We start from the raw sequence: 288,358 nt of genomic DNA, 5'->3' as shown, positions 1-288,358 counted from the left end.
CTCCGTTTTGACACGGCCGTAGTCACGACCGCTCACAACAACCTCTGAAAGACTACACTGATGCAAATCTGCAACACACCAGATTACTTTAAACTAAAAGTTTTAACGATTCACACAAGCACACAAACTATGCACCCCAGGAGGGATGGAAATGGTACAAAACACTAAAATTAAAAGATTAACTTGCCACCGAAGGTGCAACTTGATTTTAACTTCTAAGAAAAGTCTTACGGTGGAAGGGTGGGAACTTTATATACTAAAATGACCATTTAAATAAAAGCCCATGAAATGCAATCTTATATAAAATTATACAAGGTTGGTCAAACGAGTTAACATGCTCAACAGTACACATATACCGCCTCTCAAGATGATAGGTAAGATAAAAACATATTTCAGAAATTAGGCCGTTACACTCCAAGCAATGAATTCGTTAGCACACCGAATCCGACAAACATGACGAGGCAGCTACTAACGTACGGCAGATTGATAGGGAGATTACCGAACAACCCGAACCGCAGATTGCTCTAACCCGCCCCTACTCCACAGGGGAAAAACGGACCACCCAATTCATAAATAACAACCTACCCGCGGGTGGGCAAAGGGAGAAGAATGGTGGGACGATTCCAAAACAAAGCGGCTGGTGACCTCACCAAGAAAACAAGTAGAATTTAACAAGTAAATGAAACAACATATCACCAATCACTTAACGCCTAATAAACTGCGATTTCTGGAGAAGACCTGGCGCAGCATCCCCAAATCGCTCTCCCGAACCGTCCGCTGCCAGCCGCTTCAACGGACACAGGAAGGCGCGCCGATCTCCCGTCTCACGGCGTCGCAGCTCGCACCGGCCAGACCGATGTCGTGGGTTGACTCCTGTTGCTCTCGTGTCGGCCGCGAAGCCACTACCCCTCGCTATACGGCGCGGCCCACTGGACTCACGTGGCGACCTCACATGCGCCGACGCTCAAGGCGAACAAGTCATCTTGTGTCTCAGTGCGCGACCGACCAACCGATCGATCCAACCGCCAATGACCATTGCCTGAGCAACTCGAGCAGACTGGCGACCTAACATGCAGACTCAGATGCAGGAACTAAGCCCCGACCGGGCGAGCACTCGCTGAGTTCTCTTACTGGCGGAGTGGAAAGACTCTCATTTATCCGGCTTTAAAGATTGATCCGAACGAAAGACATACTAACATTGCGGACGACAGACAGACACTAACTGCCCCACAAATTCGGACGAGAGACAGACCCCAGACTGACTCTAGACTCACCCAGACTGACGAACTGGCGAGTTTTTTCTTTTTTTTTTTTTTTCCTTTATTGATTTTCAATTCCCCCCGGAGGGGGCGCGCTGGTCGAACTGGCGAGCTCATAGCGCCCCTTAAATGCACATGAACAGGCAACCTTTCCCCTTTCCCACCAGAGGGAGACACCAAAGCTGCGATTGCCACGGCGGCCACTATATCGTTTTATGGACGAGACGGAGCTTGTTTTCACTAGGAAGCTTCCCTCATCTTGTGAAATGCGCTGAGGGTTTGGCTGCAGCATTGTGTGATGTTTTCTCAGAGAACAGAATGTGTGCTGCACTGCACGGCGCCACCGCCAAAAACGGAGGGCGACTGTTTCACACGACGCGCGGCGGCGCGCTGTTCAAAAACAGCAATTTTTACCACGGCTCACATGTGAACACCCTAACTTTGGACATATTGCGCATTTATTGGTTATTATTCTTTATATGCTGTTTAACATAGGTGCTGCAATCTGAAAAATACGGCACTTAAATATAGCGCGCTGCTGTTTCTCTAGACTCTGTGAAACTTGGCACCAGGGTCGCCAGCACACCTCCAGTTGTGCACGTTTTAATGAGCTTTTGCGCATGCGAAACTTGAGTGATGTAAGCCCGTTATGGGCCAAATACACACGGAATCGATAAATAATGTACACGGTTCATGATGTGCACAGCTAGCCCTTGCCTTTCAACTCGAAGTTTGCGTCAGGGCCACCAGGTGGTAACTCAGTGCGACACACTTTTATCCCCGTTTGCTCGGCATAAATCCTGCTACATGATAGCACACTCCTCAGATATGCTAATTCACTTACTATATGCCTTAGTAAAATTAGATCTGATATCAGTATATGATAAAGTTGCACTGTCAGTAAACCTATTTTGTGGGTTATAGTATATTAAGTTATGAATTTTGTCGTACAGTAATCCTTTTGAGGCGCTGACATGGGAAACTCCCCATAGCAGCCCCTCAGTACATGTTCCAGTAGATAGCCCATCAAAAACTGAACGCAAATCAAGCATGAAAAGCGGAAGAGGTTGTACTGAACTGTGAAAAGAGCAAAATATAAACAGTCGACGGTCCAAGAACAAAAAATGCAATAAACAGCAGCCTCAAACAGCAACGGCGGTGTTGGAATGCAAGCAGGCAAGCCGTGTTCAAAACTGCCAGGTGCCAACTTTTTTTTCACAACATTATGAACTGTCCGTCCGGTCATTGAAATGTTTGTTCTCTTTCTGTAATCTTGGCATTTGTCATACTATACACTGGTCATAGAATATGGAAATTTTGGAAATTTGTGGGAAGTTCCTACGGGTTCCAAACTGCTGAGGTCGTCGGTCCCTAGGCTTAGACACTACTTAATCTAACTTAAACTAACTTACGCTGAGGACAACACACACACCCATGCCTGAAGGAGGACTCGAGCCTACGACGGGGCGAGCCGCGAGAACCGTGGCAAGGCTCCCCAGACCTCGCGGCTACCTCGCTCGGCCGTAGAATATGCGCCATGTGGTAACAATACGTTACCGTCGCAAGTAAATGTGATGAATAGTGACAGCAGGCGAGATACCACGGAAATGGAAACAACAAATAAACGGGCGTGAACAGTGTTACAAGAAAGGAATTGAAGAGTCAAAACTTCGAAAACTGTGAAAGTGCTGCGTTCATTTGTTGCAGCTTATGTGACAAACTCCTACGTTTCATCATTTATTTGGGAGTGATCACATTCACGTTCATACGAACACCTAAATAAGAGAAGGAGGCGTATCTCACTCACCAGGCGTACAAGTCAGGTGCGTCGATAAGAGATTCCTATCATACGACACAAGTACTGTCACTAAGGCCACGTATAGGTTCCCATTCCACCTCCACCGGAATCCTTTTAGTGGAGCTGAGAAGCGAAGAGGAATCGTCCGATTCCTCACCATCTTGCGTCCGTATATGCTTGTTTTGAAGGTGGTAGCGATGCGGAAGCTTCAGTCGCGAAGTTCCGACGCGAGGCTAACAGCGGAAATGCGCTAGGACCATCATGCAATGGTTTGCCTTGTCCCTTGGAAGTGTGGTTAGGCACAATGGCTGTCACTTGGAGAGCCAGATCCCCTAAAGTTAGCCTTTAACGTTATTCAGAATTATATTGTAACACCGTAATACAATGTGGGAGATTTCTCCAGAGGCTGAAAGATGGCGGTGCGTTCTGGGCTGTCCACTGCAGTGGTAATACCCATCAGGCACCTCCCTTTCATTTTGTTTTGGTGATTATCACACAATTTCATTGGCCTTTGGTGTATCGAAATTTTCCCTGATTGATGATTAGGGTTAGTGTAAACCACTGATTGGTCTCACAGTAGTTGCGTGACTTGAGTAGCAGTAGTACATCTACATCTACACGGATACTTTGCAAATCACATTTAAGTGCCTGGCAGAGGGTTCATCGAACCACCTTCACAATTCCCTATTATTCCAATCTCGTATAGCGCACGGAAAAAATGAACACTTATATCTTTCCGTACGAGCTTTGATTTCCTTTATTTTATCGTGGTGATCGTTCCTTCCTATGTAGGTCGATGTCAACAAAATATTTTCGCATTCGGAGGAGAAAATTGATGATTGGAATTTCGTGACACGATTCCATCGCAACGAAAAACGCCTTTCTTTTAATGATTTCCAGCCCAAATCCTGTATCATTTCTGTGACACTCTCTCCCATATTTCGCGATAATACAAAACGTGCTGCCTTTCTTTGAACTTTTTCGATGTACTCCGTCAGTCCTATCTGGTAAGGATCCCACACCGCGCAGCAGTGTTCTAAAAGAGGACGGACAAGCGTAGTGTAGGCAGTCTGTTTAGCAGGTCTGTTACATTTACTAAGTGTCCTGCCAATAAAACGCAGCCTTCGGTTAGCCTTCCCCACAACATTTTCTGTGTGGTCTTTGCAATTTAAGTTGTTCGTAATTGTAATACCTAGGTATTTAGTTGAATTTTCGGCTTTTAGATTAGACCGATTTATCGTGTATCCTTTTAGCACTCATGTGGATGACCTCACACTTTTCGTTATTTAGGGTCAACTACCACTTTTCACACCATTCAGATATTTTTTCTAAATCGTTCTGCAGTTTGTTTTGATCTTCTGATGACTTTATTAGTCGATAAACGACAGCGTCATCTGCAAACAATCGAAGACGGCTGCTCAGATTGTCTCCCAAGCCGCGCGGGATTAGCCGAGCGGTCTAAGGCGCTGCAGACATAGATTGAGCGGCTGATCCCGGCGGAGGTTCGAGTCCTCCCTCGGGCATGGGTGTGTGTGTTGTCCTTAGGATAATTTAGGATAAGGAGTGTGTAAGCTTTGGGACTGATGACCTTAGCAGTTAAGTCCCATACGATTTCACACACATTTTTGTCTCCCAAATCGTTTATATAGATAAGGAACAGCAAAGGGCCTATAACACTACCTTGGGGAACGCCTGAAATCACTTCTCTTTTATTCAATGACTCTCCGTCGATTACTACGAACTGTGACCTCTCTGACAGGAAATCGCAAATCGAGTCACATAAGTGAGCCGATATTCCATAAGCACGCAATTTCACTACGAGTCGCTTGTGTGGTACAGTGTCAAAAGCCTTCCGGAAATCCAGGAATACGGAATCGATGTGAAATCCCTTGTCAACAGCACTCAGCACTTCATGTGAATAAAGAGCTAGTGAAACCTCCCCTTATCAAAATTAATGAATTACTGTGCTTAAACTGACACACAATATTTTTTAGCGCAACGAAATCTGACTTTCAAAAATCCCTACAAAAGAATGGCCCTGACTAACAATAACCTATACCTTTCATGAATGACTTACCTCACAAAAATCTTCGTTACTCAAACTACTGCAATACAGCGTGCGCCAATAGTGCCAGCTGAATAAAAGAGTCTAACTACTAAAGGCACTAACTACTGATAAGCATAGTTAGCGAATGAAAGATTTTGATAGAGAACAAATAATGTATTTACCTTAATAGTGTTCAAAAGTCATTATATATATATATATATATATATATATATATCCAGTATTACAAATTTACTCTTTCTGGCGGACACACGTCCAGATCGTCCGCTCTAAAAATTCTGCCATTTCTCTCCCCACATCCACCACTGCTGGCGGCTCACCTCCAACTGCGCAACGCTACGCGCTGTTCACATCCAACTGCCCAATACAATAGAAAATATTCCAACAATGCCAATCAGCCACAGACTGCACGCAGCACAGCCAGTGATTTTCATACAGAGCGCTACGTGACGTTACCAACATAAAAACCTAAACAGCCTACTTACACTAGTTGTGTTTCACAGGAACAATGTTTTATAAACCCATGTTGACTGTGTGCCAATAGGTAATTCATAATATTCGAACACAATATATGTTCTAAAATCCTGCTGGATATCGACGTCAACGATATGGGCCTGTAATTTAGTGGATTACTCCTACTACCTTTCTTGAATATTGGTGTGACCTGTGCAACTTTCCAGTCTTTGGGTACGGATCTTTCGTCGAGCGAACGGTTGTATATGATTATATGGATTAAACTCGGCTACAGAGACAGAGTTTTGGACGCGGAGGTGGTCGTTGCATTAGGGGCAGGTTTAGACTTCTCTGCGAGCAGCAAGTCAGTTCGTGGATTCCTTTGGAGTCACCGAAACGTGCAGTGGTTTATGGGCCGCCATTCTGGAGGTCAGCTTTGTTCCACTGTCGGCCAGGCAAGAGGGTGTGAACGCCGTGGCTGAATGCGAAATGACAGTTTTTTAGAAACCGGCGGCGCCGGGCATCCTGGTGCCAGCCTAACCGCATTATTAGCGATTGGACGTAGTGTGGGAGCCTGGTCTCTTTATCCCGAGAGCAGATCCAGGTAAAGTGGCGTTGGGCTGGCGCCTGGCTGATGTGTTTACTACAAGAACAGCATACCCTCTGAGGCGGGACGAACAACTTCTCCGGATGTCCCGTTCCTTAGATGCCGCCGCGCCTCGCCAAATCGGCGCCCCCCTTATCGTTTTATGGACGAGACGGAGCTTGTTTTCACTAGGAAGCTTCCCTCATCTTTTGAAATGCGCCGGGGGTTTGGCTGCAGGACCTCCAAGCATTGTGTTTTCTCAGAGAACAGAATGTGTACTGCACTGCTGTGATTGGTTGAGGAAGATCGGGTCTACAAAATTGTTAAGGCTTTCGTGGCCACTTGTTGACAAACTGCCTATTGGCTTCTGTCTCGGGTTCTTCGACCGACGTTCATCTAATGATTTTTCTGACGTTTCGCCAGCACGAGTGGCTGGCATTGTCAAAGCTTCACCACCGGCAATGGAGGGTGAAGCTTTGACAATGCCAGCCACTCGTGCTGGCGAAACGTCAGAAAAATCATTAGATGAACGTCGGCCGAAGAACCCGAGACAGAAGCCAATAGGCAGTTTGTCAAGATCGGGTCTCCTTGCTAGAAAACATGATTCGCACAGTAGCCACTGCTGGGACATGATAGGTTTATTCGAGAACATCGGTGGGGAACGGCTGTTTTTTGGAAGGTTTTGAGCAAAAAGGGAGAGGGAGGGACTTGCTTCTAGACGGTCACAGAGTACAGTCGCTAGAGCTCTTCCACTTATACGGAGAGAGCAGTTAGTTGTAAGTACGAAGCTTCAGCAGTGCCTGCATGCAGACGACAGCGCCTCGTCTTTCACCGGCTGTATCGGTAATGTTAGGTAGCTTCAGCAAATTCAGAAGCCTATCAATCGTTTTTACGACCATCTTTTTTCATACCAGCCTTGTACTCGCAGTAGACACTCCCAGTGCCCATTGCATGCTTAATTGCATGCTTGACACAAGAGACCAATCAGTGGAACGATACAGCAGAATGTGCTTGCTTAGACTGGCATCCTTCCACTAACAGTAGCCAGTCTCATTTACACGTAAATTCCAGTTAGGTTCCCCAAGTCTATTGCTAACCAGCCGGAGTTCATGTTAATGAAATGTTACACAGCTGAAGTTTCTGCTCATATGTTTGTTCTCTCTTGACCTTGATATTAGTTAATAAATCTCTTTGTGACACCGTAGGTCCTTGTTATTAATTTTTCAATGACATTCATTCTGATTCCCTAAGATGACATCTATTTTGTTGCGGATTTGGGGTTGGGTTGGGTTGGTTGGGGGAAGAGATCAAACAGCGGGGTCATCGGTCTCATCGGATTAGGGAAGTAAGTCGGCCGTACCTTTCAAAGGAACCATCCCGGCATTTGCCTCGAGCGATTTAGGGAAATCACGGAAAACCTAAATCAGGATGGCCGGAAGCGGGATTGAACCGTCGTCCTCCCGAATGCGAGTCCAGTGTGCTAACCACTGCGCCACCTCGCTCGGGTTGAGGATTTGATGCAATTAAATCAATTTTATGTCTAGTTAACTAAGTCAGGGGTGATGGACACAGGGGTCACTGTTTAATGTTAGATTTCCTTTCGCTGTCGATAAATGTGGCACCTCTTGGGTGTGGTTGTTACGACTTTTTATTCGTTTGGCAGACGGAGAACTGCCACCACCATAGGCTAGCTTGCAAGGTGTCCTCTGTCATTACACATGAAATAGATTCCTGCTTGTCCTGTGTAAATTGTATGTACCCAGAATCCAAATACCTGCAAATAAGAGGGAGTATTCCATTTGGCCATCATATCCATGTATCAAAATCCGAAATAAAACTGTAAACAATGTTGAGCGGACCAGCGTTCCCGCCGTATATTCCGTGAATCCCCAAACAGAAGCAACGGTCTTGACAACTGACATCAACTTCAGGCGGAAGGTTAAACACCCTAACATTCGTGTACTCTACCTCCGCGTTCTCCAGAATAACCATGCTGTTAGAGCCATGGCGACAAGTGAAAGGGACTTGATGTCCGTGCAGTAAAAGAAGCCTGTCAACCAGAAACGGGGCTACGAACTTGACAGAACACACATAGGATTCAGAATAGAAGTAAGCGGTGTAAACCTGTTCTGAAATGACCTTGATCGTATCTATAAGCCAATTAATAGTTTCTAATGAACTCAGCTGCACACGACGCGTGGACTTGTGAAAACTAAAACTGACCTGTGCGTGGAATGTGCCTGGGAGCCATGGACGACTACACAGCGCAAGACAACGCCGCGTCAATATGGAATCACAAACAAGAGGCGCAGAGAGACAAACAACGATGTGATGCTCTCAGCGACTCACACGACACCGAGGACAAACACGGAAGCTCTCGCACCCAACGATAGGGGCGGGAACAGGCGAAACCTTCTCGACCGGCGTGCGAAGCGGGAATGCGACCTCAGCCACGAGGCCTCAGCACCATGTGTGCACCGGCCGGAGTGGCCGAGCGGTTCTAGGCGCTACAGTCTGGAACCGCGCGACCGCTACGGTCGCAGGTTCGAATCCTGCCTCGGGCATGGATGTTTGTGATGTCCTTAGGTTAGTTAGGTTTAAGTAGTTCTAAGTTCTAGGGGACTGTTGACCTCAGAAGTTAAGTCCCATAGTGCTCAGAGCCATATGAACCATGTGGGCTGTTAATTCCGTCTCTCGGGGCTAGGTAGTGACAGGTAGAGCCACGGTATTTACCGTCGTCCTCAGAAATGTCAAATCCACGATTTAGTAAAATCCCAGACGATGACCCCCGGAGATGCAGAGAAAATTCTGCAGTGATGAAGAAGTCTGTACCCCAAATTCCAGGAGAGGGCAAGTGCCCCCCTCTTGTCCCCGCCTACACTTTCTCCCCCTCCCTTCACGCTGCCCCCTCCACCCGTCCCCTTCTCTTGCTATGCCTATGCATGGAACCCATTTCGTTAGAATGAAGAATTAAAGTCTTGGGTGACAAGCGTCGACCTGCTGTCACTCGAAGAAAATCTTTTCAGCGTCACGAAAGGAGAGTATCTGCTTTTCACTCATACCTTTCTTGCGTGTTTCTAATGTATGAGAACAGAGACTGCGCGGCGATAAAGTAGTGGCTGGAAGAAACAGAGGCGGAGAGTGTGACTTAACCTGTTCCAGTAACGTAATAGATTACGTGGGCCGCCAGATTAAAGCTATTATGTGGGCGGCGGCGGCGGCGGCCCCGGCTGTGAGAAGCACGTCCGCTTGCGCTCGAAGGCCAGGCCCCACATCAATCGTGACCACCGCACGCCCCCGTGGGAATCTGTTCCGCTGCCGAACGCTCCACAGCACGTGGCGGGCCGGTGCCGCCTCCTTGCGGCCACAAGTGTCGGTAACCAGCGTCGCATTTGTGCGGAGTTGCACGGATTGGATAAAGATGTTGAAGCACCCCGAAAATGCATGCTTGTTCAAAAATGCGGGTGGCGCGGTTGTACTTGACCACGACCCCCAATACTTTGCAAGTCTCAGTCGTGCTTAGAACAACGTTCTGAATAGTTTTTAGTGCATAATCTCAGAGTTAGTGAATTCGAAGGTGGGCAGGTTGTTGGTGGCCGTATGGCGGGTGCTTCTGTAACCAAAGTAGTCGAAGTCTTTGGTGTTTCAAGAGGCACCGTATCGAAGATTTACACAGCATACAGGGAAACAGAAGAAACGTCATCTGCTACGTCAGAGCCAGGACTCAGGTATACACTACTGGCCATTAAAATTGCTACACCAAGAAGAAATGCAGATGATAAACGAGTATTCATTGGACGAATATATTATACTAGAACTGTCATGTGATTACATATTCACGCAGTTTGGGTGCATAGATCCTGAGAAATCAGTACCCAGAACAACCACCTCTGGCCGTAATAACGGCATTGATACGCCTGGGCATTGAGTCAAACAGAGCTTGGATGGCGTGTACAGGTACACCTGCGCATGCAGCTTCAACACGATACCACAATTCACCAAGAGTAGTGACGAGCCAGTTGCTCGGCCACCATTGACCAGACGTTTTCAGTTGGTGAGAGATCTGGAGATGTGCTGGCCAGGGCAGCAGTCGAACATTTTCTGTATCCAGAAAGGCCCGTACAGGACCTGCAACATGCGGTCGTGCATTATCCTGCTGAAATGTTGGGTTTCGCAGGGATCGAATGGAGGGTAGAGCCACGGGTCGTAACACATCTGAAGTGTAACGTCCACTGTTCAAAGTGCCGTCAGTGCGAACAAGAGGTGGCCGAGACGTGTAACCAATAGCACCCCATACCATCACGCCGGTTGATACGCCAGTATGGCGATTATGAATACACGCTTCCAATGTGCATTCACCGCGATGTCGCCAAAGAGGGATGCGATCATCATGATGCTGTAAACAGAACCTGGATTCATCCCAAAAAATGACGTTTTGCCATCCGTGCACCCAGGTTCGTCGTTGAGTACACCAGCGCAGGTGCTCCTGTCTGTGATGTAGCATGAAGGGTAACCGCAGCCATGGTCTCCGAGCTGTGAGTCCATGCTGCTGCAAACGTCGTCGAACTGATCGTGCAGATGGTTGTAGTCTTGCAAACGGCCCCATCTGTTGACTCAGGGATCGAGACTTGGCTGCACGATCCGTTACAGCCATGCGAATAAGAAGCCTGTCATCCCGACTGCTAGTGATACGAGACCGTTGGGATCCAGCACGGCGTTCCGTATTACCCTCCTGAGCCCAGCGATTCCGTATTCCGTATTCAGTCATTGGATCTCGACCAACGCGAACAGCAATGTCGCGATACGATAAACGAAAATCGGGATAGGTTACAATCCGACCTTTATCAAAGTCGGAGACGTGATGGTACGCATTCCTCCTCCTTACACGGGGAATCACAACAACGTTTCACCGGGCAACGCCGTTCAACTGCTGTTTGTGTATGAGGAATTGGTTGGAAACTTCCCTCATGTCAGCACGTTGTAGGTGCCGCCACCGTCGCTAACCTTGTGTGAATGCTCTGGAAAGCTAATCATTTGCATATCACAGCATCTTCTTCCTGTCGGTTAAATTTCGCGTCTGTAGCACGTCATCCTCGTGGTGTAACAATTTCAATGGCCAGTAGTGTATGTTGAGTGATTGTAACAGACGGTTATTGAAGAGGGATGTGGCGAAAAATAAGAGGACGACAGCTGCGAAAGTCACTGTATAACTGAATGTCGCATTCGCGAACTCTGTCAGCACCAAAACAACACGAAGGGAGCAGAGAACAACAGGGCGTGCTGGAATTCCAAAACAACTCATCAATTATGCAAATGCCCGAAACAGGAAAACGTGATGCCAGTATCATAAAACCTGGACAGTGGAGCAATAGAAGAATAAATTTCGTCTAACGAGTACTTTTTGTCACTGTCTCCAACTTCTCGCCGAATTTACGGCCCAGGAGTGAAACATGGCGCGGGACCGGCTATGATTTGGGCAGCCATATCGTGGTACTCCGTGGGCCCCATTGTTGCTGTGCATGGTAGCATTACTGCCAAGGATTATGTGACCATTTTGGCTGATCAGCTCCATCCCACAGTTCACCGTTTGTTCCCCAATGGCGATGTTGTGCCCCAAGACGACACGGATTCTGTTAACACAGCTGGCATCGTCCAGTACCGATTTTGTGAGGACGAGGATGCATTGTCGTATCTCCCCTGGCCACCAAAGTCACCAGACCACAATATTATTGAGCCTTCTCTGCTCTCCTGAGAGAGAATGTTGCATGATCCCCATCCACCTCCGTCATCGCTACCTGAACTTGCTACTGGTTTTGCAGGATTAATGGTACAACATAAACTTGGAAAACCATACAGGACCATTCCGAGACGTCGAGTTCTGGAAACATTTCTGAACGCCAAAGGTTTCCCAACACCGTTTTAGGCATGGCAATGTGTTATCTTTTTCGTGTTTGCGTTTTTTTCCCACTCCCTGTACTTTTCAAAATGTTCAAATGTGTGTGAGATCTTATGGGACTCAACTGCTAAGGTCATCAGTCCCTAAGCTTACACACTACTTAACCTAAATTATCCTAAGGACAAACACACACACCCATGCCCGAGGGAGGACTCGAACCTCCGCCGGGACCAGCCGCACAGTCCATGACTGCAGCGCCGTAGACCGCTTGGCTAATCCCACGCGGCGCTGTACTTTTTCCCCTTTTCTCCTTCTCTTTGCTGTCACTTGTGTGACTTCCACTCTTCGACCAAACATTTCGCGCAGTAAAAATAGCTGTTTAAGATTATAAAATTCTTAATGCCGAGCGAGATAGTGCAGTGGTTAGCACACTGGACTCCTATTCGGGAGGACGTCGGTTCAAACCTGCGTCCTTTCATCCTGATTTAGGTTCTCCGTGATTTCCCGAAGTCGCTTCAGGCAAATTCCGGGATGGTATTCCATCTGGTGTGTGAGGTATACGTGACAGGCCAAATACCCAACAGATTTCAAGAATAATGTACTAATTTCAGTTCCAAAAGAAGGCAGGTACTCACAGGTGTGAATATTACCAAACCATCAGTTTAATAACTCATTCCTGCAAAATATCTGTGCGAATTGTTTACAGAAGATTGGAAAAAGCTGTAGAGGTCGACCTTGGAGAAGACCAGTTCATTTCCCGAGAAATCTAGGAACTCATAAGGTAATAATTACCTTACTACTTATGACGCCGCGCGGGATTAGCCGAGCGGTCTCAGGCGCTGCAGTCATGGACTGTGCGGCTGATCCCGGCGGAGATTCGAGTCCTCCCTCGGGCATGGGTGTGTGTGTTTGTCCCTAGGATAATTTAGGTAAAGTAGTGTGTGAGCTTAGGGACTGATGACCTTAGCAGTTAAGTCCCATAAGACTTCACACACATTTGAACATCACAACTTATGTCGAAGAGAGGCAAACCTACGTTTATAGCATTTGTAGATTTAGAGAAAGCTTTTCACAATGTAGGCTGGAATACAAATGGAAATTTGAACATATCAGTGTTAAGATACAGAGAGCGAAAGGGTATTTAAAAATTCTACAGAAACTAGACCGCACTTGTAACAGTCGAAGGACATAAAAGGGAAACAGCAGTTTAGAAACTGGCGTCCAGGGTTGTAGCCCATACCCAGTGTGATTCAATTTGTACATTAAGCAAGTGGTAAAAGAAACTAAGGAGTAATGTGGACATACAAATAAAGTCAAGGGAGAAAAAATAAATACTTCGGGGTTTATTGCTGGTTTTATAATTCTGACCGAGGCTGCAATGAATTTGGAAGAGCAGTTGAGTAAAATGGATAGTGTCTTGAGTAGAGTTTATAAGATGTGTACCTCAACAAAAGTAGAATAAGGGTAATCGAATGTAATGTAACTAAATGAGGCTATGCTGAGGGAATTCGATTAGTAAATGAGGCACTAAAAATATTTGGTGAGTTTTGCTATTTGGTCAGCAAAATAACTAAATGTGGCCGAAGTACGGTGGATATAAAATGCAGGCTGGCAACAGCAAACTCGTCTGGATAGCCGAGCGCGTTAAGGTGCCCGCTACGGTGATGGAGAGGTGCGCTGACCCCGGTTCGATTCTGTCCTGTGAATTAGCGAAGAAGATCGGTGTGCCGCTCAGCGTGGATGGGGCTTTTAGGTGGTTTCCCACATGCAACTAGGTGAATGCTGGGCTGTCACCTACGTCGTGCCTCAAATACATGCTACACAAACATTCAGAAAACTCTGTCACACTTGCACACAGAATTTATGTGCAGACAGATGGGGTTCACTGATCCCATCCTGGCAGATGTTTTGAAGACTGATGACCTTAGCTGTTTAGGCTCCTTGCAACAGCAAGAAAATCATTTCTGAAACACAGAAATTTGTTAACATGTAACATAAATCTGGGAAGCCTTATCTAAAGGTATTTGTATGGAGTGTAGCCTTGTACAGAACTGATATGTGGACAAAAAGTAGTTCAGACAGAAAGATAATAGAAACTTTTAAAATGTGGTGCTATAGAAGAATGCTGAAGATTAGATGACTAGATGGAATTGCTAATGAGGAGGTACTGTATCGAACTGGAGGTAAAAAAAGCAGTGTTTCTGACACAACTTGACTAAATGAAGGGCTCAGCTAACGGGACACATCCTGGCGCATCAAGGAATTGTCAGTGCGGTAATGGAGAGAACGGTAGAGGCTAAAAATTGCAGTGGAAGACCTACGTAGGAATACAGTAAGCAGATTCTGGAGGATGTAAGTTGCCATAGTTAATTGCAGATGAAGAAGCTTGCGTGGAGAACTGCAGCAACCAGCCTTCGGACTGAATACCATAACAATGACAACACTGGTTGGCGGCATTGAGGAATGGATGTGTAACAACAAGATCACATACTGAATTGTTGAGAAAGTATTAATTATTTTGTCGTCCACATTGTCTAAAGAAGTACGTATCGTATCAAGAGCCTGGCAATATTTTGTTGCCTTCGGTGTATCCTACGTCTTACCGTACGGGCATTTTGGTTCTTTGTGTTATCAGAGTAGCTGCCTTAGTCCTAGAGTAGACGACTATTCAAATGTCTCTCGTGTTGAGACGCACAGTTTCGCATTCGATGGCTCATCCACTGTTTTCGGGGCGAGTGATTTATACTACTAGATGACACTCAAGTGGCAAAAGTCATGTGATATCTCCTGATATCGAGTCGGAACTCCTTTAGCCCGGCGCATTGCAGCAACTCGGCGTGGCGTGGATTCAACCGTTCGTTGGCAGTCCCCTGCAAAATACTGAGCCATCCATAGCCATCCATAAATGCGAAAGTGTTGCAGGTGCAGGATTTTGTGCACGAACTGTCCTGTCCCATAAATATTCGATGGGATTCATGTTTGGCGATCGGGGTAACAACATCATTCGCTCGAATTGTCCAGGATGTTCTTCAAACCAACGGCGAACAGTTGTGGCCTGGTGACATGGCTCAATGTCATCCATAAGAATTCCATCGTTACTTGGGAAGATGAAGTCCACGGATGGCTGGAAACGGTCCCCAAGTAGCCTAACATAACCATTCCTAGTCAATGGTCGGTTCACTAGGATCAGTGGGCCCAGGGCATTACATATAAGCACAGTCCACACCGTCATGGAGCCACCACCAGTTTGCACAGTTGACCACTTGGGACCATGGCTTCATAGCGTCTGTGCCACACTGGAGCTTTACCATCAGAACTTACCAACTAAACTGTGGACTCATCTGAGCGGACCACTGCTTTCCATTCGTCTAGGGTCCAACCGATATGGCCACGAGCCCTGGAGAGGTGGTGCAGGCGACGTCGAGCTGTCAGCAGAGGCACTCGCGACGGTCGTCTGCTGTTAGAGCCCATCAACGACAAATTTCAGCACACAGTCCAACAGGATACGATCGTTTTACGTTCCACATTAATTTCTGTGGTTATTTCACGCAGTCTTGCTTGACCGCTAGCACTGATAACTCAACACAAACGTCGCTGCTCACAGTTATTAAATGAAAGCCGTCTGCCGGCCACTTTGTTGTCTGTGGTGAGAAGCAATTCTTTAAATCTGGTATTTTCGGCACACTCTTGACACTGTGGATCTCGGAGCATTGAATTCCCTAACTGTTTCCGAAATGGAATGTACCATGCGTCTAATTCCAACTACCATTCCGGGTTTCGTCAATTCCCGTCGTATAGCAATAATAACGTCGGAAACTATTTCAAAAAAAAATGATTCAAATGGCTCTGAGCACTATGGGACTCAACTGCTGAGGTCATTAGTCCCCTGGAACTTAGAACTAGTTAAACTTAACTAACCTAAGGACATCACAAACATCCATGCCCGAGGCAGGATTCGAACCTGCGACCGTAGCGGGCCTTGCGGTTCCAGACTGCAGCGCCTTTAACCGCACGGCCACTTCGGCCACTAAACTATTTCACATGAGTCACCTGAGTACAAATGACATCTCCACCAATGCACTGTCCTTTTACACTACTGACCATTAAAATTGCTACACCAAGAAGAAGTACAGATGATAAACGGGTATTCATTTGACAAATATATTATACCAGAACTGACATGTGATCACATTTTCACGGAATTTGGGTGCGTAGATCGTGAGAAATCAGCATCCAGAACAACCACCTCTGGCCGTAATAACGCCCTTGGCACTGAGTCAAACACGGCTTGGATGGCGTGTACAGGTACAGCTGCCCATGCAGCTTCAACACGATACCACAGTTCATCAAGAGTAGTGACTGGCGTATTGTGACGAGCCAGTTGCTCGGCCACCATTGACCAGACGTTTTCAGTTGGTGAGAGATCTGGAGAATGTGCTGGCCAGGGCAGCAGTCGAACGTTTTCTGTATCCGGAAATGCCCGTACAGGACCTGCAACATGCGGTCGTGCATTATCCTGATGAAATGTAGGGTTTCGCAGGGATCGAATGAAGGGTAGAGCCACTGGTCGTAACACATCTGAAATGTAACGTCGACTGTTCAAAGTGCCGTCAATGCGAACAAGAGGTGACCGAGACGTGTAACCAATGGCACCCCATACCATCACGCTGGCTGATACGCCAGTATGGTGATGACGAATACACGCTTCCAATGTGCGTTCACCGCGATATCGCCAAACACGGATGCGACCATCATGATGCTGTAAACACAACCTGGATTCATCCGAAAAAATGACGTTTTGCCATTCGTGCACCCAGGTTCGTCGTTGAGTACACCATCGCAGGCGCTCTTGTCTGTGATGCAGCGTCAAGGGTAACCGCAGCCATGGTATCCGAGCTGATAGTCCATGCTGCTGCAAACTTCGTCGCACTGTTCGTGCGGATTGTTGTTGTCTTGCAAACGTCCCCATCTGTTGACTCAGGGATCGAGACGTGGCTGCACGATCCGTTACAGCCATGCGGATAAGATGCCTGTCATCTCGACTGCTAGTGACACGAGGCCGTTGGGATCCAGCACGGCGAACCGTAATTCCCTCCGGCGGATAAGTGGCCGAGTGGTTCTAGGCGCTTCAGTCTGGAACCGCGCGACCGCTACGGTCGCAGGTTCGAATCTTGCCTCGGGCATGGATGTGTGTGATGTCCTTAGGCTAGTTAGGTTTAAGTAGTTCTAAGTTCTGGGGGACTGATGACCTTATAAGTTAAGTCCCATAGTGCTCAGAGCCATTCGAATCGTATTTCCCTCCTGAACCCACCGATTCCATATTCTGCTAACAGTCATTCGATCTCGACCAACGCGAGCAGCAATGTCGCGATACGATAAACCGCAGTCGCCATTAGACTACAATCCGACCTTTATCAAAGTCAGAAACGTGATGGTACACATTCCTCCTCCTTACAAGATGAATCACAACGTTTCACCAGGCAACGCCGGTCAACTGCTGTTTATGTATGAGAAATCGGTTGGAAACTTTGCTCATGTCAGCACGTTGTAGGTGTCGCCACCGGCGCCAACCATGTGTGAATGCTCTGACAAGCTAATCATTTGCATATCACAGCATCTTCTTCCTGTCGGTTAAATTTCGCGTCTGTAGCACGTCATCTTCGTGGTGTAGCAATTTTAATGGCCAGTTGTGTTATCTGTATATGCGCATATCGCAATCCCATGATTTTGGTCACCTCAGAACATTTTTGTGAGATTCTGAGGTTTGAGGTTTACACTGCACTTGTAAGAATAGCTGCACGCTCCCTGTCCAGCGACATAAGTGAGTGTTATTGCACTCTCCTATGGCTGCTGAATAAAATGCCGATAGGATTTAACGAAGACATTGCGGTAGCATTCGTAACGTGCGAAGTAATTAGGAACAATAGCGAGGGCTAATTGCAGTTAAAGTCGTGGAATGTAGTACAGACTGACAGTAGAAGAAGAGATACTTCGTGTGTAATATGAAAAAACTTATATGGTGCGTTACGTATCTTTTACACTCATTTCTACAAATGAAAATAAACAAATGACGATGGGTTATAGACCAGTCTCACTCCTTCCCGTGTTCTCAAAAACTTCTGCGAAGGTACATTACAAATAAATAATGAACCGCCCCTCTGATAACAACCCCTTTAACAAGAGCTCAGTTTGGCTGTCGTAAAATATATGACATCATGAACTCAGTTCTGGTAGAACCAAGCGAGAAAAAATAATCTTGTTCGCCATTTTCTTTCATCGTGCCACGGGGTTCAATTGTGTAAATCAAGGAAAATAATACAGTATGGCTTTAAAGGCATTCCCCGCAACACAAAGAACAGATCGCCACATTATCAAATGGTACGATGGGAATAAGACTAAATTCAGCGTAAGGAAGCATTCAGTATGGTGTCCCTCAGGATACGCGTCTGCTTTAGACCTACTTTTGTGATTTTCCCGGTACATTTGGAGATTCTTCAAGAAATGTGAAGTTAGCTCCTGACACAGGTATGCTCATAAAGCGCCCAAACATTTTTATACAAGACCCAGCCATGAGAATGATGGAACAGGTGCGGAACTGGTTCAACACAAACAGTTTAACTTTAAATCTTACAAACACTCATGTAATCGTGAACAAGATGACTTTAGATACCATAAGAAGAGATCTGGCACACGTGTGAAGTGCGTGGGTATCGAGATGGATGATCAGCTTGGAAGCACGTACACATAGACACGCTAACCAGTGAGCAAAGTTGGGTCTTCTTTGAGCTCTGAAATGTCTCTCATTGTGTTGCTAGACTACATTGCATAATCTTCTGTGGCCTGCAAACATTGTCAAAAAAGTATTTATTTCACAGGAGCGTCGGTAAGACAAATGTGGAAAGCTGATAACGGAACTTACTGCAGAAGCCTTTTCAGGGATCTAGAAATTCTTACACTTATGAGGTCACACACAGGTACGCGTTCGTGATATTTATGATTAATAATGAGAGTAAATTCGGGATGAACTGTGCAGTTCAGAACCACAATGTCAAAGGATCAATAATTTGGGTGTAGACTGTGCATCCTTATCTAGAGAATTAAGTTGTACACTGTCCAGTCACATTAATGTGACCACCTGTCGAAAGCCTAAATAACCACCTTTCACAGCGCGGACCGCTGCTTCACGTGCTGGAAGAGAGTCAACAATGTTCAGAAAGGTACCGACAGCGACGTGGAGCCACGCTGGCTCCAGTGCAGTGACCAGCTGCTGAAGGTTTCTCGGTTGAGGAAACAAGGCGCGAACTGCCCGAGAGAGGTGATCCCGCAGTTTGTCGATTGGGTTTAATTCCGGGCAGTTGGGTGGCCAGGGGAGTAAGGCAAACTTATCCAGGTGCTCTTCGAGTAAAGCACGTACAATGTGAGCAATTTTATACTTTGCATTGTCCTGCTGATAAACTAATACTCAGCAGCATTAGTGGCAGAACAACTGAGAGAAAATCTGGAATACATTTCACATAAATTTTCTCAGCATGTTATAGTGTTAGGTGGAGATTTCAATTTACCAGATATAGACTGGGACACTCAGATGTTTGGGACGGGTAGTAGGGAAAGAGCATCGAGTGACATTATACTGAGTGCACTATCCGAAAATTACCTCGAGCAATGAAACAGAGAACCGACTCGTGGAGATAACATCTTGGACCTACTGATAACAAACAGACCCGAACTTTTCGACTCTGTAAGTGCAGAACAGGGAATCAGTGATCATAAGGCCGTTGCAGCATCCCTGAATATGGAAGTAAATAGGAATATAAAAAAAGGGAGGAAGGTTTATCTATTTAGCAAGAGTAATAGAAGGCAGATTCCAGACTACCTAACAGATCAATACGAAAATTTCTGTTCCGACACTGACAATGTTAAGTGTTTATGGAAGAAGTCCAAGTCAATCGTAAAATGCGTTTTGGACAGGTACGTGCCGAGTAAAACTGTGAGGTACGGGAAAAACCCACCGTGGTCAACAACAAAGTTAGGAAACTACTACGAAAGCAAAGAGAGATTCACTGCAAGTTTAAACGCAGCCAAAACCTCTCAGACAAACAGAAGCTAAACGATGCCAAAGTTAGCGTAAGGAGGGCTATGTGTGAAGCGTTCAGTGAATTCGAAAGTAAAATTCTATGTACCGACTTGACACAAAATCCTAGGAAGTTCTGGTCTTACGTTAATTCAGTAAGTGGCTCGAAACAGCATATCCAGACACTCCGTGATAATGATGGCATTGAAACAGAGGATGACACGCGTAAAGCTAAAACACTAAACACATTTTTCCAAAGCTGTTTCACAGAGGAAGACGCTACTGCAGTTCCTTCTCTAAATCCTCACACGAACGGAAAAATGGCTGACATCTAAATAAGTGTCCAAGGAATAGAAAAGCAACTGGAATCACTCAACATAGGAAAGTCCACTGGACCTGACGGGATACCAGTTCGATTCTACACAGAGTACGCGAAAGAATTTGCCCCCTTCTAACAGCCGTGTACAGCAAGTCTCTAGAGGAACGGAAGGTTCCAAATGATTGGAAAAGAGCACAGATAGTCCCAGTCTTTAAGAAGGGTCGTCGAGCAGATGCGCAAACCTATAGACCTATATCTCTGACGTCGATCTGTTGTAGAATTTTAGAACATTTTTTTTGCTCGCGTATCATGTCGTTTCTGGAAACCCAGAATCTACTCTGTAGGAATCAACATGGATTCCGGAAACAGCGATCGTGTGAGACTCAACTCGCTTTATTTGTTCATGAGACACAGAAAATATTAGATACAGGCTCCCAGGTAGATGCCATTTTCCTTGACTTCCGGAAGGCGTTCGATACAGTTCCTCACTGTCGCCTGATAAACAAAGTAAGAGCCTACGGAATATCAGACCAACTGCGTGGTTGGATTGAAGAGTTTTTAGCAAACAGAACACAGCATGTCGTGCTCAATGGAGAGACCTTTACAGACGTGCCACAGAGGAGTGTTATGGGACCATTGGTTTTCACAATATATATAAATGACATAGTAGATAGTGTCGGAAGTTCCATGCGGCTTTTCGCGGATGATGCTGTACTATACAGAGAAGTTGCAGCATTAGAAAATTGTAGCGAAATGCAGGAAGATCTGCAGCGGATAGGCACTTGGCGCAGGGAGTGGAAACTGACCCTTAACATGGACAAATGTAATCTATTGCGAATACATAGAAAGAAGGATCCTTTATTGTATGATCATATCGTAGCGGAACAAACACTGGTAGCAGTTACTTCTGTAAAATATCTGGGAGTATGCGTGCGGAACGATTTGGAATGATGATATAAAATTAATTGTTGGTAAGGCGGGTGCCAGCTTGAAATTCATTGGGAGAGTCCTTAGAAAATATAGTGCATCAACAAAGAAGGTGGCTTACAAAACACTAGTTCGACCTATACTTGAGTATTGCTCATCAGTGTGGGATCCGTACCAGATCGGGTTCACGGAGGAGATAGAGAAGATCCAAAGAAGAGCGGCGCGTTTCGTCACAGGGTTATTTGGTAAGCGTGATAGCGTTACGGAGATGTTTAGCAAACTCAAGTGGCAGACTCTGCAAGAGAGACGCGGTGTAGCCTTCTGTCCAGGTTTCGAGAGGGTGCGTTTCTGGATGAGGTATCGAATATATTGCTGCCCCCTACTTATACCTCCCGAGGAGATGACGAATGTGAAATTAGAGAGATTCGAGCGCGCACGGAGGCTTTCCGGCAGTCGTTCTTCCCGCGAACCATACGTGACTGGAACAGGAAAGGGAGGTAATAACAGTGGCACGTAAAGTGCCCTCCGCCACACACCGTTGGGTGGCTTGCGGAGTATAAATGTAAATGTAGATGTAAGTGATCAAAAACATCCGGACACCTCCAAAAAATACGTTTTTCATATTAGCTGCATTGTGCTGCCACCTACTGCCAGATACCCCATACTAGTGACCTCAGTGGTCATTAGACATCGTGAGTGATCAGAATGAGGCGCTCCGCAGATCTCACAGACTTCGAACGTGGTCAGGTGATTGGGTGTCACTTGTGTCATACGTCCGTTCTAGAGATTTCCGCACTCCTAAACATCCCTAGGTCCACTGTTTCCGATGTGATAGTGAAGTGGAAACGTGAAGGGACACGTACGCCACAAAAGCGCACAGGCCGACCTCGTCTGTTGACTGCCAGAGCTCGCCGACAGTTGAAGAGGGTCGTAATGTGTAATAGGCAGACATCTATCAGACCATCACACAGGAATTCCAGACTGCATCAGGATGCACTGCAAGTACTATGACAGTTAGGCGGGAGGTAAGAAAACTTGGATTTCATGGTTGAGCGCAGGCCGGTGTGGCCGAGCAGTTCTAGGTGCTTCAGTCTAGAAGCGCGATAATGCTACGGTCGCAGGTCCGAATCCTGCCTCGGGAATGGATGTGTGTGATGTCCTTAGGTTAGTTAGGTTTAAGTAGTTCTAAGTTCTAGGGGACTGGTGACTTCAGATATCAAGTCCCATAGTGCTCAGAGCAATTTTTTTTATTTTTTTTTATTTTTCGTGGTTGAGCGGCTGCTCATAAGCCACGCATCACGCCAGTAAAAGCCAAACGACGCCTCGCTTGGTGTAAGGAGCTAACCATTGGACGATTGAACAGTGTAAAAACGTTGAGTGGAGTCACAGTACACAATGTGGCGATGCTTGGTGAATGCTATCTGCCAGCGTGTGTAGTGCCAACAGTAAAAGTCGTCAGCAGTAGTGTAATGGTGAGGTCGTATTTTTCATGGTCGGGTCTTGCACCCTTTGTTGTTTTGCGCGGTACTATCACAGCACAGACTTACATTGATGTTTTAAGCACCTTCTCGCTTCCCACTGTTGAACAATTCAGGGATGGCGACTGTATCTTTCAACACCATCGAGCCCCTGTTCATAGTGCACGGCCTGTGGCGGAGTTGTTACACGACAGTAACATCCCCGCACAGGCCTGCTCAGAGTCCTGACTTGAATCCTATAGATAACCTTTGCGATGTTTTGGAACGCCGACTTCGTGCAAGGCCTCACCGACCGACATCGATACCTCTCCTCAGCGCAGCACTCCGTGAAGAATGGGGTGCCATTCTCCAAGAAACCTTCCAGCACTTGATTGAACGTATGCCTGCGAGAGTGGAAGCTGTCATCAATGCTAAAGATGGGCCAACACCATATTGAATTCCAGCATTACCGATGGAGGGCGTCACGAACTTGTGAGTCATTTTCAGCCAGATCTGAGGATACTTTTGATCACATGGTGTAAATGCCATCGTGCCAAGGAAAAACAAACTGCATGTAGGGATGGGCACGATCCCCAAGGACACACACATATTTGTGTTGATCTACTGTACCTTCCAGAATGATGAGATCACCCAGGGAATGCCATGAAAACATTACCCAGACTACATCTCTACTGTACTATCAATGAACACTGTCCCTCATATCTCTCCTCGGCCTTAACGGCAGAAACACCCGTCCCCACCACAGAGAGATTTCTCTCGCACTCCATCGTTTAGCCACCTTCTCGAGATCCTTCTCAGAAGCAGGATCCCGGTATTATATTAGAGAACTAAATAACATCTCCAGCTTCAGAAGTTAGGTGATGACATATCTACTAAAGCAACAATAAGATTACCATTGTCACTGAACGCACCCATTACCATTGTACATCCCTCCTTCCAACCTGATCTTCCTCATTTCCCAGTATTCTTCTTCCTTATGTTTCCCAGTATTCTTCGTCCTCAAATTTCCTTTTCTCAGAACTCGCTATATCAGAAAACATACATTTTGATGACCCACAAATTCTTCTTACATATGCCACTATCACTATTGTTATTAATGTCACGGTTATTATTGTTATTATCATTATTATTATTGCTATTATCACTATTATTAGTGGCTGCAGGTACATTAGCACAAGTAATGCCAATATTAGCTTCATTAGTTCACAGTATAATTTAACCAAACTGCCACTTCAGACACTCAAATCATTTTAATACCTGCTGTCGTATTAACATTATTTCTTAGGTAACTATGATGTAACAGATAAGCTTTCTGTATGTGTGAAACCTTGGTTCGATGTAAGAAAGGCCTGATAGCGCAGTCAGATCAGGTTAAATAAACATATAAAAAATAAAACTCCTTCCTCCAGGTTGGACCCATCCGTTAGTGTACATTACAGAAGTAACGTGCAATAGCTGCTTCTGGCTGCTAATATACGAGATTTGAATGAAAAGTAATGCCTCCATCTTCATTAACTGGGTTTGTATGGGAATATTTTAATAAATCAAAGGCAGAAATAATCCTTAGAATGTGAGTTTACCGATATTCACTTTTCCACATAATCACCAGCCAATTGGATACATTTCTGCCAACGATGAACAACATTTCTGAAGCCATCAAGGAAGAAGTCGACACTCTGTTTCCGCAACCACAGTCTCACAGTTCGCTCAATGTCATCATTAGAAGCATAATGATGACCCCGCAGATCGCCTTTCACTATCGGGAACAGATGGAAGTCAGACGTTGCAAAATCTGGACTGTATGGAGTATGCCATACGGTGGTGAGATTCAGTCTCTGAAGTTCTGCTGTGGTGGCACGTGAAGTGTGTGGTTTGGCATTGTCATGCTGCAGGCAAACATTTCCCTTTTCCTTTCGGACCCTAGCTAGCCGTCGTTCAGAGTTTGCAGCGTTGTGATGTAACGCTCTGAATTTATTGTTGTTCCACGATCAAGGATGTCAACATGGATAACACCACCTGCGTCCCGGAACACTGTGGCCACGATTTTTCCAGCTGAGGGCTGCGTCTTGAATTTCTTTTTCTGGGGCGAGTCTTTTTGTCAATATTCCATAGGCTGACGTTTCGTCTCCTGGGCGTAATGGTGTACCCACGTTTCGTCTCCGGTCACAATTGAATGGAGAAAGGCGTCACCTTCATTCACGTAACGCGAGAGGAGTTCCTGGCAAATTTCAAGTCTGTGCGCTTTCATTTCAGGAGTCAGCATCTGGGGTATCCATTGTGCACAGATCTTCCGATAGGCAAGCAAAGTAATAATTTGACCCACACGTTCTTGTGAAATGCCGATTGTGCTTGCAGTTTCTCTCTGAGTGATACGACGATCGTCCTGAGTCAATCTGTCAAGATTTTGCTTATGAAACTCGGTAATTGCTGTCACAGGACGTCCAACTCTTTCTTTGTCACGCAGGTCAGTTGTTCCCACCTCAACATCTTTAAACTTACTCGCCTAACGATGCACAGGACTTACATCAACATAATCACCATAAACTGCTTTCATTCTCTGATGAATCTCCTTTGGGGTGACACATTCTGCTGTCAAGGATGCAATGACTGCACGTTGCTTAAATCACAGTGACCGACCGTCTGCGCAGGGTTCCATACTTTACACTGTAACAACACAACCGTTCAATACTAAGACTTCCCGCCAACTAGAGCTGTAGAGAAGAGGCTACGGAACAAGCCAATACCTGCTGCATACCAATGCTGCCAACTGTTGAAGAGTTACGAAGGTGGATGGATTACTTTTCAGTCAACCCTCGTATAACTTGACTCGTTTCAAGCCCCTGAAGGCTCTGCTTCGTAATAGAATTTGCTAAAGACGACGTGTGAATGAATGAATGAATGCGATCTTTGGATCTGAGAGTCTTACATCATCAGTTAGCAGACTGGAAATGAAATAAATCTGACAATAAGCGCAAATTAATGTAGTATTTTACCCAGTTGATGTAGAACAGTGAAATTCGTTATTTTAATTTTTTTCGTGTCGCGTAAGTCTCGCCCGCTTCTCGTCAAAGATTTCCTACTCAAAATGATGTTCTCACAACAGTGCTTATTGGGCACTGAACAAGACAATGTGTTACTTTGAAATTTTATTGCATTATTTCTTTTATCATCAGTCACGCTGTACATAAATTTTATAAATTTTTAGTGATTCCTTCGACACGCAGAAATGTTTTACCAAACACTTTGTCAAGCTATTACTGCTATATTCATTGTGAAGGCATTGTTTCTTCTTCCCAACAGACAGTTGTATTTTGCTGTTTTACCGTCAAACTTTTCTGCTGTCAGTGCGACCTTCCCGGCATTTCTGTTAACTCAACGTACACTGTCTGACAAAAAAAGTAAAGAACACTGAAGAAATTCTCAAGTGTCAGTGTAACTTCGTGCACATACACACCATCGACGAGTATGTAAATGATTAGAGCTGCAATTCTCGGTGACAGGTAGAACAGCCACCAGAATGCATTAGCATTGTTCGTATTTAGTGTTGTTAGCACGCCTGGTATGATATAGAATGGGTGCGAACAGGGGCAGATGTTGATAATCACTGTGAAAGACACGGAGAGATACCGCTCTCGTGTGGGACAGTATTATCAGCACTTGACGGACTCTGAAAGGAGCACCATTGTGTGGCCGGCCAGGGTGGCCGATCGGTTCTATGCGCTACAGTCTGGAACAACGCGAGCGCTACGGTCGCAGGTTCGAATCCTGCCTGGGGCATGGATGTGTGTGATGTCCTTGGGTTAGTCAGGTTTAAGTAGTTCTACGTTCTAGGGGACTGACGACCTCAGAAGTTAAGTCCCATAGTGCTCACAGTCATGTGAACCATTTTTTTGAGAATCACTGTGGACCTTATTTTGGCTGGCTGGCAGAATCGTGTTATGTCCAGATTTGCGGGGCATTCGTATGTGGCACTGTTCGGATATTGGACTGCTTGGAAACATGATGTCTGGCATACTCATCGTCGAAGTTCGAGTCGACCATGGATGACCATCACTTTGGAGGATCGCCGTATTGTGCACCGTGCAGGTCATAGCCCCTTCACATATGCGGCTGCCATCTGAGGACAAGTAATGGACTCCATGTAACATTTGGTACCGTCCCACACCATTGGAGACTAGCAGTGGCCGAGCTGAGGATTACCATCCCATTCGTAGACTACCATTAACACCACCGTAAAACAGCTGCATTTGGAGTGGTGTGACTGGCAAGCGTGGACTGCTGATGAATGGCGTCTCATTGTATTTGGAGATGAAGTGCTGCTCTGCAGTACCCCGGATGACCACCGTCGCCGAACATGGCAGCAGTCTGGGGAGAGGTCCCACTCTTACAAGTGACACAGCCGTGGACTTCAGGTACGGCTGGTACCAATTAAGCGAACTCTGATGGTTTAATGCTTACATTACGAAGATCATGCGTCCTCGTGTGCTACCTGTCACTTGACACTGCCACGTAACAGGACATTGTTCATCCACACATGAAACGTGCCTCTATGAACTGTCTGCCCGATGAGGAGGTGCTACTAAGGCCAGCAACATCCCCAGATCTGTAACCGATAGAACACACACTGATAAGCCAGAATATTATTACCACCTACCTAATAGCTGGCACGGATAACAGCGGCCACGCGTCAGGGCATGGAAGCAATGAGGCCTTGGTAAGTCGCTTGAGGGAACTGGCATCACATCTTCCAAGTCACCTAATTCTCGTCAGTTGGGGGTAGGGGGGGGGGGGGGGGGTAGGGCAGGACGTCAACTGGAGCTCGCCACTGCGTTCGTTGAACCATTCCAGTCCACTCGTGTTCTTGTGACATGGTGCATTATGTTGCTGAAAAATGCCACTGCCATCAGGAAACATGATTGTTATGAGTGGGTGGAAGTGGTCTGCAACCAGTGTACGATACTGTTTGGTCGTCATCGTGCCTTGCACGAGCTCCACTGGACTCGTGGATGCTCACAGGAATGTTCTCCACAACATAATGGAGCCGCTGCCAGCTTGTCTCTGTCCCGCAATACAGGTGTCAAGGAGCTGTTTTCCTTGAAGACGACGGATTTGCGGCCTCCCATCGGCATGATGAAGAAGGTATCGGGATTCATCAGACTATACAACTCTTTGCCACTGCGCCTGCGTCTAGTGCCGATGGTCACGTGCCCATTTCAGTCGTAAATACCTATGTCGTGTTCTTCACATTCGCACATGCATGGGTCGTATGCTGCGGAGGCCCATTTTTAGGAGTGTTCCTGCACTTTGTGTTCAGACACACTTGTGCTCTGTGCAGCATTAAAGTCTGGTGCTAGTTCTACCAATGTTCGCCGCATGTCCTGTTTTACCAGTCTGCCCATTCTACGACGTCTGACATTTGTAATCTGCATCTGCATGGAGACTCCGCAAATCACATTTCAGTGCCTGGCAGAGGATTCATTGAACCACCTTCACAATTCTCTATTATTCCAATCTCGTATAGCACGCGGAACCTCTATATCTTTCCGTACTAGCTCTGATTACCCTTATTTTATCGTGGTGTTCGTTCCACCCTATGTAGGTCGGTGTCAACAAAATATTTTCGCATTCGGAGGAGAAAGTTGGTGATTGGAATTTCGTAAGAAGACTCCGTCGCAACGAAAAACGCCTTTCTTTCAATGATTTCCAGCCCAAATCCTGTATCATTTCTGTGACACTCTCTCCCATATTTCGCGATAATACAAAGCGTTCTGCCTTTCTTCGAACTTTTTCGATGTACTCCATCAGTCCTACCCGGTAAGGACCCCACACCGAGCATCAGTATACTAAAAGAGGACGAACAAGCGTATTGTAGGCAGTCTCTTTTTAGTAGGTCTGTTACATTTTCTAAGTGGCCTGCCAATAAAACGCAGCCTTTGGTTAGCCTTCCCCACAACATTTTTTATGTGTTCTTTCCAATTTAAGTTGTTCGTAATTGTAATACCTAGGTATTTAGTTGAATTTACGGCTTTTAGATTAGACTGATTTATCGTGTAACCGAAGTTTAACGAGTTCCTTTTAGCACTCATGTGGATGACCTCACACTTTTCGTTATTTAGGGTCAATTGCCACTTTTCGCACCATTCAGATATTTTTTCTAAATCGTTTTGCAGTTTGTTTTAATCTTCTGGTGACTTTATTAGTCGATAAACAACAGCGTCATCTGCAAGCAACTGAAGACGACTGCTCAGATTGTCTTCCAAATCGTTTATATAGATAAGGAACAGCAAAAGGCCTATAACTCTACATTGGGGAACGCCAGAAATCACTTCTGTTTTACTCGATGGCTTCCCATCAATTACTATGAATGTGACCTCTCTGAGAGGAAATCTCAAATCCAGTCACAGAACTGAGACGATATTCCATAAGCACACAATTTCACTACGAGCCACTTGTGTGGTACAGTGTCAAAAGCCTTCCGGAAATCCAGAAATACGGAATCGATCTGAAATCCCTTGTCAATAGCACTCAGCACTTCATGTTGTTGCGGCCACCTGTAGTAAGCGTTGCTTCACGCAGTGAAGAATGGCAAAACAGAGGCACGTCATGGACCGAGGCGTTGCGAAGTAGTCAGGCACAGATAGCCTTGCTGACAGCAACAGTCTACCAACAGGCTGACGCAAGGACGCACACAGACCGAGCGCCGAGCGAAGCCTGGAGAGTGCTGAGTAGTGGGAAGTGAGGCCAGCACGCTGAGTTATGTGCAATATGCTGTGGGAGTAGTAACAAAAAGCTACCACCAAGGGTAAAAAACGTCCTCCTGCCGAATATAAATAGTGGAGCGCAGGCAACAGACAGAAGCCATTAGGAAGCAGTTCGGATCTGAGGACGGACGTGGTCCGTGTCCGAATGTTCAATCTTCGTAGGTGACGATTCCGGAAGTCTGCTCCAGCTCGCAGGAGTCATCCGTTCGCCGCCAGATGTCAACTTCAGCTCTGGAGGTCGGCCCGAGTTCGGTCGGCACCATGGCCGACTAACTACAGCGGGAACTTCCAGCAGGACCGGCCGCAGCGCGGTCTTGGTCACAAGCGCCACTAGGGACTAATGCCCGGACTTCATGGCAACCTGGCCCCACGGCGCGTGGTCCGTCCGCCGGTGCGGCAAGCGTCGGCAGCTGACCTCACGGCGACGCGGCTCTGTGGGCGTGCCCGTACTGGGGTGCCGAGTTCATCTCAACCACAGGGCATCCTGGCTTCAGCAGAGCACTGGTGGCCTGAGGCTCCCGAGTGCGATCAGCCGCGCGCGTTGCGCGCATTGATGGAGAATCTACACAGCAGCGGCCAGGTAGAGGGATCCGCAGGGCTGGGCAGCGACGACGAGGGAGAAATTGTAAAGAAAGTTCAATAAATAATTGTAAAACTCCACGTCGTTTCGGCCTTTGGCGCAACCACTGTGTCTGCTGCTAACAATTGGTGCAGAAGTCGTAACAATGTGAGTAAACAGCTAGCTGTGTTTCACAAGAACGATCATTTCTAAGCCCATGTTGATTGTGTATCAATAGACCGTTTTCTTGGAGGTACTTCATAAATTTCGAACACAATATATGTTCTAAAATCCTATATTAACGATATGGACCTGTAATTTAGTGGGTTACTCCTACTACCTTTCTTGAATATTGGTGTGACCTGTGCAACTTTACAGTCTTTGGGTGCAGATCTTTCGTCGAGCGAATAGTTGTATATGATTGTTAAGTATGGAGCTAATGCATCAGCATACTCCGAAAGGAACCTAATTGGTATGCAGTCTGGACCAGAAGACTTGCTTTCATTAAGTGATTTAAGTTGCTTCACTACTCCGAGGACATTTACTTCCACGTTACTCATGTTGGCAGCTGTTCTCGATTCGAATTCTGGAATATTTACTTCGTCTTCTTTTGTGAAGGCATTTCGGAAGCTGTGTTTAGTAAAACTGCTTTGGCGGCACTGTCTTCGATTGTATCTCCATTGTTATCGCGCAGAGATGGCATTGATTGTTTCTTGCCGCTAACATACTTCACATACGACCAGAAACACTTTCGATTTTCTGCCAGGTTTCGAGACAAAATTTCGTTGTGGAAACTGTTACAAGCGTCTCGCATTGAACTCTGCGCTAAGTTTCGAACTACTGTAAAGGATCGCCAATCCTGGGGATTTTGCGTCTGTTTAAATTTGGAATGTTTGTTTCCCTGTTTCTGCAATAGTGTTCTAACCCGTTTTGTGTACCAAGGAGGATCAGCTCCGTCGTTTGTTAGTTTATTTGGTATAAACCTCTCAATTGCTGCCGATACTATTTCTTTGAATTTAAGCCACACCTGGTCTACTCTTATATTATTATTTTGGAATGAGTGGAGATTGCCTCTTAGGAAGGCGTCAAGTGAATTTTTATCTGCTTTTTTGAATAGGTGTGCCCGCCCTACACCACTTCGTCTTGTGATTTCACCTTGATTTCGCCACGTGTTGAGGACACTCACCACACTACTTCAACAAGCGACAAGTCGTGCAGTTTCCAAAATGCTCGTGCTGAGCCTCCAGGCCATGACAATCTGCTCTCAGACTCAGATCGCGCGCCCTCCCCATTCTACACACGGACAGCACACTCTCTTATACTACTTGCAACGTGCGTGTGTCTGGCTAGCAGTCACTCCTCGCGAAGGGACGCTGCTACCGCCTGGACGGGTTTATTTCGACTGTAGGTGGGTGGTTACAATGTTCTAGCTTGATCATTGTATGTTGGACAAGCTCGGGCGTCAACTCCGTCCCATTGCCAGTGGCCAAGACATGAAGGATCAGTTACATCAGGTGTCAGCCAGCTTGTCTAGGGATAGATACATCGCCTTATAATAGCCTTCCTAAACGAATCAGTACATGCATCTGGAACAGACGTAGTACAACGTCATACTGATAAGCGTTTTCTTTTCCGACAGTGTATTAAGTGCAAAGAACGGAAGCGAGTCGGAACATTCCATACAGCTCCGCAAAGACTGAGGAATTAGACGATAATCCGGTCCTGTCAGCTGAGAACTTTCAGTTTCGTTGATGATTAATTCTAGTTAAACCTCGATTTGTAACCGGTTGTTAAAAATGAACACGAAAAACGCTGCGGTAAATTATTTCTCCTTTTACGAAAACAAATATGTGTACTTAGATTACCGCAATTGCTTCCGGTGGGGCGGCACAACTACTCCTGACGCACGAACATCACAGTAATTTGGTCTGTACGGGAAGCGGCTCGATTAGATCTGGATAACAGCTGCGATCCCCGCCGGATGTCTGGGCAGAACCAGTATAAGCGGCTTTTTCTGCGCTCCTCGATGTGTACAGTCCAGTCACGGAGAAAGAGTGCTCTTCTCGCCGTCCTCCCGTCCCAATTACAAAGGTTGGGCAAAAATATGGAAACACAGCGAGACACGCAAGCTTGAATATAAATGGAGGTGCTAGCCAAGCCTGCAAGTGGCCTGTTGTATTTGATCACGAACAGCACCTGTTCAAAAAATGGTTCCAAGCACTGTGGGACATGAGAGGTCATCAGCCCCCTAGAACTTAGAACTACTTAAACCTAACTAACCTAAGGACATCACATACATCCATGCCAGAGGCAGGATTCGAACCTACGAACGTAGCAGTAGCGCGGTTCCGGGCTGAAGCGCCTAGAACCGCTCGGCCACAACGGCCGGCGCACCTGTATTATGTCCTCAATACTTTGCGTCTGTCGATCATGGTAGAACACTGTTTTATGTAGTTGTCAGTGCGTTATGTCGGATCTAAGTGAATTCGAACGTGGAGAACTTGTTGGTAGTCCTATGCTTGGTGCTTCCGTAACCAAGGTAGCCAAAAAGTTCGGTATTTCAAGAAACACTGTAATGAAAATTTTGAAAGGTGGCTACACTGAGTCACAGCGCCAGAGATCGCGCCAAAGAGTTTTATTCCGCTGCCTCCACTAGCAGTGCTTGTCCAGAAGTTGTGGTGGTTAGTGCTTTGCTGAGAGGATGTTGATTGCTGTACTATTTGAGGCCATGTCGTGTGCAGTTGTTTTGATCGGCTAGACAGCAGATGTTGTTCGTATGGAGATGTTGTAATGATCAGAGTGTATTTTTAGTCAATATATATGAAGGTAAGAAATATTTTTTTATTTTTTTTTAAATTTCCTAACTAACAATGCCTCTTGGTCACAGGTTCAGTCAACAAAGCATCTGGCTTGTGTTCATGTATTAGACTGTAATTCGGGTTTCTATGTGCAATTTTAGTATTTCAGTTTTATTTAATTAATTCAGTGTAAATGGTATTTAAAATATCTTGTCTTATTGAGGAAGAACCGTGCCAGATGTGTACGTTGAATCACACTTCCACACACAGAACAGTTACACTTGTGCTTTGTTGTTCCGTAGTTTTGGTTTCGTAGCTTTTATAGTTGCTGGGGACTTTATTAATTAATTGTGGTAACGGAAATTTCCTTTCATTCTTTGTTGTTATTCTATGCAGTCAGATTGCGTACTAATACTAGTCAGAGCCAACCGGTTACGAGACTTCGTAGCCGGACATACAGCGACCAAAATTTAAAAATATTTGCATTATATTTAATTAAGCCCCCTTGCACGTGGCGACCGCTGCTTCGGATCGTCCCTTGGAATTCATTTGATAGTAAAAATAGCAGATAGTAGTATTGTTGTAGTAATTTGTAGTTTAGTAATTGTAGTCTATATTGCATGTGTAGTTTTGGTAATGTACATTTGTAGTTGTCTTTCTTCTAATGGTATTTCTGCAGAATTTAATTTTTGATGTTTTGTATACGCGTTTGACAATTTTGTGCAATTATAAAGATTTCAATTGTTCGTTAATCGTGTTTGAGGGAAGCATTTCGTGTGAATGGTATTGTTGGTGATAAAGTGTCATATTGTGTGTAATTTTCGTATGGTGACGAGTTTTGTATGTTTTGTAAATGATTACGCGATCGATGGAAAAGGCAAAAATGATGGATAGTGAGAATGACGAAATTGTTAACATGGCGAACTCGCCAACACAGGAGATCAGTATGATGAATTATGAAGTACAAAACAATTTAATAAGCAGGGAAAATAGTCTGGAACCAGTCCAAAACTTTCCACAATCAAAAAATTTTCAGAATACGAGATTAACGACAGAAGATTCTGGAATAGTATCGAACACGGATAGCTTTACAGCTTTGACGGAAGAAATTTGTTTTGCGGGAAATGTTAGGGCTGAAAAGAATTTCGAACAAGTTAATATGGAGCAGTTGATGAGTGCAATATTAAATTTGGGATCACGGTTAGACTCACAAATAGGAACAATTAAAACTGACATGGGAACAATGGAAACACGGTTAGACTCACTGAGATCACAGTTAGGGTCTGAATTAAAAACAGAGATGGGAACTTTGGCAACACGGTTAGACTCACAAACAGGAACAATTAAAACAGAGATGGAAACAATGGAAACACAGTTAGACTCACGAATAGGGACATGTTTCAAAAATATGAAAGATGAATTAAAGAAAGAAATTAGAGAAGAAGTACAACCGATTTTGAATGCTCACAATAATAGATTAATTTCAATAGAAATTAGACAAAAGGAACAGGATGGAGAACAGGAAGAAAGAGATCGCGTGCTAGTACAAAAATTTTCAAAGTTAAATTTACAACGTGCACACGATAAGGAAGAAATATTAGAGAGAATCGAGTAATCCGTACCAAATGACAGAATAAATAACCTAACACAACAATATGAACAGTTAACTACTAAATGTGTCAATACTGAAACCCGAGTCGCGACACTTACGGAAGACGTAAATAAACAGAAAAAATAGGTGACTTATCGGAAAGAGTTGAGGAGATTTCAGATAAATTGACAAATCTTAGTTTACATGGGGACAGAGATTCAGATGATACAGGTCCATTGCCATTTGCAGAAACAGAAGAGTACCAGAGCATAAATAAACATGTTGAAAATCAGGGAAAATTTAATGAACGCGTTAAAAGGGAATTTGAGGTATTACAAAAGCAAGTCAAACAAATTGAAGGCGAAATCGTAGGAAAAGACAGCAGAAGAAATTTACAATCACAGATAGCAGAGGGCTTTGAAGAAAATAATTTATTTCATTTACGAGATGCAAGAAGAGAGCGCCAGGCGCGTGAACTTGACAATAATCGACATTCGGACTGGGACAGACGCGGTAGGTCTTTGTCGCCACGAGGAGAAAACTTTGACTATAAACACTTTTTAACTGTTCGGAAATTTAAGATCTTTCGCAATTCTAAGAATGACATACATCCATGTTCATGGTTAGATCAATTTATGTACGCACTTCCACCAAATTGGCCACTAAGTCACAAACTGGAATTTATGTGTGGATATTTAGAAAACGAACCGGCGACGCGGATGCGCGCACTTATTAGAGATTGTAATAATTTAAATGATTTTTATCATGCATTTCTATAGGCATATTGGTCCGAAAACACGCAAGACAGAGTCAAACATAGTCTTATTATGCAGCGTAATTTTAAACAGTCTGAGTTCCGCACGCCAGCAGAATACTTTGAAGACATGATTCGAAAGAATCAGTTCCTTTCCAGCCCTTATAGCCCGACTGAATTAATTCGCATGTGTTTAACTAAGCTGCCACAATCCATACGACAAATTGCTTTAGCCGGAAGATGTAAAGACGACATTGAGAATTTTAAGACTTTGCTACAAGAAAATGAGTATGACAACGACGACGGGACTTATTGTCATTTTTTCAGTAACGGTAATCACAATAGATTTTCAAAGAGAAGGGATAATGATCGGAACGGACGTTATATGGGTAATTTTGTGAATAACAGACGAAACAGACAGGACAATAGATACCAGCCTTATGACAATAACAGATGTTCTAACAGAAATTACACAGACAATTATAATAACGGAAATTCCTACCGGAATGATCAATCATACGGAAACAGTAATCGGTATCATCAAGACAGAAATTATTCATACAATAATAGGAATTTTTACTACAAAAAAAACCAGGGTAGTTGATATAACAATAATTTCAGAAGTGACAGTCGAAATTACACAAGAAGTAGTCATGCAGATAAACAGGAAAATAGAAATTTTAATAACAGACACAACCAAGAATTTACATGTAACAGACAGGAGGGACCTAATTGGCATCCTCCACGTGACAGAAATTCAGAGAGACAAGTGCAAATCGTAGAAATTGATCCGCGAAATGACGCGAATAATCAAAGACGTGACGCAAACAATCGACAATGACTTGTAGCCTCGGCTTCTGGCAGCAATATAGACGGTTCAGAAAGTAATGACACTACGACTTTACACTACGTACGCCTGGAAGACATGAGAGACATTTTGCTAGACGAAAAGGAAAATAATGTAGACGCATTTTTAAATCCTGTTATTGAAGTATGTCTGGGTAAGAATAAGTTCACTGCGGTTTTAGATTCTGGGAGCCCTTTGAATGTTATTAGTGAATCAGTTTTTCGTATATGTGTAAGAACTATTGCTTGTTCTGTGTTACCTGTTTCTAAAACTACAATTCGAGGAGCTATTTCTGGAAAAAGTGTGGAAGTCAAACAACAGACCAACCTAAATTTCATTTGTCAAGGATACGAATTTTCTGCTAATTTTATTATTGTCCCATTACTCAATACACAAATTATATTAGGTATGGAGTTTCTTAACACACATAAGGCAATCTTAAACTTTAAAGAAGGAAGTGTGAATTTGACTGTTGCCGGAATGCCGAAATGTTTGAAATTTTTCGAGTGTTTAACGAAATCTGAATCAGACACAAAATGTTTAAGGTTTCTTACTTCTGATGTTTTCGCTGAGTATTATGACGACAATGTATTCATTCATGACAACGACAACAGATACAGAGACGGGATGGATGATATATTTAATAGCGAAGAATTAATTAATGAAAAGGTTAAGAAAGCTGAAGTGCCAGATGACGTTGCAAGACAAGAACTGCACCAGATTTTGACTTCACATGCTACAGTATTTAGTTATCACACAGGAACTATACAAGGCTTACAATATTTATTTAAAGTAAAAGAACACACACCATTTCGAGGAAAAACGTACGCTATTCCTTTGGCTTACAGAGACAAGGTTAAGAGTGAACTTCAATACATGTTAGATCAAGGCATTATCGAGCCAGCAGTCAGTCCTTATACCAGCCCATTACATGTCGTTCTTAAAAAGGATGGGTCATTTCGTTTGGTTCGGGATTCCAAGCAGATAAATAATATCATCATTCCTGAAACTCACCGTCCACAAAATTTAGATGAACTTCTTCAACATTACCATGGAATTAAAGTTTTATCTACGATTGATATGCGCGCAAGTTTTTGGCAAATAGAACTCCACCCTGATTGTAGAAAATACACTGCCTTTTTAGCCTTTGGTAACTGTTACCAATTTCGGAAATTACCGTTTGGACTTTTACTGTATCTTCAGCAGCATTCATTCGTAGTTTAAACGAAATTTTGCCTGTTTATCTTCGAGACAATATTACTTCATATGTTGACGATATTCTTATTGCTAAACGTTCTTGGAGTGAGCATAACAAAATTTTGGATTCATTATTACGTATTTTTGCAAGAGTTGGCATTACAGTGAACTTGGAAAAATCTGAATTTGGTCGTTCTCAGGTGAAATTTCTTGGTCATATTATTTCTACAGAAGGTATTCTTCCTGATCCAGAGAAACTAGACGCTATTCGTAATTATGCTGTTCCTACCACAAAACGTGATGTTCGTAGTTTCCTTGGTGTCTGTAATTTTCTTAGACGCTTTGTTAGATTGGACGATTTGGCCACACCTCGTTTATGTGAACTATCTGGAAAGAATTCTAATTGGTGTTGGGATGAGGAAGCTCAATCAGAATTTGAACAACTTCGTGATGCTTTAGTTGCTGCTCCACTTCTTTCACATCCGGATTTATCTAAAGATTTTTGTTTGGCGACGGACTCATCATACAAATGCCTAGGTGCACATTTATTTCAAGAGATAGAAGAAAACGGCGTTGTAGTACAGAAAACTATTGCATTTGGAAGTCGTGTTCTCTCTAAATCAGAAAAGAATTATTCGATTACGGAACTTGAAGCCTTGGCTGTTATTTGGGCTTTCACAAAATTTCGCATCTTTTTGTATGGCAGACATACTAAGGTTTACACCGGAAGATTGTCACGATGGGCGCTGTATCTACAGGAATTTGATTTTAGTATTGTTTACATACAGGGTTCTTCAAATATTATTGCTGATGCTTTATCACGTGCACCTGTGGGTTTGAAACAAAGTGCTGAAGAGACCTGCAAAGAAAACAATTACTGTTTGATGTATATTCACGGTGTTGCGTTTGAAAATTTTATTTCGTCTTCGCTCCAGGACATCGCTAAGGAGCAAAATAAGGATCCAATCTGGAAGGACATTAAGGAGAAGTGGAGGAGAAAGGAAAGCGTAGCGATTAGACAGTATTATTTAGTTCGCAATGATATTCTTTTTAAACGAAAATCGGTCGACAACTCTGTTTGGTTAGTTTGTATTCCTGATGAGTGGGTTAATAAATTGATTTGGTATACACATTTCAGTTATGCACACTTTGGTCCCAGAAAATGCTTTCATAAATTGCGAGAAAATTGCTACTTCAGTAATATGGAAAAACGTATTCGATCTGTTCTTGCCAAATGCAAATTATGTCAAAAGGCTAAGCCGCCAACTATTTCTCACAGAGCACCGTTGTTTCCTATCATTCCATCGAAATTAAAGGACATGGCTGCAGTCGATTTGTTCGGTCCAGTGGTTCGTTCTACTAATGGTTTTGCATACATTTTGGTAGCAGTGGAATTGACATCAAAATATGTGTGTTTTACACCTTTACGCAAAGCAACAGCTCGTTCAATATCTAACGCTTTCATCAAACATTTTCTTAAAGAAGTGGGTCATGTTGATAAGGTTATATCAGATAATGGATCACAGTTTCGCTCTAAAATTGGGCTTCGTACTCTACGGCGTCGTAAGATTAAACCAATTTTCATTTCACTTTTTCACCCTCAGTCTAACGCTTCAGAGAGATGGATGAAGGAAATCAATAAATTGTGTCCACTTTATTGTCATCAGAATCACAGAACGTGGGATCAGTATCTTCATATTTTTCAAAACATTCTGAATGAACTCCCTAATGATTCAACTTCTTTACCGCCTATATTGATATTAAAAAATAAAGCACCGACAAATCGCATTTCTGAAATAGTTCCTTTTCCACCTACATGGAAACTGCGGCATTCTGAAGTTGTCAACCTGGCTCTACAAAATATTGCATCTGCGGCTGCTAGAAATCAGCTAAACGTCCTGGTCGTTTAAAAACCTTGTCAGTTGGTCAAAAGGTGTTAATTAAGTCTCACCGTTTGTCTCACAAAGGAAAAGGCTCGTGTCGCAAATTTTTTCTGCTTTATAACGGTCCATATAGAGTTCGCAAAATTATTCATGATAACACTGTTGAAGTAGAAACTCTTAAATCTCGACGCTCCGAGGGAATACATCATATATCGAACGTTAAAATTTTTGTGGAATGACATACTTTGAGAAACTAACGGTTATACGTAAACATGCAGAGAATACAAGGATACCGCGCCGTGTTGCGGCGGCGGTACATACTCAAAGCAACAGTCAAGTCTGCGCGCCGCACAAGGCAGTCGTTAACCGCAAACAATTACTTCCTACGTCACGCGTACCTACAGCTGATCGAGCGCTCAGTGCGAATGCACTGACAGCCGTAAACAAATACAGTCTAATTTCTCTGATTAAATTCAGTATAAAGCTATAGTGACTTGATAAATTATGTTATCATCGTTCAGTATCTTTCAGGATACGGTTGTATAAAATATTTAAGAACTTCAGGTAAATTCTGTGTGTGTCCGACGTTAAGAGGACTTGCTATCGAGAAATTTTCAGGAAGAATGCAATTTCTAAGAAGAAACTAACAAACTAAAAAGGTAACTAATAATTGAGTTTATTTTTCAGGTAACATATTTCCACTTAGGTACGTACTTCTAGACGTAATTTGCTGCTCGCGATTACGTGATTTATACTTTTTGCTAAATTTTATGTTCTATGAATTTACTTGTGAAGCAACGTGCTTGCGTACATTTGCTGATTTTTGTCAATGTTTTATTAATGAACAGGGTTGTTACTTGTGTATACTATGCATCGCTTGGCTGCTATGCTTTTTCACTGATGTCACATTTTTTTTATTATGTGCCAGCTGTGTTTATTTATTTAAATTATAATTGTCACCTGATTAGTTGTGCTGATATGGTTATGTACGTAAGTTATACTTTGTGATTTATCTGCTTGCGCCTTCATGTTTACTTATTAAGAGTGCATATGAACATTTATTTGCTTATGCTGATATGATGCTAATGACCTGTTTATTATGTAAGATACATATTTGCTGCTTTGCGTATGGATTGCATATTTACACATTTCTGTTCTGTTGCCATAAATATACTCTAATTTGGTATATAGAAATGCTGATATAAGGTGTACAAACATGGAATTTAGGCCACAGTATGGTGTTAATTATAGATAGTTCGCTTGGCAGAGCCTCGTTGTAGGGATTGTGCTGCATCCACTTGTTGACATTCTGTTCTCTACTGGTATATTTACTCGCTATTGCATGTTTTGCTTACGCTCAGTGCCTTATATTTTTAAGATAAGATAATGAACTGCTATAATTCGACGAACGACATTAGTACAAGAAACTTCATAGAAGTCACATGAGCTGGAGGTTTTATGGAAGCTGTATAAATTTATGCTAATAGGAAGGAAGCTAACGACATGACATACCAACACTATGTTTAGACCATTGACAGCTATTACACTGCATTCTTCGTGAGCAATTGAAATAGCAAGTGACACTTGACACAAGAAATACTCCACATGTTTGCTTCTGTTTTGCTGTGATTCTTGAAATGGTGTACACACTGTGAAAAATTATGATCATACACACTCCGTACTCGTACTTACTTACTGAAAGTTATTCAAACTAAAGGCTGTTAGAGGTCATGTAGGCATTTCTTTTATTTAATGATGGACAAGGTAACCAAAATGTATTTTATGATTCATAATGAGTAGAAGATTTGGGTCAGATGGATTACACAGAGGTTGTGTGTGGACATTGTGTCTTCGGATTGTATGGGATGATGAGTTGAAGTTTGCACTAGGATTTTATCTGTACTTGTTCGAGGAGACTAACTAGAGGAAAGAGTTGTTATGGAAATGAAATGATATTGGCGATAAGGTTTATATGTGTCGACGTATTGAAGAGGTATTATTGAGGTATTGAGATTGTGTGAAGTTGATGATTATTGGAGTTTTGGTGGACAAGAGGTAAGGTAAATGATATTGATGATAGGGTTTATATGTATCGACGTAAGAGGTATTATTGAAGTATTAAGATTATGTGATGCTGATGATTATTGGAGTTTTGGTGGATAAGAGGTAAAGTAAGTGAAGAGCATAGTTTTTTTGTTGGTTTATATGGAACAAGGAGGATGAAGATGGCAGACTAGAACACTCAAGTAGAAGGAAGATTGTCTACACACACACTTTTTTTAAATCAATGAGCAGTATATACTTTTTTTTTTTTGGAGAGATGAAGTAATTGCATATCTTGGCACACTGACAGTTGTTCAGCAACCGTAGATTTTGATTTGACTTGGCAAACATTGGTCTTGACATGATGACTATGACGTTGACTAACTATTATTGACTGTTATACACTGTGCCACTACTACTTGATACACATGTTGAACATCAAATTTTGATAGAATTGCATTTACACAGTTAACACTATTCAATTACACTGTAGTACTTAATATGTGGATGAAAGGTGAGTGAGTGTGTTTTGTGTGTTTTCCTTTCCTAATCCCAAATAATTGGTACCGACCTATCTCCTAAATATTATTTTACTTGTTTGTTGTGGCTTGCACTGACACCCATAAATATTATAGGTTTACTGTTATTTGTGTATTGTAATAGTTAATATGACAATTATCTGATATCGTTTGTGTGTTTATTATAATTTGTATGTTTAGTGTAAGAACATTGTTATATATTTTGTAAAAACAATTGTGTGTGCATTCAAACTGTTGTTCGTGCTTACACGTATTAACATTGGTGGGTGCCACTTGGTAATGTTTAATTTGTGTTAATGAACTCTGATGAACTGTGATTAGTGATAGTGAATATTATGGACTTCTACCTGCACTTGTTCAACATGATGGGTGCCACTTGGAAATGTTTAATTTCTGCTAATGAACTCTGATGAACTGTCTAATTGGTGATAGTGAATATTATGGACTTTTACGTGCCCTTGTTCAACATGATGGGTGCCACTTGGAAATGTTTAATTTCTGCTGATAAACTCTGATGAACTGTCTGATTAGTGATAGTGAATATTATGGACTGTTACCTGCACCTGTTCAACATTACTGGGTGCCACTGTTGGAACTGCCTCTACTGAAATGATGTCACTTGTTGCTGTCTGCACCTGCTCAACATTGCTGGGTGCCACTGATGGAACTGCTTCTACTGAAATAATGTCACTTGTTGCTGTCTGCACCTGCTCAACATTGCAGGGTGCCACTGATGGAACTGCTTCTACTGAAATGATGTCACTTGTTGCTGTCTGCACCTGCTCAACATTGCTGGGTGCCACTGATGGAACTGCTTCTACTGAAATAATGTCATTTGTTGCTGTCTGCACCTGCTCAACATTGCTGGGTGCCACTGATGGAACTGCTTCTACTGAAATGATATCACTTGTTGGTGTGTGCACCTGTTCAACATTACTGGGTGCCACTGATGGAACTGCTTCTACTGAAATGATGTCACTTGTTGGTGTCTGCACCTGCTCGCCATTTCTGGGTGCCACTGTTGGAGCTGTTTAAATACTGCTGATGAAATGTTATGAGACTGCTATTTGCACCTGTTGACCATTACTGGGTGCTACTGCTGGAACTGTCAACTACTCTGAGGAGTGCTACTTGTTTATTGAACTATTGAAAGGATTTTATGTGAATATTTGTATAAACTGATTTTTTTGTGTATTTACTGTTTATGAAATGTTATCAGATTCTTACCTACACCTATTCGTCATTGCTGGTGCCATTGATTCAATGATACTTGTGTAAACTATTATCTAAAATCACATGCATGCAAGCATTTGTATTCCTTACTGTATTTTATATTAGGTTATTGAAGGGTCAGTGCAAAGCCAAAATTTATCTAGTTATGTGATATTTACTTATTAATATTATCTTTTATTTTTGTCTGTATTTTTTTTGACGAATTTGGTGGTGTTTTCACCACCAATGCTGGCAAAAATACCATCAAATTCTAGCCCGTGGAGGAAGGGCATATGAAAGGTGGCTACACTGAGTCACAGCGCCAGAGATCGCGCCAAAGAGTTTTATTCCGCTGCCTCCACTAGCAGTGCTTGTTCAGAAGTTGTGGTGGTTAGTGCTTTGCTGAGAGGATGTTGATAGCTGTACTATTTGAGGCCATGTCGTGTGCAGTTGTTTTGATGGGCTAGACAGCAGATGTTGTTCAAATGGAGATGTTGTAATGATCAGAGTGTATTTTTAGTCAATATATATGAAGGTAAGAAACATTTTTTTTATTTTTTTTTTTAATTTCCTAACTAACAATGCCTCTTGGTCACAGGTTCAGTCAACAAAGCATCTGGCTTGTGTTCATGTATTAGACTGTAATTCGGGTTTCTATGTGCAATTATAGTATTTCAGTTTTATTTAATTAATTCAGTGTAAATGGTATTTAAAATATCTTGTCTTATTGAGGAAGAACCGTGCCAGATGTGTACGTTGAATCACACTTCCACACACAGAACAGTTACACTTGTGCTTTGTTGTTCCGTAGTTTTTTTTTCGTACTTTTATAGTTGCTGGGGACTTTATTAATTAATTGTAGTAAGGGAAATTTCCTTTCATTCTTTGTTGTTATTCTATGCAGTCAGATTGCGTACTAATACTAGTCAGGGCCAACCGGTTACGAGACTTCGTAGCCGGACATACAGCGACTAAAATTAAAAAATATTTGCATTATATTTAATTAAGCCCCCTTGCAATTTATACCACGTACAAGGAACATACTTTTCTAGCATTTGTAGACTTAAGAAAGCTTTTGTCAATGTTGACTGGAATACTCTTTCAAATTCTGAAGGTGGCAGGGGTAAAATACAGGGAGCGAAGGGGTATTTACAATTTGTACGGAAATCAGATGGCATAAGAGTTGAGGGGCATGAAAGGGAAGCAGTGGTTGGAAGGGAGTGAGACAAGGTTGTAGCCCATCTCCAATGTCATTCAAACTGTATATTGAGCAAGCAGTAAAGGAAACAAAAGTAAAGTTCGGAGTAGGTATTAAAATCCATGGAGAGGAAATAAAAGCTTTGAGGTTCGCCGATGACATTGTAATTCTGTCAGAGACAGCAAACGACTTGGAAGAGCAGTTGAACGGAATGGACAGTGTCTTGAAAGGATAGTATAAGATGAACATCAACAAAAGCAAAACGAGGATAATGGAATGTAGTCAAATAAAGTTGGGTGATGCTGAGGGCATTAGATTAGGAAATGAGACACTTAAAGTAGTAAAGGAGTTTTGCTATTTTGGGGAGCAAAATAACTGATGATGGTCGAAGTAGAGAGGATATAAAATGTAGACTGGCAATGGCAAGGAAAGCGTTTCTGAAGAAGAGAAATTTGTTAACATCGAGTATTGATTTAACTGTCAGGAAGTAGTTTCTGAAAGTATTTGTATGGAGTGTAGCCATGTATGGAAGTGAAACATGGACGATAAATAGTTTAGACAAGAAGAAAATAGAAGCTTTCGAAATGTTGTGCTTCAGAAGAATGCTGAAGATTAGATGGGTAGATCACATAACTAATGAGGAAGTATTGAATAGGATTGGGGAGAAGAGAAGTTTGTGGCACAACTTGACCAGAAGAAGGGATCGGTTGGTAGGACATGTTCTGAGGCATCAAGGGATCACCAATGTAGTACTGGAGGGCAGCGTGGAGGGTAAAAATCGTAGAGGGAGACCAAGAGATGAATACACTAAGCAGATTCAGAAGGATGTAGGCTGCAGTAGGTACTGGGAGATGAACAAGCTTGCACAGGATAGAGTAGCATGGAGAGCTGCATCAAACCAGTCTCAGGACTGAAGACCACAACAACAACAACAAGGGAGACTGAAAAACACCACCCGTTAAATCACGTTGAGGACGAAAATGTGTGTTGAGTGATCGTGATAGACTGTCATTGAAGATTATGACAAAAAACAAGAAGACGACAGCTGCAAAAGTCACTGCATAACTGAATGTCTCACTCGCGAACCCAGTCAGCACCAAACCAACATGAAGAGAACTCCGTATGCTGGGAATTGCAGGGCGTGTTGGTATTCTAAAATCACACCACAGTGATGCAAATGCCCGTAACAGGAAAACGTTACAACGAAGTCAGAAAACCTGGACTATGGAACAGTGGAAGAAAGTCATTTTATCGGATGACAAATGTTTCACACTCTTCCCAACTTCTGACCGAGTTTACATCCCATACCCGAAACATTGCGCGGATTCGGCGATGATCTGATCAGCCATATCGTGTCATTCAGTGGGTGCCATGGTTCATCTGCGAGATCACATTACTGTCAAGGAGTGTTTGACCATGTTGGCTGATCACATTCATCCTGTTGTACAATAGTTGTTTGCCAGTGGTGATGCTGTGTTCCGAGATGATAGACCCCTGTTCATGCAACTACAAGGATCGTGAAAAATCGTTCAAATATATGTTGTATTTTACGCCCTTGTCAGTAAAATCTCAAACTAGTAACCTGCTGGAATGATTTTCAAGAACTGGCTATCACAATAGCAAAGGTTTTCAGTCAGCGAATCGCAAACCAAAGGTGAACATGTCATACTGTGCAGTCTTTGTCTCTGGCGCCAACTAAAATCTATTGTAATATTTCCATTTTAAGAAATGGTTTGTTTTAGATCTTCGAACGCATTCAAATTAATGAATTACGCACTCAGTCGAACTGAGAAAAATATTCTGAGAAATATGAAGAAACAAGTCCCTGGAGAATTTTGCGATATCTTTCTCTATTGTCCATTTAGTATTTTTTGCTTTACTCGTAGGAATAAGTCTACTAGAAATAATTTCAGCTCTGCATTTGGAACTCACATCTATTCTCTACTACATCCATACATACTAGGGTGGTTTGAAAAGTTCTCGGAACGGAATGGAAAAAAGTACTTACATCACTGAAACTTTTATTTTTCAGTGTTGTCTCTTGTAGATTAATGCACTTGGTCCAACGGAGTTCCAGTACCTTGATACCATCTCGAAAACGAGTTTCCTCCAGGCCTGCAAAATAGTTGTCAACTCCGGCTATCAATTCTTCGTTTGAAATGATTCTTCGTCCACCACGAAAAATTTTAGTTTTGGGAAGATTGGTTCAAATGGCTCTGAGCACTATGGGACTTAACATCTTAGGTCATCAGTCCCCTAGAACTTAGAACTACTTAAACCTAACTAACCTAAGGACATCACACAACACCCAGCCATCACGAGGCAGAGAAAATCCCTGACCCCGCCGGGAATCGAACCCGGGAACCCGGACGTGCGAAGCGAGAACGCTACCGCACGACCACGAGATGCGGGCAGTTTTGGGAAGAGATGGAAGTCTGACGGAGCCATATCAGGTGAATAAGGCGGGTGTGGCAACAATTCATACCATAGTTCGTGTAATTTTAGCATGGTGACGGCGCATGTGAGCAGGCGCGCATTGTCTTGATGGAAGATAACTTTCTTCCTTGCTAAAATTGGCCTTTTTTCGCGTATCTTTTGTTGCAATAATTGTTTTCCCAGTGGGGAGATAATCTACAAACAGAATCCCCTTCACATCCCAGAACGTTGACGCCATGACCTTTCCCGACGAAGGAATTGTCTTTGCTTTCTTTGGTTGCGGATAATCAGCATGTTTCCACTGCTTTGACTGTTGTTTTGTCTCTGGGGTATAGTAGTGCATCCAAGTTTCTTCTGTGAAATCGGAAATCTTGTTCGTTTCTCCTAAAAGGGCCAAACATTGTTCCGATTTATCCATTCTCATGCGTTTTTGATCCAGCGTCAAGAGACGCGATCTTGCAGATAAGTTTTTCATTTCTAATTCAGATGACATTTGGCAAACGTGATCAATTTCACGCACTTTCAATCAGCGATCCTCTACTTAATTACTGCTCGATTTTTTCCATCTTCGCATGTCAGTAAGCGGTAACAACAACAGATACACATCACCGTCACAGCTCTCTTCCTAGAACACTGACGTGACACGTATTTACAGTCCAATGAATATCACGTGAACAACCCGTTGCGCTAGCGCTAACCTCTCGTGGTGATTTCGAGAACTTTTCGAACCACCCTCGTATTATAAAAATGGATGAACATATATATGCATGTACGCATGTGTGTTCCAATTCACCTCGTCACGTCCTAAACCACTGGACCGATTTCACCCAACCTTGGTATACGTCTGGGAAGAATTGCTGTTGTGGTAAGAACCACCTACCTATCAAAGTGGTCGGGGTGGGAGTGAAAAAACAGACATGACGTGCAAATATTCGTACGTTAGTCATCCAGTATTTTGAGAATAAAAACACTTAGTGACTTGAAACGAACCTTACACATAATTTTAAACCTTTACGAAACTTTTTCTCTCTGACAACCTCCAAAAAATGATGTAAGGAAAAAAATTTATAGCTTACTATCTCTTCGCTGTTCATGCAGAAAAACTGGCGCTTCAGACATGTTTTAATTCATTACTTCTTTACTACTAACCGCATTCGCGACACATTTTGCAGACAGTATTAACATATACCACTGAATGTACCTGCAAAATTATATAATTGTACGTCATATAATTCAGGTGCTATGACATAATAAACACTGAGATGCTTGTAACACACTCTCATCCTGCAAGACATTTAAGTTTATTACTTCGCTGCTACTAACTCTATCCGCAACTTTTCTCAGACAGTGTCCACATGTGCTGCTAAATGTATGTACGAAAATATACCATTCTACGGCACATGGGAGATATAACATCAAATATCGAGATGAATGAAAAGTTGTTGCATCATGCAAGACGTTATGCAGACAGTAACTGCGTATATCACTGGATATACCTGCAAAATTGTATCACTGTACAGCACATAGTTCAGAAAATTCGTCATAACATTAAGCAGCTTGAAAATGAAATTACAGGGCGAAATTCGCTAGAGATGCAATCTAAATATGTATACAAATAATTGTGAAATATGTTAAATATATCTGAAATATATCTGACGTGTGTTTATGCGGACAAAGGCAGGGTAAAGACTCTCCGAAACCCTTGAAATGATTCCAACCAAATTTGGTACACGTATTAGTTACAATATGAGAAGAAATATTGTGGGAGTTAAGTATTAAAAGCCTTCTATTAAGATGAGCGTTTTAGCATGGAGAGAGAAAGGGGGGGGGGGGGAGGAAATGGGCAGACAGGGAAAGGGAAGGAGGAGATACGCACAGGTAGGGGCAGGACAGGATTGGCAGAGAGAGGGGGAGGGGATATGGATAGAGAAAGGGCAGAGGAGGAGATGGACGGAGACAGGGGAGATGAGGAGATGAGCAGAGAAAGGGCAGAGGAGGGGATGAAGCGGGAGAGAGGGGAGGAGAAGATGGACACAGAGAGCGGAGGAGACGGACGTGGAGAAGGGCACAAGGAGGTGGACAGAGAGTGTGCAGATGGTTGAGGTGGAAAGAGAGAGGGGGTGGAGGCGGTGGACAGAGAGGGCATGAAGGAAGCGATGGACAGAGAGATATGGAAGGTGGAAGATTGGAACATACCTAGGCAACGCCAGGTACTCAACTAGTTGGAAATGTATAGCATGTCCAAGAAGTCTCCACACCCCTACATCAAAACAGTATACTGTCTTTTGAAGAAATTACACGTAAAACTTTGTAACCTGTAGCTTTGTAAGTGCACCTTTGTGCCTTACGCAGAGATCTGTGCATCTCGATGTCTTCCTTCACCATCTTATGAACCATCTCGACAATTATGCTTCAACACTTTTCTGCAATTCTTCATTAGTCTTTTGTCGACATTAAGACACATGGGAGTTGATTATTACCCAAGTTCTCTGGTAAGACCCTGCCTTGTTATGACAATTTCATTTGTCTTGGAGATGTTGCTGCATCACGTTCGTTCCAACTACAGTCTATGACATAAACCTTAAAACTCTCAGAAGGTAACGAGGAAACGAAATGAAACTTCACTGTTTGAGATTGTATGTGATGTTATTTCATTGATCACAGTATCGAGTCAAATTTGCAAAGAACTTGGCAGTACTGCGCCCACATCAGTATGGCGTTGCGTTGCCTCTGGCGTGGATACATTAAATTACAATGAAATGAACACCCTTAGCTGCTTACAGGCATTGACATACGTCAACGGGGACAGATGAAAATGTGTGCCCCGACCGGGACTCGAACCCGGGATCTCCTGCTTACATGACAGACGCTCTATCTGATCGTTGTGTTTGGTCGTTGCGGACGTCACAAGACATCCTGTTAAGTTCGGGGGTTGATCGTTCCACTCAGTTTTTTTTTTATTACAGAGGCCAACCGGCTCTCTGACCGAACACGCTGAGCTACCGTGCCGGCAACGCTTTAACAACCCCCCTACCCATGATCCATCTGAGCCACCAAGGACACAGAGGATAGCGCGACTGCAGGGATTTATCTCTGGCACGCCTCCCGCGAAACCCACATTCTCAACGTATTGTCCCGCACTACATTCGTAGTGCCCCCACCCATTATACTCATTACTCGCGGCGCGTTGCCGATTCCCGTAAGAGTCCGGGCACTGTTTGTGCATTCGCTCAGAAGAAGAAGATGGTCAAGTGGCCGGTGATCCTTAACTATATATATATATATATATATATATATATATATATATATATATATATATATACTAAGATGGTATCTGTTCTTTCGGACATGTCCGAATGTAGTCTATCCTCTGTGTCCTCGGTGGCTCAGATGGATAGAGCGTCTGCCATGGAAGCAGGAGATCCCAGGTTCGAGTCCCGGTCGGGGCACACATTTTCATCTGCCCCCGTTGACGTATGTCAACGCCTGTAAGCAGCTAAGGGTGTTCATTTCATTGTAATTTCATTCTAACGAGCTGCATGTCACCATCTTAGTATATATGTGGATACATTCATTGATGCGTTTGGGAAGGTTGTCATAAAGCTGTTATATCCTCTCCTGAGACATGGTTGCCCACAACTGTTGTAAATGATCCTTAATATCTTGGAGACTGACAATGGGGCAGAGCTGGCGTCCAAGCTGGTAAAAGACATGTTCTAGTGGCGACAGATTCAGGGATCTTGCTGGCCACAGAAGTACTTCAACATCACTCTGACAGCTTATAGAGATACTCGCCACATGTTGTCGTGCATTGTCCTGGTGAAAAATGGTTCACAATACTATGGCGCCTCCTTAAGTTCTAAAATTTCGCGAGTCCTACAGTCTGCCCTAGCACACGACTCTCCCCCCGCAGTCGCACCTAGACGCTCTCCAAAGCACCAGCGCCATAGTGGGCAACTACCTATTGGCGTGTCTTCGAGTCTACTACTGCAGTCGCAAGCACTATCGGTGCTTTCATCCGGAATTCCCGTCCGCTTGTGAGGCAAGCATTCTTCGGTGTGTGCGAGTGACGGACGATGCAGCATCCAAGTGAATGCTCTTCCTTTCGTTGTGAACCAGTGCTACCGTCCTTGAACCACTGCTTCTATTTGTGAAAAAAATGGCTTTGAGCACTATGGGACTTAACATCTGAGGTCATCAGTCCCCTAGAACTTAGAACTACTGAAACCTAACTAACCTAAGGACATCACGCACATCCATGCCCGAGGCAGGATTCGAACCTGCGACTGTAGCGGTCGCGCGGTTCCGGACTCAAGCGCCTAGAACCGCTCGGCCACACTGGCCGGCCCATTTGTGAAGCAGTGCTTTTGTTTTGGACCAGCACTTCCAACGAGGCCAACGGCGTTGCCCCTGAGGTGACACCGGTTCCCGTCAGATCACCGAACACTGTCGGGCCGGGCTAGCACCTGGGTGGGTGACCATCTGGTCTGCCGAGTGCTGTTGGCAAGCGGGGAGCACCCAGCCCTCGTGAGGCAAACTGAGGAGCTATTTGATTGAGAAGTAGCGGCTCCAGTCTCGTAAACTGACATACAGCCCCTCCATATCCGCATCCAGTGACACCTGAGGACTGAGGATGAAATGGCTCCCGGTCTTTACCGTTGGACCTTCCGAGGCCGGTTCAGACAGAGATTTTCCAACTAGGACCCGAGGACTGTCGCACGATGACCATTAGAGGAAAAATTGCGTAAGTTGGCCATGTGAAATGAAATGTCGTGTGGCTAGGGCTCCCGTCGGGTAGACCGGTCACCTGGTGCAAGTCTTTTGAGCTGACGCCACTTCGGCGACTTGCGCGTCGATGGGGATGGGATGATGATGATGAGAACAGCTCAACACCCAGTCCCTGAGCGGAGAAAATCTCCGACCCGGCCGGGAATCGAACCCGGGCCCCTTTGCACGGCATTCCTTCGTGCTGACGACTCAGCTATCGGGGCGGACGCCATATTCATTGCTTCGAATAGGTAGCACGGCGTAGCTTACGGAGCAGGAACAGTCGCAATCCAGCGGTTTACGACTCGTGAGCCATTTTCCCTCTAGCTTTCCCGAGATGCTTTGGAGAGCCGCCTTTCGATTTCTGGAGCCCGTAAATCCACACTCAGTGACACACGTCAGCCTCCTGTACGTTGTACTGTTATGTGCCAGTGTCAAGCCCCCACGCGGCTTTTCCTTCACGCGCGACGGCGCCTCGCCATAGTGTCCCCTTTATTTTTATTCGTGCCGCCCCACATCCTGTGCTACAGACAAACTTTAAGTGTTTGCGTTGAGGTTTCGAACTTTAGTAAATCTTAGTGAAGACTCCCGTTACGTATTTTAAACGTGTAACCGCACTGATAAACTGAGAACCTTCGCTGTGCAAGTGCAGATAGTTTATTTGCGTTTTTGTTTTTTTAAATGAAATGTATTAGTAGCCTATCTACCTTAAAAAGTAATTTGTGTTGCCGATAATTCGCTCACTGGACCGCGCATTCGACGTCGTACCCCGCCTTCTACTTCTTTTTCCCTTAATTTCCCTCGCCCGATAGCTGTGATGTACACTCTGCAGTGAAATATTTCCGGCGCTGCCAGCGTTACCACGATATTTTCACATGAGAGGTACCAAATGATGACACAGGATGTGCTTGGTGCACCACCGTGCCATCGTAACTCTTCCAGTCACTACTAACCGTAATATTGAACATAATGCTGATTTTCCCTACACCAGAAAAACTTTGTGAATTACGATACATAACACATTCATCATAAAAAAAAAAAAAACGTAGCTATCGGCCGGCCAGGCGGGTGGTCACCAAGGTTGCAAACCTCAAGGGGCAAACTTTCAAAGTCGTTGTGTTGTTTCTCTTCCTAGAAAGTTATCTTGGGCGGGGGAGAGAGGAGGAGGGGGTGGGCGGCACCAAATTTCACATATTTATACGGACTCTCATGTCCCTAGTTACATAGCTCCTGAGCGAGACACGACTTTCATCGGGAAATAACACTGCTGAGCGTGACATGGCCTTTGTGAAAATAGTCTACGGCAGGCTGCAGTTCGCTGCACAGTGTCATGGTCGGATAATTAATTCACAAACATCGGTCTGAGACACTGGTTCCCAACTTGAGGGGTAATTTATTCCCTGAGGGGTAACATGAAACTTTCTGAGGAATAAAAACGAAATGAATTCAAAGATAATTTAATGACCACTCTACCTTTTTAAAAAAGATAACCACTACTAAAGATAAAATATTCTGGATTGTTATCCCACGTCATATTTCCTTCTAAAATAATCGGCGTTTCTTTGTCAAAGATTCTAAACATTTTCTAGAAATTATACGCGCGGTGAAAATATCTACAGGTGACACTCCTTTTAGCTTCGATGTGACATCGTTATTTACTAACGTCCGAGTATCAGATACAACGAAGATCGTAATGGAGAAAGTTGCTCCAGGTGTTTGTGACTTAATCGAATTATGTCTTCGTTCGAGGTATTTTAAATATAGTGAATTCTACGAACAGTCTGACGACCTTGATATAGGTTCACCCATATCGCCAGTTGCAGCTGACATTTTTATTGAACCTTTCGAGCAACAGGCATTATGTTGTGCTCCTTTGAAGTCTTCTTGTCGGCTTCGCTATGTGGACGATACATTTGTTATATGGCCACATAACGAAAAACAACTTCGTGTGTTTCACAATTTCTTAAATGGAATTCACCCCAAAATCATATTACCTCGGAGATTGAGAGTGAGGTCGGTCTCCCGTTCCTAGATGTGTTGGTATACAGAAGATCAGATAACACTCTAGGTCACACAGTGCATAGACAGCCGACCAACACAAGCAGGTATTTAGACGCCACTTCGCACCACTACCCAGTCCAGAAGCAAGCAATGCTCAACAGTCTGTCTTCACGTGCCTTCCGTATCACCAATGACGGCAACCTGGAGTCAGAGTTGGATTTTTTAAAGAGGGCAATGAAGGCGAATGGCTATGATAGTTACTCAATCGACAGGACTTCTAGGCGGAATGTTAATCACACTAATAAGAATGACAAGGACCGGCCTTCTCAATCTGTTAGGTTACCGTTCGTTTCTGGGGTCACTGACTGCACAAGCAGAATTTTAAAGAAAAATGGTATCCAGGCATCTTTCTTTAGTCAAAACAAAATAAAAGATTTTTTCCGATGGAAAACGGATGCACCTGATTGCGTCCACAATGTAGGCGTCTATCAAATGACATGTGGCTGTGGCAAAGTGCATATAGGCGAAAGGGGAAGAACTGTTGAAGAACGCTTTACGGAACACGAACGGCACACGCGGCTAGCAGAAAGTGTAAAATCGGAGTGCAGAACATCATGAGAACTGTGGCTCAGACATAGATTTTAATACCGTACGTGTGCTGCCTAAAGAAACCAACATTTATAGAAGAAAGGTCCGAGAAGCGGTTGAAATTTCCAAGAATGCTTGTAATTCCAACAAAGAGGATGGCTATAGGCTTCGGACATCGTGGACCGCCCGCCATCTAGGAAATAAATATGCGGCCGCGGTATGCCAGAATACAAACAACAGGCTGCAAGTCACCACGACAACGATAGTATTTTTGGTAAACATTCCCCCTCCCTTGGGCTGTCTGTTTCGCATCTAGCCCATGATGATGGCCAACCAACAGCAGTAGGAGCAATTTCAACCAATAAAATTTCTTCAGTGTAAGTCTGGAATAGAGCCTTTCTATTCAATAACGATGGGCCTGTAGTGGGAGCGAGCACATTTTGTTAGTGTAGGTTGCCTACATCAGGGGCAGGTATACACTCAGGAGCAAACCTATTGTTCTCCTTTGATTGACAGGTCCTTAACCTATTGTTCTGCTATAAGGATCCTTCCATTTGATTGATAGATCCTAAACCTATTGTTACCCCCATCCTTCCACTCCACCCACCCCTCAGGAAACCTCTCCCCTCGCTGCTACAGGTACACTTTCAGGTCTGAGGTTATTGGAATAGCCCCCCAATTTTATTGTCTACTTAATTAAATTGATTGAACCTCTGCCCCTCTGGTAAACCCCCTCACCTCCCACTCTCCTCCCAGAAATTGACAGGAAAAAGACTCACTTGATCGGTAATTTGGAGGGAATCCGATTGCAGTGTTTCGAATATTGTTTAAACAATTTAGACAATGTGTGGAATATTGTTTATTTAAACAATTTAGTGGATCCAAGGCACTGTATGGAATATAGTCTATTTATTTATTTAAAGAATTTTTCAGGAAACAGATCACCACCCCCACGACCCCATCCCCGACCCCATCGCCCCCTCCCCTCTCCCCATCACCTCCCCTACCAGGCTCTGTGGTGGAGAGGAAGCATCTCACGAAGGGAAATTCAAGGGTATATACTTTTATTAAAAAAATCAGTTTGCTGGGCTTGAATTTTTCTTGCTCATCATTCTCCGCTGTTTGGAAAGATACATGCCTTGTCAGAAGTAATTACATTGAATGCATTTTTTTTATTCCGATTGGACAAGGTTTACCATCATGAAACACACATCACAGGTAATTACACAGTCAAAAATCTTTCAGCCGCGAAGCACACACTGCCTGCTCTCCACTGAACCGCACAGGACGCAACCGCACACGTTCTCAGGAGTTGGGATGCACCAACAGCCCCTGCTAAGTGACGATACGGACGTCAGCTTCTGAACCATGCACAGGTGTCAGTTCGGGTCCCACAATGATGATATTGCGGCATCCCTTTGATACACGATACCTGAGAAAGACCTGTCAAAATACGTGTTCACCTAAGGCACTGTTGCTGGTGTGATGACGCATAGCTGTGGGTCCAGTGCTGAGAGAGAGATGTTTGCATACTGGATCACCGTCAGTAAGATATTTGCATAGAGGTTCACCCTCGCAGGTGCAGCTAAAAGGTCCTTAATGTTATACTGACGTCACATGTCGCCCTATAGAAATCTGTTCCAATGCTTCCCAGAATAGCACAGGCTGCATTGTGCCTAGAGTTCCTAATGGGACAGCCCACCCACTACATATCAGTTCCTTCCCAGAAATCGTGAAGTGTCGCAGAAATAGTTAACTGTCGCTTTTGTAGGAGCTTTCGTGATGTCTCAGCTTGTCTGAATGGAAATTCTTGTCCTAACAGGACCTGTTTGCAAAAATAGCCTCAAATAACACTGAATGCATTCTTCCTGATGATCCTATCCATCACTGAATTTACCCATCAAACTTCTGATGCTGCTAGTGTGGGATCACCGTCCACCATTGTTTTCTACAGATGAGACTTTCAGTGGCAGAACTATTTTGAACAGATCGTCATGTTGCACTGACAGTTAAACCGTACAGAAATGGTCTACAGATCATCAAATACATCCCACGTACTCACTGTGCCGCAGTGCAGCGCCGACGGAGTAAATTGCCGCCATAAATACATCTACATCTACGGCCCAAGATCACAGTGCGTAAGCGCGTGTTAGCCAGAGAGATGCCAGCCGACCGTGGCTGGCACCTCACCCCAGTTCAAAAGCTATCAATGTGCAAACACACGTCATACTGAATCTTACACGCGACACACGCTGTCCTGAAGGCGACTCAACACACTGGGTATTAGTTCACTATTTACCTGTCCAGGCAAACACTGCAGTTATCGTTTATATGTGTACAGTGCCCGAAAAAATTACAGCATACCCACACTCACACGAGCTAAGTGTCTCGATTTTCTCCAGTCCTAGGAAAGTATCTGACATTTAAGTTCTCCAGTCAGTGCTTCCGGAAGGCGCTGCACCCTGCTAAGACTCTCTCAAATAACTGTTATAAAGCCCAGGTGTCCGGCACTTTGTCATAATGAACAACGCTCCTGTGGATGAAGGGGCTGGAAAGACATCACTGATACAGGTTGGTATACTGTAATCAATGTCAGTGTTGATATTGTAGCAAGGAGAACGTGAGGATACGCTTAGGGCTACCGATGAGGAGACATTTTGTTACAGCCGTACTGCCCGTCCTGTGATGTCCAGTTGATTCCCTGCATTGCTGTATTGTAAAGCTGTTTACAAAATGAATATATCATCCCTTATGTCACCACATCAAATCTACCCTTCCCTTATAACTAGACATACGTATTTTTTTTTTACGTGATTAGTAGTTTGATTAGTTCTCACAAACGTCTGCTGACACGTGGGAACATAAGCCACAATACCTTTATGTTCAAGCAGCAGCACAACATTTATGACTATCAGTTATAGGTGTATAAAGAAAATTGATACCACCACACTTGCATCAGCTGGGTGTCGTTTTCACACTGCAGTAAAGCCTCCCGTCATCACATACTTGTCAATTAATAAATGATATAATTACAAGTTAAAAAAAGTACTAGCATCTTTCTGGTTTATCGATTTCACCACTTCCACAAAACCTTTTCGTATTTCTATACTTGTAAATCCGGACAACACACAGTGGCGTCTTCCATATACAGCAGGGCTTCCCAACGTGTGGTCCGCGGACTCCTTAGTGGTCCGCCGGGTCTTTCTAGGGGGTCCGCGGCCACATTTCACTAAATCGTATAAAATAGTGAGTAAAATTATTGAATAAAAATGTAAAAATGAAATTCATCTTTTTTTTCTTGTGAAAAACATGTGTACTTTTACTTCAGGTCGTATTCCCAAGCAGCCTTTGCGGTTCCTAAGTGAGAACGAATACACAGTTTAGTGCCGGAGAATGCGGCTCCTCTGACCGACTGTTTCGCAACAATACGGGGGTGATTTGTGCGCAGACTCACGGCGCTAGATGCGCTGAAACCTTTTACGCATGCGCGGAGCGAGCTTTGTCGAAGAAGCTCCTCAGTCGGATTTATTATGTGAAAACGCTGCAAGTACTCCATTGGTTGCAATATCCTGTGGAAATGGAATAACCAAGAAGCGTAAGTACAACGAAAGCTATTTGGAAATGGGCTTTATGGAGACAAAGAAGAGTAAAGCTCAGTGTATAATTTGTGCGCGAGTCCTTCCGAACAGTCCAATGGTTCCAGTTAAATTGCACCGTCATTTTGAAGGTACTCACACGGATTTTCAAAAGGAAGTGTGCTGAACTAGCTGCTTCTCAGCATTGCATGAAAACTCATGCAAAAACAATTAATAAAAATTCATTAAAAGCTTCTTTCTTGGTTAGTTATCGAGTGGCAAAAGCAGGCAAAGCTCATACCACTGCAGAAAATCTCATAAAGCCGTGTGTTAATGAAATTGTTTCTTGCATGCTAGACGCATTGGGAACATGGCACGTGCATTAAGAAGCTTTCAGTTCCCATGGGTTTCGCTCTGAAATTTAAAGTTACTGTGCTCTTGACTGACGAGGGGTCCGCCAGGGATTTTCGACTGAAGAAGGGGTCCACCAGCTGAAAAGATTGGGAAGCCCTGATACACAGTATTCAGACCGCCAAGACGAGGTTTGTGTCAGTACGTTCCATGCATAGCGACCACCACCCAGATCGCATAAATTTCCCTGACGAACAAATCATTGTGAGTGCAATATATACTACGTCCATTCGGCGTTAGTTTTCACGGGGCGAGTAGATAGAGACACCGCTAAACTGTTGTACCGTAAGCACATTTTAAGCTTCTATTGCTAAGTACCGCACCTGTTTAGCACTTTGGAGCAGGATGACGATCACTGCGAGACGGATCTATTGTTGCAGCTGGCAAAATTGAGTTTGTTACGAAAAAACAAAAGAGACTGTTTGAGCGTTATACAAAGATTTCGTTTGTTACATGTTCGAGAAACGGTGACCTGTTTATATCCTGTAACATGTGTGTGCGGGAGCTGAATTTTCAAAAAGGAGTTCCATGTTATGCAGAAACGTCCCATAAAAATGCAAAAAAAGTTTATTCCAAGTGCACAATAGACTTTTTTGTTTGTCCCCTTCAGTGCATCATCTGTGTGTAACTGAACAATCACTATGAGTCTGTCGTCATTCATTTTATTCAATTTCAAGTATGTGCAGGACGTTTGTGAAATAGGTATTACCATAGTCCTGAGGAGTGGTAGTGAGTGTGGTGTGCAAAGTATGGCCCTGCTTTAGTTATCGCTATTAAAGGGGGATAGTAACTGCGCAACTCTGCTTGTTCAGCAACAGAGCTGTACCCACACATTAGAAAAAATATTCTAGCGCTCTTACTTCCTCAATATGTTGCGACATTTAACCTTGAGGACTATGGATTCGCCGGGAACAGAGAATATTACTGCTTACAGCGTGTCTGAAATCAAGAAATGTGTGTAATGTGCTCTCGGATGTTTATATGAAACTGACAAAGAGTCCTCGTCACGTGAATGCTTTAGATCAGGCCTACTACATGTTCCCTACACAACTTGTGCCTTTATTACGTGATATATATTTTACTTACCACTTCACGCATTTCAAAGTATGAGCCCCGCTTTAAGCACTGACTCGAATGCGCGATACCAGCCTGATGGACCACCATCAGTGTCCCTTACGTCACTTTAGTTTGAGGTTTACAGAAACGTGATTCCCTGTTTCTCTGAGTAGTATCGCGCTTAAATTGTTAATAAGGTGTATGATTGCTTCAAGTGAACTCAAAGTGCCGAAGTGGAAGTGTTCATTCCAAGAAAAATATTCAGACGAATATTTAATAATATTAAATATAATAAATATAATAAAATGAGGGAGGCGTGAATGTGAAGCAGAATGTGTAATTTGTGAGCGCTATATTCGTTTGCGGAAGAGGGAAAGAGCAGATATTAAGTATCATTTAGCTGAGTAAAGCACAATCTGGAAGATTTCACGAAAACTTTACGTTCATCTATCTATGCATCTAGGGCTGCCCTAATTTCTGCCTGACAAACCGGAACACTTCTTTCATACTAAAAGTGGACTTAATTTGGGACGGAGGACTCGGGGAAAAGCGGGCTACTTCTCTTAAGCTTAGAAAAGTAAAATATTGGAGGAAATGTTGCTTTTAGTAGCGAACAACTGCAGCTATATATACATTTAAAAAAACGGAAAAAGCATCACTGTGTATTTGGTTAATAGTGTCGGGGGCTAAGAATGACTTTACAATTGCTGATGATTATGTTATGTCCCACGTCATCCTTTTTTTCAGCTTCGAAAACATTAAGCAGTTTGGATTGATTCATTGAAAGAATGGTTTATTGATTTTATAGACATGACAATGTTTAACGGTATGACAGCACATTGATAACTTAGCTGCTGTTTTCAACTGCCCATGTTTGAATGAATTCGAAATAAAGTAACAGCCCATTTCTTCCAGATTATTTTATAAATGACATATAAGTACAGCCAGTCTTTCTTGATGTTTCCACCTTATACCCTATCATAGGTTTTAGTCATAATTCTGTGACCATATTATAGAATATAGACCATTTTTTTACTTAAATTGTGAGGAAGACACTCCTAGCAGTGTTGAAACCAGGTTAATTTGTTAAAAATAGTGACCGGGGGCCGTTTTTCTTTCAATTGTATCTCTGCATTAGTTTTTAGTTTAGATTTACAAAGAAAAAAAAAATTCCGACCAGCATTACTGTTGTAGCATGTAAGTTAAAAGTATTTCTACATTGAAATAGCAGAGTTTATACCTCAAGAATACTATATTGTACCTCAAAAACTACATTGTACCTCAAGAACTATATTGTATTTGTGTGAACTGGTTAAATGAACAAAATAAAATCTGTCACCATACGTCTTTGTTATTGATATTTACAAATAAACCATATCCCCAATTGCAGTATATATATATATATATATATATATATATATATATATATATATATATATGTGACAGATTTTATAAGATGATGTGACTTACCAAACAAAAGCGCTGGCAGGTCGATAGACACACAAACAAACACAAACATACACACAAAATTCAAGCTTTCGCAACAAACTGTTGCCTCATCAGGAAAGAGGGAAGGAGAGGGAAAGACGAAAGGATGTGGGTTTTAAGAGAGAGGGTAAGGAGTCATTCCAATCCCGGGAGCGGAAAGACTTACCTTAGGGGGAAAAAAGGACGGGTATACACTCGCACACACACACATATCCATCCACACATATACAGACACAAGCAGACATATATAAATACAAAGAGTTTGGGCAGAGATGTTTATATTTGTATTTATGTATTTATATTTGTATTTATATATGTCTGCTTGTGTCTGTATATGTGTGGATGGATATGTGTGTGTGTGCGAGTGTATACCCGTCCTTTTTTCCCCCTAAGGTAAGTCTTTCCGCTCCCGGGATTGGAATGACTCCTTACCCTCACCCTTAAAACCCACATCCTTTCGTCTTTCCCTCTCCTTCCCTCTTTCCTGATGAGGCAACAGTTTGTTGCGAAAGCTTGAATTTTGTGTGTATGTTTGTGTTTGTTTGTGTGTCTATCGACGTGCCAGCGCTTTCATTTGGTAAGTCACATCATCATTGTTTTTAGATATATTTTTCCCACGTGGAATGTTTCCCTATATATATATATATATATATATATATATATATATATATATATATATATATATATATATATATATATATATATATATTCCATGACTTACAAAACGGGCAAGCGCTGGTAGATAGGCACTATATACACTCCTGGAAATTGAAATAAGAACACCGTGAATTCATTGTCCCAGGAAGGGGAAACTTAATTGACACATTCCTGGGGTCAGATACATCACATCATCACACTGACAGAACCACAGGCACATAGACACAGGCAACAGAGCATGCACAATGTCGGCACTAGTACAGTGTATATCCACCTTTCGCAGCAATGCAGGCTGCTATTCTCCCATGGAGACGATCGTAGAGATGCTGGATGTAGTCCTGTGGAACGGCTTGCCATGCCATTTCCACCTGGCGCCTCAGTTGGACCAGCATTCGTGCTGGACGTGCAGACCGCGTGAGACGACGCTTCATCCAGTCCCAAACATGCTCAATGGGGAACAGATCCGGAGATCTTGCTGGCCAGGGTAGTTGACTTACACCTTCTAGAGCACGTTGGGTGGCACGGGATACATGCGGACGTGCATTGTCCTGTTGGAACAGCAAGTTCCCTTGCCGGTCTAGGAATGGTAGAACGATGGGTTCGATGACGGTTTGGATGTACCGTGCACTATTCAGTGTCCCCTCGACGATCACCAGTGGTGTACGGCCAGTGTAGGAGATCGCTCCCCACACCATGATGCCGGGTGTTGGCCCTGTGTGCCTCGGTCGTATGCAGTCCTGATTGTGGCGCTCACCTACACGGCGCCAAACACGCATACGACCATCATTGGCACCAAGGCAGAAGCGACTCTCATCGCTGAAGACGACACGTCTCCATTCGTCCCTCCATTCACGCCTGTCGCGACACCACTGGAGGCGGGCTGCACGATGTTGGGGCGTGAGCGGAAGACGGCCTAACGGTGTGCGGGACCGTAGCCCAGCTTCATGGAGACGGTTGCGAATGGTCCTCGCCGATACCCCAGGAACAACAGTGTCCCTAATTTGCTGGGAAGTGGCGGTGCGGTCCCCTACGGCACTGCGTAGGATCCTACGGTCTTGGCGTGCATCCGTGCGTCGCTGCGGTCCGGTCCCAGGTCGACGGGCACGTGCACCTTCCGCCGACCACTGGCGTCAACATCGATGTACTGTGGAGACCTCACGCCCCACGTGTTGAGCAATTCGGCGGTACGTCCACCCGGCCTCCCGCATGCCCACTATACGTCCTCGCTCAAAGTCCGTCAACTGCACATACGGTTCACGTCCACGCTGTCGCGGCATGCTACCAGTGTTAAAGACTGCGATGGAGCTCCGTATGCCACGGCAAACTGGCTGACACTGACGGCGGCGGTGCACAAATGCTGCGCAGCTAGCGCCATTCGACGGCCAACACCGCGGTTCCTGGTGTGTCCGCTGTGCCGTGCGTGTGATCATTGCTTGTACAGCCCTCTCGCAGTGTCCGGAGCAAGTATGGTGGGTCTGACACACTGGTGTCAATGTGTTCTTTTTTCCATTTCCAGGAGTATATATATATATACAGGGTGTTTCAAAAATGACCGGTATATTTGAAACGGCAATAAAAACTAAACGAGCAGCGATAGAAATACACCGTTTGTTGCAATATGCTTGGGACAACAGTACATTTTCAGGCAGACAAACTTTCGAAATTACAGTAGTTACAATTTTCAACAACAGATGGCGCTGCGGTCTGGGAAACTCTATAGTACGATATTTTCCACATATCCACCATGCGTAGCAATAATATGGCGTAGTCTCTGAATGAAATTACCCGAAACCTTTGACAACATGTCTGGCGGAATGGCTTCACATGCAGATGAGATGTACTGCTTCAGCTGTTCAATTGTTTCTGGATTCTGGCGGTACACCTGGTCTTTCAAGTGTCCCCACAGAAAGAAGTCACAGGGGTTCATGTCTGGCGAATAGGGAGGCCAATCCACACCGCCTCCTGTATGTTTTGGATAGCCCAAAGCAATCACACGATCATCGAAATATTCATTCAGGAAATTAAAGACGTCGGCCGTGCGATGTGGCCGGGCACCATCTTGCATAAACCACGAGGTGTTCGCAGTGTCGTCTACGGCAGTTTGTACCGCCACAAATTCACGAAGAATGTCCAGATAGCATGATGCAGTAATCGTTTCGGATCTGAAAAATGGGCCAATGATTCCTTTGGAAGAAATGGCGGCCCAGACCAGTACTTTTTGAGGATGCAGGGACGATGGGACTGCAACATGGGGCTTTTCGGTTCCCCATATGCGCCAGTTCTGTTTACTGACGAAGCCGTCCAGGTAAAAATAAGCTTCGTCAGTAAACCAAATGCTGCCCACATGCATATCGCCGTCATCAATCCTGTACACTATATCGTTAGCGAATGTCTCTCGTGCAGCATTGGTAGCGGTGCTGAGGGGTTGCCGCGTTTGAATTTTGTATGGATAGAGGTGTAAACTCTGGCGCATGAGACGATACGTGGACGTTGGCGTCATTTGGATCGCAGCTGCAACACGGCGAACGGAAACCCGAGGCCGCTGTTGGATCACCTGCTGCACTAGCTGCGCGTTGCCCTCTGTGGTTGCCGTACGCGGTCGCCCTACCTTTCCAGCCCGTTGAAATTTGTCAAACAGATCCTTTATTGTATCGCTTTTCGGTCCTTTGGTTACATTAAACCTCCGTTGAAAACTTCGTCTTGTTGCAACAACACTGTGTTCTAGGCGGTGGAATTCCAACACCAGAAAAATCCTCTGTTCTAAGGAATAAACCATGTTGTCTACAGCACACTTGCACGTTGTGAACAGCACACGCTTACAGCAGAAAGATGACGTAGCGGACGTACAGAATGGCGCACCCACAGACTGCGTTGTCTTCTATATCTTTCACATCACTTGCAGCGCCATCTGTTGTTGAAAATTGTAACTACTGTAATTTCGAAAGTTTGTCCGCCCGAAAATGTACTGTTGTCCCAAGCATATTGCAACAAACGGTGTATTTCTATCGCTGCTCGTTTAGTTTTTATTGCCGTTTCAAATATACCAGTCATTTTTGAAACACCCTGGCAGAGGGAAACATTCCACGTGGAAAAAATACATCTAAAAAGAAAGATGATGAGACTTACCAAACAAAAGCGCTGGCAGGTCGATAGACACACAAACAAACACAAATATACACACAAAATTCAAGCTTTCGCAACAAGCTGTTGCCTCATCAGGAAAGAGGGAAGGAGAGGGAAAGACGAAAGGATGTGGGTTTTAAGGGAGAGGGTAAGGAGTCATTCCAATCCCGGGAGCGGAAAGACTTACCTTAGGGGGAAAAAAGGACAGGTATACACTCGCACACACACACATATCCATCCACACATACAGACACAAGCAGACAAATATGTCTGCTTGTGTCTGTATGTGTGGATGGATATGTGTGTGTGTGCGAGTGTATACCTGTCCTTTTTTCCCCCTAAGGTAAGTCTTTCCGCTCCCGGGATTGGAATGACTCCTTACCCTCTCCCTTAAAACCCACATCCTTTCGTCTTTCCCTCTCCTTCCCTCTTTCCTGATGAGGCAACAGCTTGTTGCGAAAGCTTGAATTTTGTGTGTATATTTGTGTTTGTTTGTGTGTCTATCGACCTGCCAGCGCTTTTGTTTGGTAAGTCTCATCATCTTTCTTTTTAGATATATATATATATATATATATATATATATATATATATATATATATATATATATATATATATATATATATATATATATATAGGGAAACATTCCACGTGGGAGAAATATATCTAAAAACAAAGATGATGTGGCTTATCAAACGAAAGCACTGGCAGGTCGAGGTCGATAGACACACAAACAAACACAAACATACACACAAAATTCAAGCTTTCGCCACCGACGGTTGCTTCATCAGGAAAGAGGGAAGGAGAGGGAAAGACGAAAGGATGTGGGTTTTAAGGGAGAGGGTAAGGAGTCATTCCAATCCCGGGAGTGGAAAGACTTACCTTAGGGGGAAAAAAGGACAGGTATACACTCGCACACACACCCATATCCAACCGCACATACACAGACACAAGCAGACATTTGTAAAGACAAAGAGTTTCAGCAGATATATACATATATATACATACATACTGCAATGGGGGATATGGTTTTTTGTAAATATCAATAACAAAGACGTATGGTGACAGATTTTATTTTGTTCATTTATTCAGTTCACACAAATACAATATAGATCTTGAGGTACAATGTAGTTTTTGAGGTACAATATAGTATTCTTGAGGTATAAACTGACTCTGCTATTTCAATGTAGAAATACTTTTAACTTACATGCTACAACAGTAATGCTGGTCGGAAATTTTTTTTTTGTAAATCTAAACTAAAAACTAATGCAGAGATACAATTGAAAGAAAAACAGCCCTCGGTCACTATTTTTAACAAAGCCTGTGCAGGCCACAAATGACATTAGTTTTGCTGAAGATGAGTGATATTAAGGAGATGAAGTTTAAAATGGAACATAACAAAATATATAGAATGGTTGCATGGAATTACGCCTATCGTGCACGAGGCATGTGACTGTGTCTGCTTCCCAAGATATATAGCAGACATGTCTAAAATTTTATCTCCTGTGCTTGAAGAAAACCACAGACATAGCATGTGGTTAAAACTGTACTCTGTCGAAGCGGTAACAGGGGTAAGAAAAAAAAAAGAACACAGATTTTGTAGGGTAAAATTTCCTTTACTTTTCATCCGACTTAAAAGTAATTTTACATTTTCATAAGCAGACACAGCAACACTATTTCCAGATATCTTCTTCTACTTTTTCTTCTTTGGACACAGCAACACTATTTTCATATATCTTCTTCTTCTTCTTAAGTCAATGGAGAGAAGGACCCCCACAGGATTCCAGGTCTTGAATAGTAGCAAATTTAAAGATCGACCCATCCATGAGATCTTTTTCTTCCCCTTCACGTATATAATGGATGAATAATTGAAGTGCTGTCACCATATCTTTATAGGGTATGCCAGGATCATCACAGTGAATTCCAGGGTAGAACTGTATTAACCACTTTGCACGCTTCCTTGTCTTAGCACACATCACATACTTGAATGCAACGTTTTCTTAGAATGTCTCTATCATTCCTGCATCTTCTGTGTATGCCATATCTTTAAATATTATCTGTCTGTGCTCATCACCATAGAAACCATGAAGTAAAGAAGTAGGTCATTAAAAAAGTATTAGCATCTTACTTTGCTACAGAACAGATATTATTATTATTGATCTTTTCAGCATACACCCATTACAATCCACCTTAACAGATGGCGGTCCATCAGTGTGCTATCGTGCATTTGAGTCATAGTACTTTTATATGTGTGAGGTGGCAAGTAAAATGTATATCAATATATATCACATAGTAATGATACAAGTTGTGTAGGGAACATGTAATAATCAAAATCATTAACATAACATAACATAACATAACATTTGATTTCAGCCGCTCAGACATGCTGTAAGCAGTAACATTCTCTTTTCCTGCTGAATCCGCAGTCCTCACGGTTAATTGTCGCAACATATTGAGGAAGTAAGAGCCCTACAATATTTTTTCTAATGTGTGGGTACAGCTCTGTTGCTGAACAAGCAGAGTTGCACAGTCACTATCCCCCTTTCATGTTGTTGTTGTTGTGGTCTTCAGTCCTGAGACTGGTTTGATGCAGCTCTCCATGCTACTCTATCCTGTGCAAGCTTCTTCATCTCCCAGTACTTACTGCAACCCACATCCCTCTGAATCTGCTTAGTGTATTCATCTTTTGGTCTCCCTCTACGGTTTTTACCCTCCACGCTGCCCTCCAATGCTAAATTTGTGATTCCTTGATGCCTCAAAACATGTCCTACCAACCGATCCCTCCTTCTAGTCAAGTTGTGCCACAAACTTCTCTTCTCCCCAATCCTATTCAATACCTCCTCATTAGTTACGTGATCTACCCACCTTATCTTCAGCACTCTTCTGTAGCACCACATTTCGAAAGCTTCTATTCTCTTCTTGTCCAAACTAGTTATCGTCCATGTTTCACTTCCATACATGGCTACACTCCATACAAATACTTTCAGAAACGACTTCCTGACACTTAAATCTATACTCGATGTTAACAAATTTTTCTTCTTCAGAAATGATTTCCTTGCCATTGCCAGTCTACATTTTATATCCTCTCTACTTCGACCATCATCAGTTATTTTACTCCCTAAATAGCAAAACTCCTTTACTACTTTAAGTGTCTCATTTCCTAATCTAATTCCCTCAGCATCATCCGATTTAATTTGACTACAACCCTGTCTCACTCCTTTCCCAACCACTGCTTCCCTTTCATGCCCCTCGACTCTTATAACTGCCATCTGGTTTCTGTACAAATTGTGAATAGCCTTTCGCTCCCTGTATTTTACCCCTGCCACCTTCAGAATTTGAAAGAGAGTATTCCAGTTAACATTGTCAAAAGCTTTCTCTAAGTCTACAAATGCTAGAAACATAGGTTTGCCTTTTCTTAATCTTTCTTCTAAGATAAGTCGTAAGGTTAGTATTGCCTCAAGTGTTCCAACATTTCTACGGAATCCAAACTGATCTTCCCCGAGGTCCGCTTCTACCAGTTTTTCCATTCGTCTGGAAGGAATTCGCGTTAGTATTTTGCAGCTGTGACTTATTAAACTGATAGTTCGGTAATTTTCACATCTGTCAACACCTGCTTTCTTTGGGATTTGGATTATTATATTCTTCTTGAAGTCTGAGGGTATTTCGCCTGTCTCATACATCTTGCTCACCAGATGGTAGAGTTTTGTCATGACTGGCTCTCCCAAGGCCATCAGTAGTTCTAATGGAATGTTGTCTACTCCCGGGGCCTTGTTTCGACTCAGGTCTTTCAGTGCTCTGTCAAACTCTTCACGCAGTATCTTATCTCCCATTTCGTCTTCATCTACATCCTCTTCCATTTCCATAATATTGTCCTCAAGTACACTGCCCTTGTATAAACCCTCTATATACTCCTTCCACCTTTCTGCCTTCCCTTCTTTGCTTAGAACTGGGTTGCCATCTGAGCTCTTGATATTCATACAAGTGGTTCTCTTCTCTCCAAAGGTCTCTTTAATTTTCCTGTAGGCAGTATCTACCTTACCCCTAGTGAGACAAGCCTCTATATCCTTACATTTGTCCTCTAGCCATCCCTGCTTAGCCATTTTGCACTTCCTGTCGATCTCATTTTTTAGACGTTTGTATTCCTTTTTGCCTGCTTCATTTACTGCATTTTTATATTTTCTCCTTTCATCAATTACATTCAATATTTCTTCTGTTACCCAAGGATTTCTATTAGCCCTCGTCTTTTTACCTACTTGATCATCTGCTGCCTTCACTACTTCATCCCTCAGAGCTACCCATTCTTCTTCTACTGTATTTCTTTCCCCCATTCCTGTCAATTGTTCCCTTATGCTCTCCCTGAAACTCTCTACAACCTCTGGTTCTTTCAGTTTATCCAGGTCCCATCTCCTTAAATTCCCACCTTTTTGCAGTTTCTTCAGTTTCAATCTGCAGTTCATAACCAATAGATTGTGGTCAGAATCCACATCTGCCCCTGGAAATGTCTTACAATTTAAAACCTGGTTCCTAAATCTCTGCCTTACCATTATATAATCTATCTGATACCTTTTAGTATCTCCAGGATTCTTCCAGGTATACAACCTTCTTTTATGATTCTTGAACCAAGTGTTAGTTATGATAGTGGTAACTAAAGCATGACCATACTTTGCACACTACACTCACTACCACTCCTTAGAACTACGGTAATACCTATTTCACAAACATCCTGCACACACTTTGTTGAATGAACTGAATGACGACAGACTCATAGTGATTATTCAGTTACATACAGCTGATGCTCTGAAGGGGACAGACAAAAGCCTATTGTGCACTTGGACTAAAGCATTTTTTGCATTTCTATGGGAGGTTTCTGCATAACATGGTACTCCTTTTTCAAAATTCAGCTCCCGCACACAGATGTTACAGGATATGAACAGGTCACTGTTTCTCACACATGTAACAAATGAAATCTTTGTATAATGCTCTAACAGTCTCTTTTGTTTTCTTGTAACAAACTCAGTTTTGCCACCTGCAACAACAGATCCGTCTCACTGTGATCCTGTCCCTGCTCCAAAGTGCTAAACAGATACGGTGCTTAGCAACAGGAACTTAAAAATGTGCTTAGACTACAATAGTTTCACCACCTATCTGCTCACCCCGTGAAAACTAATTCTGAATGGACGTAGTATATATCGCACCCACAATGATTTCTTAGTCCGGGGAAATTTATGCAATCTGCATGGTGGTCACTATGCATTGAACCTGCTGACACAGACACCATCTTGGCAGTCTGAATACTGTATATAACAGCCGCCACTGTGTGTTGGCTGAAGTTACAAGTATCGAAAATACGAAAAGATTTTGTGGAATTGGTGAAATCGATAAACTGGAAAGATGCTAGGACTTTTTTAACTTGTAATTACATCTTTTATTCTTTGACAAGTATGTGATAGTGGGAGGCTTTTCTGCAGTATGAAAATGACATCCAGCTGTTGCAAGTGTGGAGGTATCATAATTTTCTTTATACACCTATAACTGATAGAAATGTTACACTGCTTTTTGAACGTAAAGGTACTGTGGCTTATGTTCCCACATGTCACCAGACATTTGTGGGAACTAATCAAAATACTAATCACACAAAAAAAAAGTACGTATGTCTAGTCGTAAGGGAAGGATAGATTTGACATGGTGACGTAAGGGATGATAGATTCATTTTGTAAACAGCTCCACAATATAGCAATGAAGGGACTCAACTGGACATGCTATAGTGTAAAAACAGGACGGGCACTACCACTGCCACTAAACGTCTCCTCTTCAGTAGCCCTAAGCATATCCTACCATTTTCCTTGTTGCAATATTGATAGTAACATCGATTACAGTACACCAACCTCTATCAGTAGTGTCTTTCCAACCCTTTTGTCCGCATTAGCATTGTTCATTATCACATAGTGCCAGACGCCTGTGCTTTATAACACTTATTTGAGAGAGTCTTGTCAGGATGCAGTGCCTTCCGGAAGCACTGACTGGAGAACTTAAAAGTCAGACACTTTCCTAGGACTGAAGAGAATTGAGACACCTAGATGGTATGAGTGCAGGCATACCATAATTTTTTCGGGCACTGTACACATATAAACGATAACTGCACTGTTTGTCTGAAATGCGTATATGTCGCAGTGTAAAGTTAGCGTAGCATTATGTTCAGAGAAAATGACTGTGTGTGCTATTGTGAGGGAGTTATAGATTCAGCACACTGATAGCCATAAGGGGAAAGAAATATGATTTTTTATGAAGAAAATTATGTGCACTATAGATATTGAAATTTGTTCCAGAACCACGGCCGTCAAGAGGAGACATTTCCACTACATTGCTCAGTGTCAGACTGCAGCAGCAGTCCTATTTAATTGTAGTTACACTGATAAATATGTTCCTGGTTACCAATATTCTCGTGACTCTGGAGATGGTTGTAGAAAGTGTAGCAGCAAGCACACAGATCGGGGCTGGAAACAGCATCTCAGCGGATGCCTTTGTTCCGAGCTGGCTCTTGCCCACCCTTTGTACAACAGTTCAGAGAGTCTGAGAAAGCTCATCTTCTGATGATTTGGCTTGTGGCTCCCCCTGGACAAGTAAATAGTGAACTAATACCCAGTTTGTGTTGAGTCGCCTTCTGGACAGCGTGTGTCGCGTGTAAGATTCAATATGACGAGTGTTTGCGCATTGATAGCTTTTGAACTCTTACTATTCAAGTTGTACTGGGGTGAGGTGTCAGCAACGGTCAGCTGGCCTCTCTCTGGCTAACACGCGCTTACCCACTGTGATCTTGGGCCGTAGATGTAGATGTATTTATGGCGGCAATTTCTGTGTGGTTTAACTGTCAGTGCAATATGACGATCTGTTCAAAATAGTTCTGCCACTGAAAGTCTCATCTGCAGAAAACAATAGTGGACGGTGATCCCACACTAGCAGCATCAGAAGTTTGATGGGTAAATTCAGTGATGGATAGGATCATCAGGAAGAATGCATTCAGTGTTATTTGAGGCTATTTTTGCAAACAGGTCCTGTTAGGACAAGAATTTCCATTCAGACAAGCTGAGACATCACGAAAGCTCCTACAAAAGCGACAGTTAACTATTTCTGCGACACTTCACGATTTCTGGGAAGGAACTGATATGTAGTGGGTGGGCTGTCCCATTAGGAACTCTAGGCACAATGCAGCCTGTGCTATTCTGGGAAGCATTGGAACAGATTTCTATAGGGCGACATGTGACGTCAGTATAACATTAAGGACCTTTTAGCTGCACCTGCGAGGGTGAACCTCTATGCAAATATCTTACTGACGGTGATCCAGTATGCAAACATCTCTCTCTCAGCACTGGACCCACAGCTATGCGTCGTCACACCAGCAACAGTGCCTTAGGTGAACACGTATTTTGACAGGTCTTTCTCAGGTATCGTGTATCAAAGGGATGCCGCAATATCATCATTGTGGGACCCGAACTGACACCTGTGCATGGTTCAGAAGCTGACGTCCGTATCGTCACTTAGCAGGGGCTGCTGGTGCATCCCAACTCCTGGGAACGTGTGCGGTAGCGTCCTGTGCGTTTCAGTGGACAGGGGACAGCAGGCAGTGTGTGCTTCGCGACTGAAAGATTTTTAACTGTGTAATTACCTGTGATGTGTGTTTCATGATGGTAAACCTTGTCCAATCGGAATAAAAAAAAATGCATTCAATGTAATTACTTCTCACAAGACGTGCATCTTTCCAAACAGCGGAGAATGATGAGCAAGAGAAATTCAAGCCCAGAAAACTGATTTTTTTATATAAAAGCATATACCCTTGAATTTCCCTTCGTGAGATGCTTCCTCTCCACCACAGAGCCAGGTAGGGGAGGTGAGGGGGAGAGGGGAGGGGGCGATGGGGTCGGAGATGGGGTCGTGGGGGTGGTGATCTGTTTCCTAAAAAATTCTTTAAATAAATAAATAAACTATATTCCATACAGTGCCTTGGATCCACTAAATTGTTTAAATAAACAATATTCCACACATTGTCCAAATTGTTATACAATATTCCATACACAGCAGTCGATTTCCCGACAAATTCTTCAACTAAATAAATAAACTAATTCTATACTCTGCCATAAATAACCACACAATAATGAATTTTCACTCTACCGTGGAGTGTGCGCTGATATGAAACTTCCTGGAAGATTAAAACTGTGTGCCGGACCGAGACTCGAACTCGGGAACTTTGCCTTTCGCGGGCAAGTGCTCTACCGACTGAGCTACCGAAGCACGACTCACGCCCCGTCTTCACAGCTTTACTTCTGCCAGTACCTCGTGTCCTACCTTCCAAACATGCTTGGATAGCTCAGTCGGTAGAGCACTAGCCCGCAAAAGGCAAAGGTCTCAAGTTCGAGTCTTGGTCCGGCACACAGTTTTGACACGAAAGGCAAAGGTCCCGAGTTCGAGTCTTGGTCCGGCACACAGTTTTAATATGCCAGGAAGTTTCATATCAGCGCACACTCCGCTGTAGAGTGAAAATTCATTCTAGAAACATCCCCCAGGCTGTGGCTAAGCCATGTCCCCGCAATATCCTTTTTTTCAGGTGTGCTAGTTCTGCAAGTTTCACAGGAGAGCTTCTGTAAAGTTTGGAAGGTAGGAGACGAGGTACTGGCAGAAGTAAAGCTGTGAGGACGGGGCGTGAGTCGTGCTTGGGTAGCTCAGTCGGGAGAGCACTTGCCCTCGAAAGGCAAAGGTCCCGAGTTCGAGTCTCGGTCCAGCACACAATTTTAATCTGCCAGGAAGTTTCATATTAGCGCACACTCCACTGTAGAGTGAAAATTCATTGTAGAAACATCCCCCAGGCTGTGGCTAAGCCATGTCTCCACAATATCCTTTCTTTCAGGAGTGCTAGTTCTGCTAGGTTCGTAGGAGAGCTTCTGTAAAGTTTGGAAGGTAGGAGACGAGGTACTGGCAGAAGTAAAGCTGTGAGGACAGGGCGTGAGTTGTGCTTGAGTAGCTCAGTCAGTAGAGCACTTGCCCGCGAAAGGCAAAGGTCCCCAGTTCGAGTCTCGGTCCGGCACACAGTTTTAATCTGCCAGGAAGTTTCAACCACACAATATTCTATTCATTGTCTAAATTGTTTGAACAATATTCCATACACTACAATTGAATTCCCTCCAAATGACCAATCAACAGAGTCTTTTTCCCACCATTTCTGGCAGGTTGAGTGGGAGGGAGGGGGTTAACCAGAGGGGGAGAGGTTAATTAATTGATCAATTTAATTAAGTAGTCAGGCAAATTGATTGAGTGAGAGGGGCTATTCCAATAACTCAGACCTGAAAGTGTACCTTTAGCAGCGAGGGTGGAGGTTTCCTGAGGGGTGGGAGGAGGGGGAGGAATCTAACATAAAACAGATCATCGTCATCAGCTATTTTACACCCACTGCCAGATTAAAGCCTCCTCCGGATATTTCTACGCACTGCGATTTTCAATGGTATGAACCTCTGTTGCTCCTGTATATACTCTATTGCCATCCATCTACCAACCTTACATTAGTTTGCCTTTGATGTCTCCTTCTATTTTTTGAAATCCAGAAGAAAAATCTTCCTTCAGCCATCTACCATCCACATTCCTGGCTTGTGTCTAGCTCACCACTCTTTCCTGTCTGTATCATGCCAAAGCCTTCTATTCTAGCCCTTCCCTTTTGCCATCAGTCAGCAAATCTTTGGCGTCAAGTAACCTGTGGTGGACACTAGCCCTATCCCAAGACAGAAGCGAGAACTGCGCTCAACAGTGGCTGGGACAGTCAGTGTCGCATTGAGCTGCGTGAGGCAGGCAGGTGGCACTTCTAGCAAAGGAGTCATTAGTTAGTTGTCAGACAGACCTGAATACGGGAGCTGAATGGAACTGATGTGCATTCTGCTGCATAACACTGCTTCCTGTGGTTCTGAAGGCAAAGTGGCCCAGCTTGTGTTCAATGGCAATGTTATCAGTAATATACTCTTGTGGGACTGCATAAAAGACTGAGACTGCTCAATTGAGTGATGCAATTGGACAATGTGAGGAACAGTATGTGAACTCCTTTAAATAGACTGAATTATTGCAGCGCAGAGTGGCCACGTGGTTTGAGGTGTCATGTCATGGACTGTGTGGCCCCTCCCGCTGGAGGTTCGAGTCCTCCCTCAGGCTTGGGTGTGTGTGTGTTGTTCTTAGCATAAATTAGTATAAGTAGTGTGTAAGTCTAGGGACCAATGACTTGAGCAGTTTGGTCCCTTAGAAATCCACATACATTTGAACATTTTGAACTGAGCTATTATGACTTCAGTATTACAAGATACTATATAAATGAATCCATAGGAGTGTTGACCAAACTAGTAGTGAAGACTGCTATTTGTAAGCAATGGTGGAAAGAATATTAGTGGAAGTTATTGGTTATTTCAAAGATGTGAATTTAAGTTTCCAGAATAACAGAAAGAGAGATGATGCTAATGATTATTTGATTTTGTCACTTACTTGTATTCTAGTAGTTATTTCTTCTTCTGGCAAGGTCCACTATAAATGGTAAAATAGTGAACTATATACTCACCTTATACTGTCAATGTTTGTTAAATATATGTCCAACCACTCAAAAAATTGCTCTTTTACATATTGACTCAACCCCAATTTATTGTGTGTGCAAAGTCATGGATGACACTAAATGACATTCAATGTGGCAACTGCTGTGATCTCTAACCATACTATAAATTGGAAAATATTGTCCACACTTTCAATTAAAATTCTTGCGGTTGTTTGACTGAGTGATTTAAACTATGCTCCAGTGTATATTATGATTAGTCAAAAAACTCTACCACATGAACAGGTTTTCTCAACTCAAAAGTCTCCAGAATATTAACCAGTGCCCATTCACTGTTAGAGAAATTTTACTTGACTTAAGTCATATCTCAACAAAGTATTCCATAACATAAGTAACTGCATCCCCTCATGCAGAACAGATTGCTGAATTCAACTAAAACATTTATTTCACACAGTCTTCATTAAAAAACAAGTAGATTCACAAGTAATTCTTATCAATGTGGACAAAATGGATTTTAACTGCATGTGTCTCTATAAGGACCTAATTTACTCAAACTGTTTAACCATAAATTGGCCAACTATCACACAACCGTCATCTAACTGCCATTTGGGTCAGTGACCGTCACCTAACTGCCATTTGGATTACTGACTGAACGCATTAGATCAAAGATATAGACTCTCTCACAGAATGTAATGCCAGAGCTGGAGCAAGTCACCTGCTTGATGGTGTCCATAAATTCCCCACATTAACAAATTGGTATGGAGCTGCATCACTTTATCATAATTTGCTGACTGCAAGATGCTGCTGCTGAAGCCTTACCCACCACTGCAGCGCCACCAAACCTGGTGAGATGCAGCCAGTTGCAATGTACTGACTTGCACCATGGACTTGCATACTCCCTTTCTAATAAGAATTCACGATCGTGCCGAGGGACTCTCTATTCCTACCTTGCATGTTCACAATGCATCACAGCAATACTGGCTTTCACATTCACTATCAATTACAGACACAATGTTCAAATAGTGGTGTTCCCACCGGAATCAAAGTACACCTGTCCAAATAACAGTAATTGTCCTGTAAAGAAACACGCAACCTCAGGTACTGCACAAAAGCACTTGTCACCTCACAACTACGTCTCCGCCACACCCAGATCTGACAACTGCTTCTCCTTACAGCAACTCCACTGACTACTATTCCTTGTCCTAAAAGTCTCTGTCCTCTCCCCTCTTTTCAATATATCAGCACCATCTTGTTTCATGTAACAATAGCAATAGTAGGCATTTGATTCCAACCAATGAGAAGATTTCCCTCTGACACAACTTCCCACCAAAAAGTGCATGTTTCTTCCCAGATCCAATCATTAAAAAAATATCATCTCTCACTATCAAAATTAAGGCAACCCATGTTGAAGACACAGAAGTCACAAGCTCTGTGCGGGAGACTTCATTACATTCGTTCAACATTCTAGCCTCTCATCCAGGCCCTGGCTAATAGAGATCAATGCACTAGACCTGATGACGCATGGCCAGCTGCAGCCACATCCACACTTTTTTCTCCAGCGAGTTTAGTGTTCAGCTTCCTAAAAGCCTCCCTGTTGTGTCACCTCGCCATGAAGTCGCCTAGCTAGCTCTACACATGACAGGACGGAACAATGCATTTCAGGTCCCGGCGACTGTCCCCTTCCTACCTGACATGACTTTAGACTGTCTGCTCAGGTCTCTCCGCAAAGCAGCTGCTAAGAAGATTTCTGTTCCCTTCCATGGCAGGCAACACCATCCAAGCCTGCAGCCACACAACTCATGTGCAAGGAAATGCACACTCACCCACCACCAATTAGCAAAAAATACAGAAAGAACTTATTATCCAGTTGTTGTCAAAACAAGCAGCTGTCATTACCATAGTTTATGTGACAGCAGTGCGACTGATTCACACAGCTGCCACCTACACAGTTCAGTCATGATCAACAATGGAGTTCTTCCTGCTACTTCATTGCGATATTGTGGGATCTCGAGTGCTGAAGCAAATATGCTACTTGACTGAATGCTTCCAATTTTTGTTGTTTTCTGCTGACTTGGGTCTTAGGCAGCACACAGCTGTAGAGGGAGTAAGTAAAACGATGGAGGGGTATGTAATTTACTTGTAATTTACTTGACCCTCCAGAATAAGAATTCATGAATAAGCCTTCTGTGGCTGATTAATATTAGAGGCGTTGTTAGTCATTGTGCTCATAGACAGCTACACTCTGTTCACATACAGTGAATCCTCGTATAAAAAATCATATACTCTGTTGTTGGTCACCAGCTACATTGCTCGGGTAATCTGGTGTCGTAAGACAACTGAAAGAGAACTTTACGTAAGTATTAGGTGTTTTCCTTTTATGCTAATTCAAATGAAAGTCCAATACATGCTAAAGCATTGAAAGTCATAATGTTCTTTGTTAAACATTTAAGCCGTGTAATTCTTGTATTAAACCTCACTCGATAGTTTTGCTGTGCTTCCTTTTTATTAAATCTGCCTACAAAATTGTTGTTGTTGTGGTCTTCAGTCCTGAGACTGGTTTGATGCAGCTCTCCATGCTACTCTATCCTGTGCAAGCTTCTTCATCTCCCAGTACCTACTGCAACCTACATCCTTCTGAATCTGCTTAGTGTATTCATCTCTTGGTCTCCCTCTACAATTTTTACCCTCCACGCTGCCCTCCAATGCTAAATTTGTGATCCCTTGATGCCTCAAAACATGTCCTACCAACCGATCCCTTCTTCTAGTCAAGTTGTGCCACAAACTTCTCTTCTCCCCAATCCTATTCAATACCTCTTCATTAGTTACGTGATCTACCCACCTTATCTTCAGCATTCTTCTGTAGCACCACATTTCGAAAGCTTCTATTCTCTTCTTGTCCAAACTGGTTATCGTCCATGTTTCACTTCCATACATGGCTACACTCCATATAAATACTTTCAGAAACGACTTCCTGACACTTAAATCTATACTCGATGTTAACAAATTTCTCTTCTTCAGAAACGCTTTCCTTGCCATTGCCAATCTACATTTTATATCCTCTCTACTTCGACCATCATCAGTTATTTTACTCCCTAAATAGCAAAACTCCTTTACTACTTTAAGTGTCTCATTTCCTAATCTAATCCCCTCAGCATCACCCGATTTAATTTGACTACATTCCATTATCCTCGTTTTGCTTTTGTTGATGTTCATCTCATATCCTCCTTTCAAGACACTGTCCATTCCGTTCAACTGCTCTTCCAAGTCCTCTGCTGTCTCTGACAGAATTACAATGTCATCGGCGAACCTCAAAGTTTTTACTTCTTCTCCATGAATTTTAATACCTACTCCGAATTTTTCTTTTGTTTCCTTTACTGGTTGCTCAATATACAGATTGAATAACATCGGGGAGAGGCTACAACCCTGTCTCACTCCTTTCCCAACCACTGCTTCCCTTTCATGCCCCTCGACTCTTATAACTGCCATCTGGTTTCTGTACAAATTGTAAATAGCCTTTCACTCCCTGTATTTTACCCCTGCCACCTTCAGAATTTTAAAGAGAGTATTCCAGTTAACGTTGTCAAAAGCTTTCTCTAAGTCTACAAATGCTAGAAACGTAGGTTTGCCTTTTCTTAATCTTTCTTCTAAGATAAGTCGTAAGGTTAGTATTGCCTCAAGTGTTCCAACATTTCTACGGAATCCAAACTGATCTTCCCCGAGGTCCGCTTCTACCAGTTTTTCCATTCGTCTGTAAAGAATTCGCGTTAGTATTTTGCAGCTGTGACTTATTAAACTGATAGTTCGGTAATTTTCACATCTGTCAACACCTGCTTTCTTTGGTATTGGAATTATTATATTCTTCTTGAAGTCTGCGGGTATTTCGCCTGTCTCATACATCTTGCTCACCAAATGGTAGAGTTTTGTCATGACTGGCTCTCCCAAGGCCATCAGTAGTTCTAATGGAATGTTGTCTACTCCCGGGACCTTGTTTCGACTCAGGTCTTTCAGTGCTCTGTCAAACTCTTCACGCAGTATCTTATCTCCCATTTCATCTTCATCTACATCTTCTTCCATTTCCATAATATTGTCCTCAAGTACATCGCCCTTGTATAAACCCTCTATATACTCCTTCCACCTTTCTGCCTTCCCTTCTTTGCTTAGAACTGGGTTGCCATCTGAGCTCTTGATATTCATACAAGTGGTTTTCTTCTCTCCAAAGGTCTCTTTAATTTTCCTGTAGGCAGTATCTATCTTACCCCTAGTGAGACAAGCCTCTACATCCTTACATTTGTCCTCTAGCCATCCCTGCTTAGCCATTTTGCACTTTCTGTCGATCTCATTTTTGAGACGTTTGTATTCCCTTTTGCCTGCTTCATTTACTGCATTTTTATATTTTCTCCTTTCATCAATTAAATTCAATATTTCTTCTGTTACCCAAGGATTTCTATTAGCCCTCGTCTTTTTACCTACTTGATCGTCTGCTGCCTTCACTACTTCATCCCTCAGAGCTACCCATTCTTCTTCTACTGTATTTATTTCCCCCATTCCTGTCAATTGTTCTCTTATGCTCTCCCTGAAACTCTCTACAACCTCTGGTTCTTTCAGTTTATCCAGGTCCCATCTCCTTAAATTCCCACTTTTTTGCAGTTTCTTCAGTTTCAATCTGCAGTTCATAACCAATAGATTGTGGTCTGAATCCACATCTGCCCCTGGAAATGTCTTACAATTTAAAACCTGGTTCCTAAATCTCTGTCTTACTACCTGAATAATTTCTTTTATCTCGTCATACATTTCATCAATTTCTTCATCATCTGCAGAGCTAGTTGGCATATAAACTTGTACTACTGTAGTAGGCATGGGCTTTGTGTCTATCTTGGCCACAATAATGCGTTCACTATGCTGTTTGTAGTAGCTAACCCGCACTCCTATTTTTTTATTCATTATTAAACCTACTCTTGCATTACCCCTATTTGATTTTGTATTTATAACCCTGTAATCACCTGACCAAAAGTCTTGTTCCTCCTGCCACCGAACTTCACTAATTCCCACTATATCTAACTTTAACCCATCCGCTTCCCTTTTTAAATTTTCTAACCTACCTGCCCGATTAAGGGATCCGACATTCCACGCTCCGATCCGTAGAATGCCAGTTTTCTTTCTCCTGATAACGACGTCCTCTTGAGTAGTCCCTGCCCGGAGATCCGAATGGGGGACTATTTTACCTCCGGAATATTTTACCCAAGAGGACGCCATCATCATTTAATCATACAGTAAAGCTGCATGTCCTTGGGAAAAATTACGGCTGTAGTTTACCCTTGCTTTCAGCCGTTCGCAGTACCAGCACAGCAAGGCCGTTTCGGTTAATGTTACAAGGCCAGATCAGTCAATCATCCAGACTGTTGCCCCTGCAACTACTGAAAAGGCTGCTGCCCCTCTTCAGGAACCAATTAAAATTTGATAAATATGCATAGAAAAGTTTGCAAAAAGATAGTTTTATGGGAGGTGCAGTTTTGGCAATTCTGTCACGAGCGTAGGATGTCCTCCGTACAGTTCTGCTCCAGCATCAAAAGTTTCATCATCTTGATCAGCAGCAGCAGTTTCATCAGAAGAGACTACTGCTGTGTAAATAAATAATCAGTATGAAATATAATGGGCATTTAATGACTTTTCCACTAAACAAAAAAGAGAACAAGATTTCCGAGGTAAGTAGCATTCTTTTCATTTTTTTTTTAACAATTTTTCATTACATGTCCACTTGTGTGCCCTTACGAGGAACTCTTATTTGAAAGCCAAGCTGCATTTTTCAACACTTTGATTACATACCCACCTGCAAAGGACTAAGGGCTTCCCCTTACCATAAAGTTGGAAAGTTGGAGCTTTGAGAAGTCGATAGGCACATAAAGAAAAGACTGGAAATATTGCACAGATTCTGTACGATGTCCGCCTTCAGAGATGGCTAACAAAGATGCACATGGCTACACTTGCTGACTAACTACATTTTCCTAGTGCTGCAGCCCAGCTGGAGTGAAAGGTTGTGTTGGATAGAACAGACAAATGGAGCCAGGAAGTGGTGAGTGGAAGGAACAGGCGGAGGCAAAGGAAGCTTATGGCTGGGAGGGAGAGGCTGCAAGGGAGCATGGCAGAAAAGTTGCAACAGTGAGTCCAGATTGGTACAGTTGCATGTGGCACACTATAAACTGTTACAGTGGGTTTGGCGGCTGTAGGGCAGAAAGGGGAGCGGGGGGGGGGGGGGGGGGGGGAGTTGATAGAAGAAAGAGGGAGACCACTGAGAGCACCGATTATTGCAGTGAACTAGGAGGCATGGGAACAGGGTGGAGCTGGGTGTGAGACACGGACAACAGCCAATTGAGAACAGGACTGTGGGATCAAGGGATGTATTGTAAGTACATTCCCTAATGTGTTCTTCTCACTGTATATCAGTCACATCATGTTGTGCACTTAGAAGCTTACAATATTACCAGTGTCACAATGTATGACTCATACTATTCTTCCTGAGCTTACAACACAACCTAATCTCTAGACCAACTCATGTGTTGCTGCAAGAAATCGGCAATGCTTGCCACTAAAAAGAGAATTGTTTTCCATTTTAATTTACAGTTGCAGTTCTTACTACTTAGTTTGTAATGGGTGAATTTGTTAACCAGCACATGGTTGAGTGGCAGTAGGACACAGACAGATGGAAGTATGGACAGGAAGATGCAAGATTCACTGATAGCTTTCAGTAGGTTTTGGGCTCAGGGGTTGGTAGCAAAATGAGATATTCATTGTAGCAGAGATTGGGCGAAGGAAATTGAATCTTTGACCAGTCCATCATGGCTCAATTTAAGTGCGCAACAGTTTTTCTTTTCTCATACTCTATGAACCTGAATTACAAATCAGATTTCCAACACTATACCACATTTTCTTTCATTTATTAAATTAGTTGCTACTTCAATTTTTGTATTTTTCCCATATTATTCTCAGTATTCGTTTCACCACTTAGAACACTGAATATTGATTGTATCATCCTCCTATTTTGTGTGTTTTGTTTAGCACAAAGAATAGCCACAATCCATCAATTGAAAACAGAGATACAAACCAAATGTCAAGTTAACATAAATACAAAAACAAACTGTTTGTTGGGAAAAAAAGACACAACTGTTCTGCAAACAGTTTATTTTATCACCGTGGCAAGTTTTCTTATGCTGGTCTCTGGGACAGCTTTAATTCAAGTAACAAAGAACTTACTGCACTTAATTATTCCAATGGGTTTTTTGGAAGACACGGAATGGTTTGAACAAAACATTAAATACAGTAAATAACTTAATTTCAAGTATAAAGAAATAACAATTTAATCAAAAAAGGTGTAAAAGTAAAAGTCTTATTTATTTATTTATTACAGGCTTATTGTACAAAAACTGTTTTCCTGTCTGCACAAGTACAAATAACAGTAAATTAAAACTGATAAAGTTACCTCTCCCTGAAACCACACATACATCACAGCCAGTAAGACATGTCAAGCAATCAACAACTAGTCAACATCCGCGTCTATGAGAGTATCACATACTGGTCTCTCCTTCTGTTTACGTGGTTCATATGGTAACATTATTGCTATATATCCTTCTGCCTGAGGCCGCTTAGTGAGAAGCTGTGGCTGTTTCATCAGACGAAAATTAACTTCGATCAACTTTCCTCCAATACATGCACGTATTATATATTTGGTGTCATCACTGCACAAGAGTTCGCAAAGTGCTGAATCTACATTGAGTGCCTGAGCACCCCTCTTTCCTTTCCCGCGGACAGAATTATCAGCCCGTTTGGCAAAATCCACTGAGACAACTGACTTGCCGTTTGCAATAACAGGGTGAGTGGGAAGAAGTGTCACCACTGCAATGCGGTTGGAATGTATCAGCAGACAGATATCTCCAACTATTCTTTTGGTGAAGTAGCGTTCCCACGGCGGCAACTGTGGTACAGACAAATCCACACTCTTTTCAATTGGCAAAATATCTTTTACTTTTCTTTCTGTCAACAAAGAAAAGGAGAAACTTTTTACATTTCAGAAACACATATATGTCCCATAAAACACCAAAGAACTGTCAAAGCAACAACAATAACTACTACTACATGCAGTAAATGTTTTGTGTTCATAACTTTTTGGAGTAATAATAAAACCTTATAAAACAAATATTGCAAATTTAGAGGGGCAAAAAAACTTATGATCATCCAAAGGCTTTTCTCTTGCACTGTATGTTTCATTGTTAACTACATTAAATTAGATGTGCTGTTTCTAAGTAAGGGGACCTTCACAGATGAGGGCATCAGACAAAAACATTATACAATAAATATTTTGCACAAGAAGTTGCACTCCACAGAATCTAAGGGAAGTGGTAATCGAGACTATCAATAACATTAGAGCCCCTTTTTCATTTCTAAAATAATACAATAACTGCCATAAACATTAAAATATACACACACTTCAATACACGAATAGCCAAACGTCATCAAGTGAAGAATTTATAGTGTTTAAGATTAATGATATTAAAGCATAACAAAGAATTCACATTACATGATATTATCAAAAATACACTGTGATTCAGGAGGGAATATCACATAATTTGTGGGGTGATTCAAAAAGTGAAAATAACCGATGAAGTCCTATGAACAAGTGTCCGATTTTCAATTGTAACAGAACTGGAGTGGGCTGAGGGGGTACACAAATCTGTGAATGAATATGAAAACAGGTGTGGATATTAGTTACTGAAATACTGTGTAGGTGCTGTGGTGGACAGACTAATGGTGGGACAGATGACATATCCATCCTACGGGAGGTGTGAGGGTTCTCCAAGATGTGGCAGCACTGTGATGTTGCACCGAAGCAACAGCTGCAAGTGTACTCAGTGTGCAATCATCGGTTGTATCAACAAGCAGTCGTGACGCCATGTGTGTGTCGTGCTTGAGTGTTGCTTAACTGAGCAAGTCCATTGTGTCCATGAATACCAATAAGTCGCATTCATTCACCCATGCAGAAGACACAGACATGTCATTTGTGTACGGGTACTGTAATGGTGGTGTCCACGTAGCTGTGACAGAACACCAGAGACTTTTCCTGACTGATGAACTGCCTGCATGAGCATATTTCAGTGTTTTTCACATATTATGTGAATCCAGAGCAATACTCCATGTATGAGGTGCATTCAAGTTCTAAGGCCTCCGATTTTTTTTCTCCGGACTGGAAAGAGATAGAAACATGCGCATTGTTTTAAAACGAGGCCGTGTTCATTGTCAATACGTCCCAGAGATGGCAGCACCGTACGGCAGATAGAATTTTACCACCAGTGGCGAGAATGAGAACTGTTTTAAAAACTTAAATTGGCGACGTTTTCCTTACTTGAACAGCGTGCAATCATTCGTTTTCTGAATTTGCCTGGTGTGAAACCAATTGAAATTCATTGACAGTTGAAGGAGACATGTGGTGATGGAGTTATGGATGTGTCGAAAGTGCGTTCGAGGGTGCGACAGTTTAATGAAGGCAGAACATAGTGTGACAACAAACCGAAACAACCTCGGGCTCGCACAAGCCGGTCTGACGACATGATCGAGAAAGTGGAGAGAATTGTTTTGGGGGATCGCCGAATGACTGTTGAACAGATCGCCTCCAGAGCTGGCATTTCTGTGGGTTCTGTGCACACAATCCTGTATGACAACCTGCAAATGCGAAAAGTGTCATCCAGGTGGGTGCCACGAATGCTGACGGACGACCACATGGCTGTCCATGTGGCATGTTGCCAAGCAATGTTGACGCGCAACGACAGCATGAATGGGACTTTCTTTTCATCGGTTGTGACAATGGATGAGACATGGATGCCATTTTTCAATCCAGAAACAAAGCGCCAGTCAGCTCAATGAAAGCACACAGATTCACCGCCACCAAAAAAATTTTGGGTAACCACCAGTGCTGAAAAAATGATGGTGTCCATGTTCTGGGACAGCGAGGGTGTAATCCTTACCCATTGCGTTCCAAAGGGCACTACGGTAACAGGTGCATCCTACGAAAATGTTTTGAAGAACAAATTCCTTCCTGCACTGCAACAAAAACGTCCGGGAAGGGCTGCGCATGTGCTGTTTCACCAAGACAACGCACCGGCACATCGAGCTAACGTTACGCAACAGTTTCTTCGTGATAACAACTTTGAAGTGATTCCTCATGCTCCCTACTCACCTGACCTGGCTGCTAGTGACTTTTGGCTTTTTCCAACAATGAAAGACACTCTCCGTGGCCGCACATTCACCAGCCGTGCTGCTATTGCCTCAGCGATTTTCCAGTGGTCGAAACAGACTCCTAAAGAAGCCTTCGCCGCTGCCATGGAATCATGGTGTCAGCGTTGTGAAAAATGTGTACGTCTGCAGGGCGATTACATCGAGAAGTAACGCCAGTTTCATCGATTTCGGGTGAGTAGTTAATTAGAAAAAAAATCGGAGGCCTTAGAACTTGAATGCACCTCGTACATGTATCAGAATGTGCAGCCATCCAGCCAGCTGAAGAAAGGGCAGACATTATTGTAATGGCACTACAGAGTCCCACCATCAGTACATAGCGCATTAGAAATCAGTTCAGCATTATACTACCATGAATGTGGCATACGTTACATTCAGAGGGTTTGACTCAGGAAGAAGACTACAATTTTGTGAATGGTTGGCTGTATGCAGAGATGTAGTGCACTAGATTTTATTTGCAGATGAGGCTACATTTAATCACAGTGGTATGATGGACACACGCAGTTCTCATAATGGGCAATGGAGAACCCCACATGAGACTAGGGAAACAAGATTCCAGGTTAGGTTCTCAGTGATTGTATTGTGTGGTATGACTGATGACCCGGCTATGGGGCCTATGTTCCTGCCAAAAGTACATGACAGCCATAGCAGATGCACATTTCCTGACACAAGACCAACCTGGGCTTTCAGTGTATGCTGATAACAATAGCTCCACACTTAAGAATGATATACAACTGCTCACTAGATGAAACATCCGTACCAAAGTCTGGAAAGTTGCACAGCTCACACCAATATTCAGGAAAGGTAATAGGAGTATGCCACTAAATTACAGGCCCCTATCATTAACATCAATATGCGGCAGGATTTCCAAACATATATTATATTCGAACATTATGAATTACCTCAATGAGAACGGTCTATTGACACACGGTCAACACGAATTTAGAAAACATTGTTCTTGTGAAACACAACTAGCTCTTTACACACACAAAGTGTTGAGTGCTACTGACAAGGGATTTCAAATTGATTCCGTATTTTTAGATTTCCTAAATACTTTTGACACTGCACCACACAAGTGGATTGTAGTGAAACTGTGTGCTTATAGAATATCATCTCAGTTATGTGGTTGGATTTGTGATTTCCTGTCAGAGAGATTGCAGTTCATAGTAATTGATGGAAAGTCATTGAGTAAAACAGAAGTGATTTCTGGCATTCCATAAGGTAGTGTTATAGGCTCTCTGTTGTTCCTTATCTATGCAAATGATTTAGGAGACAGTCTGAGCAGGCTTCATAGGTTGTTTGCAGAAGATGCTGTCATTTATCATCCACTAGTCATCAGGAGATCAAAACAAATTTCAAAGCGATTTAGAAAAGATATCTGTATGGTGCAAAAATTGGCAATTGACCCTAAATAATGAGAAGTGTGGGGTCATCCACATGAGTGCTAAAAAGAACCCATTAAACTTCAGTTACACAATAAATCAGTCATGTCTAAAGGCCATAAATTCAACTAAATACCTAGGAATTACAATTACAAACAACTTAAATTGGAAAGAACACATAGAAAATGTTGTGGGGAAGGCAAACCAAAGACTGTGTTTCATTGGCAGAACACTTAGAAAATGTAACAGAGGTACTAAAGAGATTGCCTACACTACTCTTGTCTGTCCTCTTTTGGAGTACTGTTGTGCAGTCTGGGATCCTGACCAGATAAGAATAACGGAGTACATTAAGAAAGTTCAAAAAAGAGCAGCATGCTTTGTGAGAGTGTGCCTCAGACATGATACAAGATTTGGGATGGACATCATTAAAACAAATGCGTTCTTTGTTGCAGAGGAAACTTCTCACGAAGTTTCAATCGCCAACTTTCTCCTCTGTATGCAAAAATATTTTGTTGATGCCAACCTACATAAGGAGAAATGATCATAATAATAAAATAAGGGAAATCAGAGCTTGCACGGAAACACATAGGTATTCTGTTCTTTCTGCACACTGTTTGAGATTGGAATAATAGACAATTAATGTGAAGGTGGTTTGATTAATCCTCTGTCAGGCACTTAAGTGTGATATGCAGAATATCTATGTAGATTTAGATGTAGATATCTGTCCCACCATTATTCCACCCACAACAGCACCTACAAAGGGTACTAGGAAAGTTTTGGAATGCAGTTTTATTCATTTAATTTTTTCAAAGCAATTTCTGCAACATTGAATACATCTCTCCATCATCCGAAACCAATCCCTAAACCTGTTCACTCAAGTTTCTGTAGGGAGTATGGCACACTAATTGTCCCAAGCCCTCAGGAAGTCCTGATCACTTGACAACTGTATTCCTTTCAGCTTCATTTACACATGTGGGAACAGTGTAAAGTCACATTCATTCATCATTCAGTATTCAGTTTATTCACCATTGACCACTTACAGCGGAATAGGTCTGAACATTAAATATACAATTAACAATAACTTTACAGTAAAGTTTTTACAATTTAATTCCTTTTCTTTTAGGAATATTCTTATATACTAATGTCAATGCTTATTTCAAAATATTCCGTTATCTTATAAAATGGGTGTTTGAGAAGCCAGTCATAAACCTTACGTTTGAAAATATTATTGGTCAGTGACCGAGCAGACGCTGGAAGTTTATTGAAGAGTTTTAAACACATTATTTTGTGTGAGTTTGCAGTCTTTGTGAGTCTGTGTCTTGGTATGTCAAAGTCCAGTTTGCCTCTGGTGTTGTGGGGATGTATGTTCTCTCTGGTCTCGAACTCATTTAAGTTGCTTTTGACATAAAGCAGTGCTGTGTAGATGTATAGATTCACCACAGTTAATATCATGTGCTTGATAAAGAGGGGACAGCAGTGTTCCTTGGGCTTAGCTTTGCTTATTATTCTGATTACTTTTTTTTGAATTTTCAGAATTTCACTGACAAAGCAAGAATGTCCCCATAACAATATGCCGTAGGAAATGTGTGACTGAAAGAGGCCAAAATATGCCACCTTTAAATACTCATCAGTGACTACATCTGTCAGTCTCCAGATGAGATAACACACTCTTGCTATTCTCTTGCAGATATGGCTAATGTGTTCCTCCCAGTTTAATTTTGAGTCAATGTGGAATCCTAACAATTTTATTGATTTGCTTTCAACAGCTGTAGTTAAACCCACTATTAGTTCTTGTGTTTTATCAGGATTACACAGGAGTTCATTAGAAGAAAACCAATCCATTACTAGTTCTAGTTTTTCCTGTGTTGCCTGATGCAGTTCTGTTGTGTCATGGTGTGTATTGAGCAACGTTGTATCATCTGCATAACACACAACTGAATTTGCTCCTACATGGTAAGGTGAGTCATTAATTGCAATGATAAACAGAAAAGGACCTAGGACCGAGCCCTGAGGCACTCCAGTCCGAACTTACTTCAGTGAGGAGCATCTATTTTTAATTGATACATACTGTCTCCTGTTACTTAAGTATGATTCGATTACATCCAAAGATGGTTTGTGTATGCCATAAAATTCCAGTTTTGCAAGTAGGGTGTTAGATGATATGCAGTCGAAGGCTTTGCTAAGATCGCACAGTACGACTGATACTAGATCCTTATTTTCGAATGCACTTAACACCTGGTTAACAACTTCAGTGACAGCAGTAGTGGTGTTTTTACCATGCTGATATGCAAACTGTCTGTTGGAGAGGAGATCATGCTTATCAAAATAGTTATTTAGTTGACTGTACATTACATATTCAAAAACTTTAGAGAAACTTGGGACAATAGAAACTGGTCGATAGTTTTGGGGCAGAAGCTTATCTCCCTTTATAAAGGCTGGTATTACTTTAGCAGTTTTGAGTGCATCTGGGAAAACTCCAGATTCTAAACACATATTAAAAATGAAAGAAAGAGGTTGACAAATAAGGTGTATTATTTTTTTCATTACACAGTTAGAAAACCAATAACAGTCCATACTCTTGGAGTTGGTGAACCTTCCCACAGCTTTTACAATATCCTCTGGGGTGACAACATTCCAGTGGAAAGTTTACATCCTATGGGGCACAGCACCAGGAGCAAGGTCTGGACTGTAAGGAGATTGCTCAAGAAGTTTCAGTTCAGTACCCTTCAAATATTTAGTGCATGCTTCGGGATGGTGAGGTGGAGTGTTGTCATGATGGAGGAACCAAGTGTCCATTCTTGACTTCAGTCACATGTTCTTCAAAGATTGGATGACCTTGGGCAGGCACTGCTCAGTGTACCACTTAGCTGTGACTGTCTTCTGTGTGTCCAAAACAACACACTTCACAATTCCACTCGATTTGAAAAAAACAGCTATCATTCTCTTCTTCACCGATCAGAATTTTCTGGGTGTGACGTGTTCTTCAAGGACCCAAACTTTGTTTTGAGTCTTATTCGTCTCTTCAAAACAGTACAGCCAACTCTTGTCACCTGTCACAATGTTATTTACATACTGAGATTGTCCCTTAGAAAACTTCTTTTAACATCTCCCCAGCACCAACTCACATGTCATGCCATCTGCTCTTCCATCAGTCTGTGCAGCACCCAAAAACAACAAAGTTTCTTCACTTGCATATGATCACACAGAATCGAATGAATTGCTGGTGCATTCAGCCCTAAGGTATCCTCTATCTGCTTATAGGTCACTTGCCTGTCTTAGTCAAGCATTTTCCTCATAGCATCAAACTTTCCCTCCACAACTGATGATCATGGGCTTCCCATCTCCTCAGCGTCCTCCACAGTGGAATTCTCTGTACCATCTGAATATAGTTGTGCAATGTGGACACACATCTGAGTGCAAGAGTCATTTCTTCAAAGCACTGGTCTATGTTTAAGCCACACATGAAGTTGTACCGCAAAACTGTGCGAATCTCACTTCCTGACCACGATGCCATAGCAGGAACTTCAAACTGACCCTAATAGAGAACGCCCACAGACTTGGCACATGACTACAATGCAAGTATGAAGTATTCTCAGAACACAGAAACTATCCGACTCCTGTGATTTATTGTTGCGCCATATTGCAAAAATTTCCTAGTACCCTTTGTACACAGCATTTTGGTAATATTCACATCTTCATATTCCTCCATGGAGGTACAACTGAAAATCAGACACATGTTCATAAGACTTTTTCAGTTTATTTTCACATGTAGAATCACCTCACAAATCGTGTGACATTTCTCCTGAATCACTCTGTATATACATCAATAATCTGTTGAGAAAATCATGAATGGATCAGAAGTAACTGGCCAGCAATGTATACTTCAAGTCCTTCTTAAAATGCACTTTATTAACAGCTATACTTTTTATGGCAATACATAAGTTACTGAAAACAAGTTTTCATTTATTCACAGATCTCAAGAGCAAAAGTTTAGACATAATTACTGGTTTCAGTGACTAATGAGGATACTTAGATATCACAAAACCCTGTAAATGTGCACATAGTTTTTTACTCACAATGGAGAAAAAAATACAAAAAAGTTTAACTGCAGTGATCACCGTCTTCTTTATTGACCATACCATACTTTGGACTGTTCCTGAATGACGAACATTAAGTGTAAAACATGTTGCTGTTGTGTTACAATGCTTAGTACTTATCTGAAAGTAGTATGATGCCTAGTTTGTGATCTGTAATTAAAAAAGCATCACAATGACCTCTCCAGTGACAAAAGTTTCCATATTAGCCCCCATTTGCATAACCAGCAGGGCACTGCCACAGTGGAGGTAAAAAGACGGAATAACTAATGAAACAGTTAACATACTATCAGTAAAAGTGCAGAGTGTCAGAAGTTTAAACATAGTAGGGTACCTACTGAAAACGGAAATCTAAAAGCTAAGTCTAGGTACAGAAGAGGGTCAGTAAAGTGAAATAGAAATATAAAGAGTTTTGGTCAGATGACTGTAGGGTAATATCAACAGCAGCAGAAAATGATATAATGGGAGTTGGATTCATTATGCACAGGGAAGCCGGGAAGATAGTGAACTACTGAAAACTGTATAGTCATGGGATTGTTCTAATCCGAATCAACAGGAAACCAACATCGACAACAACAGTGCATGTATAAATACCTACACCTCAACCAGAAGATGAAGAGACACAGGAAGTATTTGAGTCTACTGAACAGATAATTCAGTATGAAAACAGAGATGATATTCTAATAACCATGGGGGACTGGACACAGAGGCAGGGGAAGGAATGAAAGAAAAGGGTTATGGGAGAATAAATGCTTGGTAGTAATGAGTGTGGGAGGAGAAAGCCTAATTGAGTTCTTCAATAAATTTCAGGAGGTAATAGTAAATACACTGTTCAAAAATCCCAAGTGGAGGAGGTATACTTGGAAAAAGCCAGGAGGAACAAAACAGCAGGCAATTCGTTTGAAAAGCAATGAACATCTCTGAAACGGCAATCACAGAATTTGGACACACAAACATTGCTGACGATTGATTTTGCTTCTGAAAAAGTAAGGGAACCAGAGAGCATCTACGATGTTGTGATTAATAATGGAAGCAGGACAGAAGCAAGATCAAGACAAATTCCTAGGATTTGTCTACCTGGAAAAAGTATTTTAGTATGGAAAACGGAGCAAGATATTTGAAATTCTGAGAGAAATAGAAGTAAGTTATAAGGAAAAAATGGGTCACGTATATGATGTGTAAAAGAACCTAGGGAGAAAAACAAGAATGGAAAAGAAAGAATGAAACGTTCAGATTGGAAAGGGTGTCTGCCATGGAAGCAAGAGATGAAGTCTTTCGACCCTACTACTCAAGCTACACAACAAAAAAAGAATGATGGAAATAAAAGACAGGTTCAAGAGTGTTACTAAAATTCTGGGTGAAAGGGTATCAATAACAAGATCGGCTGATGGCATTGCTATCCTTAATAAAGTGAAGGAGAATTACAGGACATGTTGCCTCAAAAGAACAGGCTAATGAGTGCAGAATATGGACTGAGAGTAGACCAACAAAAGACAAAAGTAATGAGTAGTAGCAGAAATCAGGTTAGTGATAAACTTAACATCAGAATTGGGGATTTCAAAGCAAGCAATGTGAAGAAACTCACTACCTTGGAAACGAAGTAACTCACGACAGACAAAGTAAGGTGGACATAAAAAGCAGAGGCAAAGAGAGCAAGCCTAGCCAAGAGAAGTCTACTAGAACCAAACATCTGCCTTAAACTGAGGAAGAATTTTGTGAGAATGTACATTTGGAGCACAATGGAAGTGTTTAGAGTGTGGTGCTACAGAAGGATGTTGAAAATTAAGTGGACTAATGTGATAAAGAATAAGGAGTTTGTCTGCAAAATTGGTGAAGAAATGAACATATGGAAAACACAGACAAGAAGGAGAAACAAATAGTAGTACATTTGTTAAGACATCAAGGAATTACTTCAATGGTACTAGAGCCAGATATAGAGGATAGAAACTGTGGGGGAAGACAGATTTTAGAATACATCGTAATACAATGAGGAAGTTCAATGCAAGTACCACTCTAAGACGAAGTGGTTGGTACAAGAGAGACTGGTTGGTTTAAAAGAGGGAGGGGGGGTGGGGGGGAGGGGGGGAAGGGACCAAACTGTGAGGTCATCAGTCCCTTGCACAAGGGAAAGAAAAAAACGGAGACATAGAGCACAAATGGACAAAACAGGAAAAGAAAACCAAAGAAGCAAGAAACAGGTAGAAGAAGTAAAAACAAGAAAGCAGATGACCATGGCTGGCTGACCACGAGAATAAAAAGGAAAAGCTAGCCACTCTGCAACATATTAAAACATCAAACCTAAAAGCATTACAGTAGAGAACACAAAGGGACAAAAGATGTGCTAAAACTTATATAGAATGATCAAACCCACAGTCACGTATAAAATGTAAAACTAAATTAGCCAATGAGACGTTGTCAGCTAAAATTAATGGCAACGAGTCCAGTAACTGAAGAGTCTGTCACAGGGCAGCCAAAGAATGACAGCTCACCAAGATATGGGCCACTGTCAGCCGGGCGCCGCACCAACGCTGAAGTGGGTCATCATGGCGCAGGAGGTAGCCATGTGTCACACAAGCATGGCCAATGCGGAGCCTACAGAGAACCACAGAGTCCCTGTGAGAGGCCCGCATGTAGGACTGCCACACATTCGTAGTCTCCTTAATGGCACACAGTTTGTTGCGCGTGCTGAGGTTATGCCATTTCATCTCCCAAAGCTGCAAAACCTTGTGGGGTAGTACTGAGCACAGGTCAGTTGCAGAGAAGCCGATCTCCTAGGGTTCTGACATGACCTGGGGTCCACACAAACACCACTGAACAACTGGACCATTCCAGGGCATAGATGGACTCCTGGATGGTCGCTACCAAAGGATGACGAGGGTAGCAATAGTCAATAGTTGGTAGGCTATTCAAGGAGTCAGTACACAGAAGAAACGACTCCCCAGGGCATGAACGGATGTACTCAAGAGCATGAGATATAGCCACCAGCTCAGCAGTCAATACACTGCAGCCATCGGGCAACGAATGCTGTTCAATATGTCCTCCATGGATGTACACAAAGCCGACGTGATCATCAGCCATTGAGCCATAGGTGTAAACCACCAGTACATTTCAAGAATAGACAGGAAGTGGCAGCACAGAGGCGTGGGGTTAACTGAGTTCTTAGGGTCACGAGAAACGTCCAGGCGAAGCTACGGCCTGGGTGTACACCATGGAGGTGTACATGAATGGACCTGAAGTATAGGTGGTAAAGGCAAGGACTCCAGTTCAGAAAGAAGGGATCGCACATGAACTGCAATTGGATACCCTGACCTGGGCCGCCGATGTGGAAGATGAACTGTCGTAGGTGGTAAAAGGAGACAGTGATTCAGATGCACAGGACAACTACGAACATGTGCAATGTAACTGGCCAGCAGTTGTGCACGCCTAACCAGCAATGGAGGGACTCCAGCCTCCACAAGGATGCTGGTCACCGGGCTTGTCCTAAAAGCTCCTGCTGCTAGGTGAATGCCACAGTTGTGCAGTGGATCAAGTAGACGCAACACTAAGGATGCCGTCAAACCATAACCCATACTCCCACAGTCAAGGTGGGATTAAACAAGGGGTCTGTAGAGCTGCAGCAGAGTAGAGCGATTTGCACCCCAGTTGGTGTTGCTCAGTCAGCGGAGGGCATTGAGGTGCTGCCAGCACATCCGCTTAAGCTGACGAAGGTGAGGAAGCCAAGTCAGTTGAGCGTCAAAAACCAGTCCTAAGAATCGATATGTCTCCACTACAGTGAGTGGATCGTCATTAAGGTAAATTTCTGGTTCTGGATGAACAGTACGACGCCGACAGAAGTGCATAAAACACGACTCTGTGGCCGAAAACTGGAAACTGTGGACTAGAGCCCATGACTGCACCTTGTGGATGGCTCCCTGTAAGGCACCGCTCAGCAACACCAGTACTGGTAAAGTAGTACGAAATACAGAAGTCGTCGGCATATGGAGATGATGAGACTGATGGCCCTACAACTGTTGCTAGACCATTAATGGCCACTTCAAATAGAGATACACACAATACAGAGCCCCGCAGGACCCCATTCTCCTGGATATGGGTGGAATTATGGGATGCACGAACTTGGACATGGAAAATACGAAGCGACAGGAAATTATGGATAAAAATCAGGAGCAGGCCTCAGAGACCCCACTCGTATAATCTGGCAAGGATACGTTGTCACCAGGTGGTGTCATACGCTTTTCGTATATCAAAAAAAGACGGCAACCAGATGTTGACATCTGGAAAAGGCTGTTCGGATGGCACATTCGAGGGACACAAGATTATCAGTGGTAGAGTGACCCTGGCAGAAGCCGCCCTGACATGAAGCCAATAGCCCACGTGACTCTAGGACCCAACCCAACCACCAACACACCATACATTCCAGCAGCTTACAAAGATCGTTGGTGAGGCTGATGGGCCGATAGCTATCCAAATCAAGCGAGTTTTTACTGGGTTTAAGCACTGGAATGATGGTGCTCTCCTGCCGTTGCGATGGAAAGACACCAGCACACCAGATCCGGTTGAAGATGATGAGGACATGTCACTTGTAGTCAGATGAGAGATGTTTAATCATCTGACCGTGGATCCGATCTGGTCCAGGAGCTGTGTCGGGGCAATGTGCACGTGCACTGAGGAGCTCCCACTCTGTATTGGGGCATTATAGGATTCACTGTGGCATTTGAGAGTGCGAAAGGCAGGGGGGGGGGGGTGTAATTCTCCGACGCAGAGGCTCGAGCATAGTGCTCAGTAAAGTGCTCGGCAATCGCGTTTGCATCGGTAGATAACACGCTATTTATATTAATGCTGGGAACACCTGTTGGGGTCTGGTACCCGAAAATATGTTTGATCTTTGCCCAGACTTAGGAAGGTGACGTATGGCACCCAATGCTCAAGACATATCTCTCCCAACACTCCTGCTTCCGTGTCGTTTGATAAGTTGGTGAGCACGGGCACGGAGCCGTTTAAAGGCTATGAGGTGCTCCAGGGAAGGGTGCCGCGTATGTTGCTGTAGAGTTCGCTGACGCTCTTTTATTGCTTCAGTGATTGCCGGCGACCACCGAGGGACTGCCTTTCACCGGGGGCATCCTAAAGAGCGAGGGATTGTGTTTTCTGCCACACAAGCGATTGTTGTAGTCACCTGCTCAACCATCACATCGATGTTACCGTGTGGGGGAGATTCAACAGTGACAGCTGAGGTGAAAGTTTCCCAGTCTACCCTGTTTAAAGTCCATTTGGACAGGCCTCCATGAGCCTGACACTGCCGGAGTGACAGGGAGATGGGGAAGTCGTCACTACCACACAGGTCGTCATGTGCTTTCCAGTGGATAGATGGGAGAAGTCCTGGGCTGCAAACTGATAAATCAATGGCCAAGCAGCTACCATGAGCCACACTGAAATGTCTGTCGACTCCAGTATTTAAGAGACAGAGGCCGAACTGAGATAGTAAAGTTTTGACATCTCTGCCTCTGCCAGTAAGCATGGTGCCACTCCACAAGGGGTTATGGGCATTAAAATCTCCCAAAAGTAGGAAAGGTTTAGGGAGTTGATCAATCAGTGCAGCTAATACACTCAGGGGTACTGCACCATCTGGAGGAAGATATACATTGCAGACAGCTACTTCCTGCGTTGTCCTTATTCTGACAGCCACAGCTTCAAGAGGGTTTTGAAGGGGCACAGTGTCACTACAGACTGAGTTTAAAACGTAAATGCAAACATCACCTGACACTCGATTATAGTCGCTATGGTTCCTGTAGTATCCCTTGTAGCCACGGAGGGCAGGGGTCTGCATTGTCGGGAACCAAGCTTCCTGCAGAAAGCAGGTGTAAAGCTTAACAGTTGCCGTAGCTCGGCCAGTCGGTGGAAAAAACCTCCACAGTTCGACTGGAGGATGACGTCATCGTGAGAGTGGGAAGGCATGGAACATTCAACGAGGCAGTTTACGCCGCAGGGTCACCTGTTGCAACCGACTTTTTGCCTGAGCAGTCTAAATCCATTGTGTATGAGGGTCCAGAGAGATCTAGGTCCTCAGCGGACGCCAGAATCTCCACCTCATCCACAGACGCAGAGCTTGTAGGTAGTGGTGGTGTGGGTGCCACCCCAATTCCCTTGGTCTTGGGGACCTTCTTTCTGGATTTCTCTCACTGCTCCTTGGATTTCCCTGGATGGGAGGACTTCACTGATTCAGTCTCCGGAACTGAAGATGAGTGTGAAGCCCTACAACCAGCTGTTTTTGGGTTCTTCAGCCACTGGTGGGCATCATCTTTCCCACTAGCAGACACCTGGGAAGGAAATGACCCAAGGGACCCCTTCCAGGTGAGAGGAGCCGAAGAAGACTTATGCTTCTTGGGCTGACGATTGGGGCCTGGTGTCCCCGATGGTTGGGCGGGGGGGGGGGGGGGGGGGCAGTGCTCCCGAGGTAGGTGGTGCAGGAGCAACGGGGGGAGGGGGATACGAGGTGGTCATAGCCACAGGATGTAGGGGCTCATATTTTCTCTTAGCCTCAGTGTAGGTCAGTCGGTCCAGGGTCTTGTATTCCACAATTTTCCTCTCTTTCTGTAAAATCGTGCAGTCTGGTGAGCAAGTGAATGATGCTCTCTGCAGTTGACACAGGTGGGAGGCAGGGAACGTGGAGTATTGGGATGTCTTGGACATCCACAATATCGACATGTGACGCAGGAAGTACAGAGGGAAGACATATGGCTGAACTTTCACCACTTAAAGCACCGCATCTGATAAGGGATATACTGCTTTACGTCACAGCGGTAGACCATCACCTTGACCTTCTCGGGCAATGTGTCACCCTTGAAGGTCAAGATGAAGGCACCGGTGGCAACCTGATTATCCCTCCGACCCCAATGGACGTCCTGGGCAAAATAAACACCTCACCATTCTAAATTGATGCACAGCTCGTCGTCAGACAGCAAAAGAAGGTCCCTGTGGAATATAATACAATGGATCATATTTAAGCTCTTATGGGGTGTGATGGTAACAGAAACATCCCCCAACTTGTCATAAGTGAGTAATGCCCATGACTGGGTAGAGGATGCTGTTTTTATCAAGACTGCATTTTGGACAAGTCCTCCACCTCCCCAAACTTGTCATCCAAATGCTCCCAGGCCTCATGGACATGAAAGATTCCCCATCAACTCTCGTACACACAAGGTACCAGGGCAAATAAGCTTCAGTGCCATCCATGGCCTGGCATTCCTCCCATGGTGTGGTCAGGGAGGGGAACGATTTGAGGTCATATTTCTTAGCACTGAAGTTAGACTTTGCCTGCTTAGAGACTGCTGGCAGCGGACAACCAACAAGAGATGATGTACTACGCTCATGGAGTGTCATCTGCCCTGAGGCCACCCACTCTGACCAGGGGCTCTCCCCACAGGCACCACCCAGCCTCAGCAAAGGCCACCTGGCAGGATGGCCATTGCCGGGAGTCCTGATGCCTCAGGGAGATGGGTATCTACTTCATGGCATATGTGGGGAGTTAACGGCGGAGGCATCAACAGAGTGATGCATGTGTTGTCAGGGGGCTACAACGAACAGGGTAAATGGCGTTCCCACAACAATGGACTGGCTAACGTGCTGGATATGAGGTGCAAAGAATTCCATGGTCCGCGTCGGCGCAGAAAACGACACTGCATAGTGGGTGGAGGAAAATCCACGCAGGAAGATGTCCTCACTCAAGAGATGGAAGATGAGCGGGACTGCAGTGCCACGACAAGAAAGTGGGCTAAAGATATCAATGCACAATGGACACGATGCACCATGAAAAACAACCTTCCCCAATTGGCTTGCTCTTCGGGAAAATTTTGAAAAATGGAGGTCAAACCCTACAGGGGACCATCACATTAACACTTACCGTGCGGCTGCCATAATATTACGTCGCGGGCGGAAACGAAGAAAATGCGGCCGCCGTAATATTACGTCCTGCCGCATTCCACAATGTTTTAGTGTTTCAAACGCATTGTTAGCATTCCCGCTACAACCTGTAGGTCCTGTAATGCTTGTAGTTCATCATATTAGTGCTAGATCGCAGCACCTAGTGAGGTAATGCGATATATCCGTATATATTTCTGAACGAATTCATGTGTGTTTTTCACGCGTATGTTACATGTTCTGTGGTGTCCTGTCGGTTGTTTACCGTTGATTTTGGTGCTAGTATTTTGGTTTTAGCTTGTTGATCTTCTCTTTACTCACAAACACTGGTCTTGTAGGGACTGTAATGCCAAACAGAAAAGGATTGCCCAAGGCTCTCAAAGAGGGTAAACTCAAAAAGGGTGAACAAATATTTCGCCGCAAGAACGATGTGCTAGCATTGCGATGGAAAGACAAGAGGGATGTGTGGATGATAAGTACCAGGCACACATCCTCAATGTTGCCTGTTGCTACAAGTGATGAGGATGCAAAACTTCAAAAAATGATTGAAGAAGTACTTGCTGACCTACTGATGATGATTTTTCGGATTTCGATAGTGACAGTGATTACAAAATGCCGGAAAATAACAATAGTCCAGGTAAGTCTAACATCTTACTAAATCGATGCAGAACAAGACAGTTCATGTTGCGATTTGTTCTGTTATGTTCTGTATTATTTCAGACACAGATTTGTCGTCAGATGAAGGTGAGCCACCGCCTGTGTTCGCCCCCCCTCCCCCCACTCATCATCGAAAGGGGCCAAGATTGAGTGACATTTCATAGGATGACTGGACTATAGTGGATCAAACACCAAACATTTTGTTATTTACAGGGTCTCGTGGTGTGCTAAATAATGTAGGACTTGGTCAGTCTAGTGAATATTTAGATTTTTTTTTCTTGTTTTATAAATGACAGGGTTATTTCAATTATGAAGGAACAAACAAACCTATATGCTAGACAGAAGCTGGCCACACTGAGAGCACAAAACAAATTAGGGCCCAGTTCTAGATTCAAGCAGTGGAGGACGCTAACAATTGCTGAAACAAAGACGTTTCTGGCTATTATCCTCCATGTCAATCAGTGAGAGGCCAAGTATGGCCAGTCACTGGTGTAGTGATCCAGTGGTTAGCTGCAATTTTTGCCCCAATATTATGCCAAGGGACAGATTTCTGAATATTTTGTCTATGTTCCACATAAATGACAATTCAAAGCAAAACAAGAAAGGTGATGTAGACTTTGATGCCCTTCATAAGGTCAGGCCTCTTCTGGATGATTTGGTAAGGAATTTCAAAGAAAGTTAATACATTCTTGCAGAATCCAAAACTGGGTACATATACAACTTTGAAGTTTACCACAGAAGGGACGATAAACTGGACAACAGTGCTTCTGCAGTGGTAAAGCGATTGCTCGGCTCACTCCAAGGTAAGGGCCACACTGTATATGTTGACAGATTTTACACCAGTGTTCAGCTAGCCGAAGAACTGGCTAGAGCCAACACTGGTCTTGTAGGGACTGTAATGCCAAACAGAAAAGGATTGCCCAAGGCTCTCAAAGAGGGTAAACTCAAAAAGGGTGAACAAATATTTCGCCGCAAGAACGATGTGCTAGCATTGCGATGGAAAGACAAGAGGGATGTGTGGATTATAAGTACCAGGCACACATCCTCAATGTTGCCTGTTGCTACAAGAGAAGGCAATGAGAAGTTGAAACCAGTGGCAGTGCTGGATTACAACAAACATAAAGCTGGTGTAGACCTTTTTGATCAGCGTCTTTCATATGGAGCACTTGATCACAAAACAGTGAAGTGGTGGAGAAAGCTTGCCTTCCACTGTATATTTATGGCAGTTTCCAATGGTTGTATTTTGCACAATTGCATCAATGAGAAGAAACTGAGCACTCCTAAGTTTATACAGGAGGTCTGCACTGCATCAGTGTTACAGAGAGGAGAGAGAATTGAGGATTCTCATGGATCTACAACGATTGCTCGATTGCCACAGAAACATTTTCCAAACCATGTGGAAATGGCAGAAGGGAAGAAGAAAGCACAAAGACGTTGTGTAGTGTGTAGTGGAAAACAAAAGAACATTACTGGGAAAGCTGGGAGGAAAGATACTTCTTATGAGTGCAGTGAGTGTATTGTAGGTTTGTGTGTCACCCCATGCTTCAAGCTTTATCACACTGTGGTTCACTATGCAAAATAGCTTATGTGTATGTAGCTATGCTTTATGTGCAAATGGTATAACAAATGTCATTTCAGTGTTAAATGATCACTTTCCAAAATTTATTTCTTCTTTAAATTGAATAAAGTAGTAAAAATAAATTTTTGACAAAAATTTATTTTCGCAAAATCGAGGAGAAATCCGCATCACTTCTTGGAAACAGTGAATGTGAATGTGATAAGCAGCAGGTCCCATAATTATCTTCTGGTCTGCAAAAACCTGCCTGAACCTTGCACCGCAGAAGACCTATATGTACTAAATAATAAGACCATAAGCTCATGATCCATCTAATAGAAAATCAGTCATGTCTTGCAGAATTTTGTTATTATTTTTGTTATTTTCAATTACTGCATTGTATTTTTATTTCTTGTATTGTATTTTTATTATTTTGTGTTATGTAAGTCCTGGACACATAAAATAAGTAAATAAATATGGGTTCCAACACAGTACACAAACTGTTTACCTGTGAAATCCAATGTGCTACACCTAGTGGCATACAGAGTGATACTGTGTTCCTCAACTTCGAAAAGGTCTTTGATACTGTTCCACACTATTACTTAGTGAATAAAATATGAACTTACTGAACATCAGACCAGGTTTTTAACTGAATTCATGACTTCCTAGCAGACAGAACTACATGCCATTCTTAACACAATACCAGACAACTGCAGCAATCAAGTTGATGCTTAGTGCACAAACTGGTGGCTGAACTTCAATATAAATAAATGTAACACATTGTATATGAATAGCCTTAATGATTCAGCTACATCTGTACCTATACTCTTTGAGGTGCATGGCAGAGGGTATGTTCCATGGTACCAGTTATCACAGTTTCTTCATATTCTATTCACGCATGGAGCATAAGAAGAACGATTGTTCAACTGCCTTTGTACATGCTGTAATTAATCTAATCTTCTCTGCACTGCTCCTATATGAGTGATATATGGGGAATTGTACCATACCCCTAGAGTCATCATTTAAAACTGGTTCTTAACACTTCATAAGTATGCTTTCTCAAGATAGTTTACGTCCTTCTGGCAGCTCAGTTTCTTCAGTATTTCTGTGACATTCTCCCATGGATCAAACAAACCCTTCCCCATACACCTTCAATATCCTCTTTTACTCCCATTTTGTACAGGTCCCACACATTTGAGCACTATTCTAGAAAGGATCACGCAAGTCATTTGCAAGCAGTCACCTTCGTAGCCTGATTGCATGACTACAGTATTGTACCCACAAACCGAAGTCTACCAACTGCTTTACCCATGATTGAGTCTATGAGATCATTCCATTTCATATCCCTACATGTGTTACAGCGAGGTATCGTTATGGGCGATTCCAACAGTAACTCGATATTATTGTCATGAGATACTATAATTTTTGGTTCCGTAGGTGCACACTTTTACATTTCTGAATAAGTTGCCAAACTTAGTACCAATCTGAAATCTTGTTAAGAACTGACAGGATAATTATGAAGCTTCTGTAACACAATACTTCACTATAGACGACTGTGCCACCAGCAAAATGTCTGAAGTTAGCACTGATATTGTCTGCAAGGTCATTAACATACAACATGAGTAGCAAGGGTCTCATCACATTTCCCTGTGGCACACCCAAAATTACTTCTTCATGTGACAACGATTCCCCATCCAAGATAACATGCTGCACCCTCCCTATCAAAAAATCCTCAAACCTGTTGCAAATTTCACTTGATACCCTGTATGATCGTACTTTTGACAGGTTGTGTGCACTTGCTTTTCAGAAATCAAGAAATAGTGCATCTATCTAACTGTCTTGACCTGAACCTCTCAGTATGTCCTGCGAGAAAAGTATGAATTGAATTTCGGATGATCAACATTTTCAAAATCTATGCTAGTTGGCATGGAGGAGGTCATTCTGTTCAAGAGACCTCATTATATCTGAGTTCGGAATATATTCTAAAATATTCTGCAGGAAAGCAATGTTAAGGGTATTGGATGGTAGTTTTGTGGGTCACTTCTATTACCCTTCTGGTAAACGGGTGTGACCTGTGATTTCTTCCAACTACTGGGCACAGTTTTGTATTAGACTGCAGTTAGAAGAGGGGCTAACTTGGCTGCACACTCATTATAGAATCTGATAGGTATTCCATCAAGCCCTGGACCTTTGCTCAACTTTAATGATTTCATTCTTTCTCAACATCACTAACACTGACATTTATTTTACTCATCTTTCCAGCAGTTCAAGGATTAAATTGGGGCAATTCTCCTTGATTTTCCTTTGCAAAAGAACATTTGAAAACAGAGTTATGCATTTCAGATTTTGCTTTGCTACCCTTAATTTCATGTCCTGTGTTATTTGCGAGTGACTCGACACTTAACTTTGGTACCACTCAAGGCCTTTACAGTGACCCGAATTTTCCTGGCTTCTGTGGAAGATCATTTAATAATATTCTGCTACGGTAGTCATTAAGGTGTCATGCACTGCTTTCTTGACAGCCAAACGTGTTTCTTTCAGCATCTATCTATAGTCCTATGCTTTGTTTTACACCTATTAAGCTGTACACTCTGTTTCTTTAGTAGTTCCTTTACAGTGACTGCATACCAAGGACGGTCTCTCCCATTACGAACTATTCTACTGCATACACATCTAACCAGTGCATGGTCAAGTATTCTTTTAAACTCGAGCCATAGTTTCTCTACATGCTCCTGCCCTGTGCTGAACATTTCAAGTTGCGCATCAAGATATGACACAAAAGCTTCTTTTATCCCGTATATTACACATATATATCTTTTTACTTGTTTCAGTTGCCCTTTGTACTTTGGTGATCATTATCACAATGGTGTCATGGTCACAGATAGCAGTTTCAATGCTGACATCCTTAAAGGGGTCAGACCTATCTGTTGCCATTAGTTCCAATATCTTACCATAATGAGTGGGGTTCTGAACTATCTGTTCTAGGTAGTTTTCTGAGAGGGCATTTAGTAATGCTACACACGATGTCCTGTCACTGCTATCAGTTTCAGGTTTTGACCAGTTATCTGTACCTAGTATTATGAGAGCTTCATTGGTTTTCTTGAGCAGAGATCTTAAGTTGGTCACCTCATTATTTTGTTATAGTAGTGCCAACATCACTATAAAGAAAAAGAAGTGAAAGATGGTTAAATTATGACCTTCTCTGTTAAAAAAGGCATTGCAACCAATGGTGCAACTCTCAGTTGAATATGGAAGAACAAAGCATAAATCCCCACTGTCAGTCATTAACACAGGTAACTTGTAGATGACCGAACGAATAACATGGCTCCCTTAGCAAATGTGCCATTAAGAATATAACACGCATAACTAGGGATACTCTTTAAGAAAACTGTACATTGTGGTGTAAACCAACATTGACTCATATCATGCTATTTAAACAAAAAAATTTAACTAAGAAAATGGAGGCTCATGAAAGGATAGCTTCTCATTAAACCCAACCATGATGTTATGCCAAGGTTAGGTGCAACACATGTGTTCCTTTCATAAAGAAATTAATTTAAATGCCATCAACACCAAGTGCATAATATAGAGTAAATGAAATGCATACTTGCAATAAATATAAGATAATGGTGAAGGTAAGAGATGAACATAGCGAAATGTTATACCTGACACATTTCAGAAGCATCAGAGAAGCACCAAATGGTATATGGAGAGGGAATATTTTTGGGTTTTGAAATTTATGGAACACATTACACATCTAGAAGCCAGCAATTACAGACCAAAGGTTTCATAAAATTGAATATAATATTTACAAAGTGACACTATCTTAATTTCTGATGAATACTTCATCTTATGTACATGTAAAACTTTGGAAAATGTAAAGTTTTGAGAGGGAGTGAATCGTATATAGTAGCCCCATACATTACAATTTATTTTATGTCTACCATGTATTCATTCAAGTGCAACTGAATTACCATCATCTATTAGGCCTGCCACGTTAACATACAGATAATGTTCATCACAAACATTTATACCTGACTTTATCACGGAGTTATGTATGCATTCACGTTTTACTGCAGTGCACTGTTCCTCCGTATTATTGCTGCCCACTCTCTTCAGAGACTGTTTAGCATCATCAGTCACTAATTGTACTGAAGTACCACTGGCACAGTTTGGTGACATCTGTTCCTCTGACTGAGTTATTTTCTCTCCATCCTGACCAGGTGATACCACAAAATTATCTTTGGTTTCCATATTGATAGTTAGTATTTAGCTTCACATCAAAAGCCAAATTTTTGATCAACTGCTTTCCTTTGTGGTGGTGTCTCTGTATGGATAAAAAAGAACTATTAAGACATGTCAAAAGCAGTCTTAACTGAAATGCATGTGTGCCTTTTAGTTAAGCACAACAAAGACAAGAACATTTTAAATGTAAACATAAATACACACATCAAACAAAGTTTTGCATCACCTCGGTTCTGAGAGTTCCAGAAGCTGTACAGAAAATTGGAATAAAGATCAACATAAACATCATTTCTGCCTTTTTATTGCTCATGAAAATCACACACTGCATGTTATACCACCATACAGCATGACTTTCAGTCCAGATTGCTGTAAACAACAGTACCTCTAATACCCAGAAACACGTCCTCTTGCACTGATGAACGCCTGTATTCATCGTGGCATACTATCCACAACTCCATCAAAGTACTGTTGGTTCAGATCATCCCACTCCTCAACAGCGATTCGGTGTAGATCCCTCAAAGTGGTTGGTGGGTCACATCATCCATAAACAGCCTTTTTCAATCTATCCCAGGCAAGTTCGATAGGGTTCATGTCTGGATAACATGCTGGCCACTCTAGTCGAGCGATGTCGTTATCATGAAGGAAGTCACTCCCAAGATGTGCACGATGGGGTCATGAATTGTCGTCCATGAAGATGAATGCCTCTCCAATATGTTGCCAATATGGTTGTACTATCGGTCGGAGGATGGCATTTACGTATCATACAGATGTTACACCACCTTCCATGACCAACAGCGGCGTATGTTGGCCCCATATAATGTCATCCTAAAACAGAAGGGAACTTCCACCTTGCTGCACTTGCTGGACAGTGTGTCTAAGGCGTTCAGCCTGGTCAGGTTGCCTCCAAACACATGTCCAACGAGTGTCTGGTTGAAGGCATATGCGACACTCGTCGATGAAGAGAACATGATGCCAATCCTGAACGGTCCATTCAGCATGTTGTTGGGCTCATCTATACCGCACTGCATGGTGTTGTGGTTGCAAAGATGGACCTCGCCATGGACATCGGAAGTGAAGCTGCGGATCATGCAGCCTATGGTGCAGCACAATTTGAGTCATAACATGACATCCTGTGGCTGCATGAAAAGCATTATTCCACATGGTGGCATTGCTGCCAGGGTTCCTCTGAGCCATAATCCGTAGGTAGCGGTCATCCACTGCAATAGTAGCCCTTGGGCAGCCTGAGTGAGACATGTCATTGACAGTTCCTGGACACTTCCCTTATTGAGAACCCTTCCTGGCACAACATAACAATGAGGACGCGATCGAACCCTGGTATTGACCATCTAGGCATGGTTGAACTACAGACAACATGAGCTGTGTACCTACTTCCTGGTGGAATGATTGGAACTGATCGGCTGTTGGACCCCTCCGTGTAATTGGCACTGCTCATGCACAGTTGTTTGGACGGGTTTAGTGACATCTCTGGACAGTCAAAGGGACTGTGTCTGTGATACAATATCCACAGTCAACGTCTATCTTCAGGAGTTCTGGGAATCGGGATAATGCAAAACTTTTTTTTTATGTGTGTACATGACATTTGTAAAACAAATACAATTCAGTTACATAAATGCTGAAAGGGTAGGTTATTGGTACGTGCCACCATGTCTAATACATCATGAACAGCCATGGCAATGTCACGAAACAGGCATGCAACGATGTTGAAAAATATGTGTAGTATGTAAAATGGAGTATAGGTTGCTGAGGAAAATGTCACTGTCTGAATGCAAAATGACTATTATGGAAATTAGTAATCAATATTCACCCAAACTTCCAGCAGTACCTTAAAAATAACAAATACAAAACCTGTACTAATTTTGTTTGCATCCCTGATTGTGAACTTGGGTCACACTTACATTAAATCAAAGCATTTGCAACTATGAGAATTTTGGTTTGCAAACATGGAATATGAAAATAATTCTTTGTGCCTTTTTACACAACTCTATATCTGTTTACTCGTATGTATGATCGTCCCAGTGAACCTGTGCTGTTATACTTATCATATTTGTTTATTTCCCTCAATATATGCACTGGGTGCTGCTTTGACTCATTCTGAGGAATTCACAATATACAAATGACATTTTCAGTCCACATTACAACTAGCCCTCGTCATTTAACATGGCATAATAAAACAAAACGTCATGTTAAACCTCTGCAGTAAACATAAAAACAATTAGTGTGTGAATGTAAAATGGGTAAAACATGACATTCTACACTTATCATATAAATATGTTCATCGAAACATTCTAGAAATAGTGTAATAAATTAAAACACGTGTTCCTCTTTTCCCTTTGCAGTTTTATAAATAAAATTTATTACGGACTTTACAACAACCAAAAATTTACCACAACAGTATCACTTTCTTCAGTTGCTACTAAAACAAATTTTATAACTACCTTTCCCATTACTACACAAAGTTTATTTACAAACCGGCATATACAAACATCTCGCCATTATTTACATCAGTATTCAGTAGTATTTCGCTGCAAAGATTTTCGCAGGTTGTAGTTCCCACATCATAGATCATGGTCTACTTTCAACACAGTGAACTCAAACCGTCAGTATATTGAATGTCTGCGGGCGCGAATTCAAGTATTGTCAATAATAGAAACACTGACGAGCAGTATTGATTGCTCTAAAATATTCTCAGTATTGTCAATTCATAATGAACGTGCGAGGCCAAGTATTCACGGTTTGACACTCTTGTTCTTTCAGGTGTTTATAGAGTTCGATGAGCAAGCCACACAGCGTTAGCATCAACAGTTTATGTTTTCAATTCGCCTTCCAGCATATCTGCCTCAGATTCAATTTTGCAAGTAGTCTTTTAACACAAAGTAATTTTAATAGGCCTATGCATGAGTAAAACATTGTATATGCCGCAATATGATGGTCAACGGAGGATTCTCTACGACCGTGCTTCCTTTATTAATTTTAAGACATAAAATAGTTTGGAAAAAGCGCTTCCACTTCGAAAAAGACGTCATATATCTGCAATGACTAGCAGGAGGCCCGTGAAATGTATATCAGCTTCACCAAATGAATATAAAACGTAAAAAATTACATTAATTGCCTGGATATATCCCTGCCTAGCTGATAAAATTGCTTCATAGGTTTCCATAGAATTTTGCTAATTGTGTTTGCTGATATTACAGCATTAAACGTCGAGCATTCTGATGACCTGCATGCCACAAGAAATCTCAAAGTTTCTCATAATCTCTCGCCGACTGCGAGTGACTCTCTCATTAAGGTATTTTGCTTCTCTGGTTTATCTCTTAACATTAAGGACTTGCATAATGCAGGCATCATCGGCAAGTAATTTATAAAATCTTTCGAGTCTGTGGTTCTGCTTTCATGCAGTAAATTAACATCTAACCAGTCGCTTCTCATTTTCAACCATCTCGCACCCATTTCCCCTTTTTCGTTGTTTTCTGTTGCTTGCAGGCAGTAGCTAATACAACTACAGAACATGGTTTCTTTTGGATGTTTGACATTTTAATCTTGTAACGTTTTAACCTTGTCAGCTGGCAATTTTTGTCAGTATTGTCGATGATGATGTGAGGTTTGAAAAACTAGTACTGTCAATAAATAATGAACGTGAGCAGACCCCTTAATACATACAGAACTAAAGCACTATTCCCAGAGGCACTGGAAACTTATACTAATTGTCATGTCAGTTGGTACAACATTCAAATAAGTTACATGACATTGAATTTAAGCTGGCTCAACAGGTAGTGAAAACCTATACATTCATACACCCATCTCCACATGAGCCAGCCAGTAGGGGCATGGAAAACTCTACTGGCTCACTGTCGTGCATAATAGAAAAGTTACAATGTGTTTAACTTATTCATCTCATGCACTTCCATATTAGCCTCTAAGACCTTGAGATAGGGGGATATGTTCCCTTTCTGATTTTGTTCGCTCGAAAGCACAGATATTGACTCGTTTTTTTGTGGATATGAGTAGTCTATGTCATGGCAAGAAACCTAATAAACTTCATAAATAAATACGCTGTGTAATTTAATACCACATCTGTTACATAAATCTTGCTGTTTTGTTCCACAATTTGCCGGCCGCAGTGGCCGTGCGGTTCTAGGCACTGCAGTCTGTAACCGCGTGACCGCTACGGTCGCAGGTTCGAATCCTGCCTCGGGCATGGATGTGTGTGATGTCCTTAGGTTAGTTAGGTTTAACTAGTTCTAAGTTCTAGGGGACTAATGACCTCAGCAATTGAGTCCCATAGTGCTCAGAGCCATTTGAACCATTTGAGTTCCACCTTCTAATTTTTCGGAGAGTTGTTTCTTATTTATCGATACTTCTCTACATGTGCAGAAAAGTCACTTGAGAGATTAAACCCACAGTCGGAGTAACCTCCCGTTTCCAACAGATCACGAGTCCCAAGTGAAACTATCGATGTCAAATTATTTGATTCTGCTGCAAAACTGTCATTATTATTGGTATTATTATTACTATAACTGTTATTATTGTTATTATTATTTATATATGAGGACATGCAGGAATAACTCATTCGATGTTTTTATGCTATTTAGGGTGATTGTACTGCATTTCTGTTGTTAATTTTTACCTTCTTGACTCATTGCAACTCTATCTGACCCTGTTTAACAAGACATGAGCGAAAGTAAAATTTAGTGTAACAAGGCGTTTTACTGAATACTTGGTTGACGATGTGTATTCGTACCAGCTGAAGTCGATCTTAAGTAGTGTATAAGACAGAAGTAGATACCCTGTGCCCCAGTCTGTGTTTTTACAGAGGGAGTGTTCGCCATAACAACAAGTGCAGCAGCAAGCTGTCATGTGATGGATGGCATTGACTTGCTCTAAAGGCTAAATGTATGCTTTGGCACAACAACTACTTGAAGTAAGAGGGCTCCAACAGGGACCCAAAACAAATTAATCGCTTTTATGTTAAAAAAGTACTTTGATGTGTGGCCTGAGGGTCGGACGATGTGTATCGGAATATATTAGTGTTTGGGTAAACTATTTTGAGTTACAGTCATTGGGATCTGTCATTTTCAGACTTGAAGACCTGAAATACAAACAAGTGCAAATGGTAGTTCAGAGATTATTTATTAGTTAGAAATAGTCATTGTGACTTAACATTTCAGCATCACCCAGCAAGGATCACAGTCCAGAAGAAAAGGAAGTTCGTACATGGCAATGGAACAAAGGAGCTGAATCACCAGAAAAATTTTTAACTGCGATCCTTCTTCAGCAAGCTTTATAACAGATAATTGACAGATCTAAAATGGCGAAAACATACGAAGTGCAGACAGCAGTTGCAGTACACCACAGGAAACACATCTTTTTCACCACATGTGGCGACCAATTAGTGTGTAGCGACACTGCCGCGCGCTAATTCAAGCTCGCCGGTGTGTGTGTGTGTGTGTGTGGTGTGTGCGCGTGTGTCAGTGCAGTCCTGTGCGATCGTAATTACTGTACACGACATCAGTGTAGTTCCGCGCCCAGCCTCTAGAGGCGCTGTGTTTTCTAGCTTTTATATACGTTCTGTTATTTATTATTATTATTCCTTGTTTTTTGAGTTAATGAGTAGTTCCGTGCCTACTGGCTTGTGTGGACGAGTACTATTTTCTCTCGAATAACCGCGGAAGTTTTCCGAGGATTAAGGATCCTTCTGTAGAGGCCGGAAGCAAATTTTGTAACTCCGATCAGTCCATGCATGCCGGGCGTCGTCAGATACGCGCTTGCAATAAAGTTACTGTTGCTGAACTGAAGATCTTTATTCTTCTGAATCACGTTAAGCAAAGGTCGGACACCCACGAGTTTAGCTGAACCCGACAAGTGGTGACCCCGACGTGATTCAAGCAGAAACCGACGTGATTAAAAAGAAGCAGGCGTGAGCTACGTAAGTAACGAGCACATAATGACCGAACAGCAGGCCGTCTCCAGGATTGCAGTCCGTTTGCCGCCGTTCTGGCCCGACAACCTGGTACTCTGGTTCAGGCAGGCAGAGGCAAGTTTTGGCTGCGCTGGAATAACGGCCGAAGCAACTAAATTTGCGCTGATTGTGTGCCAGCTCGACCAACGTTATGCAGCCGAGGTGCAGGACGTAATCAAAGCACCGCCCGAGACTGGAGCTTATGCCAGGCTAAAATCAGTGTTGATCCGACGGGTGGCTGCGTCACAAGAGGACCGGATACGTCAGGTTCTGACATAGGAAGAATTTGGCGACAGGAAGCCTTCTCAATACCTGAGACATCTACGCAGCAAAGTTGACACGGTTACTGTGCCAGACAGTCTGCTCAGAACGCTGTGTAGCAGTAGGTTGCCGCCGCAAATAAAAGCCATAATCGCCTCACAAACGGACATCCCGCTGGATGACGTGGCGCATCTAGCAGACCGGATTCGGGACGCGATACCATCGGCTCAGGTCAGCGCAGACGCGGCGTTGGACAAGAGTACAAACAGTACCGCGTCTGTAGCACGGGCCGACCGTGATTCACTCGCGGCCAAGGTTGAGCTTTTGTGCGCCCAGGTCAGTGCGCTGCTGGCCACGTGACGACCACGACAATAGAAGAAGCCGATACAGACGGCGGCGCTCGAGAAGCAGATCTTTTGGCGGTACTACCACTCCGCAAGGCGAGGTACCGTTGTGCTGGTACCACCGACGATTCGGCGATCAGGCAAGGAAGTGCACATCGCCATGCTCGTACCCAAACACCACCGGCGGTCTACAATAAGCGCAACCGACTGCCAGTTATCCTCCGAGCGCATGTTCGTTACCGATAGGTGCTCCGGCGTAAAGTTTTTATTTGACACTGTGTCGGACCTGAGTATCGTACCACGAACAGCCATACATCGTTGCCGGCCGCCAACTGCCTTCTGTCTTACGGCTGCCAACAATTCTTCCATCGCAACATACGGCACACAAAGGATGGAGCTTAATCTCGTCCTACGTCACCCGTACGAGTGGAACTTTACAGTGGCTGACGTCACGGAGGCGGTCGTCGGGGCTGACCTCCTGGCGCACCGCCACCTGCCTGCCTGCCGGACGTCGCTTGGTAGACAGCGTCACTGGCTTAGCAGTCACGGGTTTCCGTCGCAACACCGCAACGCACAGTGCCAAGTTGGTCCATGCTACAGAGGGTGAGTACACTGAACTTGACCAGGCCGCCCGGCGCTCCCAGGTTCATACCACATGACACGGTGCATCACATTCAAACGACTGATGGTCCCCCAGTAGCATACCGACCTGGGCGTCTCGCTCCGGACCGATTGAAGATAGCGAAGGCAGAATTTGACGCCACGATTCGCGAGGGCATAATGAGGCCATCTAAGAGCCCGTGGTCCTCTGCATTACATCTTGTTCAGAAGAAGTGTGAAGCTTGGCGCCCGTGCGGTGACTACCATGCGCCTAACGCGCGAACAGTGCCGGACAGATATCCCGTACCGTTACTGAGGGATTATCATCACGCTTCACATGGTGCCACGGTGTTCAGTGTTCTGGACTGCGCTAAAGCGTATACACAGATTCCGGTGGCCAATGACGACATTCCAAAGACTGCAATAATAACGCCTTTCGGTTTATTTGAAAGCAAATTTATGACTTTCGGTTTACGCAATGCCGCTCAGACCTGGCAAAGGTTTATAGACTCGGTTCTCCAGGGGCTGCCGTTTTGTTTCGCCTACCTGGACGATGTGTTAGCTTTCTCTGCTGACCACGAACAACACCGACAACATCTGCGAGAGATTTTCGAGCGATTGGAGCATTACGGTGTCGTCTTGAACGTGGACAAGTGTGTTTTTGGGCAGTCAGAGGTTACATTTCTTGGCCATAAGATTTCTGCTGAAGGCTCTCTTCCTCTGTCCGAAAAGGTGGACGCTATCTTGCAGCTACCCCGACCAACTACGATCAAAGAATTATGTCGTTTTTTGGGGATGCTCAATTTTTATCGACGACACCTTCCCCACGCTGCGGAGCTGCAGGAACCTTTGACGGCGGCATTATCAGGCCATAAAGTAAATATCAAGTCTCTGATACAGTGGACAGAGGACATGTGTTCGGTGTTCGAGGCAACAAAGAAGAGCATGGCCGACGCGGCGCTTCTCGCACACCCACGGCTCGACGTGCCATTAGCAATTGTCGTAGACGCGAGCCAGACGGCGATCGGAGCCGCGTTACAGCAATGGTCGGACAACACATGACAGCCACTGGCGTATTATTCCCACAAGCTTTCGCCTGCACAGAGAAAATGGAGCATATATGACCGTGAGCTCTTGGCGATATACCAAGCTGCCGCGCGCTAATTCAAGCTCGCCGGTGTGTGTGTGTCTGTGTGTGTGTGTGTGTGTGTGTGTGGTGTGCGCGTTTGTGAGTGCAGTGCTGTGCGGTCGTAATTACTGTACACGACGTCAGTGTAGTTCCGCGCCCAGCCTCTAGAGGCGCTGTGTTTTCTAGCTTTTATATACTTTCTGTTATTTATTATTATTATTCCTTGTTTTTTGAGTTAATGAGTAGTTCCGTGCCTACTGGCTTGTGTGGACGATTCTGTTTTCTCTCGAATAACTACGGAAGTTTTCCGAGGATTAAGGATCCTTCTGTAGAGGCCGGAAGCAAATTTTGTAACTCCGATCAGTCCATGCATGCCAGGCGTCGTCAGATACGCGCTTGCAATAAAGTTATTGTTGCTGTACTGAAGGTCTTTATTCTTTTGAATCACGTTAAGCAAAGGTCGGACACCCACCAGTTTAGTTGAACCCAACAAGTGTAACAAAGCAGTAATGCTGAGAAGATCACCATTTACTGAATAAAATACAATAAAAATTCCATGAATTTCGACGAGATATTAAGAATAATTATTCTGTTTGCCCTGTAAACTTACAATAAATCAACGACAGAGCTTCAAGAGGTGAATCCATAAGTTTGTCTCAACTTTTCGACGACTATATTATCAAGACTGTGTCGATAAACATTATTTGAGCTTGTGAATAAATATATTCTACACAACAGTAATAATGTATTATTAGAATTCCGAACACTCAGCAACATAATACCAAAACGTGCTTGCACCGAAAGTACAAAGCAAAACGGACTGAGGTTGTGATATAAGAGATTTGCGTGGAGTTGGCGATGAAGATAACTGACAAGTTTGCAGCCAGTGGACAATGTATGAGCACTCGTCAAGTAGCTGTGAACACTCCAAGACTATGTGTAGCACCTTTAGCGGGTCAAGAATGGTTGCATTGGCAGCCACCCACAGGTAAGCTGATATCGACATCGCGTCAACAATGCAGTGGCATTTTACAGACGACAAACAGCTAATTTTTTAAAAAAGACACTTGTCAGAAATTGAGAAATATAATTTCTTTTTTACTTCAAATCTTAACTGTTCCATGTAACTAACCAAACATAGTGAAACAATATTGAGGGTTGATTTCTTAGTTAGCTACGAAGCAATGAACTATTGTACTGAACTGAAAGTTATGCCTCTCTCAAATCGCAAGACGAGACCGAGCAATGAAAGTTGATACAACAACATTATTTTCAAAATTAATGGACGAAAATAAAAAAAAATAATGGAGAATAGAACATTACTTGAGGAAACTATTAACAGTAAACAAGTAGAAAATAATAGAAGATTGCCATTAATGGAGGAGAACATTAATAATAAGGTGGAGGTAACCATTAATAGCAAGATGGAATGTATAAATAAAATGTTGAGCATACTATTAACAGTAAGCTGAACGAAAGTAAGAGAAAGTTAGAGGAAAACGTTACCAAGAAAGTAGAAGAGACTATTAAGATCGAATTTATGTCATCATCCACAGTACAGGACAAAAAATGTAAAATTAATTCGTTAATGGAAAATAGAAAATTTCGAACAAGATGAGAGAGTAGAATCATTAGAGCAACATAGGATGTTAAGTCCAGAATCTACCTTAAGCTGTTTGAAAGAAATATTGCAAGTGTTCATTGAACAGAAAGCACAGGACACTGTTGAATCAAGCAGTAGTAAGATCGCGTCTGTGGAAAACACTCTAAATGATTGACAGGAATTTAAAAAGTTATGAGGTGTGTTAGGAGAAACTAAACAAGCACTATATAGTAAAGAAATTACTGGCAATATAGGATTATGTAAGGAATTTTTGGAAAATTTGCAAACTGGGAGGGCTTTAAATTTGTCCAAACAGTTTCCCAAATTCAAGCTGGATGGTGGAGTGTCTCCAATATACTTATTAGGAGCATTTTCGTCATCATTATCAAGCATGTGCGATGGCCTCAAGAAAATAGATTTTGCATTAGATCATTTAACAGGAAATTTAGCTGAATTGGGTAACGCCCATTCAGAAGGAAAGTTTTCAATGAGAGTATTGGTCTCTCAGCATGCAGGAAAAAACTAATGCCTTAACTATCAGGCCCTAAACATTACATTCGTTTGGTGTACTTGCAAGAAGTAGATCGAATGCACTTCACAAAATCTAAATATTTAGATGATCCAATTGATGAAGAGCATTTAGTCAAGCTATTAATAAGACAGCTACCACACTACATGATGAAAGATTTATGGTGTAGAGGGTAGACAAATGTGAGTGATTTTTCAAAGAAAAATTAGATACACTGAATAAAGAAAGGAGGTAGAGTTTACAAGGTAGTGAGTGGGTTAATGGAAATAAAAATAAGCCATTTTCCAATAGAAACATGACAAATATCAATGATGGAAACAATTTACATTCACAATTTTCCATGCCTCATAATCAGTCTAACATTATCACAAATTTTAAAAATGCAGACATAAATAATTCCAGTACAGTCGTAGTTCAAAATAATTATTGCATTACAATTAAAGAAAATGAAGATCATCCTGGATCATGGGCCAGAATCCAGGATGTAAATGATCAGTATTAGGCCTGTATATAGATACAATATGTTGGTTGCATATAGTCATAAACCATCTGCAAGAGAATGGTTGTTAAAAGAGGATAAGAAAATAGAGGAGATTAAGTCAAAATCTATAGCAAGTGAAGAAACAGAGAACAAGAAAGTAGAAATTTATACTGATTCAGATAGCGATGTTTCCTTTATCTCAGAAAAGTTGGTAACTATATGAAAAAAGAAGGAATAATTTCCTGTTTTACCAGTTACAGGTGTATATATAGTAGGAGTTACTGGAACCAAAAATAAATTAATTAGACAGGAAACCAGGTCAACTATAAACTTAGGACCATTCTCCTTTATATAGATATTACTTGTAATGCTTAATGCAAATATTCAAATACGATTTGGTGTTGACTTGTTGCTTAAGTAGAAAGTGATTTTGGAGTTTACATTTAGTGGCTAGTGCCAAAACATTAGACGACAGATGTATGAAACATTTACAGCAATCGGCTCTTGATAATCTACACCAAAAGGTATATGAGTTTGATCTGTTAACACATTCACAAAAGAAGAACTTATATCAAATTTTGTACACACATGAAACAGTTTTATCTGACAAACTGGGTGTCATAGCTGATTATCTACACAGTTTAAATGTAAAAAAACAAAGAACTATTCTATTGTAGATTCTACACAGTTCCTATAATTTTGAAGAAAGAAGAAATAAGAAAATGATAGACGAGCAAGTAATAGAACATACACTCCTGGGAATTGAAATAAGAACACCGTGAATTCATTGTCCCAGGAAGGGGAAACTTTATTGACACATTCCTGGGGTCAGATACATCACATGATCACACTGACAGAACCACAGGCACATAGACACAGGCAACAGAGCATGCACAATGTCGGCACTAGTACAGTGTATATCCACCTTTCGCAGCAATGCAGGCTGCTGTTCTCCCATGGAGACGATCGTAGAGATGCTGGATGTAGTCCTGTGGAACGGCTTGCCATGCCATTTCCACCTGGCGCCTCAGTTGGACCAGCGTTCGTGCTGGACGTGCAGACCGCGTGAGACGACGCTTCATCCAGTCTCAAACATGCTCAATGGGGGACAGATCCGGAGATCTTGCTGGCCAGGGTAGTTGACTTACACCTTCTAGAGCACGTTGTGTGGCACGGGATACATGCGGACGTGCATTGTCCTGTTGGAACAGCAAGTTCCCTTGCCGGTCTAGGAATGGTAGAACGATGGGTTCGATGACGGTTTGGATGTACCGTGCACTATTCAGTGTCCCCTCGACGATCACCAGTGGTGTACGGCCAGTGTAGGAGATCGCTCCCCACACCATGATGCCGGGTGTTGGCCCTGTGTGCCTCGGTCGTATGCAGTCCTGATTGTGGCGCTCACCTGCACGGCGCCAAACACGCATACGACCATCATTGGCACCAAGGCAGAAGCGACTCTCATCGCTGAAGACGACACGTCTCCATTCGTCCCTCCATTCACGCCTGTCGCGACACCACTGGAGGCGGGCTGCACGATGTTGGGGCGTGAGCGGAAGACGGCCTAACGGTGTGCGGGATAGTAGCCCAGCTTCATGGAGACGGTTGCGAATGGTCCTCGCCGATACCCCAGGAGCAACAGTGTCCCTAATTTGCTGGAAAGTGGCGGTGCGGTCCCCTACGGCACTGCGTAGGATCCTTCGGTCTTGGCGTGCATCCGTGCGTCGCTGCGGTCCGGTCCCAGGTCGACGGGCACGTGCACCTTCCGCCGACCACTGGCGACAACATCGATGTACTGTGGAGACCTCACGCCCCACGTGTTGAGCAATTAGGCGGTACGTCCACCCGGCCTCCCGCATGCCCACTATACGCCCTCGCTCAAAGTCCGTCAACTGCACATACGGTTCACGTCCACACTGTCGCGGCATGCTACCAGTGTTAAAGACTGCGATGGAGCTCCGTATGCCACGGCAAACTGGCTGACACTGACGGCGGCGGTGCACAAATGCTGCGCAGCTAGCGCCATTCGACGGCCAACACCGCGGTTCCTGGTGTGTCCGCTGTGCCGTGCGTGTGATCATTGCTTGTACAGCCCTCTCGCAGTGTCCGGAGCAAGTATGGTGGGTCTGACACACCGGTGTCAATGTGTTCTTTTTTCCATTTCCAGGAGTGTAGTTTGTTTATGACGAACCACTAGTAGCAGTTAAGAAAGCTACAGTAACGGTTTGCCTCATGCTGGATTGCATGCACACTAAATAGGCACACAGAAATGGAACATGATAGACTGGTGAGTGTCCATGAATTATTGGCATGTTAAGAAAATATGCTTCAAAAATTCTCACAGGAGATAGCTATGTGTGAAGCAATAGGAGCATTGAAGATGACACACTAAATGCAAGTGAAGGATGAATGAAACATTATTTGTTTGAGCAGCAGATGCATGGCAATAACAAAACAAGATCGATTTCTATAAGACAGAGTGTACCAAGGGGAAATCGGATTTATAATCTGAAAAAAATTGTTAACATCTCTATGGAGTGTAGCCATGTATGGAAGTGAAAGATGGATGATAAATAGTTTGGACAAGAAGAGAATAGAAGCTTTTGAAATGTGGTGCTACAGAAGAATGCTGAAGGTTAGATGGGTAGATCATGTAACTAATGAGGAGGTACTAAATAGAATTGGGGAGAAGAGAAGTTCGTGGCACAACTTGACTAGAAGAAGGACATGTTTTGAGGCACCAAGGGATCACCAATTTAGTACTGGAGGACAGCATGGAGGGTAAAAATCATAGAGGGAGACCAAGAGATGAATACACTAAGCAGATTCAGAAGGATGTAGATTGTAGTAGGTACTGGGAGATGAAGAAGCTTGAACAGGATGGAGTAGCATAGAGAGCTCATCAAACGAGTCTCTGTACTGAAGACCACAACAACCTGAAAACTGGATATTATTGACATACAATGTAAGTATGTAAGAATATGAATATCAGAAGATTGGCATAAGTCCTGATACAATTTTTTCTGAGAATATAGACTAGTTAAGAGCACAAGCTAATATTATCTCACAGCTCATTAATAATTAATTAAATGCATAAAATAGTGAAAAGTGAGAAAAAGTAATTTCTTCCTTATTAACTCCCAATAGAGACGCTTTCCCTTTTTTTAAAAAATTATGGGGGCTGACTGTGACTGCTCTGAGTATAAGAAATAACAAACAATGTTTGGCTTAACTTTGGTAGGTAATGAGAAAGCAGATTCAAAGTTTTAAGTAAATAGGTAGGCCTGGGAGTTCGTGTACAGAATATTATAAGCAATTGGATTTGCTTTAATCGGAGTAATTAGAGTACAAGTAAATGTAAAATGTAAGCTTAGGAGCAACACAGGTTGACATGTGGTTACAGTCAAGTATTAAATGAAGGAGTCTCTTTGATCCGATGTAAGGAGAGAAGTAGAAAATATGCTGGTAACTGCTGTGCAATTGGTTTGTAACATGAAGTGAAGTTTATTTGTGTTATGAGAAGGTAGAAATGGGAGACAGATAGATTAATCCACTGACAGAGACTGATCTGTCTTGGTTCAGGTACTTTTATGAAAGGAATGGGCTGTATTACATATTTGTAGGGAATTTGTTTGGGGCATTCTCACATGATTAAAATAAGGGTAGAGCAAATTTTTTATGAAATGATTTAAATTGGTATAGTGACAACTGATCACATCAAGGAAAGTGTTCCCAACTAGTTAAGACTGAGGTTTTTCCTAATTACTGTATGAAGGGTCCTTTTGTATCTCTGTGCATATTAATGCAGAAACATTTGACATTTTGATGTATACGTAGAAGAAGGTATGTACAGTCAACACATGACTCCTCTGAAAAACGCGAACTTAATTGTAATATGTACAAGGGAATTGATATTTAAAAGACTTAAATGTTACATACATTAAAGCAAATCAGTCTCTTTATTGAGATAATAGACTAAAGAAACAAGCAGTACGTACCTACAGAGAGAATTCTTTAGTTTTTAAAAAATTAATGCATATGTGTGGTAAAAAAAAGCTGTGACATGGTATAATGTTTAAATATGACACATGACACTTACAATGAATGAAGCATATTTCATCAAATAATGTTAAACATTAGCTGGAGTAATAGGCACTAGTGATATGAAATATGTACCTGTAGAGGAAATGAAAATATTGATGCACATGAATAAGCAGTTATGCATGACATCTTTAGCTTGACTGCAGATATATGTACTGCAACAAGGTGTTTTATGAAATACCCTGGCCTCCCTATGGGTATTCAAAGCAGCTAATGATGATTGTGATAGCGGATATTTGTTATGTAGCATATAAGAAAGATGTAGATACTGTGTGCCCGGATATTTGTTATGTAGTGTATAAGGAAGATGTAGATACTGTGTGTCCCTGTCTGTGTTTGTACCGAGGGTACATGCATCATGACGACAAGGACAGCAGCAAGCTGTCAAGTGAAGCATGGTGTTCACTTGCTGTATAAGGCTATATGTATGTTTCTGCATTCTGAGTTTACAGTGTCATGGACAGCTCAGCGTAAGAGAGTCACCAACGATGACAAGATGGACCAAAAACAAATAGATCGCATTTACATTAAAAAAAGAACTTAGGTGCAACCATTAAGTGTCAGAAGTTATGTTTCAGAATGTGTTAATGTCTGGTTAAACTATTTTGATTTACAACCACTGGGATCTGTCTTTTTGGGACTTGAAGACTTCGGATACAGAGAAGTGCAAACGAGAATTCGGAGTTTATCTTGTAGCTCAAAATAGTTTTTGCGATCTAACATTTCAGCAGCATTTAGCAAGGGTCAAAATCCAGAAGAAAAGGAAGTTTGTATGCAACAGTTGGACAAGGTACATGTACCACCAGAACCATTTCTAAAGGCGACCGTTCACTAGTAACATTTATAACAGGTAATTTATAGATCCAACATCATAAAAACGTACGAAGTGCAGACAGAAGCTGTAGTACACTTCTGCAAACACATCTTTTTCACAGTTCTTCGCTCCTTTAAAGCTAGTAACAACAAAGATTACAAATAAAAAAGGCATGATATTTCATTTATACAGTGCTAAAATGTTTTTCTGTCTTGTGATGAGAATCTCATACTAACCTTCAAGTTTTTTAACCACTAATTTTTATTTAAGTAACATCATCCGTAGGTGACTTATTGCAATAGAAATGTATCTAAGAATATTTGGATTTCAGTATAATAAATTTTTGCTTTAGACTTTGAGTGTAAATGTTACAGTGAGGTAGAAACAGAACAATTGTGTGTGTCTTCAGAGATTTAAAGATATCCCTGACATGAAATAAAATATAATGCAAGTATAATAGTGTTCCTATTGGCTCAACCATTGAATGATGACTGGTATGAAGTTCAGTGATAAAATGAAGTACAGAATTAGGTATGCCTGACCTGTCAGAAACTTGACAAAACCTAAGAATAAAAAGAAAACAGAAGTATCGAGATAGAAAAGTCAACCGATTTATCAACAATGTGCTGGATATGTTCCATTATGTGACCATTATGAAATTGTTATTTAAGTACACGGAAATCATATTATGTGTTACTAACTTATGTTTGTGTGAGAGTAATGCAATATAATGTACATTCCTACAGTTTCATCTTCATTATTGTTCTGAAGTTTTGTATACAGAAACATAACAGAAATTATAAAGCAGAAAACAATGTTCAAGTGTTCAATTTTCTAATAGACGATATAAAGAGACAGAAATGGCTCCATTCAATTCATTTTCATAGTTATTAGTTATTCAGTGCTAAGTTTAACATGACTCTTTGTTTTGAATCTAATTTAGTAATGCATGTTCTGTGAGGTTTCAGGATTGCAGCCAGAACATGTTGACTTCTTGCCAAAATATTTTGGCTCTTAAGAAGTCAACATGATCCAGCTGCAATCCCAAAAGCTCATAGAATACTGAATACGCTGGGAAAAGTTCAGGAGTCATACTAATGCATGTTTTAGATTATGATATATTATTATTTGCTGGATCAGTTGGCTTAAATATATTGTGACTACTGTACTTCACCTTTCATGTTTCAAGTGTGCTTCAGGCTTTTCAAAACTAATGACGTTATATAGGAAACATCTGCCACAGGTAGAAAAACCAAAGCTTCTCCATGCGTTTTTCCAATTTGGCCACCTTACCTATCTTCAGTTGCAGGTCCATCCAGAGAGGGACCAGAAGAAAAACATAGCATGTTGGAGGCAGCAGCACTGCAGGAATGCATCAAGATTAGTTTTTCCAATCATAAAGAAACTTTCAAATGATGTCATAGGACAGCTTTCATGAACTGAAAAATGACATTACTGTAATATTTTTACAGAAGAACTGGATGGAAAAGGTGAAAGAAGAATGAATTATCTTTATGTATACAGGGTGAGTCACGATGTTTTGCCACCGGTTATTTCCAACAAAAAATGTAAATACTGTAATGTGATCAGCTAAGGAGCTACAACAGAGTTCCGAAACATCTTTGGTGCATGGAGCGCTACACTTGTGTTCACAGGACACACAATCAGTCTTAGGTAGACAAGTGCAGCGAGTGGTACCTTTGCATAACAACCAGGTTGTTGATACTGCACTCACTGTTCACTATTATTGACCCCTGTGTACAGTACACTTTTCGATGCCATACAAGTTTTATTGCCGGAGTATGGAAAGATGGTGTACATTTTGGGCTTCTGTGATGGTAATGCGAAAGCTGCTGTTGACGAATATCGCTGTCAGTGTCCTAATCGTAGGATTCCGAGTGCCAAAACATTTAGTGGAACATATCAAACATTGCTAGAAACTGGTACTCTTCCCAGTATTCGTATTAACTTCGAAAGACATCGTGAAGTTCAAGAAGAAGAAAACGTTCTTAATTCAGTAGAGTGTAGTCCTCATTCAAGTACAAGACGCCTAGCTACCCGATTGAACGTCTCACAATCTACAGTATGTAGGATTCTTCATGAGAAATGACTGTATCCTTTTCATGTGCAGAAAGTTCACCATTTAGAGCCATATGATTGTGCCAACCGTTTGCACTTTTGTAACTGGTTAAACGGAAATCGACAGCTCTATCGCTTCCTAATGATCACTGATGAGGCAACCTTTACAAGAGATGGCATCAAGAACATGCATAACATGCATGCTTGGGCAGACGAAAATCCCCATATCACAGTAGTATCTCAATTTCAACGCAAATTCAGTGTCAATGTCTGGTGTGGTTTTGTGTGTGACCAGTTACTGGGGCCGTTTATTCTCCCAGGAAATTTAAATGGTCAGATGTATGGTAGTTTTTTACGAGAAGACATACCACAAATTCTTGAAGATGTTCCTCTGGAAGCAAGACGCCACATGTATATCTAACAAGACAGGGAACCTGCACACTTCCACCATCTGGTAACAGCTTATCTTAATCAGCAGTTTCACATCGACGGATAGGTTGAGGGGGCTCTATCAACCAACCTGCCAAATCCCCAGATTTAACACCCCTAGATTGCTAGATGGAACACATCATATACGAAGTTAAGGTGGAAACACGAGAAGAATTGATACAACGCATTTTCGATGCAGCAACGTCAATAAGGAGCGAGCATGTGAAATTACGAAATGCTATTCGCGCGGTTCATTCCTGTGCGACTCTTTGCCTTCAAATGCTGGAAGGAAATTTTGAACACTTGCTTCAAATCCACTTTGAATGCAAGAGACTGCTTTAAAATTATTTAAATTAATTATTATGTGCATTTTTTATAGTGAACTCTACAATAAAAGTTTTTTGTGCCATTTTCCTGAGTTTTTCAATTACTGTAGCTCCTTAATTATGGATCTGATGCCATTACTTTATTTACATTTTTTGTTCGAAATAAACTAAGGAATACCCCCAGAAAGAGGGGGAATACCTTGTGACTGATCCTGCATAGCTCTATCTCTGCAGTCCCATTACTCAGTGTATACTGTGATTGATAAACATTTGAAAGTGGATGTCGACTCAAAGGGGGTTTCCTTAAACTTAATTCTAGACACTGAACTTATTCTTGAAGTTGTTCTGGTAACATAAAATTGTGTGAACATAACAGACTGTGTGTGCAAACCTCATTCTCTTTGTATAAAAATGTTATTTAGAAATGTGTGAAAGTTTTACTAAGCGATTACTTTATATTTAAAAATGTTCCAGATGGCACTAACAGTTCATACCCAAGAAGAAAACGGATTCTTTCAAAGATATGAGAGCCGTTGTTTACAAATCTCCTAGTAATGTTGCTGATGTTATGCACCAAAGAAATCTCAGTTATGAGTTTGTCAGAAGCAGCTGAGATTCGTGTTGCTTGACTTTGTTAAGTATGCTTCTTCGAGTTTTTTGAGTGTATAAAAAGAACCACTGTCAATTAACACAGAACAATAACTTTATTTATAGAACAGTGAAACAATTGTATTCAATAGTTTACATTAGTGAGAAGACATCTTACATGAGCGTAATATAATCCTTAACACACTGAATAAGCTAACCGAAAATAAATTGCAGAGTTAAAGTTGTGACCATGTATAATTACCTACAGAGTGAAAGAAAAGCAAAGAATAAAAGACATCATCTTTGGCAGTACGTTTCGCTTGACTGAGTGACGACCGTACACAGACAAAGACAGGTGTGTCGCTAAATCAGCTCCTGTCGATGAAGCAGAGTGTCAACTCTGAAACGTGCAGGAAAATGCGTTTATTGTGCAGAGCAGGTAGTGCATATTGGCTGTGAAACTGAGTCAGACAGTCGCTGAGTTTCTACTCATGCTTGAGTTTGAGATCGTGGTTGCGGCAGTGGTGCTGGAACAGAGACAGGAAGCGTCTTCTCAAAACATCGGCCAGCAGTACGTCATGAAAAAGATGTGCTGGTTTGACACTGCCAATGGAGACAGTCGTTGTCCTATGTTGTTATGTGCAGTAGACAACTGAATCTTGAGTACCATGCACACATGAAGGTGGAGGCCAATGTGTCTGTGGAGATGTTGTCTGATGGTATTGGCGCTAGACAATTAGTGAAACGATCGATGATAGTCAAACAGTATCGTTGGCTATCTGATGTAGGTAACAAACCCACAACATCCGGGAGTACCTGCAAAAAATGTTAGGTGATATTTGGAAATTTGCCTAGCATTGCATATACATGGCACAACACTTCACTGCATTGGCGCGGTATGTACGTGGGCGTCCACTCGTGGCAGTCTTCCTCCAGTCCTGGCCAGACAAAGTGCTTCAACAGCAGGTGGAATGTCAAATGAACTCAAGTATTAGACAAGCTATGTGAATTGTCTAAGACTTGTTAATGAAGTTGAGCAGAGAGGAAAAGTTGGGATCTTCCTGGAGAGACGTCACAAGATGCAACTTTAGTGCTGAGCTGGCGTAGTGTGAAGCTCTAGATGAGCCTGTTGTGCCTGAGGATGTGATTTGAGGTCAATGGGGCTCGAAACGCAGTTAACTCGGGAAAGACAATCGGCTACCACATGGTTCAGGCCAGAGATGTGCTTGATGTTAGTGGTAAACTGCGCAATAAACTCTCGAATATTGTATTATCATAGTGAACAGTCCCCCCATGAACCATGGACCTTGCCGTTAGTGGGGAGGCTTGCGTGCCTCAGCGATACAGATGGCCGTACCGTAGGTGCAACCACAACAGAGGGGTATCTGTTGAGAGGCCAGACAAACATGTGGTTCCTGAAGAGGGGCAGCAGCCTTTTCAGTAGTTGCAGGGGCAACAGTCTGGATGATTGACTGATCTGGCCTTGTAACATTAACCAAAACGGCCTTGCTGTGCTGGTACTGCGAACGGCTGAAAGCAAGGGGAAACTACAGCCGTAATTTTTCCCGAGGACATGCAGCTTTACTGTATGATTAAATGATGATGGCGTTCTCTTGGGTAAAATATTCCGGAGGTAAAATAGTCCCCGATTCGGATCTCCGGGCGGGGATTACTCAAGAGGATGTCGTTATCAGGAGAAAGAAAACTGGCGTTCTACGGATCGGAGCGTGGAATATCAGATCCCTTAATCGGGCAGGTAGGTTACAAAATTTAAAAAGGTAAATGGATAGGTTAAAGTTAGATATAGTGGGAATTAGTGAAGTTCGGTGGCAGGAGGAACAAGACTTTTGGTCAGGTGATTACAGGGTTATAAATACAAAATCAAATAGGGGTAATGCAGGAGTAGGTTTAATAATGAATAAAAAAATAGGAGTGCGGGTTAGCTACTACAAACAGCATAGTGAACGCATTATTGTGGCCAAGATAAACACAAAGCCCATGCCTACTGCAGTAGTACAAGTTTATATGCCAACTAGCTCTGCAGATGATGAAGAAATAGATGAAATGTATGACGAGATAAAAGAAATTATTCAGGTAGAAGGGAGACGAAAATTTAATAGTCATGGGTGACTGGAATTCGTCAGTAGGAAAAGGGCGAGAAGGAAACATAGTAGGTGAATATGGATTGGGGGGAAGGAATGAGAGAGGAAGCCGCCTTGTAGAATTTTGCACAGAGCATAACTTAATCATAGCTAACTCTTGGTTCAAGAATCATAAAAGAAGGTTGTATACCTGGAAGAATCCTGGAGATACTAGAAGGTATCAGATAGATTATATAATGGTAAGACAGAGATTTAGGAACCAGGTTTTAAAATGTAAGACATTTCCTGGGGCAGATGTGGATTCTGAACACAATCTATCGGTTATGAACTGCAGATTGAAACTGAAGAAACTGCAAAAAGGTGGGAATTTAAGGAGATGGGACCTGGATAAACTGAAAGAACCAGAGGTTGTAGAGAGCTTCAGGGAGAGCATAAGGGAACAATTGACAGGAATGGGGGAAAGAAATACAATAGAAGAAGAATGGGTAGCTCTGAGGGATAAAGTAGTGAAGGCAGCAGACGATCAAGTAGGTAAAAAGACGAGGGCTAATAGAAATCCTTGGGTAATAGAAGAAATATTGAATTTAATTGATGAAAGGAGAAAATATAAAAATGCAGTAAATGAAGCAGGCAAAAAGGAATACAAACGTCTCAAAAATGGTATCGACAGGAAGTGCAAAATGGCTAAGCAGGGATGGCTAGAGGACAAATGTAAGGATGTAGAGGCTTGTCTCACTAGGGGTAAGATAGATACTGCCTACAGGAAAAGTAAAGAGACCTTTGGAGAGAAGAGAACGCCTTGTATGAATATCAAGAACTCAGATGGCAACCCAGTTCTAAGCAAAGAAGGGAAGGCAGAAAGGTGGAAGGAGTATATAGAGGGTTTATACAAGGGCGATGTACTTGAGGACAATATTATGGAAATGGAAGAGGATGTAGATGAAGACGAAATGGGAGATAAGATACTGCATGAAGAGTTTGACAGAGCACTGAAAGACCTGAGTCGAAACAAGGCCCCGGGAGTAGACAACATTCCATTAGAACTACTGATGGCCTCGGGAGAGCCAGTCATGACAAAACTCTACCATCTGGTGAGCACGATATATGAGACAGGCAAAATACCCACAAACTTCAAGAAGAATATAATAATTCCAATCCCAAAGAAAGCAGGTGTTGACAGATGTGAAAATTACCGAACTATCAGTTTAATAAGTCATAGCTGCAAAATACTAATGCGAGTTCTTTACAGACGAACGGAAAAACTGATAGAAGCCGACCTCGGGGAAGATCAGTTTGGATTCCGTAGAAATGTTGGAACGCGTGAGCCAATACTGACCCTACGACTTATCTTAGAAGAAAGATTAAGAAAAGGCAAACCTACGTTTCTAGCATTTGTAGACTTAGAGAAAGCTTTTGACAATGTTAACTGGAATACTCTCTTTCAAATTCTGAAGGTGGCAGGGGTAAAATACAGGGAGCGAAAGGCTATTTACAATTTGTACAGAAACCAGATGGCAGTTATAAGAGTCGAGGGGCATGAAAGGGAAGCAGTGGTTGGGAAAGGAGTGAGACAGGATTGTAGCCTACCCCGATGTTATTCAATCTGTATATTGAGCAACCAGTAAAGGAAACAAAAGAAAAATTCGGAGTAGGTATTAAAATTCATGGAGAAGAAGTAAAAACTTTGAGGTTCGCCGATGACATTGTAATTCTGTCAGAGACAGCAAAGGACTTGGAAGAGCAGTTGAACGGAATGGACAGTGTCTTGAAAGGAGGATAGAAGATGAAAATCAACAAAAGCAAAACGAGAATAATGGAATGTAGTCAAATTAAGTCGGGTGATGCTGAGGGAATTAGATTAGGAAATGAGACACTTAAAGTAGTAAAGGAGTTTTGCTATTTAGGGAGTAAAATAACCGATGATGGTCGAAGTAGAGAGGATCATTTTATATCCTGGCAATGGCAAGGAAAGCGTTTCTCAAAAAGAGAAATTTGTTAACATCGAGTATAGATTTAAGTATCAGGAAGTCGTTTCTGAAAGTATTTGTATGGAGTGTAGCCATGTATGGAAGTGAAACATGGACGATAACTAGTTTGGACAAGACGAGAATAGAAGCTTTCGAAATGTGGTGCTACAGAAGAGTGCTGAAGATTAGATGGGTAGATCACGTAACTAATGAGGAGGTATTAAATAGGATTGGGGAGAAGAAAAGTTTGTGGCACAACTTGACTAGAAGAAGGGATCGGTTGGTAGGGCATGTTCTGAGACATCGAGGGAGTACCAATTTAGTATTGGAGGAAAGCGCAGAGGGTAAAAATCGTAGAGGGAGACCAAGAGATGAATATACTAAGCAGATTCAGAAGGAAGTAGGTTGCAGTAGGTACTGGGAGATGAAGAAGCTTGCACAGGATAGAGTAGCATGGAGAGCTGCATCAAACCAGTCTCAGGACTGAAGACCACAACAACAACAACAACATGGTGAACAGTTCTTGCTATTCCACCTAAAACGTATGTTGATGGTTTATTGGTCCATATAGACAGTAAAGTCTCTCGCTTTATCTGCAGTCGAAGGTATTTGATGGCATCATAAATAGCGAGATGTTCTTGGTCTTGCTACACCAACCGCGCTGCGATGGTGACAGTTTGTGAAAATAAAAGGCTAGCAGTTTCCACGAGTCCTTGCCCATTGCTGCCCCACATATGCCAGTCTTGCACTATCACTGATAAGGGTGCATCGAGTTTAGGATGCTCCAGAAGTGTTGCGTCTACCGTGCTTTGCTTAGCAGCTTCGAAGACAGAGTTCATGCCTGAGTTTTCTAAATGGAGAGTTCCATTTAATCGTAGGGCCGGACAGTGCATCAATTAACGGCTCTTGCAGTTCTGCTGCTCACAGTAGGTGGTGTCGATAACAATTTAGCATCCAAAGGAAACGATTCCACACTTTGGCATTCCTTGACTTCTGAATTCACAGAGTAGCTTCAACCTTGTCCAAAATGGAACAGGATCCTGCAGAAAATACAGGATCACTGAGAAAATCGACTTCAGATTATCCAAATATGCATTTAGCTGTGTTCAGAACAACATCGTATTGCTCAAACCATTTGAAAACATCCCTGAGGTGTTGTTGATAATGTTCTGTGGTGGTAAAAAAGATGAAGATCTCATCAAGATAGTCAAAGCTGAAGATTAGATTTTGTAGCCAAGTTTGAGCTGTGTTACGTAGACCGAAGGTCATAAACATACTCGCAAACAATATGAATGGTGTAATGATTGCTGCTTTCAGTATGTTTTCCATCACCACTGGTATTTGGGTATAAGGGCTGGCGGAATCCAGCACACTAAAGATCATGGCACTGTGCAAGGTATGAGTGTAGTGTCACAACAATAAGCCAAAGAGAAGGTGTATGTTGCACAGATATATGTGCCTACTGCTTTTCTTTATGGTGATCTGAAGAAAATAATAAGCCTGAAGATTATAATGATGGTTCTAGAAAAGTATGTCCATTGAAGATAAGCATATATGGCCTGAAAAGGGGATCCCATTGCTGCAATTAATGAAGTTGTGGAATTAGGACTTAAGAAAAGTGACACTGATCCCTATCTCTTTATGAGACAGGAAGGTTCTTACGGGTTTTCTTTGTACTCTATATTGGTAATGGATTCATTGTAGCAAACAATGGTGTTGCGCTTAAAGAAATTATTGGAAATCTTGAAGGAGAAATCAAAATAAAATAAAATCTGGTATCCAATTTCTTAGGACAGGAAACTGACAGAAAAGAAGTCAGTCTGCTTTACTACAAGAAGAAGGTTTTCGAGCACTTTGCCATGAGTGATTGCAGAGGTGCTATAATTCCAATTATTAAGGACGACAGTATGGAACAGAACCCCATCAGTACTGAATATCATTATAGGCAAGCAGTTGGATCCTTGATGTACCTGGTGTGTGAGACAAGACCATGCATAGTACATGTTGTTGGAGTGGTTCCTAGAAATCTTGAAAATCCAACAGAGTGTGACGTAATAACAAAATGACTCTTCCACTATTTCAGTGGCACATATGACTATGGACATATTTACAAAAATGGTGAAGACAAAGGCATTCTCAATGTAATAGTGAGAGATCACGGAGGTGATTTAGGGACTGGACGATCTAGTGCAGGTGTTCTTTGCTTGTATTTTGATGCACATGTCAGTTGGATGAGTCAGCGACAGACTTCAGTTGTAATCTCTACTACAGAAGCTGCAGTTGTAGCGGCTTGCGAAGCAGCATGAGAAATTGTTTGGATCAAGAGACTTTTAACTGAAGTCTGCCAACTAAGGGATTCGAAACCTTGCTTATGAGTGGACAATGAAGCTGCTGTTCGACTCAGACATTTCTTTGTTCGTGAGCTAGTTACAGTTGGTGAAATTACTATTTTAAGAGTAAATACAGGAAATCAGCTTGAAGATTTATTGAAAAAACAATTATTTATTGTCTGACTATGACAGTTGTGCAATAATATGAGAGCATGGAAGTTTTTAAATAAGAAAGAGTATTAAAGTTTTGCGTTGAGAACAATTTTATGACATTTAAATATCTCTGTATTAACACAGATTGTTCTATACTTTTTGCAATGGTGGGAGTGTTTGTTATTGTTGTTAAGCACTAGTGTGCAGACTTTAATGAACTAAGAAAAACTTGTGTTACTCCTTTAAATCAAACAATAAAGCGCTTGAACTATTAAAATTCAAATACAAGATGCAAAGAAAATCTGAAAGTCTTGAAGGGAAAGGTATTGAGGAAGAAATGACAAATGCACAAAAATTAGCATTGGATTGGAAACGAAACAACAAATCAATTTCTCACTGTGTGTGATGGCAGCTCACAGAACTGTGTTCGTTTTAGTACTTCTGCTTGCAATTTGGTGCTTCGACTTTCTTAAATATTTATAAAATGCAGATACCTCGTCTTCAAGCTCACTGTAGTGTATGAAATTCTCCTTCTGTGTCATGTAATAACATTTTTGGACCCAAACTCTTTTCAGCACTGTTTTGCACTTCTTTCTGTCTTCAATAACATACAATCTATTCCTGCAAGCTGCAAACCATTTGAGTCTGATAAATGTCATTTTCGCAGAAACTGGACTATGGCCACAATCTAATAAATACAGTCATAAAATTGTTATCGTTTGACAGCTGGAGCGACTCTAGCGCCCCAAGCACTGAGAAAGCATACGGTCACTTGCGTTGTAAGAATAATGTTCGTTTTTAATTATCCTCTATTTAATTACCGAATGGCGATGACGAATACACGCTTGCAATGTGCGTTCACCGCGATGTCGCCAAACACGGATGCGACCATCACGATGCTGTAAACAGAACCAGGATTCATCCGAAAAAATGACGTTTTGCCATTCGTGCACCCAGGTTTGTCGTTGAGTACACCATCACAGGTGCTCCTGTCTGTGATGTAGCATCAAGGGTAGCCACAGCCATGGTCTCCGAGCTGATAGTCCATGCTGCTGCAAACGTCGTCGAACTGTTGGTGCAGATGATTGTTGTCTTGCAAACGTCACCATCTGTTGACTCAGGGATCAAGACGTGGCTGCACGACCTGTTACAGCCATGCGGTTAAGATGCCTGTCATCTCGACTGCTAGTGATACGAGGCCTGCCACAACTGTGGGATACAGGGTCACTTAGCGAGGAACTGTCGCAACAAACAGAAACCAAATGTGAGCTGCAGACAACTCGGCAGGTCTTTAAACGAGTGCGGGGACGTACGTGCCACCACAGCGTCCATCCCTTGTCCGAGTCAGTTATTCCTGTTAGTGTAGCTGAAAATCAGTTCGATAATGACTTCGTGATAGGTGCTGTTTATCGCGGAAAAAATATTAAATTATTGATCGACACAGGAGCACAGACCTAATTGATGTGTTGTTCTATAGACGAAAGGGACAAGCTGAGACCGCCTATGTTTAATGTGCGGGGGCTGAACGGTGGGAAACTACGTAACTATGGAGAAGTTGACGTAGAATTGTGCATAGGCCAGGACAAATACACAGCAACGGTGCACGTGGGTTCTAATAATGAAACGCGCTGTGATGGTGTACTTGGATTTGATTTCTTATCCGCTAACAGGGCAGAGATATTTGTTGCAGAAAGAAGGATCAGACTAGGTCGTAACAATTACAACCTGGAAAATTATTCTTCATGTCGCACTCAAAGGAGCCGAAACCCTCACGTCGAGGGACCGATCACCCCAACCGATGCATCAGTTGGAACCCTCCAAGTCGAAGTACAAATTACTCAGCCACAGCAAGTTCCTCAGAAGACAATCCATGTTGAAGTAAAGTCGCCACTGATCACAAAAGGAGCTCTGTTGTTGACCGAACGGTCGGAAAATTGTGAATTATTGGGCACAATGCATTGTTATGTTACCCGAAGTACAGGTGTAGCTACAATGGTGAGGCCGAACGTGGCGACAGTCCCAATAACAATAATGAATATGAGCAACGCAGACGTCGTTTTGCCACTAGGAACGAAGGTTGCTGAAGTGTCGAGCATAAGTAAAGATGATGTAATACCGATTCCAAACGAAGCAGCAGATGTAGCAGTCACGAAAACAGATTCTTGTAGTGATATTGAAGCATTGAAACAAGGAGCTGAAAATTAAATCTAATTAAAGAATTTGGAAGAATATTGAACAATTGTCAGCTGTTGATCAGAAGATTTTAGCACCTGTTTTGTTACAGTATTGAGATCTTTTCAGAGAACGTTCAAATTTACCTGTTACTCACTTAGTTCAGCATCGCATACACACTGGAAATGCAGCACCAATCACGCAGAAGCCTTACCGAATTCCATTCAGTCTAAGAGAATTGGTGGAAGATATGGTCAAGGAGCAACTAGAGGCCAGAATTATTAAACCAAGAGATCCTGGTGATCCACCATGGTCATCACCAGTGATCCTAGTAAAGAAGAAATCTGTTTTGGGCGAACCACAGTTCCGATTTTGCGTTGATTACCGAACTTTAAATGCCGCCACCACACCAGACATTTACCCATTACCAAACTTGGTAGAAACCCTGGACTATTTGGGCAGATGTCGCATATTCTCAGTCTGTGATCTAACTAGTGCATATCACCAATTAACAGTGCATCCAGATGATCAAGCAAAAACTTCATTTGTAACTGTAACAGGAATGTACAAATACCTCGGTATGCCCTTTGGTCTACGTAACGTCCCCGCAACCTTCCAACGCCGAATGGATTCTGTTTTATGTGGGCTCACCCCAACACAAGCTCTTGTATATCTTGACGATGTGATAATTTTTGGTGAAAACATGTGGCAACACACTGAGAGACTTCAAGCAGTATTTGAGCCGATCAGAAGTGCCAACTTGTCTTTATCAATAGATAAATGTCACTTCACACAAAGTGAAGTGAAGTACCTTGGACATGTTATAACCAGTGAAGGTGTCCACCTTCATCCAAAATTAATCGAAGGTGTCAAAACTTTTCCTGAACCATAAACAGTCAAAGAACTACAATCATTTTTGGGTTTATCGAATTTCTATCGTCACTTCATAACCCATTATGGAGATATCGCAAGGCCAATGACACAGTTACTTAAAAAAGGAGCCACATTCAGCTGGTCAACAGAATTAAAAAATGCAATGGAAAAACTGAAAACTGCTGTAACCACAGCTCCAGTTTTGGTCTATCCAGATTTCAGTAAGCCTTTCATCCTCTCCACAGATGCTTCAAATTTTGCAGTTGGCCCTGTTTTGTCCCAAAACTTTGATGGTCAAGAACATCCAGTATCATTTGCTACCCGGCAATTAAATAAGGCGGAATGTAACTACACTACCACTGAAAAGGAACTTTGTGCTTTGGTATTTGGTATCAAACAAAACAGATGTTTCTTAACAGGAAGAGAAGTCACTGTAATCACAGACCATGCCGCACTTCAATGGCTGTTGAGCTTAAAGGATCCCAGTTCGAGACCAACAAGATGGGCATTAAAACTGAGCGCTTACCAATTCACAGTTATCCATCGACCTGTGAAACAACATGTGAATGCTGATGCGATGAGTCGTAAGGTTCGTGTTTGTGTCACCATAAGCTGTGAGGAGGAATTTAAAGCAGCCCAAGAAGAAGATCCACAATGTGAAATATGGAAAAATGATCAACGGTTCATTGAAATAGATGGATTGCTGTACAAAGTTACTAACAAAGGGAATCGTCTAGTTATTCCAGGAAGCATGAGAGAGCAAGTGCTAACTGAACAATAAGATTCCTTACTATCGGGACACTGTGGTAAAAAGGCAACGAACATCAAAGTAGCTAAAAAGTATTGGTGGCCAAGCTGTAAGGCTGACGTATTTGAGTTTGTCTCACAATGTGATTCCTGCACCAGACAGAATAATTCGGGAAGAACTAAGGAACCATTACAAAAACTGCCGGAAACTAGTCAACCTTTCGAAAGATTTGGGTTAGACGTCGTCGGTCCCCTGCCGAAGACTAAGGATGGAAACAAGTACATATTGACCATATTAGATCATTTCTCCAGATATCTTATGATGGTACCAATACCTGATCAAAGCGCTGAAACCATAGCTAAAGTTTTTGTGAAGGAATGGATTCTACAGTTTGGATCTCCATTAAGCATTATCAGTGACCATGGGACGAATTTTATGAGTGATTTACTTAAACAAACATGTAAGCTGATGCAAATAACGCTGTTGAGAACCACACCTGCACACCCTGAAGGCAGTGGTCGCGTCGAGAGAGCACACAGAACCATCATTAAAATGCTTAGCCACTACGTAAGCAGCAAACACGATAATTGGCACGTCTGTCTTCCATATGTTGTAAATGCCTACAACGCTAAAATGCACTCATCAACAGGCCTCAGTCCCTATGAAATTGTATATCGACGGAAGATGCGTTCACCCTTGAACTTTGCACGATCGACAGCTGGAATCAGCAATAAACATGTAAGGGAGTTAGCTCGCAAACTGTAGGACGCATGGAGGGGAGTGAAACAGCGGAATTATCAGTCCTTCCTTCAGCAAGCTAAACAACATGATTGCCAAGCAGTCGCGCTGCAGTATCGAGTGGGAGACTATGTCTACCTGAGCAATGTAGTGCTAAAGAAGTCGTAGGTCAAAAAGTCTAAGAAGTTTTGGAAGGGACCAGATCCGATATTGGAGGTGTTGGAGGTGGTGTCACCTGTCTTTCTAAAACTCCAACTACCTTTTCGTTCAGTTGTCGTCCATGTCAACCGTGTAAAGCTCTACCTGAGTAAATTCTCTGTAGCAACGCAGGACGACGACGAGGACCGACCAAGGGGCAGACCAGCTGCTCCAAAATCCAGGAGCCGAGCACCACGAGTTCACAGTCCAGACTTCGAGCCCGAGGCGTCGCCGCCGCCAACCCGGCAATCCAGCCCAAGGCACACTTAAAGCCTCTGTAAGCATGTGTAGTGTGAGTGAATGCATGGTGTGTTGCGTTTAGCCAAGTGCATATGTGAATGTCCTGTGCAACATAATATCGCAGCTATTGCGCAAGGTGCTCAAGTGTAAATAATATCTGTTCCACAGTTCACCGAAGACACATATTTCTTCATATTCGTTGTTTACTTCTAGTGTGTAGAACTTTTTAACCATGTTTACTGTAATTCCATTCCTTGTTATGTTAGTGTGTTCCATTAATGCTGTAGACGTAGTATCACAGAACGCAGGTGTGTTGCTTGAACCACAATCAGACATGGCAGCCTCAACACACAGTGCTAAAATTGTGTTAAATATAATTTGTCTGAGATTCACCAACAATTTGATTCTGTTAAAAAACAAATTGATTTGATCCGTTCAATTAAGAATAATGATACAGTCTTGGAAACTGGAACCATTTGGTATAACAACTGGATTACTGCAAAAATGCAAGTAGAATACACTTTCGCTAGCTATGAGCAAGAGATTAACTGTTTCTTAAAACTCTTGCCACATAAAAACTTGATTAGGCGCAAACGTGCCTGGTTTGATTTTGGAGGTAGAGTTCTTTGTACTGTATTTGGTACCTTAACTAGCCAAGATCTATAGGACATAAAGGATAAAACACTAGCCCTAGAGCAGCAGTCTAACACAAATTCAATTAACCTTTCTAATGAAATTATTGTGTTAAGAAATATGCAAAAGACCGTTACTAACTACACATTGTTTATTGAACAAAATGTGAAAGAGTTCATTACACATTTTAACACAATTCTTGGTGAAATGAATGCAACCATCTGTGAATTATATGCAATTCTTCAAGCTGTGAGTGCACATTTAGATTTAAACAACCTACTGTTAAGAACTACTGACAGTTATCAAACGCTAAATTTCATGCTCTCTATTTAAGAATAGCCTTAGAAAGTAGTTCAAATAGTTGCTTGAGTAGTGTTTTATTGCATCCAGACCAATTTTTACAAATGTTGCTGTTGATTGAATGTAAGCTAGATGAATCATCTACCATGATTTCCCTGTCAATTCCTACAATTTATGTGCTTATTACAAATTAACTACCACATATTCTTTAATGATTGAAGATCACTTAACTGTAATTGTTTCTATACCGATTGCCAGATCCAAGTATAATTTTGAAATGTATAAAATTTATACTTACCCTGTGAAATGGAGCCAAGTAGGTATTCATGCAATGTATCTGTCAAAGGATTATTTATTAATCACTAAAGATTGAAGATATTTTGTATCCCTGAATGAACATAATGTTCGTATATGTAAATGTAGTCATAAGCTAATTTACCCAGAGATGGCAGTATTCTTAGATAATAGAGTGTACAGTTGTGAGAAAGATTTGTTTATAAATAATCCGCCTCGCAGTGATTGCCCTAGGATTTTAATGCATCTTCATCAACCATTCATTAAAAGATATTCTGAAGGTATAATATATTTGTTTAACTCATCTCTCGAAAACACATTTACTTGTAAAACGGTTGACACACCTGAACTACCTTTCACATTCAAATTAACTGGTAGTGTATTAATTCTGAATGTTACGCACTGTGATTTATCATGTGATCTGTTTGAAATGCCTTCTGTATTACCAACCACCTTTCATGCAGATGCAAAATTCCCTTCAACAAGGATATTACCTGTTTATTACAATGAATCATACTTACTGACCTATGCAAATCATTCTCTGTCCAGCTTACCTGAGTATGACAATTTTATTGCGGATATCCATGAAAGTGTAATAAATACTAATAATGAGTTAAATTTCTTAGAAGTAGCAACTAAAATTAAATCTGTTGAATCTTCCAATAATGCTAATCCATATTTGATTGTCAGTGTTGTGTTCTTTGTGCTTTTATTGATGTCTCTTGTATGTACAGCCTATGTAATGTATGAAATTCTTGTCCTGAAAACCCGCTCGTCAGTGTCCATCGTCACTATGTCGGCGAACAGAATAAATGTTGAATTACCCCCCAACGCCGCCATTGGCGAAACAAACTCATGACGCCCAGGAGGTCGTCTCGAGCAACCTTCGGTAACTCGTTTTCATGAGAGAGGGTGATTGTAACGGCAGAATTGTTCGACCGTAGCGGACAGTGCCAGAGTCGCCACGGTGTGCGCTTATCATGCGGAATGCTCACAGGAAATGCAATCTGAGTCGCGCGCTGTGGCGTGTACACAGCCACCGGCTATGAAGAACAGTCTGAGACTGGCCAGTTGCGAACATGTATCGCTCTCGACACAGTGATGACGGGATACCAGACGAGCGTAATGCATTGTCGCACTGTCTTTATTAATAAATGGTAAAACTAAGTTTTCTATGTTCCACATTCTGCACTACCCGGAACTACCGCCCACGCATCCCATCCTAACAGCAAACGGACGCAATAACATTTTACTCGGCCGTCCAAAAGACCCCGTTAGACTATGCACTTTTAGTAAAGTTATCATATGCAAAATATCTGATCTTGAGTCTTGCAATCAGGTGCTATCAAAACCGAAATCTAACAGGCATTTTTACTTAAGGTGGTCTAACAATCCCTGTTGAGATATTCAACTGTAGAGTAGAAGGACTTGTCTATCAAAAAGACTCTCAAATTCTATTTAAACCGTGCTTTATCAGAAACCAAGTTTCTAATGGCTGTTAGCAACTTATTGAAAATGTGTGTTCCTGAATGTTGGAAAGCTTTTTGGACCAAAGTAAGTGATTTTGGGTCTTCATGTAAGGTGTTCTTATTCCTAATATTGATGTTATGTACTGAGCTATTGGTCAGAAATAGAACTATAGTACTTGCTACAAATTGCATTAAAAAATAAATATAATGCGAAGCAGTGGTAAGAATACAAAGTTCCTTGAGCAGGTTTCTACATGATGTTCTTGAATTTACACTACAAATGTGTCTTATTACATGCATCTACATGCAGAAAAACTTTTTCTCCGTTTGATAGTTATCCGCAATATGATCCTGTATGATATAATATAACGAAATACACAAAAGTATGCAAATTTATTATATTTGTATCTTCTACATCTGACATCATTCTCACTGCAAATACAGACTTCTTTAGGCCCTCCAGCAGTTCTGTGGTATGCCCTTCCCAGCTGAATGTGTTATCGAGTTTTAATCCCAGAAATTTAATACTGTCAATCTCTTCGATCTGCATATCTTCATATGCTAAACACGTGCTGGAAGGAAATTTCCTATGGGTTCTGAATTGCATGTAGTTGGTCTTTTCAAAGTTTAATGACAATGAATTACCTTCAAATCATTTATTAATGTAAGTGAAAATTTGGTTACCAGCGATTTCTAAATGTGTGCTTCACTCACTACTTCTAGCAATGTTTGTATCATCTGCAAACAAAACAAACTTAGCAACAGGCAATATAATAGCCGAGAGGTCAATAATGTACACAAGTAAAATCAATGAACCTAAGATGGAACCTTGAGGAACACCATGTGTATTTAATTCCCAGTCAGATGACGTCTGACTGCTTGCTGCAGAGGTATTTCTCAGTGACACTCTTTGTTTCCTGTAGTAATATAAAACTCAAGCCATTTCGCAGCACTGTTGGTGACACCATAATATTGTGATTTACTTAAGACAGTGCTGTGATTCACACATTCAGAGACTTTTGACAGGTCACAGAAAATGGCAGTAGCCCCAAATTTGTTACATAATGAATCAAGTACATTCTCGTTTTACATGTAAATAGCTTTCTCTTTATCATAGATTTTAAGGAACCCAAACTATGACGATAGAAATGCCACTTGCACACTTAAGAGTAGCAGATTGACGGTGACAAACTTTTAACAGAACTTGATTAATTTTCACACACATTTATTAAAATAATAACAAGCATAAAAATTACTTAACTTGGTTCTGGATGTTATTTACAATTGAAAATCTGAAGTTCCTTTGGTATTGATACGTTACTCTTATTCTCACATATATCTCTGATACTTGACAAAAGTGTCTATACATTTATCTTCGTGGCTATGTACAGGAATGAGGTAATCTTATTAGGTGCAGACTGAAACTTGACTATAGGCTGGTACAGACTAATGCAGACTGGTACAGACTGGTGCAGACAAATGCAGACTGAGTAATCGGAGGTCTGTACACACGTTACAATACCTCGTGCGTTCATGTATCACTGTGCAAGTGTGATCCGCGAGGAGAAAAGGTTCTACGTTAGCAGAAATCTCATTTGCTGCATTACATATTAATACGTGGATCGGCGGAAGCAGAATTTGGTCCGTCTCTATGGCAGCGCCATCTTGTAGTGCGCTGTTGTGCTTAGCGGGGCGCGCTCTAGTGGGAAAGTTGTGTACGGGCTGACTACGCAGAACTATGTACACAACACTCCTGTACTCAGATTTAATAGACTTTTCTCTTGACACGTTTCAACATTAACGTAATATACTGCATGCTATGATCACACAGCCCATTTAATATTGGTTTTGTGATATGACTTTTTCTCTTGATTTGTCAACAAAGACATTATCAATAGACGTCTCAGAGAACTTACATACAGTATGATGTGTTGGCAGAAGAGCCAACACCGTATTGCTAGAGGAGGCCGAAATGCACGCGTTTAAACTCACGCAGACTGGCGTGAGGTCTGGAACAAGGTAAAGTAATTATCCTATGGAGAAAAGAACGTAGTTGATTGAATACTTAACTTTAATCCATAATTGGAGAACATCGCTCTTGTTGATACATGAATTATAATCTCAATATAAACTGGTAATGGCGCCTTGCTAGGTCGTAGCAAATGACATAGCTGAAGGCTATGCTAACTATCGTCTCGGCAAATGAGAGCGTATTTGTCATTGATCCATCTCTGGCAAAGTCTGCTGTAGAACTGGGGCGAGTGCTAGGACGTCTCTCTAGACCTGCCGTGTGGCGGCGCTCGGTCTGCAATCACTGACAGTGGCGACACGCGGGTCTGACGTATACTAACGGACCGCGGCCGATTTAAAGGCTACCACCTAGCCAGTGTGGTGTCTGGCGGTGACACCACACACTAGTTGCATAGCTCACACTAGGACTAAAATTGAATGACAGTGTTAAGGCCCGTCCACACGCAACGATCTGTCTGCGCACATCACATCTGCGCAGACAGATCGTTGCGTGTGGACAGAAGATTTGCACCAAACTGAGGTGTGTGCAAACCTGGAAGTTGGAGTTGGAGGTTTGAGCGAAACCTCTCAAATCTGTGGGTTCAAACCACATCTGCGCAGACAAGTTGGAGCGTGTGGACAGGAGATCGCCGCAAATCTGGCGCAAAACAGCTGTTTGCTCAGTCTAGTGTTTGAATTTGTGCGCACAGGACATTAAAATGGCCGATACTCGTCAGTGTTCTCGAGAGTTTGTAAGTGAATGCATTGAAATATATAGAAACCACCCATGTTTGTGGAAGATTAAAGTAAAGAATATAGTGACCGAGACAAAAAGACAGCAGCATACAATGCTCTAATTGAAAAATTACGGATATTATTTCACTCAACTCTTGTTTCGACATTGCAGTTGAAAATTCCAAATCGTTGTAGCTCCTTCCTGTTGTTAGGAATCTGAATGTTACCTCCAGCCGTTCATGAGGAGAAATTGCCCTTCTCTATTCAAGTATTTTTTCTCATAATATGAGGGGTTACAAGCTTTAAGAGATAATTATAAGTTTCGACATCCATCCGCAAATAATTTTGACAGTCGTTAGGTTCGCGCTGCAACTCTAGCAGTAAATTTACGTGAGAAAACCGCTTTCGCTTTAGCAGCCACTGTCTACACAATTTTGACCGCTTTCTCTGTTTCGTGCGATTGGTCTTAATGTGTTTTGCAACACAAGTTGCGAGCACAGACCACAACAGAACTTCCTCTATTTCTGTATTTCAAAATAACTGAATTAAATTTTTGACGTTTTCGGGGAGTTTAGTCGCTTGCCACTGATATTTCTTTTCTACACCGACAGATGGCGTGCGAGTAGTAGATTGGGGTTTGTATCGTGTGAACACACCACATTTGTAGCGATCTTTTGCATGTACAGACATCTGCGCCGATGTCTGCGCAGATAGATCGTTGCGTGTGGGCCGGGCTTTACTGACTGCAATAATTTTTCACTAACAGAGCTTTTCAATAAATCCACATTAAAATCACCAGCAATCACTATTTCCATTTTTTTGCTGTGAGATGGGACAATGCAGAGGTTTGTCATGCAGAGGTTAAAGTTTCCTGAAGGTGTTCTGTTGATATTTAGTATTGTAAAGGACTTATTGTGAAATACTACGGTTGTTGCACAAGCTTGTAAGTACTGCTCTGAACTGTACGCCCCATTCACACGTAATGCCTGCACAGATATCTGTGCCAGTGCCTGTATATGGAATAGATTACTGCAAATGTGCATAGAGTGAACATGTCTAGTCTGCACAGATGTGGTTCGTTCATACAAGAGAAGTTCCGTCTACGGCTCACTCGCCATGTGTCCTCATAGAAAATAAATTGAGGTAGGTTGTGGCTATACTCTTGTACATTAACCTTAAAATTTATTTCATTTATTCAACAATAGAGGAAATTATCTTGCGATCTGTGTTTGCGACTTTATTGCTGACATATTGCAAACAAATTCTGAGAAACAGAAATACAGATCAGAATTACCTACAAAATGGCTGCTTAAGCGAAGTCATTTTCGCAGAAAAATTTATTCCTCGAGTTCCAGTAAGATCACGACCACTGGCGTAATTATTTGAGGATAGGTTTAGAAACATGTAATTATCTATTGACACTCATAACTCCTAGTATGTATATTTGTATGAGTAGAGGAATTTCTCAACATGAGCGGCTGACACTGATGTTAAAGTTTCTGGCGATAGTAGCTACAAAGATCAAGTATTTGCTACTCCAGTTTCGAAACAAGCATTGAGCTAAATCCTATCTGCCACAAGTGAAGCTATTTACACTGTCATGAAGGATGATTTTATGAAGGCAGGTAAAGTACTGCAGCTCGATTCCATCACGTAGCAAATAATATTTTTTCACAGTTTAAGCCGTTTTTGAGACACAATATATTTTTAGAAGTTGTACACGTGGCCAATGTTTCTAAGTAGAGATTTAGAATTCCCTGCCTGAAATCTACTAGCAACTTTTGCACCAGAATACAAAATTCCATTCTGTATACCTGGAAAGTTTTACTTCTGGTATTATTATGGTGATTCTGCAGCTCACTTCTAAATCACTCTCGTTATGAACCATTTATTACATTAGGAAGTAATGGAAGTATAATAATAAATATGTCCCTGAAGGGACTGTTCCAAGATCTTCGATCACCAGCTTAACACAATGTTCTGATTGCACTCTTCTTTAGAGCAAATGGGGCGGCATAGGACAGCACTAAGTGGAAGTATACTAGCAAACCCCCGCCACAAAATCGGAAAGATTTCTTCACTTTGCTAGCTCTTTGAGGTGAACAGTCAGCATCGCTTTTTTTAAAAAATTATTTAGCAGTTTCCTGTTTATCGTCAGGTCTTTCTTTGATAATTTCTCTGTTAAAGAATTATAAGCAGCTGCCTTCTTACCCCTATCGCTGTACTCTCTGACTTTTAATTTTTCATAAACATGTATGACTCCTACATATTTTAATAAATTCGGCAATCAGGTCTCTGGAACACTGACGTAGATGAAGTGCATCTGCCATGTCAAAGTGTATTATACACATTCAGACAAGAAATACAAGACTGAACAAATAGCCTACTCTGATACTATAAGCCGCTAAGCGCCAAGTTTGTCGAAAAGTTCCGACTTTCCTGTGCAGGTGTGATTTGAACCCACAGATTTCAGCAATATCGCTCAAATCGCCAACTTCTACGTTTGCGCCCATCTAATATCTATGTTAGTCTCCCGCTCATACGCAACGAACGGTCTGCGCAAATGCGATGTGCGGAGTAATTTGCGCAGACTTTTCGTTGCGTGTTGACTGGCCTTTAACCAAACGTGATTACGTAATTTATTGAACGTAATCTTTGTTTTGTTCGAGGTAACCGCTGTTGAGTGCCGGGAAAAAAAGCGTTTAGAGAGCAGATGTGCGTGAACATGTGAAACGATAATGTTGTCAGTGGCAATGAAGGAACAAGAAGTGGAATTTAATTAGTCAGCAACCTTGAAAAACAACCTTGTCGCAATGTAGCCAGTGTTTTCCGAAGTGCTGTTACGTATAATATGCTGCAGAATCGTGGCATCGAGTAGAAGTCCTGTATTTGTGTGTGATTGAATGTGTTGAACATTTCAGTACGTAAAGCGGTAGAAACTGTTCATGCTCTATTAACTGTATGGGCCTTCTACCTTTTGCAAAATAATCCGCAAGTTCCAATAGGATGGCTGTCACAGTCTTCTCTCTTTTGCGCAAGCGCTTATCTCCAATGCATATATCTGCGAGACGACTGATTTCTTGGACTGTGCTAACGACGAATAAACAACTACATCGGCACACAAGGTTGTCATCCGAGCAGGTGACGTTGAGAATTGTGTGTGGAAGATATTGGAAGTTGCGCTGCATGAACCTGGTTGCTCAGTATAATACCACAGCTCCGAAGAGCTACTGTTATAAAGATGACACGACCTCCGTTGTTAGGAAAGAATCACCTGACAATGCACCAGATACAAATAATTTATTGCCAGCTCTCTTGCCATATGCCCAGTTAATGCGGCTTGACCGTCCGATAGGTAAGTCTCATTGTAGGTAATTAAGAGTTTCTTCTAGAATTGGCCATTGATGAGTTTTTCCGTATTGCAACTTATTGACAGAGGAACATGTGCAAAAACTAGATCACGTTGTAAGTATGTAGGGCCTCTCTCTCTCTCACTCTGCTATATAAGACATACATGATGATTTTGTTTGGTCAAACAGCGACCACATGCTTATTTGTAAAACGCCCCCTCTAGAAGAGTCATGTGCAAAACCCCATTGTGCTGCGTTCATTGCCAATTGTGCAGGTGTAAAAATTTTGTACATGTCAGTGCATAATGGTTTCAGTGGGGCATTTCAAAGCTGTCGTATTTTTGGGTGTGTAAGATTTAGAAGTTAAACGTACCACTGCACCAGCTGTCTGATACGATTAATGAACCTTTCAATTTTTAAATAATTGTAGCAACTAATATGCTTAGCGCAATCGCTAATGATGTGGTAGAATTTTATTTTTGTATATGAAATAAATTAGTTTACACCTATTAGGTGTGTGGCGGAGAAAGGAATGGGAAAAAATGGTTTTTATAATTTGAGAGAATATCGTGAAGTTATTTTTTCAAATTTGCTGTATAATATTTTACTGGTAGTCATAAACTTTCATTATGATTGGAAGGTAATGACATTTTGTTTTTCTAGTACTTTTTATATTTTATTATAGCTGCTAGTGCATGTTAGGTGTGAGACGCTTTGCCCATAATAAATTTATCTTAGAGCTTACAAAAATGATTGAAATATTCCAGACAACTATGAAACAAGAGTGAAGGCATATTAGTCTAAGAGTTTATTATGCAACTCCATGATGGTGGCTACACCTTTCAAAAAATTTTTTGAAGTAAGCTCCACAATTACTCTGTAAGGTTAAATTCATAAACGGGCATTTAATAATAAATAAGGAAACGGTATTCTTAAACCAGCTACTTAACACGTATTGTACCCAGAAATCCTAACAGCAAAAACCAGTTAATTTCTCCTCCCCGGTGCTGGTTCACGTAAAACTGATGCTGACAGTACTGTTAGAAAATGTACGTGCTGATCATCCGACCACACAAAGGTGGATGGTGGCATTGTTTTTACAAAATTAGTCTGCTCAGTCTCAACATATACATTTGGTGTAGCAACTGAGATATCACATAGGCCTGTATTAGACTCAGAATTGGCAATAAAAAGCCCTAACCACCTCACAAATATCATGTACAATGTTATCAGATCTCTCTTCGCATATTGTTTGTTTCGGGTGACAGTTTGCAGTAGACATGTAGTAGTACCACTGCCTGTTGGTAGACAATGGCAGTACGTTCTTAGCCCTGCTGACTGCTATTCCCAATGCTTTAGAAGAAATTTTATGAAAATTTGTCTCTTATTGCTGCTTTTTAAGTTTTCTCACTCTCATTGTCAATGTATCCTTTCTGCAGACCATTTTTTGCTGTTCTTCCTTTCCTGCCAATGTTGCACTGCTTTCTTATTTTGGCAAAACTCTCTGCATCTCTCTTACTGCTTCCCTTTACAATGTTTTTCTTTAGCTGCTAGCTTCTTCCTCCAGTTCTGCTAGCTGACTTGTCCAAGTATATGAGGCATAGCCACTAGATTTAACCAGTATTTTGAAGATCATATCAAGTTAGACACATGCCTAACAAAATGAAATTACAGAATGCTACACCTCATACCTCAGAAACAAAACATAATTAGATGAGAGTTGTTGCTTCAAGCAGACTTACTTGATGCTGAAATTAGAGAATAGAAGTTCTCAATCTAGAGGCCACAGTTTCACAGCTTCAGCTCAAAAAAATGTACTGAATGCAGAAATACCCTGTTGGCTCCCACCTACAAAGTGAGAAATGATCATTGTGATAAAATGAGTGAAATCAGCTCTCACAGAATGATTTAAGTGCTCGTTTTTCCCACACGCTGGTATTTATTTATTTACACATCAAGTTCCATAGGACCAAATCGAGGAGCAAATCTCCAAGGTCATGGAACATGTCAGTACATGAAATTACAACATAAAAGTAATAACAGGTAAAAATAAAATGTTTATGAACCAGAAAAAAGTCAATCCATAAGTTTAAGTAAACACAATCAACAATACAACAAGAATCAGCTTAATTTTTCGAGGAACTCCTAGACAGAATAGGAGTGACCTATGAGGAAACTCTTGAGTTTTAATTTGAAAGTGCGTGGATTACTGCTAAGGTTTTTGAATTCGAGCAGTAGCTTATTAAAAATGGATGCAGCAGTATACTGCACACCTTTCTGCACAAAAGTTAAGCAAGTCCAATCCAAATGCAGGTTTGATTTCAGCCAAGTATTAACTGCGTGAAAGCTGCTTATTCTTGGGAATAAGCTAATATTGTTAACAAGAAATGACAGTAAGGAATATATATGTAGAGAGGCCAATGCCAAAATACATAGACTCGTGAACAGAGTTTGACAAGAGGTTCGTGAACACCACTTATTGCCTGAACTGTCCGTTTCTGAGCCAAAAATATCCTTTTAGAATGGGAAGAATTAGGGCCTACCCCAAAGTATAATACGACACGACATAAGTGAATGAAAATAAGAAAAGTAGACTAATTTTTGTGTCTAACGATTGCTCACTTCAGATACCTTTCAAATAGTGAAAATCGCAGCATTAAATCATTGAACAAAATCCTGAACATCCGGGTTTTCCGTGACAGTTTAATATCTGAACACCTAGAAATTTGAACTGTTCAGTTTCACTAATATGCTCATTCTGTGAATTAAAACGTCAGGTTTGTTGAATTGTGTTAGAAACTGTAAAAATTGAGTCTTACTGTTATTTAGCATTAGTTTATTTTCTACAAGCCATGAACTTAGGTCATGAACTGTACTATTTGAAACTGGGCCAATGTTGCACAAAACATCCTTTACTACCAAGCTCATGTCATCAGCAAACAGAAATATTTGAGTTACCCATAATACTAGAGGGCATATCATTTATATAAATAAGGAACAGGAGTGGCCCCAACACTGATCCTTGGGATCACCCTCCCCCCCCCCCCCTCCCCCCCTCCCCCCACCACCACTTGATTGTACCCCACTCAGAGCCCACATCACACCCATTCTCAACATTGTGGTGAATAATGGCCTTTTGCTGTCTGCTGTTAAAGTAAGAGGTGAACCAGTTAAGAGCTACTCCCCATATCCTGTAATGGTCCAACTTCTGGAGCAGTATTTTGTGATCAACACAATCAAATGCCTTAGTTAAATCAAAAAATATACGTAGTGATGGAAACCTTTTGTTTAACCCATCCAGTATTTCACAGAGGAAAGAGAATAAAGCATTTTCAGTTGTTAAACGACTTCTAAAGCCAAACTGTACATTGATAGCAAATTGTGTGATATAAAATGATCAATTATCCTTACATACACAGCCTTTTCAATGAATTAGCAAACACTGGTGACATAGGAATATGTCTAAAATTGTCTCCATGATCCTTTTCTCCCTTTTTATAAAGTGGCTTTACTGCTGAGTACTTTAATCTTTAAGGAAACTGACCATTCCTAAAGGAAAAATTACAAATATGGCTAAATACAGGGCTAACATGTGCAGCATAGGCACTCCTTGATATCCATGGGAGTCCTTAGTCTTCAGTGATTTAACTATTGACTCAATCTCCTCCTTGTCTTTACCACAGAGGAGTATTTCAGACGTCAGTTTCGGAAAGGAATTTGCCTAGAGAATTATATGATTCCTTGTAGAAACTGAACTTTTATTTAATTCACCAGCAATGCCCAGAAAAGGATTGTTAAATACTGTACATATATCGGATTATCACTAACAAATATTTTTACTACGAACTGACTTTATATCGTCGACCTTGTGTTGCCAACCAGACACTTCCTTCGCAACTGACCACATCGTTTTAATTTTATCATGTGAATTATCTGCTCTATTTGCATACGACATACTCTTTGCGTTCCTAATAACCTGTTTAAGCACCTTAACAGTACTGTTTGTAATGGGCTACTGTAGCTGTTAATGTGTGGAACTGTCGAGAAATAGCTTGAGGTGGTTCGATGAACCCTCTGCCATGCACTTAATTGTGAATTGCAGAGTAATCATGTAGACATAGAAGAGATTGTTAGGCATGTGACTAGATCTGCTCATCTGAATAGATTGTTGGCAGCCATTTTTAGTAACTTAGGCAGTGATGCCAGATATGATTTATAGATCCTATGTTCAACTATCAGTGGTACAAACTTTGGAAAATACTTTCCTCTTGCCCTGGGAAGGAAAAAAGGTCACATGCCTGATAGGAATTGTACTGTTTCTATGTTTACTTGTACAGCAGACTTAGTACATGAATTTCTGGTGGTTACTTTTATTTTGTATACCAATTTAGTTTATTTGAAAATGAAATAAACCTATCTTGTCCAAAATACTGTGAAATGCACTCAGTAGGAAGACCCAAGTAAGGTAATTTATTAATGAACCAAAACAGCTGAGCTTTTGCATGCCAACGTCTTTGCCTTCCAGTTCATTGTGATACAGTACCTACATATTTAATTGTTTCTGTTTACTTGAATAATATCTCTTCATTCAAATGAAACTGATTTTAAGGAAGTGGGAGGGCAGTGTTTCAGGAGCATAATTACAAAGCAACATAGGATACAGACTTAGAAGAATCCGAGAATATTCTGACAGTTTTCCAGTTGTCTTGGGATTTTTACACTCATGTACTAATACATTTACTCTGTAATGATATTTGTAATTAATAGGTAATAAGATTGAAATTAGGACACACTTTGGAATCTAAAAGTGAAACACAAGAAGACTCTGGTTGCTTCTTTATGGTTTCGAATATAAATTTCTTGTGCAAAGTAATCTGAAACTAATTCACATTTGTCAATAACAAAATATTAGCTCTAGTAATAATAAGTTTTATTAATATGCTTCATGTAAGTAGTCCGCATTGGATGCTTCTCTTTCCTAGCCAGTAACTTGACTCTTTCCACATCCGTAATTCTTCAGGGAACATGTGTGACTGAATGACTGTGCAGTATCGCTTTCTGCGCTGTCGACGATAATGGACTTCATAGCATGAACGTGCCTTATATACAGCACGGTAGCCAGTCTGTTGTGGGTGGTGGGGCTGCCATGTATCCTGTTGGTTGTAGCCCCCTGACCACACAGGGATTGCTGTGCTGAGGCCTGCACCATTAACTCCCCACCTATGCCAAGGAATAGATACCAGTCACCCTGGGGCACCGGGACTCCCGGCAATGGCCATCCTGCCAGGTGGCCTTTGTAGCGGCTTGGTGGCGCCTGTGGGGAGGGCCCCTGGTTGGAGTGGATGACATTAGGGTGGATGGCACACCATGAAGCGTAGTATGTCATCTCTTACTGGTGATCAAACACCAGCAGTCTCTAAGCGGTCAAGGTCTTAATTCATTGCTAATAAATATGACCTCAAATCGTTCCCGCCCCCTGGCCACACCATGGGAGGAAAGACAGGCTAAGGATGGCAGCAAAACTTATTCACACTGGTACCTTGTATGTATGAGAGTTCATGGGGTATCTTTCTTGTCAATGGAACCTCAGTTTTTTTGTGGAGCATTTAGAAGACAAGTTTGGGGAGGTGGAGGACTTGTCCAAAATGCGGTCAGGGTTGGTCTTGATCAAAACAGCTTCCTCTGCCCAGTCATCAAAAGTGATGGTTTACCGCTGTGACATAGAGCCATATATCCCTCCCCCAATGCGATGCTTTAAGTGCTGGAAGTTCAGCCATACGTCTTCCTGCTGTACCTCCAGTGTCACCTGTCGGGATTGTGGATGTCCTTCACATTCCAATACTCCCTGTGCCCCACCTCCCATCTGTGTCAACTGCAGAGAGCACCATTTGCCTTGCTCGCCAGACTGCAGGATTCTCCAGAAAGAAAGAAAAATTAATGGAATACAAGACCCTGGACCGACTGAGCTACACTGAGGCTAAGAGAAAATGTGAGAGGCTACATCTTGTGCATATGACATCAACCAATGATGCCGCTATGACAACGGTTCTACCATCTTCCGTTCCGCCGTGTACATACAGTTGGCCCTCAGAGCCGTCAGACTCCACCTGCACTCTGCCCTCTTGGTGCTGGGGGGCACTTCCCTCCCTGTTGCTCCTGCACAACCTACTTCAGGAGCAACCCCCCCCCCCCCCTCCCCCCAACCATCGGGGATGCCAGTTCCCCTTCTCAGCTGGAGAAATGTAAGTCTTCTTCGGTTCCTCTCGCCAGGAAGGGATCCCTTGTCACCCTCTTCCCAGGTTCCTGCCAGTGGCTGAAGCAACCACAGGTAGTTAGTTGGTCGTAGGGCTTCACAGTCTTTCTCAGTCTCTGAGACTGAATCACTGAAGCCCTCCCAGCCGGACAAATCTAAGGAGCAGCAAGAGAAACCTAAAAGAAAAAGACCCCCCAAGAACCATGGCGCCCACACCACCACTACCTACAAGCACTGTCTCTCATGATGAGGTGGAGTTTATAATGTCCACTGAACACCTAGGCCTCGCTGGGCCCTCAGACACAATGGATGTGAATCGCACAGGTACTCATCTGGTGGCAGCAGGTGACCCTGAGGTGTAGACTGCCTCATTGAGTGTTTCATGCCTTCCCAGTCTCGTGATCACGTAATTCTCCACTGGAATTGCAGCGGTTTTTTCCACCACCTGGCTGAGCTATGGCACCTTCTTTCTGCCTTGCTCTCCAGGAAACCTGGTTCCTGGCAGTGCGTGCCCCTGCCCTCTGCAGCTATAAGGGATATTACAGGAACCGTAGCGACTATTATAGTGGGTCAAGTGGAGCTTGCGTCTATGTCCTGGACTCGGTATGTAGTGAACCTGTGCCCCTTCAAACTCCTCTTGAAGCTGTGGCTATCAGGATAAGGACGACACAGGAAATAACTGTCTGCAATGTATACCTTCCTCCAGATGGTGCAGTACCCCTGAATGTATTAGCTGCACTGATTGATCAACTCCCTAAACCTTTCCTACTTTTGGGAGATTTTAACGCACACAACCACTTGTTGGGTGGCGCCATGCTTACTCGCCAAGTCGACATCTGCGTCTTAAATACAGATGCCCTGACACATTTCATTGTGGCACATCACACATATTCTGCTATTGATCTCTCGGTTTGCAGTCCTGGCCTTCTCCCATCTATCCACTGGAGTGCACATGACAGTCTGTGTGGCAGTAACCACTTCCCCATCTTCCTGTCACTGCCGTGGCGTCGTGCCCATGGATGCGTACCCAGAAAAGCTTTAAACAAGGCATACTTGGAAGCCTTTGCCTCTGCTGTCACCACTGAATCTCCCCCTCATCTTCCCTAGAGCACCTAATAGCCTTTAAGCGGCTCTGTGCCCGCATTTGCCAGCTTATAAAAAGACGGAAATAGGAGTGTTGTGAGAGGTACGTGTCGACTATTGAGTGCCATAAGTCACATTCCCGAGTCTGGACAAAGATCAGATGTCTTTTTGGGTACCACACCCCAGCAGGTGTCCCTGGCATTAACATCAGTGGTGTGTTATCTACCAATGAAACGCAATTGCTGAGCACTATGCTCGAGCCCTCAAACAGTGGATGGAAAGGAAAGTCCTCTCATTCACTACATGCCACAGTGAACCCCGTAACGCCCCATTTACAGAGTGGAAGCTTCTCAATGCCCTTATGCATTGCCCTGACACAGCTTTTGGGCCGGATTGGATCCGTGGTCAGATGGTTAAACATTTCTCGTCTGACTATAAGCGACATTGCTCGTCGTCATGACCCGAATCGGGTGCAATGGCATCTTTCCATCGTAATGGCAGGAGACCAACATCATTCCAGTGCTCAAACCCAGTCAAAACCCGCTTGATGTGGATAGCTATCGGCCCATCAGCCTCACCAACTTTCTTTGTAAGCTGCTGGAACATATGGTGTGTCGGTTTTACATGGTCTTCTGGCTCTATGTCAGGGTGGCTTCAGCCAGGGTCGCTCTACTGCTGATAATCGTGGATCCCTCAAGTCTGCCATCCAGACAGTCTTTTTCAGACGCCAACATCCGGTTGCCTTCTTCTTTGACTTATGTAAAGCATACTACACAACCTGGCGACATACATATCTCTGCCACATTGTGTGATTGTGGTCTCTGGGGCCTGCTCCCTATTTTTATTCAAAACTTCCTGTGGCTCCGTAGTTTCCATGTCCAAGTTGGTGCCTCCCATAGTTCCCTCCGTATTCAGGAGAATGGCATTTCACTGGGCTTCGTATTGAGTGTCTCTATTTTTAGTGGCTGTTAATGGTCTAGCAGCAGCTGTAGGGCGGTCGGTGTCATCTTCTCTATATGCGGATTACGTTTGCGTTTTGTACTACTTCGCTGGTACTGGTGCTGCTGAGCAGTGCCTACTGGGAGCCACCCACAAGGCGCAGTCATGGGCTCTAGCCCATGGTTTCCAGTTTTTGGCCGCAAAGTTGTGTGTTATGCACTTCTGTCGGCGTCGTACCATTCATCCAGAACCGAAACTTTACCTTAAGGACGATCCACTCACTGTTGTGGAGACATACCGATTCTTAGGACTGGTTTTCGATGCCCAATTGACTTGGCTACCTCACCTTCGTCAGCTGAAGGGGAAGTGCTGGCAGTAGTACCTCAATGCCCTCCGCTGTCTGAGCAACACCAACTCTACACTGCTGCAGACTGCAGAGCCCTTGTTCAGTCCCACCTTGACCATGGGAGTCTGGTTTATGGTTGGACAGTGCCCTCAGTGTTGCGTTTACTTGACCCAGTGCCCCACTGTGGCATTCGCCAAGTGACAGGAGCTTTTATGAAGAGTCCGGTGACCTGTGTCCTTGAGGAGGCCGGAGTCACTCCATTGCAGGTTTGCTGCTGGCCAGTTACGTTGCACACGTTCATAGTTCTCCTGCGCATCAGAATCACCATCTCCTTTTCCCACGCACGGTGGTTCATCTCCAGCATCGGCGGCCCAGGTCAGGGCTTCCAGTTACAGTTCGTGTCTGATTCCTTCTTTCCAAACTGTAGTCCTTGTCTTTACCATCTCTACTTGAGGTCCATTCACGTACACCTCCATGGTGTACACATAGGATGCGACTTCGCCAGGGCCAGTCACGTGGCCCAAAGGACTAAGTTCATCCCGCAGCTCTCCGCTGTCACTTCCTCTTGATTCTTGACATGTACAGAGGTCATGAAGTGGTGTCCGGTTGACAGTGGCCCATATTCTGGTGCACTGTCCCACTTTGACTGCCCTGCGACGAAATCTTTGGTTACTGGACTCGTTGCCGCTAATTTTATCTGACAACGCCTCATCGGCTGATTCAGTTTTATGTTTTATTCATGACGGTGGGTTTTATCATTTGATCCAAATTTTAGCGCATGTCCTTTGTCCCTCGGTGTCCTCCACCCTAGTGCTTTTAGGGTGGAGGTTGTAATGTGTTGCAGAGTGACTGGCTTCTCCCTTTTATTCTGTGGTCAGCCAGCCATGGTAATATGTTTTATCATTTTAATCTCTTCTACCTGTTTCTTGGGTTTCTGTGGTTTTCTTCTCCAATTTGTCCATTTAAGTGTTTGTTGCCTCCAGTCTCACTTGTTTAATTCTCACCCTTGTGGCATTGTTTTATTCAGAATAAGGGACTGGTGACTTAGCATTTTGGTCCCTCCTCCCCCTCTTTTTAAACCAAACAACCTTGCCTCATGTCTGATACCCCTGTAGTAGACCTAGATGCTAGACCTGTTCCATACGTCCACCCACCATGACCTACTCCAGTCCGTTCACAAACATCCAGTCAAAGGCAGGGCTACCTATAAAACTAGTCATGTGATCTACAAGCTAAGTTGCAACCACTGTGTTGCATTCTACTTCAGGATGACAACCAACAAGCTGTCTGTCCACATGAATGGCCACTGACAAACTGTGGCCAAGAAATAACTGGACGACCCTGTTGCTGAGCATGCAGCCCAACACGACATTCCTCATTTCAATAACTGTTCCACAGCCTATAACATCTGCATCCTTTTCACCAACATCAGCTTTTTCTGAATTGCGCAGGTGGGAACTTTCCTTGCAATGTATCCTACATTCCTGTAACCCTCCTGGCTCAACATTCGTTAGTCATTGTCCTTACCCATCTAGCCCCTTCCTGTTCCCATTCCAGCACTACACAGCCTTCTATTCCACCAACGTACCCAGTCTTTTTACTTCTCTCCTTTTCTGCTACCCCCTCCACTCTCCCCTCCCCCACCCAACTGTACCTAGCTGTGCTACCCTCTCTCTACCTCATCCCTCCTCACTCCCATGGGCAGCACTTTACCATCCCCCACCTCTTCCTTGCTATCCCTCCCCACCCCAGCCTTCTCCTTATCCCCACTCAGTTCTCTCTCCCATCATGCAGTCTGGCTTCAGCTGATTGTGTGTGTGTGTGTGTGTGTGTGTGTGTGTGTGTGTGTGTGTGTGTGTGTGTGTGTGGTTTTATTTTTGACAAAATGTGTTGTTTACCGAAAGTTCACTTTGTGACAGTCTTTTTGTTGTGCCTGTCTGTGACTCGGCATCTCCGCTCTGTGGTGAGCAGCAACTATCCTTTTCATAATATTGCTACATTCCATCCTGGATTTTCCATTTTTAAATCTGCTACACTATGCCTGTTCATCCTCGTTTGGAGTACTGCTGCACGGTGTGGGATCCTTACCAGATAGGTTTAATGGAGTACCTCGAGAAAGTTCAAGGAAGGGCAGCACATTTCGTATTGTTGAGAAATAGAGGGAGAGTGTCACAGACATGATACGGGATTTGAGGTGGACATAATTAAAACAAAAGTTTCTCGTTGTGAGGGGTCTTCTCATGAAATTTCAGTCACCAACTTTCAGCTCCAAATGCAAGAATATTTTGTTGATACCAACCTGCATAGGGAGAAACAGCCATCATAATAAAATAAGGGAAATCAGAGCTCACACAGAAAGATGTAGGTGTTCGTTTTTTTCACATGCTGTTAGTGTGGAATAACATAATTCTTGTGAATGTGGTTCGATGAACCCTTTGCCGTGCACTTAAGTGTGATTTGTAGAGGTAGATGCAGATGTAATGCGTGCATCCAGACCAGCGAGGGTGCAGTGTCATACTGATAAATGGGCTTGTATTGCAAAGGTTTTTGTAAATTTACTCAGTTTTGTAATCACTGACATAACATCATATATGCTCTTAATCCCTGAAGTTTCGCTTTATTTCCTTCTCCTCCTCCTCTTGGTGCTTCAGTTTTTTGCCGGGCAGAGTAACTACTGCATTATACAACACATTGTTTTGACCTTGAATGAGAACCTCTTGGACACACTGTATTTTCGCGATGATATTATAGCCATTGGTTGCCACCCAGTCACAGTGATTATGAATGCAGCTGCAGTTCTCTCTTTTCTGTAATATATGTGGATCTTTTTTTTTCATGTTTGTAATAGTTAACAATTATGCTCAGTATACATGCAGGATTCATTTCATGTGATAAAGTTGGCAGTGAAAGTGACCAGATTTGCCCCAAATTCTGTAATACTTCAAACAGAAGGATTAACTGGTAAAGCTAATGTGTCATAGATGGTGGCAACTATTAGATTGCCCCCAGGGGGCTCGCCACTCTTTGGCGGGCTTGTGCTTGGCTACCATGGGGCCCAGCCTTTGCATCATTTTTTCCCTCCCTTGCTGCAAGTCTATCCTCGAGTGATTGCCTGAGCTGCAACCATCTCAAATTGCCAATTGGTCCTTCTATGAGGTGTTCGGGAGGTGTGACCTGAGGTGTGAACAATCACCTAAGGTGGGTGCATCCCCTTGTGAAGGGTGTCCCCAGTTGGAAGGAGCGTGCCATCGGAGACACTGGCAGCCATGGGGATTTTCTCGCAGTGAGTCAATCATCTTCACAATCAACGTCTACAAAAAGTAAATGTAATGAGGCTAATGATTCAAAGACCCTTCCCGCTGCACTGTGGTTCCTTGTGATGTTAAGTACTGAAGATGGTCAGTCCTTTGCTACAATAAATCTTGTTAATTTTTCAGAAAGATGTTAGTGCAGTTGATGGCCCTGTGAAATCCTGATCTCATTTATGGAATGTGGAACTTTGCTTTTCAAGACTACTTCTGATTCTCAAGCATAATATCTGCTTGCCACCTCGCTTCTCCATGGTTACCCTGTTCGTGTCGGAGCCATAGAACTTTGAATTCTTCACATGGTGTTATTTATACTAGGCTGCTCGACAGTCTAATTGAGGCTGAAATCCAATTTTACCTCTCTGATCAGGGTACAATTGCCATCCATTGTGTAATGGAAAAGGTAGATTTCTCATTAGGGCCCACATGCACTCGTTTTCTCACCTTTGATAGACTGTTGCTTCCATCCAAGATAAAAGCAGGCTATGAAATTATCACAGTCCAGCCGTACATTCCAAACCCTATGCGCTGCTGCCAGTGTCATCATTTCAAACACATTAGAATGTCTTTTCGACACCCAGTCAAATGTGTAACCTGTGGTAGGGATCTCCTTCTCCCCACTGTATCAACTGCAATGGTGGCCATGCTGCTGCCTCTCGGTATTGTCCTGTGTATCTTGATGACCGGACTGTCCAGAAGATCTGGCTCCTTATCCATCGCTCGCAAGTTATTGGCTAGTTGCAAATGCTGTGTTATCCCGTCTGGCACCTATAGTTCTGTTCTTGTTAGTCCTCGCTCCATGAAGGACACAGCCACACAGCCATGCGACACCCTGTTCAGCTCTGCGGTTTTGGAAGTGCCCAGTGTAAAGGTAGCATATTCATCCCCCCCCCCCTTCCCCCCCGTCCAGCTGTGCACCAAGATATCAAACTGTCCCTGCAAGGGGCAAAGCCACCAGCTACACAACCGGTAGGCTGGAAAGGACAGTAGTAGTTGTCCCATGAAGACTTCCTTCATCTCTCCAGCCAAACAACACCTGAGTCTTCCTCTAAACGGAAAGGCTCGAAGAAGTCCACCAAAGGCAAATGGTCTTCTCCTTCGCTAACTCGAAGATCCTCTTCCCCAGTGTCGCCACGTGATACCTTTGTCTGGCTGGCCTGCGTGTCACCGGTGCGCGCCACCAACTGTTTCCCGCTTTGGACTCCACAGGCCGACCGCACAAGCAAGCCGATGCTTCTGTGGACCCCATGGAGCAGGATCCTCATGCTTCTGTGCCCTGTAGTAGAGACTCTTCACAGGCTGTCACTCGTCAGCTGCCAAGATGACACCCCTACATCTCTTTGTCATGACTCTCCTCCAATGGAACGTTCATGGCCTTCGGTCCCACAAAGAAAATTTATGGCTGCTTTTAGCATTCCAGTGTCCCCTTACACTCTGCCTTCAGGAAAATCTGCTTATTGGGGAGTTACCGACCCCTTTTAGCTACTTGGTGATTTTAATATGCACCCCCCCACCCCTCTTTGGGGTTCTCCCAGGACCTGTCAGAGACCCCCTTTGGGTCCAGGGGTTAGAATAGGCCCGATGTATTACTGCCTGTCTTAAGAGGCGACTAAAAGGAGTCACACGTTTCGGCCTTTGTGATGGTCCCCTGTCGGGTTTGACCTCCATCTTTCTAAATTTTCCTGAACAGCGAGCCAACTGGGGAAGGGTGCATTACATGGTGCATCGTGTCCATCGTGCGTTGAGATCTTTAGCCCACTTTCTCGTTGTTGCATTGCAGTCCCACTCATTCTCCATCTCTTGGGCGAGGATACCTTCCTGGCTGCGTTTTCCACCATGCAGTATGCAGTGTTGCTTTCTGCACCAACGATGGCCATGGACTTAGCAACTCGTATCCAGCATGGTAGCCAGTCCGCGTTGTGGTGGGGTCGCCATGTACCCTGTAGGTTGTAGCCTGCTGACAACAAAGGTATTGCTCTGCTGATGCCTGTGCCGTTAACTCCCCACGTATGCCATGGAGTAGATGCCCATCTCCCTGGGGCATCGGGACAAAGCAATGGCCATCCTGACAGGTGGCCCTTGCTAAGGCTTGGTGGCACCCATGGGGAGGGCCCCTGGTCGGAGTGGGTGACTTCAGGGCAGATGACACACCATGAAGCATAGTATGTCATCTCTTGCTTGTGGTCCACCACCAGCAGTCTGTAAGTGGGCATCGGGGGAGGGATATATGGCTTCATTTCACAGCGGTAGACCATCACTGTGACCTTCTCGGGCAATGTGTCTCCCTTGAAGGCCAAGATGAAGGCACCGGTGGCAACCTGATTATCCCTCACACCCCAATGGACACATTGGACGAAATGAACACCTCGCCGCTCAAAATTGGTGTGCAGCTCATCGTCAGACTGCAAAAGAAGGTCCCTGTGGAATATAATACCTTGGACCATGTTTAAGCTCTTATGGGGTGTGAGGGTAACAGAAACATCCCCCAACTTGTCACAAGCGAGTAATGCTCTTGACTGCAAAGAGGAAGACTGATCCAGAGCGCATTTTCGACAAGTCCTCCACCTCCCCAAACTTGTCCTCCAAATGCTCCACAAAGAACCAATCCCCCCCCCCTCCCCCCACCAGGGGGTCCACAACTCTTTTGTGCATACGTGCATAGCGAGCACGGGACCCCGAGCTAATGTGGCCTTCCTTCCTTTCCGGGCTGCATACCTTCCTTTTCCGCATCTTTCCCTATCCCCCATCGTCGCCCCCCTCCCTCCCCCTCCCCTCACCACTGGCTCTTTCCTTCCCTTTCTCCCCCTCTGGGAGTATGGTTTGTGCCTATGTCCAGAGACAGACGCTCGTAAATGTAACACATTCTTCGCCTTCTCTGCTTGTATGTCTTCATCCTTCCTTTGTCCTTCCTTTATCCTTCTCTTTTCCTTACCTCTTCTCTTTACCCTTTTCTCCACTGCGGCGTTTGAGACCCCTCTTCTTTCCTTTCCCTTTCTTTGTTTTTCAACTTTCTCTTACTTCCTCCCTGTGCGTGTCTGAAGGAAGTGCCGATTGGTCCCTCTGTCCGTTTGTCGGGAGGTGTGACCTGAGGTGTGAACAATCACCTAAGGCGGGAGTGCCCTCAGAAAGGGCCCCCACAAGGGAGGAGCGCGCCGTCGGAGACGCCGGTAATCATGGGGGATTCTTCCGCAATGGTTTCCTCACCTTCCACTATGTTTGCTCACAAGCGCAAGTTCACAGAGTCTCAGCCACAGACAGTTCTTCCATCGTTGCCACAGTTCCTTGTTGTTTCTCGGTCTGACGAAGGTCACGACTTCTCCACGGTCAACCCTTTCATTATTCAGAAAGGTGTCAACGCAATTGCAGGTCCTGTAAAGTCTTGTTCCAGATTACGGAATGGCACCTTGTTGTTAGAAACAGTCAGTGCCCTCCAGGCACAAAAATTGCTGCATACTTCACTGCACCACACTTTCCCTGTCCGGGTTGAAACGCACCGCACTTTAAATTCCTCACGTGGAGTCGTTTATACACGCCCCCTTGATGGATTGTCTGACGAAGAAATTCAGCACTACCTGTCTGACCAGGGCGTAACGGCAGTTCATAGAGTCATGAAAAGGGTTGACACGAACATCATTCCAACCCTTACTGTCTTCTTGACATTTGACAATGTTCAACTCCCATCGAAAATCAAAGCAGGCTATGAGATAATTTTCGTTCGCCCTTACGTCCCTAATCCTACGCGTTGCTATCGGTGTCAGCGGTTCAATCACACCAGCCAGTCCTGTTCCAATCCGGCCAAATGTGTTACGTGTGGCAAGGATGCCCATGAGGGTGCTTGTCCACCTCCATCCCCTCGATGCATCAACTGTATGGGTGACCACGCTGCTTCCTCTCGAGATCGCCCCGTTTTTAAAGACGAAAAGCTCATCCAGGAAATCAGAGTAAAGGAAAAGGTGTCGACCCTTGCTGCTAGAAAATTATTCGCCAGTCGACAGCCCACCGTGCCTCAGACAGGAAAATACAACACTGTCATTGCTTCTCCTCGGCCAACAAAGGAGGCAGCCACGCAGACTTGCGACCTCAACTTTAGTGCCACGGTCGTCAGATCGGCCAGTGCAAAGACCGCCTGTTCAACCTCACCACTTTCGCCTGCCCACCCTATGGCTCACCCTTCATCGGGTTGTGCTCAATCTCGAGCCCAAAAGTCAGACACCACCAAGACTTTGAAAAAAGAGCATACTCGTGAAGATTTTTTATGTATGTATTTCCAAGAAGGCTACAAAGAAACCCAGTTCATCTCCTCCTCCGCCAAGGCGTGTCCCATCTACAGCACCACCTGGCGGAAATCGCCTTCGGCCGTCTTCTGTGTCGCCGAGGCGCACTGCTGGCGGCCGATCAACCGGCCGATCGCTGGTGGCAGGAGCTGCTCCTGAACAACCTATGGATCAGGATCTTCTGCCTTCGGCTGAATGCCATTCCATGCTGTCAGTTGCAAGCTCTGAGCAGTCGTTGAGTTGACGGCAACCTTGGTCACATTCCTCCATTTTCTGTTCACCCTATGTCCATTATCCACTGGAATATCCACGGCATTTGAGCCAGTCGGGATGAATTGTCGATCCTCTTACGATCCTACTCGCCAGTCATCTTCTGTCTTCAGGAAACAAAGCTGCGTCCCCATGACTGCTTTGTTCTCCCCCATTTTCAGTCCGTCCGATTTGACCTCCTCTCTGTTGAAGGCACTCCGGCCCATGGAGGACTCATGATTCTTCTCCATGATACTCTCCATTATCACCCAATCCCCTTAAACACTTCCTTCCACGCTGTCGCTGTCCGTTTTACCCTTTCTGCATATACCTTTTCTCTTTGTACTGTATACATTCCATTGTCCACACCAATGGCACGAGCTGATCTCCTTCATCTTCTTGGTCAGCTTCCACCCCCCTATTTGCTGGTTGGGGATGTCAATGCCCACCACCCGCTTTGGGGATCTCCACATCCTTGTCCACGTGGCTCACTATTGCTAGACGTCTTCCACCAAGCAGATTTAGTTTGCCTCAACACTGGGGTCCCTACATTTTTGTCTGCCTCCACGACCAATTTCTCTCATTTGGACCTTTCGGTTGGTACTGCTCCACTAGCTCGGCGCTTCGAATGGTTCGCCCTTGATGATACACACTCGAGTGACCACTTTCCATGTGTCCTTAGACTGCAGCCTCAACTGCCATATATGCGCCCGCGGTGCTGGAAGTTTTCCCAAGCCGATTGGACACTTTTTTCGTCTCTAGCGACATTCGATGACCGTCACTTTCCCAACGTCGACGATGAGGTCACACATATTACTGACGTTATTCTTACAGCTGTGGAACGTTCAATACCACGCACCTCCGATATGCCCCGACGCCACCCAGTTCCTTGGTGGAACGAGGCGTGCCGTGACGCAATACGTGAGCGGCGACGTGCTCTTTGCGTTTTCCGCCACCATCCTACTTTGGCCAACTGTATCTCCTATAAGCAGTTCCGAACGCGATGCCGTCGCGTCATCCGAATAGCAAGAAGGCAAGCTGGAAATTCTTTATTAGCTCATGTAACACCTTCACTCTCTCCTCAGAAGTTCGGAGTCGGCTTCGACGGTTCTCAGTTGCGCCTAGTTTCTCCCCGGTCTTTGGGCTCACTGTCACGCATGATACATTAGTGGACTCATTGGGTCAACATTTTGCTGAGATTTCGAGCTCTTCAAATTACCCACCAGCATTTCTCCCGAAGAAACGTGCAGCGGAAGTGCGACCTCTTGCTTTCTCCTCTCAAAATCGCGAAAGCTATAATACTGTTTTCTCCATGCGGAACTCCAACATGCACTCTCTTCTTCTCGCTCCTCCACCCCAGGACCGGATGGTATCCACGTCCAAATGTTGCTGCATTTATCGACACATAGTCTGAGTTACCTCCTTCGCCTTTATAATCGAATTTGGACCGACAGTACTTTTCCCAGATGATGGCGGGAAGCTATCGTCGTCCCTGTTCCGAAACCTGGAAAGGACAAACATCTCCCCTCTAGCTATCACCCATTTCTCTCACGAGTAGTGTATGTAAGGTTTTGGAGCGTATGGTGAATTGCCGTTTAGCTTGGTGGCTGGAGTCCCGCAGTCTTTTAACACCTGCCCAATGCGGATTCCGAAAGCTTCGTTCTGCAGTTGACCATCTTGTTACTCTCTCATGAACAATTTTCTCCGGAAACGCCAAACAGTAGCAATATTTTTTGATCTGGAGAGAGCATACGATACCTGTTGGAGGATAGGCATCCTCCGCGCACTGTTCTCTTGGGGCTTTCGAGGTCAGCTGCCCCTTTTTCTTCGCGAATTTATGGCAGAGCGCACATTTAGAATGCGGGTGAACGCTACTCTCTCCCGTACTTTCTCCCAAGAAAACGGGGTACCCCAGGGCTCCGTGCTGAGTGTTGTACTGTTTGCCATTGCCATAAATCCAATTATGGATTGTCTCCTTCCTGATGTCTCGGGCTCCCTCTTTGTGGACAATTTTGCGATCTACTACAGCTCTCAACGGACCAGCCTTCTTGAACGACGTCTTCAAGGATGTCTCGATCGCCTCCACTCTTGGAGCATCGAAACCGGCTTCCGTTTTTCTCCCAGAAAGACCGTTTGTGTTAATTTTTGGCAACGTAAGGAGTTTCTTCCACCCTCCTTACATCTAGGACCTGTCAACCTTCCGTTTTCGGACGTCGCTAAATTCTTGGGTCTTACGTTTGACAGGAAACTGTGCTGGTCCTCCCACGTTTCCTATCTTTCGGCTCGCTGTCTGCGATCCCTCAACACCCTCCGTGTCCTGAATGGTACCTCCTGGGAAGTGGACTGAGTGGTCCTTCTCCGCCTCTATTGCGCCTTAGTGCACTCGAAATTGGACTATGGAAGCATAGTCTACTCCTCTGCTCGGCCGTCTATTCTTCGGCGTCTCGACTCTGTCCACCACTGTGGATTACGTTTAGTGTCTGGAGCTTTTTACACCAGCCCTGTGGAAAGCCTTTATGCTGAGACTGCTGAACCTCCGCTGTCCAATCGGCGAGCAGTCCTTCTGAGTCGTTATGCTAGTCATCTGTCTTCCATGCCTGCTAATCCAGCCCATGACATTTTTTTCGACGCGTCCTTTGATGTAGGGTATGCAGGCCGCCCCTCCTCCCTACTACCACCGGGAGTCCGCTTCCGTCAACTGCTGCATTCTCTTTCCTTCCGCTTTCCTAAAACCTTCTTGACAACTTGGGGTACAGCACCGCCTTGGCTCCATCCCCGGATCTGCCTGCTCCGTGACCTTTGTCAGTTTCCCAAGGATGGTACCCCTTCACTTGTTTATCGTCGGGCATTTTCTGCTCTATGTGCACAAATGAAGGAAGCCACATTTATTTACACTGATGGCTCAAAAACATCGTTTGGTGTAGGGAGTGCCTATATTGTTGGCGACACCCCAAATCAATTTCGGCTTCCCGACCAGTGTTCGGTTTATACTGCGGAGCTTTACGCTGTTCTCCGGGCTGTCCACTACATCCGCCGCCATCGGCGGATACGGTATGTTATCTGTTCAGATTCTCTCAGCTCTCTCCTCAGTCTCCAAGCTGTCTACCCTGTCCACCCTCTGGTCCACCGGATTCAGGACTGTCTGCGCTTGCTACACCTGGGGGGCATCTCTGTGGCATTCCTCTGGCTCCTGGGACACGTTGGTATCTGTGGAAATGAGGCAGCCGATATAGCAGCCAAGGCTGCAGTCTCTCTTCTTCGGCCAGCTATTCAATCGATTCCCTTCGCCGATCTACGGAGCGTTTTATGTCGTCGTGTTGTTCTTTTATGGCACGCACATTGGCCGACACTTCCCCATAATAAATTGTGGGACGTGAAAGCTCTTCCTTGTGCTTGGACCTCTTCCTCCCAAACGCGTCGTCGGGAGGAGGTAATTTTAACTAGACTCTGGATAGGGCACTGCCTTTTTAGCCATCGACATCTTTTAAGCGACGGTCCTCCCCCACTCTGTCCCCTCTGCTCTCAGCTGTGGACGGTAAGACACCTTTTAATTAAGTGCCCCTATTTTACTCCGTTACACGCCCGTCTACAGCTGTCGCCTGATACATCGTCCATTTTAGCATATGACACGCGCTCGGTCAATCGCGTTCTCGAGTTTATTAGTGCCAGTGAGATGACGTCAGTCATTTGAAGCTCTTTTTGGGGACAACCAACCCCTTTTCTGTAGTGCATTTTTAAGCTTTCCTTCTGCTTTTAGTTTCTCCAATTTTTTGGACTGACTGTGGTGTCGGGTGTGCACACATGTTTTTCAGTATCAGCTTCTGACACACTGCTCAGTATTCACAGCAGAGCTCTTCGGCCTGTATCAGGCCACAGAATACATCTGGCAACACAGGCTTTTCAATTGTGTCCTCTGCTCAGACTCTTTCAGCAGCCTTCAAAGTCTCTTTTTGCTGTACACCGCCCATCTGTTAGGGCAATTGGTCCAGGAAAACTGTTACATGCTCACGCCTGATGGAACCACTGTGATGTTTATGTGGGTTCCTGGTCATGTTGATCTGCAAGGAAACGAGGCTGCTGACGCTGCTGCCATGCCGGCAGTTCTTGCCTCTCAGCCCTCTAGTTCCTGTATTCCCTCCAATGATCCCTGTGTTGCCGTCTGTCAGGTGGTGGTGTCACTTTGGCATTGTCGTTGGTCCTCCCTTCATGGGGAATAAGCTTCAGATTATTAAGCCCCTTCCAGTGGCTTGGACAACCTCCTCTCAGCCCTCCTGCCGTGAAGAGGTAATTTTAACTAGGTTGCTTACTGAGCACTGCCTTTTTAGCCACTGCCATTTGTTGAGTGGCACTCCCCCATCACTCTGTTCACATTGCACCCAGGTTTTAACTGTCCACCATTTCCTGACAGAATGCCCATTTTTTAACCATTTACGTTCCCGCTTGGGTTTGCCGTCTGATTTATTAGCCGTTTTAGCCAACGACGTGCGGGCTGTGATTGCGTTTTACTTTTTATCTATCATAGCAATATGGCAAAGGCCATTTAATTTTTAGTTCTGGACCTCTGTTTTTCTATGGTGTATTTTATAGACCTTTCACCACATCCCTGTAGTCATTTTTTAACTTTTGTGTGTCTTCATGTTCTATAATTTTGACATGGGTGCGGACAACCCTAGTTGGTTTTGCACCCAAAAACAAAACAAAACATCAGTTTCCCATGGCTAAGGACACTATGAATATGTGTACGTACAGACTCTGCTGAGTTAAAAATAATACTGTGTGGTTTATGAAAGATGCAAATTTGATCTGTTCATCAACCACAGTACGAGTAGTGATGTGATAGTATGTTAATTCGACCTTTTTCTTCTTTTCATATTAGGATCATGGCTGTTGTATTGGCCATGTGCTTGGAGTATAGCTATGGCAGCCTCTCCTGGTTCCTGGCCTGATCCACTCCTGCTGGGACTGTTTGGCATTGGTGCCATTTTGATGCGTGGTGCAGGCTGTACTGTTAATGACATGTGGGATCGTGATATAGATTCAAAAGTAAGTGTATTTTGTTTTGTATTAATATTTTTTGGTAAAATGTGAGCTCTTTAACTTTTTCATAAAGTATATTGTTCAATTGGTTTCATTTGGAACAAATTTAATTACTTAAGGATTGTTTCCGAATTGTTCTTGAAAGCATATCTGCCAGGGTATTTGTAGTTTTGGAGAAGGCAAGCATGAAAACATAAGTAACATTTCAAAACAAAATATGAACACTGTGGTGTTATTATTATTATCATTATTATCATCTTCTCATGTCTGTAGCTGGAGGAAACAGTTGTCTTGACACAACACCTCAGCCATCTTCAGGCTGAGTGCTGTTTACTAAATCTTGCCATAACTGATCTAGTGAACAGCGCTCTCACCTGAAGAAGGTGGCCGTATTGACACCTGAAATATTTTAGTAAGATAAAAGTATACCTGAGAATAATATGGTGGATTAATATGCTGGGAAAGTTCAGACAGTCACATCAGTGCTGTATGATCTTATAGTAACTCTAAAGTGAGAATTTTCTGACTAACACTACTCAATTTGTGATGGTACACCCTGGTACACCGTACCGGAACCTCTGCTCTGACCCCCTCCCACCCCCCTTAAAAAAAATCAGAACAGAACCATAGGTTTTTAGATGTAGTGCAATAAAACTTTATTTTTTATCAGTACAGATGCTGTACTTGCACTTTTAAAATGCACAGAAAGCATTAAAATAATGTTTTAAGAAGTATAAACCTAAAAACACCCCTCCCCACTCCAGAGCGTCACCGTGCTGGAACCTCATTTTTATAAATGAAGCACTGTGAATAAATATAAAGATATAGGAAAATGGTTTTGTTGAGTGTGTAAGAGTCAGACAGCAGATACAATGGAATGGTTATATGTATATGCTATAAATACTGATTGCAGATTCAACTTTAAATAGTAGCTCTTCCTATAACTGACTACATAAGTCGGTTCCAAGTGATAGTAAGGCAACTTATGAAGTACAAAGTTCAGAAGATTCAAGTGCTGTGATGGATCTTGCCTTCAGATCCCTTAGATACATCAACTAAGAGAGTTTGGAAACTTCCGGTCAGATTAAAACTGAGACTCGAGCCCGGGACCTTTGCCTTTTGCAGGCATGTGCACTACCAACTGAGCCACCCAACCACGACTCACGCCCCGTCCTCACAGCTTTACTTCCACCAGTACCTCATCTCCTACCTTCTAAACTTTACAGAAGCTCTCCTGTAAGAGCATACGTACTGAAAATTTTAGTTTGCAGGAAATTGATTTTAAAGAAAAAACTTTTGAACTTTGTTACTTACATGGCCCTTCTTTGGCTTCTAGCAGGTCTTCCAGCTTCTTTTTCACCTTCCTGGATGTTTGTCTTGCTGTTTTGGCCATATTAGATGCAGACCTGTCTGCATCGGCTATCCTCATTTTATCGCAATGTTGCAGCCCAGTGATCATATTATCACCAGGATTAATTCCCAGCTTTTTCGGTACCCAACACTTTCCGGTATTGCCACAGTTAAATGTAATTACAGCATCATGAACTCCTAGTTTCATTGCATGCATGTCTACAAATACAGTTTTAGGAAGGCGGTTCCAGGTTATGCTGTTGAAACTTTCATTTGGGTTCTGTGTCTGCCCATGCAGACATTTCCTTAGAAGGTCAGGATGAGCCAAATCTCTGAAAATAGGTTTAATTGCTGTAATAACAGTAGCAGGAAGAGAATGCTGGTGAGAATAAGATTCTCCAGTTGATGAGCCCAATTGTATTTGCACCACTAATTTTATCCTGATGGACACAATCGGTGGCATGGCTCATCAGTAGAGGACATATGGAAGAATATGGCCCAAACATCTCTCTGCATTGCCTCCATATTTTCTTTATTTCTCCTAATTGCCTACCCATAGTATACCTGCAAGTTTTCTATTTCAGTTTTAGTAAACCGACCCTGTCTGGTCAACAATTTTCCATCTTCTAATTTTTTTCCTCTCATATCAATAGTTATTTTTCTCAGCCTTGTTCCCAAACATTTTTGAACATTGCCTACACGTTCTATTTTGCTAATAATGGCATCTCCATATGGCTTAGAGTTCACCACATTGTTGTATGCCTTACTGTCACCATCACCCAAATATTGGGTGTACTGTATGCCTCTTGTTTCTACGGAGCGATGAAATATTTCTTGTACTCCATGAACTTCCATACTACCACTTGTTCCTCTAAAATTAGCCACACAGTTGTGTTCTTTATGTTCATTGACTTTACAACATTTGCAATATTTAGACATTATCTCCACATCTAACACTTTACCGGTGTCTACACTCATGGCAGTCACTACTCCATTCAGAGTTCAAGTATGTCCTCTTTTCTGCCAACTTCCATCAAGTGTAACTGCAAAATCCGAACATCAATAATTTTCTTCCACTGCTTCCCTAGCAGCCAGTTTCATGCTTTCCTCACTGACCTCACATACAGTCAGTTTTTCAAATTTATTTGGTGGTTGACATAAGTTCATCACTGAACAAAATGTTCTCCCTGCAGCCATAGTCTTGCCAATGGATCGTAAGGCATAAACTGATCTAGTATTGTTTCATAAGAGCCACTTTCATCTGGTTTTGAAGAACTCATAAATGAAATCACAGCTGAGCATTTAGTGCAAATTAAATCCAAAGCATTTGCTAGGCCTTTTCTCCCACTGTCACTCTCACAAATTTTAACACTCTGTGACTCACCACACTGTCTACATTGTACAAATTTAGAAATTACATCTGATAATATTCTCAAATTTATAATAATATTATTGCACCCCTTGTCACTTACAGTAAATTTGTTGTAACTCTCTTGAAATGGTGAGAGCTTCATTTATGATGTACTTGTTGAAGAATTACTATTAGAAACATCGTTGCCAGGCGACATAACCTCTTGTACAGAAAGCTTTCTAAACTTGTTTCCTCCAAATTGTTGTTACTTGAAAATGCCTTTACGTTTCATCATCTTCAATAAACACTACAAAACACACGTAGACAAGCACTGTAAACATAAGTATAACAACTACTCGCAATCACACTTCAACAAAACTAACCGCGTGTTTGAAAGCGTGTTGTTTACAAACAGCAGAAACAAAAGAATACCGACCTTTGCATTCCAAGGATAGCCAACACACTCGGGAGTAAAAAAATTCGTAACGTGCAATGTAGGGGATATAAAGATCTAAAATATATGCAGAAAAATGGGTGACAGAAAAGTGGGTGTGGCACATAAACACACGTGGTAGGAAAATGCTCTTTAAATGCTCGAAAAAAATTTTTTTTCAGCAAAATCCTTTTCAGAGTATGTAAATAAACCATAATCTATCGAAATATGATTAAAACTGAAAATCAGGTTTTTTTCGACCTGAACTACTCTGTCGTCCCCTTATCCAACCTGGTACAGATTGCAAACACTCAAGCAGTGCTTAAGAATAGGTTGCAATAGTGTCCTGTATGCGGTCTCCTTTACAGATGATCCACAATTTCCTAGAATTCTCCCAATAAAATGAAGTTGACCATTCGCCTTTTTTACCACAATCCTCATATGCTCATTCTGTTTAATATTGCTTTGCAACATTAGGCCTAAATATTTAAACGATATGACTGTCAGGCAGGACATGTAATGAATGTGACATTTGAAACTTCAGTTTTCGTTTTACTATCATCCACTACCACACCAGACTGGTCAAAAAGTTACTGGATCAAAGCCTTAGACCCACTTGAAGACTTTTAGTAGGACCAGAATTTTCTCAGGTTCTCAGCCAGATCTTTTGCTAAGGTATGACACTGGTAGTTCTTGTATGCTTCATGCATAGATCTTTCCACAGATGCACGAATCTGTGCTAACCTTTACTTGTCATCATTTGCACCTTCTCTTTTGAACCATGAGTGCAGCAGCCTCTGCTTCCTCTTGCCCGTCGGTTCGAGTGGTATGTCCTTTCTGACACCTATTCGAGCGACCACTTCCCCTGTGTCGTTCGTCTCCTGCACCACACCCCATCCCCACGTCCATCGAGCTGGAACATACCGAAAGCTGACTGGGGACTTTACTCCTCCCTGGCGACCTTTCCGGACCACGATTTTCTCAGTTGTGACAGTCAGGTCGAATACCTCACGGCTGTTATCATCAATGCTGCCGAACGTTCCATTCCTCGTACTACCTCTTCTTCACGTCGCATTTCCGTCCCCTGGTGGAACGAGGCTTGTAGAGACGCTATCGACGACGTGCTTTACGCACCTTTCGCCGCCATCCTACGTTGGCGAATTGTATTGGATACAAACGACTCTGAGCGCAATGCCGTAGAGTCATCAAAGACAGCAGAAAAGCTTGTTGGGCCTCTTTCACCAGCTCCTTTAACAGTTTTACTCCCGCTTCTGTCGTATGGGGTGGCCTGCGCCGGCTGTCAGGCATTAAGGCCCACTCCTCGGTACCTGGCCTGACCTCAGGTAATGAGGTCCTCGTTGATCCTGTGGCTGTGTCCAACGCCTTTGGCCGGTTTTTCGCGGAGGTTTCCAGCTCTGCTCATTACCACCCTGCCTTCCTTCCCAGGAAAGAGGCAGAAGAGGCTCGGCGACCTTCCTTCCACTCGCTGAATCTGGAAACTTATAATGCCCCCTTTACTATGCGGGAACTCGAACGTGCGCTTGCACTGTCCCGGTCCTCTGCTCCGGGGCCAGATGCCATTCACGTTCAGATGCCGGCACACCTTTCTCCGGCAGGCAAAAGCTTCCTTCTTCGTACCTACAATCACGTCTGGACCGAAGGTCAGGTCCCCATGCGTTGGCGTGACGCCGTCGTTGTTCCTATACCCAAACCCGGGAAGGATAGACACCTTCCTTCTAGTTACCGCCCCATTTCTCTTACAAGCTGTGTCTGTAAGGTGATGGAGCGCATGGTTAATGCTCGGTTAGTTTGGATTCTGGAATCTCGACGGCTACTTGCCAATGTCCAATGCGGTTTTCGTCGCCGCCGCTCCGCTGTTGACCACCTTGTGACCTTGTCGACATTCATCTTGAACAACTTTTTGCGAAGGCGCCAAACGGTAGCCGTGTTCTTCGATTTGGAGAAGGCTTATGATACCTGTTGGAGAGGAGGTATCCTCCGCACTATGCACAGGTGGGGCCTACGCGGTCGCCTGCCCCTTTTTATTGATTCCTTTTTAACGGATCGACAGTTTAGGGTACGTGTGGGTTCCGTATTGTCCGACGTCTTCCTCCAGGAGAACGGAGTGCCTCAGGGCTCTGTCTTGAGCGTAGCCCTTTTTGCCATCGCGATCAATCCAATTATGGATTGCATTCCACCTGATGTCTCCGGCTCTCTCTTTGTCGATGACTTCGCGATCTACTGCAGTACCCAGAGAACATGCCTCCTGGAGCGCTGCCTTCAGCGTTGTCTAGACAGCCTATACTCATGGAGCGTGGCAAATGGCTTCCGGTTCTCTGAAGAGAAGACGGTTTGTATCAACTTTTGGCGATATAAAGCGTTCCTTCCGCCATCCTTACATCTCGGTCCCGTTGTTCTCCCGTTCGTGGAAACAACTAAGTTTCTAGGGATCACGTTGGACAGGAAACTGTGTTGGTCTCCGCATGTCTCTTATTTGGCAGCCCGTTGTACACGTTCCCTTAATGTCCTCAGAGTTCTTAGTGGTTCATCTTGGGGAGCGGATCGCACTGTCCTGCTTCGCTTGTATCGGTCCATAGTCCGATTGAAGCTGGATTATGGGAGCTTCGTCTGCTCGGCCATCCCTCTTACACCGTCTCAACTCCATCCACCATCGGGGGTTACGTCTTGCGACCGGAGCCTTCTACACTCGTCCCGTCGAGAGTCTTTATGCTGAAGCTGCCGAATTACCATTGACCTACTGGCGCGACGTACTGCTGTGTCGGTATGCCTGCCGGCTGTTGTCTATGCCCGACCACCCCTCTTACGAGTCCTTCTTCGCCGATTCTCTCGACCGTCAGTACGGGTTGTACGTGTCTGCCCTGCTGCCCCCCGGAGTCCGCTTCCGTCGCCTGCTTCGACAATTGGATTTTGCCCTCCCTACCACCTTCAGAGAGGGTGAGAGCCCGACACCACCTTGGCTCCAGGCTCCGGTTCATATTTATCTCGACCTCAGCTCACTCCCGAAGGAGGGTACTCCAGCTGCAGTGTATTGCTCACGGTTTGTCGAACTTCGTGCTCGACTTGCCGGTCACACCTTTATTTACACCGCTGGCTCCAAAATTGACGATGGTGTCAGCTGTGCCTTTGTCGTCGGGGCCGCCACCTTTAAATACCAGCTCCTCGACCAATGTTCCAGCTTTACGGCCGAGCTTTTTGCTCTCCATCAGGCCGTTCAGTATGCCCGCCGCCACCGCCATTCATCGTATGTACTCTGCTCTGACTCACTCAGTGCTCTTCAGAGCCTTGGAGCTCCCTATCCGGTCCATCCCTTGGCTCAACGGATACAGCAGTCCCTCCATTCTTTCGCTGATAATGGTTCTCCTGTCAGCTTTCTGTGGGTTCCCGGACATGTAGGAGTGCCTGGGAATGAGGCTGCGGATGCTGCAGCCAAGGCTGCAGTCCTCCTGCCTCGGCCAGCCTCCCATTGTGTCCCGTCATCTGACGTTCGTGGGGATGTTTGTAAGAGGCTTGTGTCGTTGTGGTGGGATGCTTGGTCATCCCTCCAAGGAAACAAGCTCCGGGCAGTAAAACCGCTCCCAACTGCTTGGACAACCTCCTCCCGACCATCTCGGCTAGAGGAGATCCTTCTGACCAGGTTGCGGATTGGGCATTGCCGGTTTAGCCACCGCTATCTGCTCTCCGGTGACCAGCCCTGCAGTACCCTTGTGGTCAGGCATTAACAGTGCGCCATATTTTATTGTCGTGTCCCTGCTTTAGTCAATCTCGTGTTGTCGTGTCCCTGCCATCTACTTTACCGGATATTTTAGCTGATGACGCTCGAGCAGCTGTTCGTGTTCTGCGTTTTATAACTTTGACTGGCTTGTCCAAAGACATCTAACCTTTTTACTTATTTTACCTACATCTTTGTTAGGTCTTTCTGGTGTCCCCCCCCCTCCCCTTGACTTTTACTAGATTCCCTGTGCTCTAACAACAGTGACTGGACGCTAATGACCTCAGTAGTTGAGCGCCCTTAAACCCCACAAAAAAAAAAAAAGCCTCTGCTTTCTCATTGTTTTCTGAATCTCCTTATTAAACCATAGTGGATCTTTCCTGTCCTTAATCCACTTACTAGGCACATAACTCTCGACACAAAAGTTTCCAATCTGCTTAAATTGTGCCCTTAATTTCTGTATGTCCGAACTAAGTAATGTCAGTTCACTATCTAAGTGAGATGCTAACAACTGATGATCTGCTCTTTCTAGCAGAAACAATCTCCTACCCTTCGTAACTGCTTTATTAACTTTTGTAACTATAGTTGCTGCAATGACATCATGACTGCTAATCCCTGTTTGTATATGAGTTGTTGATAAGGTCTGGCTTGTTTGTTCCAAATTACTTTGCCCAACTGCCTGTCTGTACTCCCTGTAATGAATCCATATACATCTCAGTCTATACTCAGTAGGTTAGCCACCTCCAACCAGAATAGCATGATATTGGTATTTACATGCTACTGACTGTAGACTTTCTTTGAATGACTCTAGAACTCTCACGACAGAATCGGGTGGCCATAAAAACATCAAGCAATTAACTTGGTTTCAGATACAAACGTATTATGATAGGCTACAGAACAGACAACAGGTGTTAGTACTGCATAGCAGATGCAGTTACACAATGAGACAAAGGATGATACAGTACTAAGTTTAAAATAGCAAAACCTAGAATCATATTAAAGCTAGAATATGATAGGGTATATGGAATAGAGTATGATAATATACACTCCTGGAAATAGAAAAAAGAACACATTGACACCGGTGTGTCAGACCCACCATACTTGCTCCGGACATTGCGAGAGGGCTGTACAAGCAATGATCACACGCACGGCACAGCGGACACACCAGGAACCGCGGTGTTGGCCGTCGAATGGCGCTAGCTGCGCAGCATTTGTGCACCACCGCCGTCAGTGTCAGCCAGTTTGCCGTGGCATACGGAGCTCCATCGCAGTCTTTAACACTGGTAGCATGCTGCGACAGCGTGGACGTGAACCGTATGTGCAGTTGACGGACTTTGAGCGAGGGCGTATAGCGGGCATGCGGGAGGCCGGGTGGATGTACCGCCGAATTGCTCAACACGTGGGGCGTGAGGTCTCCACAGTACATCGATGTTGTCGCCAGTGGTCGGCGGAAGGTGCACGTGCCTGTCGACCTGGGACCGGACCGCAGCGACGCACAGATGCACGCCAAGACCGTAGGATCCTACGCAGTGCCGTAGGGGACCGCACCGCCACTTCCCAACAAATTAGGGACACTGTTGCTCCTGGGGTATCGGCGAGGACCATTCGCAACCGTCTCCATGAAGCTGGGCTACGGTCCCGTACACCGTTAGGCCGTCTTCCGCTCACGCCCCAACATCGTGCAGCCCGCCTCCAGTGGTGTCGCGACAGGCGTGAATGGAGGGACGAATGGAGACGTGTCGTCTTCAGCGATGAGAGTCGCTTCTGCCTTGGTGCCAATGATGGTCGTATGCGTGTTTGGCACCAAGCAGGTGAGCGCCACAATCAGGACTGCATACGACCGAGGCACACAGGGCCAACACCTGGCATCATGGTGTGGGGAGCGATCTCCTACCCTGGCCGTACGCCACTGGTGATCGTCGAGGGGACACTGAATAGTGCACGGTACATCCAAACCGTCATCGAACCCATCGTTCTACCATTCCTAGACCGGCAAGGGAACTTGCTGTTCCAACAGGACAATGCACGTCCGCATGTATCCCGTGCCACCCAACGTGCTCTAGAAGGTGTAAGTCAACTACCCTGGCCAGCAAGATCTCCGGATCTGTCCCCCATTGAGCATGTTTGGGACTGGATGAAGCGTCGTCTCACGCGGTCTGCACGTCCAGCACGAACGCTGGTCCAACTGAGGCGCCAGTTGGAAATGGCATGGCAAGCCGTTCCACAGGACTACATCCAGCATCTCTACGATCGTCTCCATGGGAGAATAGCAGCCTGCATTGCTGCGAAAGGTGGATATACACTGTACTAGTGCCGACATTGTGCATGCTCTGTTGCCTGTGTCTATGTGCCTGTGGTTCTGTCAGTGTGATCATGTGATGTATCTGACCCCAGGAATGTGTCAATAAAGTTTCCCCTTCCTGGGACAATGAATTCACTGTGTTCTTATTTCAATTTCCAGGAGTGTATATAGAGTAATTCCTTAGGCCAGAGCTGCAAAATAATAAGTCATGTTGCCAAAGAGATCTGAATTCATTTGAGAATCCAAACGTATTAAAAAAAAGAAGTGAACTCGCCATGAGGTAGCATTCGAGGTCACATAAAGAGAGCAGTTGCGATGACAGCTTACCATGTAACAAAGTGTGTTGCCTCACTGCAAGAATGAAGTAGTCAGGTTCACCAATTGTGAACAATTGCCCCTATATGCTATCAACATTCGTACCTTCTGCACAAGGTAATGAGCAAGCAAACATTACTCTGACACAATGTGCAGTGTGTCAAGAGTATATTGCGTGGATGTTGGAATCATCCTGCCACAACCCTCGGTACAGAGAGAAACTGGCAAACTGAGTTAGAAGAAAAAGAGGAGGAGGAGGAGGAGGAGGAAGAAGAAGAACTGTTTGAATTTTTGTCATAATTGAACAACTGTCACTATCTTGAGCAAGTAATCAAATCCTCTTAAAAGGATCATTTTCAGATTTAGATACAGGTGTAATGTTTCTCAGTATGTCAGGATTCTGTGTACAGTCTATAAAATTCTCTAAATTTTTAATCAGGGTAAAATTGCATTTAATTTTGGGAACTTCAAAATAAAATTGGTGATGTAATAACAAGTTCACCAGTAAGTCAGTTGTTAAAATATATCTGGAATCTGCAGTGATATGTATTGATTTTTAAATATGTGTAGCATTTCTTTCTTTGTTTATGGTATGTTTTGAATGCACAAATGCATGTCATAGTGCACGAAGAGCCTTGGCAAGGTTTTGATGTTGCAATAGTAACTTCGAAAAACATTGCTGCTTCCCAAGTCACATATTAAATAGCAGCTCTTTATCTCATGTTCCTGGCTTAATATTTACTGGATTACAGAAGTAATTTTCAAAGGAAAATGTGTAACTGCATTAGTCTGTGTATGAATGTTGCTATCTACCATGTGGCTAACAAGAATTTTCAGTCTTTAAACCTAGATAATTTGTAGAAGAAATGGCTAATAAGGTATGTTTCTAATTTTTATTTGAAATGATTTAGATTCTCAATTTCTTGCTGTATATCAGGTGAGAACTTGTTGAAGGCATTTTTATCAGACTACTATAATTCTACTCTGAATGCTGGACAAGGAGGCAGTCCACTTGAAAATAATTTGTCATGTATTTTGATTATACAAATCACATTTGAACTAAAACTTATTTTTCATAACCAGCAACAAATACCTTTAAGGAGTGAGTGCAAGCAACCCAACATTCTTAAGAGACCTCAGAAGGGTGCTGGTTATGTGCTTTATATGATATTGTTCCTGCTTGCATGTACTGAATAGATACTTTCCTTTACCTCAGATGTGCTGCCCTATACTTTCGATGCACTGCTGCAAATAAACTGTAGCGACAATTTTCGGATCTTTACTATTGTGGTCATTGGGTTCTAAATGTATGACTGCTTTGTTTGTTTAAAATATACAGCAACTTTTGATAATGTTAACTTTGTTGACACAGGTACTTTTATAAGAGCATTTATTGCAAAAATGTCCAGGTGACTCGAACGAAAACTCGTCCATTGGTGACTGGCGCTCTGTCTCAGTTTGATGCTCTTGTCTTTCTGGGAGGCCAACTGGCACTGGCTTTGCTCGTGCTTCTGCAGCTCAACACATACAGCATTGTTCTGGGTGCCTCATCTTTGGGTATGCCGAGTTTTATTTTCACGTTATATTTTTATCTTGCTGTGTTTACGTTTCAAATAAACCTAATATTTTTCCTCTTCATTTTCATTTATGTTAATACTGTTGAAAATATTATTTCATTAGTTTTGTCCTTCGCAAGGTGTGAGAAGTCGGCACAGAAAAGAATGAAGTGGCCATAAAACAGTCCTTTATGAACAATTAAGGCTGTCAACAAATTAAAATATGTAAAATTTTCCTTTTTTTTCCCACTACATCAACCTGAAAACTAAAATTTGTTATCATACTTTTTTTTTATTTTTTTACTCGCAATTATTCCTTTATTATTTATGGAATGAGACAAAATTTTAATTGTAATTTTTGTAAATAGACCAGAAAACATCAGCTATGGGATTGCAGTCCATACCAGTATATATATTTGCAAATCTGCACATTTGTTTGCAAAAGTTACCACTAAGAAACAGAAAGTAAGTCCATGTTGGACCATGCAGAATCAGTGTTACAATTCAAGAAGGTAATCTAGACATCAGCATTAATGAAATACCCATAATTTACTTCTTCAGTAGCCATTAGAAAAATTTTTGGCTAAAAGGTGTCAAATACCTGGAAAACAGTGCATTACTCTTTTGATATACTCTTACAGAAATTAGGTGTAATTTGTATCAAGTTCACTCACTTTCAGTTTGGCTGGTTATAGAATTTTGGAACATGTATTATGTTTGAGTATAATAACTTTTCTGGAGACTAGAAATCTACTCTGTAGAAATCGGCATGGGTTTCGAAAAAGACGATCGTGCGGAACCCAGCGCGCCCTATTCGCCCACGAGACTCAGCAGGTCATAGACACGGGTTCCCAGGTAGATGCCGTGTTTCTTGACTTTCGCAAGGTGTTTGATACAGTTCCCCACAGTCGTTTAATGAACAAAGTAAGAGCATATGGACTATCAGACAAATTGTGTGATTGGATTGAAGAGTTCCTAGATAACAGAATGCAGCATGTCATTCTCAATGGAGAGAAGTCTTCCGAAGTAAGAGATTTCAGGTGTGCTGCGGGGGTGTGTCATAGGACCATTGCCATTCACAATATATATAAATGATCTTGTGGATAACATCGGAAGTTTACTGAGGCTTCTTACGGGTGATTCTGTAGTATATCGAGAGGTTGTAGCAATGGAAAATTGTACTGAAATGCAGGTTGATCTGCAACAAATTGATGCATGGTGCAGGGAATGGCAATTGAATCTCAATGTAGACAAGTGTAATGTGTTGCGAATACATAGAAAGAAAGATCCTTTATTATTTAGCTACAATATAGCAGGTCAGCAACTGGAAGCAGTTAATTCCATAAATTATCTGGGAGTAGGCATTAGGAGTGATTTAAAATGGAATGACCATATAAAATTAATCATCGGTAAAGCAGATTCCAGACTACTGAGATTCATTGGAAGAATCCTAAGGAAATGCAGTCCGAAACCAAAGGAAGTAGGTTACAGTACACTTGTTCACCCACTGCTTAAATACTGCTCACAAGTGTGGGATCCGTACCAGATAGGGTTGATAGAAGAGGTAGAGAAGATCCAACGGAGAGCAGCGCGCTTAGTTATAGGATCATTTAGTAATCACAAAAGCGTTATGGAGATGATAGATAAACTCCAGTGTAAGAGAGATGCTCAGTAGCTCAGTACAGGCTTTTGTTGAAGTTTCGAGAACATACCTTCACCGAGGAGTCAAGCAATGAGGATAAAATCAGAGAGATTAGAGCCCACACGGGGGCATACCGACAGTGTTTCTTTCCATCAACAATACGAGACTGGAATAGTAGGGAGCACCGATAGAGGTACTCAAGGTACCCTCCGCCACACACCGTCAGGAGGCTTGCAGAGCGTGGATGTAAATGTAGATGTAGATATTGTTATAAAAGTTTTATTGACAGAAATTTTTTCACACCTTTGTAAATTTAATGGACTGCTGCACTAAAATATGCATGAAAACAGTGCTTACTTACTGTACTCCAACTGTATGAAGCTTCAGAATATGAAATAGAAATTAAAGGTGTACATGCCCCGGGACAACCGGAGAAATCTGAGAAAAACCCAGGAATTTTTTCATATGGGAGAAAACTGGAAAAGCCTGTGAATTTTTTAGAATTCCTGGAATTTTTCATTGTTCTAGTTTTCAGTTAACTTTTTAAAATTTTGGCTGGTAAGAACTGATACTCTAACAAAGAATTTTACTATATCTGCTGCTGCAGAATAATACTGCAGCAATAAAACATAAACAAGAGAAAAAAACCAAAATAAAACTTAAAGTCCAACAGAAATGCACAAAAGAAAGAAAGAAAGGAAAAAAACCACAGAGTGCTCACACAAGCATCTGCCAACAGCAAAATGTGTCATAGGCTTTAAAACGAAGGCTATGCAATTCTTCTTAATATCAAACTGCTTCCAATTAGCGTAACATCACAACTGTTTACGTTAGTGTTGTGGCTTGGCAAGACAGCCAAGCCACTAGGAGGAAGCCAAAAAGCACGCGTTTAAGCTCACGCAGGCTGGTGTGAGGTCTGGAACAGGTAAAGGAATAGAGACTAGCAAAAAAGGTGCGTTGCTTCTGGAATACTTAACTTTAATCCATAATTGGTGAACATCACTCTTCACGGTACATGTTTTATAGCATCAATAGTAATTGGTAATGGCGTCTTGCTAGGTCGTAGCAAATGACGTAGCTGAAGGCTATGCTAACTATCGTCTCGGCAAATGAGAGCGTAATTTGTCAGTGAACCATCGCTAGCAAAGTCGGCTGTACAACTGGGGCGAGTGCTAGGAAGTCTCTCTAGACCTGCCGTGTGGCGTTGCTCGGTCTGCAATCACTGATAGTGGCGATACGCGGGTCCGACATATACTAACGGACCGCGGCCGATTTAAAGGCTACCACCTAGCAAGTGTGATGTCTGGCGTTGACACCACATTCCTCCCCTGCAAATCGGCGGACGGTTGTGGTATAAGGCTTCCGCCCGCCGTGGAGAGGACCCCATGTTGGCGTATGCGACGAGGTGGGGAGCCTAACAACAGGCGAGGCTGTGCCAACCGCACCCTGCCATTCGGCCCGAGGGGAGCTAGGAAACGCCTGAAAACCTGCTTCAGGGTGCACGCCAACATGCGGTGTATGCGCCCGTAGAGAGACAGGAGGGGCCGAAGGGTCGACCTCCATCGAGCCGGGGCACCCGACGGGCGAAGACGACATATGGTCCGGAGCGGGCAAGAATCCCATGGCGGAACACAACTGGTCACGGAAAGCGATCGGCGGCGCGTGACCCAGGGAGGCGCCCGGCAGTCGCAGTGACGCGCCCACTGCGGGCGTCGCCAGTCGGAGAACAGGCGACGACGGCGCGTCGCCATGGGGCAAAATGGAAGGCAGCGTCGGTAACACTTGGGGCTGAGGCGAGCCAGTAGATGGGTCCCCAGGGCGCTGACCAGACGGCACCGTCGCTGAAAGCAGACGGCGAGCCGCAGATTCCATGCGACGACAGAGGCGCAGCTGATTGAGATGCCGACGCACCTCACCAGAGGCCCCCAAAACCAGATACATAGCGTGGCCGAGGCAGCGAAGAATGCTCCCTGCGAGCCAACGCCGTGAACCTCGATAGTTGCGACAGTAGACAACGTCGCCTGGAGCAAAAGCAGGTGTCTGCCGCTGCACAGGAACCTAATGCGGCGGATGTAGCAAAGACAGCAAGGTGCGATGAGGACGACCATGCAGCAACTCAGTCGGCGAGCGACCATCTCGAGGCTGAGAACGATACAAGGACAAAAAGAGCAATAACGCGTCCTCCCGAGAATGCCTTTCAGCTTCAACATCTGTGACTTGAAAGTCCTGACCAATCGTTCAGCGGCACCATTTGACTGTGGCGAAAACGACGCGGACGTCAGATGTTGAATACCATTGGCATTTCAGAATGACTGAAATTCTGCGGACATGAATTGTGGGCCATTGTCGGAAACAATCGCCTGTGGAAGACCTTCAATGCAAAATATAGCGGATAACGCTTGGATGCTGGCAGGTGTCGTCGTGGAAGACATCCGGACAACAAAAGGAAAATTACTGAATGAATCCACCACAACCAACCATCGAGCATTCCAGAATGGACCAAGAAAATCGATGTGTAAGCGTTGCCAAGGGGAAGTGGCTTTTGGCCATGCAAAGAATTTCCGCGGTGGTGCGGATTGTTGTTCGGCACACGCCATGCAAGAAGAGCACATATTCGTAATCGCGGCATCGATTCCGAACCAAGTACAGTGCTGACGAGCAAGTTGTTTCGTTCTCACTATACCCCAATGTCCTTGGTGGAGAAGCTTTAAGACAGAGGACTGTAACGAACGTGGGACCACGACCCTGGACTGATCATTATCGGAACGCAACAGCAAAACACCACGTCATACAAAAAGTCTCTCCTTGTGAGCAAAAAATCAGCGAACCAATGGATCCCCGATCCGTGACTTTGACAAGGGCCACTGCGTAGCAACAAAACGCAGAACGGTAGCAAGGACAGGGTCTGCAGCTGTGGCTGTAGCTACACGACGAAAATCAATCGGAAACGATTCAACCACGTCATCGGTTTCCGAATCAATGAACATGCAAGCAAGTTCGGAGGAATCGAATGCTCTATCCTCAGCAACAGGCTAACAGAACAACGCATCGGCGTTTCCGTGCTTGGCAGTGGACCAATACAAGATATCGTAGCGGTACTGCGAGAGGAAAATAGACCAGCGAATGAATTTCTGTGCTGTACGTGGAGGTACAGGCTTGTTCAGATGAAAAAGCGATGTCAAAGGTTTGTGGTAAAGTGACGACCATACAAGAAATCATGAAACTTAGTAACACCAAATACGAGAGCCAAAGCTTCTTTCTCGATCTGTGAATAATTTCTTTGCACAGACTAGAGCAGTTTGGACACAAAGGCAATAGGGCGATTGTGCGAACCATCTTTGTGCGCAAGCACAGCACCGATCCTGAAATCCGATGCATCCACCATCAACAAAAGGGGCTTCCGGGGATCGAATGGCGTAAGGCAAGTAGTGGAAAGCAACGCCGATTTCAACTGGCGAAAGGCGCGTTCGCATTCCGTCGTCCAGACGAACAGAACACCTTTACGGCGTAAGCAATGAAGCGGAGCTGAAATGGAAGAGGCTTGGCACACATAGCGATGATAATAATTTATTTTTCCCAGCACACTCTGTAGCTGCTTCAAATTCTGCGGCGAAGGCAAGTCTTGTATGGCACGGAGGTGCTCTGGACTGGGATGTATATTTTGTCGCAAGACCTGAAATAATGTTCTGAGATTGGCTAAATGTTCTTCTTCCGTCTTTCCGGAGATCACAATATCGTCCAGATAGTTTGCTGCAGTAGGGACCGACGCACAAATAGTTCGGAGATATTGCTGAAACAATGCAGGGGCAGATACACACCCGAATGGCAGTCGTTTGAATCGATACAAACCAAGATGCGTATTAATCACTAAAACGCGCTGGGATTCTTCGTCCACCGGTATTTGCAAGTACGCATCTGCTAGGTCCAACTTCGAAAAATATTGTCAGAAAGATCTTCCGGGCGGGGTAAAGGAAAAGTTGCAGTCACTAGTTGGGGATTCACTGCTGCCTTGAAGTCCACAGAAAGTCTCAATTTTCCAGAAGGTTTCGGCAAAATTACTAAGGGTGATGCACAGAGAGAAGCCTGCACACGTTCAATTACACCTTGTGATTCCAAATCGTGTAATGTTTTTGCAACCTCATCACGCAATGTGTGGGAAACATTGCGCGCTCTGAAAAATGCTGGTTGCGCGTTTACTTTCAGTTCCAAATGTGCTTTATAGTTCTTAGCGCAACCAAGGCCCGGTGCAAAAATGTCTGCAAATTCTTCACATAGACGAGAAACACTGGCTGAAGGCACAGTCTGGTTCACTGATAGGACCTGATTGACTATAGACAAGTTAAACAACTGAAACAAATCGAAACCAAACAAGTTCACTGCAGAAGAAGAACGAAGGACGTAAAATGACACAAGTTGTGTTTGTCCCTTGTATGTGGCAAGAAGTCTGCACTGTCCTAACACAGGGAGCCCGTGACCTGAATATGTAGTTAGTTTAACATTTGCGGCACGCAACGGAGGTGTGCCCAGCTGTTTGTACATGTCGTGATTGATCAATGAAACTGCAGCTCCGGTATCGAGCTGGAATGGTAGCACTTTGCCGTTAATGTCCAAGTCTACAAAAAGTTTATTGTCCTGCTGATGACAAGAGTGACTGTCTCGTGCAACGTGAACTGACACTGGGACATAATCACTTGCGACTTGACGGGATTTCCGGCGATGTCGACGAACACTATTTGTGGGACGAACACAGTCACTGTTAGATAGTGGCACTGGGCGGAGTGGAATGAACTACATGAATTTCGATGGGCGAAGTGTCGCGAGCCTGAATATCCTTTTTTATTACAGAAAAAGCAAATAGCCTGGCGTGATGGGCAGTTCTCACGCGAATGTCTAGTAACACACCGCGGGCATGATTTCACTGCATTTGTTTGCCGACGCGGGACACCTGGCTGAGAGCCAGGCGGCTTTGGCGCGGCCGGGCGCTAGGACTGTTTACTGTTCCGTGCAGCTCGCCCGGCGGGCCGGTTAACCTGACACACGGGTGGCGAAGTTTCAAATGATTCCTGAGCAAAGTCAAGTGTGTCCTGCCGATCCAATATGTCCATCACTTGTTGAAGGGAGGGATTGACTAGTTTTAAAATCTGTTCCCTTATACGAACATCAGAAACGTTCTGTGCAATAGCATCACGCACCATAGTATCTGACTAAGGGAGTCCACATTCACACTCAAAAGCACAATCCCTAGTAAGGCCTTGCAAGGTGGCAACCCACTCCCTATTAGTCTGACCGGCCGTACGTTTTGTACGAAAGAACGTATACCGTTTGGCAACTACATTGACTGATTCGTTGAAATATGCATCTAATGCAGACAAAATTTGTTCGTAGGACAGCATTGCTACGTCGCGTCGGGGAAACAATTTGACTATCACACGGTACGTGGACACTCCGACGCAAGAAAGGAGAAAAGGCTGCCGCTCATTACCTTGAATTCTGTAGGCGGCGAGATGGAATCCAAATTGGCGTGACCACTCCGTCCAGCTTTCCAGTGCTGCATCAAAAGGACGAAAAGGTGGTGCAACTGCGTGTTGTGGCTGCGTGAGCGGTGGAGCGGCGGCTGCCGCATCGTTTTGCATTGCACGTTGGCCCTGGACGAGCTGTCCAAGGGCATCCAGTAAGGCCTGCGTCTGCTGGTTCTGGAAACGATAAAATTCGGACAGTACATCTGGAGATTGTGGCGAAGCCATTACACAAGTAAATCAGGGTAGTATAGGTATGAACGCGAATTGGCTCGTCGCCAAACTGTTGTGGGTTGGCAAGACAGCCAAGCCACTAGGAGGAAGCCAAAAAGCACGCGTTTAAGCTCACGCAGGCTGGCGTGAGGTCTGGAACAATTAAAGGAATAGAGACTAGCAAAAAAGGTACGTTGCTTCTGGAATACTTAACTTTAATCCATAATTGGTGAACATCGCTCTTCACGGTACATGTTTTATAGCATCAATAGTAATTGGTAATGGCGCCTTGCTAGGTCGTAGCAAATGACGTAGCTGAAGGCTATGCTAACTATCGTCTCGGCAAATGAGAGCGTAATTTGTCAGTGAACCATCGCTAGCAAAGTCAGCTGTACAACTGGGGTGAGTGCTAGGAAGTCTCTCTAGACCTGCCGTGTGGCGGCGCTCGGTCTGCAATCACTGATAGTGGCGACACGCGGGTCCGACATACACTAACGGACCGCGGCCGATTTAAAGGCTACCACCTAGCAAGTGTGGTGTCTGGCGTTGACACCACAGTTAGCTTCATTTGAACAGTTGCCAGTGAGCTTGCGCATGTGCAGTTGAGTTGTGTGTGAGTAGTACTTTCTCCTGTATTTGGCTACTTAGTGGGGCCGGTAGCTGTATAAACAGTAGCAACAAGCAGCCCGACTCTACCCGTAAAATGCTTCTGGCCCACCCAAGCTGTCAAATTTGCACATGCTCCTCCTGCGGGTCTGGGCGTTAGAATAGGCGTGAGGTATTCCTGCCTGTTGTAAGAGGTGACTAAAAGGAGTCTCACATGTGTCGGCCATTATATGATCGTCGCTGTGGGGTTTGACTTCCATTTTTCAATATTTTCCTGAAGAGTGAGCCAATTGGGGAAGGGCGCCTTTCATGGTGCATCGTGTCCGTAATGTGCTGATCCATTGTCTACGTGGATCTGCACTTCTGCTCGTTCTCCAAGTATTGGGCGAGGTCACTGTCCTGGGTGCGTATTTTCCCATCAGCTGTGCAGTATCGTTTTCTACGCTGACAATGATAATGGACTAGTTTGCTTGGTTGCACCTGATATCCAGCATGGTAGCCAGTCCATTGCAGTGGGGCCGCCATGTACCCTGTTGGCTGTAGCCCCATGACCACATAGGAATTGCTCTGCTGAAGCCTGTGCCGTTAACTCCCCATGTATGCCATGGAGTAGATGCCCATCCCCCTGGGGCATTGGGACTCCCAGCAATGGCCGTCCTGCCAGGTGGCCTTCGCTGCGACTGGGTGGCGTGCGTGGGGAGGGTTGCAGTGGGTGGCATCAGGGTGGATGACACGCGATGAAAGGTAGATCATCATCTCCTGCTGGTGGTCAAACACCAGCAGTCTCTAGGCATTCACAGGCTCAATTCAGTACACAGAAATGGACCCCAAACGTCAGGCTAAGGATGGTGGTGGCTCTTATTCGCCCCGGTACCTTGTATGTTTGTGAGCTGATGGGGAATCTTTCATGACGATGAAACCTCAGATTTTTGTTGAGCATTTAGAGGACAAGTTCAGGGAGGTGGAGGGCTTGTCCGAAATGAGATCTGGGCGAGTCTAGATCAAAACAGCATCCTCTGCCCAGTGACAGGTGTTACTCATTTGTGACAAGCTGGGAGATGTTTCTGTAACCATCATGCCCCATATGAGCTTAAATGTGGTCCAGGGTATCATATTCCACAGGGACTTTCTTTTACAGTCCGCCAATGAGGTGCGCGGCAATTTAGAGTAATGAGGTGCACATTTCATTCGGCGTGTCAATCGAGGTCCGAGGGATAATCAGGTTGCCACCAGTGCCTTCATCTTGGTATTAGAGTGTGATACATTACCCGAGGAGGTCAAGGTGATGGTCTACCATTGTGATTTAAAACCCTATATCCCTTCCCCAATGAGGTGCTTTAAATGTCGGAAGTTCAGTCATATGTCTTTCTGTTATACTTCCAGTGTCACATGTTGAGATTGCGGACACCCGTCACGTCCCAATACTCCATGCCCCACCTCCCATCTGTGTCAACTGTGGAGAGCACCATTTGTCTTGCTTGCCAGACTGCAGGATTCTCCAGAAAGAAAGGAAAGTCCTGGAGTACAAGACCCTGGACCGACTGACCTACACTGCGGCCAAGAGGAAATTTTAACACCTACATCCTGTATGCATGACATCGTCTCACACTGCTGCCAGTCACCTCTGAGTGAGAAGACTACACCTGCCCTCTTGATGGTGGTGGGCCATTTCCATCCCTGTTGCTCCTGCACCAACTACTTCAAGAACAACCCCCCTCCCCCAGCCATCGGGGACGTCTGTCACCCTCTTCTAAGTTGGAGAAGCGCACAACTTCTTTGACTGCTCTTGCTAGGAAGGGGTCCCTTAGGTCACTCCCTTCCCACGTTTCTGCTAGAAGGAAAGATGACACCCGCCAGTGGCAGAAGAGCCCAAAAGCAGCTGGTCGCAGGGCTTCACGCTCATCCTCAGTCCTGGAGACAGACTCAGTGAAGTCCTCCCAGCGAGGGAAACCCAAGGAACAGCGAGAGAAATCCAGAAATGTCCCCAAGACCAAGGGAATTGGGGTGGGACCCACACCACTGCTAACTCCAATATCTGCATCTGTGGATGAGGTGGAGATTCTGGTGTCTGCTGAGGACCTAGATCTTGCCGGACCCTCAGACAAAATGGATATAGACTGCTCAGGCAAAAAGTTGGTGGCAGCAGGTGACCGTGAGGCATTAACTTCCTCATTGAATGTTCCATGCCTTTCCCGTCTCACAATGATGACATCCTACAATGAAATTGCAGCAGTTTTTCCCACCACCTGGTTGAGCTACAGCAACTGTTAAGCTTTGTACCTGTTTCTGCTTTGCCGTCCAGGAGGAAATGTGGCTCCCAGCAATACAGACCCCTGCCCGCTGTGGCTATAAGGGATACTACAGGAACCGTAGTGAGTGTCAGGTGGAGTTTGTGTTTATGTTCTAAACTCAGTCTGTAGTGAACCTGTGCCCCTGCAAACTCCTCTTCAAGCTGTGGCTGTCAGAATAAGGACGATACAGGAAATACGCATCTGCAATGTATATCTTCCTCCAGATGGTGTAGTATCCCTGAGTGTATTGACTGCACTGATTGATCAACTCCCTAAACCTTTCCTACTTTTGGGAGAGTTTAACGCCCATAGCCCCTTGTGGAGTGGCACTGTGCTTCCTGGCCGAGGCAGAGATGTTGAAACTTAACTGTCTTAGGTCAACACCTGCCTCTTAAATACTGGGGCCGCCACACATTTCATTGTGGCACATGGCACATATTCGGCCATTGATCTCTTGGTTCGCAGTCCTGGGCTTCTCCCATCTATTCACTGGAGAGCATATGGCGACCTGTACGGTAGTGACCATTTCCCCATCTTCCTGTCACTGCCCTGGTGTCAGGCCCACGGACACATGTCCAGATGGGCTTTAAACAAGGCAGACTGGGAAACTTTCGCCTCTGCTGTCACCGTTAATCTCCCCCGCATGGGAACATTGATGGTGATGGTTGATCAGGTGACTACAACAATCGTTTCTGTGGCAGAAAACAGGATCCCTCCTGACGAAAGACAGTCCCTTGGTGGTCGCCAGAAGTCGCTGAAGCAAATAAGGATTGCCAGCAAGTTCTACAGTGGCATAAGCGATGCCCTTCCATGGAGCACCTCCCAAACTTCAAATGGCTCCATGCTCGCCATGTTCGCCAACTTACCAAATGACGGAAGGAGGAGTATTGGGAGAGAGATGTCTCGACCATTGGGTGTCATATGTCACCTTCCCAAGTCCGGGCAAAAATCAAATGTGTTTTCAGGCACCAGACCCCAACAGGTTTTCCCGGTGTTAACATAAATGGCGTGTTGTCTAGTGACGCAAACGTGATTGCTGAGCACTATGCACGAGCCTCTGCGTCGGAGAATTACCCCCCCAGCCTTTCGCACTCTCCGACAGTAGCTGGAAGGGAAACTCCCTTCGTTAACTGTATGCCACAGTGAATGCTATAATGCCCCATTTACAGAGTGGGAGCTCCTCCGTGCCCTTGCACATTGCCCAGAGACAGCTCCTGGACCAGATCGCATCCACATCAGATGATTAAACATCTCTCATCTGACTACAAGCGACATCTCCTTGTCTTCTTGAACTGGATCTGATGCGATGGTATCTTTCCATCGCAATGGCAAGAGAGCACCATCATTCCAGTGCTTGAAGCTGGTAAAACCCCCACTTCATGTGGGTAGCTATTGGCCCATCAGCTTCACCAACTTTCTTTGTAAGCTGCTGTAACATATGGTACGTCGGCGGTTGGGTTGGGTCCTGGAGTCGTGTCTCCTACTGGCTCCATATCAGGGTGGCTTCCGCTAGGGTCGCTCTACCAATTATAATCTTGTGTCCCTAGAGTCTGCCATCTGAACAGCTTTTCCACACACCAACACCTGGTTGCAGTCTTTTTTTTTTATTTATGAAAAGCATATGACATGACCTGGTGACATCATATCCTTGCCACATTATATGAGTTGGGTCTCTGAGGCTCACTCCCTATTTTTATCCAGAATTTCCTGTCACTTCGTACTTTCCGTGTTCAAGTTGGTGCCTCCCATAGTCCCCTTACCCAGGAGAATGGGGCTGTGCAGGGCTCTGTATTGAGTGTATCTCTATTTTTAGTGGCCATTAATGGTATAGCAGCAGCTGTAGGGCCGTGAGTCTCACTTTCTCTGTATGCAGATGACTTCTGCATTTCATACTGCTCCACCAGTGGTGGTGTTGCTGAGCAGCAAACTGCTCAGTGAGTCAGTACAGATAGTGAAGGATAGTCCTGAGTAGGAGCGAATATAGTCCAGTGCATGCAAGATGGCTACCAATTCTGCAGTAAAAACACTACAGCCATCTGGCAAGGAATGAAGTTCTGTATGTCGCACATAGGTGTAAGCAAAACCAGTGCGGCCAGCAACCATGGAACCATCAGTATAGATCACTTCTGAACCCTGAAAGGAACTGAGGAGACAGTAGGACTGGTGGTGAAGAGCCATCGGAGGGACAAAATCCTTTGAATCGATGGAGAGATTAAGACCTCCGGCCGAGAAATGCACCATGGAGGGGTACATGCATAAGCGGAGGAAAGAGGTGGTAAAGGGAATTGCTGGAGCTCAGAAAAGAGCGATTGAATGCGGACAGCCATGGTAAGCCCACATCATGGCCGCTACTGCAGCAGGGTGATCTCCATGTCTGGATAAGGCAGACCATAATTAGGTTGCGTTGGATGGCAGCGAATGCGGAGCGCATAAGATATCAGCTGTTGCTGGCGCAAAACTCGCAGTGGTGGAATCCCCGCCACTGCAAGAAGGCTAAGTACGGGACTAGTCTGGAAGGCACCAGTTGCAAGTCAGAACCCACAGTGGTGGATGGGGTCTAGTATCTGCAACATTGAAGGTGACACAGAACCACAGACTGGACCAGTGCTTGATACAATCGCAGGAGAATGGGGTGGTCTGCACCCTAGGTGGTATTGCACAGACACCTAAGAACATTGAGATGGGACCAACACATCATCTTCAGCTGGCGAAGATGAGGGAGCGATGTCAACTGGGCATCGAAGACCCAAGAAGCAATGGGTGTCCACCACCTCGAGGGGCTGGCCATTGAGGAACAGGCCCGGATGGGGTTGGACTCTAAGGCAACGGCAGAAATGCATGACACACGACTTGGCTGCTGAAAACTGAAAGCCATGGGAGAGAGCTCATGAGTGCACCTGGCAGATTGTCCCCTGTAGACGGCATTCTGCAGCGCCCATTATAGAGGAAGCCACAGGGATACAAAAATTGTCAGCATACAAAGAGGGGGACACTGTCGGCCCAAAAGCTGTTGCCAGACCATTAACGGCTACGAGAAAAAGAGGGACACTCAGCACCGAACCCTGTGGAACTCCATTTTCTTACCAATGGGGAGTTCTGTAGGAGGAGCGAACTTGGACCCGAAAAGAGCAACAAGAAAGGAAGTTACAGATAAAAACGGGCAGAGTGCCACGAAGGCCCCATTCATGAAGGATGGTGGGGATGTGGTGGCGCCAGGTGGTGTCATAGGCTTTATGCAGATCAAAGAAGACTGCAAGGAGGTGTTGCCGATGGGCAAAAGCTGAGCGGATAACAGACTCCAGGTGGACCAAGTTATCCACCGTAGAGCGGCCACAGCGAAAACCACTTTGTGTTGATGACAAGAGGTCGCGGAATTCGAGGATCCAAAACAGCCGCCAACTCACCATGCGTTCAAGGAGCTTGCAGAGAGTGTTGGTAAGGCTAATTGGATGGTAGCTATCCAACTGAAGAGGTGGCTTCCCTGGCTTCAACACCAGAACAACAATGCTTTCCTGCCACTGGGTAGGAATGACTCCCTCACTTCACAGACAGTTGTAGAGGGTCAGTATACAATGGTGACCAGCCACCGGTAAGTGCTGGAGCATTTGGTTAAGTATCCGATCTGGTCCAGGAGCAGTGTCGGGACAAAGGTCGAGGGCACTGGCGAATTCCCACTCGCTGGATGGGGCATTATAAGGCTCCAAGCAGCGAGAAACAAAAGACAAAGTCAGTCGTTCTGAGCACTCTTTCAGGAGAAGGAATGTGGGCGGATACTGAGCTGATGCCGAAGCTTCAGGAAAGTGTTTAGCGCAATTTTCTGCTACAAAGTCTGGATTGGTAAGGACAACACCATGCACAGACGTTTCTGCAACCCCGGTGAGAGGACGGTGGCCAAGTATTCACCTGAGTTTCGCCCAGACTTGTGAAGAGGGGGTGTGTGGTCCTATGGCACCTACATAGTGTTCCCAGCATCTCCGTTTCTGAAATTTGATTAGGTAGCAAGCCCGGGTTCAGTCGTTTAAAGACCAGAAGAAGAGCAGTAGAAGGGCGCATCTTGAAGTGTTGAAGAGCACGGTGGCAGCCTTTTGTGTCTGCAGCAATTTCCGGAGTCCACCAAGTTATGGGGCGGATGGGGTGGGGCTGGGAAGAGGAGTCGTTAGGAGGGGGTTTGGACGTAACTGAAGCAAAAGAAGAAGTCGTGGGCACGGGATGAAGCCGGTCATACTTTTGATGAGCCTCAGTGTAGGTGAGCCCATCTAAGGTTTTGTACTCTTGAATCCTTCTTCCTTTCAAAAACACCGGGCATGCAGGCAAGTATGGAGAACACTGTCCATGACAATTTACACACACTGTCGGAGGAGCACAGGCACTCCTCTCATGGAGTGGGTGCCCACAGTCACCACAGAGGGGATCAGTGGTGCAGCGGGAAGACATGTGTCCAAACCCTAAGCATTTAAAGCATCTCATTGATGGTGGAATATAAGGTTTCACATCACACTGATATACCATTAACCTTGACCTTCTCTGGGAGGACATCCCCCTCAAAGGCCAGGATAAAGGCATCCGTAGCGGTGCAATTGTTTGGAGGGCCTCGCTGCACACAGCAGATAAAACGAACCCCTCGCCACTCAAGGTTAGCACAGAGCTCCTCGTCAGTTTGGAGAAAAAGATCCTGGTGGAAAATAGTGCCCTGTACTGATATCAAAGATTGGTGGGGCGTGACAGGGACTGTGATGTCAGCGAGATGGTCACAAGCACACAGGGTGTTAGATTGGGCAGCAGAAAGTGTCTTTGTGAGCAATGCACCGGACTGCATTTTACTCATAGATTCCACTTCACCATACTTATCTTCAATCATCTCCACAAAAAACAAAGGCTTGATTGTGGCAAGACTTCCACCATCCATCATGGTACAAACCAGGTACCGAGGGAAAGGCTTCAACCCAAGCCAGCGAGCTTGACCCTCCTCCCAAGGGGTGGCAAGGGAGGGGAAGGCCGGAGGATCAGAAGGAGTGCCACGTCTGCTACCACTCTTAGAGACGGCCACAGAATGGCCAGGATGGTGAAGCTTTTGTCGCTTCATGTGCAAGGCGTCCGCCCTAGTACCACCCATTCCAATCAGGGGCTTGCCCTGTGGACGCTACCCAGCCACAGCAAGGGCCGTGTGGACGCTACCCAGCCACAGCAAGGGCCGTGTGGCACGGCGACCATTGCTGGGAGTTCTGGTGCCCCAAAGTGATGAGCATCGACTCCTGGGAATACACGAGGCGTTAACAGCTCAGGTACTAACAGTGTGATCCCTGTGGTTTCAGGGGGCTGAGCCAAGTGGGTACCCCACCACACGGAGTGGCTACCGTGCTGGTGATCTATCAGAAGGGGGGCCAGGGTGCATAGGGAAAGGGGAGGGCGAGAGGAACCAGCAACTTGGAAGCTAGGTAGGGAGTTCATCCCCAAATGGCTCACACTGAATGAAAAATTTTGGAAATGGAGGTCAAACCCCAAGGGGACCAAAAACCCCGAAAAGGAAATGGAAACAGCTAACTAAACAATAGCACAGACATAAACAAAGCCAGGAGGATAGCCAGGTCGACATAAAGAAGTCCACTAAGAGGGAAAAGACGGGCAGCAGCAAAGGAGCAAGGATAGGGAGGGGGAGGAACAGGGATGGTAAAGCAGCCTCGAAAGGAAGAGAGACTGTAATAGCTCAGGGCCCCGTGCGCGCCACACACACACACACACACACACACACACACACACACACACACACACACACACACACACACACACCCTCCCAGGGGGTCCACAACTCTTTTGTGGATACGTGCGACGCGAGCACGGGACCCCGAGCTAATGTGGCCCTCCTTCCTTTCCGGGCTGCATACCTTCCTTTTCCGCATCCTTCCCTATCCCTCATCTTCCCCCCCCCCCCTCCCCTCACCCCTGGCTCTTTCCTTCCCTTTCTCCCCCTCTGGGAGTACGGTTTGTGTCTACGTCCGGAGATAGACGCTCGTAAATGTAACGCATTCTTCACCTTCTCTGCTTGTATGTCTTCATCCTTCCTTTGTCCTTCCTTTATCCTTCTCTTTTCCTTACCTCTTCTCTTTACCCTTTTCTCCGCTGCGGCGTTTGAGACCTTTCCCTTTCGTTGTTTTTCCCTTTCTCTTACTTCCTCCCTGTGCGTGTCTGAAGGAAGTGCCGATTGGTCCCTCTGTCCGTTTGACGGGAGGTGTGACCTGAGGTGTGAACAATCACCTAAGGCGGGAGTGCCCTCAGAAAGGGCCCCCAAAAGGGAGGAGCGCGCCGTCGGAGACGCCGGTAATCATGGGGGATTCTTCCGCAATGGTTTCCTCACCTTCCACTATGTCTGCTCACAAGCGTAAGTTCACTGAGTCTCAGCCACAGACAGTTCTTCCATCGTTGCCACAGTTCCTTGTTGTTTCTCGGTCTGATGAAGGTCTCGACTTCGCCACGGTCAACCCTTTCATTATTCAGAAAGGTGTCGACGCAATTGCAGGTCCTGTAAAGTCTTGTTCCAGATTATGGAATGGCACCTTGTTGTTAGAAACAGTCAGTGCCCTCCAGGCACGAAAATTGCTGCGTACTTCACTTCTCCACACCTTCCCTGTCCGTGTGGAACCGCACCGTACTTTAAATTCCTCGCGTGGAGTCGTTTATACACGCTCCCTTGATGGATTGGCCGACGACGAAATTCAGCACTACCTGTCTGACCAGGGCGTAACGGCAGTTCATAGAGTTATGAAAAGGGTTGACACGAACATCATTCCAACCCTTACTGTCTTCTTGACATTTGACAAGGTTCAACTCCCATCCAAAGTCAAAGCAGGCTATGAGATAATTTCCGTTCGCCCTTACGTCCCAAACCCTACGCGTCGCTATCAATGTCAGCGGTTCAGTCACACCAGCCAGTCCTGTTCCAATCCGACCAAATGTGTTATGTGTGGCAAGGATGCCCATGAGGGTGCTTGTCCACCTCCATCTCCTCGCTGCATCAACTTTATGGGTGACCACGCTGCTTCCTCTCGAGATTGCCCCATTTTTAAAGACGAAAAGCTCATCCAGGAAATCAGAGCGAAGGAAAAGGTGTCAACCTTTGCTGCTAGAAAATTATTCGCCAGTCGACAGCCCACCGTGCCTCAGACAGGAAAATACAGCACTGTCCTTGCTTCTCCTCGGCCAACAAAGGAGGCGGCCACGCAGACTTGCGACCTCACCTTTAGTGCCACGGTCGTCAGATCGGCCAGCGCGAAGATTGCCCGTTCAGCCTCACCACTTTCGCCTGCCCACTCTATGGCTCACCCTTCATCGGGTTCTGCTAAATCTTGAGCCCAAAAGTCAGACACCAAGACTTCGAAAAAAGAGCATACTCGTGAAGATTTTTTACATACCCCAACTTCACAACCATCGATTCCTCCTTCATCTAAACATCATATTTTCCAAGAAGGCTAATAAGAAACCCAGTTCATCTTCTTCTCCACCAAGGCGTGTGTCATCTACAGCACCACCTGGCGGAAATTGCCCTTGGCCGTCTTCTGTGTCGCCGAGGCGCACTGCTGGCTGCCGATCAACCAGCTGATCGCTGGTGGCAGGAGCTGCTCCTGAACAACCTATGGATCAGGATCTTCTGCCTTCGGCTGAATGCCATTCCATGCTGTCAGTTGCAAGCTCTGAGCAGTCGTTGAGTTGACGGCAACCTTGGTCACATTCCTCCATTTTCTGTTCACCCTATGTCCATTATCCACTGGAATATCCATGGCATTTGAGCCAGTCGGGATGAATTGTCGATTCTCTTACGATCCTACTCGCCAGTCATCTTCTGTCTTCAGGAAACGAAGCTTTGTCCCCATGACCGCTTTGTTCTCCCCCATTTTCAGTCCGTCCGATTTGATCTCCCCTCTGTTGAAGGCACTCCAGCCCATGGAGGACTCATGATTCTTCTCCATGATACTCTCCGTTATCACCCAATCCACTTAAACACTTCCTTGCAAGCTGTCGCTGTCCGTCTTTCCCTTTCTGCATATACCTTTTCTCTTTGTACTGTATACATTCCATCGTCCACACCGATGGCACGAGCTGATCTCCTTCATCTTCTTGGTCAGCTTCCACCCCCCTATTTGCTGGTTGGGGACTTCAATGCCCACCACCTGCTTTGGGGATCTCCACATCCTTGTCCACGTGGCTCACTATTGCTAGACGTCTTCCACCAAGCGGATCTAGTTTGCCTCAACACTGGGCTCCCTACATTTTTGTCTGCCTCCACGACAAATTTCTCTCATTTGGACCTTTCGGTCAGTACTGTTCCGCTAGCTCGGCACTTCGAATGGTTCGCCCTTGATGATACACACTCGAGTGATCACTTTCCATGTGTCCTTAGACTGCAGCCTCAACTGCCCTATATGCGCCCGCGATGCTGGAAATTTGCCCAAGCCGATTGGACATTTTTTTCGTCTCTAGCGACATTCGATGACAGTTACTTTCCTACCGTCGACGATGAGGTCACACATATTACCGATGTTATTCTTACAGCTGCGGAACGTTCAATACCACGCACCTCCGAATTGCCCCGGCGCCCCCCAGATCCATGGTGGAACGAGGCGTGCCGTGACGCAATACGTGAGCGGCGACATGCTCTTCACGTTTTCCGCCACCATCCTACTTTGGCCAACTGTATCCACTATAAGCAGTTCCGTGCGCGATGCCGTCGCGTCATCCGCGATAGCAAGAAGGCAAGCGGGAAATTCTTTATTAGCTCATTTAACACCTTCACTCCCTCCTCGGAAGTTTGGAGTCGGATTCGACGGTTATCAGGTGCGCCTAGTTTCTAGCTAACATTACTCTTATGCCTAATAGTGGTACAGTCAGAAATGAAGCTTGGCAATTGACTAGATTTTTAAATCTAAGATGACTCTAACTTCTGTGTAGAATGTAATTACTAAAGAGGCGTCTACAAAGATTTTCAAATGGAGAAAAATTTTCGCTAAACTCTTGTTCAGAACATCTTCTATCATACACTGTCTATTATTTGATTCTTGTTGATCATTATCAAAGAAAGCAGCAGTGTAAGTAACAACAAATACCAGGCATCTTGCCATTGTTTCGCTAATGAGACAATTCCTCTCTCTTGTTTTTTAATTATAAGCGGCGATAGCGCGCACAAAAGCAAGCCATGCCACGAGCGGCGGCAGGCTGTAACCACTCATTATTGGAATGCGACAAACAATGCATGACACAGTACAGTAATGCATTTTCAGCTTAGAGTGACATAAACACCTATAACAAAGAGAGAGGCACTTATCAGATCAAAGAAAAATAAGCAATCAATTCAAACCAGACGAAGCACATGAAAAAGGAAGGGTACCTGTATAAATACGGACGGAGCGCCTGATGCATAGCAATGGCTACCTGGTAAAGCTTAACTGCTAAGCTTAAGAGTCGAACCAAACTACTGTATCTGTATCGTCATTCATTTGAACTAAATTGTCACATATTACAATGGACCAACTTTGTTTCGATTTGGAGGTGCGGCCTAAAACTTTTCTCTCCCCTTGAATTTCGAGTCTCAAATTTCAGGTGTGGCTTAGATTCGGGAAAACTTTGTTTCCTTCATTTCGAGTCTCATTTTTCAGGTGTGGCCTAGATTAGAGTGTGGCTTAGATTCGAGTAAATGTGGTAATCATCTGTCACGGCCCTGCCATCATGGTGGTGCTGCTGGACTCTGAAGAAGTCCCTCTGCCTCAGAATGCAGACCTATTTGTACAGCTCTGGTTCACATTTGTTACAGCAAAATGTGGAAACCAGTCACATAGCCCATAGTGTATCTTAATCTGATGAAGTGATGTTGATCAACCCTCTATGGCCGTTGGTACTGTTCAGTGCAGTTTTCGGTGAGCGTGGCTAGCACATCTTGCAATCCTTCTGCATACATGTTATTCTGATTCACATGTCGCCACACTGCGGCTACCAGCCCGCACAGCTTTTGGAGTACTCCACAGCAGCTTCCTTATCACTTCTTATTAATTTCACTAAAACTGGGTAGAAGCACTCGACTGCTGCCCCCCCCCCCCCTCTCCCCCTTCCACGGAGAAGATCCAGCTCCTGGGATCTTGTTAAGACATAGTATTCAAATGTAACTATTTTCACAGTTAATCTGTAGAATACGTACAACCAGCTAACTTGAAATGTTACATAATTACTACATTAACCTGTAAAAACTCCATAAACTTGTTTCTTGCTGGGGGAATGCAGTCCACGGAAACTTGAAACGGCCTGTGAGCCAGCTTTCTAAGATCAATAATAGCTATACAGAGCGAAACCAGAGTCACCATAGCACTAGAAATTGCAACACTGTCATAGTTACCTGACATCTGCATTAACTGCTCCACTGTGATCCACCCCTCACGTATGACAATTATTAGACTTAGTGAATTAACTGTGCTTGGTTCCCAGGTATTGTTCAGGAAGGTAAGGTTTCGTTTAGGCATTATCTCTAAGGTTTTGCCTGGCCAGTACAGCTGGGGTTGTGTTACATTTAACACAGTAACTCCCCCTCATTGTAGCTAGTAAACTGAAGTTCAGTCACAAAATATTACTGAGTCACATTGATTAACACCGCACTGCTTCTTAACTCCAAATGGCTCCCATGAGTTTTCCGTGCTAATAGTAGCTATCTACCACTACCATGTCATTGTGTTGTACTAAGTACACCCAGTGCAAACTGGCTAACTGGAAAGAAGGCTCTGGTTCCAACACATCTTTCTGGCATGGACAACGCCCAGTCTTGCCCCTGAGTTGCTGCATGGCACACATTCTTACACCCATCTGAAACTCACAAACAGGGCACATCGTGACCACTCTGCTCTGGTATTGCTGTAGCTCACCCTCTGTCATTACCATGTGTCAAACCTTATTTTCCATCACTGGTAACACCCCACTCCCTCTCACTTGCACAAACTTCTCTTTCTTCAGCAGGTAGGTGTGCAATGTGTAACAATTAAACAGTGCGTGCTTGTCCACCACCGGTATCCTCTCTGACATGTACAGTTGTGTGCTATCTTTTGTTAAGTCACAGTTGCTCCATGGTAATAAAAATGAAATTTCTGGCTGCTCAGCTGTGCCACTAACTGCTGTTCTGAGTATAATTCTTGCCCACACCTTTCTCATCCCCTTCAGGCATTGCTTAGATGACAACAAGACTCCTCCCTGTGGGTCCGGGGGTTAGAATAGTCCCAAGGAATTCCTGCCTGTTGTACGAGGCGACTAAAAGGAGTCTCTCACATTTCGGCCTCTATGTGATGGTCCCCTGTAGTGTTTGACCTCCATTCTTCAAAATTTTCCCGAAGAGTGAGCCAATTGGGAAAGGGCTCCTTACATGGTGCATAGTGTCCATCATGTGCTGAGACCTCTTGCATCCTTCGATCTGCACTTCCACTCATTCTCCAGCTGTTGGACGAGGTCACTATCCTGGGTGCATTTTCCTCCATCCTCTGTGCAGTATCACTTTCTGCACTGTTGACGATAATGGACTTTTTAGTTCGTTTGTGCCTGATATCCAGCACGGTAGCCAGTCCGTTGTGGTGGGGCTGCATTGTACCCTGTTGGTTGTAGTCCCCTGACCACACAGGGATCACTCTGCTGATGCCTGCACTGTTAACTCCTCATGTATGCCAAGGAGTAGATGCACATCTCTGTGGGACATCGGGACTACCGTCAATGTCCATCCTCCCAGGTGGCCTTTGTTGCAACTGGGTGGCGCCTGTGGGGAGGGGCCCCTGGTTGGAGTGGGTGGCATCAGGGTGGATGACACGCCATAACACCAGCAGTCTCTAAGCGGTCAAGTTCTAACTTCAATGCTAAAAAATTTGACCCCAAATCGAAAGCCATGGGAGGAAAGCCAGGCTAAGGATGGCAGTGAAGCTTATTCACCCCGGTATCTTCTATGTACGAGAGTTGATGGGGAATCTTCCTTGTCAATGAAATCTTACTTTTGTGTGGAACATTTAGAGGACAGGTTTGGGTGGGTGGAGGGCTTGACAAAAATGCAGTCAGGGTTGGTCTGGATCAAAACAGCATCCTTTGCCCAGTCATGGGCACTACTCCCCAGTGACAAGCTAGGGGATGTTACTGTTTCCATCACGTCCCATAAGAGCTTAAATATGGTCCAGGGTATAGTATTTCACAGGAACTTTCTTTTTCCATCTGACGATGAACTGCACACCAATTTAGAGCTGCGAGGTGTCTCATTTCATCCGGTGCATCCACTGGGCTCCAAGGGATAGTCAGGTTGCCACCAATGCCTTCATCTTGGCCTTCGAAGGTGACACATTACCTGTGAAGGTCAAGGTGATGCTCTACCACTGTGACATAAAGCCATATATCCCTCTGCCCGATGCAGTGCTTTAAGTGCTGAAAGTTCGGCCATATGTCTTCTCGCTGTACGTCCAGCATCACCTGTCAGGATTGTGGACATCTTCACATCCGAATAGTCCCTGTGCCCCACCTCCCATCTGTGTCAACTAGAGAGAGAACCATTCACCTTGCTTGTCAGACTGCAGGATTCTCCAGAAAGAAATAAAAAAAATAATGGAATACAAAACCCTGGAGCGACTGACCTACACTGAGGCTAAGAGAGAATATGAGAGGCTACATCCTGTGCATATGACGTTGGCCTACACCACAGCTAAGACAACAGTTCTACCATCTTCCGTTCCGCCGCATATAGTTGGCTCTGAGCCGTCAGACTCCACCTGCCCCCTTGACGCTGGAGGGGGGGGGGGGGGAGGGGCACTTCCCTACCTGTTGCTCCTGCACAACCTACTTCAGGAGCAACATCCCCCCCCCCCCCCCCCAACCTTCGGGGACATCGGTCTCCACTTCTCAGCCGGAGAAGTGTAATTCTCCCTCGGCTCCTCTTGCCAGGAAGGGATCCCGTGGGTCACTCCCTTCCCAGGTTCCTAACAGTGGCAAAAGCTGACACCCGCCAGGGGCTGAAGCAACCACAGGTAGTTGGTCGTAGGGCTTCACGGTCCTCCTCAGTCTCTGAGACTGAATCAGTGAAGCCCTCCCAGCTGGACAAACCTAAGGAGCAGCAAGATAAACCTAAAAGAAAAAGACCCCCAAGAACCAAGGCACTGCAGTGGAACCCACACCACCACTACCTACAAGCTGTGTGTCTGAGGATGAGGTGGAGATTCTGGTGACCACTGAGGACCTAGATCTCACTGGGCCCCACAGGCACAAAGGATGTTGATCGCACAGGTACTCATCTGGTGGCAGCAGGTGACCCTGAGGCATAGACTGCCATCACATGATACCATTGATGTTGTCGATGAGCAGGTCACTACAATGATCGTTTCTCCAGCGGAAAACTCAATCCCTCTTTCTTTTGGGTGCCCCTGGCGAGAGACTGTCGCTGGAAGTTGCTGAGGCAATTTAGGAGTGTCAGCGAGCTCTACAGTAATATAAGCGGCACCCTTCCCTAGAGCACCTAATAGCCTTTAAGCTGCTCCGTCCCCACGTTTGCCAGCTTATAAAACGACGGAAACAGGAGTGTTGGAAGAGGTACATGTCAACCATTGGGTGCCATACATCACCTTCCCAAGTCTGGACAAAGATCAGACATCTTCTTGGGTACCACACCCCAACAGGTGTCCCTGGCATTAACATCAATGGCTTGTTATCCACCGATGCAACGCGATTGCCGAGCACTTTGCTGAGCACTATGCTCGAGCCTCTGCGTCGAACTACCCCACAGCCTTGCACACCCTCAAACAGCGAATGGAAAGGAAAGTCCTCTCATTCACTACTTGCCACAGTGAACCCTATAATGCCCCATTTGCAGAGTGGCAGCTCCTCAGCGCCCTTGCACATTGCCCTGAGACAGCTCCTGGACCAGATCGCATCCACAGTCAGATGATTAAACATCTCTCATCTGACTACAAGCGACATCTCCTTGTCATCTTCAACTGGATCTGATGCGATGGTATCTTTCCATCGCAATGGCGACAGAGCACCATCATTCCAGTGCTCGCAGCCGGTAAAACCCCCACTTCATGTGGATAGCTATCAGCCCATCAGCTTCACCAACTTTCTTTGTAAGCTGCTGGAACGTATGGTGTGTTGGCAGTTGGGTTGGGTCGGGTCCTGGAGTCACGTGGCCTAATGGCTGCATGTCAGGGTGGCTTCCGCCAGGGTCGCTCTACTGCTGATAATCTTGGCTCCCTCGAGTCTACCATTCGTACAGCCAATTCCAGATGCCAACATTTGGTTGCTGTCTTTTTTTACTTGCATAAAGCATACGACATGACATGGCAACACCATATCGTTGCCACATTGTATGAGATTTTTATCCAAAACTTCCTGTCGCTCTGTACTTTCCATGTCCAAGTCGGTGCCTCCCATACTTCCCCCCGTATTCAGGAGAAGCATTCAGCAGAGCTCTGTATTGAGTGTGTGTCTCTTTTTAGTGGCTATTAACGGTCTAGCAGCAGCTGTAGGGCCATCGGTCTCACTTTCTCTGTATGTGGATGACTTCTGCATTTCATACCACTCCTCCAGTACTGGTAATGCTGAGCAGTGCCTACAGGGAGCCATGCACAAGGCGCAGTCATGGGCTCTAGCCCACGGCTTCCAGTTTTCAGCTGCGAAGTAATGTGTCCTGCATTTCTGTTGGCGTTTCATCATTCATCCAGAACCAGAATTGTACCTTAATGACCATCCACTCACTGTAGTGGAGATATACCAATTCTTAGGACTGGTTTTAGACGCCTGATTTACTTGGCTACTCACCTTTATCAGCATAAGCAGAAGTTCTGGCAGCATCTCAGTGCCCTCTGCTGGGGTGCAGATCACTCTATGTTGCTGCAGTTCTACAGAAGCCCTGGTTCAATCCCGCCTTGACTATGGGAGTCTGGTTTATGGTTCGGCGGCGCTCTGTGTTTTGCGTTTACTACACCCAGTGCACCACTGTGGCATTAGCCTAGCGACGGGAGCTTTTAGATCGAGTCTGGTGACCGGTGTTCTGGTGGAGACCAAAGTGCCACCATTGAAGGTTAGCCATACACAACTGCTCACCAGTTACATTGCACATGTTCGTAGCTCTCCTGCACATCCGAATTACCGTCTCCTTTTCCCAACTACAGTGGTTCATTTCCCGCATCAGTGGCCCAGGCCAGGGCTTAAAATTGTGGTTAACGTCTGGTCCCTTCTGTGTGAACTAGAGTCCTTCCCGTTACCACCTTTTCTCGAGGTCCATTTTCTTACACCTTCATGGTGTACACCTAGGCTGCAGATTCTTCTGAACCTTTCACATGGTCCTAAGGACTCTCTTAACCCTGCAGCTGTCTGCTGTCACTTTCTCTTGATTCTCGACATGTATCGGGGCCAAGAGGTGGTTTACACCGATGGCTCGATGGCTGATGGTCACGTAAGCTTTTTGTATGTTTGTGGAGGACATATTAAACAGCACTCCTTGCCAGATGGCTGCTGTGTTTTCACTGCAGAGCTGGGGGGCCATATCTCATGCTCTTGAGCACATCCACTCATGCTCTGGTGAGCCATTTCTCCTGTGTACTGACTCCTTGAGCAGCCTACAAGCTATCGACCAGTGCTACCCTCACCATCCTTTGGTATCCTCCATTCAGCAGTCCGTCTATGCCCTGGAACGATCCCGTCGTTCAGTGGTGTTTGTGTGGACCCCAGGACACATCGAAATCCCAGGCATTGAACTTGCCGACAGGCTGGCTACGCGGAAACTCTGAAACTGACCTGCGTCCTGCCTTATACCGCAGGGTTTTTCGACTTTGGGAGATGGAACAACGTAACAGTACACACAACACACTGCGTGTCATTAAGGAGACTATGAATGTGTGGAAGTCTTCCATGTGGTCTCTCGCAGGGAATCAGTTGTCCCCTGCTGGCTCTGCATTGGCCATATGTGGCTAACATATGGTTACCTCCTCCATTGTGAGGACCCACCTCAATGTTGCTGTGGCTCACAAATGACGGTTGTCCATGTCTTGCTGGACTGCCCACTTTTCGCCATTCTGCGGTGGACTTTTAACTTTCCCAGCTCCCTACCTTCGGTGTTGGGCAACAATGACTCAACAGCAGCTTTAGTTTTAAGTTTTATTCATGAGGGTGGGTTTTATCATTTGATCTAAGTTTTGGTGCATGGCCTTTGTCCCTCTGTGTCCTCCACCCTAGAGCTTGTAGGGTGGAGGTTTTAATGTGTTTCTGAATGGCTGGCTTCTCCTTTTTATTCTCATGGTCAGCCAGCCATAGTAATCTGCTCTCTTGTTTTGATCTCTTCTATATGTTTCTTGTGCCTCTCTGTGGTTTTCTTGTCAGATTTTGTCCATTTTAGTGTTTGTTGCCCTTATGTCATTCTTGTGGTTTTCTCCTTTCTTCCAGCTGTGTTTTGTATGTCTCAATTATTTTACTCCCACCCTTGTGGAATTATTTAAATCAGACCGATGACCTAGCATTTTGCCCCCCCCCCCCCCCCCCCCTCTTTTAAACAAGCCAACCAACCAACAACAAGACTGGGCTTAATTCCCCAAGTAGTGCCTGATGAACAGCTTTCTGCAGGTTTTGTCAATTCCACACCTGTGTCACAGATACTATTCCCTATTGACTGCACCACTCTTGCCAGCATCATTCTAGCATCCAGTGTTAGCACCCATGCTTGAACTGCTCCTAAATCCTGGTTGATGCTCTGGCATAATCCATTACTTTCCTAGTATTCTGCCAAAGCGTGTGTGTGTTGATCAACACGCTGCTCTCCAAACTCAAAATCAATATTGAATTCCACTCCGTAGTAGCCCTGTTCGCTTTTGCGAGTTTCCTTGCATCTTCCACTGTTTGTTTAACCCGCTTACATTGCTCATGTTTGTTGTCCCAAATATAGTCTTCAGTGTTCTACATCCAGTGTCTGTCCATCGCCTATTTACCCTTTGTGACTCGTGCAGCATTACTCATATCATTTCCTGTATCTATCCTTCCGTTGTGCATATGCCCCGAGTAGGTTCTTAGGTTTTTTTAATACTTTCTAACTGCTGCAAACCTGAAAATGCCATCTTCAACCTATTTATCTTGTTCCACAGCTTCCATAGGATGAACACTAAGCTTAATGACAGTCTGTGGTTCATCATCCTGCTGCCTCTGTCTAGGTGATCTTGCAGTGCTTCCACTCCGCCTCACAGAGGTACACCACTACCAAAAACTAACGTTCTTCTTCCCTTGCCGTCTCCACACTACCACCGAAGGGCAGGTGCCATCATCACCCTCCCCATCTCCCAGAAGCCTGCCATCTACCAGTATCATAACGTTAAAGGTACTCCGTACCCTAAATATATGTATTTAGATTACTCCAGTAACTTATACAACTTAAAAAAAGAAAATAACCAAAAACGCACAACATATCGATTCCTTCTGCGGCCTTAATGTATACTGTGCATGAGGTTAAAAAAAACCTCCTTCCCCCATTGCTCATTCTTCCACTTCTTCTCCTTCTTTCCTTCCTTGCTTCTGTTAGTATTCCACCTGGAATTCTTGTGGCACACCCTTTAGCAGTTGTAGACATTCAGCATGTAAAATTGTGGAACTCTTTGGCAGCTGTAGCTTCACATTCACTGCTGACATGGTTTGTCATTTGTATAAGCCCTGGTACCGTGTCACAAACATTTTTCTTTTCCTTTTCAGGGTGTACAGACTTACATCACCCACTGGCTGACTTTGTTCTGATGCAACATTCCTAAACACTTCACTGCCTCCTCTTGCTTCTACAGTGCCTCGTGTTTGTTTGCCGAACCTTCTTCCAAACCTCTCTCACTGTTTTTGCAAGCTCTGTGACTGATTCTCCACTCCTTCTTCCTGTTGTTGAATGGTGATGGTATCTTCTAACCATACACCACTTCAAATGGTCACAACCTGTACTGGTGCGTGTTTTTTTAATTATATGCACTTACCATAAAAGATAAGTAAGTATCGCAATCAGAGTGGCCGGCATTTACATAATAACCAAGCATCTTCTCAATCTTCTGATGAATCCATTCTGTCCTTCCATTTGCTTGACGATGAAATGGACAAGTTCTTAACTCGAAATGATAATTAAATAAAGACCCTTTGCTGCTGACAGGCATTGATATACATCAACAGGGACAGTTGAAAATGTGTGCCCCGACTGGGACTAGAACCTGGAAACTTCCGCTTACATGGCAGACGCTCTATCCATCTTGGCCACCGAGGGCACAGAAGACAATGCGACTGCAGGGACTTATCCCTTGCACGCTCCCTGTGAGACCCACATTCCCAACGTAATGTCCACACACTACATTCGTAGTGCCCCTGCTATATAGTTCTTAACTCCTTTAACTGATGCAATTCCTTCATCAAGCCTGACATGAAGTTCATCCATTGACCAGTTATTGTTTCTAGTATTCCAAATTTCAGTATTCATCTATTCACCAATGCAAGCCCGACTGAAATTGGCTGCTGATCCAGCATCGGCATAAGGAGAAAAATGATGTATGATGCTTTGATCCAGCATCGGCATAAGGAGAAAAATGATGTATGATGCTTAAGACACATAGATTTCATGCTGGTGTTCGGTTGAATGGCCCTGATCACTGAAGAGCCGAAGAAACTGGTACATGTGTAGGGCCCCTGCAAGCACACAGAAGTGTCACAGCACGATGTGGCCTGGACTCGACTAATGTCTGAAGTAGCGCTGGATGGAATTGACATCATGAATCCTGCAGGGCTGTCTATAAATCTGTAATAGTACGAGGGGCTGGAGATCTCTTCTGAACAGCACATTGCAAGGCGTCTCAGATATGCTCAGTAACATCTATGTCTGAGGACTTTGATGGCCAACAGATGAGTTTAAAACTGAAGAGTGTTCCTGGAACCACTCTGTAGCAATTCTGACCACGTGGGGTTTTGCATTGTCCTGCTGGAAGTATCTAACTCCATCGGTATGCACAATGGACAAGAATAGATGCAGGTGTCAGACAGGATGCCTACATGCATGTCACCTGTCAGAATTGTATCTAGACGTATCAGGGATTCCATAACACTCCAACTGCACACATCCTACACCATTACAGAGCCTCCACCAGCTCGAACAGTCGCCTGCTGACATGCAGGGGCCATTGATTCATGAGGTCGTCTCCATACCCGTACATATCTATCCACTCGATACAATTTAAAATGAGACTCATCTTTCCACGCAACATGTTTCCAGTCACCAACAATCCAATGTCGGTGTTGACGGGCCAAGGCGAGATGTAAAGCTTTGTTTCGTGCAGTCATCGAGGGTACACGAGTGGGCCTTCAGCTCCGAAAGTCCATATCAATCATGTTTCATTGAATGGTTCGCACGCTGACACTTGCTGATGTCCCTGTATTGAAATCTGCAGCAACTTGCGGAAGGGTTCAACTTCTGCCACTTTGAACAATTCTCTTCAGTCATCGTTGGTCCCGTTCTTGCAGGACAGCCTCTTCTTCTAACTCAGTCCTACACACATTCGTTGTGTTGGCATGTGTTGTGTGCTGCTCTCCAGCAGGAATCGGATGGCAGCTAGTGCTGAGGGGTCAAGTCCCACAAGGAACTCGGTGTTGGCAGAGACTGACCGAACTCAGACTCGAACTCATGGCTGCTACTGGCAATGTCCAGTTGTCTCCTTGTCTGGCATGGACCTGGCTTGCGTTGTGGTACTGCTGGACTTGGAAGAAGTACCTATGCTGCAAAACATATTCTTTTATTTTTCAGCCTCAGGTCTCATAATGAGAACAGATTTCAAAATATTATCATATGATACTAGAAGTCAGCTAAATGCCGTCTTGCTACAGACATGGTTTACGACTGGCAAACTGGTCACCGGTAGTCACAAGCATAAAATGAACAGTCAATATGAAAAGTATTGGCAATCTATATAGATTGCAGAAGCTTTGGCTTCTTGATTGATTGTATCTTCTCCTTCTAATTAAATTCTGATGTACAGTGTGTACCATTTTCATCCATAATGGGGAATAACTCGGGACAGAGAAGAGATACAGCAAAATGTTTTAGATTACAGTGTGGACCATTTTCATCCATAATGGGGAATAACTCGGGACAGAGAAGAGATACAGCAAAATGTTTAATCAAAGGTTGTAAGTGACAAAAAGGGTCACAAATTGCTACTAATGGCCATGACCTTGAAAGTGATTTTCAGGGTGACTTGGAGCTAAAATGATTTTTTAATGGGAATCCTGGTGTTTGATTTAAGAAATGAAAAGAGCAACAAAATTTACACATAAAATGATACAGTATTCAAAGTCATGACAAGGTTCAGTGAAGGTCAAATAAAAAATGTATGTTCAGTTCTGGTAGATTAACTCAGAAGAGAGGAGGGATACAGCAAAATACAATTTTAGATACAAATTGTAATGAGCTTAAGGGACCATACATCAGGGCTTAACAACTGGCCGGTTTTGAGCGCGAGTACTCGCGTCTGCTCAGGCATGTGCTCGCGAGCAGGTGCACGGTCGCGGAGTAGGGAAGGAGGGGAGGGAGGGGAAATGCGCGCGCACGTTTGAATAGGGCCGCAGCATGCCTATTGAATTCGCACTGACTGTGTAACGTTTAAAAGTACTACGATCAGCTCTAACAGTCACTTCGCTGGTTAAGAATCATGTCAAGTCGCCGTTGTGTAACCCCAACCATGCTTTCGCAGTTCAACCCCCATTGGGAGGAATTGTATCTGTTTACAGAAAAAGATGGAGTTGCAAAATGTTTAGTATGTCACAAAACGCTGAATTCTTTTAGGAAATTTAATTTGCAGTGACATTATATGTCGTACCACGCGAAAGACTACGGAAGTGGAAAATGTGATGGACCAGATCGTGCACAGGAAGTTATTAAACTTAAAAGGAAGCTATCCGAAGAAGATCTGGACGACGAAGAAAAATCAACTGAGGCAGCTCTCTGAGTGAGTTACAAAATTGCTTTGCTTTTAGCAAAATCCCTGCACCCCTTCACTGATGGCGATTTAATAAAAGAATGTTTGGTAACTGCAGCGGAACATGTGTGTCCATCTCAAGTTGAACAGTTTCTGATTGTGCCATTATCTAACATGACCATTATGCGTCGCATACAGGACATGGCAGACGACGTCCAGAGCCAGCTTGCAAATATCTGTAAAGATTTTATGGCGTATTCTCTAGCTCTGGACGAAAGTGTTGATATCACTGGAACAGACAGCTTGCCATATTTATTAGAGGTGTTAATAGAGATCTTCAGGTTAGGGAGGAGCTCCTCGGTGTAGTAGCCATGAAGAACACTGCAACTGGAGGTGATATTTTAAGTAGTGTTGAAGAAAGTGTTGAAAATATAGGATTGTCGTGGAATTCTTTAGTTTCAGTGTCTACAGACGATGCACCAGCGATGACAGGGAAAAAATCAGGTTTCGTTGCGGTGTTGATGGAGAAAATGCAAAAACTAACCATGCCGAATGAAATAAGGGGCGTTCACTGTGTGATCCACCAGGAATACTTATGTGCAAAGAGTATCACTCTAAAAAATGTGATGAGTGTTGTTGTTCGTACTACCAATTATATAAGGAAGCATGGGCTACAACACAGACAATTTAAAAGCTTTCTTGAGCCGGCCGCAGTGGTCTAGCGGTTCTAGGCGCGCAGTCCGGAACCGCGCGACTGCTACGGTCGTGGGTTCGAATCCTGCCTTGGGCATGGATGTGTGTGATGTCCTTAGGTTAGTTAGGTTTAAGTAGTTCTAAGTTCTAGGGGACTGATGACCACAGATGTTAAGTCCCATAGTGCTCAGAACCATTTGAACCATTTTTTTTAAAAGCTTTCTTGAGGATGTGGAAAACCAGTATGGTAGCCTGCCTTATTACAGCGAGGTCCGCTGGCTTAGTCGTGGCGAATTGTTAAATCGATTTTTTTGCCTATTAGATGAGATAAATATGTTCATGGAAATAAATAACATGTGTGATCCTGAATTGAAAGAGCCTTCATGGAAATGTGATCTCGCGTTCTTAGCAGATTTAACTAGCCATCTGAATGCTTTGAACATTTCACTACAAGGTAAAGATCTGCTAATTACTCATTTCATAGATCGAATACGAGCTTTTAAAATGAAATTGACACTTTGGGTGAGTCAGCTGGAAACAGGAAATCTAGCTCATTTTCCTAAATTACCATCCATGCAAGATGTTCACAAAAACTGTGAACGTTATTCACATAGTTTAGTTGCCCTTAAGGAAGAATTTGATCAACGCTTTCAAGATCTGACAGCACTAGACAGTGATTTTGATCTGTTCTCCTCTCCATATTCAGCGAATATTGAAGAGATTCATCCTGAGCTGCAACTAGAAATTATTGACCTGCAGTGTGACAGAGAATACAGAGACAAATTTCAGAACAAGAAAAACATTTTGGAATTCTACAGACACTTCCCTCAGCATAGATTTCCTCGTTTGCCCAAACTGGCGGCTACAATAATATCAATGTTCGGTTCCACATATGTTTGTGAACAACTGTTCCCTGCAATGAAATGTAACAAGACGCGCCTGAGAAACGCATTTTCTGATCGAAATTTAAATTGCACGCTGCGCCTACAATGCACAAGAACAATCACTCCGAACATAAATGCAATTGTAAAGGGCAAAAAGTACAAGATAACCGAGAATCTCACACTTCAGTGACACCTTTTATTGTGGAACAATTCACAAATTAATACGAATGTAGAGGCATACACTAAGCTAGTAAAATTATCTGGCACGTGTATATTCTCCTTTATTTGTTTCATTTGTCGCAGTAATAATTCGTGAGTGATATCCCTGCAGGTGGCCGCGGATTTACATTGACTGGCGGCAGCTGTTGTGTGCCTCACATGACTCTCCCCACTCTCCGCTCTGGTCTGGTAGTGGGGGTAGCGTGCTCGCGCTGCTCCGTGCTCGCGCCTTGCTGCTCACAGCTTGCTCCGCGAGCACGTATGTTGTGAAGCCCTGCCATACATCATTACGAACAAACATAATCTTAAACATAGTTGTCGAAGGTCTTTCAAAGGTTGAGTTTTTGATGAGCTTTCCCTCGTGATCTGCACAGTTTCAGAGCGCGTGTCTCCATACAGTTCATAGGCCTGTTTATAGAGGCCACGTGGGTCACCCTCCTGGTGCACTCTGGTGAGCTGCCAAAGGAACGGCATTATTTAAGCGATAGCAAACGAGAGCTTGGTCTATTCTTTATGGTGTATTATTGTTGTCCAGTCAGTGTGTTCAGTGCTATGCACGACCTGTATCTTAAAATAAAGCATTTTTCTGTAAAATATTACATTCCATAAATCATGTTTGTTCTTGCTATAACAGACATGGAGATGCGTGGGGGTTACATTTCTCTGTGTTTTAGTGTCAGTGCTAGGTCACCTGACAAACGTCTCAGTGGAAGAAATCCTCCAATGTGTCATTGCCTAGCAGCAAGCTTTTATGGAACAACAGTAGGCTCTGGCCACCACTCTCAATCAAATGGCATGTGCACGTTCTCAGCAAGTTACTCTCCCGTCAGTGAAAGCATCGCATTTTCCAGCATATGATGAATTGGCTGAAGATTGGAGCTCGCACAAGACACGATTACACAAACATTTCCAGGTTTTTCGCATGGGTGATGCAAACTTGTGTAGTAAGGCTTTTTTGCTTTCTTTCCTGGCTTTCACCACGCATGTATTGTTGTTGTGCCCTTGCCAACACCAGCCAGCTCATCATTTGACAAAATATGCAAGCTTCTGTCAACCTACAGCGGAAGACTGCATGTCATTGCAATGCGTGTAAAATTTTAACATTGTCAGAAGTGCCCAAACCAATCTTAAAAAAATTTGGGTTACAAAATTACACAGGTTGGTCGGTTGTCGTGAATTTGTAACTAGTACCCATCACGAATCCCACACTGATAACATGGTGCATGATGTTTTTATTCGTCTGGCCCTGGACAGGGAAGTCTGCAAAAAAGGATTGCGTGTGAGAATCCAATGCTTACAGATGTGCTCAATATAGCGAGTCCTTTGAAGTGTCATGAGCTGCAGGCAGTCAGATTGCTGCATGGGAGAAGGTTCGGATGTTGCTCAATCAACTCCAGTTAGCCATGCTGCAAGTGTTCAGGGTGATGGGGAAGCTGTTGTGGCAGTGCAACTTTCAACTCAGTGTCGCACGGGGCAGCATTGGTTGCAGCCACAGCAACAACAGGCCGCATGACTGCAGTGGCTGCTTGGACCCCTTCCGTCTTGCTCATACTGCTTCTTCCAACAAGTGTGCCCTAAGTGTGGGGTGGTTTGCAACAGGTATTGAAAGAAAGGCCACATCACATCAGTGTCTAACTCCTCTTCAAATGTGGAGGACACTCGTACCAGTGGACGTAAACTGTATCTCTGCAATGACTGACTCCCCGAACAAATTGTTTACTGATTTTTACATGTTTAATAAACTGCTGAAAATGCAAGTAGATACAGGAGCTGCAGTGACTGTAGTAAACACACAAACATATGTGAACTTGGGTTTCCTTCCTCTTGCATCGATTTCACAGAAGTAGGTTAGCTATGTTAAACAGCTAGATTCTGATCCTAGGTCTGTTCTCCGATCCTCTCTCTTACAAATCTCTTGTTTGCCCTCTCACCTCCCTTTTTGTAGATCATTCCCATATTGCAGACCTGTTCGGGTTAGATGTATTTAACACTTTTGGTTTCTTTATTGCCGATGAAGTAAATTTAGTGTCAGATCAACTTCTGTATCAGCAACTGGAATCCCTCTGCCCCGAATTTTTGACTGTTTTCCCAGGGGCTATGTCGTGCTACCGCTTTTCAGGCCCACATTACCATGAAAGAGCCCGCCTGTCCTCATTTTTTTTTTTTTTCAGGCATGATCGGTGTCTGCTGGTCATTGTTAAGATGCTGATGTCATGATTAATGCACAGTCCATGATAGATACGTACCCTTTACCCTGCTGTGACAATTTGCTTGCAGAATTGTCATGCGGCCATTACTTTCCCAAGATTGATTTGTCAGAAGCGTACATCCAGTTCCCCTTGGATGAGACCGCTAGGTGCGTTCTCATTGTCAATACACCTTTTCGCTTATACCGATTTCCACACTTGCGTTTTGGTGCCACCAGTGCACCCTCAATTTTTCAGCATTTCTTAGAACACCTGACACTCTTTGTACCTGGCTGCATCAGTTACCTTGATGATATCATTTTGGGTTCTTCCATCAAAGACCGCCTTAGCAGTCCCCGATTGTTTTTTGTTTTGCAGTCTGTGGGTCTCAAGTGCACTCTTGCCAAATCTGTTGAGTACCTAGGGTTTGAGGTTTCTTGCACAGGGGTCAAGCCTTGCACCACCATGTTGATGCAGTTGCGATTTTGCTGTGGTCAACTTCCGTTAAGGAACTGTAAGCATTTCTAGGTAAAGTTGCGTACTACCATAAGTTTCTACCGGGCGCATCCACTGTTGCTAAGCCACTGCATGCACTTTTGCTTAAAAATGTGCCTTTTTTCCTGGTGCCCAGCTTGTGACCGAGAGTTCGCTTTACTTAAATCTAAGCTTCAATCGGCCCCATGTCGGGCAACTTTTCAGCTGAGTCAGCTTCAACTTGGTGCAGTGTTGGTGCACAAATACACGGACTGGTCTGAACAACCCATTGCATATGCTTCTAAGACTTTAATTCCCACTGAGCAGTAGTATTTTTCAGATTGAAAAAGAGGCTTTAGCGATTGTGTTCATCCTCAAGAAATTCAGGTTTTCTTGTACAGTTCTAAGTTCCATTTAATCACAATCACAAGCCATTGGTTCCTCTTTTTAGCCCTTCAGATTCGGTGCCGGACAAGACAGCGCATTGTTTGCAGCAGTTTGCTCTCCTTGTCTACTACTATCATCATCATCAGATCCATTACCAGTCGACGGTGCAGCACACCAATGCTGATGCCTTATCTCACCTTCTGATTGGGCCAGACCCGGCCTTCGATCAGGACAAGTTACTTTGTTTCTATTTAGATACTGAGAATCAGAACACAGTATCTGTGCACTAGTGCCATGATAGCAGTGGCCATCACCATTGATTGTGTACTTAGTCGGGTCTTTTCTTGTGCATCTAAGTTGGCCGAAAAAAACCCGCGCTGTGCCTTGGATTGCTTGCATAATTACTTGTCCCTCCAGCACCTCCTTTCTGTGTTTGATGGGGTTCTTTAGTTAACTGTGGAGGACACTGCTCCTCGCATTGTGATTCCCTTTTCCTTGAATCATAATGTACTGTAGCTTCTGCATATTTGTCATTGAGGGACATGTTGCAACAAAGTTTTGGCCACTGGGGTATATATTGGCTGTGCAGAGACGGGGACATTATGTGGCTTATCACTGCTTGCAGTCATTGTGTTCAGCAATAGGTGGCCCTTGTAAATGGTCCGCCTAGTCGTTGATATCTCTAGTTGCTGTAATCGCACTATTTCACTCCCATTTACGGAGCTTGTTAGCACTTGATGTTAGGTTGGCGCCATTACATTGCATTGTAGTAATCGCTGCTGCTTGCTGGATCGCTGCTGTGTCTCGATGCTGATGCTGGCTCTAAATCTGGTTGTCTAGGGTTAAAAACATGAGGTCCCGTGTTTTTCATGTGCTTTTGATGATAAAGAACAAACGAAACCAACACATATGTAAACATCAAATATTTATTACTTTGGTGGCCATCTTAATTCCACTGTCCACCAAAGACCATAACACAACACAAAGTAGTACTTCCTTTACATGTTCTTTGCATTGTTTTTCCATCCCAAACAATAACACAGAAACACTTCACCAAAGTGACATTCCGACTGCCCCTGACTGCCTCCGACTGCCTGTATTTATAACATTGTCAAAGAACTACTAAAAAGAGATATAGTTTATAAGTCACATGTACATCTGTTATCATAATTTGTGCAGAAAAGTTATTAATTTGCATCGAGTGACATAATTTAACATGTTATTAAAATGACAGACAGATTTGTTGACTTGACAGAATAATTCTTTGTTACAAAAAGGTCATTTTTTAGAAGTTTGTCAATTGACTTCTCTAATTTGCATAAATAAGTAAGTAACATGAATTATTGAGAATTACATTGGTTTTCGTCTAAAATAGGATTGATTACGTGAATACTGAGTGAAAACGCTCCTAGTGAACAAATAGGTTTCACTGGGTGATTTTTATTTAAGGAGATCCAAAATACCTATGTTGGCCACTATTTTTCGTACTTCATATTAATTATTTAAGATGAACTTAGTGTTTTTACATGATGACATTTGCTGTATCAGTGATCAAGTGATATTAACTTTTGTGTGGGTCAGTTATTCAGTATAATTTAATGGGTTGACTGTTTATGGAGACATGTTATGCAATCATTGTTAACATACACAATAACTTTTCTATAATCATAAATACTCATTAAACTGGTTGAATTTGGAAGGGATCGCATACTTCATTAAAGTAAAGCCTTTAATATGTTCCGTTACACCCTGCAGGCATCTTTTTCTCCCTGGCAGATGCTGCATTGCCTGTGGGAGTATCTGCATGTTGATTTTACTGAGCCGTTCCTACATCAGTATTGTCTCATTGCAGTGCACGCCAATTCAAAGTTTTTGCTACATGGTGCACTGTCTGCCCACATCCACGGCAGCCACTATTTCAGCCCTGTCTAAGATTTTTGCAATTGAGGGACTTCCACATACGGTGATTACCGATAACACCCCCAGTTCTTTTTTCTCAATAATTTGCACCTTTCTGGTAGGGTAATGGTGTTTGCCATCTCACAGCTCCACCATTTGATACTAAATATAATGGTGAGACTGAACAAATGGTTTGGATGTTTAAAACTCAGATGCAGAAGTATATATCTGACAGGTCTCCTGAAGCTGCTTTAGACTGTTTTTTGAATTCTTATCATTTCACTCCCCAGTGGAGCTGCTGTACGGACACCAAACACGGACCCTTCTTAACCTGCTGCATCCGATGCCACACCTGTCGGCATTGCTGGCTCCACAATGGTTCTGGACTGGTGAGCCTGTTTAGGCTTGTGGTTCCGGCCACTGGCAGAACTGGGTTCTTGCCACACTGAGTGTTGCTGGGGCTGGCACCTGTACATCATCCGCACTCTTGACAGGTGGATGTCCTGTCACTTTGATCAGCTGCGGCTGCGCACAGCGGGACCTGTTCCAGAGGCCCACGACCTATCTTGCCCCATCACTGCCGATGCCTTTTCCTGTGTCACAGACGGTCTGGTTCATACCACAGAGGGATCACTGCGTGGTAGATCGCTGTCTGGGTTTCCTGCCTCCACACATACTCCTTGACTGCCGTTGCCTGTGCAGCCCCCACTGCACCTGATGCCAAAGCTGCCACAACTGCCACCACTGCTGCCTCCATTCCTAGATCCTCTGCGGCCATCACTTCCAGTGCCCCTGCTGTGATGCCTCTGGCACCAGCCGCTGATGTCGACGAGGATGTCACTATGGGGATGCTGTCCCTAGTCATGCCCTCTGGTCTCTCAAGAGTGGGGGGACAGCACACCAACCAACCCCTCTATCACTTCTGTCACATGCTGCAGGAGCCGCCGTTGTCGAGCAATGAAATGGATGTCTGTGTCATCATTGGTGTTTTCTGTGACTCGTAATCTCAGTACCTTGTGATATCAATGTTTCTTTCATGGTACCAGTGTTTTGGTACCAGTGCATTTTTCCTGTGCGTAGTGTTTTTTATCTCTCTCTCTCTCTCTCTCTCTCTCTCTCTCTCTCTGTGTGTGTGTGTGTGTGTGTGTGTGTGTGTGTGTGTGTGTGTGTGTGTGTGGGTGGGTGGGTGGTTTCCCACCACCTAGAATGGAGGAATGATGCACGCTTCCTCACGATGCATACGGTTTCACATTGAGTATATCCATACAATTGAAAGGCCCACTTATAGAGGACAGCTGTGTTGGCTCCCTGGTGTGATCTTCTGAGCCGCCAAAGAAACTCGCCCTGTTCTTTACACTGCATTACTGTTGCCCAGTCAGTATGTTCATTGTTGCACCAAAGCTGTATCTTATAGGTTGCTCTATAAAGTACTATGTTCCATAAATTGCGTTTGTTCTTGCTATAACAGTTTTGTTTCATGGAAACCTCTATTTGTCACATAAGATTTGGAAAAAAATGAACACAGATTTGAACTTTGTTTTAATATTGTGTTCGTTTGCCAAAATAAATATGTCACAACTTATAAATGTTATTTTGACATTTGCAAGACAGAACAATCATAAATAAAATGTCGATCATTAATTTAAAAGTCATCGAGTGAGTGCTCTTGCCTCTCATTCATCGCAGTGCTCCTTTCATTTGTATGTAACATTGTATTTTGCTGTATCCCTCGCCTACTCAGTCAATCCCTACTAGAACTGAATACATGTTTTCTTATTTGATTTTCATTTAACCTTGCCATGACATTGAATAATATGTCATTTCATATGTAAAATCTACTGCTCTTTCCAAATTTTAAGTCAAATGTTGGGGTTCCCATTTTAAAAAAATCACTTTAGCCTCCAAATAACCTTGAAAATGATGGCCATTAGTAGCAATGTGTGACCTTTGCCACCTACAATTTTATTTAAAACATTTTTCTGTATCTCATCTCTATCCTGAGCTAGTCCCCATTATGGAGTAAATGATCGACCCTGTGTTTGTGGGATTTTCCGTGATAATCACGCCCAAATTAGGTTTTTTATTTATTGTATACAGCTGTGAGTTGTGCAAGATAGTTGGACCACATGTCGATACATACTGATTTATCCTTGCTAATTCCGGCTCTGCAGGATCTTTGATATTAACTGAGTAATTCAACTGTGCTTACCTCATCTTACTCATGATTAAAAAATCAGACATCTGTGTACACTTCCATTGTAATATTCATCTCACAGATACATCATCCCGTCAGTATGGTCTGTTGTTGTCTTCAGTGCAAAGATTGGTTTCATGCAGCTCTCGTCCTGTGCAAGCCTCATCATCTCAGAGTAACTACTGTAACTTACATTCTCTGCTTACTGTATTCATCACTTGGCCTCCCTGTACGATTTATACCCCCTAGTTACGTGATCTACCCATCTAATTTTGAACATTCTTCTGTAGCAACACTTTTCAAAAGCTTCTATTCTCTTCTTTTCTAAACTGTTTATCGTCCATGTTTCATTTCCATACATGGCTAAACTTTGTATAAATACTATCAGAAAGGGCTTCCTGACACTTAAATCTGTACTCGACATTAACAAGTTTCTCTCCTTCAGAAACACTTTTCTTGCCATTAAAAGTCTACATTTTATACCCTCCCTACTTCAACCATCATCAGTTATTTTGCTCCCCAAATAGCAAAACTTTACTACTTTAAGTGTCTCGTTTCCTAATCAAACTCCGTCAGCATAACCTGTTTTAATTTGACAATGTTTCATTATCCTCATTTTCCTTTTGTTGTATCCTCTTTTCAATACACTGTCCATTCCATTCGACTGTTCTTCCAAGACCTTTGCTGTCTCTGACAGAATTACTATGTCACATGCAAACCTCAAAGTTTTTATTTCTTCTCCGTGGATGTTAATTCCTACTCCAAATTTTTCTTTTGTTTCCTTTACTGCTTGCTGAATATACAAATTGAATAACACCGAGGATAGGCTACAGTCCTGTCTCACTCCCTTCTCTACACTGCTTCCCTTTCATGGCCCTTGACTCTTATAACTGCCATCTGGTTTCTGTACAAATTGTAAATAGCCTTTCGCTCCCTGTATTTTACCCCAGCCTCCTTCAGAATTTGTAAGAGAGTATTCCAGTCAACACTGTCAAAAGTTTTCTCTTAGTCTACAAAAACTAGAATCATAGGTTTGGCTTTACTTAACCTATCTTATTAGATAAGTCATACGGTCAGTATTGCCTTGTGTGTTCCTACATTTCTGTATCCAAACTAATCTTCTCTGAGGTCAGTTTATACCAGTTTTTCCATTCTTCTGTAAAGGATTTGTGATAGTATTTTGCAACCATGACTTATTATACTGATAGCTCAGTAATTTTCACACCTGTCAGTGCCTAATTTCCTTGGAACTTGAATTATTATATTCTTCTTGAGATCTGAGGGTATTTTGTCAGTCTTGTACATCTTGCTCACCAGATGGAAGAGTTTCGTCTTGACTGGCTCTCTCAAGAGTATCGGTAGCTCTAATGGAGTGTTGTCTACTCCCACAGCCTTGTTTCGACATAAGTCTTTCAGCCCTTTGTCAAATTCTTCATGTAGTATCGTATTTCCCTTCTCGTCCTCATCTATGTCCTCTTCCATCTCCTTAATATTTCCCTCCCTTCTTAGACCCTCTGTACACTCGTTCCACTGTTCTGGTTTCCCTTCTTTGCTTAGTACTGGTTTTCTGTCTGAGCTCTTAATATTCACACAGGTGGTTCTCTTTTCTCCAAAGGCCTCTTTAATTTTCCTGTAGGCAGCGTCTATCTTACACCTAGTGATACATGCTTCTACATCCTTACATTTTCCTCTAGCCATTCCTGCTTAGCCATTTTGCATTTCTTGTCAGTCTCATTTTTTAGTCGTTCGTATTTCCTTTTGCCTGCTTCATTTACTGCATTTTTATATTTTCTCCTTTCATTGATTTAATTTAATCTTTCTTTTGTTACCCAAGAATTTCTACTAGCCCTCGTCTTTTTATTTACTTGATCCTCTGCTACCTTCACTATTTCATCTCTCAAAGCTACACATTCTTCTTCTACTGTTTTCCTCTCCCCTGTTCTTGTCAACATTCCGTAACGCTCCCTCTGAAACTCTCTACAATCTCAGGTTCTTTCAGTTTATCCAGGTCCCATCTCCTTAAAATCCTGTCTTTTTACAGTATCTTCAGTTTTAATGTACAGTTCATAACCAGTAAATTGTGGCCAGTCCACATCTACTCCTGGAAATGTCTTACAATTTAAAACATGGTTCCGAAATGTCTATCATTATGTAATCAATGTGAAACCTTCCAGTGTCGCCAAGTCTCTTCCATGTATACAAGCCTCTATCATGATTCTTAAACCAAGTGTGAGCTATGACTAAATTATGCTCTGTGCAAAATTCTACCAGGTGACTTCCTCTGTCATTCCTTTTCCACAGTCCATATTCGCCTACCACTTTTCCTTCTTTTCCTTTTCCTACTATCGAATTCCAGTCCCCCATGACTATTAAATTTTCGTCTCCCTTCACTATCTCAATAATTTCTTTTATGTTGTCTTACACTTCCTCACTCTCCTCCTCATCTGTGGTGCTAGTTGGTTTTGTAACCCAGGTACAAACTACCATATGGAAAGTCAGAATTAATTACAACTTGTAACTGTAAGACGTACAGGTTGTATACGACCCGGGACAACCGGGAGATCCGGGAAAAACCCGGAGTTTTTTCATCCGTGAAAAACCCAGGAATTGTTTAGAATTTAGTTTTCAGTTAAATTTTTGTGATTTTGACTGGTAAGAACCAATACTCTAACAAAGGAATTATTGTATCCCGCTACTGCAGAATGATACTGCAGCAACAAAACATGAACGGGAGAAGAAGAAAAAGAAAATAAAACTTAAGTTGCAAAGGAAATGCGCCGTATGCAACAACAAAACAGTGCTCGTACAAGTGTCTGCCAACAGTAAAGTGTGTCAAAGGCTTTAGGAATGCTATGCAATGCTTTATAACAACAAATTGCCACCGATGAGCGTGACGTGACAACTGTTTAAATTAGATTTGTTTGAGCAGTTGCAGGCGGGCTCTTGCACATGCACAGTTGAGTCGCGTATGAGTAGTACCTTCTCCCGCTTCTGGTTACGGAAGTGTGGCTGGGTGCCACTGCTTAATATTGCCCCAGTTCGGAAATATCATAGATACGGGGCTGATGCACAGAACAGTCAGAGTTGTGGTGGGGAGGTGGGTCGTTTCCATGTTACCTGTGTTTACGTTCAGTGATTTTGTTGTTTCCTCTTTGTTTATTGCTCTCACGTTAAATAACAAAATGGATTTTTGTGGCCGGGAGCTATCAAATGATTTAAAATACATTCACATAATTACGCCAGGCTAAAATATGTTAATAATTTCAGATTTTATTTCCACCTTTGACAGTCAAGCATTAATCGCCTTACAGAACAATGAAGTTATTTTTGCTGGTTTGCTAAAGAGATTTGGCTTTTATTAATCCTTTCTACTGAGGCAGTCAACTTATTTGAAACGAAGTGTTTAATTTCAGACTATTGGCTAGTTTCAACTGTTCACTTCATTTCAAATGCACGTATGGCATTATGCTATAATAAAGAACCAAACTTGAGTATTGGTACTCCAATAAAATTTACATACGGATGTGCATTTTAAGCTGAATTATGCACTTTAGTATGGTTCGCAAAATCCCGACGCTCTTGAAGTATCCTTTGATGTCTTGTTTCTTTTATGACATATGTAAGCTCTTTTAATGTTTTACACGTACGAACATATGGGCTTCCTGCGTCATCATAGCTGTGCAAGCGCAGTGATGCCAGTTATCTGGCGCTTTCTTGCAACTGCTGAAACGAACCTATTTCTAACAGGTGGCGGGAAAATATTGCGAATGGTGGTTTGAAAAGCGTTACATTCAAAGCAGATTTCCTTTTACGCTAGATGAATTAATGTGCGAGAATGTAAAATGAATTTCTTAAATCACAAAGCATTTGACTCTCATTTAAAAATCAACTCTTTGAGGACGACCATTTAGAAGCGTTTCGAGCCCAGAAGATGAGACATTTGCGGCATTATTAAAAATTTTACTGGCACATTTGTGTGTGTATCTTAAAGTGCAACAAGTGCAAAAAAGATCAACATTATATGTGGAAGCTTAGCTTCTCTTCCAACTTATTAATCTTAAAGACCAATATTCTATGTGAATGCTATGTATATATATATTTAAGCCATTAACTTTTCTTATTTGTGTATTCGAGCTACTTAAGAGTGATCTTGCTATTGGCTGACTACATCACATGTCCTATTGCTGTCATAAGCTGGCAAGATCATGTGAATGAGCTATGACGCTTACAAAAATGCATTGCAGTCTCAGTTTCAATACTTTGGAGAGTGACATGCATTATTTGGTGGAATTCACATTTATACCTTCGTAATACGAAAATATGCAGCGTACATGCTGCTGCACATCAAAGGTCTTTCAGAACGTGTTTTTCTTCCTGAGTTCCGTTTTCTAAAGTGCCGGGAAATTATATGTCGGTATATAAAACCATAAACATTCAAAGGATTGATGACTTTTACAGGTCCGAGGAAGAGTATACTGTCACTTAACACGGAAAAAGTGTGTTTTCATCCAGGAGAAAGTGTATTTTTAACCGGGAACTCTCTATGCTGGAAAGTCTCTGTCCTCCCTTTGTGCTTCTGTTTTCTTTGCCTCTTCTCTTTGCCTCTTCTCTTTACCCTCTTCTCCGCTGTGGCATTTGAGACCTCTCTGATTTCCTTTTCTTTGTTCCTCCCTTTCTCTTTCTTTCCTCCCTGTACATGTCTGAAGGCTGAGCTACACGTACCCACGTGTAGCCAGTGCCAGGGTAATGCGTAATTCCCTGTCCTGGGTAGACAGATAGGACATGTACGTACCCCCTGTTAAAGGCCAGGCCCAGGGAGGTGTGATTACCAAAGCTGATACCTTCTGAACGTGCCGATTGGTCCCTTCGTCCGTTTCTCGGGAGGTGTGACCTAAGGTGTGAACAATCACCTAAGGCAGGAGTGCCCTCAGAGAGAGCCCCCCAAGGAAGGAGCGAGCCATCGGAGACACCTGTAGTCATGGGGGATGCTTTCGCAATGGTTTCCTCTACGTCTACAACTCCTGCCCACAAGCGAAAGTTAGATGAGTCTCAGCCACGGACAATTCTTCCATCAGTTCCACAGTTCCTAGTTATTTCTCGGTCTGACAAAGGTCAAGAATTCTCCCCAGTCAACTCTTTCATTATTCAGAAATGTGTTGACGCAGTTGCAGGTCCTGTAAAGTCTTGTTCCAGATTATGAAATGGCACCTAGTTGTTAGAAACAGTCAGTGCCCTACAGGCACAAAAATTGCTGTGAACTACACTGCTACATACACTGCTACACACCTTTCTTGTCCAGGTGGAAGTGCACCACACTTTAAATTCATCACATGGGGTGGTTTATACATGCTCACTTGATGGATTGTCCAACGAGGACATTTAAATCTACCTGTTTGACCAGGGCATAACGGCTGTACATAGTCATGAAAAGGGTTGACAAGGACTTGGTACCAACCCATACTCTCTTGTTAATGTTTGACAGAGTTCAACTTCCACTAAACATTAAAGCGGGATATGAGATAATTTCAGTTCGCCATTACATCCCCAACCCTACGCATTGCTATCAGTGTCAGTGGTTTAATCATACCAGCCAGTCGTGTTCCAATCCGGCCAAATGCGGTACATGTGGCAGGGATGCCCATGAGGGTGATTGTCCACCTCCATCCCCTCGTTGCATCAACTTTATGGGCAATCACGCTGCTGTGTTTGCCCTGTTTTCAAAGATGAATAAATTATTCAGGAAATCCGTGTGAAGGAAAAGGTGTATATATTTGCTGCTTGTAAGTTATTTGCCAGTTGAAAGCCCACTGTCCCCCAGCAGGGAAATATGCCACTGTCCGTGCATCTCCTCGGCCTACTAAGGAGGTAGCCACACAGACTTGCGATCTTTCCTTTAGTGCCACGGTCGTCAGATCAGCCAGTGCAAAGATCGCCTGTTCAACCTCCCCACTATCACCTGCTCACGCTACGGCTCACCCTTTAGCAGCTCCTGCTAAATCATGAGCCCCAAAATTGGACGCCCGGACTTGCAAAAAAGAGCCTACTCGCAAAGATTTTTTACGTACCCCGACTTCACAACCATCGATTCCTCCCTCATCTCTCAACGTCCTGCTCCCAAGAAGGCTCATAAGAAACAAAGTCCCTCTCCTTCTCCGCCACAGTATGTCTCATCTACAGTGCCATCCAGCGGTAATCGCCCTCGGCTGTCTTCCATGTCTCCGAGGCGCACTGCTGGCGGCTGATCAACCGGCTGATCGCTGGTGGCAGGAGCTGCCCATGAACAAAATTTCTCTCATTTGTACCTTTCGGTCAGTATTGTTCAGTTAGCTCAGCACTTTGAATGGTTCGCTCTCGCTGATACACACTTGAGTGACCATTTTCCATGTGTCCTTCAATTACAGCCACAACTGCCATCTATCTGCCCAAGACGCTGCAAGTTTTCCCGAGCCGATGGACACTTTTTTGCTCCCTAGTGACATTCGATGACCATCACTTTCCTAGCATCGATGATCAGGTCACTCGTGTTACGGAAGTTATTCTTACAGCTGCGGAACGTTCAGTACCTCACACCTCCGATTTTCCCCGGTACCCTCCCAGTTCCTTGGTGGAATGAGGCATGCCGTGACGCAATACGTGAGTGGAGATGTGCTCTTCGCGTTATCTGCCACCATCCTACATTGGACAACTCTATCCGCTATAAGCAGTTGCATGCATGATGCCGTCGCATCATCCGCAATACCAAGAAGGCAAGCTGGGACTTCTTTACCAGCTCTTTTAACACCTTCACTCCCTCATCAGTAGTGTGGAATCAAATTTGATGGTTATCCGCCATGTCAAGTTTGTCCCCGATCTGTGGGCTCACTGTCACGCATGGCACCTTAGTGGATCCAGTCGTAATTTCTAACTCGTTGGGTCAACTCTTTGCTTAGATTTCAAGATCTTCTAATTACCCACTAGTCAATCTCCCAAATAAACAGAGGAAGTGCGACCTCTTGCTTTCTCCTCTCAAAATAACGAAAGCTATAATACTGTTTTCTCTATGCGGGAACTCCAAAACGCACTCTCTTCTTCTTGCTCTTTCACCCCATGACTGGATGGCACCGACGTCCAAATGTTGCTGCATTTATCATACCGTAGTTTGCGTTACTTCCTTTACCTTTATAATTGAATTTGGACCGACAGTACCTTTCCCAGAAGATGGTAGGAAGCTATCGTCATTCCAGTTCCGAAACCTGGAAAGGACAAACATCTCCCCTCTAGCTATTGCCCCATACCTCTCATGAGTAGTGTATGTAAGGTTTTGAAGCTTATGTTGAATTGCCGTTTAGCCTGGTGGCTGGAATGCCAACACCTTTTAACACCTGCCCAATGCGGATTCCAAAAGCATTGTTCTGCAGCTGACCATCTTATTGCTCTCTCCACTTATATCATGAACAATTTTCTCAGGAAATGCCAAACGCTAGCAAAATTTTTTGATCTGGAGAGAGCATATGATACCTGTTGGAGGACAGGCATCCTCCACACACTGTTCTCTTGGGGCTTTCGAGGTCGGCTACTCCTTTTTATTCATGAATTTATAACAGAGCGCACATTTAAGGTGCGGGTGAACACTACTCTCTCCCGTACTTTCTCCCGAGAAAACAGGATGCCGCAGTGTTTGTAATGTTTGCCATCGCCATAAATCCAATTATGGATTGTCTCCTTCCCGATGTCTAGGGCTCCCTCTTTGTGGACGATTTTGCGATCTACTACAGCTCTCAACAGACCAGCCTTCTTGAACGACGTCTTCAAGGATGTCTCGATCGCCTCCACTCTTGGAGCATCGAAACCAGCTTCCGTTTTTCTCCCAGTAAGACCGTTTGTGTTAATTTTTGGCAACGTAAGGAGTTTCCTCTGCCTTCCCTACGTCTAGGCTTTGTTGACCTTCCATTCGCGGACTTCGCTAAATTCTTGGAACTTACGTTTGACAGATAACTGTGCTGGTCCTCCCACGTTTCATATCTTTCGGCTCGCTGCCTGCTATCTGTCAAAACCCTCTGTGTTCTGAATGGTACCTCCTGGGGAGCGGACAGGTGGTCCTTCTCTGCATACATCGCGCCTTAGTGCTCTTGATATTGGACTATGGAAGCATAGTTTACTCCTCTGCATGGCCATCTATTCTTCGGCGTCTCGACTGTGTCCACCACCGTGGATTGCGTTTAGCGTCTGGAGCTTTTTACACCAGGCCCGTGGAAAGCCTTTATACTGAGACTGCTGAATCTCCGCTGTCCAATCGGTGAGCTGTCCTGAGTCATTATGCTAGTCATCTGTCTTCCATGCTTGCTCATCCAGCCCCCGCCCTTTTTTTCGATGCCTCCTTGGATTTAGGGTATGCAGGTCGCCCTTCCTCTCTACTGTCACTGGGAGTCCACTTCCGTCAACTGCTACATTCTCTCTCCTTCCACTTTCCTAAAACCTCCTTCCACTTACCTAAAACTTTCTTGACAACAGCACCACCTTGGCTTTGCCTCCGGACCTGCCTGCTCCATGACCTTTGTCAGCTTCCCAAGGATAGTATCCCTCCTCTTGTTCAACATTGGTCATTTGCTGCTCTACACTCGCAAATGGAGGATGCCACATTTATTTACACTGATGGCTCAGAAACAACATTTGGTGTTGGGAGAGCCTATATTGTTGGCAACAGCCCTAATAGCTTTTGTATTCCCAACCAGTGTTCAGTTTTTACTGTGGAGCTTTACGCTGTTCTCCAGGCTGTCCAATACATCCGTCACCATAAGCGGATACAGTATATTATATGCTCGGATTTGCTGAGCTCTCTCCTCAGCCTCAAACTCTTTATCCTGGTCACCCTCCAGTCCACCTCTGCCTCCACTTGCTCCACTTGAGGGGCGTCTCTGTGGCATTCCTCTGGATCCCAGGGCACGTTGGTATCTGTGGAAATGAGGTAGCCAATATAGTGGCCAAGGCTGCACTCTCTTCCTCAACCCGCTGTTTGTATCGTTCCCTTAGCCGATCTACAGAGCATTTTATGTCGTCGTGTTGATCTTTTATGGCATGCACATTGGTCTACACTTCCCGATAATAAATTATGGGACATAAAACCTCTTCCCTGTGCTTGGACCTCTTCCTCCAGACCTCATCGTCGGGAGGAGGTAATTTTAACTAGACACCGGATAGGGCACAGTCTTTTTAGCCATCGACATAGTTTAAGTGGCGATCCTCCCCCACTTTGTCCCCACTGCTCTCAACCATGGACCTTTTACTTCAGTGGCCCTATTTTAATCCGCTACGTGCCTGTTTACAGCTGTCGTGTGATATATCTTCCATTTTAGCAGATGAAATGCAATCAGCTGATCGCGTCCTCGAGTTTGTGTCATTGAGATGACATCGGTCCTTTGAAGTTCTTTTATGGGGAAAACAACTGCCCCCCTCCCCCTCTATCATAGTTTTCTAAGATTTCCTTCTGTTTTTAGTTTCCCCCTTTTTGAGTTTCGCTCCCATTGCTGCTGATTTCCCATTCGGTTTTTTACCCTTCCCTAAGCCACAGAATGGGCGCTTATGACAGTAGCAGTTTTGTGCCCTAAAAAAAAAAAAAAAAAATCACAGAAGACACTCCGTATGGCCCAGATGGTTGCTGGGCTCGTCATTGATGACTTTAGAAGGGCGAAGGAAAATCGACTGAAGGCTTCAGAGAGCAGAAGCCATCGTCGGGTGCTCCAGAAGGGACCCAGAAAATTTACATGTATGCATTGCCATGGGACGGATAGTTTCAGCCAGCTGAAGAATTGCTTTCTGGGTGGTGCCTGGTTCTCAGTACAGGAGTACAGTCATGCGTTCGATGTATCGATCCATGCCAGTCCAATTGCAGTGCTGACAGGCTAGTTGCTTAGTTGTTACTGCACCCCAATATTGTTGATGAAGCAACTGCAAAACTCTTTGGCGCAAAGACTGAGGGATGATGACATACATCTGACCATTCTCTGTGTGCAGGAGGAGGACCCTCAAGTGACTGGACAAGAAGTGACGGATGCCAAAAAAGCAGCAAACACTGGCATGACAAATCGAAGATCTCTAAGACAGCCGTCCGTCCCGAACATAATGGAGTCATGGTGAGGTCAGAATCCTTGGCTGACTCTTGAGTAATATGTTTGGCATCCAGTGGAAAATGCTTGGAGCTGACTGTTCAGCATCTTCAACTTAGAAACAGGTGCCATCCGGGGAAATGAAGGCTGCATCCTGTCCTGCAGGGAGCCTGGAGAGGGGTCCACATTGGTGTGTTTTGTGTTGGTCTGAAACAAAATGTCTTACTGATAGTTGGACAAAATGAGAGCCCATAACTGTAAGTTTGATGCTGTCCTATCAGGTAGCCCTTTTGTTGCATTGAACAAGGATGTCAGTGGCTTGTGATCAGTGACTAAGTAGAATGTTTGAACGTGTGGTAGTGATAGAATATGGTCACTCCATATATGATCGCTAAGGCCTCTTTCTCTATCTGAGAACAGTTTCAGTGGGTGAGGACCTTAGACGTGAACCCAATGGGCCTTCTACGCCATCAACTAGGTGAGACAGGATTGACCTATGCCATAAGAACTTGCATCAGTTGCCAAGAAAAGTGGCTTTTCCAGATCATAATGGACAAGGCACTGATCGGAGAGAACAACTTCTCGTTTAAGGTGCTGAAATGCATGGTCACACTCAGTAATCCACTGCAGCACTACTCCTTTACAGCGAAACCTGTGGACTGGAGCGGCGATTTGGGCAGTGTCCGGGAGAAACTTGATGTAGTAAGTTTGCCCATAACTGCCTGGAGTTCAAAAAATTCATAGGTGCAGAAAGACACTGATGGCTTCCAAAAGACGACAACTGGGATGGATAGCCTGTCCATTTATTACATGTCCAATTTACTCAACTTTAGTGCCAAATAATGTACATGTGCATCTGTTGCAACACAGACCAGAGTAGGACAAGACCTGAAATAACTGTTCTAAGTTCAATAAATGTTCCTCAGGAGTTCTACAAGACACAGTGATGTCATCCAAATAGCTTGAGCAAGAACGAACCTTCGTGACCAGCTGCTTGAGAAGCTGTTGGAACAAGAGCTGGGTGGACACTGATCCATATAGAAGATATTGAATCTGAAAGTGTCCCGTGTGCATACTGATAGCCACAAATTGCTTGGAAGCATCATCCAGAAGCAGCTGAAGGTACGCTTCAGCGAGATCAACTTTGAAAAACTATTGTCCTCCGTTCAGGTGGTCCATCAAATCTTCAGGTCAAAGGAGTGGGAACTAATCAACAACTGTCTCCGAATTAACTGTTGCCTTGAAGTCGGCACAAAGGCATAACTTTCTTTATCACCACAACTGATGATGCCCACTGAGATGCTGAAAAGTGGCCAAGAGATGTCAGTGTCCTGTAGCCTATGCAACTGAGCTGCAATGGCGTCTCTGAGTGCTTGCAGGGCCGGCCGGGCTCAGTGAAACAGGCTGTGCACCCTGTTTAAGGGCTGAACCCCTTAGCTTTATCGAGTACCTCTTGAAATGTGTCAGAATATTTGTCACAAAGTTTGGCAGTTTGGTTCTGAAATTGCTGTGGGAGTAAATTAGAAGGTACTTGAAGCACATTGTCCATAGCAAAAATGTTCTGTGAATCAAATGATTCAAACACTATAAAACAAACAGATTCCTTTGTGGATCGGAGCGGGGAACGTCAGATCCCTTAATCGGGCAGGCAGATTAGAAAATCTTAAAAGGAAAATTGATAGATTAAAGTTAGATATACCAGGAATTAATGAAGTTCAGTGGCAGAAGGAACAAAACTTCTGGTCAGGTGAATACAGGTTTATAAATACAAAATCCAATAGGGGTAATGCAGCAGTAGGTTTAACAATGAATAAAAAAAACAGGAGCACGGGTAGCTACTACGAACAGCGTTGTGAATGCATTATTGTAGCCAAGATAGACACAAAGCCCACACCTACTGCAGTAGTACAAGTACATATGCCAATTAGCTCCGCAGATGAAGAAGAGATTGAAGAAATGTATGATGAGATTAACGAAATAATTCAGACAGCGAAGGGAGACGAAAATGTTAGTAGGTGAAAATGGAATGGAGGTGAAGGAATGAAAAAGGAAGCCACCTGCTAGTATTTTGCACAGAACATAACTTAACCATCGCTAACACTTGGTTTAAGAATCATGAAAGAAGGTTTATACATGGAAGAGGCCTGGAGACACTGAAAGGTTTCAGAAAAAGATGGCTCCGGGTAAAAGTGTACAAATTGCCGATCCCGCAGTTCCAACGAATTTCGACCGTAATAAGTGCAAAATATGTTCGAAAAGAGTTATACGATGTATTCTGTGTATTAACTGTAATTACTGGTATCACGAAAAATGCGTCAAAGTTAACCTGAAATACTTTAACAGTGAAGAACAGTGGACATGCTGCCAGTGCATCATACAAGCAACTGAATCCAAAGTAAACAATACTCTAAAAACGCAGGATCACATAATTACGTCGTTGAAACAAGAAATAATGGACCTCAACCTGAAGCTTGAAAGCCTACTGGTGAATTATCATGAACTATTAGTGAAGTGTAATGAACTTGAAGTGGCAGTAACCAATAAAACCACGAACAATGAACTCGTTATCCGCACACCGAACGTAAATATCGGTAACAAAAACTGCCGTTTGACGGGACAACGTACTACGAGAAATAGTCAAGCCGTAAATCGTGCTCAGAATGCAATGCTCAGAAATTGTGTGTTGTCTAGCGCCACGTGTGATCGTAGCCCTGTAAGATCTGAATGTAAACAAACTGCAACTGAAAACAAAGCTAATGTGGGGGTACGCCTACGTGAAATGGATCCAGAAAGTGATTTTAAAAGTGTAACTACTGATGACCGCCGGGTGCAAGATGCTAGCAAGGTCAATTTGCAGTCTAACTTTGCTCAATATCTTACGCAAAAATTAACCCAAAGTGAACAATCCGCCACAAAGTGTATGAATAATCTGCCGACGAACATAATCTCTCAAGCACCAATATATGTGCAGGACAAAAACAAAAGAAATTCCAGAACGTTACATAGCAAGAAAATCTCAGAAAAAATGAAAGTACTAATATTAAGTGACAGTCATGGAAGAGACTGTGCTCAAATACTGCAAGACAAACTAGGGCCCTCATACCAGGTAAAAAGCATAGTAAAACCTGGCGCCCCACTAAAAGAAGTGATAAAAAACGCAGAATATTTGACAAGAAGCTTCGGTACACGTGATACTTTGATTGTAATAGGGGGTTCTAACGATATAGACAAACCTCTCGATCTAATGTTGAAGCATGTGGTAGAACCATTGGAACCAATACTCGCTCTAAGTCACAAAATGAATATCATTATCCATCCTATACCCAGGAGATATGATGTTCAAAATTTAAATAGTAAAATTAATACTGCAAACCTCCACATGATACAGACTCTGAATTTAGCTAAACATGCGTACAAAAAAAGAATTACTGTGAACTTTGAAATAGAGAGACTAGCCAGAAACCACTTCACAACACATGGCTTACACCTAAACAAATGTGGCAAGGAGATTATCTGCAATAGACTGGCCGTCCTGACAACTATGGGTGACAATAAGAAACCAAAAGTCAGAAACCATAAACAGACGCTAATAAGCAATTGGATAAAGACAAACAAGATGGGAAATAAAAAGAGTAATAGTGGCCATACTGTGCAAACTACACTAGACAAATGGGTCGCGAAGTCACAGAGATGAAACACAAACCCCCTGACCCCTAAAAAAGGTCAGGAACCTGAAAGGATCAATAATGTGATGGTGAACATTATCGAGACATCCCTCCAAAACGTCAATGTGATGCCTCAACAGTGTGAAGTGCATGTGGATACTTTTCAGGCCCACCTGGAAGATGAGATGGCTGCCAAGGACAACCAACAGAACCAGCACAACTGCTCAGAAGTCAACATACCTGGAATACAGCACAATTTAAACTAAAGGTCAGTGACACAGTAAATATGACTTCGAGCCCCCTGAGTAAACCCCACTCAGACCTGAAAATGTATTATCACAATGTCCAATCCTTGAGCAACAAAACTGATGACTTAAGTGTTTTGCTGACCAGTGAACTCAGTGGTATCTCAGTAGTATGCCTAGCAGAGCACTGGCTCTGCACTGATGTGGTTAAGCTAATCTCACTACCCAACTTCAAATTGTGTGAACACTACTCCAGATCAAGTGATGGATATGGTGGGGTTGCCATCTTCATCAAACAACACATTGAATATAGCCCACTTCCTACCCTAAAGGAAATAGGAACAGATAAGATCTTTGAATGTGCAGCCATAAAGCTTACAGATCTAAATCTAATTGTAGCTACAATCTACCGTCCCCCCCTCCAGTAGTATTAATGATTTTCTGTTACAAATGGACTTGTTTCTATCCAAAATAAGTCAGTGGAAACAGGTGGTGATCATATGTGGTGACTTTAATAAAGACTTTCTCACCCACAACAGAAACAGGGAAACATTGATTAACATTGCAAAAACTTATAATCTGCATGGCCTTGTAAACGAGCCCACTAGAATAACACCCACGTCCAAGACAGCTCTAGATCAAATTTTTGCAAATATAAATAAACTTAACCCAACTCTAGAAGTATACAATGCAGGATTCAGTCACCACCAAGCTGTTATTCTAAAGGTCAATGTTAGCAAAGATACCTCAAACCCAGTCCCACCTAAAACTTTACGAAGGTTTTTCACCCAAGAGAACTTGAACAAGCTAAATGCCCTCCTTAGTAAAGAAAAGTGGACAGAGATGTACACAGCCAATGATGTCAACATGAAATTCAACATATTTCTTGACAAAATGATCCACCACTTTGAAGAGGCCTTTCCACAAAAACCAGTAAGAATAAATAATAATAGAAACAAGAGTTGGATTACACCAGCTATAAAAATCTCTTGCAAACATAAAAGAATACTCCATATGTTATGTAAACAAAGTAGTGACTCCCCCCAACTAACAGAATACTATAAAAACTATACATGTAACCTAAGAAGCAATAAAGTAAAAGCAATGTGGAATATCATAAAAAGGGAAAGAGGGGAAATGAAAGCTTCACGTGCGAACATAGAAATCAAACTCCACAATGAATCTATATCTAATCCTGAAGTTGTGGTGAACTCATTCAACAATTTCTTTACAAGCATAGCTGAAAAACTGGTCCAAAATAATCCTAACACAAATTACCAACCAGCAAACCAAAAATATCACACATGTGCAGAGTCAATTTTCATTACCAAAGTCACTGAAAATGATGTTGCAAAAGCCCTCAGAGAGTTAAAAAATTCATATTCAGCTGGAATTGATGGTATCCCAGCAGCTGTAATCAAAAATTGTGAACACAATTGCTGAACCATTAACTCACCTCTGTGACTGTTCTTTCCAGGCAGGTATCTTCCCTGAAGCTCTGAAACTTTCTAAAGTAATTCCTGTCTTCAAAAAAGGTGATAATAAAGATATGAATAACTACAGGCCTATCTCAATCTCATCCTGCTTTTCTAAAGTTTTTGAAAAAATAATGTCCAAAAAAATGATGGACTTCATTGAAAAAAAAGATTTACTAAGTTTAGCTCAACATGGGTTCAGAAGCAACAAATCTACTGAAACTGCAGTATATGATTGCATAAATACGCTTTTAGAACTGTTAGATAGAAAACAACCCATAACAGGCATATTTCTGGATCTGTCAAAGACTTTTGACACCGTTGACCACAAAATATTACTGGAAAAATTAGAACACTACGGTACCAGAGGAATTGCAAACAACTGGATTGCTACATTCCTAACCAATCGGATGCAGAGAGTCAGCATGAAATATACTAATAGACAAAGCAACTCAATAACCGAAATACTATCAAGTAATAACACTGTAAAGCAAGGTGTTCCACAGGGCTCAGTATTGGGACCCCTACTTTTCCTCCTGTATATTAATGACTTGGAGCCTGAATGTTGATGCACACAAAACAATAATATTTGCTGATGACACAACTGTACTCCTCAAAGGGGAGAATACAGAGGCTGTGCAAAAAGCTGTGAACTTGGCTACTGATCAACTCAGCAACTGGGCAAAAATCAACAGATTAGCTATCAATACCAAAAAGACAGCTTCCATGAACTTCCACACAACACACAATGCAAATTCCTCTCAGCCATCTGTCACTATAAATAACCAGTCAATAGATACTGACACTGTTTTCAAATTCCTAGGTCTGTGGGTTCAAGATAACCTGAAATGGAATACACATACAGGAAAGGTAAATGCCAGGATTTGTACTGGCTGTTATGCATTAAGTGTACTGAAAACATCTGCTAGCCTGAAAACATTAACCAGTGCATACTACGTTTATATACAAGCCCACCTAAAATATGGTGTAATATTCTGGGGAAATGCTCCAACTGCTCTGAGCACATTCAGAATCCAGAAGAGAGCAATGAGGATTATTACTGAGAGCAAACCCAGAGACTCCTGCAAACCCATCTTCAGAAAGTTGGAAATCCTTACACTGCCTTGCCTCTACATTCTTGAGACTAAAATTCTTCAGAAAACACAGAGTGCCAACTGACCCCAGACTCGTAAAAAATAATGAAATACATGAACACAACACCAGGAAAAATGCAAACCTGCATGTTATACGTACAAACACTCAACTGTGTAAAAAGGGAGTTTTCCACATGGGCCTCCAACTGTTCAACAATCTTCCCACTAGTATGAAGTCCATCAAAGATAACATAAATTTAGCAAAGCCGTGAAGTCATATTTGTTGTGTCACTGTTTTTACTCGGTAAATTAATACTTAGAACAGTAATCTTGCTGGTTGTGTTAAATTGAAAACATTGAGCAATATAATACATTAGGATACTATAGGCTTACGTTAATACATGTTAACAATGTTAAATGATATTTTCCGACATCTGCAACATACTGTGTACCATCAGATCACATGGAATAAATAAATAAATAAATAAATAATATAACGGTAAGACAGATTTTGGAACCAGGTTTTAAATTGTAAGATATTTGAAGGGGCAGATGTGGACTCTGACCACAATCTATTGGTTATGAACTGTAGATTAAAACTGAAGAAACTGCAAAAAGGCAGGGATTTAAGGAGATGCAACCTGGATAAACTGAAAGAACCAGAGGTTGTAGGGAGTTTCAGAGGGAGCGTTAGAGAATCATTGATAAGAACAGGGGAGAGGAAATCAGTAGAAGAAGAATGTGTAGCTTTGAGAGGTGAAATAGTGAAGGCAACAGAGGATTGAGTAGATAAAAAGACGAGGGCTAATAGAAATTCTTGGGTAACAAAAGAAAGATTTAATTTAATCAATGAAAGGAGAAACTATAAAAATGCAGTAAATGAAGCAGGCAAAAGGAAATATGAACGTCTAAAAAATGAAACTGACAGGAAGTGCAAAATGGCTAAGCAGGAATGGCTAGAGGACAAATGTAAGGATGTAAAAGTATATATCACTAGATATAAGATAGATGCTGCCTACAGGAAAATTAGAGGCCTTTGGAGAAAAGAGAACCACTTCTGCTCCAATGGAAAACCAATCCTAAGCGAAAAAGGGAAATCAGAAAGGTGGAACCATTGTATAGAGGGTCTATAGAAGGGAGGGCAATTTTATGGAAGAGGACATAGATGAAGATGAGAAGGGAGATATGATACTGCATGAAGAATTTGACAGAGCACTGAAAGACCTAAGTCAAAACAAGGTCCTGGGAGTAGTCATCATTTCATTAGAGCTACTGATAGCCTTGGGAGAGCCAGTCATGACAAAATTCTTCCATGTGGCGAGCAAGATGTATGACGAAATACCATCAGACTTCAAGAAGAATATAATAATTCCAATCCCAAACAAAGCAGGTACTGACAGGTGTGAAAATTACCGCACTATCAGTTTAATAAGGTTCGGCTGCAAAATACTAACACAAATTCTTTACAGACAAATTGAAAAACTGGTAGAAGCCAACCTCAGGGAAAATCAGTTTGGATTCCGTGGAAATGTTGTAACACATGAGGCAATACTGACCCTATGACTTATCTTAGAAGATAGATTAAGGGAAGACAAACCTACATTTCTAACATTTGTATACTTAGAGACAGCTTTTGACAATATTGATTGGAATATTCTCTTTCAAATTCTGAAGGTGGCAGGGGTAAAATGCAGGGAGCGAAAGGCTATTTACAATTTGAAGAAACCAGATGGCAGCTGCAAGAGTCGAGGGGCATGAAAGTAGTGTAGAGAAGGGAGTGTGACAGGGTTGTAGTCTATCCCCAATGTTATTCAATTTGTATACTGAGCAAGCAGCAAAGGAAATGAAGATAATTTTGGAGTAGGAATTGAAATCCATGGAGAATAAATAAAAACTTTGAGGTTTACCGATGACATTGTAATTCTGCTGGAGACAGAAAAAGACCTGGAAGAGCAGTTGAACAGGATGGACAGTGTCTTGAAAGGAGGATATAAGGTGAACATCAACAAAAGCAAAAAGAGTATAATGGAATATAGTAAACTTAAGTCTGGTGATACTGAGGGAATTATATTAGGAAATGAGACACTGCTAATTGTGGAGTAAAATAACTGTTGATGGTTGAGTAGTGAGGATATAAAATGTAGCCTGGCTATGGCAAGGAAAGTGTTTCTGAAGATAAGTTTGTTAACAGCAAGTATAGATTTAAGTGTCAGGAAGTCTTTTCTGAAAGTATTTGTATGGACAGAAGAATGCTGAAGATTAAATGGGTAGACCACATAACTAATGAGAAGGTACTGAATAGGATTGGGGAGAAGAGGAATTTGTGGTGCAACTTGACAAGAAGGGATCGCTTGGTAGGACATGTTCTGAGGCATCGAGGGATCACCAATTTAGTATTGGAGGGTAAAAATCGTAGAGGGAGACCGAGAGATGAATACACTAAGCAGATTCAGAAGGATGTAGGTTGCAGTAGGTACTGGGCTTGCACAGGATAGAGTAGCATGGAGAGCTGCATCAAACCAGTCTCTGGACTGAAGATTGCAACAACAACAACAACCACCACCACCATGTGCACCTGACTTTTGTAGCACACGGACAGACTCGAAGTAAGTTGCTGTTTGCACTCAGAGCTTACCACATTAACTGCAAAATTGATGGCCCCGTGTGAACCATTGCGATCTGACATTGATACAAATTCACAATTCGAGCATTGTCTGGAGAATCACCTTCAGAGTCTACACAACCACAACTATGTGGGTCAGAGGCAGTGGGCTGGAGTCCAGGACCTGCCACATCACCTGTGGTGGAAGGTATGAGTTCAGATACTACTCTCGGTGTAACTACTGACTGATGTGTGGTGGATTGTGACACTAGGGATACACTGGGCAACCGAATCTAATTGGGGAAGTTCCAGCCCAATTACCAATAACATGGAGAACATGTAGACATAGTTAGGGCTGGGAACCACTGGATTCACCGGAGCATTACTGGAAGAGAGAGTACTGATGTCCTTACACCGCTGTGTGCTATTAGGCGTACTAGATTGATGATCATGTTTCCCACACGTAAATCGTGTAGCATTATGGAATTGACAGTCCTTTCTTTTATTTTGGATTCCATGTTGCGTACAAAATTTACTACTATCAGTAGGGACTTAGAGGAAAACCTAGACACAGTTTGAACTCGATAACGCAAGCTGTGGCACATGAGAGTATTGCGGCACCAGCATGGAGCATTTACAGCTCTGACCCTTGTGCACCTTGTACTATCACGTGATATGTGACACTCAAATTCTGAAGATATGTCCTGCTCCGCATTGAAACTAACTTCCTGACTGTCACTAATGCTCAGCACATACAGGAGGGAAGGATTTTGATGCTGCAAGAAACAACAAAGATTTACCTCTTAACAACATGTATCAAAGAACATACATTTCATAAAGAAAATAAAATGAATTGTCTATCTTTTTTGAGCAGTCTACAATTACCATTGTAATTGCATGAAGTATTTATAAATGTTGACATTCAAACATTTTCACATAGCTATTTAGTAGTGGAATTTTGGGTTTTATTTCTTCAGTGCTGTATCGTTCACTTCATATGATCCAAGATAGGTTAGTACTTTCACCATAATCAGTTTTATTACGATGTGCAAGTGTCATTCATATAGTCACAAAGATGATGTGACTTACCCCCTAAGGTAAGTCTTTCCGCTCCCGGGATTGGGATGACTCCTTACCCTCTCCCTTAAAACCCACATCCTTTCGTCTTTCCCTCTCCTTCCCTCTTTCCTGATGAGGCAACAGTTTGTTGCGAAAGCTTGAATTTTGTGTGTATGTTTGTGTCTGTTTGTGTGTCTATCGACGTGCCAGCGCTTTCGTTTGGTAAGTCACATCATCTTTGTTTTTAGATATATTTTTCCCACGTGGAATGTTTCCCTATATATATATATATCTAAAAAGAAAGATGATGAGACTTACCAAACAAAAGCGCTGGCACACACACCCATATCCATCCACACATACAGACACACTGCTTGTGTCTGTATGTGTGGATGGATATGGGTGTGTGTGCGAGTGTATACCTGTCCTTTTTTCCCCCTAAGGTAAGTCTTTCCGCTCCCGGGATTGGAATGACTCCTTATCCTCTCCCTTAAAACCCACATCCTTTCGTCTTTCCCTCTCCTTCCCCTCTTTCCTGATGAGGCAACAGTTTGTTGCGAAAGCTTGAATTTTGTGTGTATATTTGTGTTTGTTTGTGTGTCTATCGACCTGCCAGCGCTTTTGTTTGGTAAGTCTCATCATCTTTCTTTTTAGATATATTTTTCCACGTGGAATGTTTCCCTCTGTTATATATATATATATATATATATATATATATATATATATATATATATATATATATATATATATATAACAGAGGGAAACATTCCACGTGGAAAAAATATATCTAAAAAGAAAGATGATGAGACTTACCAAACAAAAGCGCTGGCAGGTCGATAGACACACAAACAAACACAAATATACACACAAAATTCAAGCTTTCGCAACAAACTGTTGCCTCATCAGGAAAGAGGGAAGGAGAGGGAAAGACATCCTTTCGTCTTTCCCTCTCCTTCCCTCTTTCCTGATGAGGCAACAGTTTGTTGCGAAAGCTTGAATTTTGTGTGTATATTTGTGTTTGTTTGTGTGTCTATCGACCTGCCAGCGCTTTTGTTTGGTAAGTCTCATCATCTTTCTTTTTAGATATATATATATATATATATATATATATATATATATATATATATATATATAATAGAGGGAAACATTCCACATTAATTTTGCCAGCTATGGACCGCATACAACTTAAGACTTTTGGTGTTTCTTTTTCTTCCGTTCTTCCCAGTACTTCTTCATTTTCTCGCCAACTGCTCATCTCTGCTCATCTGTCCACACTCTTGGGTCGAGGTTTTGGCGCATCTTCTTCATAGTTTGCGTTTTCTATAAGTAGCCTAAAGTTATTCCTGTCACATATTATTTCTTCTGTAACACCTATTTTGTTGGCGTCTTTCTTTACTGCTTCTATCCATCCTACAGTATTTTTCAGCTTACTAACGTAATTAAAAATTTTCTTTGTAATCCGTGTTTCTTCCATTCTTTTTAAATGTCCATAAAATTTTAGCAGTCTCTTCCTCATTGTATCTGTGATCTTTTCTGTATTTTTGTATAGATCTTCATTTCTTCTTTTAATCCACCTATTTTCCTTGTTTTTCTCAGGACCTAGAATTTTTCTTAATATTTTTCTCTCTCTTTTTTTCTAGTTCTCTTAATTCGCCTTTCTTATTCAATGTTAGGCACTCTGATCCATATGTTGCTCGTGTCCTAATAACTGAATTATAATGTTTAATCTTTGCTTTTATGGATATTGATTTCTTATTGTAGTAGTTTTGTGTTAATTTATATGCAAATTCCAAGTTTTTTATTCTTTCTTTATTTGTTGTGTTATCCAGTCCATTGGCTTGGATCCACTCCCCCAGGTATTTGAATCTATCAACTCTTTTAATTTTTCCATACTTTGTTTTCATAAACTTTTCTGTATTATGTTTGTGTTCTATATACTCGGTTTTTTTGTAGGATATTTTTAGCCCAGTCTTTTCAGCAATCTCGTGTAACATATCAAGCATAACTGTTGCGTCTGTTCGGTTTTCAGTTATCAATGCCATATCATCTGCAATGGCTAAACATTTTACTTCAAATTTGTTCTTTCCTTGGCCCATGCTTATACCCTTTGTGCCTCTGTTTTTTAATGTGTTTTCCCATGTTTTTACTACTTTATCTAAAACCAAGTTAAAGAGAATTGGGGACAGTCCGTCACCTTGTCGAACTCCTGTTTTGATTTTGAATGGTTCAGAAATTTCGCCTTGAAACTTAATTCTTGATGTTGTATCTGTGAGCGTTTGTTCAACAAGTCTTCTGGTGTTTTCATCTATCCCTGATTCATAAAGTATCTGGAATAGTGTTTGTCTGTCAACTGAGTTGTAGGCCTTCTTGAAGTCTACGAAAGTAACTACTGTATTTTTATTTTGTATAGCTCACTCTCATAATTGTTTTTAAATTAAGAATCTGTTCTGCACATGATCTACCTTTTCTAAATCCTGCTTGATAATCTCCTATATTAGGTCCTGCTTGTTCCTCTATTCTATTTAAAAGTGCTTTAGAAAGTATTTTGTATGTCACTGGTAACAAGGATATGCCCCTGTAGTTGTTGGTGTCTGTTTTACCTCCTTTTTTATGGAGAGGGTGGAGCAATGCCGGTTTTCAGTCACTGGGTATGATTCCTTTTGTCCAAATGTCTTTAATTACTTTGTGAATTTTCTGACATGCGGATAAGCCCCTTAGTTTCCACATTTCTGCCACTATCCCATCCTCACCTGGTGCTTTGTTATTCTTCAATGCTTTGATAATCTTTTCTATTTCTTCTACTGTAGGTGGTTCCGACAGTGGATTTTCATGTTGTGGTTTTTGAAATTGTAACCTGTCATTAGGCTCCTCACAATTTAATAGATTTTCAAAGTATTCAGCTAAGATTTTGCAGTTCTCTTTATTGCTTAAAACCATTTTTCCATTTTTATCTTTAAAATGTAAACTTGGTGACTGGAATCCTGTTAAAACTTCTCTGAAAGTCTTATAGAAGTCTCTAGTGTTGTTCCTTTTGAAATCAGAATCCATTTCTTCTAATCTGTCTTTGTCATATTTTCTTTTCACTGATCTGATGATTTTTGCTGTCTTTTTCCTTTCTTCTTTAAACTCTTCCCAGTATTCGTGTTTCTTATTACTGTTCCATTTTTTCCATGCCTTTAGTCGATTGTCAATTGCTTCATCACACAGCTCATTCCACCATCTGTGTTTTGGTATTCTTCGTGGCTGTCCCATTTCTTTAACTGACTGTATCATTGTTTCTTTAATTTCTTCCCAATTATCCATTTTTCTTGTGTTAAGTATATGACAGAATTTGTCCTGCTTTTGCAGGAGAAATTTAGTGTTTACTCTTGGAAATCTTCTTGGTTTTGGTTTTGGTTTGTTTCGTTGGAACATGGTCTTTATTTCTGTCAGATAATGATCTGAGTCTATGTTTAGGCCCTTCCTCACTCTGACATCCAAGATTTCCTTGTAGTTGCGAGTCGTTATTGCCACATGGTCCAACTGATATTCACCTTGATTTGGATTAGGTGATACCCACGTTTTTTTCTTTCTTGCAAGTTTCCTGAAACATGTCGACATTAATTTTAGATTAAACTGTCTACAAAAATCTAAGAGTCTTTCCCCATTTCTGTTGGTTCTTGCGTGTGCTGGATAATCTCCAACTACTGATTTAAATTTTATTTCTTTGCCAACTTGTGCATTAAAGTCTCCCACTAAAATTTTTATATGTTCTTTTGGTAATATGGATGTTTCGTGTTCAAGCATTTCCCAAATATCTTCCACTTTGTCAACATTTGTTCACTTATATTTGTCACTTATATTTATATGTTTTAATGACAAAGTGATGTGCAAGTTTAGATTTCAGTAATTGGCAACCAAATTCAGTAAATTCTACCCTAACAACAGATGAAAACTAGGTGCAAGTAGACAATCAAAAACATTAAGTAGATTTGCATAGGTCTTTCATATCCACAGTACATCAATTTTTTGAACTTTATCGTTACTGAGATCACATAAATCATAGGTCACTAAAGACTAGACCCTTTTTTTCTGTTGTGGTATTTCAACAAAAGTTACCTTTATAATCAGTTGGTGAATCAAGGATTGTTTTCTGGAAGTTTGAACGGTACAATAATAACGCCTAAAGGTGGAGATGCAAGTGGTCTCTGATTGGAGACCCATCTCTTCTTCTTTTCATGTTCTCAAACATTTTTGAGTATGTAGTTTATAGCAGAGTATGGATTCACTTTTCCAGTACTAATCTTTTAACTGCTCAATTTGTCTAACATAAAATATTATCTACGGATTGAACAACTTATGAGCTCACAAACTCAAGTTCTGGTAAAACTAAACTATAACATTGTTGGCATGTTCTCTGACCTACAAATGCCTTAGATTGTGTGGATCATAAAATGCTTCCAGGAAAATTACAACATTGTGGCGTTAATGACAGCCCCTCATGAGTTGGAGTAATATCTCAAGAATAGAATCAAGGGCTCCACATTGAGGGTAGATACCACAGTTAAAAATCTGAATTCTGAATGGGGAAACATTAGTGTCCTCAAGGTTCAATACATGCCTTGCTCCAATGTTTGATCTATAATATTGGTTTACCAAAGATGTTACAGCGCTCCTCAGAAAGTTTTAATGTTTACTGATGATAAAAGTATAACAAATGGAAATGATATTAGTAGAAAAGATTTACAGTTAGTTCATAGCAAACAGCTTAATTCTAAGTCTGTAGGAAGACTTTGTCCAATAGCATGGACTACTTTTAAGTGTGCCGGTCTACTGTTAAATGCCTCCTTTATGTGAGAGTGGCAATCTGTTCTTGTACCTTGATTCATGTTGTTACATCTATCAGAAGTAGAGAATAATGGAGAAGGAATACACGCTAAATGAAACTCTATCTCTGAAATTTATAGGCATCTATTTGCATGACAGAGGTGACAACAACATGTGGGGAAGTTAACCAAAAATCTCAGTTCTGCCTTCTTTGCATTTAGAAATCTCACTCAGTGTGTTTGTATTGACCTATATGAAAGATCGCAAGCATAATTTGCATAAATTCCTAGAGTACAGTCCTATGGCATTGCAGCCAAAGTCACAAATGTATTTAGACTAAACAATTCTGCAGAAGAACATTATGTGAAGTTACCTGAGCATTGTGCAGAAGCCTCTTAAAGGACCTTAAGATTTTTACACGTATCTGCCATTACTTAACACTCCCTAATAGTTTTGTGGTTTATAATAATAATGAATTTAGGAGTGACTGTCAGTTGACAGCTACAGCACTTGAGGTGAAAATAATTGACCCATAGGCATATGACTTTCAGAAAAGTTTTATGTTCTAGTAGGCTTTCTACCAGTTAATGTATGATTTCACTTATTCCATGTCTCTGAAAGCTTTTGTTCATTATATAACTAGTGGAAGATTGTGTGTGAATGAATCAAGACAGTTTAATAAGCCAGGTGGGCAGTTGAGAAGTAAAAATATTATCAATTTCCACTGCATCCGCTACATGTGGCACGCATCTGCCCACAGTGGAACAGTACATATTTATGAAGAGAAATTTGATATCTATGTAAATACATACTTTTTTTTTACAGAGGAGTGTAAATTTTAACTGAAGTCGGAACAGGGGGGATTACTGAACGTAGAACAGCGTTGTTCACCAGGTGGGGAATTCCATCTAATTCACTGGAGTAGTCAGGATAATAAGCAAATACTATACTACGAACCTCTAATACAAATAAGCTTTCACCTTTTCATCCGAAATACACAAAAAATATCACAGTAGCGAAAATTAAATGCGGAGTGCAAAGAAAAAGTGACCTGAAGCAGGATTGACCTGGAGACAAACAAATATTGGAAAAATAATAATTAATACTATCCCTTGATTATGCAGTAAGATAACTACACATAGGCTGAAATCATTGGCCATCAAATGCAGTGAATCCACCATAAAAGTTGTAGATACTATAGGTTATGTTTTTTTCATTCAGTTTCAGTGCTTTACCCAGTGAACGGTGTATATTTTATTGTGATGTTGCTATAACAGATACAGAAATTATAGAAAAGAAAAAAGAAGACAGAAAAAGTTTGAACTGTAGCCAGTTACTAAGAATGGTCAGTTGTAGATAGTGAATCCTCATGTTTAGCTGAACAATAGATAATAGTAATTACTAAAGTTTTTTTATAGTAAACTTTCTGGTCTTATCATAATTATTGTCATGTTTTTTTAAATGTTTGCAAACATAACATGTTACAGGTTTGGTTGCCATGTATCCATTGGCAAAACGTATCACACACTGGCCACAGCTTGTGCTGGGAGCAACCTTTAACTGGGGTGCCTTGTTGGGTTGGAGTGCAGTGCATGGCTCATGTTCCTGGCCAGTTGTCTTGCCTTTGTACTGTGCTGGTATATGCTGGACTATCATATATGACACAATTTATGCACACCAGGTATGATCTGAATATTTCTTTCATTTTTGTTCTCATCGTCCTGATTCCCTTTGTGATGTGAATTGAGATCTACTGCCCTCATCTTTTCATAAATCTGTTTTTCTTGCACTTGTGTACTGTCATGATTTACAAGTACTCTGGTGGTCGTGGGGATTAGGGGTGGCGGTGTGGTACTAATGTGCAAGACTCACACTCCCGTTTTGGTTGTCGAACTTACTTGGAGCTGCTTCGCTGATCTTCTCTCAGGATAACAGGCGGCGATATTCTGCTCAACTTCTTCTCCGAAGAATAGATGCTATTCTGGAGGAGTTTTGTATACTTTAAAATAACTCTATACACTTGAGATTGCTTTGAACACTGTATTTTCATAACATGTAGCAGTTTTCATACACTAAACATTTCTCGTAAGATCGACACCTTCCGGACCAACAGACTCTATTACAATCATCTTTCAATACATACAATTTATAAATCTTTTCAAGCTTAACAAGACAACAGTTGCAACTTTATGGCAGTGAGAGAGTGAATAATAGTCTCTTCTTTCAACAACCTTCAAATGTTTATACCAACAATGTTTTTTTAATTTCACAGAGTATGATGCATTTACTCCATCAGTGGTACATTTAACTTCTCAGGCGGGCTCGTTGACTATCTGCTCGCACCTATTGCCCGTCCGATACACGTCCGTCCTGTACACACATAATTGTGGGGCAGTAGACGTAGTTCTACTTTACCACCCTTATCTCTAAAATAACATGTGTTCGAGACGGTGAAAATACAAGTGTCTCTAGAATTTTCTCCGAAACTCTCGAGGCATTTCGTATCCCCCTCCTTACCTCGAACACATGATATTTTATACATGTTCTTATGTACAGTATTATCGTATTTATATAACGTTACTTCATGGTTATAACAGTTTTCCTTTTAACACTTGATTACTTAATACATCATGTACCTTTGGATTAATTTAAACTATGTAAGGACAAGGATTTCTCTGTTCCCTTTCCAGTCGTAAACTCTGAGTGTTCATTACCCAAGCACATGTTGCTATTTGCTCTTACTTTGCATACTACTTTCTCCAAGTATGTATTTATTCACTATTTATTACAGTCTGGAGGAACCCTGGTTAAATAAAGGTGTTCTTCTCAACACATGTGTCTTCACACAAACATAACACTGCGAGTGGGAACAAGAATTCAATCTTACCAGAATAATCTCTACAAATTGTGTGACTTTTGTCACAGTACTGCCCTCTTCCTTTAGGCACAGTACCTATACCTTACCCAATGGTAGACACTATGAATGCACTACATCCTTCTGTTTTGGTAGGTATGCCCCTTTAAACAAATTCCTAGTACACCAAGGTACACGTCAATCCCCTTCTTGGTGCCCCTGCCTGCACAGTATAGGTCAGCCTTCATTGAGTCTGCCTGCCTGCCCATATGTATCCAGTCAACTCTGGGTGCAGTCTCCTTTATCCTTCATGTGTAGGCTTCCTCGTCCATTGCCTGAATTTATGTACACTCTGTTTCAAAACTACCCGGAAAAATTAATATCCTGCTTTATCCATCACACTCACTTCACAATATTTCCTTTAACCCTTTTTGTGTCCTCCATTTCTCTTGCAGTCCTAACTTTTCAATAGACACCATACTTGGGAATATTATTTAGAGTGAGTGTGTGTGTGTGTGTGTGTGTGTGTGTGTGTGTGTGTGTGTGTGTTTATATAGATTTCTACTTATGCTCTGCTTATACCATTATCCTACAATTCGTCAGAATAGTCATTAAACAGACATCAATTCCGTCCATTTAAGTATACACTGTAGTGTAACGATTCACAAGATGTTGCTCCTTATACTCTGTAACCAATGTACATCTACCATGAAGTATAATACTGTCATCATAACCATAAATACTCTCAGCTCTTACCTACATCAATATCCTTGTACATGACCATGAATACTCCTCCATACATAACTTTATGTAATGTGGAACCGTCAACTCACATGACCATGTTTGTATACCTATTGCTATGTGCACAATTTTCCCCCTCCAACAGATGATGGTTCTTACACTATCTTAAACTATATCCCTCTGTTTGCGTATTTGTATTTCACTGTGTGTATGCGTATGGGTAGTCATGTAGCCTCATTCTTTGGCCAGATGATGTAAAATAAGTTAAAGGTTATAGAAAACCAACGAAAGTGAGGAGGACTTCAGCGATAGAAGTGTGTGCATATTGACAGAGGGAAAGATAGACTTGTACTCAAAAGAGAAGTAATAAAGGAAAAAATAGAAATGGTTGCTAAGATCGAAGAATAGAAAGAAGATAGCCCCAAAGACAGGAAAACCTTCCCACTCCCCTTCCCCAGGATCCCCACTTCATGCTGGTACTTGAGTGAGAAGCAGGAGGTGGTATGATGTTAAACGTCTTCTGCAGAATGGACATTCTCACCTTCGCCTTTGAAGTCCCCGAAGAAAGATCTTAGCAACTCCTATGGAGTGAAGAATCAGTCACACTTGTTTGCGAGGATTGTGTGTGTGTGTGTGTGTGTGTGTGTGTGTGTGTGTGTGTGTGTGTGTGTGTGTGTAGTGTTAACCTTGTGTACCTACACTACCAACCCCCTTTCAAAATTGATACAAACCCTCCTCCCCATTAATATCACATTTTGCAAAAGGTATAAATTATTCCATAATAAGTAGAAAACTATGTATCATATCATAGTATGTGTCATATCATCATAACCCCCCTGCGGGTCCGGGGTAAGAATAGGCCCGAGGTATTCCTGCCTGTCGTAAGAGGCGACTAAAAGGAGTCCCTCCCCCTCAAGGGGGTAGTTAGCGCCTGCGTCCGGAGACGGACGGTTCCACGACCTCTATTTGCGGTCATTTTGCTTTTTCACTTCTCGTTTCTTCCTTCCTTTGGTTGGTTCCTTTCTTTGCTCTTCTCGACCTCACTGTCTTCCTTACTCTTTCCCCTGCATAATCTCCTTGCCTTCTCATTGCCTTCTCCTCCTTGCCTTCTCATTGCCTTCTTCTCCTCCTTGCCTTCTCATTGCCTTCTTCTCCTCCTTGCCTTCTCATTGCCTTCTTCTCCTCCTTGCCTTCTCATTGCCTTCTTCTCCTCCTTGCCTTCTCATTGCCTTCTTCTCCTCCTTGCCTTCTCATTGCCTTCTTCTCCTTGCCTTCTCATTGCCTTCTTCTCCTTGCCTTCTCTGGTCTCCGCCTCGGCATTTGAGACACTGTCCTCTCTCTCTCTCTCTCTCTCTCTCTCTCTCTCTCTCTCTCTCTCTCTCCCCCCCCCCCTCCCTCCCCCCCCCCTCTCTCTCTCTCTCTCTCTCTCTCTCTCTCTCTCTCTCTCTCTCTCTCTCCTTTTTCCTCTTCTTCCTTCCTCCCTGTGCGCGCCTGAAGGCCGACCCACGCGTTCACACGCGTAGCCGGTGACGGGGTAACGCGTAATTCCCCGCCCTGGGTAGACATGTAAGGCACGCGCGTACCCCCTGGTAAAGGCCAGGCCCGGGGAGGGGTGATTGCCTGAGCTGATACCTTCTGACCATGCCGATTGGTCCCTCCGTCTGTTTCTCGGGAGGTGTGACCTGAGGTGTAAACATTCACCTAAGGCGGGAGTGCTCTCTGAGAGGGTCCCCACAAGGAAGGAGCGCGCCATCGGAGACGCTGGCAATCATGGGGGATTCCTCCGCAATGGATTTCACTCCATCTCTCTCGACTTCTGCCCAAAAACGGAAACGTGACCAGCTACCAGTGACAAAAGTACTACCGCCTGCCCCACAGTTCCTCGTCGTTTCTCGATCTGAGGACGGAAAGGATTTTTCGTCTGTCAACCCTTTCGTTATCCAGAAGGGCGTCGATGCCATAGCCGGATCTGTCAAATCTTGTACCAGGTTGCATAACGGTACCATATTACTCGAAACTGAGAGCGCCTTTCAGGCACAAAAACTGCTTCGGGCCACACTCCTGTACACATTCCCTGTCCGGGTGGAGGCTCACCGAACTTTGAATTCGTCTCGTGGTGTGGTCTATACTAGATCCCTCGACGGATTGACTGACGAGGAGATTCAATCTTTCCTCGCTGAGCAGGGCGTGACGGCTGTCCATAGGGTCATGAAAAAGGTCAACAATGACCTTGTACCGACCCGGACACTTTTCTTGACCTTCGATAGTGTTCAGCTGCCATCACGCATCAAAGCGGGCTACGAGGTTATTTCTGTTCACACCTATGTCCCGACACCTACGCGCTGCTACCAGTGTCAGCGTTTCAATCACACTCGCCAGTCTTGTTCCAATGCGGCTAAATGTGTCACTTATGGCAGGGATGCCCATGAGGGTGACTGTCCACCTCCGTCTCCTTGTTGTGTGAACTGTCAGGGTGACCATGCCGCATCCTCCCGCGACTGTCCTGTCTATAAGGAAGAACGCTGCATCCAAGAAATTCGGGTCAAAGAGAAAGTGTCCACCTCGGCTGCTCGCAAGCTATTGGCTAGTAGGAAGCCCACGCTGCTCCCAGCGGGGAAATACAGTACTGTCCTCGCCTCTCCTCGGACTACCAGGGAGGTGGCAACCCAGACACGCGATCTGACCTTCAGCACCATGGTCGTCCGTTCGGCCAGTGCTAAGATCGCGCGGTCGACGTCTCCTCTTCCTCCCATCACCCCACAGACACCAGCCCCTTCATCAGCTTCTGCTAAGACGAAGACCCAGAAGTCAGATGCACGGGCCTTCAAGAAGGAACCGTCCCGTGCAGACTTCCTACGTACCTCGACCTCCCAGCCTTCGACCGGTACTTCCACCAAACGACCTTCCAAGAAGGCTAATAGGAAGCACAGTTCTCCTTCTCCGCCACGGCGCATTTCTTCTCCTGCGCCACCCAGCGGTTGCCGCCCCAGGCCGTCATCCGTTTCGCCTGGCCGCACCGCTGGTAGCCGAACATCTGGCCGTTCACCGGCGGAGGAAGCTCCCCCTCCCGGCCATCTTCCCAAGATGGCCGATGAACCCATAGACCCAATGGACGCTGACTGTCCGCCTACTGATAGCGGCGGCAGTGCACCCTCGAAGCCAGGCCCTCTGCGGCCTTCGAGGTGACCCCCTTCTTTCATCTTCCCTTTTTTTTTTTTTTTTTTTCCTTACGATGGCACTTATTCACTGGAATATTCGCAGCATTCGCTCCAACCGAGAGGACTTGAAGTTGCTGCTCCGCTTGCACCGTCCGCTCGTCGTAGCCCTCCAGGAAACGAAGCTACGCCCATGCGATCAAATTGCCTTGGGACACTACACCTCTGTGCGTTTTGACCTACCCCCTGTGGTAGGTATCCCAGCTCATGGAGGGGTTATGTTGCTGGTCCGGGATGATATTTACTACGATCCCATCACGTTGCACACCGGCCTGCAGGCAGTTGCCATCCGCATTACTCTCCCCACTTTTACATTTTCCATTTGTACCGTTTACACTCCATCGTCGTCTGCCGTTACTAGGGCAGACATGATGCAACTTATTGCTCAGCTACCTGCACCATTTTTGTTAACTGGAGAATTCAATGCCCACCATCCCCTTTGGGGCTCTCCAGCATCCTGCCCGAGCGGCTCCCTGTTAGCAGACCTTTTCACCCAGCTCAATCTTGTCTGCCTCAATACTGGCGCCCCTACTTTTCTTTCGGACACGTCTCACACCTATTCCCATTTAGATCTCTCTATATGTACTCCCCAACTTGCACGCCGGTTCGAGTGGTACGCACTTTCTGATACATATTCGAGCGACCATTTCCCGTGTGTTATCCATCTCCTGCAGCATACCCCCTCTCCGTGCTCATCTAGTTGGAACATCTCCAAAGCAGACTGGGGGCTCTTCTCTTCCAGGGCGACCTTTCAGGATCAAACATTCCCAAGCTGCGATAGTCAGGTCGCACACCTCATGGAAGTCATTCTCACTGCTGCTGAATATTCCATCCCTCACCCTACTTCTTCTCCACGTCGCGTACCGGTCCCCTGGTGGACCGCAGCATGTAGAGACGCTTTACGTGCTCGTCGACGTGTTTTACGCACCTTTAAACGCCACCCTACAGTGGCGAATTGTATCAATTATAAACGATTACGTGCACAGTGTCGTCGTATTATTAAAGAAAGCAAGAAAGCCAGCTGGGCTGCTTTCACAAGCACCTTCAACAGTTTTACTCCTTCTTCTGTTGTCTGGGGTAGCCTGCGCCGGCTATCTGGCACTAAGGTCCACTCACCAGTTTCTGGCTTGACGGTCGTGAATGACGTCCTTGTGGCCCCTGAGGCTGTCTCCAATGCCTTCGGCCGCTTTTTCGCAGAGGTTTCGAGCTCCGCTCATTACCACCCTGCCTTCCTCCCCCGCAAACAGGCAGTGGAGGCTAGGCCACCTAACTTCCGCTCCTCGAATTGTGAAAGTTATAATGCCCCATTCACCATGCGGGAACACGAAAACGCACTTGGCCGATCACGGTCCTCCGCTCCAGGGCCTGATTCTATTCATATTCAGATGCTGAAGAACCTTTCTCCTGCGGGTAAAGGTTTTCTTCTTCGTACTTACAATCGCATCTGGATTGAGGGACATGTTCCCGCATGCTGGCGCGAGTCTATTGTTGTCCCGATTCCTAAGCCGGGGAAGGACAAGCACTTGCCTTCCAGTTATCGACCCATCTCGCTTACCAGCTGTGTCTGTAAAGTGATGGAGCGAATGGTTAACTCTCGATTGGTTTGGCTGCTCGAGTCTCGACGCCTGCTTACCAATGTACAATGTGGATTTCGTAGGCGCCGGTCTGCTGTTGACCATCTGGTTACCTTGTCGACCTTCATTATGAATAACTTCTTGCGGAAGCGCCCGACCGCGGCTGTGTTCTTTGATTTGGAGAAGGCTTACGACACCTGTTGGAGGGCGGGCATTCTCCGCACCATGCATACATGGGGCCTTCGCGGTCGCCTCCCTCTTTTTATTCGTTCCTTTTTAATGGATCGACAGTTCAGGGTACGTGTGGGTTCTGTCCTGTCAGACACCTTTCGCCAGGAGAATGGGGTGCCACAGGGCTCAGTTTTGAGCGTCGCTCTCTTCGCCATAGCGATCAATCCAATAATGGATTGCCTCCCAGCTGATGTATCAGGCTCCCTTTTCGTGGACGATTTTACCATCTATTGCAGCGCGCAGCGTACATGTTTCCTGGAGCGCTGTCTTCAGCGTTCTCTTGATCGTCTTTACTCCTGGAGTGCCGCCAATGGCTTCCGTTTTTCTGCCGAGAAGACGGTCTGTATTAACTTCTGGCGCTACAAAGAGTTTCTCCCACCGTCCTTACGACTCGGTCCCGTTGCTCTCCCATTCGTGGGGACAACAAAATTTTTAGGTCTTACATTTGACAGGAAACTTAGCTGGTCTCCACATGTGTCATATTTGGCTGCCCGTTGTACCCGTTCTCTCAATGTCCTCCGTGTTCTCAGTGGCATGTCGTGGGGAGCGGATCGAACCGTCCTACTTCGCCTATATCGGTCGATCGTCCGCTCAAAGCTGGATTATGGGAGCTTCGTATACTCCTCTGCACGACCATCCATCTTACGCCGCCTCAACTCCATACAACATCGGGGTTTATGTCTTGCGATCGGAGCGTTTTATACTAGTCCCGTCGAGAGTCTTCATGCTGACGCTGGTGAGTTGCCACTCACCTACCGGCGCGATATACTGCTTTGTCGGTATGCCTGTCGGCTACTGTCAATGCCCGACCACCCGTCTTATCGTTCCTTTTTTGATGACTCTCTCGACAGTCAATACGGGTTGTATGTCTCCGCCCTGCTACCCCCTGGAGTTCGCTTTCGTCGCCTCCTTCAACACCTTAATTTTTCACTCCCTGCCACCTTTCTAGTGGGCGAGAGCCACACGCCACCTTGGCTCCAGGCTCAGGTTCGCGTCCACCTTGACCTCTGCTCGCTCCCGAAGGAGGTTACCCCCGGTTCAGTCTACCACTCCCGTTTTGTCGAACTTCGTTCGAAGTTCATTAATATGACCTTCATTTATACAGATGGCTCTAAGACCAATGACGGGGTCGGGTGTTCTTTTATTGTTGTGGCACAAAGTTTCCAATATCGGCTCCATGGCCATTGTTCGGTCTTCACAGCTGAGCTCTTTGCCCTCTACCACGCTGTCCTTTACATCTGCCGCCACCGACATTCTGCTTATGTCATCTGCTCCGATTCCCTGAGCGCTATCCAGAGCCTCGGTGATCCGTACCCGGTTCACCCTTTCGTGCACCGGATCCAACGCTCTCTTCAGCAGCTGGTGGACGTCGGTTCTCCGGTTAGCTTTATGTGGGTTCCTGGCCATGTCGGTATCCCTGGGAACGAAGCTGCAGATGCCGCGGCCAAGGCTGTGGTCCTCCAGCCTCGGACAGCTTCTTGTTGTGTCCCTTCGTCAGATTGTAGCAGGGTAATTTGTCGGCGCATTGTATCGCTGTGGCATGCCGATTGGGCTGCACTTCCAGACAACAAGCTTCGGGCCTTGAAAGCTCTTCCCATGGCTTGGACATCCTCCGCACGCCCTTCTCGGCGGGAGGAGGTAGTTTTGGCCCGGTTGCGAATTGGCCACTGCCGGTTCAGCCATCGCCATCTGCTGACGGCTGCGCCGGCGCCGTTCTGCCCATGTGGGCAATTGCTGACGGTCCGCCACATTTTAACGTCGTGTCCGGATTTTAACACCCTGCGTCTCGATCTTGGCCTGCCATGTACTGTAGAAGCCATTTTAGCAGATGACTCACGAGCAGCTGCTCGCGTTCTTCATTTTATCAATTTGACAACCCTCTCAAAGGACATTTGATTATGCTGTTTTCTTTTTTAATCCTATGCCTGTCAGTATGTCTTTCATCGTGTTTTCCGTTTCGTTGCTGTTTTAAACTTGTGACTCGCAGTGCATTCCTAAAGTAGTCTGGGCGCTAATGACCGTTGACGTTGTGCGCCCTAAAACCACAAAAAAAAAAAAAAAAAAAAAAAAAAAAAAAATCATCATAAATAGAAATTATACAACGGGGAATTATAGCACACGTAAACCAAGTAAGACAGTATAATGACAAGACCACTTACGGCTACCTCCACAAGGAGTAGTATGACCTTGACATCAGTGATTTGCTGCAACGCTTGAGTGTCTGCCCTGTCAAGACAAGTATTAAACTGTATGACAATATACTAGGATGAGCACAGAATTTAGAATAGTATAATACTTGAAGAGAATTCGGTGCGGGAAAACGAATTAGGAAGTAAGACAGAACCCAACTCAGGATCCAACGGTCATCACTCCGCCCATTAACACAGAATGTTAACATCCCTGGGGAACAGATGTGACTCTGCCCGTATGCCATGGATCCGATATTAACCTCACTTGAGCAAGTGCATACCAGTACTTCTCGTTAAACTTTATGTCAAGGTCTCCCCACAATGAAACAATCACCCCTTTACTACGTAACACCACATTAGGAAAAATTATTTGATGTTCTAATCCATCCTGGACAAGTTTGAATTCTTTCCACAAATCGTCTACAACCTTGTTAGCATCATCGAGTTCCGACGCTAAACGTGGTGGAATGTTATCTGTGTTTACCCTCTCGGCCAGTTTCCAGTCGATGAATTCCACTACTTGTTCCTCCAGACCACTTATATTCATAGTGTCTGAGGTTGCTAGTTTTTCTTTAAAATCTCTCTACTGCATCTACACGAGTTTTGACCCCTGTAGATTGCAATTGGACAATAGGGAACAGTTCGTCTTGTCATTCAATGGAATCATTTAAAGTATGTAACCTTCGTTTCACTGTGTCGAATGTAACATTACAACCATTTTGAAATGATCCTAATTTTTCATTAAACTCTGACTCTGCACTACTACACTTGTCTTCAATGTCAAATTCTAGTTTCTTGGTCAAATTATGTAATTCCTCCTCCTGTCTTTGGTTAAATTCAGTAAATAATTGATTAACATGAGTATTTAAAGAACTGGATAGTTCACTCTTTAAATCTACTTTCAGATTCTTGATTTTATTAGAGTATCAAATTCCGTCCTTAGCAGACTTAAACTTTCACTCTAAGCATATAATTTACTATTTAATTGGGTATTCACTGAATCTAACTTAAGGCTTAAATTCACACTCAGTTCATCTTTCAAAGAAGTGTTTTGTGCTTTAATTAAATGTACTAATTCAGACAAGTCCGGTGTTTCCCTAGTCGCCATGGTAGCTGTGACCGGTTCTGCTAATTGTTGCTCTTGATTCCTACTCATCTTGCTTCTAGATCTTGTTAGCATTAAAAAAAATCAAATAACCACCTTAGCTCACATTCAAATAGTTATTATTTTGAGCTCATCCGTCATAAGATTTTAGGCTGCATCGGTGAAGTATAAGAACGGCATCAGTGAACTACATGGGCGCTGGTAGCGTCACACGTTAGTCGCGGCATTGGAGTCAGCAGGTGTGAAGTCAGAAACTGTAGTGGCAACCAGCAACAATGGGGTCTCACTGCGTCTGCGTTATCTCAATCTTCTTCAAAAAAATTCCTCCTCTTCGTGTCCTGCTCACTTTGGTCGCCATGCTCTGGCAGTTAAATAATACCTTGTTATTTCTGTAATCGGATGATCACGTATATGAACTTCAATGTCAACGTATATAATGATATATTTCACTCATTCCTCAGTATATCGTACTCGTCTCTCGAGATTGAGAAACACATTTAATCAATCATATAAACGAGTTGGTGTAATAACCACTCGTAAATTCCCAAAAAAAAAAAATAAATAAATAAATAAATAAAATAAAATAGTTCATTATTGTGGCAAGGCATGCAGCAGGACCTTACGTGAGAGTACGTAAATGAAGGAATAAGTGCAGTTTTCACATATAATCATCATTTTTCGTGAGTTCGTGAAAGAACCATCACGATCATTTTTTTATAAATACTGTCTATAATTAACTCAAAGTTTAACACGATAACTCTGTGCTTTATGAGAGTAAGTGAGAGAATGAATAAGTCTCTTCTTCAACAAACTTCAAATGTTTATACCAACAATGTTTTTTAATTTCACAGAGTATGATGCATTTACTCCATAAGTGGCACGTGTAACTTCTCAGGCGGGCTCGTTGACTACCTGCTCACGCCGATCGCCTGTCCGATACACGTCCGTCCTGTACACACATAATTGTGGGGCAATAGACGTAGTTCTACTTTACCACCCTTATCTCTGAAATAACATGTGTTCAAGACGGTGAAAATAAAAGTGTCTGTAGAATTTTCTACAAAATTCTCGAGGCACTACAGTACTGATGTCGAAAAAAGGTGAAATCCTGGTGTAGCTTAAACAATATGTAATGGAACCTCAAGATGTAGTGTTTATAAAGATAGTGGAAAGTGAATGAAATCTTGATAAGTTGGTAAGTAGCACAGTACTATTTACATACCTATTCCTCAAGCCACCAGAAGGTTGTCAGTCATTCGTTTACCTGTTCCTCTCGCAAATGGAACAAGACAGAATTTTCCTTACCCTGTCTTCGTGGACTTTATGCTTTGTCACAAATGTAAGTTCTCTAAACTTTCTCAGTTGTGTTTCACGAAAAAATTCTTCCTTCAGGTATTCCCACTTGAGTTACGGAGTGTTTATGTAGTACTTACTTGTTGATTGAACTTACCAGTCACAAATTTAGCAGCTCATCTTTGAATTGCATCAGTATTGCATTTAAGTTGACCTGGAATGGGGGTCTTAAATGCTCGAAAAGTACTCAGGAATGGGTCATATAAGAGTTCTGTACTTTGTCTCGTTTATAGAGGAGCCACACTTTCCTAGAATTCTGGTAATAAACCTGTCAACCAGTCACCTTCCCCACACCCAACCTTACGGTTCTTTCCATGTCATGTCACGTCACGTCACTTTGCTGTGTTACACCTAGATATTTAATCAACATGGCAGTATCGAACAGCATACCACTAACCCCCCCTGTGGGTCCGGGGGTTAGAATAGGCCCGAGGTATTCCTGCCTGTCGTAAGAGGCGACTAAAGGAGTCCCTCCCCCTCAAGGGGGTAGTTAGCGCCTGCGTCCGGAGACGGACGGTTCCACGACCTATATTTGTGGTCATTTTGGTTTTTCACTTCTTCTCGTTTCCTCCTTCCTTTGGTTGGTTCCTTTCTTTGTTCTTCTCCATCTCACTGTCTTCCTTACTCTTTCCCTTGCCTTCTTTCCCTTGCCTTCTTTCCCTTGCCTTCTATCCCTTGCCTTCTTTCCCTTGCCTTCTTTCCCTTGCCTTCTTTCTCTTGCCTTCTTTCCCTTGCCTTCTCTGGTCTCAGCCTCGGCGTTTGAGACAGTCTGTCCTCTCTGTCTTCTTTTTCCTCTTCTTCCTTCCTCCCTGTGCGCGCCTGAAGGCCGACCCACGCGTTCACACGCGTAGCCGGTGATGGGGTAACGCGTAATTCCCCGCCCTAGGTAGACAAGTAAGGCACGCACGTACCCCCTGGTAAAGGCCAGGCCCAGGGAGGGGTGATTGCCTGAGCTGATACCTTCTGACCATGCCGATTGGTCCCTCCGTCTGTTTCTCGGGAGGTGTGACCTGAGGTGTAAACATTCACCTAAGGCGGGAGTGCGCTCTGAGAGGGTCCCCATAAGGACAGAGCGCGCCATCGGAGACGCTGGCAATCATGGGGGATTCCTCCGCAATGGATTTCTCTTCTTCTTCTCTCTCGACTTCTGCCCACAAACGGAAACTTGCCCAGCCACCAGTGACAAAAGTACTACCGCCTGCCCCACAGTTCCTCGTCGTTTCTCGATCTGAGGACGGAAAGGATTTTTCATCTGTCAACCCTTTCGTTATCCAGAAGGGCGTAGATGCCATAGCCGGAACTGTTAAGTCTTGTACCAGGTTGCGTAATGGTACCTTGTTACTACAAACTGAGAGCGCCTTTCAGGCACAGAAACTGCTTCGAGCCACCCTCCTGTACACGTTCCCTGTCCGGGTGGAGGCTCACCGAACTTTGAATTCGTCTCGTGGTGTGGTCTATACTAGATCCCTCGACGGATTGACTGACGAGGAGATTCAGTCCTTCCTCGCTGAGCAGGGCGTGACGGCTGTCCATAGGGTCATGAAAAAGGTCAACAATGACCTTGTACTGACCCGGACACTTTTCTTGACCTTTGATAGTGTTCAGCTGCGTCGCGCATCAAAGTGGGCTACGAGGTTATTTCTGTTCGCCCCTATGTCCCGACACCTACGCGCTGCTACCAGTGTCAGCATTTTAATCACACTCGCCAGTCTTGTTCCAATGCGGCTAAATGTGTCACCTGTGGCAGGGATGCCCATGAGGGTGACTGTCCACCTCCGTCTCCTCGTTGTGTGAACTGTCAGGGTGACCATGCAGCGTCCTCCCGCGACTGTCCCATCTATAAGGACGAACTCTGTATCCAAGAAATTCGGGTCAAAGAGAAAGTGTCCACCTCGGCTGCTTGCAAGCTATTTGCTAGTAGGAAGCCCACGCTGCTCCCAGCGGGGAAATACAGTACTGTCCTCGCCTCTCCTCGGACTACCAGGGAGGTGGCAACCCAGACATGCGATCTGACCTTCAGCACCATGGTCGTCCGTTCGGCCAGTGCTAAGATCGCGCGGTCAACGTCTCCTCTTCCTCCCGTCACCCCACAGACACAAGCCCCTTCATCAGCTTCTGCCAAGACGAAGACCCAGAAGTCAGATGCACAGGCCTTCAAGAAGGAACCGTCCCGTGTAGACTTCCTACGTACCTCGAACTCCCAGCCATCGACCAGTACTTCCACCAAACGACCTTCCAAGAAGGGTCATAGGAAGCACAGTTCTCCTTCTCCGCCACGGCACATTTCTTCTCCTGCGCCACCCAGCGGTTGCCGCCCCAGGCTGTCATCCGTTTCGCCTGGCCGCACCGCTGGTAGCCGAACATCTGGCCGTTCACCGGCGGAGGAAGCTCCCCCTCCCGGCCATCTTCCCAAGATGGCCGATGAACATATAGAACCAATGGACGATGACTATCTGCCTACTGACAGCGGCGGCAGTGCTCGCTCGAAGCCAGACCCTCAGCGGCCTTCGAGGTGACCCCTTCTTTCATCTTCCCTTTCTTCTTACGATGGCACTTATTCACTGGAATTTTTGCTCCAACCGAGAGGACTTGAAGTTGCTGCTCCGCTTGCACCGTCCGCTCGTCGTAGCCCTCCAGGAAACGAAGCTACGCCCATGCGATCAAATTGCCTTGGCACACTACACCTCTGTGCGTTTTGACCTACCCCCTGTGGTAGGTATTCCGGCTCATGGAGGGGTTCTGTTGCTGGTCCGGGATGATATTTACTACGATCCCATCACATTGCACACCGGCCTGCAGGCAGTTGCCATCCGCATTACTCTCCCCACTTTTACATTTTCCATTTGTACCGTTTACACTCCATCGTCGTCTGCCGTTTCCAGGGCAGACATGATACACATTATTGCCTCAGCTACCTGCACCATTTTTGTTAACTGGAGACTTCAATGCCCACCATCCCCTTTGGGGCTCTCCAGCATCCTGCCCAAGGGGCTCCCTGTTAGCAGACCTTTTCAACCAGCTCAATCTTGTCTGCCTCAATACTGGCGCCCCTTCTTTTCTTTTGGACACATCTCACACCTATTCCCATTTAGACCTCTCTATATGTACTACCCAACTTGCACGCCGGTTTGAGTGGTATGCACTTTCTGATACATATTCGAGCGACCACTTCCCGAGTGTTATCCGTCTCCTGCAGCATACCCCCTCTCCGTGCTCATCTAGTTGGAACATCTCCAAAGCAGACTGGGGGCTCTTCTCTTCCAGGGCGACCTTTCAGGATCAAACCTTCACGGAAGTCATTCTCACTGCTGCTGAATATTCCATCCCTCATACTACTTCTTCTCCACGTTGGGGGCTCTTCTCTTCCAGGGCGACCTTTCAGGATCAAACCTTCACGGAAGTCATTCTCACTGCTGCTGAATATTCCATCCCTCATACTACTTCTTCTCCACGTTGCGTATCGGTCCCCTGGTGGACCGCAGCATGTAGAGACGCCTTACGTGCTCGTCGACGTGCTTTACGCACCTTTAAACGCCACCCTACAGTGGCGAATTGTATCAATTATAAACGATTACGTGCACAGTGTCGTCGTATTATTAAAGAAAGCAAGAAAGCCAGCTGGGCTGCTTTCACAAGCACCTTCAACAGATTTACTCCTTCTGTTGTCTGGGGTAGCCTGCGCCGGCTATCTGGCACTAAGGTCCACTCACCAGTTTCTGGCTTGACGGTCGTGAATGATGTCCTTGTGGCCCCTGAGGATGTCTCCAATGCCTTCGGCCGCTTTTTCGCAGAGGTTTCGAGCTCCGCTCATTACCACCCTGCCTTCCTCCCCCGAAAACAGGCAGAGGAGGCTAGGCCACCTAACTTCCGCTCCTCGAATCATGAAAGTTATAATGCCCCATTCACCATGCGGGAACTCGAAAACGCACTTGCCCGGTCACGGTACTCCGCTCCAGGGCCTGATTCTATTCATATTCAGATGCTTAAGAACCTTTCTCCTGCGGGCAAAGGTTTCCTTCTTCGTACTTATAATCGCATCTTGATTGAGGGACATGTTCCCGCATGCTGGCGCGAGTCTATTGTTGTAGCGATTCCTAAGCCGGGGAAGGACAAGTACTTGCCTTCCAGTTATCGACCCATCTCGCTTACCAGCTGTGTCTGTAAGGTGATGGAGCGAATGGTTAACTCTCGTTTGGTTTGGCTGCTCGAATCTCGACGCCTTCTTACCAATATACAATGTGGATTTCGTAGGCGCCGCTCTTCTGTTGACCATCTGGTTACCTTGTCGACCTTCATTATGAATAACTTCTTGCGGAAGCGCCCGAGCGCGGCTGTGTTCTTCGATTTGGAGAAGGGTTACGACACCTGTTGGAGGGCGGGCATTCTCCGCACCATGCATACATGGGGCCTTCGCGGTCGCCTTCCTCTTTTTATTCGTTCCTTTTTAATGGATAGACAGTTCAGGGTACGTGTGGGTTCTGTCCTGTCAGATACCTTTCGCCAGGAGAATGTGGTGCCACAGGGCTCAGTTTTGAGCGTCGCTCTCTTCGCCATAGCGATCAATCCAATAATCGATTGCCTCCCAGCTGATGTATCAGGCTACCTTTTCGTGAACGATTTTACCATCTATTGCAGCGCGCAGCGTACATGTTTCCTGGAGCGCTGTCTTCAGCGTTCTCTTGACCGTCTTTACTCCTGGAGTGTCGCCAATGGCTTCCGTTTTTCTGCCGAGAAGACGGTCTGTATTAACTTCTGGCGCTACAAAGAGTTTCTCCCACCGTCCTTACGACTCGGTCCCGTTGCTCTCCCATTCGTGGGGACAACAAAATTTTTAGGTCTTACATTTGACAGGAAACTTAGCTGGTCTCCACATGTGTCATATTTGGCTGCCCGTTGTACCCATTCTCTAAATGTCCTCCGTGTTCTCAGTGGTATGTTGTGGGGAGCGGATCGAACCGTCCTACTTCGCCTATATCGGTCGATCGTCCGCTCAAAGCTGGATTATGGGAGCTTCGTATACTCCTCTGCATGGCCGTCCATCTTACGCCGCCTCAACTCCATACAACATCGGGGTTTATGTCTTGCGATCGGAGTGTTTTATACTAGTCCTGTCGAGAGTCTTCATGCTGAAGCTGGTGAATTGCCACTCACCTACCGGCGCGGTATACTGCTTTGTCAGTATGCCTGTCGGCTACTGTCAATGCCCGACCACCCGTCTTATCGTTCCTTTTTTGACGACTCTATCGACCGTCAATACGGGTTGTATGTCTCTGCCCTGCTACCGCCTGGAGTTCGCTTTCGTCACCTCCTTCAACACCTTGATTTTTCACTCCCTGCAACCTTTAGAGTGGGCGAGAGCCACACGCCACCTTCGCTCCAGGCTCAGGTTCGCGTTCACCTTGACCTCAGCTCGCTCCCAAAGGAGGTTACCCCCGGTTCGGTATACCGCTCCTGTTTTGTCGAACTTCGTTCGAAGTTCATTAATATTACCTTCATTTATACAGATGGCTCTAAGACCAATGACGGCATCGGGTGTTCTTTTATTGTCGGGGCACAAAGTTTCAAATACCGGCTCCATGGCCATTGTTCGGTCTTCACAGCTGAGCTCTTTGCCCTCCACCAGGCTGTTCTTTACATCTGTCGCCACCGACATTCTGCTTATGTCATCTGCTCCGATTCCCTGAGCGCCATCCAGAGCCTCAGTGATTTGTATCCGGTTCACCCTTTCGTGCACCGGATCCAACGCTCTCTTCAGCAGCTGGCGGACGACGGTTCTCCGGTTAGCTTTATGTGGGTTCCTGGCCATGTCGGTATCCCTGGGAACGAAGCTGCAGATGCCGCGGCCAAGGCTGTGGTCCTCCAGCCTCGGACAGCTTCTTGTTGTATCCCTTCGTCAGATTGTAGCAGGGTCATTTGTCGGTGCATTTTATCGCTGTGGCATGCCGATTGGGCTGCACTTACGGACAACAAGCTTCGGGCCTTGAAACCTCTTCCCGCGACTTGGACGTCCTCCTCACGCCCTTCTCGGCGGGAGGAGGTCGTTTTGGACCGGTTACGAATTGGACACTGCCGGTTCAGCCATCGCCATCTGCTGATGGCTGCGCCGGCGCCGTTCTGCCCATGTGGGCAATTGCTGACGGTCCGCCACATTTTAACGTCCTGTCTGGATTTTAACACACTGTGTCTTGATCTTGGCCTGCCATGTACTCTAGATGCCATTTTAGCGGATGACCCACAAGCAGCTGCTCGCGTTCTTCGTTTTGTCAACTTGACAAACCTGTCTAAGGACATTTGATTATGCTGTTTTTTTTTTTTTTTTTTAATCCTATGCCTGTCAGTCTGTATTTTATCGTGTTTTCCCTTTTAGTTGCTGTTTTAAACTTGTGCCTCGCAGTGCATTCATAACGTAGTCTGGGCGCTAATGACCATTGAAGTTGTGCGCCCTAAAAAAAAAGCATACCACTAATATTTTATTTAAAAATTACAGGATGGAGTTTTCCTTACTTGTCTAAATTAACTTAAATTTTTCCACATTTAGAGCAAGCTGCCAAACATCATGTCAGATAGAAATTCTGGGTCATCTTTTATCTCTGTACAGTCATTTGCTGCCTGAAGTGATTGATTGTTCCTGGCAATTTCTATGCTTGTTGTCCCAGACACAAAGCTGTATCTCATCTGGCTTGAGGGTCATATGAGAACACTGCCAAGTCTGGAAAGGTGTTGGAGTGACTGGTCTGATGATGGGAGTAAGATTCAAGTTCTTGTAGAATAATATCATTGTTACATATTTCTTCTGAACAGGATTCGAGCAAGGTTTCTATTTCATTGGAATGACCTGTTGAACAGTTCTTCCATAGGAGAGTACCTAATAATGAAACAGATTACTCAGCACTTTTTAGATGAGGATTTTGGAGTGGAGGAGGAGGAGAAGAAGAAGGAAAAAACCTACTAGTTTGGTTTTGTTTAAAGTGTCAATATTAGTAAAAAGTGTTGTACTAGTATATAACTAGTAGTAGTTGTTTTTATGCAGATACGTGTGAGATGAGAAGCCCTATTGTAGCTATTAGATAATTGTTTTTAGTTGTAAGAGAATAGATCAAAATTAAACACTAGAGTTTACACTACTGCATCTAAAAACAGGTATGTCAATTTCAAAAGTAGGTTAAAATCATGTACGAAGTGTACAATGGCATACTAGTTGCAGATATAAATACAGGTGCTTCGTTTTTATGTATTTATTCTTTCACAATTACAACCTATCTTCCTGGTAGCTAAAATATGGCATAAAGTGCATAAAAATATTATTACTTGGAACATACAAATATTTTTTCTTATATGCATGCAAAGATAAGCAGAAAGTATATCTTTATAGCATTTCAGTTCATTTTACTCGTGATATTTTGTCTCATAGCAATTTCTTCACTCGAAAAGAGTGTGGTAGTTCGTGCTTCCCATTGGATATTTAGGGAGCAATGCTAACTGCATGCATGGTACATTTGGTAAAGCCATACATATCCCCCGGGTTGTTCTGAATGGCAAGCATGTCAGTCAGCTCAGCATTCATTTGCTGTGTTTGAGCTTGGGGAACCCTGGCTTCATCATCCAGATAATGAGGAATGGTAGAAACCTATATATATATAACCCTCAATTTCAAGGTGTGCTGTGTGCTGTCAGTGATATGCATGATCGTTTAGGTGGAACAGTCATTAGTAGGAAACATCTGAGGAACCTATCGCACCTCAGGCAAGTGAAGTGTTGGGCTCTGTCTGGGTGGACATGTACTTCTGTAGTTGCTTGTGGGAATCCCATAAAGTCCAAATCATTTTTTTTTCTACTCCCAGTAGTTTGGGTGCATGTGGCTAGTCCATGTGAGACATCTACGAATATTAGTGCATCCAGTAATAGTAATCCTATGATCAAAAATGTATTTATCATAATTTAAACTTTGACGTGTGTGTGTGTGTGTGTGTGTGTGTGTGTGTGTGTGTGTGTGTCAACCGCACAGTGGTACATTCTTTATCGAGACACTGATAGCTATCCAAGTAACCAAGTTATTAAATATTAAATACCAAACAACTTGAACAACTTGGATAATATGCTGTCAGAAGTGAGCTGCACACTGGGTTCAATTGTTGTAACCAGGGTGGGTGCCAAGACACACAGATACTAAGAACTCCAACAGGAATGGGGAAAGTGAATTTATGATTGAACTTCAGAATTTTATGAAGAGGGGTGATGGTGAACTCTGGAAGTGAACGCCTTCTATCCTGACACTAAATTTACCAAAGTTGCCCGAGTACATTATCGTGGGCTTTCTCCACCTTAAAGTTAGGCTCCATGTACCTAGTCCAATGTGCTGTTTTAAATGTCAGTGCTTCATACATAATACCATGGACTGCAGTGGTCAGGCTACGCATGGAAGATACAGCTCAGCTGTATCTTCCCCACCCACTTGTGCCAGTTGATACCAAGGCCATTCTGTTTTGAGCAGAGACTATCCTGTCTTCGCAGAAGAGAAGAAAATCCAAGAGATTAAATGTGTTTAAGGTCCCACGCCAAACCTCTCTTTTTTTAAAAAAAAAAAAAATTCTTGCCTCAGCTTTGAAGCAGCCTGTCCAGAAGACTAGTTTTGCCATCAAGCCTTCAACGGTCGAGCAGAGCTCATCAGTGTGCACCAGTAAATGTAGCTGCAAACCTGCACTACTAGTTCAACACTCAAGCTTTCCTACCACTGGACTAATGGTGGCTGCAGAACATGTTAGAATGAATAACAGGCCCCTGTGACATATTGAGGATTATCACAAACAAATTATTTCTGTTAAATTGCTGTAATACCATCCTGAAAATTCAAGCTGGGGACAAAGAACAACAGGCCAAAATGATCAGGTCTGAAACCATAATCCTGTCTAATGGATCAAACGATGATCATGTATAGATGGTATGGATGTAGATGTGTGCCTGAAAGAATCTATGAGTCCCTCAAGTAATTCCCCTTCCACTGCTCTCTCCACCAGGGTGGTCTGATGGGGAAAGACCAGGAAAATATCACTGTTAAGATAGGTTCCATATTTGAGTGAGTGGAATTAAAGTGGTTCAGGTTACATGTGGAGGAACTACATCCCATATCATCAGATCAGGTGTGAGTAGACCAGTATGTCTCTGCCTTCAGGAGACATATTTTAAATTCTCTGGCACTTCTGAGCGATGTGGTTGCATTTTCCATAAAAAGGAAAACCTCAGTGGCCAAGGCTAAAGGAGGAGTGTTTTCATAAACAAAGTGTGTCAGTCCTCACTTCTCTCCCTCGCAACAGACCTACAAGCATTTTCTCTATCACTGTATGTCATAGGTTGACAACATGTTTACTCCCCCCCCCCAGGGGGCTCACTGCCCTTTAATGTGTTTGTGCTTAGCCACCCTGGGACCCCAGCCTTTGCATCACCTCTTCAGTTTTCATGCTGCATGTCTAGCACCCTGCTATTCCTTTTCTCCTCCCTTGGGGAACATGTATTGTATATTTTCAGGGATGCATTCTGAAGTTTTGGTAGCCTAGTGTTGGAGCAGTCCTTAGTCTGTTTTCTTTATTCTCCCCTCCCCTTCCCCACCTTCACTGTTTGAGGTTTCTCTTTGCCTTTTCTTCCTCCTTGTGTACTCCAGATGGCTAGCCCATGTATGTGACGCATAACAGGTGACTGAGTAACGTGTAATTCCCAGCTCTGGGTCAACAGGTGGGGTTCCCATGTACCCCCTGGTACAGTCCTGGCCCAGGGAGAGGTGATTTGCCTGAACTGTTACCTTCCCAACTGCCAGTTGATCCTTTTGTCTGGAGTTTGGGAGGTGTGACCTGAAGTGTGAACAATCACCTAAGGCAGGTGAGCACTCCCTCTGAGGGGACCCCAGTTAGAAGGACCATGCCCTTGGTGACGCTGCCAGTCATGGAGGTGTTTTTTCCAAAGAACCAGTCATTTGAATCTCCATCTCAGTCTGTCTCTATTGAATGTAAATCAAATAGATTCAGTGACTTTCTCAGCTACACCTCAGTTTCTCATGGTTTCACATACCGAAGGAGGTCCTTGTTTCGCTACAGTTAATCCAGTTATTTTTCAGAAAGGTGTTACTGCAATTGCAGGCCTTGTGAAGTCTTGCTCTTACTTACATAATGAGACTTTGCTTCTGGAGGCCAATTGTGATTTCCAACAACTGCTTACAGCTCCTTCATGGCTATCCTGTTTGTGTTGAGGCCGATCGCAAACTGAATTCTTTGCATGGTGTTATTTACCCTTAGCTGTGTGAAGGTCTGACTGAGAGGAAAATCCAAAATTATCTCTCCAATCAGGGCATCACTGTGGTTCATCAGGTAAGGAAAAGGTTGATACAAACTTAGTGCATAAACGCACTCTTTTTTTTCTCACATTTGATCGAGTAGTACTTCCATCGAAGTTTAAGGTTTGCTATGAAGTCGTCATGGTCTGGCCATACATTCCAAACCCGACACATTGCTACCAGTATCAACATTTTAACTGCACTTTCTGCTAAAACAAAGCCAAACTTTTTACTTGTGGTAGAGATGCTCATGAGGACGACTGCCCACCTCCCTTCTCTCCGCTGCATGAACTATAATGGCAACCATGCTCCTTTGTCCCATAACTGTCCCATGTATCTCAATCAGTGGCCCATCCAGGAGATCCGAATGAAGGAAAAAGTACCCTACCCTGTCACTTGCGAGTTTTTGGCTAGTCCAAAGCCTTGCATTTTGCCATCTGGCACTTACAGTACTGTTCTTGCTACTCCTCACTCCACAAAGGATATGGCCAAGCAGACTTGAGACTTCCAATGCAGTACTGCAGTTCTCAGATCACCCAGTGTCATGGTGGCATTCCTGACTCCTTCTCCTGCAGCTGCGCAACAAGCCACCAAATCTTTGCCCCTGGTGGCAAAATCACTACTACACTACCAGCAGGCTGGGAATGACCAAAGGAACACTCCTGTGAAGACTTTTTATGTCCCTCCAGCTGACAAAAGTGCGAGTCTTCATCTGCCAACCATAAAGGCTCTAAGAAATCAGAGGCAAATGATTTCCTTCTCCGGCTTGGAGATCCTCTCAAATGGCTGACTTCGGTTTTTCCTGGTGTGCACTGCCTACCGGTTTTCTGCCTTGGAGTCTGCAGGCTGACCCAGGGAGAATGCTGATACCTCCATCGATTTCATGGAACAGAAACCTCCAGTCACTGCATGTGGTAGCAGTGAGTCTTTGAAGGCTGGCATTCAGCAGCTGCTGAGGTGACTGCCCTCCATTCGTTTGCTCTTCCCCATTATGACTCCTCTTCAATGGAACATTCATGGTGTTATATCCAACAAGGAGGAATTGCAGCTCCCAGTTGCTTGCTGCCTCCAAGAAATGAAATTGCAGTCTCACAAACGCTTTGATCTGTCGTCGTTTCCTCCCGGTACACTTTGACTTCTCATCGACAATGGCACTCCGTCTCATAGGGGAGTCATGCTGCTCGTTTAGGATGAAGTAGACAGCCAAGCCATCTCGCTGAACTCCCAGCTCTAAGCTATTGCAGTCTGCATTTTCCTTCCTCATTTCATCTTTTCTTTTTGTAACATCTTCCTCCCTTTATCATTAGCTGTCACCAGAGACGAATTATGCCAGCTTATTGGTCAGCTCCCTCATGCCTTTTTGCCACTTGGTGCCCATCATCCGCTTTGGGGCTCTCATGGACCTGTCAGAGAGGTTCCCTCTTGGCTTACCTCATCTGTCCAGCTTGCCCATTGTCTCCAGAGTGGCCTGTTCTGATATGTACTTGAGCAACTATTTTTAGTGCACTGTCTGTCTGCTGACTCCTACACCACCTGCATATGAACCCAGTTGAGAGCTCTCTAAGGCAGACTGGAGCTTTACTCCTCATTGGTGACATTCAATGAACATTTCCCCAGATGTCAAGACCAGGTAGAGTACCTTACGGACATTATCTTTTCTGCCACATGATGTTCCATACATCACACTTGTGCTTTACCGTGCCATTTCCTGGTTCTCTGGAGGACTGAGGTATGCCACAATGTGATTCACACACGGAGATGTGCTCTCTGCGTTTTTCAGTCATTCTGCAATGACAAAATGTATTCTTTATAAATAGCTGCATGTGCAGTGTCGTCACATTCTTCAGGATAATAAATAAATAAAAAACTAACTGGATTTCCTTTACTATTTCTTTTAACAGTTTCACTCCCTCTTCTGTTGTGAGGGCAACCTCTGCCAGTTCTCTGGGACCAAGGTTCATTCATCAATTTCTGGTCTGACTGTAACAGATTGTGTCATTGTCAATCCTGTTGGTATCTCCAACACCTTTGGCCACTATTTTGTGGTGATTTCGAGCTCCACTCAGTATTAACCTACCTTCTTCCCTTGGAAATGAGTGGAGGCAGCTCTAGTAATACCCCTCTCTTATCTTCTTCTGAATCATGAATGTTACAATACCGCTTTTACTATGAGGGAGCTTGACTGTGCTCTCACCTCATTCCGACACTCCACCCCAGGGCCAGATGATGTCAACATCCAAAGGTTGAGCACCTTTCTCTTGTGGCCAAGCACTTTTTCCTTTATAAGTACAATACCATTTGGTCAAACTACCGGCGTTATGTCCTCCTCACTGGGTACGTGTGCTGTTTTGTCTGCCATGGCCAGCCACCCATCCTATGTCTCTTTTTTTTTTCGATGTCACCCTTGTCTGCTAGCAGCTTAACTTCACATTCCTCTTGGACTTAATTCACTTCCCAAGGACACTACTCCAGATTCAGTCCATCGCAGTAAGTTTCTCGACCTCCACAACAACTTAGTGACAGCAACTTCACGTACACTGATGGCTCTAAGATCAACCATGATGTCAGGTACGCCTTCGTCATTGGCAATGAGAATTTTCGGTACTGGCTTCCAGAACATTGCTTGATTTTTACAGCAGAGATCTTCACCATCTCTATCAGGACTCCCAGTACATCTGGCGACACAGGCTTTTTTAATTGTCATAATTGGCATTCTCTCAATGCCCTTGAGAGCCTCTATGTGCTGTACACAGTCCATCCTCCAGTACAATGGGTTGAAGAAAACTCCTACTTGCTCTCCATTGAGGCAGCCACTGTGATATTCATGTGGATTTCTGGTCATATTTGTCTGATGGGTATGAGAAGTAGAGAAGGAATTAGCATATTTCATCAGAATATAAGAGGTATTAGAGATAAAGTTAGTTAACTGCACATAGATGTTGACTCTGAAATTATTGGTATATCAGAGCACTACTTAAATAATTTGACAATTCAGAGGCTTCCTTTACCAGGATACAGATTAGCTGGCTGTTTCTCAAGGGGAGTTGCTATGTACGTAATAAACAGTATTCCATTTGAGTCCATAGAGGTATCACGACACTGCACTAAACAGATATTTGAATGTTGTGCTGGGGCAGTTGAATTTAGTGAAATCAAACTTCTAATTGTTGTTGTTTATAGGTCCGACTTCAGAGCATTTCTGCTCAAGTTAGAGCGGGTTCTTGATTCACTTTGTAGAAAGTACCAGAAATTAGTTGTATGTGGTGACTTCAATATTAATTTTGTATATGACGGTGCAAGAAAAAGGATGTTGGGAGATCTCCTAAATTCATATGATTTGATGCAGACAGCGTTTTTTTTCCAACTTGGGTGCAGGGGAACAGGAGCACAACCAAAGACAATATTTTTATTTATTCTTCATTACTAGATGGACGTTCTCTTAGTAAAAGCATTAATGGCCTTTCAGACCATGATGCACAAATTTTAACACTAAAAGGCTTTTGTACTCAAACCAATGTTATATTTAATTACAAACTGTGAAGGAAAGTTAATCCAACAGCAATAGAGAGTTTTTTAAACCTTGTCAAGGAACAAGAGTGGCAGGATGTTTATAGTGCTGATAACGTAGATGATAGATACAATGTTTTCCTTAACACATTTCTCATGCTCCTTGAGAGTCGCTTTCCATTAGAATGTTCTAAATGGGGTACTAGCAGTAATAGGCAGCCCAGGTGACTGACTAGTGGGATAAGGATATCTTGTAGAACAAAGTGGGAATTATATCAAAATGTTAGAAGTGGTCACAATCAAGCTACAGTAGCCTATTACAAACAGTATCCTAAGGTGCTTAAAAATGTTATTAGGAAGGCAAAGAGTATGTGGTATGCAAATAGAATAGCTAATTCACAGGATAAAATTAAAACCATGTGGTCAGTTGTGAAGGAAGTGTTTGGTCAGCAACACAAGGTCGACGATGTAGTCAGTTCATAGTAAAAATATTTCTGTTACTGATTAATCATAATGTGTACAGTATTTAACAATCCTTTTCTGAGCACTGCTGGCGAATTAAGTAAAAGTTTAGTTTCTACAAGGAATCATATAATTCTCTTGGCAAATTCCTTTCTGAAACTGATGTCTGAAATACTCCTCTGTGGTAAGCTAAAGACAAGGGGGAGATTGAGTCAATAGTTAAATCACTGAAGACTAAGGATGCTCCTGGATATGACAGAGTGCCTAGCAGAATATTAAAGTACTGTGATGCACGTGTTAGGCCTGTATTTAGCCCTATTTGTAATTTTTCCTTTAGGAATGGTCAGTTTCCTGAATGATTAAAGTACTCAGCAGTAAAGCCGCTTTATAAAAAGGGAGAAAGGGATAATGTAGATAATTTTAGACTTATTTCTATTCCATCAGTGTTTGCAAAAGTTATTGAAAAGGCTCTGTATGTAAAGATAATTGATCATTTCATATCGCATGATTTGCTATCAAATGTACAGTTCGGCTTTAGACGTTGTTCAACAACTGAAAATGCTATATTATCTTTCCTCTGTGAGCTACTGGATGGCCTAAACAAAAGGTTCTGTTTGGTGATGACACAAGCTTGCTAGTAAAGGATGTTGTGTGCAACATTGGCTCGGTTTCAAATAGTGCAGTACATCACCTAATTTCATGGGTTGTAGAAAATAAACTAATACTAAATCTCAATAAGAGTCAGTTTTTACAGTTTAACACACAATTCAACAAAACCTGACGTTTTAATTTCACAGAATGGGCAAATGATTAGTGAAACTGAAAAGATGAAATTTCTAGGTGTTCAGATAGATAGTAAGCTGTCGTGGAAAGCCCACATTCAGGATCGTGTTCAAAGACTTAATACTGCCATTTTTACTATTCGAACGGTATCAGAAGTAAGTGATCGTCCGACATGAAAAATAGTCTACTGTGCTTTTTTTCATTCATTTATGTCATATGGTATTATATTTTGGGGTAACTCTTCCCATTCTAAAAGGATATTCTTGGCTCAGAAACGGGCGGTTCGGGTAATAAGTGGTGTAAGTTCGCGAACCTCTTGTTAACCCCTGTTCACTAGTCTGGGTATTTTGACATTGGCCTTTCAATATATGTATATTCGTAACAGTCATTTCTTGTTAACAGTATTAGCTTACTCCCAAGAATAAGCAGCTTTCACTCGGTTAATACTCGGCTGAAATCAAACCTGCATTTGGATCGGACTTCCTTAACTCTCGTGCAAAAAGGTGTGCAGTATATTGCTGCATCCATTTTCAATAAGCTCCTACTCGAATTCAAAAATCTTAGCAGTAATCCACTCGCTTTCAAATTGAAACTGAAGAGTTTCCTAATGGGTCACTCCTTCTATTCTGTTGAGGAGTTCCTTGAAAAATTAAGTTAATTCTTATTGTATTGTCAATTGCGTTTAAGTAAACTTATGGACCGACTTTCTTCGGGACCATAAACATTTATTTTTATGTGTTCTTACTTTTATGTTGTAATTTCATGTACTGACACGTTCCATGACCTTGGAGATTTGCTCCTCAGTTTGGTCCTACGGAACTTGACATGTAAATAAAAATAAGAACTGAGGCTACTGATGCTGCTACCAAGGCTGCAGTCCTCCTACCTCGGCCTGCTAGCTCTTCCATTCCTTCAGATAATATCTGTGTTGCCATTTGTCAGAAGATGGTATGACTTTGGCATAATCACTGGTATTTTCTTCACAGGAGCTAGCTCTGGGGGAATTAAACCTCTTCCAGCGACTTGGCTTACCACCTGTACGCCCTCTCACCATGAGAAGATAATTTTAGCTAGGTTGCATATTGGGCACTATCTTTCTAGCCGTTGCCTTTGTTATACAGTGATCCCCCACCACTTTGTGCTCACTGTCATCAGTCTTTGATGGTTCACCATTTCCTGACCCGATGCCCTTTTTTAACCACTTGTGTTCCAGTGTATGTCTGCCGTCTTGAATTACTGGCCGTTTTAGTGAATGACACGCAGGTCGTCAACTGCATTTTACATTTTCTGTATCTTAGCAATCTGATGAAGGACATTTTAATCTTTGGTTTGGGTTCTCTACTGTCTCTGTGGCATTTTTGTGGACCTGTCTCAAAGGGGAAGTCCTTGTCTTTCCGTCCGTTGATTGGGCCTAATGCATAGTCACTTTTAACTTATTTTACTAATTGGTGTTCTAAGATTATGACGTGGTGCTTATGACCTCACACAGAAAAAAGAAAAATTATTCTGCCTGCCCCCACAAGAGGCGCTAGATGAAAAGGCTCTCGATCACAACCTTTCTCAGCTCTCCATCCCTTCATCCTCTGTGGTGATTTTAATGCACACAATGTCCATTCAGGCTCTGCAACCACCTGTCCATGGGGTAGAGCAATTTAGAATCTTCTCAGGTGCTCAAGTGCATGTTTGTTGAACATATGGTGGACTATGCACTTCAGCAGTGCCGCAGGGTTATTCACTGCTATCGATCTCTCGATATATTCTCCTGCCCTTGCACACACTGCTCAATGCGAAGTGGTTGATGGCATGCATTCAAGTCATCACTTCCCGATCTGGGTTCACCTACCAGAGTGGTGCCCGAAAGAAAGCTGGCATAATAGGTGCTCAGGAGAGCAGACTGGACACAAACTTGCTGTGTTTAAACACCATGATGGTGTCATATTATCAAAATGATCCATCATGTTGCTGAAGCGTCCATTCCACTGTCTTCAGGATAGCTGAAAAGGCAGCTTGTTCTTCGGTGGAGTGACAAATGCTGCTCTGCAATCAGGACCAGGTGGGCAGCCCGCTGTAGTGAACTTCGCAGCCTTTTCAATAATGAGGGAGAAATGTCGCTGAATTACTAGGCAGAAAAAAGAGATCATAGCAACAGTTCCTGACCATCATAAACTGTTCCGCTAACATTACTGTCATATGGGAGATCATTTCTGGGAGAGGAGGAGGGGGGGGGGGTGTCTCCCGTGGCTGCTGTAATGGGTAATGGAAGTTTCCAGACCAAGACATAAGACATTACCCAGGGCATGGCAACACTTTTTGTCACAGTTACCACCACTGTCAGACAGATTTCAGCTTTCTGATGCTATAGAGTTGTTGCAGAGATGAACAGTTGAGACTTCAGTTCTGGTGTAGCTGAAGGACACAACTGCCCCTTCTCCATTATAGTATGTTATGGCATCTCACAGGGCAAGCAAAGGATTCCGCCTTGCTCTTTATACCCTCAGCTGATTGCCAGGACACTTTGCCAACACATGACAGGAGGCTGCTTTACTTCTGCATTTAAAACTTGGGAAGGACCACATATACCACAATAGTTATTGTAGTGTTTCCCTCATGAGCTGCATGAGAAAGCCCTTGGAGCAGATGATCAATTGCCACCTTGTCTGGATCTTAGAATCCAATCTCTTAGTTGCTTTCAGTGTGGTTTTGGGAGGTATTGCTCCACCGTTAATAATCTGTCCCTCCTAGAAGTGGTTGGACAACAAACTTTCCTGCACCAGCATCACTTAGTGGGTATATTTTTTGACGTTGAGAAGGCCTACAGTACTATTTGGAAGCTTCTTACCCTTGGGCAGCTCCATGCATGGGTTTTTTGAGGGTGTCTTTCCATTCTTATGTGGATGTTTCTGTAACCATACAATTTAGATGTGAAGTTGGGGATATCCTCCCTGATTGCTTTGAGCAGGAGAACGGTGTCCCTCAAGGTAGTATTTTGTCGGACTGTCTTGTCACACCTATTAGTACTATCAAGTCAGTAGCTAAACATCCTCTCCATTGTTCTTTGTTGACTTCTGTCTTTTGTTCCACCTCCAGCCTCACAACAGTAGTTTGTTAACTGCAACTGGTTTTTAATAATTTTGCACATTATCCACACTTGTCTCGTACTATTTTTTAATATGGGCACTATTTTTAATATGTGCACTAAAGACATTGCTATCATGCACCCACACCAATCATATCATATCATCATCATCAATCTATTTGATATTTTGTAACACAGTGTTTTTCTTTGGTATAATGCATGTGGCTGTACAGACCAGGAGTTGGTGAAATGAAATGTTTCTTTTTGGGTAAGGGTACTAGTGTCAGACCACAAATTTGCAGATTCAGGCTTCAATCATTAGTTGTTCCTTGGATGTTTCCTGTCAGTTACTGTTCCTTTCAACTCTTGCAATGGTTTAAATTGTGGAAAAATCTTAATTACACTGTGGTTTAGAGTCCACATTAAATTGTTGATTCTGCTGTCACTGACTGTGTATACCAGTCCAGGATAGCTTTGCTCGAATCATGTTATTCAGTCTTTTCTTCTATTAATTAATGTTGGTCAAATATACCTCTAAATCACAGCACTGACATCAGCAATAGCCATTGTCTTCATTACTTGTCAGAAACACATGTATCCTCAACCAAAGTCAAGATGTAGATGCTGTAGTGTCCTCCAACCAGAAAAGCCAGACTGCTTAGGATGTGCCCATCTAAGAACATGTGTGTAGCTCTTCCAATCCCATCCTCACTACAAGTGGTTTCCTCTCATCTCAACATGTGACTGATCTCTCATTCCTTTTTAACTTTTGCTGATCTCTCCACCTCTGGAACCAATTAATCGTTCAGATAGCTGGGATAGTCTTGCATTTTTATGTATTTCTATTGGCAGTGCTAATTATTGTGGCCCCTCCCCCGCTTTCTAAAAAGTAAATACTGGCTAGCAGTTCTGTCTCATAATTTTAGTTTTTTATTCATTTTTCCTTTTCATATAATTACATTGATACTTAATGACAATATAATTACATTGATACTTAATGTCAATATTATGGAAAGGGGAGAATCAGTACTCACCGTATAGTGGAAATGTTTTCGCACCCAGGCACAACAAAATGACTGCTAAACACACACACACACACACACACACACACACACACACACACACACACACACACACACCTTTCTCAGACATGACCACTGTGTCTGGCTGCCGAGACGAGACTGCAAGCAACTGCACATGATGGGAGAAGCAGTCGGGTTATATGGCGGTGTGGGGAGCCTGGGAGGAGGAGGAGGGGGGGGGGAATAGCAGGGTGGTGGTGGTGGATGACAGTATAGTGCTGCTTGTTGGTGCATACATGTAGGAGGAGGTGGAGAGGGAGTAGGGCAGCTTGGTACAGCTGGAAGGTTAGACAGAGATGAGGGGAGTGGAAGAAAAAAAGAGAGAAATAGAAAGACTGTGTGGGTGCATTGGTGGAATAGAAGGTTGTGTAGTGCTGGAATGGACTAGGGAAGAGGATGACAGGTGTGTGAAGGACAATGGCTAACAAAGTGGAGGTCAGAAGGATTATAGGAACATAGGATATATTGCAATTCAGAAAAGCTACTGTTTGTAGGAAGGATACATATGGCACAGACTGCAAAGCAGTCATTGAAATGAAGAATGTCGTGTTGGGCAGCATACTTGGGAACTGAGTGGTCCAGCTGTTTATTGGCCACATTTGTCTTGTCACATCAGCTGTCCGCATTCTCCGTACACATCCACCCACAGACCTGCAACCAACATTATATTATTTTGTTTATTATTAACTTGAGCTCATTGTGTTTTCATGTCGATTTCAGTTCATTTTTGTCATTTACTGTCAGCCTACCCTTTCAGGTTTCCTCTTCTTTCCCCATTCTACATCTTTTCTGATCTTAATGTGATTTTTTTTTCCCAGCACATTTTTGCAAATTTTCCCATATGTATTTCTACGTTATTTATGTATTCTTACGCGTTTTTATCTTCCACCATGCATCCTTGATCCTTCCCTTTGTGCCAGTAAAGAGCCAAGTTTCATATACTGTTCCTCCATTGTTTCTTGGCTCATAGAATCCCCTCCCCCCCAAATGCCATTACCATCAAATTACACATCTCTGGCTGCAATCCCTCCTTCCACAGTGGCGTCCATTTGTTCAGATTCCACCAGTCCTTAACCCTCACTGACATGGTCCTCCAAAACCATGTCAGTCAGGCCCAAACCTTCTTGCAATACCTCCTCTCCCTCCACAAAATTCTCCTGCTGTGCAATGGCAAATTCCAGATACCATCTCTCACATTGAAACTTGTGCCCTCCAGGAACTGGAGCAGCATGCACAATGTCATATCAAATAACTCTCCAACCTGTTCACTTCCTGCTTCCACCATGTACTACTACTATCCACCAACTCTAAAACAACCACAAACCATCCCCTACACCCCATCGTAGCTGACAAATCCTGCCTTCCAGACCTACTACTTTTACCCCACTCTCACAAATTATCTCCCACCGCCACACAGAATCCAGAACCTAAACAGACTGGGCAAAACAGTCGTGATCCTTTTCTCCAAAAGCCATAGCTACGCAGAAGTATCCATTGTCTTCAAATGCCTCACATTTTGGTCCACTCCCAAATTCAATCATACAGAACCTGTTGAAGACCTTCTCTCCTTCTTCCAGTCCCTGCAGTGGAAACACTTTTTTACCATCAACCCTACCAATCAGACTCAACCAAGGACTGATGTGGAACCCAGCCTGATTCAGTTGATTCCTCCATCCAACTGTGATCCACCACCACTGCCTTCATATCACCCCCTTTATCTTTCCAGAATTCTTTAACCTCAAACCTTGTCTCACCGTCATCCCCCAAATCCCTTGACATGCAAGCTAACCTTTACATCTAAAGAAAGAACCATAATCCACCATCTAAAACTGATCACCACCTTATAATCCTACCTGTTAACTAAGGCTCCATAACTGTTGTTTTGAACTGCAAGGATTACCTGGCAGAAGGGCTCTGCCAGCTGTCAGATTTGTGTGGCTACAAATCCTGCCACAGTGATCCCATTCCAGAAATCAAGCAGGATATCCAGTCTCTCCTGAAATCCTTAGGCCCAGCTCAGAACCTCCCCCCCCCCCCCCCCCCAAATCTCACTCTCTTCTTACCTTTATCGCTCCCTGCACTCCGCACTCCTACCTTCAACATTTTTCTTAAAGTCCATAAACCCATCCACTCAGGATGCCCCATTATGGCCAATTACTGTGCCGCCGATGAGAGAATCACTGCTCTCGTAAACCAACACATTGAGCCTATTACCTGCACCTGCCTTCCTATATGGAAGATACTAACCATTTCCTCTACTGACTCTCTGCAGGTCTTATTCCTTTACCACGTGGCGCCCTGCATGTCACTGTTAATGCCACCTTCCTTTACATTAACATCCCTAATGCCCTTGGATTTACCACTATTGAACACTTATCTTTCCGAACTCTCAACACATTCGTAACATACAACCTCATCTCTGGTCACCATGACCAACTATATGTTCTCCTTTGAAGGCATCACCTACATACAAATCTGTGATATGGCAATGGTCACTGCATGGCACCATCCTGTGCCATCCTGTTCATGGATCATCTACAGGTATCTTCCCTAACCACCTAGAACTTCAAGACCTTCATCTGGTTCAGGTTCATTCATATAATCTTCATGAACTGGATTGAGGGCGAGGGCACCATATCCACGTTCCTCCAGAACATCGTCTTCTCCCCCATTTGCTTCATTTAGTCCTCCTAAACCCAACAAGCCACCTTCCTCAGTGCTGACCTTCACCTCAAAGATGGCTACATTGTTACTTATGCCCATATCAAACCTACCAATCACCAGCAATACCTCAAATTTGACAGCTGCCCTGCATTCCATACCAAGAAGTCCATGCAACCTATCCGCCCATGGTTGTTGTATCTGTAGTTATGAGTAGTCCCTCTCGAAATATACCAAAGGGTCTCTCTGAGGACTTCACAGACTGTAATTACCCTCCAAAGCTTGTACTGAAACGGATCTCTCATGCCTTATCTCTCCAGTCACCTACCACCTCCCAGAGTCCCATTCTCTGGTCACAGAGGAGTATTCCCCTTGTGACTCAGCACCACCCAGGACTGGAGTAAATGAATTACATTCTCTGCCAGTGTTTAGACTACGTCTCGTTGTGCCCTGAAATGAGAAGTGTCCTTCCCACTATCTTTCCTACCACTCCCACAGTGGTATTCCACCATCCACTGAACCTATGCAATATCCTAGTTTACCCTCAACAACCCCTGCTCCCAACCCCATAACTCGAGGCTCATATGCCTGTAATAGATCTAGATGCAAGACCAGTGCCATACATCCTCCCACCACCACTTACTCCAGCCCAGTCACAAATGTCACCTATCCCATCAAAAGCAAGGCTACCTGTGAAACTAGTCACGTGACCTACAAGCTAAGCAGCAATCACTGTTCTGCAGTCTACACGGGCAAGACAACCTAAAGCCTGTTTGTCTGCATGAATGACTACCAACAAGCTGTGACTAAGAAACAGCTGGACCACCCTGTTGCTGAGCACACTGCACAATACAATGTTCTTCATTTCAATGACTACTTCACAGCCTGTGTCATCTGGATCCATCCTACCAACACCAGTTTTTCTGAATTGCGCAGGTGGGAACTCTCCCTGCAATATATCCTATGTTCCCATAACCCTCCTGGCCTCAACCTTTATTAGTCATTGTCCTTACCAATCTGGCCCCTTATCTGTTCCCGTTCCAGCACTACGCAGCACTCTATCCCACCAACGCACGCAGTCTTTTCACTTATCTCGTTTCCCGCAATCCCCCTCCCCCCTCCCTGCCTTCTGTCTAACCTCCTCATTGCATCTGGCTGCCCTACTCTCTCTTCATTTCGTCCCTATATGCTCCCACAAGCAGTGTTTCACCATTCCACACCCCTACCCTGCTATCCCTCCTCCTCCCAGCGTCCTCATTACCTCTTCTCCAATCATGTGCTGCTGTTTGCAGTCTGGCCCCGGCAACTGGAGACAGTGTTTTTGCATGAGAGTGCTGCATTTGTGTGTGTGTGGACACATGAGACATCTGACAGTCATGCTTGCGCTTTTCCTAATTAAAAAAAGGCTTTCTGGCTGAAAGCGTACTTTTTAAGCAGTATTTTTTTTTTTTTTTTTTTTGTCTGCCTGCGACTCAACATTCCCACTATATGGTAAGTACCACTGTATGCTTTTCATAATATTGTCATTATTCCATTCTGGATTTTCCATTGTTTAATTTTATCCTGACATTTACATCTGTATGGCAGTTGCATTCTAACAGTTTGATAGTACACTGGAAAATTTAAATTTTTCATATATGCCAGTAGTATGCAAATCATGTTTCTTAATTGTAATGGTGATAGGAAATGGGAATATCGTGAAGTTAAGTGACTAAAACACTATGATTCAGTAAACTATAATGTCCTCTTGAGTTTGCTTAAAAAAATATTGGTGGTGATGAATGCACACCGTATTAGTAAGTTCACAAACAGCATACAACATTTTAGTGATTGAATCCATTGTGAAAGAAAACTAATGTGTATGAATGTTGTAGCAGCCAATTTAAACATTAACAACAGTTCAAATGAAACAACGGACAGGAAAAAAATTGGGTGAAGTTCCTTATTTTTCTACTATTATAATGTTAACTAATCTAGTAGAAGTAGCTGTGATGCTTGATGTTGTTAAAGCCATAGATTCAAATGCTAGTGACAATTGTCAGTTTAATAGTCCTTTAAGAACTGTTTCAGCACTAATGAATGCCAATGTGAGCCGTGATTTGGATTGCAGAAGATATGTATAAGATGTCATATTTATGTTAAGGAGTGAGGGGAAATTATCACTCCCCATTGTAATGGTGCATGATAATAGACCATTAATATTCGAAGAAATGTAAAGTTTGTGAAAAGATTACTTCAGTAAGATGGCTCTGTTATTACATGTTACCTGATAAGTATTTGATGCCATTGTTGACTCTTCACTTGGGCATTGATATTTCCGAAATACAAATTCGTTCTTTTATTCCAGGACAAAGCAGATGATTTATTGTTGGGTATAAAGTCAACTGCAATAAAGTTTGGAGAAGGTACTAAGCCTTGGTTGTGTGGTTTCACCATAGCAATGGCAACAGGTCTGGGCATATCAGGGTTTCAAGCTGAACAGACATGGCCTTATTACTTAGGTCTCACATGTACAATAATGCACATTGCACATCAGGTTGGTGACAAAATTTTGATCTTTTCTACTACAATTTTTAATCTCATTTAATGTCGTGAGCAGTTTCTGTGTGTACTTTATCAACAGAGTAAATGTTTTCTTTTTACTGTCAGAATTGAACTTAAGTTGTGTTTACATTAAAATCAGTCTTTTAATTAATTTCTCCTGTTTTCAGATTTATACACTTGACATTAACAATGTCAGAGATTGTCAGAAAAAATTTGTTTCTAACCAAAAAGTTGGAGCTTTATTGTTTTTAGGAATAGTGATTGGTAATTTCTTAAAAAAAGACAACTCTGAACACACAGACAAAGAATCTGCAAAATAGTCTTGGAAGACTTGGCTGTTGACATCAGTTATACTATCACTGGTCACATCTAGTCATGTGTTTTGTACAGTCAGTGCATGGTTGAAAATGTTTACTTATTAATCAAAATGTTAATTGAAGATTACACCACTCATGTGGAAACTCCTACAATCGTGTATTGTTGCTATACATCTTCAGAGATGAACTGTACCCAAAAGATAAACAGTATCTTCTGTGAAGAGTGATACATGTTATTTATTTTAGACACTTGTGTTTTGTTGATTGTGAAATGTTTTTGTATTTGTACAATCTGCTGGCAGTTTGTTTTTGTTGTTGTTGTTTATTACAATATAATTATGTATATGAAGTTCGTAACATGTTTTTCTTCTTCTTCCTCCTTCCCACATAGTGCTCAAACATCTTAATTCAGTTAAATTTTCATACAAAAACTAATTTTTGTTAAATTAGGGTAAGAATCACAGAAAAATGGCAACAAAGTGGGAAAAACATTGACACAATTTTGAATCGTGCTTGTAGGCCTAAAATGTTTTTATGTGAAACAAAATAATCCTATTTTGCAATGGTATATCTTTTACATGCATGCACTTAGCACCTTTGGGTACTGTCTATGGCTACGTTTAGGGTCAAAGTTTCCATTCACCTTCCACAAATGTTCAGAGTGCTCCCCACCAGCCATCCAGATGATTATCAGACTTGTCCTATATATCTGTGAAAATGTCTGGAGTTACTGTGTTCACTGCTGTTTGCATGTGATGTCACTTTTGACCCAAAGTGGTTTGAAAGCGAGGCACAGGGACAGAGCCTCCCCCCCCCCCCCCCCCTTACTTGGTGCTTATGCTACATCCAACTTTAATTTTTCTAGTTAAAGCAATTTAACTTCATGTATTTGACTTCAGTGTTTCACCATCTGTTTCCTGTGCATCACTCATTTCCACTTCTGCCGGCTACCAATAGAATTCAGCATCTGATTGAAGAAAACAGTTATCATGACTTCGAGAAATAAAGGCAATTTTTGGTTCTTTTTAGTAATTTTGAACTATAATGTGTTTTAGAATATGATGTAATATGCCAATATAACCTATGCTATGGAATAAGTTACTGTTTATTTCTTCACTGCAACACACCAGTACATTTTTCAATCTATTTGGCAACCCATTCACAAGACAGATTGCAGTAAGAAAAGTGGAGAGTGCAGGAAGGAAACAGGGGGGGGGGGGGTGACAAGGATGCTACAGTTCCAATGAGGAAGTGTCCCAGAACACCATGCCTGTGCCATCACCAACAGCAAGGATGATCCGTGCCATGCATCTACCCGAGATGATGAATATGCATTTTAAATGTGGGTTGCCTGGATAAAAGGGTTTCATATTTGTGCAGTTCACTGAATGCAAACTGTATTTTTGTTTCACAAAAGGAACTGTTTTTCACAATTCCTTAAAATAGAGACAGAATAAACCACATATGTAGGGACTTCAGAAAGTAAGTTTCACATGTTGTCCCATGCTAAGATTATTATGTAAAAAGAGTGGTTCATTGACAGAAAAAAGTACATGTTCTGGGTTTTGTGAAATATGCAGTTTTATTGTAGTCTGGATGACAGGCGCATTAAAGTGTGAGAGTGAAATGGTGCTTTAATGGAAACGTACTCCAGAGTAAGAAGTACGTGATAGGGTATGAATATTGTGTGCAAAATCTGTGAATTGCACACATTCACCATGAAATTCCGGCAGTATATATATGAAATCATTGTGGCATTAAGCTGCAGCAAAATTGCATCAACAGTTTGACCCAGACCACACAGGAAGAAAGGAAGGCCATCAACATCGACCGCAGATATAGGTGGCTGAGGAATTTACTTCCAGCAGTTGCAGGTGAAAGAGATTTTCCAACAATGGGGATGTTCACGCAGAAGTTCTCGAAAGGCTCTGTGGCCAAAGAAAAGATTTTTACCGTCAATTAATTGCACAATTGGTAAAACGTTCCAAATGGTGTCTACAGAGGCTTGGTGATTGTTGAAAAAGTGTCATGTATCTGTGTCACTTTGAAGTGTGTTGCAGCATTCAATAAAAGTTAAGTGGCCTACCATAACAGTGTGTAACTTAAGTATTGAAATCCCCTTGTATTAAAAATTTTGAAATTGTATTTTCAGATATAACAATAAAAATTTTTTCTGACAATTACATAAATATATTTACGTATTTCAGTTGTCAGTTTATTTATAAAATCCATCAAAGGAATCCATGAAAACATGTCGTCAGTGCGTTAAAAAACCTATGTATCCCAATATAGCATATGAGATGCGATCAAAAAGTAATGGGAATTTTTGTTTTTCTTAAGGAATCTTCATCAACATCAGCTTTGTACTCCTCATATATAATGCACTTGTGCCCATCTTGGAAGCACTTTTGGAACTCACTTGTTATGATGTTCAGCTCCTTCAGCAATTCTGCTTTTATCTTATCAATGGTGCTAAAATTATGTCCTTCCATGGTTCTCTTGAGCCTCAGGAATAGAAGTCTAGGGAGGGATTGGGGGGGGGGGGGGGGGGGGGAAGCAGGCATGTCTGGCAAATATGGTGGCTGAGGCAACATAACGGTTTTGTTTCTTCCCAAAAAATCTTGAACAAGCATCGAGGTGTGAGCAATTCTATGATGGTTTTGTTACAATTCTGGTAGTTTTCTGCAAATTGCTTTGTACGAACAGCGCATAACTTCCAGGTAGTATGCCTTATGGACTGTAAGAGTGTAATGCAGGAACTCATGATGCCTTGGCCTATGGTTAACAAAGAAAACAGGGAGAACCACGTTCACATGTGATCAAACTTAGACAATATTTTTTTTTTTTTTTTTCATGGCTCTTCAGGCAGTTTCCACAGGGACAATTGGGCCTTATTTTCGGTGTCATACCCTTATACCCATGTTTCATCGCCTGTTGTAACCAACCTTCTTTAGAATTTCTGGATTGTTGTTGACTTCATTCAGCAATTCCTGAGTGATTTCTACGCGACTTTGCTTCTGGTCAAAATTCTACAGTTTTGAAACAAACCTTGCTGCTAAAATTTTCATGCCCAATATAACCAAAAAAATTGTTTGGGAGAAAATGAAAGCTATGCTGACATTACCAGCAATCTCTCTGATGGTAATTCAATGATTCTCCAGAACCATTTTCTTTACATATTCTATGTTATCAGTAACTGATGTGCAAAGGTGTCTTGGACGCTCTTCATCTTAAGTCTTCTCGATACACTTTGAAACATTTATACCACTTGTAAATTCTTGTCTTAATCATTGATTTGCGAAAAGCCACAGTTAACATTTTTAATGTGGTGCTGCACTTTATTTCATTTTTGTAAGCAAAATTTAATGCAAATTCTTTGACCCTTCTTTTTTGGAAGTAGAAATTCACTGAGCTTTGGAAAATATCTATAACTTTTCAGACCATCAACAATAAACTAAATATTCTAAACAGCAAAAGTGGAAGCATACATCAGGAGCAGATGTACCAAGAAGTTAAAAAAAATTGAAAATTGTATGTATAAAGCCCACAAACTTATGAAAAAGAATTCCCGTTACTTTTTGATCACACTTCGAATGTGCTATGTGCCCTCATAATTTGGTGAATCACAATTTTTTAAATGGGGTATTCTAGTTTCATTCTTTCCCAGAAAAATGCCCTAACCACAAATATAAACTTTTCATTGACAAAATTTAAGCTCAAGTCTGAGCCAGTTGAAAGAGTGAGATCAGGTGATTTTGTGGGTCAGTGGTTCAGTGAAAGATTGGTATGAATGATACATTGGAGGCTAGTATGCCAATCTACTGTTGAAGCAAATGAATTGTGAGGACAGGATAGCCACACCAGACAGTAAAATAAAGATAATATGGAACATACTGAAGAAGAAACCTAGTAGAACCAAGCAAGAAGTGGTGCAGATAGCTTTAATAGTGAATGATACGCTAGTGACAGTTCTGTGTAGCAAAGTGAACCTCTTCAGCAAACTCTTCATAGTTCTTATTGGTAAGAGTGGATTGTAAGTTACAGTGAATTATGCCCTACAATACCTAAGATCAGTCTGCCTAAGTAATTTATGTATGATGAATATGACCACTGCTCCAGACATTGTCTGCCTTAAAATCTTTAAAACTTCAATGACATGACAAAACATTGATAAATATCAACAAAATTTAATGAAGATGTGTTTAGTTTCATTTCAGATTATTTGCATAACCTCTCATTTGTTTGTACTAAAGTATAAAGACAAGTTATTATTTAATGTTAGTCACAAAAATTGCTTGGCTGAGTTGTGTAAAAATTTTGCAAGGTGCTCTAACAAACCTGCGGGTCGACATATACATTAGTATATTTGGTGTACAAATCTGTATTTAAAATCTGTACTACTATAAAAAGACAAGCCGATGTCCAATGTTGTTACCAGAAATCCTCGAGTTCTTGAACAATTTACTTCAAATTTTTACCCAATACTCAAATAAACGTTAGGAACTTGCAGTAGTTTAGCAAGGCATTTAAACCATTCGACAAATTATTTTTCCCATATATATTCTTTGTCCTTATGTTCCACACATATTCTTTGTCCTTATATATAATTTTTAAGCAAAAATTGTATACACAACTTTGTGCTGTTTTATTTTCCTCCTCACAGTCTGTTTACACAGAAAGCAGAAAAGATGTATTTATGGTGTATGAGCTAATAATTAGAATACTATTATAGAATCTGAATTGTCCAAAACTTTGTAATTCTATGCATTTGCATGATTTAAATGTGAAATTTTGTCAATGAAGCTCCTGTCTTCACAGATCCAGCAGTAGGAGCAGTCTCTCGTATGCCATAAATCAACGATCCCAACCAATTTACCCATTCATTTTAAGTTGTCAATGATTCTTTGGCCGTGACAATAAACAAGGCTTAATAACAGAGACTGGGGGGTGGGGGGGAAGAGATGGACGGAAAGGATGGGGAAATAAATATAGGGGGGGGGGGAGGGGGAGGGAGCTGGATATGGACTGAGAGAGGCAGGAGGAGGAGTTGGTCGGAGAAGGGGGAACATATATCCAGTTTCCACACACATTTAGCTGTTTCAAGACATTCCCACATTTCACTTTTTTCTGTTATTCTCTAAAATTTTTAAGAAAGTGGTGTAAAAGTGGCTTGTTAATTATACGAATACAAATACTTCAACTGAGGACAACAGCACTGCACCAGCTAGAACTGCGGATACAGCCACATCAACAGCCACAAGGAACAATAGAGCTGCCACTTGCTTATATACCAGCAATAAGAATGTGAGTAGCTGCAGTGAAGATTTTTTATGGGCTATCATCCCCCAGCCAGTGCCACAAAAACTGTAAATATAGAAGCATCTAATTCTTTGCCTATCCTTCTCAAAAACAGAACTTTAATTATGCACCTAAAGGTACAGTCAATCAAAAACAAAATAGATGAAATTGATGTGTTCCTAAGTTCAAACCCATGCCATGTTTTCTGTGTGAATCAACACTGGCTCACACAAGCTGAAATTGCCCTGTATACCCCAGAAGGATTTGAATTAGCAAGCTGATATTGTAGAACCAAAAGTAGCCATGGAGGAGTCACTATTTTTATAAAGAGAAACTCTAACATTGAATATGTGGCACAAAAAGTCGATCATTTTTGCAAAGAGCAACTTTTTGAAATTGCTGCATTATTGCTTCCCAAACTTAAATTAGTGATCATCTCTATTTATCGCACTCCTAGCTCTGATATTCATCAGTTTATTGACCAAATGGAGACTTTAAATAAGTACCTGCTGGTAAAATACATACACCACAAGATAGCATACATTGGTGACATTAATATAGACATATGACTAAAAACACCAACTACCACCCACTTTCAAAACGTGTTAAGGTCTAACAACTTGTACTGTATGAATAACAAGCCAACCAGATTAGATGCCTGCCTAGATAACATAATCTCCAATTTGACAAAAGATGAGTGTCAGTACGGAGTGATAAATCCAGTTTTATCTAACCGTGACAGCCTATGGCTAATGGTCAACTGTGAAAACTATCCTCCTCAGCAACCTGAACACATTAAGAGGATCAGATTATTATATCCTGACAACATTACAAAGTTAAGGCAAAAATTATCAGAAGTTGAGTGGGACAGAGAATATAATTGAAATAACAACGATAATGCTTTTAACTTATTCATGAACATACTAACTAGCTTAGTTCAAAACTGTTGCCCACAAATAATCAAAAAGATGAATATAGAAAGTGCACCAAATAGAAAAAAGAAGCACAACTGGTTCACTCCTGAACTGCATGACCTGAGAAACACACTTACTGCCCTACATAAAATGGCTAAAACTGGTAACCTAGAATCGAAGCAGAGGTATAAAGAAGCCAGGAAGAATTATAGAACTGAAATACAGACAGCAAACCAGAGAGCCAATGATGCTTTCATTGAAAACTCCAGCAACAAATGCAAAGCAGCCCGGCAGGTAATAAACAAAATAGCAGGGAAGCATAAAAACAGACAAGAAATTCCAATAGTGCCAGAAAAATTAAATGAATTTTTTGTTAACAGTACTATGTTCGAAGCTACTGCTACCTCTGCACCAGATGATGCAACTTCTGAAAGTTTTACCTACAACATTCCTGACCTAAATAACTTATCCTGTAAATGGAAACAGGTGACCTGCCAAACTGTATACAAAGTCATCACAAACCTACATGGCTTGTACAGTGAAGATCTCTATAGCATCTCCAACACCATCTTGAAACAAATAATTGACATTATTGTTGCCCCCTCTTACCTTTCTGATCAATAGTACTTTTACAGCTGGAAAATTTCCTGAGGTCCTGAAGGCTACTATTGTTATCTCAATCTATAAAAAAGGAGAAAAAAAAACCCTGAAAGTTACCGTCCAATATCCCTCATACCTATATTATCGAAGATAATAGAATGCTACATTAAAACACAACTTTGCAACTACTTTGCTGAACAACATCTTTTTTCCTCCTCGCTCTTTGGTTTTAGGCCAGGATTGTCTACAATAAATGCAGTAGAAACTCTTGTGACAGACATACTTGGTGGCTTCGAGAACAATTCCATCACTTGTGCTGTACTACTAGATCTGAGTAAAGCATTTGATACTGTATGCCATGAAATACTAGTAAATAAACTAGAGTGCTATGGTGTCAAAAATAACGAACTGGAATTAATCAGATCATACCTGACAAACAGAACTCAGGTAGTTATAGTAAATAGCCAGCAATCAAATGCCCTACCAGTTGTAAGAGGTGTGCCACAAGGCTCAGTGCTTGGACCTTTTCTCTTCCTGGTGTACATGAATGACTTGCCTACTTTCATGCTTCACAAGTCAATAATATATGCTGATGACACAACCCTGATTACATCAGATAACAAATTGGAGGAAGTGAAGAAACAAACAAAAGTAATGCTTGAAAAGTCTGCCATATGGCTCCACAGTAACAAGCTGATACTCAATGGTAGCAAGACTGAAACTATGTATTTCTTCTTGCACAATCTACAGGAAAAATTGAATGAGTCTGACTCTATAAGACTTCTAGGAATCCACCTGGACCCGAAATTAACATGGAACACCCACACGGAACTGTTATGTACCAGACTATCTAGAGTAGTCTTTTTGTTAAGGAAACTAAAAATATTAGTTAGCAGAAAACAACTTTTATCTTCTTATTATGCCTTCTTTGAATCTCACTTACAGTATGAAATAAAATTATGGGGCAACTCAACTCGTGCTCAGACAGTGTTCATGTGGCAGAAGAAAGCAATTAGAGCAATTGCAGGTATTAAAAGCCAAGAATCATATCGAAAGCACTTTAAGGAACTTAACATTACCCTCTCTGTATATAAAAATGTGTCTTCTTTCCATAAAAACAAATACATACCTTACCTTCCAGAACAGATGTTCATTCACATGATACCAGATATAAAAACAATCTTGATGTAGACTTTACTAGGCTGTCTTAAGGTCCAA

At 43.3% G+C, this 288,358-nt stretch overlaps 2 protein-coding genes and 1 non-coding gene across 6 annotated transcripts; 2 read left to right on the top strand and 1 right to left on the bottom strand.

The window, feature by feature from the left end:
- Window positions 1-73,035: 73,035 nt before the first annotated feature.
- Trnas-cga (transfer RNA serine (anticodon CGA)) lies at window positions 73,036-73,110 on the top strand. The gene has a single exon. It is a non-coding gene; the product is annotated as a tRNA-Ser (tRNA).
- Window positions 73,111-82,288: 9,178 nt separating this feature from the next.
- LOC126199164 (protein Abitram) lies at window positions 82,289-107,754 on the bottom strand. 4 transcript variants are annotated; one of them, XM_049935923.1, is made up of 3 exons: window positions 107,431-107,754; window positions 104,815-105,107; window positions 82,289-82,928 (listed from the first exon to the last, which is right to left on the bottom strand). In XM_049935923.1, exons 2-3 carry the CDS (start codon window positions 105,032-105,034, stop codon window positions 82,435-82,437), a joined length of 714 nt encoding a protein of 237 aa, XP_049791880.1. In that variant the 5' UTR covers window positions 105,035-105,107; window positions 107,431-107,754; the 3' UTR covers window positions 82,289-82,434. The 4 variants fall into 4 exon arrangements, with proteins under 4 accessions (XP_049791880.1, XP_049791879.1, XP_049791878.1 ...); XM_049935922.1 differs by having other exon boundaries at window positions 107,547-107,754; XM_049935921.1 differs by having other exon boundaries at window positions 107,516-107,752.
- Window positions 107,755-143,892: 36,138 nt separating this feature from the next.
- On the top strand, window positions 143,893-280,654 carry LOC126199069 (4-hydroxybenzoate polyprenyltransferase, mitochondrial). The gene is made up of 6 exons (XM_049935782.1): window positions 143,893-144,603; window positions 165,927-166,093; window positions 176,978-177,125; window positions 243,801-243,994; window positions 279,815-280,003; window positions 280,179-280,654. The coding sequence occupies exons 1-6, from the start codon at window positions 144,255-144,257 to the stop codon at window positions 280,329-280,331; spliced, it is 1,200 nt and encodes a 399-aa protein (XP_049791739.1). The 5' UTR covers window positions 143,893-144,254; the 3' UTR covers window positions 280,332-280,654.
- The last annotated feature ends 7,704 nt before the right edge of the window (window positions 280,655-288,358 follow it).

The sequence above is a fragment of the Schistocerca nitens genome, chromosome 8, assembly GCF_023898315.1.
Source record: "Schistocerca nitens isolate TAMUIC-IGC-003100 chromosome 8, iqSchNite1.1, whole genome shotgun sequence".
NCBI lineage: Eukaryota > Metazoa > Arthropoda > Insecta > Orthoptera > Acrididae > Schistocerca > Schistocerca nitens.
Note: the sequence above shows the minus strand (reverse complement) of the source record. Positions and strands in the feature narration are given on the sequence as shown.

Coding starts and splice junctions, on each gene's coding strand:
- LOC126199164 (XM_049935923.1), bottom strand. CDS start 105,034: ATGGAAACCAAAGATAATTTTGTGGTATCACCTGGTCAGGATGGAGAG. Junction 82,929..104,814: donor TAACTCCGTGATAAAGTCAG/GTATAAATGTTT, acceptor CTTTGTTGACAG/AAAGAAAAGTAAAAGATATT.
- LOC126199069 (XM_049935782.1), top strand. CDS start 144,255: ATGGCTGTCACAGTCTTCTCTCTTTTGCGCAAGCGCTTATCTCCAATG. Junction 144,604..165,926: donor GCGGCTTGACCGTCCGATAG/GTAAGTCTCATT, acceptor TTTTCATATTAG/GATCATGGCTGTTGTATTGG. Junction 280,004..280,178: donor TAATGCACATTGCACATCAG/GTTGGTGACAAA, acceptor TCCTGTTTTCAG/ATTTATACACTTGACATTAA.